Raw genomic sequence first — 247,500 nt, 5'->3', positions numbered from 1 at the left:
TCATCAACATGTATAATATAACACTCCTACTGTACAGTACTGTGAGGGTTCTAGTTCTCATCAACATGTATAGTATAACACTCCTACTGTACAGTACTGTGAGGGTTCTAGTTCTCATCAACATGTATAGTATAACACTCCTACTGTACAGTACTGTGAGGGTTCTAGTTCTCATCAACATGTATAGAATAACACTCCTACTGTACAGTACTGTGAGGGTTCTAGTTCTCATCAACATGTATAGTATAACACTCCTACTGTACAGTACTGTGAGGGTTCTAGTTCTCATCAACATGTATAATATAACACTCCTACTGTACAGTACTGTGAGGGTTCTAGTTCTCATCAACATGTATAATATAACACTCCTACTGTACAGTACTGTGAGGGTTCTAGTTCTCATCAACATGTATAGTATAACACTCCTACTGTACAGTACTGTGAGGGTTCTAGTTCTCATCAACATGTATAATATAACACTCCTACTGTACAGTACTGTGAGGGTTCTAGTTCTCATCAACATGTATAGTATAACACTCCTACTGTACAGTACTGTGAGGGTTCTAGTTCTCATCAACATGTATAATATAACACTCCTACTGTACAGTACTGTGAGGGTTCTAGTTCTCATCAACATGTATAGTATAACACTCCTACTGTACAGTACTGTGAGGGTTCTAGTTCTCATCAACATGTATAGTATAACACTCCTACTGTACAGTACTGTGAGGGTTCTAGTTCTCATCAACATGTATATAACACTATAACACTCACTACTGTACAGTACTGTGAGGGTTCTAGTTCTCATCAACATGTATAATATAACACTCCTACTGTACAGTACTGTGAGGGTTCTAGTTCTCATCAACATGTATAGTATAACACTCCTACTGTACAGTACTGTGAGGGTTCTAGTTCTCATCAACATGTATAATATAACACTCCTACTGTACAGTACTGTGAGGGTTCTAGTTCTCATCAACATGTATAGTATAACACTCCTACTGTACAGTACTGTGAGGGTTCTAGTTCTCATCATCATACATGTACAGTACTGTGAGGGTTCTAGTTCTCATCAACATGTACAGTATAACTGTGAGGGTTCTAGTTCTCATCAACATGTATAGTATAACACTCCTACTGTACAGTACTGTGAGGGTTCTAGTTCTCATCAACATGTATAGTATAACACTCCTACTGTACAGTACTGTATAATATAACACTCCTACTGTACAGTACTGGAGGGTTCTAGTTCTCATCAACATGTATAATATAACACTCCTACTGTACAGTACTGTGAGGGTTCTAGTTCTCATCAACATGTATAATATAACACTCAGTACTGTACAGTACTGTGGCATTCTAGTTCTCATCATGCCAGTCTTCAGGAGAAGTGTCTCCACACCCTGGCAGTCTTCAGGAGAAGTGTCTCCACACCCTGCCAGTCTTCAGGAGAAGTGTCACCACCCCTGGCAGTCTTCAGGAGAAGTGTCTCCACACCCTGCCAGTCTTCAGGAGAAGTGTCTCCACACCCTGCCAGTCTTCAGGAGAAGTGTCTCCACACCCTGCCAGTCTTCAGGAGAAGTGTCTCCACACCCTGCCAGTCTTCAGGAGAAGTGTCTCCACACCCTGCCAGTGCCAGTCTTCAGGAGAAGTGTCTCCACACCCTGCAAGTCTTCAGGAGAAGTGTCTCCACACCCTGCCAGTCTTCAGGAGAAGTGTCTCCACACCCTGCCAGTCTTCAGGAGAAGTGTCTCCACACCCTGCCAGTCTTCAGGAGAAGTGTCTCCACACCCTGCCAGTCTTCAGGAGAAGTGTCTCCACACCCTGCCAGTCTTCAGGAGAAGTGTCTCCACACCCTGCCAGTCTTCAGGAGAAGTGTCTCCACACCCTGCCAGTCTTCAGGAGAAGTGTCTCCACACCCTGCCAGTCTTCAGGAGAAGTGTCTCCACACCCTGCCAGTCTTCAGGAGAAGTGTCTCCACACCCTGCCAGTCTTCAGGAGAGGTGTCTCCACACCCTGCCAGTCTTCAGGAGAAGTGTCTCCACACCCTGGCAGTCTTCAGGAGAAGTTTCTCCGCACCCTGCCAGTCTTCACCCACCAACCTGTCTCCCTCTCCCTGCCACTCTTCTTCCCCCACCAACCTGTCTCCCTCTCCCTGCCACTCTTCTATCCCCACCAACCTGTCTCCCTCTCCATGCCACTCTTCTCTCCCCACCAACCTGTCTCCCTCTCCCTGCCACTCTTCTCTCTCTACCAACCTGTCTTCCTCTCCCTGCCACTCTTCTTCCCCCACCAACCTGTCTCCCTCTCCCTGCCACTCTTCTTCCCCCACCAACCTGTCTCCCTCTCCCTGCCACTCTTCTATCCCCACCAACCTGTCTCCCTCTCCCTGCCACTCTTCTTCCCCCACGAACCTGTCTCCCTCTCCCTGCCACTCTTCTTCCCCCACCAACCTGTCTCCCTCTCCCTGCCACTCTTCTCTTCCCACCAACCTGTCTCCCTCTCCCTGCCACTCTTCTTTTTTCCCACCAACCTGTCTCCCTCTCCCTGACACTCTTCTTTCCCCACCAACCTGTCTCCCTCTCCCTGCCACTCTTCTTTCCCCACCAACCTGTCTCCCTCTCCCTGCCACTCTTCTTTCCCCACCAACCTGTCTTCCTCTCCCTGCCACTCTTCTATCCCCACCAACCTGTCTCCCTCTCACTGCCACTCTTCTTTCCCCACCAACCTGTCTCCCTCTCCCTGCCACTCTTCTATCCCCACCAACCTGTCTCCCTCTCCCTGCCACTCTTCTCTCCCCACCAACCTGTCTTCCTCTCCCTGACACTCTTCTATCCCCACCAACCTGTCTCCCTCTCCTGCCACTCTTCTCTCTCTACCAACCTGTCTTCCTCTCCCTGCCACTCTTCTTCCCCACCAACCTGTCTCCCTCTCCCTGCCACTCTTCTTTCCCCACCAACCTGTCTCCCACTCCCTGCCACTCTTCTTTCCCCACCAACCTGTCTCCCTCTCCCTGCCACCCTTCTTTCCCCACCAACCTGTCTCCCTCTCCCTGCCACTCTTCTATCCCCACCAACCTGTCTCCCTCTCCCTGCCACTCTTCTATCCCCACCAACCTGTCTCCCTCTCCCTGCCACTCTTCTATCCCCACCAACCTGTCTCCCTCTCCCTGCCACTCTTCTCTCCCCACCAACCTGTCTCCCTCTCCCTGCCACTCTTCTCTCTCTACCAACCTGTCTTCCTCTCCTGCCACTCTTCTATCCCCACCAACCTTTCTCCCTCTCCTGCCACTCTTCTATCCCCACCAACCTGTCTCCCTCTCCCTGCCACTCTTCTCTCCCCACCAACCTGTCTCCCTCTCCCTGACACTCTTCTCTCCCCACCATTCTGTCTCCCTCTCCCTGCCACTCTTCTCTCCCCACCAACCTGTCTCCCTCTCCCTGCCACTCTTCTTCCCCCACCAACCTGTCTCCCTCTCCTGCCACTCTTCTATCCCCACCAACCTGTCTCCCTCTCCCTGCCACTCTTCTTCCCCCACGAACCTGTCTCCCTCTCCCTGCCACTCTTCTTCCCCCACCAACCTGTCTCCCTCTCCCTGCCACTCTTCTCTCCCCACCAACCTGTCTCCCTCTCTCCCTGACACTCTTCTCTTCCCACCAACCTGTCTCCCTCTCCCTGCCACTCTTCTTTCCCCACCAACCTGTCTCCCTCTCCTGACACTCTTCTTTCCCCACCAACCTGTCTCCCTCTCCCTGCCACTCTTCTTTCCCCACCAACCTGTCTCCCTCTCCCTGACACTCTTCTTTCCCCACCAACCTGTCTCCCTCTCCCTGCCACTCTTCTTTCCCCACCAACCTGTCTCCCTCTCCCTGCCACTCTTCTTTCCCCACCAACCTGTCTTCCTCTCCCTGCCACTCTTCTATCCCCACCAACCTGTCTCCCTCTCCCTGCCACTCTTCTCTCCCCACCAACCTGTCTTCCTCTCCCTGACACTCTTCTATCCCCACCAACCTGTCTCCCTCTCCCTGCCACTCTTCTCTCTCTACCAACCTGTCTTCCTCTCCCTGCCACTCTTCTTCCCCCCACCAACCTGTCTCCCTCTCCCTGCCACTCTTCTATCCCCACCAACCTGTCTCCCTCTCCCTGCCACTCTTCTTTCCCCACCAACCTGTCTCCCTCTCCCTGCCACTCTTCTTCCCCACGAACCTGTCTCCCTCTCCCTGCCACTCTTCTTCCCCACCAACCTGTCTCCATCTCCCTGCCACTCTTCTTTCCCCACCAACCTGTCTCCCTCTCCCTGCCACTCTTCTTTCCCCACCAACCTGTCTCCCTCTCCCTGCCACCCTTCTTTCCCCACCAACCTGTCTCCCTCTCCCTGCCACTCTTCTATCCCCACCAACCTGTCTCCCTCTCCCTGCCACTCTTCTCTCCCCACTAACCTGTCTCCCTCTCCCAGCCACTCTTCTTTCCCCACCAACCTGTCTCCCTCTCCCTGCCACTCTTCTATCCCCACCAACCTGTCTCCCTCTCCCTGCCACTCTTCTATCCCCACCAACTTGTCTCCCTCTCCCTGCCACTCTTCTCTCCCCACCAACCTGTCTCCCTCTCCCTGCCACTCTTCTCTCTACCAACCTGTCTTCCTCTCCTTCCACTCTTCTATCCCCACCAACCTTTCTCCCTCTCCCTGCCACTCTTCTATCCCCACCAACCTGTCTCCCTCTCCCTGCCACTCTTCTCTCCCCACCAACCTGTCTCCCTCTCCCTGACACTCTTCTCTCCCCCACCAATCTGTCTCCCTCTCCCTGCCACTCTTCTCTCCCCACCAACCTGTCTCCCTCTCCCTGCCACTCTTCTCTCCCCACCAACCTGTCTCCCTCTCCCTGCCACTCTTCTCTCTCTACCAACCTGTCTTCCTCTCCCTGCCACTCTTCTATCCCCACCAACCTGTCTCCCTCTCCTGCCACTCTTCTTTCCCCACCAACCTGTCTCCCTCTCCCTGCCACTCTTCTATCCCCACCAACCTGTCTCCCTTTCCCTGCCACTCTTCTATCCCCACCAACCTGTCTCCCTCTCCCTGCCACTCTTCTTTCCCACCAACCTGTCTCCTCTCCCTGCCACTCTTCTATCCCCACCAACCTGTCTCCCTCTCCCTGCCACTCTTCTATCCCCACCAACCTGTCTCCCTCTCCCTGCCACTCTTCTATCCCCACCAACCTGTCTCCCTCTCCCTGCAACTCTTCTTTCCCCACCAACATGTCTCCCTCTCCCTGCCACTCTTCTTTCCCACCAACCTGTCTTCCTCTCCCTGCCACTCTTCTATCCCCACCAACCTGTCTCCCTCTCCCTGCCACTCTTCTTTCCCCACCAACCTGTCTCCCTCTCCCTGCCACTCTTCTCTCCCCACCAACCTGTCTCCCTCTCCCTGACACTCTTCTCTCCCCACCAACCTGTCTCCCTCTCCCTGCCACTCTTCTCTCCCCACCAACCTGTCTCCCTCTCCTGCCACTCTTCTTTCCCCACCAACCTGTCTTCCTCTCCCTGCCACTCTTCTTTCCCCACCAACCTGTCTCCCTCTCCCTGCCACTCTTCTCTCCCCCACCAACCTGTCTCCCTCTCCCTGCCACTCTTCTATCCCCACCAACCTGTCTCCCTCTCCCTGCCACTCTTCTCTCCCCACCAACCTGTCTCCCTCTCCCTGACACTCTTCTCTCCCCACCAACCTGTCTCCCTCTCCTGCCACTCTTCTCTCCCCACCAACCTGTCTCCCTCTCCCTGCCACTCTTCTCCCCCAACCAACCTGTCTCCCTCTCCTGCCACTCTTCTCTCTCCACCAACCTGTCTTCCTCTCCTGCCACTCTTCTATCCCCACCAACCTGTCTCCCTCTCCCTGCCACTCTTCTTTCCCCACCAACCTGTCTCCCTCTCCCTGCCACTCTTCTATCCCCACCAACCTGTCTCCCTCTCCCTGCCACTCTTCTTCCCCCACCAACCTGTCTCCCTCTCCTGCCACTCTTCTTTCCCCACCAACCTGTCTCCCTCTCCCTGCCACTCTTCTATCCCCACCAACCTGTCTCCCTCTCCCTGCCACTCTTCTATCCCCACCAACCTGTCTCCCTCTCCTGCCACTCTTCTATCCCCACTCCTTCTTCCCTCCACCAACCTGTCTCCCCACTCCCTGTCTCCCTCACTCTCTTCTTTCTCCACCAACCTGTCTTCCTCTCCCTGCCACTCTTCTATCCCCACCAACCTGTCTCCCTCTCCCTGCCACTCTTCTTCCCCACCAACCTGTCTCCCTCTCCCTGCCACTCTTCTCTCCCCACCAACCTGTCTCCCTCTCCCTGACACTCTTCTCCCCCCCACCAACCTGTCTCCTCTCCCTGCCACTCTTCTCTCCCCACCAACCTGTCTCCTTCTCCCTGCCACTCTTCTTTCCCCACCAACCTGTCTTCCTCTCCCTGCCACTCTTCTTTCCCCCACCAACCTGTCTCCCTCTCCTGCCACTCTTCTCTCCCCCACCAACCTGTCTCCCTCTCCCTGCCACTCTTCTCTTCCCCACCAACCTGTCTCCCTCTCCCTGCCACTCTTCTTTCCCCACCAACCTGTCTCCCTCTCCCTGCCACTCTTCTATCCCCACCAACCTGTCTCCCTCTCCCTGCCACTCTTCTTTCCCCACCAACCTGTCTCCCTCTCCCTGCCACTCTTCTATCCCCACCAACCTGTCTCCCTCTCCCTGCCACTCTTCTCTCCCCACCAACCTGTCTTCCTCTCCCTGACACTCTTCTATCCCCACCAACCTGTCTCCCTCTCCCTGCCACTCTTTTCTCTCTACACAACCTGTCTTCCTCTCCCTGCCACTCTTCTTTCCCCACCAACCTGTCTCCTCTCCCTGCCACTCTTCTATCCCCCACCAACCTGTCTCCCTCTCCTGCCACTCTTCTTTCCCCACCAACCTGTCTCCCTCTCCCTGCCACTCTTCTTCCCCCACTTCTTTCCCCAACCTGTCTCCCTCTCCCTGCCACTCTTCTTCCCCACCAACCTGTCTCCCTCTCCTGCCACTTCTTTCCCCCCACCAACCTGTCTCCCTCTCCTGCCACTCTTCTTTCCCCACCAACCTGTCTCCCTCTCCCTGCCACTCTTCTTTCCCCACCAACCTGTCTCCCTCTCCTGCCACTCTTCTTTCCCCACCAACCTGTCTCCCTCTCCTGCCACTCTTCTTTCCCCCACCAACCTGTCTCCCTCTCCCTGCCACTCTTCTATCCCCACCAACCTGTCTCCCTCTCCCTGCCACTCTTCTTTCCCCACCAACCTGTCTCCCTCTCCCTGCCACTCTTCTATCCCCACCAACCTGTCTCCCCTCCCTGCCACTCTTCTATCCCCACCAACCTGTCTCCCTCTCCCTGCCACTCTTCTCTCCCCACCAACCTGTCTCCCTCTCCCTGCCACTCTTCTCTCCCCACCAACCTGTCTCCTTCTCCCTGCCACTCTTCTTTCCCCACCAACCTGTCTTCCCTCTCCCTGCCACTCTTCTTTCCCCACCAACCTGTCTCCCTCTCCCTGCCACTCTTCTCTCCCCACCAACCTGTCTCCCTCTCCTGCCACTCTTCTCTCCCCACCAACCTGTCTCCCTCTCCCTGCCACTCTTCTCTCCCCACCAACCTGTCTCCCTCTCCTGCCACTCTTCTCTCCCCACCAACCTGTCTCCCTCTCCCTGCCACTCTTCTCTCCCCACCAACCTGTCTCCCTCTCCCTGCCATTCTTCTATCCCCACCAACCTGTCTCCCTCTCCCTGCCACTCTTCTTTCCCCACCAACCTGTCTCCCTCTCCCTGCCACTCTTCTATCCCCACCAACCTGTCTCCCTCTCCCTGCCACTCTTCTTCCCCCAACCTGTCTCCCTCTCCCTGCCACTCTTCTTTCCCCACCAACCTGTCTCCCTCTCCCTGCCACTCTTCTATCCCCACCAACCTGTCTCCCTCTCCTGCCACTCTTCTATCCCCACCAACCTGTCTCCTCTCCCTGCCACTCTTCTATCCCCACCAACCTGTCTCCCTCTCCTGCCACTCTTCTTTCCCCCACCAACCTGTCTCCCTCTCCCTGCCACTCTTCTTTCCCCACCAACCTGTCTTCCTCTCCTGCCACTCTTCTATCCCCACCAACCTGTCTCCCTCTCCTGCCACTCTTCTTTCCCCCACCAACCTGTCTCCCTCTCCCTGCCACTCTTCTCTCCCCACCAACCTGTCTCCCTCTCCTGCCACTCTTCTCTCCCCACCAACCTGTCTCCCTCTCCCTGCCACTCTTCTATCCCCACCAACCTGTCTCCTTCTCCTGCCACTCTTCTTTCCCCCAAACCTGTCTCCCTCTCCCTGCCACTCTTCTTTCCCCACCAACCTGTCTCCCTCTCCCTGCCACTCTTCTCTCCCCACCAACCTGTCTCCCTCTCCTGACACTCTTCTTTCCCACCAACCTGTCTCCCTCTCCCTGCCACTCTTCTTTCCCCCACCAACCTGTCTCCCTCTCCCTGCCACTCTTCTATCCCCACCAACCTGTCTCCCTCTCCTGCCACTCTTCTTTCCCCACCAACCTGTCTCCCTCTCCCTGCCACTCTTCTATCCCCACCAACCTGTCTCCCTCCCTGCCACTCTTCTCTCCCCACCAACCTGTCTTCCTCTCCCTGACACTCTTCTATCCCCACCAACCTGTCTCCCTCTCCCTGCCACTCTTCTCTCCCCACCAACCTGTCTTCCTCTCCCTGCCACTCTTCTTCCCCACCAACCTGTCTCCCTCTCCCTGCCACTCTTCTATCCCCACTCTCCTGCCACTCTTCTATCCCCACCAACCTGTCTCCTCTCCCTGCCACTCTTCTTCCCCACCAACCTGTCTCCCTCTCCCTGCCACTCTTCTTCCCCCACCAACCTGTCTCCCTCTCCCTGCCACTCTTCTTTCCCCACCAACCTGTCTCCCTCTCCCTGCCACTCTTCTTTCCCCCACCAACCTGTCTCCCTCTCCCTGCCACTCTTCTTTCCCCACCAACCTGTCTCCCTCTCCCTGCCACTCTTCTTTCCCCACCAACCTGTCTCCCTCTCCCTGCCACTCTTCTTTCCCCACCAACCTGTCTCCCTCTCCCTGCCACTCTTCTATCCCCACCAACCTGTCTCCCTCTCCCTGCCACTCTTCTTTCCCCACCAACCTGTCTCCCTCTCCCTGCCACTCTTCTATCCCCACCAACCTGTCTCCCTCTCCTGCCACTCTTCTATCCCCACCAACCTGTCTCCCTCTCCCTGCCACTCTTCTTCCCCACCAACCTGTCTCCCTCTCCCTGCCACTCTTCTTCCCCCACCAACCTGTCTCCCTCTCCCTGCCACTCTTCTTCCCCACCAACCTGTCTCCCTCTCCCTGCCACTCTTCTTTCCCCACCAACCTGTCTCCCTCTCCCTGCCACTCTTCTTTCCCCACCAACCTGTCTCCCTCTCCCTGCCACTCTTCTTTCCCCACCAACCTGTCTCCTCTCCTGCCACTCTTCTTTCCCCACCAACCTGTCTCCCTCTCCCTGCCACTCTTCTATCCCCACCAACCTGTCTCCCTCTCCCTGCCACTCTTCTTTCCCCACCAACCTGTCTCCCTCTCCCTGCCACTCTTCTATCCCCACCAACCTGTCTCCCTCTCCTGCCACTCTTCTTTCCCCACCAACCTGTCTCCCTCTCCCTGACACTCTTCTTCCCCACCAACCTGTCTCCCTCTCCTGCCACTCTTCTTTCCCCACCAACCTGTCTCCCTCTCCCTGCCACTCTTCTATCCCCACCAACCTGTCTCCCTCTCCCTGCCACTCTTCTATCCCCACCAACCTGTCTCCTCTCCTGCCACTCTTCTTTCCCCACCAACCTGTCTCCCTCTCCCTGCCACTCTTCTTTCCCCACCAACCTGTCTCCTCTCCCTGCCACTCTTCTTTCCCCACCAACCTGTCTCCCTCTCCCTGCCACTCTTCTTTCCCCACCAACCTGTCTCCCTCTCCCTGCCACTCTTCTCTCCCCACCAACCTGTCTCCCTCTCCCTGCCACTCTTCTCTCCCCACCAACCTGTCTCCTCTCCTGACACTCTTCTCTCCCCACCAACCTGTCTCCCTCTCCTGCCACTCTTCTCTCCCCACCAACCTGTCTCCTCTCTCCTGCCACTCTTCTTTCCCCACCAACCTGTCTCCCTCTCCCTGCCACTCTTCTTTCCCCACCAACCTGTCTCCCTCTCCCTGCCACTCTTCTCTCCCCACCAACCTGTCTCCCTCTCCCTGCCACTCTTCTCTTCCCACCAACCTGTCTCCCTCTCCCTGCCACTCTTCTTTCCCCCTAACCTGTCTCCCTCTCCCTGCCACTCTTCTATCCCCACCAACCTGTCTCCCTCTCCTGCCACTCTTCTTTCCCCACCAACCTGTCTCCCTCTCCCTGCCACTCTTCTATCCCCACCAACCTGTCTCCCTCTCCTGCCACTCTTCTTCCCCACCAACCTGTCTTCCTCTCCTGCCACTCTTCTATCCCCACCAACCTGTCTCCCTCTCCCTGCCACTCTTCTCTCCCCACCAACCTGTCTTCCTCTCCCTGCCACTCTTCTTCCCCACCAACCTGTCTCCCTCTCCCTGCCACTCTTCTATCCCCACCAAACCTGTCTCCCTCTCCCTGCCACTCTTCTTCTCCCCCCCACCAACCTGTCTCCTCTCCCTGCCACTCTTCTATCCCCACCAACCTGTCTCCCTCTCCCTGCCACTCTTCTTCCCCACCAACCTGTCTCCCTCTCCCTGCCACTCTTCTTTCCCCACCAACCTGTCTCCCTCTCCCTGCCACTCTTCTTTCCCCACCAACCTGTCTCCCTCTCCCTGCCACTCTTCTATCCCCCACCAACCTGTCTCCCTCTCCTGCCACTCTTCTATCCCCACCAACCTGTCTCCCTCTCCCTGCCACTCTTCTTTCCCCACCAACCTGTCTCCCTCTCCTGCCACTCTTCTCTCCCACCAACCTGTCTTCCTCTCCCTGCCACTCTTCTATCCCCACCAACCTGTCTCCCTCTCCCTGCCACTCTTCTTTCCCCACCAACCTGTCTCCCTCTCCCTACCACTCTTCTATCCCCACCAACCTGTCTCCCTCTCCCTGCCACTCTTCTTTCCCCACCAACCTGTCTCCTCTCCTGCCACTCTTCTTTCCCCACCAACCTGTCTCCCTCTCCCTGCCACTCTTCTTTCCCCCACCAACCTGTCTCCCTCTCCCTGCCACTCTTCTTTCCCCCACCAACCTGTCTCCCTCTCCCTGCCACCTTCTTTCTATCCCCACCAACCTGTCTCCCTCTCCCTGCCACTCTTCTCTCCCCACCAACCTGTCTCCCTCTCCTGCCACTCTTCTTCTCCCCCACCAACCTGTCTCCCTCTCCCTGCCACTCTTCTATCCCCACCAACCTGTCTCCTCTCCCTGCCACTCTTCTTTCCCCACCAACCTGTCTCCCTCTCCTGCCACTCTTCTTTCCCCACCAACCTGTCTCCCTCTCCCTGCCACTCTTCTATCCCCACCAACCTGTCTCCCTCTCCCTGCCACTCTTCTATCCCCACCAACCTGTCTCCCTCTCCTGCCACTCTTCTTTCCCCACCAACCTGTCTCCCTCTCCCTGCCACTCTTCTTTCCCCACCAACCTGTCTCCCTCTCCCTGCCACTCTTCTTTCCCCACCAACCTGTCTCCCTCTCCCTGCCACTCTTCTTTCCCCACCAACCTGTCTCCCTCTCCTGCCACTCTTCTATCCCCACCAACCTGTCTCCCTCTCCCTGCCACTCTTCTCTCCCCCACCAACCTGTCTCCCTCTCCTGCCACTCTTCTATCCCCCACCAACCTGTCTCCTCTCCCTGCCACTCTTCTCTCCCCACCAACCTGTCTCCCTCTCCCTTCCACTCTTCTTTCCCCACCAACCTGTCTCCCTCTCCCTGCCACTCTTCTTTCCCCACCAACCTGTCTCCCTCTCCCTGCCACTCTTCTATCCCCACCAACCTGTCTCCTCTCCCTGCCACTCTTCTTTCCCCACCAACCTGTCTCCTCTCCTGCCACTCTTCTTTCCCCACCAACCTGTCTCCCTCTCCTGCCACTCTTCTTTCCCCACCAACCTGTCTCCCTCTCCCTGCCACTCTTCTTTCCCCACCAACCTGTCTCCCTCTCCCTGCCACTCTTCTATCCCCACCAACCTGTCTCCCTCTCCCTGCCACTCTTCTCTCCCCACCAACCTGTCTCCCTCTCCCTGCCACTCTTCTTCTCCCCACCAACCTGTCTCCCTCTCCCTGCCACTCTTCTCTCCCCACCAACCTGTCTCCCTCTCCCTGCCACTCTTCTTTCCCCACCAACCTGTCTCCCTCTCCCTGCCACTCTTCTTTCCCCACCAACCTGTCTCCCTCTCCCTGCCACTCTTCTCTCCCCACCAACCTGTCTCCCTCTCCCTGACACTCTTCTCTTCCCACCAACCTGTCTCCCTCTCCCTGCCACTCTTCTTTCCCCACCAACCTGTCTCCCTCTCCCTGCCACTCTTCTATCCCCACCAACCTGTCTCCCTCTCCCTGCCACTCTTCTTTCCCCACCAACCTGTCTCCATCTCCCTGCCACTCTTCTATCCCCACCAACCTGTCTCCCTCTCCCTGCCACTCTTCTCTCCCCACCAACCTGTCTCCCTCTCCTGCCACTCTTCTTTCCCCACCAACCTGTCTCCCTCTCCCTGCCACTCTTCTCTCCCCACCAACCTGTCTCCCTCTCCTGCCACTCTTCTTTCCCCCACCAACCTGTCTCCCTCTCCTGCCACTCTTCTATCCCCACCAACCTGTCTCCCTCTCCCTGCCACTCTTCTTTCCCCACCAACCTGTCTCCCTCTCCCTGCCACTCTTCTATCCCCACCAACCTGTCTCCCTCTCCCTGCCACTCTTCTTTCCCCACCAACCTGTCTCCCTCTCCCTGCCACTCTTCTTCCCCACCAACCTGTCTCCCTCTCCCTGCCACTCTTCTATCCCCACCAACCTGTCTCCCTCTCCCTGCCACTCTTCTCTCCCCCACCAACCTGTCTCCCTCTCCCTGCCACTCTTCTTCCCCCACCAACCTGTCTCCCTCTCCCTGCCACTCTTCTCTCCCCACCAACCTGTCTCCTTCTCCTGCCACTCTTCTTTCCCCACCAACCTGTCTCCTCTCCCTGCCACTCTTCTTTCCCCACCAACCTGTCTCCCTCTCCCTGCCACTCTTCTCTCCCCACCAACCTGTCTCCCTCTCCCTGCCACTCTTCTTTCCCCACCAACCTGTCTCCCTCTCCCTGCCACTCTTCTTCCCCACCAACCTGTCTCCCTCTCCTGCCACTCTTCTATCCCCACCAACCTGTCTCCCTCTCCCTGCCACTCTTCTTTCCCCACCAACCTGTCTCCTCTCCTGCCACTCTTCTATCCCCACCAACCTGTCTCCCTCTCCTGCCACTCTTCTCTCCCCACCAACCTGTCTCCCTCTCCTGCCACTCTTCTATCCCCACCAACCTGTCTCCCTCTCCTGCCACTCTTCTTTCCCCACCAACCTGTCTTCCTCTCCTGCCACTCTTCTTCCCCACCAACCTGTCTCCCTCTCCTGCCACTCTTCTTTCCCCACCAACCTGTCTCCCTCTCCTGCCACTCTTCTATCCCCACCAACCTGTCTCCCTCTCCCTGCCACTCTTCTATCCCCACCAACCTGTCTCCCTCTCCCTGCCACTCTTCTTTCCCCACCAACCTGTCTCCCTCTCCCTGCCACTCTTCTTTCCCCACCAACCTGTCTCCCTCTCCCTGCCACTCTTCTTTCCCCACCAACCTGTCTCCCTCTCCTGCCACTCTTCTATCCCCACCAACCTGTCTCCCTCTCCCTGCCACTCTTCTCTCCCCCACCAACCTGTCTCCCTCTCCCTGACTCTTCTCTCCCCACCAACCTGTCTCCCTCTCCCTGCCACTCTTCTCTCCCCACCAACCTGTCTCCCTCTCCCTGCCACTCTTCTATCCCCACCAACCTGTCTCCCTCTCCCTGCCACTCTTCTTTCCCCACCAACCTGTCTCCCTCTCCCTGCCACTCTTCTATCCCCACCAACCTGTCTCCCTCTCCCTGCCACTCTTCTTTCCCCACCAACCTGTCTCCCTCTCCTGCCACTCTTCTATCCCCACCAACCTGTCTCCCTCTCCCTGCCACTCTTCTCTCCCCACCAACCTGTCTTCCTCTCCCTGACACTCTTCTATCCCCACCAACCTGTCTCCCTCTCCCTGCCACTCTTCTCTCTCTACCAACCTGTCTTCCCTCTCCCTGCCAGTCTTCTTCCCCCACCAACCTGTCTCCCTCTCCCTGCCACTCTTCTATCCCCACCAACCTGTCTCCTCTCCCTGCCACTCTTCTATCCCCACCAACCTGTCTCCCTCTCCTGCCACTCTTCTTCCCCCACCAACCTGTCTCCCTCTCCTGCCACTCTTCTTCCCCCCCAACCTGTCTCCCTCTCCCTGCCACTCTTCTTTCCCCACCAACCTGTCTCCCTCTCCCTGCCACTCTTCTTTCCCCACCAACCTGTCTCCCTCTCCCTGCCACTCTTCTTTCCCCCACCAACCTGTCTCCCTCTCCTGCCACTCTTCTTTCCCCCACCAACCTGTCTCCCTCTCCCTGCCACTCTTCTTTCCCCACCAACCTGTCTTCCTCTCCCTGCCACTCTTCTATCCCCACCAACCTGTCTCCCTCTCCCTGCCACTCTTCTTTCCCCACCAACCTGTCTCCCTCTCCCTGCCACTCTTCTATCCCCACCAACCTGTCTCCCTCTCCTGCCACTCTTCTCCCCCACCAACCTGTCTCCCTCTCCCTGCCACTCTTCTCTCCCCACCAACCTGTCTCCCTCTCCCTGCCACTCTTCTCTCCCCCACCAACCTGTCTCCCTCTCCCTGCCACTCTTCTTTCCCCACCAACCTGTCTCCCTCTCCCTGCCACTCTTCTTTCCCCACCAACCTGTCTCCCTCTCCCTGCCACTCTTCTCTCCCCACCAACCTGTCTCCCTCTCCCTGCCACTCTTCTCTCCCCACCAACCTGTCTCCCTCTCCTGCCACTCTTCTTTCCCCACCAACCTGTCTCCTCTCCTGCCACTCTTCTATCCCCACCAACCTGTCTCCCTCTCCCTGCCACTCTTCTTTCCCCACCAACCTGTCTCCCTCTCCCTGCCACTCTTCTATCCCCACCAACCTGTCTCCCTCTCCCTGCCACTCTTCTCTCCCCACCTACCTGTCTCCTCTCCCTGCCACTCTTCTATCCCCACCAACCTGTCTCCTCTCCCTGCCACTCTTCTTTCCCCCACCAACCTGTCTCCCTCTCCCTGCCACTCTTCTATCCCCACCAACCTGTCTCCCTCTCCCTGCCACTCTTCTATCCCCACCAACCTGTCTCCCTCTCCCTGCCACTCTTCTATCCCCACCAACCTGTCTCCCTCTCCCTGCCACTCTTCTTTCCCCACCAACCTGTCTCCCTCTCCCTGCCACTCTTCTTTCCCCACCAACCTGTCTCCCTCTCCTGCCACTCTTCTTTCCCCACCAACCTGTCTCCCTCTCCTGCCACTCTTCTATCCCCACCAACCTGTCTCCCTCTCCCTGCCACTCTTCTCTCTCCCCACCAACCTGTCTCCCTCTCCCTGACACTCTTCTCTCCCACCAACCTGTCTCCCTCTCCCTGCCACTCTTCTCTCCCCACCAACCTGTCTCCTCTCCTGCCACTCTTCTTTCCCCACCAACCTGTCTCCCTCTCCCTGCCACTCTTCTTTCCCCCACCAACCTGTCTCCCTCTCCCTGCCACTCTTCTCTCCCCACCAACCTGTCTCCCTCTCCTGCCACTCTTCTCTTCCCACCAACCTGTCTCCCTCTCCCTGCCACTCTTCTTTCCCCACCAACCTGTCTCCCTCTCCTGCCACTCTTCTATCCCCACCAACCTGTCTCCCTCTCCCTGCCACTCTTCTTTCCCCCACCAACCTGTCTCCCTCTCCTGCCACTCTTCTATCCCCACCAACCTGTCTCCCTCTCCTGCCACTCTTCTCTCCCCACCAACCTGTCTTCCTCTCCCTGACACTCTTCTATCCCCACCAACCTGTCTCCCTCTCCCTGCCACTCTTTTCTCCCCTACCAACCTGTCTTCCTCTCCCTGCCCAGTCTTCTTCCCCACCAACCTGTCTCCCTCTCCCTGCCACTCTTCTATCCCCACCAACCTGTCTCCCTCTCCCTGCCACTCTTCTATCCCCACCAACCTGTCTCCCTCTCCCTGCCACTCTTCTTCCCCACCAACCTGTCTCCCTCTCCCTGCCACTCTTCTTCCCCACCAACCTGTCTCCCTCTCCCTGCCACTCTTCTTTCCCCACCAACCTGTCTCCCTCTCCCTGCCACTCTTCTTTCCCCACCAACCTGTCTCCCTCTCCTGCCAACTCTTCTTTCCCCTCCAACCTGTCTCCCTCTCCCTGCCACTCTTCTATCCCCACCAACCTGTCTCCCTCTCCCTGCCACTCTTCTATCCCCACCAACCTGTCTCCCTCTCCCTGCCACTCTTCTATCCCCACCAACCTGTCTCCCTCTCCTGCCACTCTTCTATCCCCACCAACCTGTCTCCCTCTCCTGCCACTCTTCTTTCCCCACCAACCTGTCTCCCTCTCCCTGCCACTCTTCTATCCCCACCAACCTGTCTCCCTCTCCTGCCACTCTTCTATCCCCACCAACCTGTCTCCTCTCCCTGCCACTCTTCTATCCCCACCAACCTGTCTCCCTCTCCCTGCCACTCTTCTTTCCCCCCACCAACCTGTCTCCCTCTCCCTGCCACTCTTTTTCTCCACCAACCTGTCTTCCTCTCCCTGCCACTCTTCTATCCCCACCAACCTGTCTCCCTCTCCCTGCCACTCTTCTTTCCCCACCAACCTGTCTCCTCCCTCTCCTGCCACTCTTCTATCCCCACCAACCTGTCTCCCTCTCCCTGCCACTCTTCTTTTCCCCACCAACCTGTCTCCCTCTCCTGCCACTCTTCTTTCCCCACCAACCTGTCTTCCTCTCCTTCCACTCTTCTATCCCCACCAACCTGTCTCCCTCTCCCTGCCACTCTTCTTTCCCCACCAACCTGTCTCCCTCTCCCTGCCACTCTTCTATCCCCACCAACCTGTCTCCCTCTCCCTGCCACTCTTCTTCCCCCACCAACCTGTCTCCCTCTCCCTGACACTCTTCTCTCCCCACCAACCTGTCTCCCTCTCCCTGCCACTCTTCTCTCCCCACCAACCTGTCTCCTTCTCCCTGCCACTCTTCTTTCCCCACCAACCTGTCTTCCTCTCCCTGCCACTCTTCTTTCCCCACCAACCTGTCTCCCTCTCCTGCCACTCTTCTCTCCCCCACCAACCTGTCTCCCTCTCCCTGACACTCTTCTCTTCCCACCAACCTGTCTCCCTCTCCCTGCCACTCTTCTTTCCCCACCAACCTGTCTCCCTCTCCTGCCACTCTTCTATCCCCACCAACCTGTCTCCCTCTCCCTGCCACTCTTCTTTCCCCACCAACCTGTCTCCCTCTCCCTGCCACTCTTCTATCCCCACCAACCTGTCTCCCTCTCCCTGCCACTCTTCTCTCCCCACCAACCTGTCTTCCTCTCCCTGACACTCTTCTATCCCCACCAACCTGTCTCCCTCTCCTGCCACTCTTCTATCCCCACCAACCTGTCTCCCTCTCCCTGCCACTCTTCTTTCCCCACCAACCTGTCTCTCTCTCCCTGCCACTCTTCTATCCCCACCAACCTGTCTCCCTCTCCCTGCCACTCTTCTTTCTCCACCAACCTGTCTTCCTCTCCCTGCCACTCTTCTATCCCCACCAACCTGTCTCCCTCTCCCTGCCACTCTTCTTTCCCCACCAACCAGTCTCCCTCTCCCTGCCACTCTTCTATCCCCACCAACCTGTCTCCCTCTCCCTGCAACTCTTCTTTCCCCACCAACCTGTCTCCCTCTCCCTGCCACTCTTCTTTCCCCACCAACCTGTCTTCCTCTCCCTTCCACTCTTCTATCCCCACCAACCTGTCTCCCTCTCCCTGCCACTCTTCTTTCCCCCACCAACCTGTCTCCCTCTCCCTACCACTCTTCTATCCCCACCAACCTGTCTCCCTCTCCCTGCCACTCTTCTCTCCCCACCAACCTGTCTCCCTCTCCCTGCCACTCTTCTTCTCCCCCACCAACCTGTCTCCCTCTCCCTGCCACTCTTCTATCCCCACCAACCTGTCTCCTTCTCCCTGCCACTCTTCTATCCCCACCAACCTGTCTCCTTCTCCCTGCCACTCTTCTCTCCCCACCAACCTGTCTCCCTCTCCCTGACACTCTTCTCTCCCCACCAACCTGTCTCCCTCTCCCTGCCACTCTTCTCTCCCCACCAACCTGTCTCCTTCTCCCTGCCACTCTTCTTTCCCCACCAACCTGTCTTCCTTGATCCATGTTTCCAAAATAAATCATTCCGATGCCGTCCTATTTTGTCTGTTTGGTAACGAGAATAAAAACAGGACACTTGGGTCGGCTTTCAGCTGAAACTGCAATCAGGTGCGTTTAGAATTATTAAATATTCTGCTGAGATGTTCTATGTGTTTCAGTCTGGTTACTGCAGAAATGCACTACATTTGCCATCGTTCTGGTTTAAATGTGTTTTTAACAGTTTTGGAAAGTATGAATGAGAAAAGAGTTGATGGATTTCGGAGAATGTGGTCATTAATGCATTTTCTGTGAAAGCAATGAAAAATGATTCCCAGTTTGGTCCACATACACTTCTGTTTTGCTGACTGTGTGAAGAGTTTTGACAATGTGACTTCAGTTTTGACTAATGTATGTTAGCAATTGAAAAACAACTGTGGTGATGGGTGTGACAGTGGTGGGTTTAGGACTGCCTGCTCTAGGGACAGTTGTTGGAGTGTGTGTGTGTGTGTGTGTGTGTGTGTGTGTGTGTGTGTGTGTGTGTGTGTGTGTGTGTGTGTGTGTGTGTGTGTGTGTGTGTGTGTGTGTGTGTGTGTGTGTGTGTGTGTGTGTGTGTGTGTGTGTGTGTGTGTGGTAACCTGGATGGTAATGTTGAATTAGGTTGTTGTTTGGTTGTTGTTTGGTCGGTATGGGGACCATGTAGGCTACACAGGGCTGCCGTGAGGAGATGTTGAATTAGTGTTGGGGCACAGACAGATGTCCAGGGCCAGCTGTCTGACTACTGCAGCACAGGGACACACTGTTTCCCTCTCTCTAGTCGGTTGAGATTTACACTCACAGATACTGTAGAGCAGGAATCCCCACCTGCCGGCCCGCGGGCTGAATTTGGCCTGCAGAGGATTTTATTTGGCCCTTTAAAATGTATATTTTTTATTATTTAATTGTTGAACATAAAAGATTGTAAAAACACCAGCAAATCAGCTCTAAGTGATTTTAATTTTGTAAATGTGTTCCAAAGTATTCCCACCCGTATTAAAGAGATATTTGACCTAGATATTTTGTGTGTATGTGCCGTACGTGTGAAGTTTTACATATATGTAGTTCTGTCATTGTTCTTGTCAATGAGTGTTCTGTAGTATTTCATGTTTCATGATGTGTGGACCCCAGGAAGAGTTGCTGCTGCTATCACAACAGCTAATGGGGATCCTAATACAATACCAAATATATGTGATCCTATGCAAATGTGAGGTAGGTCTGATTTTTCTTTTGTCAAATATTATATCTGTTTGGGTCTAGAGGTCAATTTGCAGTCTACACATTTCTTGTAATTATGTTCCCGTCCCCCTGACCATCCGCACAAGAAAAAAATCAGCCCGCGGCTGAATCTAGTTGATGATCCCTGCTATATAGAGACTCAAAAGATCTAGCGTTCTGTTCTTGAGCAAGCCACTTAACCCTGCTTTCTCCAGGGTCATCGTCATTAGTGGCTGATCCCCTGGCCGTGATCCCACTATCCGAAGGTATCTCAGGGGGAGTGAGATATGCAAAAACACATTTCCATTTCACACTTCACACCTGTACAGGTTACCCACTTGTACATATAGTGAAACAGGACTATATAAGCACCCCTAATTATTATTAATATTATTATTACTATTATACACAGCACAGCCAACATTGGAGCAATACCCTGACCGTGACTAAACCTGTCTCTGTTTTCAGTCTATTTGGTTGAACCCGTAGTCTCCCTCATGTGCATGTCAGGAGGGTTGGGAATTCCATCAGACAATAAAACTAAATATTTTCCATTCACATCAAACAATAATGTTGTATTTGAGGTACAGATCCTTGAATTTCAAGGATCTAAATGGGAAATTTGTCCGACAGCCGTGGGGAAATGTCTATTTTTACATTTCCTGTGTGAAATTGGATGGATAACTATAAATATAGCTTTTTGGAATGAACTTTTTCAAAAGAAACAGTTTTTCCAGGAAAATCTCTCAAAAACAAAAACATAACATGACTCTATTACCTCAATCGACCTCGAACACACAAACATTTGTCAGGTCATTGTTCTTGTTATTTATGGTCATCTGGAAACAGTAGGTCTGAGTTGAAAGTGTTGGTGAATATAACTGTTTAATAGAATCACAAGTCCACTATGTTGACATGCATAGTGGGAAGGAACATCTTGGATAGTGGATTGCTTGATATAATGAATATTACGCTAGGAAACCATGCAGAAACCACAGCCTGGGAATCTAAACGGTTTCACGATTGTTTCACCATTTCGTAGATTATAAACCACAGCTCAGGCATTTCACTTTGATGGACTGAAGGCTTTCATTAACTTGTTCGGCCAGTAGGGGGCGTCCATCCCTCCATTTCACATGACCATCTTGTCCCCAGTGATTGGCATGGATACCGTTCCCATAGTGCTGTTTGACATGTCAACATATGGTCTTCATTAACTCCTGGGACCCTTGGAAATTCCCATGGTAACAAGCTATGCTGAAGAGCATTCTGGGAATTATCTGCAGTATTCTGAAAAAAGAAAGACAGTATCAGGTTTCTCTTCAGGGCAGAGCTGTCCAAGCCTAAATTGATTGGCTACTTGTATACCTAGCTAGCTTCCCTGATATTTTAGACTAGAGTTGAACAACATGCGCATTGATTATTTGACGTATTGATTATACAAAGACAAATAACATTAAATTATAATCAGCATACCAGTAGTGTGACATCTGGGCAGTGGGCTCAGGAAGTGCCCCTCACGCTGTAATTTCAGCCATATTAGGAGTAGAAACAGTGCGGCTGGACTAATGAGCTAACTGACTGCAGGTGCCCACTAGGGACCCACTTATACCCAGTATTGACTGACTAAACCCCTCTCACTCTACCCAGCTTGCAGGTGCATTTGGATGGGATCGGGGCTAGAAGCTAAGGAATGGATCCACTCATGCCCATCTGCAAGGAATCCCAGAAGAGGTCCACACAGCCAGGCAACCAGCCTACAACCAACCCTCCCCCCAAGACCCAGGTATGAGAACCACTAACTTCAGTAATCTACAGCCAGTTACATATGACATTTTAGTCATTTACCAGACGCTCTTATCCAGAGTGACTTACAGTAGTGAGAGCATACATTTAAATATTCTTTCATACTAATTCCCCGTGGGAATCAAACCCACAACCCTGGTGCCATTCTCTACCAACTGAGCTACGCGAGACCATAGGGGGCTTGCTCAACCACTACCTGAATGTGGTGCTCCTAAACCCTGAATAACAGCCTGCTTCTGGATCATTTGGCTTGGGGCTGTTGTGAAGGGTTTGAGTGGGATGTATGGAGGCATCAACGCGGGAACCGGCTCTAAATCCCTATTTGGAAGCAGCAGGTTGCCACGGGAACAGTGCTCATTCCTGATCGGCCTCATCCCAACCCTGCTGTGCCCAATAGGGAACTCTGTCAATTATTAGATGACACACACCGCAGACAGCAAGGTGGTATAGATAGACGTAGACAAAAGGTGGAAAAAGAACAACAAAACGAGAATGGCCACTAGCCAATTTCTTGATAAACACATACTCAAAATGGAAAAGTGGCCTAGGTTCATTTGATCAACATTGATCAACATTGCTAGGGAAAGATCAGAAATATAGCTGCAAAATAGCTCAATAAGATTAAACTCTGGGTAGGCCATCATTGTAAATAAGAATTTGTTCTTAACTGACTTGTCTAGTTAAATAAAAGTTAAATAAAAAATAGAAATTACAATTAACACTCTACTTGGCTCAGAATGCTAGATAACCAAAGGAACTGCAGTTCAGGAAGTCCCCGCCCTCTTTCCTCCTCCTAGTTTAATCTTAACCTACCCCCCCCCAGCTCCTTACACCCCTTACTGTGACTTAAGCAATTAGGCCATGCGAGATACACACTAACGACTCTCCCTGGTCTTTTAAGATAACTGGAGGGAGGGATGGAAGAGAGGGAGGGAGGAGGGGACAGTAGTTGACATGTTGTTAGAGGGGATGCAGCAATAGGTCAGTTGTGTATTGGCTCAGGGGGGGGCTGACGTTGGGGAAGTGTGTGTGTGTGTGTGTGTGTGTGTGTGTGTGTGTGTGTGTGTGTCTAAACACTCTGGGTGATTGTGTGAACTTCCACTGATGGCCTCTGAGAGCTGTCAGCTTCGGAGGCAATGACAGCACCTCTGAGGCCAAGTAGCACTTCTAGAGACACCCTAACCCCCTGCCTCGCTGGCTCAAGGAATTGTCCCTCACAGATCAACTCTTTGCAATGGCCTCCTTGGAGATTGCAGTTGTCTTACCCTTAAGTGTGTGTCCTTTAATGTATTTATACTTGAGATATTGCTTTTCAACAGGAAAAGTTCAAAAATCATTGGAGGACGTATTTAAGTCATGTTGGTACAGGCCGATTCCAGCAACTTACAAACATGGTTCAATTCACATGATCCACACACAACATAGAGGTAGACTGTGAGAATAACTTCATACTAACCAACATCAACAGATTAGGTTTTGTTAAGTGTGAGTATTTAACAAACTGTAGCTTTTCTTTACTCACAACAATCAAATTAGCAACATAATAATAAACCCTAACCCAATTCAACAACATAAAAGCCACAAAAACTCCATTCAGGGTGTTATGTCATACATCACCAGATTGCGTGACATCATAGTGACGCAGGTCTCTAACTCCCTTTAACCCCATAATCCAGTAGCTCCAGTCCCCTCTATAGAGGGCCTGTATGTATGTGTGTGTCTGTGTGTGTGTACCTTTATTTTGCTAAGCGGCCGTATTAAAATCGTCAGGATCACTGAGCTCCGAGTGCTGACCCCTTCATCCCTTCCACCCTGTCCAACCCCTTCCATCCCCTTCCACCACTCCACCCTGTCCAACCCCTTCCATCCCCTTCACCCCCTTCTACCCCTCCACCCTGTCCAACCCCTTCCATCCCCTCCATCCCTTCCACCCCTTCCACCCTCCAACCCCTTCCACCCTTCCACCCTGTCCAACCCCTTCCCACCCTCCACCCTGTCCAACCCTTCCATCCCTTCCACCCTGTCCACCCTGTCCACCCCCTTCCATCCCTTCATCCCCTTCCACCCTCCACCCTGTCCAACCCCTTCCATCCCCTTCCACCCTCCAACCCCTTCATCCCTTCCACCCTCCACCCTGTCCAACCCCTTCCACCCCTTCCACCCCAACCCTTCCAACCCCTCCAACCCCCCCCCACCACTTCTGTCCAACCCCTTCCATCCCCCATCCCTCCACCCTCCACCCTGTCCAACCCCTTCCACCCTTCCAACCCCAACCCTTCCACCCTTCCACCCTGTCCAACCCCTTCCATCCCCTTCCACCCTCCAACCCTTCCATCCCCTCCATCCCTCCACCCCTCCACCCTTCCAACCCTTCCACCCTTCCCCTGTCCCCCCTTCCCCTTCACCCCCTCCACCCTCCACCCTGTCCAACCCCTTCCACCCTTCACCCCTTCCCCCTGTCCAACCCCTTCCACCCTTCCACCCTGTCCAACCCCTTCCATCCACCCTTCCACCCCTTCCATCCCTTCCACCCCTTCCACTCCACCCTGTCCAACCCCTCCACCCTCCACCCTTCCATCCCCTTCACCCCCCTGTCCAACCCCTTCCATCCCTTCCACCCTGTCCAACCCCTTCCATTCCACCCTCCACCCTGTCCAACCCCTTCCATCCCCACCCTCCATCCCTTCCACCCTCCACCCTGTCCAACCCCTTCCATCCCCTTCCACCCCTCCACCCTGTCCAACCCTTCCACCCTTCCACCCTTCCACCCTTCCACCCTTCCACCCTGTCCCCCTTCCACCCTCCACCCTCCATCCCCCTTCACCACTGTCCAACCCTTCCACCCCTGTCCAACCCCATTCCCCCCTTCCACCCCCACCCTCCAACCCCTTCCACCCCCCTTCCCCCTCCACCCTGTCCAACCCCTTCCCACCATGTCCACCCCATCCCCTCCACCCTCCACCCTCCCAACCCCCACCCCTCCACCCTGTCCAACCCCTTCCATCCCTCCACCCTGTCCAACCCCTTCCATCCCTCCATCCCCTCCACCCTGTCCAACCCCCATCCCCTCCATCCACCCTGTCAAACCCTTCCACCCCTCCACCCTGTCCACCCCTCCACCCTGTCCAACCCCTTCCACCCTTCCACCCTCCACCCTGTCCAACCCTTCCATCCCCCATCCCCTTCCACCCCTCCACCCTGTCCAACCCCTTCCACCCCTCCACCCTGTCCAACCCCTTCATCCCTTCCACCCTGTCCAACCCTTCCATCCCTTCCACCCTCCACCCTGTCCAACCCTTCCCCCTGTCCATCCAACCCTTCCATCCCTCCATCCCCTCCACCCCCCACCCTGTCCAACCCTTCCATATCCACCCCCTTCCACCCTGTGTCCAACCCTTCCATCCCTCCCCAACCCTTCTCCCCTTCACCCCCTCCCCTTCCACCCTGTCCAACCCCTTCATCCTTCCACCCTGTCCAACCCCTTCATCCTTCCACCCTGTCCAACCCCTTCATCCCTTCCACCCTGTCCACCCATCCTTCCACCCTGTCCATCCTTCCACCCTGTCCAACCCTTTCATCCTTCCACCTCTTCCAACCCTTCTTCATCCCTCCCAACCCCTCCATCCCCACCCCTTTCCATCCCCTCCACCCTTTCCACTTTAGAAAAATGTTAGTTCTAATCCCACTCGCCCATCTCCAACCTAATACCCACACAGTGAAGTAGAGGTGTGAATTCTCTCTGACAAGTGTGTCCATATCCCGATTGCCCCCCGGTGGCACGGGGTCGTTCACTTCACTCCTCCCTGTTTACGGATGAGGTGAGAGGTTTCCCCACTTCCAAAAAGGAGGAAAGAGGGAGGTAAAGGGGAATGGCAGTAGGGTAATCTGATGTTTACGATGCATTTACTGTAGCAGTAGGGTATTCTAATGTTTACTGTAGTAGTTGAGGGAATGAGCACAACATGCAGCTAGCTCTTTCTGGCCAGAGCGATGACAACTCACAACAAGCCTCAAACAGTAGGTCTACATAGATAACAGATCATTGGCTATATAGACGGGTGTTCTTTGTTGTTGCAGCAAACCGATGCAAGGCGTGCGCAACTTGGGGCAAAACAGACAGCTTTGGTTTAATATATTTCCTCTCCAAATGTTTCTTAAAAACATACACGTAACAAAAATATAAATACAACATGTAAAGTGTTGGTCCCATGTTTCATGATCTGAAATAAAAGATCCCAGAAATGTTACACATGCACAAAAGCTTATTTCTCTCAAATATTGTCCACAAATTTGTTTACATACCTGTTAGTGAGCATTTATCCTTTGACAAGATAATCCATCCACCTGACAGGTGTGGCATATCAAGAAGCTGATTAAACAGGATGATCATTACATAGGTGCACCTTGTGCTGGGGACAATTTAAGGCCACTCTAGAATGTGCAGTTTTGTCCCACAACACAACACCACAGATGTCTCAAGTTTTGAGGGAGTGTGCAATTGGCATGCTGACTGCAGGAATGTCCACCAGAGCTGTTGCCAAATAATTGAATGTTCATGTCTCTACCATAAGCTGCCTCAAAGTCGTTTTAGAGAATTCGGCAGTATGTCCAACCGGCCTCACAACTGCAGACCACGTGTATGGTGTTATTTTGCTGATGTCAACGTTGTGAACAGAGTGCCCCATGGAAGTGGTGGGGTTATGGTATGAGCAGGCATAATCTACGGACAAAAAACAAAGTTGCATTTTAGTGATGGCAATTTGAATGCAAAGAGATACTGTGACGAGACCCTGAGGCACATTGACGTGCCATTCATCCGACACCATCACCTATTTTTTCAGCGTGATAATGCAGTGAAACTGGTTTTGAGGTCCAGAATTTGAGGGGTCGAACGAAGTACCATGAACTGGTCACTCAAACTTTCTCTGACCCGTGTGACCTGCCCCTGATTGGTTGCTAGTCACGTTGTTAGGGGGCAGGGCAGCCCCTCTGACTGTGCAGGCCTCTGTCTCCTCACTCCTCCTCTGAGTGGACTTCTGAGATGGAGTGCGTGCAAAAGTGAGTTAATATTGTTTTTGTAACTTGTGTCCGTTTACAATTTACTGCTGGTAGCAGTTACTGATAATTGTTATCTTATCTAGCCTTGATCTATACAGTCTTAATGCAGCCATTTATATTTCTACAGTCCTTACAAATGGTATCATTGTTCTTGCATTGCTACTGCATTGGATGCTTGCTCATGTAATGCTAATTGTGTACAGCCTATTCATGACTGTTTATCTCCTGTATTACAGAACCAAATCCTTCCCACGTTTATTCCCTGTCTGTTGTGCGTGTATATGGGGAAATTCCACGGTGACAGAATAATGCTGCAACTCCGATTTTTCACTTTATAAACTCTGCGAGATTGCCACATTCCCCTCTGACCGGGGGAGGTGCTAGCAGATCACAGATCAGCCCAAATGGAGAGTTGATACCTTCAGTTACAGTTGTTGGTTCGCTAGCTAGTGAATATTTGCCATATTTGCGTAGGACATACACTACATGACAAAAAGTATGTGGACGCCTGCTCGTCGAACACCTCATTCCAAAATCATGGGCATTAATATGGAGTTGGTCCGTCCTCTGCTGCTATATCAGCCTCCACTCTTCTGGGAAGGCTTTCCACTAGATGTTGGAACATTGCTGCTGAGATTTGCTTCCATTCAACCATAAGAGCATTGGTGAGGTCGGTAACTGATGTTGGGCGATTAGGCCTGGCTCGCAGTCGGCGTTCCAATTCATCCCAAAGGTGTCCGATGGGGTTGAGGTCAGGGCTCTGTGCATGTCAGTTAAGTTCTTCCACATTGACCTCGACAAACCATTTCTGTATGGATCTCGCTTTGTTCACAGGGGCATATTATTAATGCGTTTCCACTGCTCCAGAGTCCAATGGCGGAAAAAAACATTTCATGAAGTTCCCAGACGAACAGTTATTGTGCTGACTTTGCTTCCAGAGGCAGTTTGGAATTCGGTAGTGAGTGTTGCAACTGAGGACAGGTGATTTTTTACTCGTTACGTGCTTCAGCACTCGGTGGTCCCGTTCTGTGAGCTTGTGTGGCCTACCAGTTTGCGGCTGAGCCGTTGCTCCTGGACGTTTCCACTTCCCTTACCTTTGACCGGGGCAGCTCCAAAAGGGCAGAAATTTGACGAACGGACATGTTGGAAAGGTGGCATCATATGACAGTGCCACGTTGAAAGTGACTGAGCTCTTCAGTAAGGACATTCTACTGCCAATGTCTGTCTATGGGGATCGCGGGACTGTGTGCTCGATTTTATACACCTGTCAGCAACGGGTGTGGCTGAAATAGCATATGGAAGGGGTGTCCATATACACTATATATACACATTGCATTCAGAAAGTTTCAGACCCCTTGACTTTTTCCACATTTTGTTACGTTACAGCCTTATTCTAAAATGGAATTTTTTAAAAGTATGATCTCATCAATCTACACACAATACCCCATAATGACAAAGCAGAAACAAGTTTTTAGAAATAAAAAATGGTAATATCACATTTACATAAGTATTCAGACCCTTTACTTAGTACTTTGTTGAAGCAGCGAATACAGCCTCAAGTCTTCTTGGGTTTGACGCTACAAGCTTGGTACACCTGGATTTGGGGAGTTTCCCCCATTCTTCTCTGCAGATCCTCTCAAGTTCTGTCAGGTTGGATGGGGAGTGTTGCTGCACAGCTATTTTCAGGTCACTCCAGAGATGTTTGATCTGATTCAAGTCCGGGCTCTGGCTGGGCCACTAAAGGACATTTAGAGACTTGTCCCAAAGCCACTCCTGCGTTGACTTGGCTGTGTGCTTAAGGTCATTGTCCTGTTGGAAGGTGAACCTTCACCTCAGTCTGAGGTCCTGAGCACTCTGGAGCAGGTTTTCATCAAGGATCTCTCTGTACTTTGCTCCGTTCATATTTCCCTTGATCCTGCCACCACCATCCTTAACCGTAGGGATGGTGCCAGGTTTCCGCCAATCAAGTTGTCGAAACATCTCAAGGATGACCAACGGAAATAGGATGCACCTGAGCTCAATTTTGAGTCTCACAGCAAAGGGTCTGAATACTTACAGAAATAAGGTATTTCTGTTTTTTTTTTTTAATACATTTGAAAACATTTCTGAAAACCTGTTTTTGCTTTGTCAGGGGAAAAAAAGGGGGGAAAACAATTGAATCCATTTTAGAATAAGGCTGTATAGTAGTAAAATGTGGAAAAAATATCTGAATACTTTCCAATTGCACTGTATATGTAATGTAAGTCAAAACACCACAAAACAAGACATGGTATCAAAAAGAAGATACAACGAGCTGAAACAAGCCACCACAATTCCCCACATGGTAGCATCTTGTCATTGTTGCTAGCTATCTGACCGTTCAGAATGATAACACCACACAGCCTTTTGCCTCTACGATGCACGCAAGCATAGTTTTTGTTACGTTGTCAACCCACCCATCTATTAGGCAGATTTGGAAAAGCATCAAGTTTAGAACCCAAAATCATTTTTTAAATACAACAGCCTCCATAAATATGGAAATCTGTGACCAATATCAAAGACATTTAATGCTTGACACAGGATAATAGGATTGTCTCAGTAAGATGACCTCAGTCTCTGAAAAGAAAGACAAGCTACAAAGACAGGCACAAAACATTCCCTCTCCTTCTCTCCCTCCCACTGCAGAATCCATCACACTCCTCAATATACACCATCTATTCAATATTCACTTACTACCAAATTAAAGCACACGTCAATGCTGGATTCCTGGTAAGATTAAAAGGAATAACTACTTACAATTTATTTTATTACAATGTCATCAATATTTGATCAACAGTTGCTCTCTCTGGGGGAAAAAGCGGAAAGGTGCAGAGTGAACAGGCCTCCTCTTAATTGAAATCATGTGAAGCAACTGGTACCTATCATGACAACACTAGAGGACAAGTAGGTTGTCTAGATACACATTCCAGCACCACCTCCACACTGAACCAGTTGAGGTATGTGGAATCCTCCTTCAGCAAGGCAGCTCAGGCTGCAAGCTAAGCCCCAGTCCCAGTCTCACTCCTAGCCCTAACATATCTGAGCCGCAGCTATGCTGACCCCCCGACCCTTGCCCCTGCCCCATGCCCCTCCCCACACTGTGTAAAAACAAATCTCCTTTCCTGCTCCAAGCCCTGAAACTATTGAGTCAACAAATGCCAACTAGAGACTGCAAGGCAGACAGGCAGGCCGTCAGGGCCGATGGAAGAAGGGGTGGAGTCTCTCTCTTTAATAAACCTGGATTGGAGCCAAAGGCAGATTATTTTCAGACAATAACCATCTGTTCAAATCAGCACAGGGACAAAAAAGGGAAGAATTTAACAGAGAGAGAGCTGTAGAAGGAGGGACCGATGGCTCTCTAACATGTGGTTGGCTAAAGAGTGGCCCCTGGAAGGTATTTGGAATGACTTCAAGGCACTCATATGGGAATTCAACTGTGTGGATTTCTAGTATTTTTTCCATGGTGTACTATTCCGGAGAAATGTAATCAAGGCGCCAAATTTGGTTCCGATTCAGTTTTCTATCGTACTTTGCATTTTGTATTTGTATTTATTAAGGGTCCCCATTAGGTGCACCAGCTACTCTTCTTACATACAATAAAACAATACATAACACAAGACATTATTACATACTACTCTACCATAACATATCTACAATACATAACACAAGACATTATTACATACTACTCTACCATAACATATCTACAATACAAGACATTATTACATACTACTCTACCATAACATATCTACAATACAAGACATTATTACACACTACTCTACCATAACATATCTACAATACAAGACATTATTACATACTACTCTACCATAACATATCTACAATACATAACACAAGACATTATTACATACTACTCTACCATAACATATCTACAATACATAACACAAGACATTATTACATACTACTCTACCATAACATATCTACAATACATAACACAAGACATTATTACACACTACTCTACCATAACATATCTACAATACAAGACATTATTACATACTACTCTACCATAACATATCTACAATACAAGACATTATTACATACTACTCTACCATAACATATCTACAATACAAGACATTATTACATACTACTCTACCATAACATATCTACAATACAAGACATTATTACACACTACTCTACCATAACATATCTACAATACAAGACATTATTACATACTACTCTACCATAACATATCTACAATACATAACACAAGACATTATTACATACTACTCTACCATAACATATCTACAATACAAGACATTATTACACACTACTCTACCATAACATATCTACAATACATAACACAAGACATTATTACACACTACTTTACCATAACATATCCACAATACATAACACAAGACATTATTACACGCTACTCTACCATAACATATCTACAATACAAAATCAATAATAAAGCAAAATAACAATATTCAAATGTATGTGTGTGTAGAGTGCATGTTAGCATGTGTTTGCGAATGATGTGTGTGTCTCTTCACAGTCCGCGCTGTTCCGTAAGGTGTAGGTTTATCTGTTTTATAAAATCTGATTTTATTGTTTGACTAAGTTACTTGATGTGGAAGAGAGTTCCATGTAGTCACGGCTCTGTCTTGCACTGTGCGGTACCCAGAGTCTGTTCTGGATTTGTGGACTGTGAAGAGACCCCTGGTGGCATGTCTTGTGGGGTATGTATGGGTGTCTGAGCAGTGTGCTAGTCATTTAAATAGACAGCTCAGTTTTTTTTAACATGTCAATCAATACCTCTCACAAAGACAAGCAGTGATGCAGTCGATCTCTCCTCCAGTCTGAGCCAGGAGAGATTGACTTCAGTGGCGGTCGGTGCCATTTAAGATGAGGGAGGATGTTTTTTTTAATGAGAATGGCTTTATTTTTATTACAGCATATTGGATGACTGTCATTCATATTCCATTCACCCAGATCAATGTAACATCGATAGGTTTAGGCTACTACATCATACGCACATTTTCCCTATACCCATCATGAGGTTGCTACAAGCTATAAGAAAGTTTACAACGTAGGTGCACAGGTCAAGAGAAATGTGAGTAATCAAGGTGACAGACATTGACACATTCAATGCCGCCTTGCACACTCTTGCCTGAATCTAGCTGTTTAGGGTGTAATCATTAGTGTAACAGTTGCATGTCAAACATTGAACGGTTCTATTTCGTTCTGTTTAAAGAACTTTTTCAACAGAATCGTCGGAATGAATAAACCCCTGATTACACGCAAACACAGTTTACTTCCATAGCAGCCACATACAAACAGCATGATCCCTTTGATCGTTGTTTAATTCTTTCTCGCATCTACGCACTCTCCTCCTCTCACCTTTTCCCTTCACTTATGGACTTCAGTGCAGAACACATCAGCTCTGTGACCTGGCAACAAAAAAAACTTTACAAGCAAAACCTTCATATCAATACCACTAACTGCTACACTCAGCCTACACACACAGCCTACATCGGTGTCACCATATTAACATCATAGTCAACATGGCTACTAGAACTAACGCATTAGTAAACCCACTACAATCATGCAGCACAGTGTACAGTCAGCAGCAAGCAGTTACACCGACGGGCCACAGTGGCAATAAATTAATAAAACCAAAAGCTTACCTTGAGTTCCAGCGTTGGATAGCCACAGCCAGCTAGCTAACATAGCATCCCTCTCTGTTTAATCGGGATGTTTGAGTCGGCTAAACTAGCTAGCTGCATTCACTAACTAATTAAGTGTACAGTAGGTGAAAAAAATACAACTAAATATAGCTCTCTATCGCTCTCTCTCTCTCTTCTCCTTAATTGTTTTAAGAAATTCATTTGTTCCAAACTATTCCAACTATTGTGTTTCTCTCTTTGAGTTAACTATTCACCACCGCAGTACTAGCTAGCTGTAGCTTATGCTTTCAGTACTATATTCATTCTCTGATCCTTTGATTGGGTGGACAACATGTCAGTGCATGCTACAAGAGCATTGATAGGTTAGATGACGTCCTCTGGAAGTTGTCATAATTACTTTGTAAGTCTATGGAAGGGGGTGAGAACCAGGAACCAGCTACACAATGGTGCTACCCTGCAGAGTGCTGTTGAGGCTACTGTATACCTTCATTGCAAAACAGTGTATTTTAATCAATTATTTGGAGACGTGATTGTATTTAGTATAGTTTTATCTAAAAATTCTCTAATTCTCTCTTTCTCTCTCTCTCTCGGAGGACCTGAGCCCTAGGACCATGCCCCAGGACTACCTGACATGATGACTCCTTGCTGTCCCCAGTCCACCTGACCGTGCTGCTGCTCCAGTTTCAACTGTTCTGCCTTATTATTATACGACCATGCTGGTCATTTATGAACATTTGAACATCTTGGCCATGTTCTGTTATAATCTCCACCCGGCACAGCCAGAAGAGGACTGGCCACCCCACATAGCCTGGTTCCTCTCTAGGTTTCTTCCTAGGTTTTGGCCTTTCTAGGGAGTTTTTCCTAGCCACCGTGCTTCTACACCTGCATTGCTTGCTGTTTGGGGTTTAAGGCTGGATTTCTGTACAGCACTTTGAGATATCAGCTGATGTACGAAGGGCTATATAAATAAATTTGATTTGATTTGATTTGACTATTTAAAAAAAAATGAAATTCACTGAGGGTGGTCCTCCCCTTCCTCCTTTGAGGAGCCTTCACTGATTGACATGCATATTATTAATGCTGTTTCTCCGTGTACATCTAAGGGCCATGCTGCTCTGTTCTGAGCCAATTGTAATGTGCCCATGTTCCTCTTTGTGGCACTTGTCCACATTAATGGACAATATGTTTTGTCCATGACAGTTTACAATCCAGGGTGCCACCAAGCAGTTTAGCCTCCTCAACTTGCTCAATTTAGACATTATTTAGTTGAGGTTTAGGGTTTAGTGAATGATTTGCCCCAAATACAATGCTTTAATTTTTTTGAAATATTTAGGACCAGCTTATTTCTTGCCACCCATTTTAAAACTGACTGCAGCTCTTTTTAAGTGTTGCATCGATTTCACTTACAGTGGTAACAGACGTGTACAATGTGTAATCATCAGCATACATAGACATACACTTAGTCATGGACTAAGTAGGCTGGTCTAGGTCTTATGTAGTGCCATTGTGTAATCATCAGCATACATAGACATACACTTAGTCATGGACTAAGTAGGCTGGTCTAGGTCTTATGTAGTGCCATTGTGTAATCATCAACATACATAGACATACACTTAGTCATGGACTAAGTAGGCTGGTCTTGGTCTTATGTAGTGCCATTGTGTAATCATCAGCATACATAGACATACACTTAGTCATGGACTAAGTAGGCTGGTCTAGGTCTTATGTAGTGCCATTGTGTAATCATCAGCATACATAGACATACACTTAGTCATGGACTAAGTAGGCTGGTCTAGGTCTTATGTAGTGCCATTGTGTAATCATCAGCATACATAGACATACACTTAGTCATGGACTAAGTAGGCTGGTCTAGGTCTTATGTAGTGCCATTGTGTAATCATCAGCATACATAGACATACACTTAGTCATGGACTAAGTAGGCTGGTCTAGGTCTTATGTAGTGCCATTGTGTAATCATCAGCATACATAGACATACACTTAGTCATGGACTAAGTAGGCTGGTCTTAGGTCTTATGTAGTGCCATTGTGTAATCATCAGCATACATAGACATACACTTAGTCATGGACTAAGTAGGCTGGTCTTAGGTCTTATGTAGTGCCATTGTGTAATCATCAGCCTCCATAGACATCCCTCCTCTCCTTCCCTTATGTGCTCTGCCATTGCGTCTCTCCCATCTAAGTAGGGATGGTCTTAGGTCTTATGTATAATCATCCAGCATACATAGACATACACTTAGTCCTGACTAAGTGATCCGTCTCCCTCTCCCTCCGTCTCCCTCTCCCTCCGTCTCCCTCTCCCTCCGGTCTTATGTAGTGCCATTGTCTCCTCTCCTGCTGTCTCCCTCTCATTAATGCCTCTCCCTCTAATTTCCCTCCCCTCACGTCTCCCTCTCCCTCCGTCTCCCTCTCCCTCCCTCTCCCTCTCCCTCCGTCTCCCTCTCCCTCCGTCTCCCTCTCCCGCCGTCTCGCTCTTCCTCCGTCTCCCTCTCCCTCTCCCTTCTGTCTCCCTCTCCTCTCCCTCTCCCTCCATCTCCCTCTCCCTCCGTCTCCCTCTCCCTCCATCTCCGTCTCCCTCTCCCTCCGTTTCCCTCTCCCTCCGTCTCCCTCTCCCTCCATCTCCCTCTCCCCGCCGTCTCCCTCTCCCGCTCCCTCTCCCGCCCCTCTCCCTCCGTCTCCTCTCCCTCCGTCTCCCTCTCCCTCCCTACAATGTGTAATGCAAGCCATCTCCCTCCCCCGTCTCTCCCTCTCTCCCTCTCCCTCCCTCCCTCCGTCTCCCTCTCCCTCCTCCCTCCTCCTCCTCTCTCCCAAAACCCTCCCCCGCCGTCTCCCTCTCCCCCTCTCCCTCTCCCTCCATCTCCCTCTCCCTCTCGTCTCCCTCTCCCCGTCCCTCTCCCTCCGTCTCCATCTCCCTCTCCCCTCCCTCTCCCTCTCCCTCTCCCTCTCCCGCCGTCTCCCTCTCCCTCCGTCTCCCTCTCCCTCTCTCCCTCCGTCCCCTCCCCTCTCCCTCTCCCGCCGTCTCCCTCTCCCTCTCCCTCTCCCTCCGTCTCCCTCTCCCTCTCCCTCCGTCTCCCTCCCTCCCCTGTCTCCCTCTCCCTCTCCCTCCCGCGTCTCCCTCTCCCTCCATCTCCCTCTCCCCCTCCCTCCCTCTCTCCCTCTCCCTCCGTCTCCCTCTCCCGCCGTCTCCCTCTCCCTCCGTCTCCCTCTCCCTCCCCTCCCTCTCCCTCTCCCGCCGTCTCCCTCTCCCTCCCGTCTCCCTCTCCCTCCGTCTCCCTCTCCCTCCGTCTCCCTCTCCCTCCATCTCCCTCTCCCCTCCTCCCTCTCCCTCTCCCTCCATCTCCCTCTCCCGCCGTCTCCCTCTCCCTCCGTCTCCCTCTCCCGCCGTCTCCCTCTCCCTCCCTCTCCCTCTCCCTCTCCCTCCGTCTCCCTCTCCCTCTCTCCCTCTCCCTCCATCTCCCTCTCCCTCTCTCCCCTCTCCCTCCGTCTCCCTCTCCCTCTCTCCCTCTCCCTCCGTCTCCCTCTCCCTCTCCCTCCCATAGTCTCCCTCTCCCTCCGTCTCCCTCTCCCTCCGTCTCCCTCTCTCCCTCCCCTCCGTCTCCCTCTCCCTCCATCTCCCTCTCCCTCCGTCTCCCTCTCCCTCCGCTCCCTCTCCCTCTCCCTCTCTCCCTCTCCCTCTGTCTCCCTCTCCTCCCTCTCCATGTCTCCCTCTCCCTCCGTCTCCCTCTCCCTCTGCTGTCTCCTCTCCCTCCGTCTCCCTCTCCCTCCAGTCTCCCTCTCCCTCCATCTCCCTCTCCTCCGTCTCCCTCTCCCTCCGTCTCCCTCTCCCTGTCTCCCTCTCCCGCCGTCTCCCTCTCCCGCCGTCTCCCTCTCCCTCCGTCTCCCTCCGTCTCCCTCTCCGCCGTCTCCCTCTCCCTCCCTCCCTCTCCCTCCGTCTCCCTCCCGCCGTCTCCCTCTCCCTCCGTCTCCCTCTCCCTCTCCCTCTCCCTCTCCCTCTCCCTCTCCCGCCGTCTCCCTCTCCCTCTCTCCTCTCCGTCTCCCTCTCCGCCATCTCCCTCTCCCGTCCTCCCTCTCCCTCCGTCTCCCTCTCCCTCCCCTCTCCCTCCCCTTCATCTCCCTCTCCCTCCATCTCCCTCTCCCGCCGTCTCCCTCCCCTCCGTCTCCCTCTCCGCTGTCTCCCTCTCCCTCCGTCTCCCTCTCCCTCTCTCCCTCTCCCGCCGTCTCCCTCTCCCTCCGTCTCCCTCTCCCTCCGTCTCCCTCTCCCTCCCTCTCCCTCTCCCTCTGTCTCCCTCTCCCTCCATCTCCCTCTCCCTCCGTCTCCCTCTCCCTCCGTCTCCCTCTCCCGCTGTCTCCCTCTCCCTCCGTCTCCCTCTCCCGCCGTCTCCCTCTCCCCTCTCCGTCCCCTCCCTCTCCGTCTCCCTCTCCTCCGTCTCCCTCTCCCTCCGTCTCCCTCTCCTTCTCCGTCTCCCTCTCCCCTCTCCCTCCCCTCCGTCTCCCTCTCCCGCCGTCTCCCTCTCCCTCCATCTCCCTCTCCCTCCATCTTCCCTCTCCCGCTCTCTCCTCTCCCTCCGTCTCCCTCTCCCTCCGTCTCCCTCTCCCTCCGTCTCCCTCTCCCTCCCTCTCCCTCCCTCTCCCTCTCCCGTCTCCCTCTCCCTCCGTCTCCCTCTCCCTCCCTCTCCCTCTCCCTCTCCCTCTCCCTCCATTCCCTCCCGCCGTCTCCCTCTCCCTCCGTCTCCCTCTCCCGCTGTCTCCCTCTCCTCCTCCGTCTCCCTCTCCCTCTCCCTCTCCCTCTCCCTCTCCCTCCGTCTCCCTCTCCCTCTGTCTCCCTCTCCCTCCATCCCCTCTCCCTCTCCCTCCCCGCCGTCTCCCTCTCCGTCTCCCTCTCCCTCCGTCTCCCTCTCCGCTGTCTCCCTCTCCCTCCCCCGTCTCCCTCTCCCTCCTCTCCCTCCATCTCCCTCTCCCGCTCCCTCTCCCTCCCTCCCTCTCCCTCCGTCTCCCTCTCCCTCCGTCTCCCTCTCCCTCCGTCTCCCTCTCCCTCCCCCTCCTCTCTCCCTCTCCCTCCGTCTCCCTCTCCCTCCGTCTCCCTCCCTCCGTCTCCCTCTCCCGCTGTCTCCCTCTCCCTCCATTTCCCTCTCCCCGTCTCCCTCTCCCTCCTCCCCTCTCCCGCTGTCTCCCTCTCCCTCCGTCTCCCTCTCCCTCCGTCTCCCTCTCCCTCCGTCTCCCTCTCCCGCTGTCTCCCTCTCCCTCCGTCTCCCTCTCCCTCCGTCTCCCTCTCCCTCCATTTCCCTCTCCTGCCGTCTCCCTCTCCCTCCGTCTCCCTCTCCCTCCGTCTCCCTCTCCCTCCGTCTCCCTCTCCCTCCGTCTCCCTCTCCCTCCGTCTCCCTCTCCCTGTCTCTCCCTCTCCCTCCGTCTCCCCTCTCCCGCTCTCCCTCTCCCTCCGTCTCCCTCTCCCTCCGTCTCCCTCTCCCTCCGTCTCCCTCCCTCCCTCTCCCTCTCCCTCTCCCTCCGTCTCCCTCTCCCTCCCGTCTCCCTCTCCCTCCGTCTCCCTCTCCCTCTCCCTCTCCCTCCGTCTCCCTCTCCCTCCGTCTCCCTCTCCCTCCGTCTCCCTCTCCCCCTCCTCTCCCTCTCCCCCTGTCTCCCTCTCCCTCCGTCTCCCTCTCCCTCCCTCCCCTCTTCATCTCCCTCTCCCTCCATCTCCCTCCCGCTCTCCCTCTCCCTCCGTCTCCCTCTCCCTCCATCCCTCTCCCTCCGTCTCCCTCTCCCTCCGTCTCCCTCTCCCTCTCCCTCTCCCTCCGTCTCCCTCTCCCTCCGTCTCCCTCTCCCCTCCGTCTCCCTCTCCTCCATCTCCCTCTCCCTCCGTCTCCCTCTCCCTCCGTCTCCCTCTCCCTCCGTCTCCCTCTCCCTCTCCCTCTCCCTCTCCCCTCTCCCTCCTCTCCCTCTCTCCTGCCTCCCTCTCCCTCCGTCTCCCTCTCCCTCCGTCTCCCTCTCCCGCCGTCTCCCTCTCCCTCCGTCTCCCTCTCCCTCCGTCTCCCTCTCCCTCCGTCTCCCTCTCCCTCCGTCTCCCTCTCCCGCCGTCTCCCTCTCCCTCCGTCTCCCTCTCCCGCTGTCTCCCTCTCCCGCCGTCTCCCTCTCCCTCCCGTCTCCCTCTCCCTCCGTCTCCCTCTCCCTCCGTCTCCCTCTCCCTCCGTCTCCCTCCGTCTCCCGCTCTCCCTCTCCCTCCGTCTCCCTCTCCCTCCGTCTCCTCCCTCTCTCCCTCCGTCTCCCTCTCCCGCCGTCTCCCTCTCCCCCTCCGTCTCCCTCTCCCTCCGTCTCCCTCTCCGCTCTCCTCCCCTCCGTCTCCCTCTGTCTCCCTCTCCGCTCTCCCTCTCCCCGTCTCCCTCTCCCTCCTCCCTCCGTCTCTCCCTCTCCCTCCCTCCGTCTCCCTCTCCCTCCCTCTCCCTCTCCTCCCTCTCCCTCTCCCTCTCCCGTCTCCCTCTCCCTCCTCCCTCCCGCTGTCTCCCTCTCCCTCCGTCTCCCTCTCCCGCGTCTCCCTCCCTCCTCTCCCTCTCCCTCCGTCTCCCTCTCCCTCTCCCTCCCTCTCCCTCTCCCGCCTCTCCCTCTCCCTCCATCCCTCCGTCTCCCTCTCCCTCTCTCCTCTCCCTCTCCTCCCTCTCCCTCATCTCCCTCTCCTCCCGTCTCCTCTCCCCTCCGTCTCCTCCTGCCTCCCTCTCCCTCTCCCTCGTCTCCCTCTCCCTCTCCCTCTCCCTCCCTCTCCCTCCGTCTCCCTCTCCCTCCGTCTCCCTCTCCCTCCGTCTCCCTCTCCCTCCGTCTCCTCTCCCTCCGTCTCCCTCTCCCTCCGTCTCCCTCTCCTGTCTCCCTCTCCCGTCTCCCTCTCCCTCGCCGTCTCCCTCTCCTCCGTCTCCCTCTCCCTCCGTCTCCCTCTCCCTCCCTCTCCCTCTCCCTCCGTCTCCCTCTCCCTCCGTCTCCCTCCCCCCTCCCCGTCCCCTCTCTCCCCCTCCATCTCCCTCTCCCTCCGTCTCCCTCTCCCTCCCGTCTCCCCTCCGTCTCCCTCCGTCTCCCTCTCCCTCTCCCTCTCCCTCCGTCTCCCTCTCCCTCCCTCTCCCTCTCCCTCCGTCTCCCTCTCCTCCGTCTCCCCGTCTCCCTCTCCCTCTCCCTCTCTCTCCCTCTCCCTCTCCTCTCCCCTCTCCCTCCGTCTCCCTCTCCCTCCGTCTCCCTCTCCCTCCGTCCCCGCTCTCCCTCTCCCTCCGTCTCCCTCTCCCTCCGTCTCCCTCTCCCTCCGTCTCCCTCTCCCTCCGTCTCCCTCTCCCTCCGTCTCCCTCCCCTCCGTCTCCCTCTCCCTCCGTCTCCCTCTCCCTCCGTCTCCCTCTCCCCCCTCCCCTCTCCCTCCGTCTCCCTCTCCCTCCCCTCCGTCTCCCTCTCCCTCCCTCTCCCTCTCCCTCCGTCTCCCTCTCCCTCCGTCTCCCTCTCCCTCCGTCTCCCTCTCCCTCCCTCTCCCTCTCCCTTCGTCTCCCTCTCCCTCCGTCTCCCTCTCCCTCTCCCTCTCCCTCCCCTCCGTCTCCCCTCCCTCTCTCCTCTCCCTCCGTCTCCCTCTCCCTCTCCCTCCGTCTCCCTCTCCCTGTCTCCCTCTCCCTCCGTCTCCCTCTCCCTCTCTCCCTCTCCCTCCGTCTCCCTCTCCCTCCGTCTCCCTCTCCCTCCGTCTCCCTCTCCCTCCGTCTCCCTCTCCCTCCGTCTCCCTCTCCCTCCGTCTCCCTCTCCCTCCGTCTCCCTCCCTCCGTCTCCCTCTCCCTCTCCCCCTCCGTCTCCCTCTCCCGCTGTCTCCCTCTCCCTCCGTCTCCCTCTCCCCTCTCCCGCCATCTCCCTCTCCCTCCGTCTCCCCTCCCTCTCCCTCTCCCGCTGTCTCCCTCTCCCGCCGTCTCTCCTCTCCCCCCTCTCCCTCTCCCTCCGTCTCCCTCTCCCTCCGTCTCCCTCTCCCCGTCTCCCTCTCCCTCCGTCTCCCTCTCCCTCCGTCTCCCTCCGTCTCCCTCTCCCTCCCTCCCTCCGTCTCCCTCTCCCTCCTCCCTCTCCCTCTCCCTGCTCCCTCTCCCTCTCTCCCTCCCCGTCTCCCCCCCTCCCTCCCTCTCCCTCCGTCTCCCTCTCCCTCCGTCTCCCTCCATCTCTCCCCCTCTCTCCCTCTCCCTCCATCTCCCTCTCCCTCTCCGTCTCCCTCCCTCTCCCTCTCCCTCAAGTCTCCCTCTCCCTCTGTCTCCCTCTCCCTCCGTCTCCCTCTCCCTCCGTCTCCCTCTCCCGCTTCTCCCTCTCCCTCCGTCTCCCTCTCCTCCCTCCCTCTCCCTCTCCCTCCCTCGTCTCCCTCTCCCTCCGTCTCCCTCTCCCTCCGTCTCCCTCTCCTCTCCCGCCGTCTCCCTCTCCCTCCGTCTCCCTCTCCCTCCCTCTCCCTCTCCCTCTCCCTCTCCCTCTCCCTCCGTCTCCCTCTCCCGTCTCCCTCTCCCTCCCTCTCCCTCTCCCTCCGTCTCCCTCCCCTCCGTCTCCCTCTCCCGCCGTCTCCCTCTCCCGCCGTCTCCCTCTCCCTCCTCCGTCTCCCTCTCCCGCCGTCTCCCTCTCCCTCCGTCTCCCTCTCCCCCTCTCCCTCTCCCTTCATCTCCCTCTCCCTCCATTCTCCCTCTCCCGCCGTCTCCCTATCCCTCCGTCTCCCTCTCCCGCTGTCTCCCTCTCCCTCCGTCTCCCTCTCCCTCCTCCCGTCTCCCTCTCCCTCTCCCTCTCCCTCCGTCTCCCTCTCCCTCCGTCTCCCTCTCCCTCTCTCCCTCTCCCTCCATCTCCCTCTCCCTCCATCTCCCTCTCCCCTCCCCTCTCCTCCTGTCTCCCTCCCCTCCGTCTCCCTCCCGTCTCCTCCAGTCTCCCTCTCCCTCCGTCTCCCTCTCCCTCCGTCTCCCCCCTCCGTCTCCTCTCCCTCTCTCTCCTCTCCCTCTCCTCCTCCGTCTCCCTCTCCCTCTCCCTCCGTCTCCCTCTCCCGCCGTCTCCCTCTCCCTCCCCTCTCCTCTCCCTCTCCCCTCTCTCCCTCTCCCTCCAGTCTCCCTCTCCTCCCTCTCCCTCCTCTCCCTCCGTCTCCCTCTCCCTCGTCTCCCTCTCCCTCCCTCTCCCTCTCCTCCGTCTCCCTCTCCCTCCGTCTCCTCTCCTCCGCTCCCTCTCCCTCTCCCTCTCCCTCCGTCTCCCTCTCCCGCTGTCTCCCTCCGTCCCTCCGTCTCCCTCTCCCGCCGTCTCCCTCTCCCTCCCTCTCCCTCCCTCTCTCCCTCTCCCTCTCCCTCCTCTCCTCTCCCTCTCTCCCTCTCTCCCTCCCTCTCCCATCTCCCTCTCCCTCCATCTCCCTCTCCCTCCGTCTCCCTCTCCCTCCGTCTCCCTCTCCCTCTGTCTCCCTCTCCCTCTCCCTCTCCCTCTCTCCCTCTCCCGTCTCCCTCTCCCTCCGTCTCCCTCTCCCGCCGTCTCCCTCTCCCTCCGTCTCCCTCTCCCTCCGTCTCCCTCTCCCTCCGTCTCCCTCTCCCGCTGTCTCCTCTCCCTCATCTCCCTCTCCCTCCGTCTCCCTCTCCCTCCGTCTCCCTCTCCCTCTCCCTCCTCCGTCTCCCTCTCCCTTCATCTCCCTCTCCCTCCATCTCCCTCTCCCTCCGTCTCCCTCTCCCTCCTCCCTCTCCGTCTCCCTCTCCTCTCCCTCTCCCTCTCCGTCTCCCTCTCTCCCTCTCCCGCCATCTCCCTCTCCCTCCGTCTCCCTCTCCCTCCCTCTCCCTCTCTCCCTCTCCCTCTCCCCCGTCTCCCTCTCCCGCCGTCTCCCTCTCCCCTCTCTCCCTCTCCCTCCATCTCCCTCTCCCTCCGTCTCCCTCTCCCTCCTCCTCTCCCTCCGTCTCCCTCTCCCTCCATCTCCCTCCCATCTCCCTCTCCCTCCCTCTCCCTCTCCCTCTCCCCTCTCCCGCCCTCCCTCTCCCCTCCCGTCTCCCTCTCCCTCCGTCTCCCTCCGTCTCCCTCTCCCGCCGTCTCCCTCTCCCTCCGTCTCCCTCTCCCTCCCTCTCCCTCTCCTCTCCCTCTCCCTCCATTTCCCTCTCCCTCCGTCTCCCTCTCCCTCCGTCTCCCTCTCCCGCTGTCTCCCTCTCCCTCCGTCTCCCTCTCCCTCCCTCCCTCTCCCTCTCCTCTCCCCTCTCCCTCCGTCTCCCTCTCCCTTCCGCCGTCTCCCTCTCCCCTCTCCCTCTCCCTCTCCGTCTCCCTCTCCCCTCTCCCTCTCCCTCCCTCTCTCTCCCTCCGTCTCCCTCCCTCCGTCTCCCTCTCCCTCCGTCTCCCTCTCCATCTCCTCTCCTCCCTCCATCTCCCTCCCCCGTCTCCCTCTCCCTCCATCTCCCTCTCCCCAGCTGTCTCCCTCTCCCTCCGTCTCCCTCTCCGTCTCCCTCTCCCTCCGTCTCCCTCTCCCTCCCTCCCTCTCCCTCCGTCTCCCTCTCCCTCTCCTCCGTCTCCCTCCCGCCGTCTCCCTCTCCCTCCGTCTCCCTCTCCCTCCGTCTCCCTCTCCCTCCGTCTCCCTCTCCTCCCCTCTCCCTCTCCCTCTCCGCCGTCTCCCTCTCCCTCCGTCTCCCTCTCCGCTGTCTCCCTCTCCCTCCGTCTCCCTCTCCCCAGGTCTCCCTCTCCCTCCGTCTCCCTCCCTCCGTCTCCCTCTCCCTCCGTCTCCCTCTCCCTCTGTCTCCCTCTCCTCCAGTCTCCCTCTCCCTCCCCTCCGTCTCCCTCTCTCCCTCTCCCTCCGTCTCCCTCTCCCCCCGTCTCCCTCTCCCTCCCGTCTCCCTCTCCCCTGCCGTCTCCCTCTCCTCCGTCTCCCTCTCCCGCTGTCTCCCTCCCGCCGTCTCCCTCTCCCTCCGTCTCCCTCTCCCTCCGTCTCCCTCTCCGCCGTCTCCCTCTCCCCCGTCTCCCTCTCCCTCCATCTCCCTCTCCCTCCGTCTCCCTCTCCCGCCGTCTCCTCCTCCCTCCGTCTCCCTCCCCTCCGTCTCCCTCTCCCTCCGTCTCCCTCTCCCTCCGTCTCCCTCTCCCTCCGTCTCCCTCTCCCTCCGTCTCCCTCTCCCTCCGTCTCCTCCCTCCTCCCTCTCCCTCCGTCTCCCGCTGTCTCCCTCTCCCTCTCCCTCTCCCGTCTCGTCTCCCTCTCCCTCCCTCTCCCTCCCGTCTCCCTCTCCCTCCGTCTCCCTCTCCCTCCGTCTCCCTCTCCCTCCGTCTCCCTCTCCCGCCGTCTCCCTCCCTCCCTCCGTCTCCCTCTCCTCTCCCGCCGTCTCCCTCTCCACCGTCTCCCTCTCCCTCCGTCTCCCTCTCCCTCTCCCGCCGTCTCCCTCTCCCTCCGTCTCCCTCTCCCTCCCTCTCCCTCTCCCTCATCTCCCTCTCCCTCCATTTCCCTCTCCGCCGTCTCCCTCTCCCTCCGTCTCCCGCTCTCCCCTCCGCCGTCTCCCTCTCCCCCTCTCCCTCCGTCTCCCTCCCCCTCTCCCTCTCCCTCATTTCAGTCTCCCTCTCCCTCCGTCTCCCTCTCCCTCCGTCTCCCTCTCCCTCCGTCTCCCTCTCCCGCTCTCCCTCTCCCGCTCTCCCTCCCCTCTCCCTCTGTCTCCCTCTCCTCCGTCTCCCTCTCCCGCCATCTCCCCCTCCGTCTCCCTCCATCTCCCTCTCCTGTCCGTCTCCTCTCCCTCCGTCTCCCTCTCCCGCTGTCTCCCTCTCCCGCCGTCTCCCTCTCCCTCGGTCTCCCTCCGTCTCCCTCTCCCCCTGTCTCCCTCTCCCTCCGTCTCCCTCTCCCTCCCTCTCCCTCTCCCTCTCCCTCTCCCTCTCCCTCTCCCTCCATTTCCCTCTCCCTCTCCCTCCCTCTCCCTCCGTCTCCCTCTCCCTCTCCCCCGTCTCCCTCTCCCTCCGTCTCCCTCTCCCTCTGTCTCCCTCTCCCTCTCCTCTCCCTCCCCTCCGTCTCCCTCTCCCTCCCTCCCTCTCCCTCCTCCCTCTCCCTCTCCCTCTCCCTCTCCCTCCATCTCCCTCTCCCTCTCTCCTCCCCTCCCTCTCCCTCTCCCTCTCCCGCTCCCTCCCTCCCCTCCGTCTCCCTCTCCCACCGTCTCCCTCTCCCTCCGTCTCCCTCTCCCTCCGTCTCCCTCTCCCTCAGTCTCCCTCTCCCTCCATCTCCCTCTCCCTCCGTCTCCCTCTCCCTCCGTCTCCCTCTCCCGCTGTCTCCCTCTCCCTCCGTCTCCCTCTCCCTCCTCCCTCTCCCGCCGTCTCCCTCTCCCTCCGTCTCCCTCTCCCTCTCCTCTCCCCCGTCTCCCTCTCCCTCCGTCTCCCTCTCCCTCTCCCTGTCTCCCTCCCTCCGTCTCCCTCTCCCCTCCCCCTCTCTCCCTCTCCCTCCGTCTCCCTCTCCCTCCGTCTCCCTCTCCCTCCCTCCCTGTCTCCCTCTCCCTCCGTCTCCCTCTCCCTCCGTCTCCCTCTCCCTCCGTCTCCCTCTCCTCCCTCTCCCGCTGTCTCCCTCTCCCTCCGTCTCCCTCTCCCTCCGTCTCCCTCTCCTCCGTCTCCCTCTCCCTCCGTCTCCCTCTCCCTCTCCCTCAAGTCTCCCTCTCCCTCCGTCTCCCTCTCCCTCCTCTCCCTCCCTCCCTCCCTCTCCCTCTCCCTCTCCCTCTCCCTCCGTCTCCCTCTCCCTCCGTCTCCCTCTCCCCTCCAATCTCCCTCTCCCTCCGTCTCCCTCTCCCTCCTGTCTCCTCTCCTCCGTCTCCCTCTCCCGCTCCCTCCGTCTCCCTCTCCCTCCGTCTCCCTCTCCCTCCGTCTCCCTCTCCCCTCTCCCTCTCCCTCCTCCCTCTCCCGCCGTCTCCCTCTCCCTCCGTCTCCCTCTCCCTCCGTCTCCCTCTCCTTCATCTCCCTCTCCCTCCGTCTCCCTCTCCCTCCGTCTCCCTCTCCCTCCGTCTCCCTCTCCCTCCGTCTCCCTCTCCCGCCGTCTCCCTCTCCCTCCATCTCCCTCTCCTCCTCGTCTCCCTCCCTCCCTCCCGTCTCCCTCTCCCTCCGTCTCCCTCTCCCCGTCTCCCTCTCCCTCCCTCCTCCCTCTCCGCTCTCCTCTCTCCCTCTCCCTCCGTCTCCCTCTCCCTCCCGTCTCCCTCCCTCCCTCTCCCTCTCCCGCTGTCTCCCTCCAGTCTCCCTCTCCCTCTCCCTCCGTCTCCCTCTCCCTCCGTCTCCCTCCCTTCCCTCTCCCGCCGTCTCCCTCTCCCTCGCCGTCTCCCTCTCCCTCCGTCTCCTCCCTCCGTCTCCTCTCTCCCTCTCCCGCCGTCTCCCTCTCCCTCCGTCTCCCTCTCCGCCGTCTCCCTCTCCCTTCATCTCCCTCCCCTCTTTCCCTCTCCCTCCGTCTCCCTCTCCCTCCGTCTCCCTCTCCCTCTGTCTCCCTCTCCCTCCGTCTCCCTCTCCCCTCTCCGTCTCCCTCTCTCCCTCTCTCCCTCGTCTCCCCTCTCCCATCTCCCTCTCCCTCCATTCTCCCTCTCCCGCCGTCTCCCTCTCCCTCCGTCTCCCTCTCCCTCTCCCGTCTCCCTCTCCCGCCGTCTCCCTCTCCTCGGTCTCCCTCCGTCTCCCTCTCCCGCCGTCTCCCTCTCCCTCCGTCTCCCTCTCCCTCCCTCCCCTCTCCCTTCATCTCCCTCTCCCTCCATCCCTCTCCCTCCGTCTCCCTCTCCCTCCGTCTCCCTCTCCGCTGTCTCCCTCTCCCTCCCCTCTCCCTCTCCCTCTCCGCTGTCTCCCTCTCCCTCCGTCTCCCTCTCCCTCCCCTCCCTCTCCCTCCGTCTCCCTCCGTCTCCCTCTCCCTGCCGTCTCCCTCTCCCTCCGTCTCCCTCTCCCTCCCCGTCTCCTCTCCCGCCGTCTCCCTCTCCCGCTCCCTCCGTCTCCCTCTCCCTCCCCGTCTCCCTCTCCGTCTCCCTCTCCCTCCATCTCCCTCTCTCCCTCCCGTCTCCCTCTCCCTCCGTCTCCCTCTCCCTCTCCCGTCTCCCTCTCCGCCGTCTCCCTCTCCCTCGGTCTCCCTCCGTCTCCCTCTCCCGCCGTCTCCCTCTCCCTCCGTCTCCCTCTCCCTCCCTCTCCCTCTCCCTTCATCTCCCTCTCCCTCCATCTCCCTCTCCCTCCGTCTCCCTATCCCTCCGTCTCCCTCTCCCCTGTCTCCCTCTCCCTCCGTCTCCCTCTCCCTCCCGCTGTCTCCCTCTCCCTCCGTCTCCCTCTCCCTCCGTCTCCCTCTCCGCTCCGTCTCCCTCTCCCTCCCTCCGTCTCGTCTCCCTCTCCCGCCGTCTCCCTCTCCCTCCGTCTCCCTCTCCCGCCGTCTCCCTCTCCCTCCCGTCTCCCCTCTCCCTCCCCTCCCTCCCTCTCCCGCCGTCTCCCTCTCCCTCCATCTCCCTCTCCCTCCTCCCTCTCCCTCTCCCGCTGTCTCCCTCTCCCTCCGTCTCCCTCTCCGCCGTCTCCCTCTCCCTCTCCCTCCCCTGTCTCCCTCTCCCTCCGTCTCCCTCTCCCTCCCTCCTCTCCCCTCTCTCCCTCTCCCTCCCTCTCCTCCCTCTCCCTCCCTCCCTCTCCCTCTCCATCTCCCTCTCCCTCCGTCTCCCTCTCCCGCCGTCTCCCTCTCCCTCCGTCTCCCTCTCCCTCTCCCGCTGTCTCCCTCTCCTCCGTCTCCCTCTCCCTCCGTCTCCCTCCCTCTCCCTCCCTCCGTCTCCCTCTCCCTCCGTCTCCCTCTCCCTCTCCCTCCGTCTCCCTCTCCGTCTCCCTCTCCCTCCGTCTCCTCTCCTCTCCCTCCTTCTCCCTCTCCCTCCATGTCTCCCTCTCCCTCTCCCTCTCTCCTCTCCCTCCATCTCCCGCCGTCTCCCTCTGTCTCCCTCTCCCTCTCCCTCCGTCTCCCTCTCCCTCTCCCTCTCCCTCTGTCTCCCTCTCCTCCGTCTCCCTCCCTCCATTCCCTCTCCCGCCCTCTCCCTCTCCCTCCCTCTCTCCCTCCCGCCGTCTCCCTCTCCCTCCGTCTCCCTCTCCCCGTCTCCCTCTCCCGTCTCCCTCTCCCTCCGTCTCCCTCTCCCTCCGTCTCCCTCTCCCCCGTCTCCCTCTCCCGCCGTCTCCCTCTCCCTCCAAATCTCCCTCCGTCTCCCTCTCCCTCCTCCGTCTCTCCCTCCCCTCCGTCTCCCTCCCTCTCCCTCCGTCCTCTCCCTCCCTCTCCCTCTCCCGCTGTCTCCCTCCCCTCCGTCTCCCTCTCCCTCCGTCTCCTCCTCCGTCTCTCCCTCTCCCGCCGTCTCCCTCTCCCGCCGTCTCCCTCTCCCTCCTCCCTCCGTCTCCCTCCCTCCCGCTGTCTCCCTCTCCCTCCCCGTCTCCCTCTCCCCTCCGTCTCCCTCTCCGCCGTCTCCCTCTCCCTCCGTCTCCCTCTCCCTCCCGCTGTCTCCCTCCCCGTCTCCCTCTCCCTCTCCCTCTCCCTCTCCCCCCGTCTCCCTCTCCCTCCGTCTCCTCTCCCCCTCCGTCTCCCTCTCCCTCTCTCCCTCTCCCTCCATCTCCCTCTCCGCCGTCTCCCTCTCCCTCCGTCTCCCTCTCCCTCCCTCTCCCTCTCCCTTCATCTCCCTCTCCCTCCCTCTCCCTCCATTCTCCCTCTCCCGCCGTCTCCCTCTCCCTCCGTCTCCCTCTCCCTCCTCTCCCTCTCCTGTCTCCCTTTCTCCCTCCGTCTCCCTCTCCCTCCGTCTCCCTCTCCCTCCGTCTCCCTCTCCCTCCCCTCTCCCTCTCCCTCCCTCTCTCCCTCTCCCTCTCCCTCCATTCTCCCTCTCCCTCCATCTCCCTCTCCCGCCGTCTCCCTCTCCCTCCGTCTCCCTCTCCTCCCGCTGTCTCCCTCCCCGCCGTCTCCCTCTCCCGCCGTCTCCCTCTCCCTCCGTCTCCCTCCCTCCCTCTCCCTCCGTCTCCCTCCCTCTCCGTCTCCCTCTCCCTCCCTCTCCCTCCCTTCATCTCCCTCTCCCATTTCCCTCCCGCCGTCTCCTATCCCTCCGTCTCCCTCTCCCTGCCTCCCTCTCCCCTCTCCCTCAGCTGTCTCCCTCTCCCGCTGTCTCCCTCTCCCTCCCTCTCCCTCTCCTCGCTCCCAGTCTCCCTCTCCCTCCGTCTCCCTCTCCCTCCATTCTCCCTCTCCCTCTCTCCTCCCCTCCGTCTCCCTCTCCCGCCGTCTCCCTCTCCCTCCGTCTCCCTCTCCCCCTGTCTCCCTCCCTCTCCCTCCTCTCTCCTCTCCCTCTCCCTCCGTCTCCCTCTCCCTCTCCCTCTCCCTCTCCCTCCCCTCTCCCTCTCCCTCCGTCTCCCTCTCCCTCCGTCTCCCTCTCCCTCCGTCTCCCTCTCCCGCCGTCTCCCTCTCCCTCCGTCTCCCTCTCCCTCTGTCTCCCTCTCCCTCCGTCTCCCTCTCCCTCCCCTCTCCTCCCTCCCTCTCCCTCCCCGTCTCCCTCTCCCTCTCCCCTCTCCCGTCTCCCTCTCCCTCCCTCTCCCTCTCCCTCCGTCTCCCTCTCCCTCCGTCTCCCTCTCCCTCCGTCTCCCTCTCCCCCTCCCCCTCTCCCTCTCCCTCCGTCTCCCTCTCCCTGTCTCCCTCTCCCTCCGTCTCCCTCTCCCTCCATCTCCCTCTCCCTCCGTCTCCCTCTCCCTCTCCCGCCGTCTCCCTCTCCCGTCTCCCTCTCCCTCCAGTCTCCCTCTCCCTCCCTCTCCGTCTCCCTCTCCCTCCGTCTCCCTCCCTCTCCCTCCGTCTCCCTCTCCCTCCATGTCTCCTCTCCCTCTCTCCCTCTCCGTCTCCCTCTCCCTCTCCCTCTCCCTCTCCCTCCGTCTCCCTCTCCCTCGGTCTCCTCTCCTCCAGTCTCCCTCTCCCGCCGTCTCCCTCTCCCTCCGTCTCCCTCTCCCTCCCTCTCCCTCTCCCTCCATCTCCCTCTCCTCCAGTCTCCCTCTCCCTTCCGTCTCCCTCCCTCCAGTCTCCCTCTCCCGTGTCTCCCTCTCCCTCCGTCTCCTCTCCTCCCCTCTGCCCGTCTCCCTCTCCCTCCGTCTCCCTCTCCCTCCGTCTCCTCTCCCTCCGTCTCCCTCTCCCTCCCTCCGTCTCCCTCTCCCTCCGTCTCCCTCTCCCTCCCCCTCCTCCCTCCCCTCTCCCTCTCCCTCCGTCTCCCTCTCCCTCCGTCTCCCTCTCCCTCCGTCTCCCTCTCCCTCCTCTCCCTCTCCCTCCGTCTCCCTCTCCTCCCTCCACTCCCTCTCCCTCCGTCTCCCCTCTCCCGCTGTCTCCCTCTCCCTCCGTCTCCCTCTCCCTCCCGTCTCCCTCTCCCTCCGTCTCCCTCTCCCTCCGTCTCCCTCTCCCTCCGTCTCCCTCTCCCTCCGTCTCCCTCTCTCCCTCTCCCAGTCTCCCTCTCCCTCCCTCTCCCTCCCCTCCCTCTCCTCCCCTCTCCCTCCCTCATCTCCCTCCCGCTGTCTCCTCTCCCTCCGTCTCCCTCTCCCTCTCCCTCTCCCGTCTCCCTCCCGTCTCCCTCTCCCTCCGTCTCCCTCCCGTCTCCCTCTCCCTCTCCTCTCCCTCCGTCTCCCTCCCGCCTCTCCCTCTCCCTCCATCTCCCTCTCCCTCCCCCCTCTCCCCGTCTCCCTCTCCCTCCGTCTCCCTCTCCCTCCCTCTCCCTCTCCCGCCGTCTCCCTCTCCCGCTCCCTCTCCCTCTCCCTCTCCCTCCGTCTCCCTCTCCCTCTCTCCCTCTCCCTCTCCCTCTCCCTCTCCCGTCTCCCTCTCCCTCCCTCTCCCTCTCCCCTCTCCTCTCTCCCTCTCCTTCTCCCTCTCCCTCCATTTCCCTCTCCCTCCGTCTCCCTCTCCCTCCGTCTCCCTCTCCCGCATCTCTCTCCTCTCCCTCCGTCTCCCTCCTCTCCCTCCGTCTCCCTCCCTCTCCCTCTCCCTCCGTCTCCCTCTCCCTCCGTCTCTCCTCCCCTCCGTCTCCCTCTCTCCCTCTCCCTCTCCCTCTCCGTCTCCCTCTCCCTCCGTCTCCCTCTCCCTCCGTCTCCCTCTCCCTCCGTCTCCCCTCTCCCTCCGTCTCCCTCTCTCCCCCGTCTCCCTCTCTCCCTCCATCTCCCTCTCCCTCCATCTCCCTCTCCCTGCATCTCCCTCCCTCCGTCTCCCTCTCCCGCTGTCTCCCTCTCCCTCCGTCTCCCTCTCCCTCCCTCTCCCTCCGTCTCCCTCTCCCGCCGTCTCCCTCTCCCTCCGTCTCCCTCTCCCTCCCTCTCCCTCTCCCTCCGTCTCCTCTCCCCGTCCATTCTCCCCCTCTCCCTCCGTCTCCCTCCCTCCGTCTCCCTCTCCCGCCGTCTCCCTCTCCCTCCCTCTCCCTCCCTCTCCCTCTCCCCTCTCCCTCTCCCTCTCCGTCTCCCTCTCCCTCCGTCTCCCTCTCCTCCGTCTCCCTCTCTCCCTCCCCTCAGTCTCCCTCTCCATCTCCCTCTCCCTCCCCTCTCCCTCTCCCTCCCTCCTCTCCCTCCCTCCCTGTCTCCCTCTCCCTCCGTCTCCCTCTCCCTCCGTCTCCCTCTCCCTCCGTCTCCCTCTCCCTCTCCCTCTCCCTCCGTCTCCCTCTCCCTCCTCCCTCTCCCTCTCCCTCCGTCTCCCTCTCCCGCCGTCTCCCTCTCCCTCCGTCTCCCTCTCCCTCCGTCTCCCTCTCCCTCCGTCTCCCTCTCCGCGTCTCCCTCTCCCTCTCTCCCTCTCCCTCCGTCTCCCTCTCCCTCCGTCTCCCTCTCCCTCCATCTCCCTCTCCCTCCGTCTCCCTCTCCCCTCCCTCGCTCCCTCTCCCCTCCTCCCATGAGTCCCCTCTCCCTCCGTCTCCCTCTCCCTCCGTCTCCCTCTCCCTCATCTCCCTCTCCCTCCGTCTCCCTCTCCCCCCGTCTCCCTCCGCCGTCTCCCTCTCCCTCCGTCTCCCTCCCTCTCCCTCCGTCTCCCTCTCCCTCCGTCTCCCTCTCCCTCCGTCTCCCTCTCCCTCCGTCTCCCTCTCCCTCCGTCTCCCTCTCCCTCCGTCTCCCTCTCCCTCCATCTCCCTCTCCCGCCGTCTCCCTCTCCCTCCGTCTCCCTCTCCCGCCGTCTCCCTCTCCCTCCGTCTCCCTCCCCGCCTCTCCCCCTCTCCTCCGTCTCCCTCTCCCTCCCTCCCTCTCCCTCCGTCTCCCTCTCCCTCCCTCTCCCTCTCCCTCCGTCTCCCTCTCCGCCGTCTCCCTCTCCCGTCTCCCTCTCCCTCCATCTCCCTCTCCCGCTGTCTCCCTCTCCCTCCGTCTCCCTCTCCCTCTCCATCTCCCTCTCCCTCCCTCCGTCTCCCTCTCCCCGCTCTCCCTCTCCCTCTCCCTCTCCCTCTCCCTCCCCTCCGTCTCCCTCTCCCTCCGTCTCCCTCTCCCTCCGTCTCCCTCTCTCCCTCCCCTCCGTCTCCCTCTCCCTCCGTCTCCCTCCCCTCCGTCTCCCTCTCCCTCCGTCTCCCTCTCCCTCCGTCTCCCTCTCCCCCCATTCTCCCTCTCCCTCCGTCTCCCTCTCCCCGTCTCCCTCCCGCTGTCTCCCTCTCCCGCCGTCTCCCTCTCCCTCCGTCTCCCTCTCCTCCCCTCAGTCTCCCTCCCTCCGTCTCCCTCTCCCTCCCTCTCCCTCTCCCTCTCCCTCCCTCCATCTTCCTCTCCCTCTCCCTCCGTCCCTCCGTCTCCCTCTCCGCTGTCTCCCTCTCCCTCCATCTCCCTCTCCCTCTCTCCCTCTCCCTCCGTCTCCCTCTCCCTCCGTCTCCCTCTCTCCTCTCCCCTCCCCGCCGTCTCCCTCTCCCGCCGTCTCCCTCTCCCTCCGTCTCCCTCTCCCTCCATCTCCCCTCCCTCCGTCTCCCTCTCCCTCCCTCCCTCTCCCTCTCCCTCCGTCTCCCTCTCCCTCCGTCTCCCTCTCCCGCCGTCTCCCTCTCCCTCCGTCTCCCTCTCCCTCCATCTCCCTCTCCCTCCCTCTCCTCCGTCTCCCTCTCCCTCTCTCCCTCCCTGCCGTCTCCCTCTCCTCCGTCTCCCTCTCCCTCCGTCTCCCTCCCTCCCCCTCTCTCCCTCTCCCTCCGTCTCCCTCTCCCTCTCGTCTCCCTCCCCTCCGTCTCCCTCTCCCTCCCCCTCTCCCTCTCCCTCCGTCTCCCTCTCCCTCCGTCTCCCTCCCTCTCCCTCCCGTCTCCCTCTCCCTCCGTCTCCCTCCCCTCAAGTCTCCCTCTCCCTCCGTCTCCCTCTCCCTCTCTCCCTCCCGTCTCCCTCTCCCTCCGTCTCCCTCTCCCTCCGTCTCCCTCTCCCTCCGTCTCCCTCTCCCTCCCTCTCCCCCTCTCCCTCTCCCTCCGTCTCCCTCTCCCTCCGTCTCCCTCTCCCTCCGTCTCCCTCTCCCCATCTCCCTCTCCCTCCGTCTCCCTCTCCCTCCTCCCTATCTCCGTCTCCCTCTCCCGCCGTCTCCCTCTCCCTCCGTCTCCCTCTCCCTCCCTCCCTCTCCCTCCGTCTCCCTCTCCCTCCGTCTCCCTCTCCCTCCGTCTCCCTCTCCCGCCGTCTCCCTCTCCCTCCGTCTCCCTCTCCCTCCGTCTCCCTCCCCTCCGTCTCCCTCCCTCCGTCTCCCTCTCCTCCCTCCTCCCGCCGTCTCCCTCTCCCGCCGTCTCCCTCTCCCTCCGTCTCCCTCTCCCTCCCCTCCGTCTCCCTCTCCCTCCGTCTCCTCTCCTCTGTCTCCCTCTCCCCGTCTCCCTCTCCCTCCGTCTCCCTCTCCCTCCCTCCGTCTCCCTCTCCCTCCGTCTCCCTCTCCCTCTCCCTCCCCTCTCTCCCTCTCCCTCCAGTCTCCCTCTCCCTCCGTCTCCCTCTCCCTCCGTCTCCCTCCCGCCTCTCTCCCTCTCCCTCCCTCCGTCTCCCTCTCCCCTGTCTCCCTCTCCTCCGTCTCCTCTCCCTCTCCCTCCGTCTCCCTCCCCCCTCCCTCTCCCTCTCCCTCCCTCTCCCTCTCCCTCCCTCCCTCTCCCTCCGTCTCCCTCTCCCTCCCGTCTCCCTCTCCCTCCGTCTCTCCCTCTCCCTCCGTCTCCCTCTCCCTCCGTCTCCCTCCCTCTCCCTCTCCCGCCGTCTCCCTCTCCCTCCGTCTCCCTCTCCCTCCCGTCTCCCTCTCCCTCCATCTCCCTCTCCCTCCGTCTCCCTCTCCCTCCGTCTCCCTCTCCCTCCATCTCCCTCTCCCTCCGTCTCCCTCTCCCTCCGTCTCCCTCTCCCGCCGTCTCCCTCTCCCTCTCCCTCTCCCTCTCCCTCCCCTCTCCCTCCATCTCCCTCTCCCTCCCTCTCCCTCTCCCTCCCTCTCCCTCTCCCTCCGTCTCCCTCTCCCTCCCCTCTCTCCCTCTCCCTCCAGTCTCCTCTCCCTCTGTCTCCCTCTCCGCCGTCTCCCTCTCCCTCCGTCTCCCTCTCCCTCCGTCTCCCTCTCCCTCTCCGTCTCCCTCCTCCCTCCCTCTCCCTCCCTCTCCCTCTCCCTCCTCTCCCTCTCCCTCCGTCTCCCTCTCCCTCCGTCTCCCTCTCCCTGCCGTCTCCCTCTCCCTCCCTCTCCCTCTCCCTCCGTCTCCCTCTCCTCCGTCTCCCTCTCCCTCCGTCTCCCTCTCCCTCCGTCTCCCTCTCCCTCCGTCTCCCTCTCCCCTCCGTCTCCCTCTCCCTCCGTCTCCCTCTCCTCTCCCTCTCCCTCCGTCTCCCTCTCCCTCCCCTCTCCCGTCTCCCTCTCCCTCCGTCTCCCTCTCCCTCCAGTCTCCCTCTCCCTCCATCTCCCTCTCCCTCTCTGTCTCCTCTCCCTCCATCTCCCTCTCCCGCCGTCTCCCTCTCCCTCCATCTCTCCCTCCTCTCCTCCCTCTCCTCCTCTCCCTCTCCCTCCGTCTCCCTCTCCCTCTCCCTCTCCCTCCGTCCCCTCTCCCTCCATCTCCCTCTCCCCCGTCTCCCTCTCCCGCCGTCTCCCTCTCCCTCCGTCTCCCTCTCCCTCCGTCTCCCTCTCCTCCGTCTCCCTCTCCCGCCGTCTCCCTCTCCTCCGTCTCCCTCTCCCTCCCTCCCTCTCCCTCCGTCTCCCTCTCCCTCCGTCTCCCTCCCTCCGTCTCCCTCTCCCTCCGTCTCCCTCTCCCTCCCTTCCGTCTCCCTCTCCCTCCGTCTCCCTCTCCCCCATCTCCCTCTCCCCCTCCGTCTCCCTCTCCCTCCGTCTCCCTCTCCCCCATCTCCCTCTCCCTCCCGTCTCCCTCTCCTCCGTCTCCCTCTCCCTCCCTCTCCCTCCCTCTCCCTCCGTCTCCCTCCCCTCCGTCCCCTCCCTCCGTCTCCCTCTCCCTCCCCTTCGTCTCCCTCTCCCTCCCCTTCGTCTCCCTCCTCCCTCCCTCCCCTCTCCCTCCCGTCTCCCTCTCTCCTCCGTCTCCCTCTCCCTCCGTCTCCCTCTCCCTCTCTCCCTCCCCTCCGTCTCCCTCCCCCTCTCCTCTCTCCCGCTGTCTCCCTCTCCCTCCTCTCCCTCTCCCTCCGTCTCCTATCCCTCCGTCTCTCTCCTCCCTCTCCCTCTCCCTCTCCCTCCGTCTCCCTCTCCCTCCGTCTCCCTCCCTCCCTCTCCTCTCCTCTCCCTCCCTCTCCCTCTCCCTCCCTCCCCGTCTCCCTCCATCTCCCTCTCCCTCAGTCTCCCTCTCCCTCTGTCTCCCTCTCCCGCCGTCTCCCTCTCCCTCTGTCTCCCTCTCCCTCCGTCTCCCTCTCCCTCCGTCTCCCTCTCCCTCCCTCCCTTCCCATTCTCTCCCTCTCCCTCTCCGTCTCCCTCTCCTGCCGTCTCCCTCTCCTGCTGTCTCCCTCTCCCTCCGTCTCCCTCTCCCTCTCCCTTCGTCTCCCTCTCCCTCCATCTCCCTCTCTCCTCCGTCTCCCTCTCCCGCCGTCTCCCTCTCCCGCCGTCTCCCTCTCCCTCCGTCTCCCTCTCCTTCCGTCTCCCTCTCCCGTCGTCTCCCTCTCCCTCCGTCTCCCTCTCCCTGCCTCCTCCCTCTCCCTCCCGCTGTCTCCCTCTCCCGCCGTCTCCCTCTCCCGCCGTCTCCCTCTCCCTTCGTCTCCCTCTCCCGCCGTCTCCCTCTCCCCCCCCCCCGTCTCCCTCTCCCTCCGTCTCCCTCTCGCCCGTCTCCCTCTTCCGCCGTCTCCCTCTCCCTCCGTCTCCCTCTCCCGCCGTCTCCCTCTCCCTCGTCTCCCTCTCCTTCCGTCTCCCTCTCCCGCCGTCTCCCTCTCCCTCCCTCCCTCTCCCTCCTCCGTCTCCCTCTCCCGCCGTCTCCCTCCGTCTCCCTCTCCCTCCGTCTCCCTCTCTCGCTGCCTCCTCTCCCTCTCCTCTGTCTCCCTCTCCCGCCGTCTCCCTCCCCCATTTCTCCCTCTCCCTCCGTCTCCCTCTCCCTCCGTCTCCCTCTCCCGCCATCTCCCTCTCCCCCCCCGTCTTCCCTCTCCCTCCGTCTCCCTCTCCCTCCGTCTCCCTCTCCTCCGTCCCCCCTCCCTCCGTTTCCCTCTCCCTCCGTCTCCCTCTCCCTCCGTCTCCCTCTCCTGCTGTCTCCCTCTCCCTCCGTCTCCCTCTCCCCCGTCTCCCTCTCCCTCCGTCTCCCTCTCCCTCTCCCTTCGTCTCCCTCTCCCTCCGTCTCCCTCTCCCGCCGTCTCCCTATCCCTCCGTCTCGCTCTCCCTCCGTCTCCCTCTCCCTCTCTCCCTCCCTCCTCCCTCCCCTCCGTCTCCCTCTCCCTCCGTCTCCCTCTCCCTCCGTCTCCCTCTCCCTCTGTCTCCCTCTCCCGCCCCGCCGTCTCCCTCTCCCTCCGTCTCCCTCTCCCTCCGTCTCCCTCTCTCTCCGTCTCCCTCTCCCGCTGTCTCCCTCTCCGCCGTCTCCCTCTCCCTCCGTCTCCCTCTCCCTCCGTCTCCCTTTCCCGCTGTCTCCCTCTCCCGCCGTCTCCCTCTCCCTCCTCAGCCGTCTCCCTCTCCCTCGCTGCCGTCTCCCTCTCCCTCCGTCTCCCTCTCCCGCCGTCTCCCTCTCCCTCCATCTCCCTCTCCCTCCGTCTCCCTCTCCGCCGTCTCCCTCTCCAGCCGTCTCCCTCTCCCTCCGTCTCCCTCTCCCTCCATCTCCCTCTCCCTCTGTCTCCCTCTCCATCCATCTCCCTCTCCCGCTGTCTCCCTCTCCCGCCATCTCCCTCCTCCCGCTGTCTCCCTCTCCCTCCGTCTCCCTCTCGCCGTCTCCCTCTCCCGCCGTCTCCCTCTCCCTCCCCTCCGTCTCCCTCTCCCGCCGTCTCGCTCTCCCTCCGTCTCCCTCTCCCTTCTGTCTCCCTCTCCCTCCGTCTCCCTCTCCCTCCGTCTCCCTCTCTCTCCGTCTCCCTCTCCCTCCCTCTCCCTCTCCCGCCGTCTCCCTCTCCCTCCGTCTCCCTCTCCCTCCGTCTCCCTCTCCGCTGTCTCCCTCTCCCGCCGTCTCCCTCTCCGCCGTCTCCCTCTCCCTCCGTCTCCCTCTCCCTCTGTCTCCCTCTCCTGCCGTCTCCCTCTCCCGCCGTCTCCCTCTCCCTCCGTCTCCCTCTCCCGCCGTCTCCCTCTCCCTCCGTCTCCCTCTCCCGCTGTCTCCCTCTCCCTCCATCTCGCTCTCCCTCTGTCTCCCTCTCCGCCATCTCCCTCTCCCGCTGTCTCCCTCTCCCTCCGTCTCCCTCTCGCCTGTCTCCCTCTCCCTCCGTCTCCCTCTCCCTCTCCCGCCGTCTCCCTCTCCCTCCGTCTCCCTCTCCCGCTGACTCCCTCTCCCGCTGTCTCCCTCTCCCGCCGTCTCCCTCTCCCGCCGTCTCCCTCTCCCTCCGTCTCCCGCCATCTCCCTCTCCTCCGTCTCCCTCTCCTGTCTCCCTCTGCCTCTCCAGCTGTCTCCCTCTCCCGCCATCTCCCTCTCCCTCTCCCTTCGTCTCCCTCTCCCTCCCTCTCCCTCTCCCTTCGTCTCCCTCTCCCTCCGTCTCCCTCTCCCTCCGTCTCCCTCTCCCTCCGTCTCCCTCTCCCTCTCCCTCTCCCTCCGTCTCCCTCTCCCTCTCCCTCCGTCTCCCTCTCCCTCCGTCTCCCTCTCCCGCCGTTTCCCTCTCCCTCTCCCTTCCTCCCTCTCCCTCCGTCTCCCTCTCCCGCCGTCTCCCTCTCCCTCCGTCTCCCTCTCCCTCCGTCTCCCTCTCCCTCCGTCTCCCTCTCCCGCTGTCTCCCTCTCCCTCCGTCTCCCTCCCTCCCCTCCGTCTCCCTCTCCCTCCGTCTCCCTATCCCTCCGTCTCCCTCTCCCGCTGTCTCCCTCTCCCTCCGTCTCCCTCTCCCTCCGTCTCCCTCTCCCTCCGTCTCCCTCTCCCTGTCTCCCTCTCCCTCCGTCTCCCTCTCCCTCCGTCTCCCTCTCCCGCCGTCTCCCTCCGTCTCCCTCTCCCTCTCCCCTTCGTCTCCCTCTCCCTCCGTCTCCCTCTCCCGCTGTCTCCCTCTCCCTCCGTCTCCCTCTCCGCCGTCTCCCTCTCCCTCTCCCTCCGTCTCCCTCTCCTGCCGTCTCCCTCTCCCCCGTCTCCCTCCCCTCCATCTCCCTCTCCCTTTCCCCTGTCTCCCTATCCCGCTGTCTCCCTATCCCTCTCCCGCTGTCTCCCTATCCCGCTGTCTCCTATCCCTCTCCGTTGTCTCCCTCTCCCTCCGTCTCCCTCTCCGGCCGTCTCCCTCTCCCTCCGTCTCCCTCTCCCTCCGTCTCCCTCTCCCTCCGTCTCCCTCTCCCTCCCGTCTCCCTCTCCCGCTGTCTCCCTCCCGCTTCCCCTCTCCCGCCGTCTCCCTCTCCCGCTGTCTCCCTCTCCTCTCCTCTCCCGCTGTCTCCCTCTCCCTCTCCCGCTGTCTCCCTCTCCCTCCGTCTCCCTCCATCTCCCTCTCCCGCCGTCTCCCTCTCCCGCCCTCTCCCTCTCCCTCGCTACTAGCCCACGTGGCCAATGTCAACAGGAGGTGGGGCTCTTGGCAGACACATAAAGAAAAAGATGCTGCTACCTGTATGAATCCTTTCAAAGGTTAGTGTTGTCTTACGCCTGCTCCAAAAATGAGCCTGCATTACAGCCAAGGCATGCCAAAACAAAACCCAGAAGAAGCATTGGAAATGAGGGCAGGGCTCAACTCGGGTTCTCTGAAGACGAAGCTAACTGTCTTGAGAGACTGAGTGGAAGAAGCAAGTCTCCAAGGAGTCGTAAAGACGCCACGAGGCAATAGGGGAACTCCTGCGACCTATGACAGCTTGAGAAAAACTGATGAAACCGAAAGAAGAACCAGGAAGTCAAGACAGAGAGGGGTGGGAGAAAAATCCCCCTAGAGCTTGGCATGAGTTTCCTTGAGACACACACACACACACACACACACAAACACACACACTCTTCCTGTCTGACTAAAGGAAGGGGGGAGTGCGCCACCCTCCTACTCTCCAATCCTCTGTTTCTCAGACAGACAGATAAGCTCAGAAAGCTTGTAGAGTCAGTTGAAAGGGATTGGACGGCGAAGCGGAACCCATGTCCTGTCACTGTGCAGATCCAGTCCGGTGCTTGGGGCCAGCCGTAGTCATAGTGTGCACTATTGTGTGCGGCTGAAGGAGAAGAAGGGAAAAAAGGGGAAAAGAAAGACCAGGCCCTTTGTGTGGTGGAGGGACTCACCAGGAGAGAGGTTTTCTCATTACTTTAGCTTTGCCAGCAAGGCAAGGCAAGGCAAGACTCTACCACTGACACACACACACACATACACACTGAACATACACACACACACACACACACACACACACACACACACACACACACACACACACACACACACACACACACACACACACACACACACACACACACACACACATACACACACACACACAACTTGTCTACACGGCGTACTGGCTGGCTGCTTCTCTGCCAGTTACATATGTGTGGCACTCAGAGTGGCCAACAGGGACACACCACCGACCGACCGGGCTTCTCCTCCTGATGATAAGAGTCGACGTTGACGTCAGAGACTGGCCCCATGAATATTGATGTTGGAGGATAGTCCGTTTCATAGAAGAACAGAAGGAAGCAAGATGGCGGCCCTTTAGGATTTGTTAAAGAGGAGATCCAGACGGTTTGTTGGAATTTCTACACAGTGGAGGGACGTAAAAAGAGGTAAGACTCAGCTCCGTTTGTTTTTGGCACTCGTTGTCCTTCTCCTTTTGACCTTTTGTTGGTCTTTTCGGTGGCTCTGTGGCTTAGTACAAGGAATGCTAATGTTCCCTCAGCAAAAGCATGAGCTAGCTAAATTAATAAGGTGGGGGATATTAGCTAAAGCTTCTCCTTCCAACATGGCTGACAATTTTCTTTTTTTCTTTTTTGCTAGTTGAAATAGAGAGATCTCAGTTTTTTTGCCTCTGATGTTGGTCAGTGGACGTTCAAGTAGCCTTAGGAATGTGTCTAGTGTAGAAAATGGAGACCTTGTTCAGTACTTTTCTTGAGGCATTATGAACAAGGCAAATCCCTCTGATGTTCAGTGCAACAGAGACGCAGCTAGCTCCCAGTTGAAAAATATATCCCATCTCTAAAATGGTAATTGTCCTTATTTTGATGTTTTATTTGAGTGCTTTGTTTTCCAGGGAAAATATGATCATTTTTCTTCTGCAAATCTATCATAGAGAAGGACTCTTTAACCAGAAATCATTCATGCAGTCAGTTTCTGTCCTTTTTTCTTTGTGGTCTCACGGTTGTGTTCTTGTGTTGATTATTTTCTGCTATGTTCAAGCTAAAAAAGATGGATTGGGTCTAATTTAGAACAGCACTATGCCTCCAGTCCATCACTAAGACTGTAGTGCCTGGGAAAGAGAGCTGGGAGCGGGGGAGAGTGTAGCTAGCTTCTGGCTTTGTGCATCCTGTGAATCAGCTTTCAATGCATTCACCGGTGAATGACAAGCAGACACAAAGGCAGGCCAGCACAGTCCAAGGAGTGGAAGAGAGAGAGAAGAGAATTGTGGTGGATAGCAGAGGGATGATGAGGTCAGAAGCTTGAAAGGATATTGAAACTCAATCCGATCACACCATTAGCTGAACGACACAAGAATTGGAATCCTGGAAGCAGGTCTTTTCCGAGGGTTGAAATAGATTTTTTCCCCAACTAGACCCCAACAAATATGTCTCCCAGAAGTTGACTCAGTTCTGTTACACCATGAAGTCACCATGAAAATGTTAAGAATCCAGCAATTGAACAACAACAACTATAATATAACATTTTAGGACATGTTAGCTTTGCATTATGCAAACAGTTTTCCTACTGTTTTACATATTAATCATTTAACACATAAATTATATATGTTGCCTTTTGTGAGAGTCTGAGATAATGTGTCTGGGAAACCACATGCGCTGCCATGCAAGAAGGCAGCAGACAGCACCTTTAATAAACAGATTATTGTCAAAACAAAGGCAGTAATGGAGGTGTTTCTAGCATTTACTCGATCTCAATTTGCATTTATGTTTTACTGATGAACAGACATGATTCGATATTGTTGACATTTGTTCTTGTCACAATTTGCCATATTTTGTAATGTATTTATTTGACATACATTTACTTGAATTGAAAATAAAACAAACCAAGGCACATCAGCATTAGCTAGCTAGACAATCAATACATAGCTATGCTATGCTAGCTGTCAGATACAGTACTAATGAATAACAGGGATTCCTACACACATCCAAGCTACACTAACCAAGATGACTGGTTTTATTAGTCCAACACCTCTCTTCCCTTGAACAAATGAGTTGCTAATGGAGCGTGTTGTTTTTCTGTTATCTTTGCTGAATTTGCTAACAGGCCACATTTAGGATTAGCATCATAATGAGCTACTAGAATATTACACAGATAAAGGCCTGCTATCTTTTGCCCTTATTTGTGTATTCCGGCTTGTGTATTGCGCTGGCCCTGCATGCACTTTCAATCGGGGGTCATCCCACAATAGCAGCTAGCAGTAGTAGTTTGTGTGAAATGCAAAGTAAGGCATGCCTGCCCAGGGGGAGCACAGCACAACAAGTGGCTACTAATGAGCTGTTGTAAATAAACACCACAGCCAAGGGGAGGTGCACGGTGCAGAGGCTAACATATACTAATGCTAGAACAATGACGGAATCTCAGCCAAGTGCTACAAACGAATATCACCTGTGATAAGCTTGGAATGCCAGGGTAAATGTACTAGGCTAAAGCTAGCCTAACGGGGTGAAACATATTGGAGGGAACTGCAGTTGTGTTCAGCAAAAATGTCAGTTGCTTGTCAAACGGGCCTCGAGGACAACCGTCAAAACTAATCTAGCTATTTGAACTGTTGATTATCTTCATCTGCATTTTAGTCAACTCCACCATATAAAGTAAACAGAGGATTTATAATATATATATATATCTTTACCACAGAACTATCGACAAACTAACATGTTCCTCCGTGATATCAGAGAACAGAGAGCAATATTTAAATATTTACAGTTGAATTATATTTTGAAGAAGGGAATCAAAAGCTTTCGATGCAACAATGGCAGCGTGGCTCCGGCTCTGTTTTGATTGGGTAAGCATGGTCAGTGACTGCGCAGCGGCAACCTATCTCGGAACGTAACTAGGGGAGTGCACCGTAGTCCTCCATAGTCCTCGTGAAGTTTGTTTTGACTGGATGAGGTAGTATACTGTTATTTTTTGTTTTGAAATTAATTGTGCCATTTGAGGCTCATTTGCCCCAGATAAGATAATGTAGAGAAATAGGCCTTGAGTGAAAATAATTCTACTTGATTCATATTGGAGCTGTATGCTTATCCTAAGCTAAAGGAGAAGACTAGCTTTATTTTGTAGTGGATCAAACAGCTGCAAGCCAATATTGGAGGATGAATGGACTTTGTCTTTGAGTTAAGTGTGTCTTCCTTGAGTTGTTGACTGCATTTCTCAGTAAGTAGACTGAATGCAATGCACATTGCACTGCTTACATCATTGATACTGCAGAATGTTAGTCGAGGAAGACATTTTTACTTCAATGGGTACATTAGATGGTATCAGACAGCAAGATTGCTATACAACAGTTTGTTTCTCAACTTCTATCAATAGATAATAGTGTTCTATCATAAGTACAGATATAAAGCGAGACAAAAAAGTCAGAGTTGATACTTCATTTATGGGTAAAATATTGTGCCCAAAGCAAGGACTAGATTGTGTAATTTTAGCACAGAAGGAGGCCTTTACACAAGACAGGAGTCACTTGGCAAGCCAAGATATTGTCTTGAACACACAACCTCCATTTTCCCTTTGTGTTGTTTTCATTAGCACCACATGTGTTGTTACATCAGCATTGGAAAAAGGCACCATATCTGAGCCACAGATCCTAGTAGGGAGAATGTCAACACATGGTGGCTAGAGGAGGGGGGGGGGGCAGTCCAGTCAGAAAGATCAATCACAAGAATGGACATGTCTGTTCTCATCAATCCACACCCACTGATAAAGCTGGGTATGGTTGGACTACTCCTCTTGCTTCTTCCTCTTTATGTTATCTAAGGGAGAAAAGACAATATCAAGCTTTGGGGGTAAGAATGTCCAGTGGTTTCAGTCTCCATGGTTTCTGCAACAATGCTATCCATTCACAATGGGCAGGGTTTTACCTCTGACCTCCAACCGCAGGCCACGCATCACATTTCGACCCCAAAGGCCACGGTAACCCTGCTGCAGAGATGACACAGTGGAACAGGTTAAGAGACATGCATTGCCTCTGTGTAGCTACCAACCTGGCTCTGTTGGTCACGTTCCTCCTCCTCAGACAAAATGGCGACATACTGTGTTTCATATTGACCTCTGGAGATATTGATTTAGCTCTCTGCTGCTCCCAGCCTCGATAGTTGAAGAATCGTGGTAAAACTTGCAATCGGTTATTACTGCCTTATTACATGAGTGTATTGGATGCAATTTCTTTATGTCATTCAATGTGCATGGCCTTTACTTTCAACGTGCATGTTGTCCAGATAGTCTACTTTATGATTTACATTATAACCTCTAGATTGTCTCATCACAAGGCATTTAGGTTGTGTTCAAATGAGTCACTTCTAGCTTTTCAGCTTCTATGGTGTGTGTTTCTAAACAATATTATGAAAGAGTTTCATTTCCCAAAAGATCACCCAGCATTTCTGTCCTCGTTTGGCATTTGACTGTTGGTATAGAAACCACAGTTTTTCTTTTTGGCCCTGCCCTGGTTGTTACTCATCGCTAGAATTACACAATTATCTTCTTCCTGCGATTAAGCAACTCTACCCACTACAGAACACCTCTCTCTCTCGCTCTCTCTCTCTAATTTAAGGGCTTTATTGGCATGGGAAACACATGTTAACATTGCCAAAGCAAGTGAAGTAGATAATAAACAAAAGTGAAATAAACAATAAAAATGTACAGTAAATATTACACTCATATCTATATACAGTGTTGTAACTCTCTCTCTCTCTTTCTCTCGAAGAGGCCTTGGCCCTTCCATTTGTCTGTCTGTGTTTTAATTATGGCTACGGTTTGGAGTGATACGGCTGTCTCGTTGAGACTAAGTGGCACGGGCCGACCAGAGGGAGTGTTCTTTTGGCCCTTGAAGTGTGTATCGATGTCAGTCGGTTGGGGTTTACCTCAGGGGTGAGTAGACCTGCCGGTGAGGGCACAACTAGGACAGGACTCCCTTTCCGGTCTCCACGTGAGTGTGAGCACATGGCCGCCACTGTTTACAAACACCAGCCAGGCATTCCAGAGTAGACCTCGTTACGTCACAGCTCCGAAAGCGAGCAGCATCTCTTCCCCGTTCCCGCCACTCGGCCGCTCCTCTCTGCTCCTAAGATATTTGAACGCTGCCATCGGCCCCCGACACCACCACAAGCGAAAGGAAGGGGGGAGGCGGAGAGGTGAAGCGAGTGAGCGAGAGACGAAGATTGACGCTGGCCAAGGTAGTGTCTGGAAAGCAGAACATGGCAACGCTAAAGACAGCGTCAGCATCTCTCTGAGCTCCCGCCACGCTGACAGCAAAGACTCCAGAGCACGTGAACGCCTAAATAAGCCTACACACCAGTACGGCTGGCTCCAAGCTAGTAATTCAACTAGAAGCATGCTATCTGTTTTCATACCGTGTTGCAATATTCAGTCCAAAGATCAAAACAAAGGTTATGAGAAACGGGTATTCAGTTTGCCCAGCGCATGGAATGACTAGGTGCGTTTCTTGTAATTACTCACTGGTTGTAACTTTTACTGGTTGAGCCTTTCTCAGATGAATAAAGGAAAGAAGTTTACTGTGGCTGAAGTCATGGCAGAAATGAAACCCCAAAAAGCGGAATATTGGAGTATCAAACACACACTTCTGAAGGCGTTTAGATTAGTTTCACTTTAATATCTCACCTTCCGAGAATCTTTCGTGTTGGTTTCCTCTATGTTGCCTTTTGATGAGGCAGACTATTTGAAGAGGTGCCAATTCATTGGCAAATGTGGTTTTCTAAAATCTGGGGGATATTTACTGTTACCTGCTGTGCAAATGGCAAACCAGTTCATTTTCCCTTTGTAAAGAATGTAGAGTAAGTCAAAACCACCACGTGGCTGAGTGAGTGGAGTTGCCCTAGCATTGCCTTCCAACTCCAAATATAGCCAAGCTGGGTAGAGTTCTGACTAGGTCGGGTTGGCAAAGTTCAGAGAGTTCAGGGTTAGATAAAACAACTGAACACTACACTACAGTGTCTAAATCCAATACAGACATAAAACAGCGCCAGGGGAATTTGTTTTCATCAAAGACCAGATTTTAGACTGTAGTTCTCATGAATTAATGTGTGTGTGTGTGTGTGTGTGTGTGTGTGTGTGTGTGTGTGTGTGTGTGTGTGTGTGTGTGTGTGTGTGTGTGTGTGTAAGATTGATCCAGTGTAACTCGGCAGGGGTGTTGTGGTGGTGATAGAGCATGGTTGACTGCTAGCTGTCTGATACAGTATGGTTGACTACTAGCTGTCTGATACAGTATGGTTGACTACTAGCTGTCTGATATAGTATGGTTGACTACTAGCTGTCTGATACAGTATGGTTGACTACTAGCTGTCTGATACAGTATGGTTGACTACTAGCTGTCTGATACAGTATGGTTGACTACTAGCTGTCTGATACAGTATGGTTGACTGCTAGCTGTCTGATACAGTATGGTTGACTGCTAGCTGTCTGATACAGTATGGTTGACTACTAGCTGTCTGATACAGTATGGTTGACTACTAGCTGTCTGATACAGTATGGTTGACTACTAGCTGTCTGATACAGTATGGTTGACTACTAGCTGTCTGATACAGTATGGTTGACTGCTTGCTGTCTGATACAGTATGGTTGACTATAGCTGTCTGATACAGTATGGTTGACTACTAGCTGTCTGATACAGTATGGTTGACTACTAGCTGTCTGATACAGTATGGTTGACTACTAGCTGCCTGATACAGTATGGTTGACTAGCTGTCTGATACAGTATGGTTGACTAGCTGTCTGATACAGTATGGTTGACTACTAGCTGTCTGATACAGTATGGTTGACTACTAGCTGTCTGATACAGTATGGTTGACTACTAGCTGTCTGATACAGTATGGTTGACTACTAGCTGTCTGATACAGTATGGTTGACTGCTTGCTGTCTGATACAGTATGGTTGACTATAGCTGTCTGATACAGTATGGTTGACTACTAGCTGTCTGATACAGTATGGTTGACTGTCTGACTAGCTGTCTGATACAGTATGGTTGACTACTAGCTGCCTGATGCAGTATGGTTGACTGATAGCTGTCTGATACAGTATGGTTGACTATAGCTGTCTGAGCTGTCTGATACAGTATGGTTGACTGCTAGCTGTCTGATACAGTATGGTTGACTACTAGCTGTCTGATACAGTATGGTTGACTACTAGCTGTCTGATACAGTATGGTTGACTACTAGCTGTCTGATACAGTATGGTTGACTGAGCTGTCTGATACAGTATGGTTGACTACTAGCTGTCTGATACAGTATGGTTGACTACTAGCTGTCTGATACAGTATGGTTGACTAGCTGCTAGCTGTATGGTTGACTATAGCTGATACAGTATGGTTGACTGCTAGCTGTCTGATACAGTATGGTTGACTATAGCTGTCTGATACAGTATGGTTGACTATAGCTGTCTGATACAGTATGGTTGACTATAGCTGTCTGATACAGTATGGCTGTCTGATACAGTATGGTTGACTATAGCTGTCTGATACAGTATGGTTGACTATAGCTGTCTGATACAGTATGGTTGACTACTAGCTGTCTGATACAGTATGGTTGACTATATGGTTGACTCTAGCTGTCTGATACAGTATGGTTGACTATAGTTGTCTGATACAGTATGGTTGACTACTAGCTATCTGATACAGTATGGTTGACTATAGCTGTCTGATACAGTATGGTTGACTGCTAGCTGTCTGATACAGTATGGTTGACTACTAGCTGTCTGATACAGTATGGTTGACTATGGCTGTCTGATACAGTATGGTTGACTACTAGCTGTCTGATATAGTATGGTTGACTACTAGCTATGGTTGACTACTCTGATACAGTATGGTTGATGCTGTTGACTATGGTTGACTAGCTGTCTGATACAGTATGGTTGACTACTAGCTGTCTGATACAGTATGGTTGACTACTAGCTGTCTGATCTACTAGCTGTCTGATACAGTATGGTTGACTACTAGCTGTCTGATACAGTATGGTTGACTACTAGCTGTCTGAGGTTGACTGTCTGATACAGTATGGTTGACTGACTGCTGAGTTGTGTGATACAGTATGGTTGACTACTAGCTGTCTGATACAGTATGGTTGACTACTAGCTGTCTGATACAGTATGGTTGACTACTAGCTGTCTGATACAGTATGGTTGACTACTAGCTGTCTGATACAGTATGGTTGACTACTAGCTGTCTGATACAGTATGGTTGACTACTAGCTGTGTGATACAGTATGGTTGACTATAGCAGTCTGATACAGTATGGTTGACTACTAGCTGTCTGATACAGTATGGTTGACTACTAGCTGTCTGATACAGTATGGTTGACTACTAGCTGTCTGATACAGTATGGTTGACTACTAGCTGTCTGATACAGTATGGTTGACTACTAGCTGTCTGATACAGTATGGTTGACTACTAGCTGTCTGATATAGTATGGTTGACTGATAGCAGTCTGATACAGTATGGTTGACTATAGCTGTCTGATACAGTATGGTTGACTACTAGCTGTCTGATACAGTATGGTTGACTACTAGCTGTCTGATACAGTATGGTTGACTACTAGCAGTCTGATACAGTATGGTTGACTATAGCTGTCTGATACAGTATGGCTGACTACTAGCTGTCTGATACAGTATGGTTGACTACTAGCTGTCTGATACAGTATGGTTGACTACTAGCTGTCTGATACAGTATGGTTGACTATAGCTGTGGTTTTTAACATGCGGGTGTGAGTGTGTGGAGAGCAGCAGTCACACACACACACACACACACACACACACACACACACACACACACACACACCTCATCAAGATGCTTGGCTAGTAGTTGCCCTAAGAACAATCCAACCACAAACCAGCAGAGTTAGGGTGAGAAGCTAAGGGTCATGGGTCAAATCCCATCCAAAGTGTGAAGGAGGTCAATCAATTAACTCAAAAAGTTGACTCTAAGGACACAAGGGAGAATCAGATATCTAGAGATCTGAACCCAGAATGTAGGGGTGTAATTGGATAATCAAAGTGTTCCTTTTAAGGCCAATGGAGAAGGATGAAAGCATTTTACTGTCAAAGCACCGAGCTGCACAATCTGCATCCGGATCTATGATTTTTTTTTTAAAGGTTAAGATCTGAAAATGTATCTCCATAACTAATGCCTTCATTAGTGAGTCGGATGATCTGAAGAGGAACCCAATCCTCCCCCCATGACTGAGGAATCCACACAGGGACCACATATAAACAACTGCTTCTTCTGAGACTGTTTGCCTTCATCTAAAATGTACTGAATATTATTATTATTATTATTATTATATTTGACTCCAAGAATCGGTTTAGAAAATAAATCAAATGCTACTGTACATAGAGTTAGCTAGAGGTAGTCGGCTGTACCTGCGCTACAACGCTGGTATTTTTCATCCTACAGCTTGTTCTCCATCTTCTTTTTAAAAAGTTAGCAAACGTTTTTTTAGCACTTTTATTTCCCTGACTGATTAAAAACTCAATTGCTCATGCTCTCTATTGTCTTTCTGCAGTAGACAGAGTATACTGAGCAATATGTTTCAAACATCAAATCTCAGTATCGAAGTCGCAATGCATATAGAATCGTGAGAATCGCAATACATATCGTATCGGCACCTAAGTATTGTGATAATATCATATCGTGAGGTCCCTGGCATTTCACACGCCCTACTAAAAATGGCTGTCAGGTAAAGTGGCTTCTCCCTCCCCCTGTTGTCTACACAGGGAGCAGCATGGAGCACACAAAGACAGCTGGTCCTGAATGTCATTCAAGAGCATAAACCTTACCCAAGGCCATACTTTGCATTGAATGACATCACTAACTTCTTCTGAAGGCTCATAGCGAACAGCCTAGCCCAGCCTCAGATATGAGGTTTCCTCAGTGGAATGTGACCGGTGCGGCAGCTGGTGCTTCTCCTTTCAATCCCTTCCCCCTCTCAATGTCAAGGCTGTTTGTTTTTCATGCAGACGTGCGTATTTACATTGCGGAAAAAGTCTGGTTCAGCAGGTTTTGAAGGTTTAAGCAGCGGCGGCCATCTTTTTTTTTTGATTCCCTTGGTGGAGTGAATTGTTGTGTCCTCCCCTGCTCTACTGATTGAATAATCAACCCTTATCTACACCACACCACAGTCCTTTGGTTAGTCTTCCAGATGTGTTTGACTATAGGCCTACAGGCCAGGGAAGGCATTCACAGTGAAAGGAACAACAGTCTATATGTACAGCTATGCACAGTAACCTACTAAACGGCCTGATAGAAGTGCAACATGATTAATGATTCATATAGCTCTTTGAGTCATTTAAATGAATGAGAGCGACATAAAAAACTATATATGGGTGTAAGAGAAATGGCACGGTAGGAAAAATAAATTCATCTGCCACTTGATTCGTGGTGCCTCAATGTTCTTCTCTGGGAACCTTAATTCGTAGAATGCATCCCTCACTCAGAGTGATTTGTGATCCTGCTGCTTCCATATAAGGAGAGGGAGTCACGTGCCTCATGTCAGTTGAGTGGAGGGAAAAGAGGGACCATAGCAACGGTCGTTTAGGTCAGGCTGCTTGGAAACCAATGCGGTGGAAGGATATCAATATTTTGCCAGCTGAGCTCAAACAGTGGAGAACATCACTAATATTTCTTGTTCACTTAGGTCCAGAGGCACGCACTGCATTCATGCTTTGGATGTAACCTAACATAATGCCTATCATTTAAATGATATTACCAAAGTATTGTGTAACACATTGTTATTACTACACAAGAGAAGAGATGTAAAATGACTGGCCTATTTGTTGTTGTTGTTTTGTGTGCAACTACTACATATTTTAGATAGGCCCCTAGTTCTCATGTGTCGTTCATACAGATCAGCCCTATTCTATTTAATGATAAGATCTGTTGAGAAGGCGTTTTGGGTTTTGGATTCCTCCACTGCCATGTGTGTCTAATGTTATGATTTCCTTTTCATGTTTCCCTGCACCCTGTTTACTGTTCACTTCCCCTTCCTGTTTAAAGGCACATCCCCTTCCTGTTTAAAGGCTCCTCCCCTTCCTGTTTAAAGGCACCCTGGGTTGGATTTGGATCATTCAAACAGAAACAAAGCATTTGCTAAATAAATGTCCCAGTGAGGTGAGCTAAGTATACTGCCAGGTCTGGGGGCTTGCAGAATAGAAACATTGGGATCCCTCATAAGTTGGCCTGAAAATGACATACGTTTTTCGCTTCATGATAGATGAGTCTTGGGTCAGTGGGTAAAGATGCTTTCAGTCAAGTGTAACAGACCAATCATATAAGGTATTCAATTCCATTTTTATTTAAATCATTAACAGCGATTGCTCACAAAAGCGGCACCAACAGTGCTACAGTGCAAGGCAGCATACAGTCAGCAAGGTAATACTAAACCACCGTCTAAATATGGAGTTCCACAGCAACACTGGGAGAAAAGAGCAGTTGAAATGTAGTATATCTCAGTATTTTGGACATGCAGCTCCAAGCTCCAGCAAGCCAAAAAAAAAGAAACTAAAAGAAGTCTGGTTTTGAGAAAATCAAAATGGCCGAACACTAACATAGCAGCAACAACCACAAATGTGGCTTTCTATCGATCCACTCTGAGTAGGATCAATGAGTAAAGCACATGTACTCCCTACCAGTGCAGCTTTTGTCCACTCAGCCGCTCTCCGGTTAATGTTTAGAGCAGATGGCTTCAGCGCACTAATAAGGTGGTCGCCATGGCTACCGTGCACTCTGAAAGAAATTAACTTTGCGGCGCACAACAGTTCATCAAGTTTAGTCAGATATATTGACTGTGGCGCAGAGACAAAGGGAATGGTGGATGGTTGGTGTAGAGGGAGGCAGAGGGGTTGGAGAGTGTGCTGTGTGAGGTTGGGTGGGTTGTGAAGCATGTTGCCGGTTTACACAGTTGTGTGTTTGTTTGTTTTCACACACACACACACACACACACACACACACACACACACACACACACACACACACACACACACACACACACACACACACACACACACACACACACACACACACACACACACACACACACACACGACACAGGGCTTTATCTGTATAGCAGCTTGGTGTGCACAGGTCAATAACACATGTTAAGCCGTGTAGGGTCAGGGTCAGGGCCAGTCCGGGGTGACTGAGTCTCCCCTGATCCGGGGTCAGTTGGTTCAGAGGGGTAAACCCCAAGGTTACACATTTCCAGTCCAGTCTGGGCTAATGATCAACCCCAACCTATCAGCATAGACTTCTTGGGACCTGGTTATGGGAGGACAGGGCCATGCAGTCAATGCATATTGATGCCATTAAAAACCAGCACAGAGATGATATGTACCACTAACATTGGTTGCAGTATTAACAGAAAATGATAACTGTGTTTCAGGATCAAATCTAAGGCTTGGGTTTTGTTGCTGCTGTCAACAATAAGAAACTCTGACATCAGTAAGTAAGCCACTCAGCAAGAGTCAATCCAAATGAAACGCACAAGTGGTGCTTCCCTGATAGGAAGACAACAGTACAAGGCAAGATTGCGTAGCGGGGCTTGACTGTTTGGATCATCTCAAAAGGTATATCGCTACAGAACAAACAAGGCTAATGCGAGCGGAGCAGATCTAACTGTAAGCACACCACACAGCTAATAGTACGGTTGTTGTATAATGACTTGTGGCAGTTTGCGTGTGCAGGGCTTGCAAATGACCCAGTCATACTTCCTGCTGAGCGAGTTGTGTGAGATCAGGGCAGAAGTGGATGGGAAAGGATGGACCCAACCCACAACCAGAGAAAAAGCCAGTCAGACAGGTTATCATTGACATCTGTGTCAGTGTTTGCATCCTGAATGGAACCTTATTCCTTATGTAGTGCCCCATAGGGCTCTGGTCAAAAGTAGTGCCCTATATAGGGAATAGGGTGCAATTTGGGACGCAACCAGTATAACCACGTATTTGATGAAAAAGTAGCTATAGAGACTTTTCACAGTCATCAGAGTGACGCTCATATTTCAATCTGAATTTGAGACATCAAAAAAGTCTGACTTATAGTGCTGAGCGATTAACTGCTATTTCTGTTATTTTTAATTTGTTAAACAACTAATTGACCAATACCGGTTAAATTATTTGAATTACATTTCGTTAGTTTTTTTCTGTGAGCTCAATGGCACACATTGCATAGTTTCTCTAGAGATAAATCAGATCCAGCCTGAACTGTGCGATATAGAAGGGAGTTGTAGTTTCCAACAGGCTAATATTCCACAGAGTTTAGCACATAAAACGTGGTAATTAACTACAGTGACCATAATCCATTGTGCATCTACTTGTCCGGTCTGTGTTTATTTTACACCTGCTACAGAAGAGACAAGAGTGTACTATCGTGAGGGGAAGTAGAGAGCAGCAGGTGATTTGTGAGGTATCTCTACCTGAAAATGCATGATCAAAGAGATTGATAGTTGGTACTCAGCAGTCATACAAGTATGCCTTATGGACATTGAACAACTACTAAAATAGTGATTTTGTCAGACAGCATAGGCCGCAGCTCTATCGAGATGAGATGACTTGGAATTAAATAAAGTCATCAAATAAAACAAATGTAATATATACAACTGAAATATTTGATTGAAGTAAAGTAATGTGAATAAATGATAGTAAATAAGTGATAAGCAGTAATGGGCGGTCACTACCATCACGGGACTTTTATTCATTGTTTTGTTCTGTGTTGTTACAGCATTCAACTCAAGTAATCGAAACCTAAATCGAAAACAGTGATACTTTTTTAATAATCGAACTGAAACCGAACCGACCTTACCGAGTCTGACAAAGTCGGACTTCCGATGTCTCGTTGTATTGCTCTGTCTCTACAGATATTCAAATGATCGCTATTCATTCACTAAACGCAACACTGAAGTCGAATTTGAAACACATTGTGTGGACGAAACGCTGATGAATAGATGTCAAAGCACAGTTGTGGAGGTAAAAGAGACTCCCACTGTACACTACAGAGAGAGAGAGAGGAGCACGAATACCTCAATGTGAATCGGTACCACAGAGAAACAGAGTGCCACATCTGCCTTCAATTAGACTATGTGAATTGTGCTTAGGCAGAACCAGGCTCGGGCACCTCTTTTAGGAGGTTGGGGGTGTACTTTGCAGAGGCAGGCCCCTCATTTAGGGGGTTGGGGGTGTATGGTGCAGAGGCAGGACCAAGCTCGGGCCCCTCATTTAGGGGGTTGGGGGTGTAAGGTGCAGAGGCAGGACAAAACTCGGGCCCCTCATTTAGGGTGTTGGGGGTGTATGGTGCAGAGGCAGGACCAAGCTCAGGCCCCTCATTTAGGGGGTTGGGGGTGTATGGTGCAGAGGCAGGACCAAGCTCGGGCCCCTCATTTAGGGGGTTGGCGGTGTATGGTGCAGAGGCAGGACCAAGCTCAGGCCCCTCATTTAGGGGTTGAGGGTGTAAGGTGCAGAGGCAGGACCAAGCTCGGGCAACTCATTTAGGGGTTGGGGGTGTAAGGTGCAGAGGCAGGACCAAGCTCAGGCCCCTCATTTAGGGGTTGGGGGTGTATGGTGCAGAGGCAGGACCAAGCTCGGGCCCCTCATTTAGGGGTTGGGGGATGTAAGGTGCAGAGGCAGGACCAAGCTCGGGCCCCTCATTTAGGGGGTTGGGGGTGTATGGTGCAGAGGCAGGACCAAGCTCAGGCCCCTCATTTAGGGGGTTGGGGGTTTCTGGGATGAAATTACAAACAGGAGTGGGTGAGGTGTGTTTGAGGTCATCTATTAGTGTAGATCCAAGGAAAACATTTTAGGAAGGGTATTACCGTGTATGTTGATGTCATTTGAGCCAAAGTACTGCGGTAAATGCAATGGTATTACATACAAACAGGCTGCCTTTAAACTAGGTTACAGTTTAGCCTAGTTTGAAGATGTCATGATGTGTCTCTTTTAGTTCTATTGAATATTACAGTATGTATAACAAACTCCTAAAATGTCTGAGGAGTTTTTAAAAGGTGCATGAAAATGTGCATAGTTTGTATTCTTATTTGCATTGGGAAATACATCCACTAGATGAGATTGAACAGTCTGCAGAAACAGAAATGGATTCCACAGCCAGTTGAGGGAGAGAGAGAGGGAGAGACACACAGAGAGAGGGAGTTCAGTGCTCTAGGGCTCCAGAGGCAAGTCATGTGACACACCCTGCCTTTATCGTGTCATAATCTGGTGATTAGGCCTGGACTGCAGGCACCAACAGGAAGCTGTTCTGTTGCAGAGGAGAATGTTAAATCTAACCCACCTCAAACCAAACCAGAGACAGGAGCGAGCGCTGACGAGCTAGACTGTACACTACAATGTACACATTTGAGCTTCTCGTTATCACGTTTCTAGACTCTTTCACCTCAGACAGGGAAACCGCACGGTTATAGAAGAGAATGTCAAAACTAACCCACCTTATACCAGAGACATGAGAGAGAAAGCTAGAGAGAACTGCTTAAGTTGAGATATTCAGTTTCCAGAAAATAATAGAAACTATTATACTCATTCTGTAAAACACCACACTACTGCTATTTCTCCAAATAAATGTGATAAACTTTGCCAGCAATGTAGCCCTTTTGATTCAACTTCAGACATTTTCCACTGGAAAACAATTTGATCTGTTAATCTAATATCCTGTGTATAATGTACATGATATCCATCTTATAACAGAGAGAGTCAGCCATGTGGATAGCTAGCTACAGATGTTGGATCTTACTTTGCCTAAATGAATCCCTCTGTACATGGAATAGTCGACTAGGGGAAATCAACACCTTCTGTTAAAAGGGGGAAACTGCTACGCCTCTAGACTTTAATAATATGTACCCATTGATTCCTGAAGAATGGAACTTCGAAATGCTTCATGAGCTTTAGTTCAACTGTCGTATCCGATCAGAACCCAAAATATAAGCTTGGTTTACTCAAAACCAAGTCAAATGTAAACAAACACTATACAGCCTGAAAACATGGTTAAAACTATAGTTTGTCTATCATGGATGGTCGGTACTTTCATCCATAACTCAGTCTATGAATCTGAGAGTGGTTCAATTTCTCCAGCCCCATCCCTCAACTTGTTACCGAAACGAGTGAGGACAACTTGTTGTTATTGTTTAAACTACTGATACATGCTTAAACTGGATTCATCTTTTGTTGCTGAGAATTCCCCTGTACCCCAGGAAATGTAGATTAGCTTTGTGATTTACAGAAATTCACTGAAAAACACATTAACACAACTTGATATCTGTTATTCACTGTTTATTTCTTTCTTCGTGTCACTATTTCCATGTTTTATTTTTTATCTTTAACTGTATTGTTGGCAAAGAACCCGTAAGTAAGAATTCAACTGTTAGTCTACACCTGTTGTTTACTAAGCATGTGACAAATACAATTTCATTTGATTTAGTAACAGTATTGCACTTTCCATGTAGCCTAACAAAATAGCCAAACCAACGATCAAGAAACATTACGGACTAAACATTCAAATCCTGTTGTTGCGGGATTATTTTGCTGTGACAATTATAGGTCTAATTAAGATCCTACATCTGTACTCTGATCCAAATGTACTGCAAGATTATCAACCGTCTCATTAAACTGGTTTAATTAAACTCTTACCCTACGAAGTCCGGAACATGCTGGTTTTCTGTTCTACCTGATCAGTCCCTGTTTTATAGGGGAACAATGGGGAACTGGCTTCGAGGTCCAGAGTTTGAGCGTTTGAGAGCTTTATATCAATAAACCTTTTAAGGCCATTCATTTTTTTGTGTAAGGCAACTAATACATACATTTTGCAGAATTTTGCAGGATTTACACTACATAACCAAAAGTATGTGGACACCTGCTCGTTGAACATCTCATTCCAAAATCACGGGCATTAGTATGGAGTTGGTCCCCCCTTTGCTGCTATAACAGCCTCCACTCTTCTGGGAAGGCTTTCCACTAGATGTTGGAACATTGCTGCGGGGACTTGCTTCAGCCACTAGAGTATTAGTGAGGTCGGTCACTGATGTTGGGCGATTAGGCCTGGCTCACAGTCAGCGTTCCAATTCATCCCAAAGGTGTTCGGTGGGATTGAGGTCAGACCTCTGTGCAGGCCAGTCAAGTTCCTCCACATCGATCTCGATAAACCATTTCTGTATGGACCTTGCTTTGTGCACGGGGGCTTTGTCAAGCTGATACAGGAAAGGGCTTTGCACAAACTTTTACCACGAAGTTGGAAGCAGAGAATCATCTAGAATGTCATTGTATTCTGTAGCATTATGATTTCCCTTTACTGGAACTAAGGGGCCCGAACCATGAAAAACAGCCCCAGACCATTATTCCTCCTCTACCAAACTTTAAAGTTGGCACTATGCATTTGGGCAGGTAGCGTTCTCCTGGCGTCCACCAAACCCAGATTTGTCCGTGGGACTGCCAGACGGTGAAGCGTGATTCATCACTCCAGAGAAAGTGTTTCCACTGGTCCAGAGTTCAATGGTGCAGAGCTTTACACCACTCCAGTCGATGACTGGCATTGCGCATGGTGATGTTAGGCTGGTGTGCAGCTGCTCGGTCATGGAAACCCATTTCATGAAGCTCCCGACAAACAGTTATTGTGCTGACATTGCTTCCAGAGGCAGTGAGTGTTGCAACCGAGAACAGATGATTTTATGCGCTGCACACTTCAGCACTCGGCGGTCCCGTTCTGTGAGCTTGTGTGGCCTACCACTATGCGGCGTTTCCACTTCAAAATAACAACACTTACAGTTGACCAGGGCAGATCTAGCAGGGCAGAAAACGGACTTGTTGGAAAGGTGGCATCCTGTGACGGTGCCACGTTGAAAGTCACTGAGCTCTTCAGTAAGGCCATTCTACTGCCAATGTTTGTCTATGGAAATTGCATGTCCGTGTGCTCGATTTTATACACCTGTCAGCAACGGGTGTGGCTGAAATAGCCTAATCCACTCATTTGAAGGGGTGTACACATACGTTTGTATATGTAGTGTAGTTTGACCATTTTATTTCTGCAGGTTTGAGGAAGGAGCTAGATGCCCGCATGGACATTCCTTGTTTTAATAGCAACTAAGTAATGCATATGTGTTGCAAACATTTTATATAAAATCATTTTACAACATTATTGAGTGACTTGAGACAAACACCAATTAGTTCCAGTGGGAAACCTTCCCTTTCTCCTCTATTCACATGTTGATGTACCCCTCTGTAACATCAGAAAAGGTGAAACGTTGAGAGGGGGAGAGCAGAGACAATTACCCAACAACAGATAGGAATCAGCAATGGCCTCTGGTCACTGGGACACCTGATCTAAAGACAGGGGCCACAGGGTAAAGACACAGACACAGCAGTTTAGCGTAGCAGCTTTTTCTTGGGAATATTTTCAAATGTATTTAAATTCATATCCAAATATTTTTGTATCTTTTCTATTTCACCTATATTCAACCAGGTAGGCCAGTTGAGAACAGGTTCTCATTTACAACTGTGACCTGGCCAAGATAAAGCAATGCAGTGTGACACAAACAACAACACAGAGTTACACATGGAGTAAACAAATGTACAGTCAATAACACAGTAGAAAAGTCTATATACAGTGTGTCCAAATTAGGTGAGATTAGGGAGGTAAGGCAATAAATAGGCCGTAGTGGGAAAGTAATTACAATTTAGCAATTAAACACTGGAGTGACAGATGTGCAGAAGATGAGTGTGCAAGTAGAGATACTGGGGTGCAAAGGATAATTAAAAAAAAATAAAAGTATGGGGATGAGGTAGTTGGATGGGCTATTTACAGATGGGCTATGTACAGGTGCAGTGATCTGTGAGCTGCTCTGACAGCTGGTGCTTAAAGCTAGTGAGGGAGATATAAGTCTCCAGCTTCAGTGATTTTTGCAATTCGTTCCAGTCATTGGCAGCAGAGAACTGGAAAGAAAGTCGGCCATATGAGGAATTGGCTTTGGGGGTGACCAGTGAAATATACCTGCTGGAGCACATGCTACGGGTGGGTGCTGCTATGGTGACCAGTGAGCTGAGATAAGGCTTTACCAAGCAAAGACTTATAGATGACCTGGAGCCAGTGGGTTTGGCAACGAATATGAAGCGAGGACCAACCGACGAGAGCATACAGGTCGCAGTGGTGGGTAGTATATGGGGCTTTGGTGACAAAACGGATGGCACTGTGATAGACTGCATCCAATTTGCTGAGTAGAGTGTTGGAAGCTATTTTGTAAATGATATTGCCGAAGTCAAGGATCGGTAGGATAGTCAGTTTTACGAGGGTATGTTTGGCAGCATGAGTGAAGGAGGCTTTGTTGCGAAATAGGAAGCCGATTCTAGATTTAATTTTGGATTGGATGCTTAATGTGAGTCTGGAAGGAGAGTTTACAGTCTAACCAGACACCTAGGCATTTGTAGTTGTCCACATATTCTAAGTCAGAACCGTCCAGAGTAGTGATGCTGGACGGGCAGGCAGGTGTGGGCAGCAATCAGTTGAAATGATTGTGAATTGAAGGGGAAATGCAGCCACAGTGATTGGATATACTGTTCTTGAATGGACTATCCACTCCATTGTTTGATTTCTATGGGGTTTGTGGAAAATGTATACCAAGAATATAAATTAATCTTTTATATTTTTGCATATTAAAGTCAGATCCTTTAGCCTGACTAGTCAGCCACGTCCACTACCATTTCCTCTCCATAATGAGTCTGGATTTGCTTTCCTCCCCGACGTCTTGTAGAATGCGAACACATTCTGAACATTCTCATTGGTCCCAGAAACCGATGGATTGGGCCAGAGCCTGCCTTCACGGATCATGAATCACGTCATTGGCTTTGATAATCTGATTGGTTAGAGACTTCTATGATGGCAGTTTCATACTGAATGTATGGAGTGACCAATAGAGCAGTGGACGTCTCCAGGCAACAGATCCTTGAACATGAGCAAGTCGTAGTGGAGGTGAGGGGAATATGCTGCCTACTTCAAGTAAGTAAGTTGGGCTTTTTCAGCATTGTACAGTCAGGAAGAAGCAGTGTCCTGAGCATGAAGTTTGTGCTTGTAGATCGCTAGACTGCTCTAAGCAATCTGTGGTCTGATTTCATCTGAGCCAAACTGGCTGCTTTGATGTCGCTGATGGAATTTGCGTCAACATCCTCCCCTATAACACCCCCCTCAGTGTAACGCTCTCGCTGATGCTACATTCTCATTTCATTCATGCAGAAGGATGGAGTATTGCTAGTATACTGTGTCATCCAGGCACCGATCCCAAACACTCAGAACACAGTGGGAGCCTCCAACAGGTGAGCAGCAGTGAGTCTGCATGATTCTGCTTCAGACAGAGAGTAGGAGAGTAGGAGAGTAGGAGAGTAGGAGAGTAGGGGGGAGGGGAACGCTGCCTAACCATTTTAATTTCAGATTCAATGAGTTGCAGGAGTTTGGAGAAAAAAGAACATTGCACTATTCCATGCAGCATGCAAATGTTTTGGGGAGGGGGGAGGAGGCAGACTAACTGCAGAGTGCTGCAAACACAGAAGCCTTTTGTTGGAAGAGCCAGCCGCTCACATGTTGAGAGAGAGAGCGAGAGAGAGAGAGAGAGAGAGAGAGAGAGAGGAGACATGGGTGACCATCGGAGGTGCATCATGGGATTCTGCGACGAGCACATGTGACACAAATCACAAGTGTGAGGTGGTTTATCGGTCACACAGTGAGATGGCCTTGTGTGAATGAACATCTTTCCCCCAAACCTCCAGCACACTGGGTCCATATTCATAAAGAGTCTCCGTAGAGCAGATCTCAGATCGGTCTCCGATAGTCATTATGATCTTAAAGGTCAAACTTATCCTGGCAGGTGGTATCGGAGCATCAGGGCTCAGACCAACAGGTTCAGAGACAGTGTCTGCCTCTAGGCCATAAGACTGCTGAACAACTAACCCCTGGCTTCCCACCTACCTGCCAACCACCTGCACCTTAAGTTTACTCGCACTGACTCTCTGCACACACACACACACCCACCCACCCACACACACAAACACACACACACACACACACACACACACACACACACACACACACACACACACACACACACACACACACACACACACACACACACACACACACACACACACACACACACACACATACACACAGCTGCTATTATGTAATACCATAGAGTTTTGCTACTCTACCTTGCTGCTCAGCAGGTCACTATTCACTTTTTACTTCATTACAGTGCTCATACCCCTTGACTTATTTCACATTTTGATGTTACAGACGGAATTCAAATTGGATTACATTTTTCTTTTTTTTCCAGTCATCTACACACAATACCCAATAATGACAAAGTGAAAACATGTTTTTTGAGAATGAAATACAGAAGTATCTAATTTACATAAGTATTCACACGAGTCAATACTTTGTAGAAGCACTTTAGGCAGCGATTACAGCTGTGAGTCTTTTTGGGTAAGTTTAAGAGCTTTGCACACCTGGATTGTACAATATTTGCCCATTAATCTTTTGAAAATTATTCAAGCTCTGTCAAGTTGATTGCTGATCATGGCTAGTCAGCCATTTTCAAGTCTTGCCATAGATTTTTAAGCCAGTTTAAGTCAAACTGTAACTAGGCCACTCAGGAACATTCAATGTAGCCTTGGTAAGCAACTCCAGTTTAGATTTTTTTTTTAGTTATTGTCCTGCTGAAAGGTATTTTTGTCTCCCAGTGTCTGTTGGAAAGCAGACTGAACCAGGTTTTCCTCTTGGATTTTGACTGTGCTTATAGCTGTATTCCGTTTATTTTTATCCTAAAAAACTCCATAGTCCTTGCTGATGACAAGCACACCCATAACATGATGCAGCCACCACCATGATTGAAAATATGAAGAGTGGTACTCAGTGACGTGTTGGGTTTGCCCAAATCCAGACTTATTCGGGACAAAAAGTACATTTCTTTGCCAAACTTTTTGCAATATTACTTTAGTGCCTTGTTGCATTTAGAATGCATGTTTTGGAATATTTCCTTCTTTCCAATCTGTCATTTAGGTTAGTATTGTGGAGTAACCACAGTTTTGTTGGTCCATCCTCAGTTCTGATATCACAACCATTAAACTCTGAAACGATGACCAATGACCATTGGCCTCATGGTGAAATCCCTGAGCAGTTTCCTTGCTCTCCGGCAACTGAGTTAGGAAATACACCTGTGTCTTTGTAGTGACTGAGTCTATTGATACATCATCCAAAGTGTAATTAATAACTTCACCATGCTCAAAGAGGCATTGAAAAACCTCCCTGCTCTTTGTAGTTGAATCTGTTCTTTAAATGCACTACTCAGTTGAGGAACCTTACAGATAATTGCATGTGTGGGGTACAGAGAAGTTAAAAACAAATATACACAGGCAGATAGGAAAGCTAAGGCAAACAGAAATTTGCATCCTGTAGTACAAACTCAAAAAAGTTATGGGACACTGTAAAGTCCATGGAGAATAAGAGCACCTCCTCCCAGCTACCCACTGCTCTGAGGCTAGGAAACACTGTTACCACTGATAAATCCACTATAATTGAGAATTTCAATAAGCATTTTAATGACACAAAATCTCAATTAAATTACATTTTCATTCAGGCTGTAACAATACATTTTTGTGAATACCTTCTGAAGACACTGTATTTAGGCTGGCCATAACAAAGGGGTTGAATACCTTCTGAAGACACTGTATTTAGGCTTGCTATAACAAAGGGGTTGAATACCTTCTGAAGACACTGTATTTAGGCTGGCCATAACAAAGGGGTTGAATTCTGAAGACACTGTATTTAGGCTGGCCATAACAAAGAATACCTTCTGAAGTACTGTTTTAGGCTGGCCATAACAAAGGGGTTGAATACCTTCTGAAGACACTGTATTTAGGCTGGCCATAACAAAGGGGTTGAATACCTTCAAAGACACTGTATTTAGGGGCCATAACAAAGGGGTGAATACCTTCTGAAGACACTGTATTTAGGCTGGCCATAACAAAGGGGTTGAATACCTTCTGAAGACACTGTATTTAGGCTGGCCATAACAAAGGGGTTGAATACCTTCTGAAGACACTGTATTTAGGCTGGCCATAACAAAGGGGTTGAATACCTTCTGAAGACACTGTATTTAGGCTGGCCATAACAAAGGGGTTGAACACCTTCTGAAGGCACTGTATTTAGAATACCTTCTGAAGGCACTGTATTTAGGCTGGCCATAACAAAGGGGTTGAATACCTTCTGAAGGCACTGTATTTAGGCTGGCCATAACAAAGGGGTTGAATACCTTCTGAAGACACTGTATTTAGGCTGGCCATAACAAAGGGGTTGAATACCTTCTGAAGACACTGTATTTAGGCTGGCCATAACAAAGGGGTTGAATACCTTCTGAAGACACTGTATTTAGGCTGGCCATAACAAAGGGGAATACCTTGAATACCTTCTGAAGACACTGTATTTAGGCTGGCCATAACAAAGGGGTTGAATACCTTCTGAAGACACTGTATTTAGGCTGGCCATAACAAAGGGGTTGAATACCTTCTGAAGACACTGTATTTAGGCTGGCCATAACAAAGGGGTTGAATACCTTCTGAAGGCACTGTATTTAGGCTGGCCATAACAAAGGGGTTGAATACCTTCTGAAGACACTGTATTTAGGCTGGCCATAACAAAGGGGTTGAATACCTTCTGAAGGCACTGTATTTAGGCTGGCCATAACAAAGGGGTTGAATACTCATCTTTTCATTTTTTGTTCATTTGTTTAAAAAAATGTCAAAAAGCATCATTCCACTGACATTTTGGGGTAATGTGTGTAGGCCAGTGACAAAAAATAAATGAATCTCAATTGAATCCATTTTAAAATCAGGATGTAACAACAAAATGTGGAAAAAGTCCAGATGTGAATACTTTCTCAAGGCACTGTACACTGTTACTTGACATAGTATATTATTTTATTTCTCAATATATAACGTCTTCTATTACGTCCTATATTACATAGTATTTGTGTTCACTTGTATTTTGTATTCCTGACTTTTGCATACTATTGCTCTAGTATTACACTTCAAATGTGTTCATTCGTTCAGTATTGTTGCCACAGGAGTCAATATAATGTGTGGATTCCAGGAGGCTGTAAAAGAGTCCCAGTAAAAAATGAAATAGTTCATATTTCACGACAAAGAATCTAGTACTTCAGAGCCTGGTATTATTTTGCAACTTAGATGTCAGAATAAAACTTGCAAAGAAAGTGGCACATTTTTCCATTAATCGTCCAGGTCCTGTATTTTATAAAGTGTCTCAGAGTGCTGATCCAAAACAAAATCAACTTAATGTTTATTCGTCAGGATACAATGAAATGCTTACTTGTCATTTTTTTATTTGTTTAAAGGCATAGTTGGGCTTTGTCGTACAATGAAACATGAGTTCTCTTATTACCAACACCGTATTACAGTGTTTAGGTTCCAGGGATCCAGAGCGGATTACCATTGAGGCACTACCCCATGGACCGAATCAACTCAGTACACTTGGCATTACGCTGCTGTAATACTTGTAGTACTCGTAACACTAACAAATAACTATGCTGTTACTGTAGTAACTGCAGTGTTACTACTTAGCTATAAGAGCTTATTGTAAAGTGTTACTTTGCATTACAGCAACTTATTGTAAAGTGGTACTTTACAATACAATCAATTTATTGTAAGTTGTTACTTTACATTACAGCAACGTAACGTAAAGTAATCAACATACGAGGACTCTTGATTACTCACTTGGTTGTTTGCATGAGGAAGAGCTAGTTGGACTCTGGAGTAATGTAGCGGAAAAGGGAGGGGGGGTTGTGTGGGGAGCTCCGCATAGCAAGCGAGTCTTCCAGTCTATATTTATGTGAGTGATTTAAACCGCTGTAGCACGCCAGTCATCTGACCCAATTACAGCTCGGACGGGACGCCAATGATTTGGTGTCACTCAAGTCCTACAGCTAGTGTGCAGCTTGAAACCAGCCCAGCGCTGCCTGGCTAGACCAGAGGGAAGACAGATACAGTAGAGCCAGTCTGTTATTCACAGTGGTGTACTGGTGAAGTAACAGAACATCTCTTTGTGAAAAGATGAAACATTTGCATTAGACAAAGACTACATTTCAACGTTAGACTGTCAGATGTACAGTAATTTGTGAAAAGTGTGTGTGCATGCATTTGTGTGTGTGTGTGTTGCTTGGTTCAGTATGAGGTGAGAGGTCAGTCCCACTCTAAATATTGAGACAACTTCTAATTGGACCCCATTGTGGTAATGGTGCATAGAGACCATGTTGTTCAAATAAACATGTAAATATGTGAACCAGCTAAAGTGCTTGATAAACATAGGGTCCGGTGTAGTTTGAACCAGACAGGCTGTAGTACTGGAGTACTATACTAATGAGTTAACAAAGGTCCTGTTGTGACTGAGTTGTTGGCAGGCTGTTTCAAAAGTCCCCTGGGCTGGTCAGTGGTCTACCTTGTGACCCCCCCCCCCCACAGACACACACAGTAATTATAAAGCATTAGGGTGAAGAACGGAAGAAAGAGAGAACGAGACCGAGAGAAAGAAAGAGAGAAAGAAAGAAAGAGAGAAAGAAAGAAAGAGAGAGAGAGAGAGAGAGAGAGAGAGAGAGAGAGAGAGAGAGAGAGAAAGAGAAAGAGAGAAAGAAAGAGAGCGAGAGAGAGAGAGAGAGAGAGAGAGAAAGAAGAGAGCGAGAGAGAGAGAGAGAGAGAGAGAGAGAGAGAGAGAGAGAGAGAGAGAGAGACCATGCCTGCAGAGACTTGAACGCTTGAAACATCTGGGTTACAAGTACAACATCTATGGTCCAAAATGGCATGTGTTAATTCTCTAGTCTTTTTAAATGTCCGCCTCGACTGATACTGTACAACAAAGGTATCTGAAACCTCAATCACTACATTGACTGAAGGAAAACGTGACAACAGAAAATCAAAAACTGGGCATACAGACAAACACGCCACATTTGTTCACCCCAATGTGTTCTTAATCACATGGCCTGGCATAACATTTCACTACGTAGGTGTTTGGCACATTTAAATGAGGAAATCAAGTGGAAATAATAAAAACACAAGACAATAAAACACTAAGAAAAGTTACTTTGGAAGTGCTGGATTTGTAATCCAGTTTAACAAGGTTGGCAGTGACTCAAACGTTTCCCCAAAATTTACAGCCTCTATGGAAGCGTGCCCCCCATTCGTATCGACAGACAGGAACATAGTTAAGCAGCTATTGGCGACGAAGGGGAAACATACACTTGAGATAATGGCTTATTTTTGGGACCATTCTGGGACAAAGAAAAAGGTGCTTGAAGGCCGGGGTGTGCATCTGATTTACGAGTCCTTCTTGAATATCTCCAGCTCTGGGCCTGTACTCACAATGCCTTTCAGAGAAGGAGTGCTAATCTAGGATCAGGTCGCCTCTGTCCATATAATAATATAAATGATGATCTAAAAGACTAAACTGTTCCTGGATCAGCACTCTGAGACACTATATATACAGACCCAGAGCATGTCCTTATACCCCACCATTGTATAACACACCGGCCCATTCTTCCTCAAGGCCCCCATTATTATCGAAAAAAATAATTATATTTCCGGGCTAAAACCCGACTTTAGACAGGCCCGCTGGGCTAACGATGGACCAGCCCCTCTGGCATTTGTCAGAATTGCCCTACATGTTGAGTCTGTATGTTGAGTCCGTCTCTGACCCCCACTATTGCCCAAGTCTGAACCTGAGACCAACTGAGACATGGTCCTTCTAGCGGCTGTCATTATCTGTGAATGTCACGTACGGCTGCCAAGTCGACAGCCAATAGGCCCTGTCTACTAACGCACCTCTCCTATTGCTGCTGCTCCCCCTCTCTCTGAAACAACAAAAACACTGTGTGGGTCCACTGCAATGCACTTTGCTGCACTTAACTCTCGTTGAAAGAGACATGGATTATTTCTTGGAGGGAAACGTTGAGATTATGACATAACGAAAGAGCATTAGGGTGGAGATAAATGTCTGCCAAACGTATTTTGGAGAGTTTTTGTGTCAGTTAAATTCCAAAATGAATCACTCTGTTCATTGAATAGGCTACTAAGGGAAACCGACAACTTCTGTTAAAGGTAGAAACTGCAGTTGCTACATGTTTGGATATATAAATGCATTATATGTACCCATCGATTCTTACAGAATTTCACTTAGAAATGCCTCAAATTTAGTTCAACTATTTACCCCGTCAGAACCCAAAATATAAGCTTTTTTTACTCCAATGTTTGTTAACTAAATAAACGCAAACAAACACTATATAGCCCTATAATATGGTTAAGACTATAATTTTGGACGGTCAGTCCTTGCATACATAGCTCTGTCTACAAATTTGAGAGTGGTTACATTTCTCCAGTCCCATCCTTCAGCTTTTTACCGAAACGGGAGCGGGGAGGACACTTTGTAATTGTTTCAACTGCTGAACGCCGCTTTAAGTCATATGTTGACCATGACAAAACAAACAGTCAGTAGGCCTTGTACAGTAGCCTAGTACAGTAGTACAGTATTGTTCCTACATGACTAGTACAACATCTGTAATCTTCTCCTGTCGGAATAAGTCACACAATCCTTACATTTAGTGCTTAAAATGTCTTGTTCATTACAGTTGCACGCTCGTCCCTTTGCCAGTGTCCTGAAGTGATACTGGTGCGCACACTGTCTACATTGTCTAACAGCAATAACCGACGGTTGCCAGTATCAAACCCCTTACCCTCAGGCATAAAGGGATACTGCAAACAATCTGGCAATTCTGGCAAGATTCTGGTAGTTTTGCGAGCCAATGCTAACTAGCGTTAGCGCAATAACTGGAAGTCTACAGGTACGCTAGCATGCGCTAGAAAACCCAGCACACAATCAACAATATGAAAACAAAGGGCACACACCATTGGAGGGACAAAGGCACCTAGCTCAATTTGAATTCCATTTTAAAGGTAGACTCAGCGAATGATGTTGCCACGAGTGGCACCGCAGATATTGAGATGAGCGAGATGCAACGCTTAGTTCTCACACAGTCACACAGTATCTGTGGTGCACGGTGCCGGGTTCGCTTCAGGCTGTTACTGTGTAGTAGCCACGGGACCAAAACAGTGGAGAAGTTGAGCCTCGCGCTTTAACGCTCTTAGATGTTGCGGAAATTGACCCACTATGCTGTTTGCTTTCTGCATCAACATCATATTGCTGAGTCTACCTTTAAAGAAAGGGAGTCATTTAATGAATAACAAACCTAGCTTTTCCCTGGTGGGCATTAGGAACTGGAGAGAGAAACTTGAAATAGATCAAACGCATCAATAATGTGAAGTTCTATCAAGCATCTTCAGTAAAGCTCTGTAACACAATGCATTCCAATAGAAATATATGTTTGTTGAGGACACTGGTTTCTCAAATTATGCAGAAGACTCCTGAGCTAAAATAGGAAGACTGAATCATTCCTTTTAATTAGCAGTACATAGAATGCAGCCAATCTGTCCCTATTGTTTTGGAACCAGGCACAGTCAACATTGGACATTTTTCTCACTGTGTGTGTGCATGCGCTTGTACAGCACTCAGCTGGGATCTCTGGCTTTGTTATCTGTGTTCTCAGAGAGAGAGTTTTTTTGTGTCATTGTGGGTGTATCCAACTGTGACAAGCAGCTCAGCTCTGCTCGGCAAACACTAAACTTTGGAGCAGAGTCCCCGAGGATCTGGAGCGAAGCCGCACACTGACTTGGCCCAGTGGGAGGCTGGGCGCCATGGGCTGGGAGCAGATCGCTGATAGTGCTTTACCTCTGACTTAGTTACTGATTTACACACTAACTCCATAGAGGGAGACTAAACAAAACAAAGTCACATGGGGCAGTAGTTTATATTGGGGCCATACCTTTTTTTCGTCAAGTGGACCATATTTTTTGTCTACGTCTTGCGTTTTGGGTTCATGAAAAGACAATACCTATTAGGCATTCATTAATTCTCAGTCTGGGCATGTTGAAGTATTTTGGAGCCCATATGTGAAGCTATCTAAGAGGGTTCCCCCATGTTGGACAAAGGGACATTGTCACTTCTGATTATGATGGCGGAGGGTGAGAGGGGACGTCCGTAGCACAGTACATCCAGTGGTGTCTGAAAGGGATTAGCTCAGCAATACGCACGCACACACACATGCACACACACATGCACACACACATGCACACACACACATCAAAACTAAGGAGATGATTGTGGACTTCAGGAAACAGCAGAGGGAACACCCCCCTATCCACATCGATGGAACAGTAGTGGAGAGGGTAGCAAGTTTTAAGTTCCTCGGCATACACATCACAGACAAACTGAATTGGTCCACTCACACAGACAGCATCGTGAAGAAGGCGCAGCAGCGCCTCTTCAACCTCAGGAGGCTGAAGAAATTCGGCTTGTCACCAAAAGCACTCACAAACTTCTACAGATGCACAATCGAGAGCATCCTGGTGGGCTGCATCACCGCCTGGTACGGCAACTGCTCTGCCCACAACCGTAAGGCTCTCCAGAGGGTAGTGAGGTCTGCACAACGCATCACCGGGGCAAACTACCTGCCATCCAGGACACCTACACCACCCGATGTTACAGGAAGGCCATAAAGATCATCAAGGACAACAACCACCCGAGCCACTGCCTGTTCACCCCGCTATCATCCAGAAGGCGAGGTCAGTACAGGTGCATCAAAGCTGGGACCGAGAGACTGAAAAACAGCTTCTATCTCAAGGCCATCAGACTGTTAAAACAGCCACCACTAACATTGAGTGGCTGCTTCCAACACACTGACACTGACACTGACTCAACTCCAGCCACTTTAATAATGGGAATTGATGGGAAATGATGTAAAATATATCACTAGCCACTTTAAACAATGCTACCTAATATAATGTTACATACCCTACATTATTCATCTCATATGCATACGTATATACTGTACTCTATATCATCTACTGCATCCTTATGTAATACATGTATCACTAGCCACTTTAACTATATCCCTTTGTTTACATACTCATCTCATATGTATATACTGTACTCGATACCATCAACTGTATCTTGCCTATGCTGCTCTGCACCATCACTCATTCATATATCTTTATGTACATATTCTTTATCCCCTTACACTGTGTATAAGACAGTAGTTTTGGAATTGTTAGTTAGATTACTTGTTGGTTATTACTGCATTGTCGGAACTAGAAGCACAAGCATTTCGCTACACTCACATTAACATCTGCTAACCATGTGTATGTGACAAATAACATTTGATTTGATTTGATTTGATCAGCAGCTTGCTGGAAGACTTGTCATCTTTATGGGTCCCAATAGCTCCTCAGTCTGAGTGAAACTACATTAGTTAGTTCAGCTTTATTAATGGCTGATCTTCATAAAGTGTTTCCAGCATCATAACTAAGGACATGCACTCTAGAATAGATGGTCAATACCAAGGATCATCAACTACACACAGCCGTGGGACGGTTTATCTTGAGCGGATGGTCAGGGAGCCAGAACATAATTGCAAATCATTTGTAGACTGCTAATTTGACCGCAATAAACCCAAACAGATATAATATATGACTAAAACATAATAATTTCAAGCCTTGCTTACATTTGTATACGATCACGTGTATCTCTATTATGTGTGAGAATACTTTGGAACAGATTTCCAAAATTAAAATCACGTGGAGACGATTTGCTGGTGTTTTTACAGTCTTTTATGTCCATCAAAAATAATTAAATAAATTTGCTCAGAAAAATTATGGGACCAAATAAAATCACCCGCGGGCCAGATTCAGCCCACAGACCGCCAGTTGAGGAACCCTGGCATATTGTTTCATTCAGGATATCGATGCGTGTCATATTCTGCTTATATTCCTGTTTAGTCACGACTATGGGCCATTCAGGCTCAGACAAAGCTTACTTGTCCAAGGCATACTTACTTACTCAAGTCTTGACAGCTATTGATTGTTTATTGATAGTTTACTAGAAACGGTTTTGGAAATGAAATAATTGTAACTCGTAAAAGGGACTGTTTCACGAATAGCTATAACGTATAGAACGTTCCACCACTCTCCGTTATCCTTTTATTTTCATTGTCAACCTGATCCTGAGACATACTCAGTCTTAGAGTAGACAATAGACATCTTACTCACAACAACAACTTCATACTCAAACTCGGAGCTCAGCTCGGGGCATTTTCACGTCACGTGAGACAAATTCAACATCAGAACTTGGGGGCATGTTCACGTCACGAGAGACACGACCAGAGTGGATTGGATGTTAACCTGAGAATTCCCATTGCCCTATACCTCTCACTCCTCCTCCAGCTGGTCTGTCACCTCTGTTGTGACAGGGAGAGTGACAGGGAGAGCAGCACCCTGTTTTCTCCTCGCAGGCTGGCTCGTTAGTGTGTGATTTATCACTCTAACACCGGGGGTCTGGTGCTGAGGTGGTAATGTCCTGGAGGGATGACACACAGTCTCAGGAGGGGACATTGTTAATGCCCAGCCAGCCAGCCTGCCCTGAGTTTCACCAGTCTGAGTTTATTGTTGTTTCCCAACATCCCTAGCTGTGTATTGCCGCTTTCCATGTTGTCTGTTGTCTGAAGTTTGTGAGGTGTGGAAACACTTTGTTGCTTTTATGAACTTTGTCTTGCTGCTTTTTGTTCTGTGTTGCTCTGTCTGTATACTACGTCTTGCTTGTCCTATGTTGCTCTGTCTGTATACTACGTCTTGCTTGTCCTATGTTGCTCTGTCTGTATGCTACGTCTTGCTTGTCCTATGTTGCTCTGTGTGCTCACTGCTCAATGATTGTCTATATTGTAATTGTTTTTAAAAACCTTCCCAGGGACTGCGGTTGAAAATTAGCCGGCTGGCCAAAACCAGCACTTTTACTGAAACGTTGATTAAAGTGCACTGTCCCTGTCAAAATAAAATAAACTCAACAGGCAATGCAACTGCATAGCTGGAGGGGGCAACATGAGCCATAATGGCTTGATCTGATCACCTCAAGTTAGTGGACGAGTAACTTTTTCTGTAAAGAAATGTCTCTGTATTTGGACTAACAGAAACTGTAGGAGTAGAGGGCAGCAGGTTAGGCCAGTTGAATGAACACCTGAGCCGACATGGTGAAAAACCTGTCAATGTGCCCTTGAGCAAGGTACTTAACCCTAATTTGCTGCAGGGGCGTCATACTACTACAGCTGACTCTGCAAAACAACATTTCACTGCACCTATCCTGTGTATGTGATAATAAACCATATTTTTTTCTCACTAAAGGGTAAAAAACTGGGAGTGCTGGAAGCACACTACAGTGTGAACCTTATGACCCCCGGCATAGAAGTCAAAAAAACTTTCCATCTAGACTTCGGGTATGATGAATTACGTTTTTCCTGTCAGTCTGCCCCAGCAGGTGCCCCATTTAAATTCTTCCCTCTCAGAAACGTATACAAACTGAACTGTACCCCATGCACTCCCTTTCCTGCCAGACACACGGAATATAGCACATGTGGAGCTGAATCGGTTACATATGAGCTTTTTCTACATACACTCATATCCCCTTCTCCTCTCGACCTCAACCTAGTCTGTACTGAGCTGTAGCCAGCACATCGTATCTACTATCAGTCAACCCTTATTTTAGACAGATAAATAGATAGCTCTCCATACATCAATATGTGCATTAGTAGATTTTTGATACACAGACATACAGTATGCACACACAACTTTGTCTCACTGTTGTTTTTAGCCTTCTCTTGCCCTAATGGAGTTCAGGCTTGGGGGAGGGGGGGAAGAGAGGGAGAGAGAGAGAGAGATATGACAGCTTCTCTTGCATGATTATAAGCAGGCTTGGGGGAGGGGGGGAGAAGAGAGGGAGAGAGAGAGATATATATATGACAGCTTCTCTTGCATGATTATAAGCAACTGTAATGGCCTCCAGATCATCAACCCCACTGACTTGGTGTGCACGTGCACAAACACACACATACACACTGTGCCAAATGAAACATACCACGCGGCCACTGCTATTTATTATTAAATCTCCTTTTTTTTCTACACCAGTCTTCAGCTTCATATAGAGCTGAACACTCTTTAAGGGAGGGAGAGAGTTTTCATGGGAATCTAAAGCTGGATCCAATTATGTTTTTCAAAGGTTGGGGACCATGTTTTTCTTATCGGACCATGGCGGTTTCGTTCTAGAGGCCCCTGCACTGAGCTCCATGCACGAAAGGACATGATTTAGTGGCCCTCAAACACACATTTTTGCTGACATGAGTTTTGAGAGCTTTAAAAGTCACGGACATACCGGTAGCGTTTGCCAGCCAAGAGTACTTAGCACCTCTGAATATATTGCCAGCCGTAATTTGCAAACTGATTCTACACGTAGAACAGGACAAAAATGTCAGCAGTCAGACGTACACCAGAGGGTGGTCCCTGAAACACACCGCACCGAACAAACTGCAAACAAACAGCAGATCATCATTCCGTGCGGTGTGTGTGGTCCCTAAGAGAACAGAGATCTGAAGAAGTCCGGGGCTCCAATCATCAATGATGAAGGGAAAGGAGATGCGGAAAGAAAGAGAAAAGGAAGCCATCTTAGACTATTGAGATACAGCCCTGTGCCACCACACCACCATGCACGACCACCCCTCGTCTTCCACGTCCCATAAATCTCAGCGGCAGGATGACAAGGCTCTAGTCAATAGCAGCAGACCTGCCCTGACAACAGTCTTGGTTGCCCTAACCCTTTTCCTAAACTTAATTGCCATAACCTGCCACGTTAATTCTCCTAACTTGCTATGAAAAGTCACTTCTGCTAGTCAAAAGCAGCAGACCTGTCCTGAGAACAGTCTTCGTTTCCACTAATGCGATACAGCATAAACCTCAACGGCGGGATGACAACCCTCTCCCAGCTTAATGGCGCTGTCGACAAACATTAGAAGCCCACCGCGTCAAACTAACCACCGAAACTCTCTTTCAGTGATATTTGACAGAAAAGTCCGTTCCTTTTTGAGCCGCGGCCGGCTCTTCCTTGAGACATCTGCAGTGGAGTTGCTCTTAATTATGATGGATTAGACTGTGGCTGGATTCTGGCCCTGGCGCGCTGTAATTATTTCGCAGATGCTGCGGATGTTACATGCATTAATAATGGCGTGTGGCAGACAGAAATCAATGCCATCGCTGGAATCTCTATTTGCTTCCCTGGGGGGGTTGGGGGTGAAGGGGAAAGGAGAAGAGTGAAGGTTCACAGTATTGCTCTTTCACTCTCTCTTCTTGGAGAGAGATGCCTCCCTGCATCACAATGCAATACAACCCTCAACAGCCTTTAACTGGCTTCTCACCTAGCTACGATAGGCCCGTTGGTGTACAGTAGCTCTGAAACCCTTCTCTGAAATATCTCCGCACAAGGACATACTGTAATTATGCTACATCAGCATAATTTGCCCGCTGAAAATTTGACAAAGACTTGGCTGTGTTGATGTTTACTAAGATGGTGATATTGCGGTGCAATGGGCAGGACAAGTCAGCATTGTTGTCAAGTCACAACAGACCAGAATGACTCAAAGGGGGTGAGATGTGGTGTGTGAGCACTGCAGGGGCCGACTCATATTATAATATGAGAATCAGGCATCTTATTTCCTGCCTATCCAGTGTTATCCGATCGTGACTCCGCCGTGATGTCATCGCTTGACCTTGTGAACAATAGACAGCCCAGAGTGAGAACTTAGTTGACTGTCTGTCACAACGGCCTAACCGTAAACTCAATCAAATCCATAATGTAATTCAATATCTGCGACTGCCCAATCGTCCCTCTAGGAGTTTTGCATTAACTCTATAGCTCTAATCCCATATGATAAAGTTCATAACTACAGTATAGGACAGAATAGACTGTCTGTCTTGGCTACCAGGGACTCACACCTCTGTGGAACCAGGGTTATACTATCCAGAGTATGGCCTTACTGACATGACAATATGGAGGGGAAAGCCAAGTTCCCTATAAGATAGTTGGCCTCAACCACCCCTCGTACAGGTAACTGCCAAAATAAAGGAAACGCCAACACACTGTCTTTGATGGGGCTCATTTACTCAAGTGTTTCCTTTGTTCTGTCAGTTACCTGTAAATTACAATGGGGCAGAAGGTGAGGAATAGCAGTGCTAAACAGCCGACACATAGTAAGCTCTTTTCCCATCTACCACCTGTAATATTACCAGCCTCTTTTCCCCGCCTGTCTCAAACATCAACATTACAGAAGGAGAATATCGTTGTTACATGATGCAGCCTCAGTCATGTTTCAACAGTTTGAAAAATGTGGAACTCAGCATTGATGTAATAAATATATACTGAACTACAACATAAGCCCAATGTGTAACCATTTCAAAGATTTTACTGAGTTATAGTTCATATGAGGAAACCAGTCAATTGAAATAAATTCATTATGCCTTAATCTAGCGGCGGTAGGTAGCATAGTGGTTAGAGCGTTGGGCCAATAAACAGAAAGGTTGCTAGATTGAATCCCTGAGCTGACAAGTTAAAAATCTGTTGTTCTGCCCCTGAACAAGGCAGTTAACCTGTTCCTAGGCTGTCATTGTAAATAAGAATTTGTTCTTAACTCACTTGCCTAGTTAAATAAATAATGTATTGATTTCACATGAGTGGGAATAGAGATATGCATCTGTTGGTCACAGATACCTTAAACAAATGGGCCTCAGGATCTCATTATGGTATTTCTGGGAATTCAAATTGCTATCAATTAAACGCAATTGTGTATGTTGTCCACAGCTCATGCCTGACCATACCCCCACCGCCACCAAGGGACACTCTGTTCACAACGTTGACATCAGCAAACTGCTTGCCCACACGACGCCATACACATGGTCTGCGGTTGTGAGACCGGCTGGACGTACTGACCAATTCTCTTAAATGATGTTGGCGATGGCTTTTGGTAGAGAAATCAACATTCAATTCTCTGGCAACAGCTCTGATGGACATTCCTGCAGTCAGCATGCCAATTGTTTATGTGGCATTGTGTTGTGGGACAAAACTGCACAATTTAGAGGGGCTTTTTATTGTCACAGCACAAGGTGCACCTGTGCAATAATCATGCTGTTTAATCAGCTTTGTGATATGCCACACCTGTTAGGTGGATGGATTATCTTGGCAAAGGATAAATTCTACTAACAGGGATGTAAACAAATTTGTGCACAACATTTTAGTGAAATAAGATTTTTGTGCGTATAGAACATCTCTGGGATCTTTTATTTCAGCTCATGAAAGATGAACCAACACTTTACATGTTGCATTTATAATTTTGTTCAGTGTATATACATATTTACTATACCTGCAACAAATATATTTAATATACCTTAAAAGTGATGATACAGAGGTTTGATTTCAGCCAGTAGTTTTTAAATTAGCGCTCATGAGACAAAACGGGTCCCCGAAAATTGTGCACAACGTCATCCATTTTGTATGATATTTGTAAATGCTTAAGATCCCATTCATTCTCTTTTAAGAAATATACCTTTTTTTCTTCCATATTGTATGAAAAAAGGTACCAGTCCTCAGAAAAAAATGGAACAAAACCTATTCCCCACCCTCTCCTTCAAGAAAAGGGCAGTGTCATCTTATCCTCCAACAAGTCATTCTATAGCATAAACTCCCAGCGTGTAGCAGTTAATGGAATGAGGTCAGTGTCTAGCCATGTGATCAGACACATGCACCCCTTTGTTTGATACAAGTAGCATCTGCCTGAGAAGAAAGAGGCATGGTGGAGGAGTAGAGGAGCCGTTGGTATGTCTCCTCTCTCTCTCCCTCTGCTCTTCTGTAAACATGCTCGGCTGCTTCTAGCTGTGGAGAGAAGCCTCACTCGCCAAGCTGAGCCCCAAAGACAGCTGCTCAGGTTCGGAGCTGTGTGCTGTGTCGTGAATATGCTGCGCATGCAAAGAATGCTGCCTCTGGCTGTTCTTTCTTTATTGAGACACCTTCCTTCCTTGAGCCGTCTCTCTATATCGAGACAGAGACCGTTTCTAATGCCTCGTTGCGTCGGGGGTGGGGGGTTGGGAGAGGGGGGTGAACGTGCATAATTTGGTCATGTTTTGTCTCCCCAATAATGTTTTGCCTGAGAGAGTCTGTTTCAGAAAAGCACTCATACTGCTCTGGCTGCCAATGTGTTCGTGAGAATCTGAGTGCCAATGGGTTCATGAGTGTCTAAAAAAAAGCAGCACATTCAGAAGATATATTCCTCAACTTCCCTGGCGTTTCTCCCATCAGGTACAGCATGATGGACTTAGACTGGGAATATTATGCATCTGGCCTCGTGGTATTTTTACATTTATCTCGGTTGACTTAATGCACTTCTAAGGGAAATGGAGCTGATTGTATTTCACCATCTCTGATTTCATAAAGGCAGAAACTCACAGGACAGTATTACAGAAAGTCTGACCTCCTTTTTCATAAGTCAAAATGTTTCAACCGCACTGGTTCCCACACTGTGTGTGTCACTCCGTGCTGACCCGGCACGTTGTCCTGGGATAACCTTTCCCCAGCATTCCTATTTCTCTCCCTGCTTGCCACCCAGTTGAGGATCATTTAATTCTGTGCCTTCCTTCATGTCGCATAACTGATATCCACTCAGAACTAAGTGTAAACATGTTACTCCCCAGACTCAACTCTGTGACCCAGGCTGGCGATGATTTCAGACTCAATTACTGTTTCCCGCCACTTTATTTAACTACGCAAGACAGTTAAGAACAATTTTTTATTTACAATGACAGCCTAGGAACAGGTGGTTTACCGCCTTGTTCAGGGGCAGAACGACAAGTTTTTACCTAGTCAGCTCAGGGATTCGAGCCAGCAAACTTTTGGTTACTGGCCCAGCACTCTAACCACTAGGCTACCTGCCGCCCCCATGCAAAGTGTCGCCGCCCCCATGCAAAGTGTCACCGCCCACATGCAAAGTGTCGCCGCCCACATGTGTTTTGTCCTGTGTTTATAAATACATCAAATTCCATTCAATTTAGGAGAGCATGTGTGTTTTTTCCCTTTCGTTTCGAACTAATGTGATGTTATGGGAAAGTGGAAACTAGTGATTACATTTGACAAATCATAGGATGGTTGTATAAAAATAGTCTATCATCATAAAATACCCATTTCCACCTTAATTCAAGATCAGTGCTATATGCACCATTCACATTTTTTGTTTAAATGTGTAATCTTACCTTATGATTACACATTTAAGGGACTGTTCGTCTGTTGTTTCTGTATTTCATGGTTAGTAATACCTCTCTCTCTCTCTCCGTCTCCCCTGCAGGACGCACAGAGGGCAGCCCTGTGGATGGACTCAGAGCAGGCCAGATGGAAACAGAAAAGGCCAGCCAGGAGACGGAAGAAAGTCTGATACTAGCACAACTCAGCGCCGCCACTCAACCAGACAACCTGATCACCTCCAAGCTCCAAAATGGCACCCAGTCGCCGGAAGGAGCCCATCAGCAGATCAACGGGGATGGAAACTGGAACCTTTACAACAAGGCCGTGGCAGGGGTCATCAACCCAATGAAGAGACACAGGGAGAACTGCAGCAGTCCTGCCGGAGTGCAGGGACTGTTCGACCAAGGCTCTTATAACATGATCAATGGCGGGGATCTGAAGCATGCGCTCTGTGACCAGTCCTTACTGGGCCTTCACCAGGCCAAGAAACTCAGATCGGATTTGGAGATTAATGGAGGGGATGGAGAGGAGATGTGGGACAAAAAGGAGGGTGGGGACATCATGGACGATTTCCCAGAGTTGACAAAGCCTGGGGAGTTTGACTGCGATGGGACAAGACTGGATAAGAGAAACTGTAATACTTTCTCAAATGGAGGGGATATTTTCTCACTCTCGAGGAACAAGCAAATAGCTAACGGTGCTACAGTGAGCCCCAATTCCATTGAAGGCACACCTGGTGACCTTCTAGAGAAAACTCTGTCTCAGTATTTCCCAGAACAAGTGTCCATCGCAGCACAGACGGGTGTGCAGGAGTTTCAACCGGAGGTGGGGTTGGTCGACGACATTAGCTCACTCACCAACGAACTCCCTGAATTGCCCGAACAAGTCACGACGCAGTCACCTACCTCTCTTACCTCAGGGTTCCCTCCCATTTCAGCCCAGATGCCTGCCTCTGAGAAACAGCAGCAGACTGGGGTAGCAGACCCTAAAGGGCAAGGCAGCAATGGATATAACAACTCAGCCGCCCCATACATGGTGAATGGGTATTCTAACAGTTACAGAGGAGAGCACCCGCAACAGCAGCCCGCTGATGGCTCGCAACATCAGAACAACACAGAGGGCATTTACAGGAAACCTAACCAGGAGTTTAACCATCAGAACTCTTTTCCGAGCCCTCTAGAGCAGAGCACTCCGCTGCAGACAAAAGAGGCCATTGGGTTCGGCCCCGGCCCTTTCCCCAGCACAGGCATGGGGCAGAGTGAGGGGAGGAGCCGGCAGCAACAGTATGGGATGCAGCAGCAGCAACAGCAGACAGGAAACCCCTGTGGAGCTGACTCTACGGGCCCCCAGGGCTCCATGGGCCCAGCTTCCCTGCCCAGTAGCAGTGAGCCTGGACCCCAACGCTCCCATCAAAACGGGATGATGAAAGACACAACCCAGCAACAGCAGAGAGGAGGAGCAGATCCCGGTTGCCCTAATTCCCAGATGGGCTGGATAGATCTAAACTCCCGGGGTCAGATGCTGGAGCCCGACTCAGCACGGAGATTCCAGACGGGGGGACAAAGCTTCGACGTAGGACCCACCGGAGGGGCCTACCAGCAACAGCAGCCGCGGCCGGCCCAGTCGCCTCACCAAGCGTCTCCTGCCCAACACAACACTGCCCCAGAGTGGCAGCAGCAGGCCGACTCTAAAGGCCCATCTCACATGCACCAACAACAGTGTAATCTTCCTCCTCAACAGCAGCCACATCCACAACACATGCACCAGCAGCAGTGTAATCTTCCTCCTCCTCAACAGCAGCAGCAAGGGGAGAATTGTTTTCGAGCCCCCATGCAGCCAGAGCACTTATGCGAAGGCGACCCAGATCTAGAGGAAATACTATCACCTAGCTTTTTGCAGCCGCCACAACGTCCACAACATCAACAGCAGCAGCAGCGCCCGCTGTCCCATCCATCTCAGTACGACGGACAGCAGTCGGTCAACACACCCCAGTCACAGGACCTCAACCAGGGCACGATGGACGGTCAACAGCTGCTGAACAAACTCAAGCTGGAGGACTACATCAGGCTAGAGAAGAAGCTGAAATCCCCTGGTGGAGGCTACAGAGGTCAGGGTGGTCAACCCCAGCCTGGGCACCAGCAGCAGATACAGACTATGATGAGAAACAACCCTGGGTACAATCCTGTAGACCCCTCTCAGCCCAACGACGCACAGCAGTCCCAGCAGGCGTCATGGAGACAGAGCAGCAGTAATACCATGGAGATGGAGATGGAGCTGGAGATGAAGCAGCAACAACAACAGCAGCACCAACAACAACAGCAGAGGCAGTACACTCCAAGCCCCGGACCCAAGCAATACTCCCACCAGCAGCAGCCGCCGCCCCACCTCCGACAACCACACCCTAACCACATGGACTTCCCCCTTACCCAGACCCCCCCACAACCGCTACCTCACTTACCACACGGTGCTTTAAACCAGCAGGTGTCTGCACAGCAACGGCAGATGTATCCTAAAATGGAGCAGAATCAGCAGGAGTCTTGCGCCCAGTTCCAGAGGGGGGGGCCTCCACCCCTGGGACACGGGGGCCCCCAGGGGGACTTCCAGAGGCACGCGGCCCTGCGGATGCATCTTCTACAGAGGCAGTCTGAGCGGGAGTCTCTGGGTCCCCCTCATCCACAGACCCCTGTAGATTTCAAGCACGGCGTCCGGCCCATCAAGATGGTGAATGGGCCGCGGTTCGAACACCCTCACCACCAAGGGCCTGGACCACCGCCCTTGATGCAGCATCAACAGCAGGGCCGGGAGATGGGTATGGTAGCGGGGGGCATCCAGGTCAAGCAGGAGTACAATCCACAGCCCCAGACGTCGTGCTGCGGTGAGCGGAGCCAGAGCAGCTCCCAGCGGAGCATCCTAGCCACCATGGAGCAGACTCTCAGACAGTATCAGCTTTCACCAGTCTTTGACAGGAAGTCCCTCGTCATCAGGTCACCGAACAAGGTCAAGGTGGAGCAGTCTGGCGCTGTGACGGTGCTCTCGACCCACGCGGACCTGGACGGTGGGTCGGGTGGGATGGAGGACATGGGGATGGGGCGCCCTGGCTCCAATGGGCTGAAAAGACCCCACCTAGACTTCACCCCCAAGCAGGAACCCCTGCTCCAGAGTTTTATGAATTCCCCCATGAAACTCTTGGATACCCCCATTAAAAACCTATTGGATACTCCTATCAAGACCCAGTATGACATCCCTTCCTGCCACTGCATGGGTGAGTCACATTTCATGTCTGTCTTCACACAGAGATTATTTGTCGGTTGATGTCTAATTTGGGTATGGGGGGTTGTGCCTTTCTTTGTTTTGATACAGAGTCCATCAGTGAGAAGGACGAAGGGCCGTATTACACTCACCTGGGCTCCGCTCCGAATATCAAGGCCATCCGTGACATCATGGAGACAAGGTGGGTTGTTTTATCCCGCGTCATCCTACATAATACAAAGGAACAGGTTTTACTATACACAATTACTGAATGTGTAACTTTTCAATGTTTCAAACAAACATTTTAACGGTTGCTTTCTCACACGCAAATAAACCATAGGAACAGGTATTTCTGTGCACAATTACTGAACTTTTCATGGTTTCAAACAAACATTTCAACTCAAGCTTTCTCACACCAGAGCCATTTTGGGATCACTTTCTGGTCACATGACCTCCATACTTACAGTAACAGTTTCCTGATTATACCACTCACCAGAATTCAACATGGTGGCATATAAATCATGACATTAGTATTTAACCTGGGAATACGTGCATCAAGCCTGTATTTGTTCCATTCCTGTTACATTTGTGATCCTCTGTAGCTGTGTGACTGTGGTCCTCTGTAGCTCAGTTGGTAGAGCATGGCACTTGCAACGCCAGGATAATGGGTTCGATTCCTGAGACCACCCGTACGTAAAATGTGTGAATGTATGCTGCTTTGGATAACAGTGTCTGCTAAAAGGCATATATCCAATGATGTACATAAGCCCTGGATTGCTGATGCTATTGAGAGGCTTTGATGCCATATTGGTTCTCCCCAGTAGGAGCAGGCTGTTTAGGAAAGAATGGTGTTTTAAGGACAGAATTACATGTTGTTGTAGTGGGGACAGTAACATTAGTGAGCTCTAAAAATGATAATTTAAGGAAAATGTTATATTTTTTTATTTGTATGTTTAGGTCACATCATATAATTTAAAAGTATGCATTAAGTTGTCTGTAATAGAATAAACATGACAAAAACAAAATGTAGACATTAATAATGTAGACAGCTTCCAAAATATTATTTACAATGGTGGGAGAGTGCCAAGATGGAGGCACTGTGGTTTCAACACAGAGTCCCCTGTCAGTCATCAAGTGTATGTGTATATATATATATATATATCATGGCATATATCATATATATCACATTTAATGTGGAGACGTTACAATCAGAACGTTGTACACTTCTGAACAGACCCCATATTTACACCCACACTTTAACAAACGTTGTTCATATTCTCATTTTATTGCCGTACACTCTTCTGTTACTATATCACATGCATCTACTCTAACTATCATCCTTGCTTTTGAAGGTCTGGGCTAACTGGCAGTGCCATCAGGATTGAAAAAGTGGTGTACACAGGCAAAGAAGGGAAGAGTACACAGGGATGCCCCATTGCTAAATGGGTAAGTGTGAATGAAGCATGACAATATCTCCGAAATTCATTTTTAAATTATTATCACACACCAGATAGGTGCAGGGAAATGTGTTGTTTTACAGGGTCAGCCATAGTAGTACAGCGCCTCTGGAGCAAATTAGGGTACTAAAATCTAAATATATGGAGGAATCACTCTGAATTGGGGATGCTGTAATGTGTACCTTCCATACTTTGATCAGACAGTATTGGTTTAAGAATAGAGTTGAAATCATGGTTGGTAGAGGCATCTTAATAAGAGGTTCCTTTCCTTCATCAAGGGCACATCGATAGATTGTTCACGTTGTCGACTAGGGTATTCGAACCAGCGACCTTTCGGTTGCTGGCCCAACGCTCTAAACGCTAGGCCACCTGCCACCCAATTGGGATAGCCGAAATTAGAATCGAGGATTGCTATTTAGAGCAAAATGGTCAATTGTAAAAACGCACCATATTGTAATTTGAAGGGAGTCTTTACTGTACTATGTCTCTGTGATCTCAGACCAGATGCCTCTGGGAAAAAGGCTCTTCATCTCAATGAGATTTACAATCAGATCAAATAAATCAAGACATTGGTGTGTTCCAGGTGATCCGGCGCGGCAGCGTGGATGAGAAGCTCCTGGTGCTGGTGCGTGAGCGGGAGCGCCACAAGTGCGAGGCGGCGTGCATCGTGGTGATCATCCTGATCTGGGACGGCATCCCCACCACCATGGCAGACCAGCTCTACATGGAGCTCAGCGACACTCTGACGAGACACGGAGCCCTCACCCAGCGACGATGTGCCATCAACGAGGAGTAAGGGCCTTTGCCTCTAAAATCGTCATTTCTAATCAGGGGTGCAACTTTCACTGGGTAAAATCTTAGAAATTGTTGCATGTTGTGTTTATCATTTTGTTTTAGTGTACAACTTCAAATTAATTATAATACCTGAAAACAAACTAAGGTAGTAGAGTTATGATAGGGGATATATAATAACAATACCTGCTTAACTGACGACCAGGCATGACACACACTAGCTGGGCATTTGGTCAGATGATACACCATAATATCAAAGGCCAGCTTGTCCCGGTCCTGATACCAATGAACAGAACAGCTCATTCACACACTCCCTTCTGTTGTCTCCTGGTTAGCTCCACTTTACCATACCACAAACCCTATCTGGGATGAGTTACCTGGTGGTGAATTATTGATAGTTGAAGGCTATTCAACCCAACCCCTGATGAGAGGAAGTGATCACACTTATCATGTCATAGCGTTGTTTGTGACAAAGATTGCCCAAAGCTGGTCCATCAGAATCATCCTAAACTCAGTCAGTTAGACATTCTATTGCTTTATCCATCTGTGTCTAGTCTGGTCTCAGATCTGTTCGTGCTGTCTTGCCAACTCCTATGGTCATTTGTTGGCATGACAATGACCATTCGCAGGAGTTGCCAAGACAGCACAAACAGATCTGGGACCAGGCTAATCCATGTATAACATAGCTAACTAATTTAGTTCTCCAAAGCGCTGTGTACGTGGCTACACTCTGTCAGGTAGAACAGCTTGTTCTAGTCAATGCACACAATGACTGCATTAACTATTCTACTGGCAGCATCTGTCTCCATCTGTCTCAATCTGTCTCAACCTGTCTCAACCTGTCTCAATCTGTCTCAATCTGTCTCAATCTGTCTCAACCTGTCTCAACCTGTCTTAATCTGTCTCAACCTGTCTCAATCTGTCTCCATCTGTCTCCATCTGTCTCAACCTGTCTTAATCTGTCTCAACCTGTCTCAATCTGTCTCAATCTGTCTCAATCTGTCTCAATCTGTCTCAATCTGTCTCAACCTGTCTCAACCTGTCTCAACCTGTCTCCATCTGTCTCCATCTGTCTCAATCTGTCTCAATCTGTCTCAACCTGTCTAAACCTGCCTCAACCTGTCTCCATCTGTCTCCATCTGTCTCAATCTGTCTCAACCTGTCTCAACCTGTCTCTGTCTCAACCTGTCTTCTGTCTCAATCTGTCTCAATCTGTCTCAATCTGTCTGACCATCTGTCTCAATCTGTCTCAATCTGGCTCAACCTGTCTAAACCTGCCTCAACCTGTCTCCATCTGTCTCAATCTGTCTCCATCTGTCTCAATCTGTCTCAACCTGTCTCAACCTGTCTCAACCTGTCTTAATCTGTCTCAATCTGTCTTAATCTGTCTCCATCTGTCTCCATCTGTCTCAATCTGTCTCAATCTGTCTCCATCTGTCTCAACCTGTCTCAACCTGTCTCAATCTGTCTCAATCTGTCTCCATCTGTCTCAACCTGTCTCAACCTGTCTCAATCTGGCTCAACCTGTCTAAACCTGCCTCAACCTGTCTCCATCTGTCTCAATCTGTCTCAACCTGTCTCAACCTGTCTCAACCTGTCTCAATCTGTCTCCAACAGGAGGTGTAATGTCTGCACTCTACAGGAGCGCATGTGTAATGGCGTAGCGTGCCGTTTCAGCATGATGTAATGTCATTCACCATGTCATCAAACAACTGCCGATAGTATACTATGAATGCACCTCCTGCTAGCAAAAATCCACATGCTATTTTCCTTTTACCATGTTGTTCACATAGGCATGGGACATAAGACGGACAGGCTTAACTGCAGGTTTCCAATGTAATTTTTCACTGCTAGGCTGACTCATAAGTAAAAGTTCTAGGAGTTTCTTTGTGTGCTCGAAACTACACTTTCCCACTGGGAAGCGATGATTAGGTCCTATATAAATCTCAATTATCCATACTTACATATTCACAATTACAATTATATTTGACTTAAGATATTGGGAGTATACAGTTGAAGTCGGAAGTTTACATACACTTAGGTTGGAGTCATTTTAAAACTAGTTTTTCAACCACTCCACAAATGTCTATAGTTTTGGCAAGTCGGTTAGGACATCTACTTTGCGCATGGCACAAGTCATTTTTCGAACAATTGTTTACACACAGATTATTTCACTGTATCACAAATCCAGTGGGTCAGAAGTTTACATACACTAAGTTGACTGTGCCTTTAAACACCTTGGAAAATTCCAGAAAATGATGTCATGGCTTTAGAAGCTTCTGATAGGCTAATTGACACAATTTGAGTCAATTGGGGGTGTACCTGAAATGTTTTATTTGATTAAATGTCAGGAATTGTGAAAAACTGAGCTTAAATGTATTTGGCTAAGGTGTATGTAAACATCCGACTTCAACTGTACGTAATAAACCTTTTTTTGGAATGGTAATCGTACCACCTGGTATTTGGAAATGTATAAATTCACAGGAATGTGTTCGCTGAAATGTTTATACACAGGATTTAAACCAAGCCTATGACAATAAATAGTAGGTATTGATTAAGGGTTTTGACAAATGTACTTCTAGGAGGGAGCACTTGGTAAATCTAGCATGGAATTTTATGAATAGCATTCAATGAGTTGTTCCTCTTGTCCTTGTTGTTAAAGAGTATATGAGCCCGGTATAAAGGAGTTATTCCCCTCATCCTTGTTGTTAAGGAGTACATGTGTCTGATATAAAGGAGTTGTTCCTCTCGTCCTTGTTAAGGAGGACGTGTGCCTGATATAAAGGAGTTGTTCCCCTCGTCCTTGTTGTTAAGGAGTATATGTGTCTGATATAAAGGAGTTGTTCCTCTTGTCCTTGTTAAGGAGGACGTGTGCGTGCCAGGGGTATAAATGCAACAATTTCTAAAGATTTTACTGAGTTACATTTCATAGAAAAAACATCAGTCATTTGAAATAAAATCCTTAGGCCCTAATCTATGGATTTCACATGACTGGGTAATGGGTGCAGCCATGGGTGGGCCTGGGAAAGCATAGGCCCACCCACTGGGGAGCCAGAACCAGACAGAGATACAAATGTGCAGTTTTGTCACACAAGACAATGCCACAGATGTCTCTAGTTTTGAGGGAGCGTGCAATTAGCATGCTGACTGCAGGAATGTCCACCAGAGCTGTTGCCAGAGAATTGAATGTTGATTTGGAGAATTTGGCTCAACCGAGACCACATTCCATTTATAAGAACTACAACTCAGTAAAATAGTTTAAATTGTTGCATGCTGCTTTTATATTTGTGTTCAGTATAATTATATAACAGAGTTATTCCTCTCATCCTTGTTGTTTAGGAGGACGTGTGCGTGCCAGGGGCTGGACCCAGAGGCCTGTGGCGCTTCCTTCTCCTTCGGCTGTTCCTGGAGCATGTACTACAATGGCTGCAAGTTTGCAAGGAGCAAAATCCCACGCAAATTCAAGCTAACTGGGGACGACCCGAAAGAGGTGAAGAATACAGTACATACTGTATTAATAAACGTATTTATTGAGTGTTACTCTAATTATGCATTGCCAGTCATCAAAACAAAGCTACACTGAAATAATGTGTTTTGCTTCTCTATCAGGAAGAAAGGCTGGAGCAAAATCTTCAGAATCTGGCAACCCTAATGGCCCCCACATACAAAACCCTGGCACCAGATGCCTATCAAAACCAGGTAAGGATTTCTGGGCAGCGTCCATGTATAGTACTGCCAGACATTTTACATGTATAGCATTAAATCAACATTAACAACTCAACACAAGCTTTAAAAAAATCCTACCCATGATTCATTTAAAGGGGGCCACATCCCCAACAGGAGCATATAAATGAAATTATTTATTAGCTTGAACAGTGATTAGTTTCATTTAGTGAGACTGATTTTTATGCTCGTAACATAAACCCTAGTGGAATCCATGTCTTCTCTTTGCACCGAGGGTCGTGTTCAGTTGGGCACGCCGTAGCATAATGTTTTGCAACCACAGACAAAAATCTGTGTGTTCATTGGACAAGTTCAAGTTGTACCTCCATTTTTCAAAACATTTTCAACTGAACACAAACCTGGTATTTCTGTGACATACTGGTACTTAACCCAATAACCCACATTCTCTTAACGCCAGATAGAACCACTTATCTACACTAGTACAGTGACTCGCCTGAGGAATGACGCCACCTGTCTGCAGACAGTGACTAACTCCCATATTGTTCATCCACAGGTGGAACATGAGCAAAGGGCGCCAGACTGCCGTCTGGGAAAGGGGGAGGGGCGACCGTTCTCCGGGGTCACCGCCTGTATGGACTTCTGCGCTCACGCTCACAGAGACCTCCACAACATGCAGGGGGGCAGCACTGTGGTAAGCCAACATCTAAATATGACAGAGCAAAATGTCAACACAGTATCAAGTGTTTTCATTTGCTAAAGAAAACAAACAAAAAAATACTGCAATAATCAGAAGATGCCTCTTCCCGGTGGATATTCAGATGTGAATAAAATAACACTAGTCAAAACATTTGCAAAAAAAGGCCTCAGGCTTGTCTCTTCCCACCCACAATCTATCCCAGGTGTGCACGCTAACCAAGGAGGACAACCGCCAGATTGGGAAGATTCCGGAGGACGAGCAGCTCCATGTGCTGCCCCTTTACAAGGCCTCGCCAACGGATGAATTTGGCAGTGCAGAGGGCCAGCAGGAGAAGATCAAGACGGGCGCCATCCAGGTGCTCAATGCCTTCCGCCGCCAGATCCGCATGCTCTCCGAGCCCGCCAAGTCCTGCCGGCAGAAGAAGCTGGACGCCAAGCGGGCTGCCGCAAGCAAGAATGCCGGGGGACCGGACACGCCTTCGAAGGCAGAGAAAGCGCTACAGGCCAAGCTGAAATCTAGTAGCACTTATGAGAGCATAGCTCAGAGCACTCCTGGGACAGGTGGGTGGAGATGTACACAGTGTAGCAGGGTTCAGACACAAGACGCTAATGTAGGAGGACTATAGTGATATTTTATAGAAGACACAGACGATACTGTTGTTCTCCTCCGGCATTTTCTAGCATTCCATCAGCCTCTAATAGATTGGATCTTTATAGATCGATCAACATGCATACTTGGCATCATCTTGTATAATGACTGGTTATATCGTACACAGTCAGTCTACAGTATTTCTTAGCATTTTATATGTTATGCTTAAGGGCCCTGTGTTTTGTCACATGACTTGGATTTTAACCTTTCATTTAAAGCTTTTTCATCAAACTGTCCCATTTTATGTCAGATGGTGCAGCACCATCCTCAGACAATTGCTGCATTTTTGGTGTAATTCTAATTTCTGGAAAATACATAAAATAAAGATAAAAATCTAGGTCATGTGACATGATCACCCAAAACAGCGGGCCCTAGTTAAGCTGCCTGTTTCTAAGACGTGTTTCCATCGCTCTCTTCTCCCAGGTCCAAATCCAGGCGTCATGGGAACGACCCCCCAGCCACCAGGTCAGCCGCCAGGTCACCCCCTCGGCGCCCACCTCCAGCAACTCCAGCACCAGAACGCCCTTCACGCCTTCCCTGGATCCCCCCATCCAGCCAGCCCCTACGCCGGCTTCCCCAACCACCCCGGCCCTTTTCAAAGCACTTCCAAGCCAGGTAGCATGTACCCCCAGCCACCAGCCTCAGCAAGCCCTTACCCCTCCCCTTTGCAAATACCCACCTCTTACATGAATGGGTCGAATCCACCAAGCTCTTATCCCAGCCCCATGACTCCAGGTAGTCCCTACCCGGGTTACCAGTGTAACGGAGGTTCGCCCTTAGACAACTACCACCCTTACTACACCTCGAACCCAAAGCACCTGGACATGTACCGGCAACAGAGGCCAGGAGCGCTTTACCCCGACATGCAGCAGCAGTATGGTGCGCACCAACGCTATGGGGTCAACTACCCTCCTCAGTATGGTGAGCACGGTTTACAGATCAATGGTTACAGCAACTGTAGCAGCATGAGGTCCGGCATCCACCCCATGAGCCCCTACGGTCCCCCCTCGTACGGTCCCAGCGGTGCCCCCGATGCCCAATACCTGGATGCGCTCTCAGGCCGCCCTCAGCCCACCACCCAGGGCTGGACTATGCAGCAGCAGTAAGCAAAGGCAATCAGTTTGGTGGGTACCCCAATCCCTACCTCTCCCAGAGCACCAAAATGTTCCCCCCGGGCGGCCCCCAGGACCCTTTCTGTATGCAAGTCAAGACCGAGATGGGTCTCCAAAGCCCGTGCAAGACACCCACGCAACCAGGGTTCCCAGGGCTCCCCAACGAGCACCTCCACGGGGGTTCCCCCATGATCAAGCAGGAGCCCAGGTCGGGTCCGCCAACGCCCACCACACCCAAGGAGAAGCCGGCCATGTGGTCCGACAACGAGCACAACTTCCTGGATCCGGAGATCGGCGGGGTGGCTGTGGCGCCCAGCCATGGCTCCATCCTCATCGAGTGTGCCAAGCGGGAGATGCATGCCACCACACCGCTAAAAAACCCCAAGCGCAACCACCCCGCTCGCATCTCCCTGGTGTTTTACCAGCACAAGAACATGAACGAGGCGAAGCACGGCCTGGCGCTGTGGGAGGCCAAGATGGCCGAGAAGCAACGGGAGAAGGATGAGGACGCCGAGAGGAACGGGGCCGAAGGCGCCACAGTGACGCCAAGCAAGAGCACTAAGAAGGGAGTGAAGAGGGAGCACCCGGAGCTGTCAGAGCAGCAAGGGGAGCCGCCGTATAAGCGCTTCATCCAGACCCTCATGGAGAGGTCCATGTCGTGCACCACAAACACCTACGTCAACACGTCGCCCTACGCTTTTACCAAGGTCACAGGGCCGTACAGCCGCTTCATCTAGACAAGAGATATTCATACTGTTCTGTAGGGTTCACTCACGAGGAATAACACTGAGAATTAAAACTCACGGTGCTATACTGACGGTGCTATCTTAAAACCTCAAGCTGAAGCACCACTAGCCTCAAAACACAGAGCATCCTCTCTCTCCTGACTACAAGCAACAGTGTCAGAAGAACACACAGCGTGGGGGGAGAAGGAACTTGATCAATTGGAAGTCGTACCACGTTATAGAGTACATCAGGTTTGTCACCTCTTGAAAGTTCGGACCTTACCGATTGGTTGGTTGACCCCCCTCTACTAAGGAAGTATTTATTATCTGGTTACTTTTACAAGATACACACTGTTAACGTTTCTCGGGTGCTTTGCAGGTCCAATACATCAGGACTTCTATATTTACTGGAAACAATGTTTCTTTTTGGTGGCTTTAATTTTCTAATTAAGCGTTTAAACATTGTTTTTTTATATATATAATCTTGACATACTGTAAAAAACACTGAACTTTGTGGACACACCACAATAACGGTGCTAAAAGTGGAGCGTGTCTTTATTATACAGTTTTGTTCAAATGTCTTCATGTTTGAACCAAATCAGTTTGCATAGATAAACGCGTTTCTCCAGATGATTTGTGTGGAAATGGATGAAACTGAAAATACTGTACAAAATCGACAAAGTATCAGCAAAAAAAAGCACTTTGGATATTGAAGGTGAAATTTTGATAATACCTTCAGATCAGATGATTGGTGCAAAAACGTCTACAGTTACAACAAAGGAATTATTTTCAAGACATGAAATTGATAGATTTATCACAAAAACTTGATTTAAATTACTGTAGCCTACCTGTATAACAGTAGGAATATCATGCCAATCAAATTTTTACATTTTACTTTCTGGTGCTTTCAGTTTCACAATTGTTATCATGTCCTTTACATTGTAAATCGAGCCATTCTAAAAGGGTGCATTTTTAGACGGTAATGTTTCACCAACAAAAAATGTGATTCTCGCATATTCTCTCAAGGGTTATTTACTTTGTCAGCAACTGTTTCAGAGTTCTTGACCACAGGTTCACAGAAAAAACCTGAATTGTGCATATATTACGTGTTGTCATGCGACTGTTGTGTTTTGTGAACATGTTCCTTACCTTCCTTTGGTGTAGGACATGAAACAGGGTTAGCTCAAATGTCAGTTTCACGGTTTCGAAGGCAGCTGGCTTGCTGTGGTTGATCTTTAAATAATTGTAATCTAGTTGTATGATAAAAGATTAGATTTGTACAGTAAATTAATGACTTTTTTAACGCTTTAGGATTTGAGTGTTGTAAAGAAAAAGTTATATTTCTTTGGGTTTGAACTGATTTTAATGACATATGGTGCTACTCAACCTGCTATGCGAACACATAATGTGAGACTCTAGGGGCGTTCAGAAGGCTAATGAATGATGTACAGTTAAAGTACCTACTTGCCATATACCTCAGAACTAGTTTGGCAATATTACAGGAGCATGACACAAAGGCATTTCTTTCTCCTTCCTTTGTTGTCACTTTCAAAAAAAAGTTAACTACAATAACAGACTTCAGGCCACCACCAAGGCGGAGTTCATTGCTTACTGCTTTCTTCATGCTCGATCTACTAGGAAGAATTACTTGAACTTTAAGCTTTGATATAATAGCAAAATCAGGGATATTTCAACTCATTTCTGTACATTCATCTAGTTTTCCTCTCATTCAGCGATTTGCCTCCATCTTGAATCCCAATGAATTACTTAAGAGTACCAGTCAAAGGTTTGGACACACCTACTCATTCAAGGGTTTTTCTTTATTTTTACTATATTTTACATTGTAGAATAATAGTAAAGACATCAAAACTATTGAATAACACATATGGAATCATGTAACAATCCAAATATATTTTATATAGCCACAATTTGCCTCGATCACAGCTTTGCACACTCTTGGCATTCTCTCAACCAGCTTCATGAAGTAGTCACCTTGGAATGCACTTCAATGAACAGGTGTGCCTTGTTAAAAATTGTGGAATTTCCATATTGACAAGAACAGCTCAAATAAGGAAAGGAAAATGACAGTCCATCATTACTTTAAAACATGAAGGTCAGTCAATCCGGAAAGTTTATTCAAGTGCAGTCGCAAAACCATCAAGCGCTATGATGAAACTGGCTCTCATGAGGACCGCCACTGGAAAGGAAGACCCAGAGTTACCTCTGCCGCAGAGAATAATTTCATTAAGAGTTACCGGCCTCAGAAATTGCAGCCCAAAAAAATGCTTCACAGAGTTCAGGTAACAGACACATCTCAACATCAACTGTTCAGAAGAGACTATGTGAATCAGGCCTTCATGGTCAAATTGCTCCAAAGAAACCACTACTAATGGACACTAATAATAATAATAAGAGACTTGCTTGGCCCAAGAAACATGAGCAATGGACATTAGACCAGTGGAAATCTGTCCTTTGGTCTGATGAGTCCAAATTTGAGAGTTTGGGTTCCAACCGCCGTGTCTTTGTGAGACGAAGAGTAGGTGAATGGATGATCTCTGCATGTGTGGTTCCCACCATGAAGCATGGAGGAGGATGTGTGTGCCAACAATGGCTCAGCATATGTGGGAACTCCTTCAAGACTCCTTCAAGACTGTTGGAAAAGAATTCCAGGTGAAGCTGGTTGAGAGAATGCCAAGCGTGTACAAAGCTGTCATCAAGGAAAAGGGTGGATACATTGAAGAATGTAAAATATATATTTTGATTTGTTTTACACTTTTTTGGTTACTACATGATTCCATGTGTTATTTCATAGTTTGTCTTCACTATTATTCTACAATGTAGAAAATAGTCAAAAATAAAATAAAAACCCTTGAATGAGTAGGTCTGTCCAAACTTTTGACTGGTACTGTATACACACACCCTTAAAAAAGTCACTGGCACATCTGAGCTATCTTTGTTGCAAGTGCACGGTAACAGTTGAGATGATAAAAAAGAAGAAACCCGCACACTGCTCTTGCTAGAATCACCGCTCTTAAGCTTTACGTATCGGCCTCAAGGCTTGTCAGAGCTTTTGTCAGAACCATCTGATGAAGGCCTTGAGGCTGATACGTAAAGCTTAATAAAGAGCAGTGATACTAGCAAGAGCAGTGTGTGGGTTTCTTCCCCCCCCCCATAAATCCATAAATACACACACTTAAAAAACAGAAAACTAAACTTTATCAGCAAAAATATGGCATTGACGACCTGCGTTTTTTTTTGTACTTATGCTTTAGCTAGTAGATTGGTGGTATACTTTTGAAGTAAATTTGAACATATAATATGCACTGAATTGATTAAAGGGAAATGATGGCATTGACAAGGTAAAGAGCGATGCGTTCGCTTTTACTGTGAGGCAAGACCAGGGCAGTTATGATGCTAGATGACGCACATCTGTGTGCCTGTGTATAGTTTAATAGTGAAATGTATTTATAACCACTAAACAATTATATTAGGATTATCTCTCTCCATTTGATTTGAATGATATATGATGAGTCAACGGTTATTTCTGAGTGACAACCCCCCCACTCTAACATTTATACTATCGTTTTCCCAAAGCACTTCCTTTCTTTTTTCAGAAAAAAAAACAATGTAATAAAATATTACAAAACATTTTATTTAAGATAAGAAAATCAGTAGATTATTGTAAATGTGTTTAAAATAAATTATGCCACATTGTACATACCATGTGTTTGTATTACAGAAATACAATTGTTGATTTTTAATAACAACCTACTATTGTAATATGTTAAAAGGTGTAGGTTTCTTGTAATTTTGTCAAATGTACCCACGGCCCATGTTTCTATCAGCAATCTTCTTTCAAATCTATCGTTTAGACTTTTCCAGGTTCACAGGACGTTCAGTTAGATAATGTTCCTGGGTTTTGTAGATTGCCGCACTCACTGTCAAAAAACAGCAATGTTTACAGCTCTAAGGTTCCTGTTAGCTAAAGTCACTTAATAGTTTTTTTGTAAAGGATTGCAGTTTCTGTGAAAAAAAGAATAGAACATTCTAATGTTGAATTTCAGTGTACAGGACCCAGCGACAGTAGCAGGGTGTGGTTGTGAAAAGGAGTGTCTAAGACATAGCGGGTGACGAGCATAGCCATACTTGAAAAGCTTCAGAGTGTTGGAGTGTGATTCAACATGACTTGAATGACTTTGAGCTTGACTAACGCACGAGAGTGCACAGCTCTTATGTTAAGCTAGCAGTTTAATGTACACGTGTTGGTATTTCTGCTGTTCGAGACACTAAAGTTTTTAAAACGTTTTGTTATTTTCTGCCTCCGTCTTTTTGTGTTACTGCTTCCCTTGTTCCCCTTTAAGGTTGGTATGCTAAACATGGAATTAAGAATGTTATAATGCTGTAAGTATTGTAATGTACTGAATGCAGTTTATTTGAAAGCTGTTTATGATATCATTCCTGATATTGCTGAGATGTGGGTGTTTTTAATAAAATTTATATTTATTTAAAGCACGTTTTAAGTTTCACATCTAGTCGTCATTTGAATTTGAGCGGTTCAAATATTTATTTTGGTCTGCATGTTTATGAGTGGAAATGTTGTTGATGTCAATCGAAGGCACACCATGCGTCTCACACCTGGATGCTTTTATTTATCAAAAGAAGGTGGATCGAACCATTGGATACCTTACAAAGAAAACTGTGCAAATGTAGTTTTCGAATTGAGAAATTATGAATATCAAAGAATGTTTTCTAATTTCAATAGCATACAACCCATTACTGAAATGCACTTTGGCACTTTTAAATAAAATACAATAGGCCTGTCTGTCTGTACAAGAACATCAGTCTCAAACATAATGCAATAAAACATGATATAATCATTTACAAATTTAGATGGGAATAACCAAATCAGCTGAATACTAAAACATTTGCAGTAACAATAGAAAAAAATACAGTACTTGAAGTGCTTCATCTGAATATTGGACAAAAGTTCTCCGCTTTTTACGTCGCAGGACTTCAGTCCAGAATCACTTGGAAAGGAAATGCCACTTGTCCACTGTAACAGACAATAGTGGAGATCAATGTGACATTAAAAAAGGGAAGGTAATATATACACATATAATATGAATATATGTATTTCTTATTTCTTGTCAATTCAATCATGTGGCTAAAATGGGTCTCATTGTCAAGCAAGTCAGTCACTTGATACATACCTTCTGGAGGTACAGGAAGTGCCTCGCCACCAGCAGGAGCCTAAGGAGGAGGCACAGGATATGATGTCACAAGACTATCAGATCCAAACGCGATACTAAGAATGCTCCTGACGACATTGCTTGAAAACACAAAGCTTAGTTATAGTTACAGCACACACAGAACTGAACTGATATTCTCACCGATTTGACCACATTGCAGGCGTCCTCCCCAGTGAATTTGAAAGGGCTCTCGCAGACAGAGACGTTTTTACTGTTGTTAAAGAAGAAACTTAGGTCATTATCAAGCAACACAGCAAATCAAGAACATATAATGCAGGCTTATTGTAATTCCATAAGGGGGGCTGGAGGGCTATTAGCTGACCGACCACATGAGCAGTGTATTATGTGTAACGTAGGATGAAACACACACACACACCCCCTAGTGGGCTAACACACCCTGCTGGGATAACACACACACGCTCCTCACCAATCTATCTCGCCACCATTAGTCTGCTTCTGCACCAGTGCCCTCCAGTGCTCGTGAGTGGACTTAATGACCTCCATAGCAAAGTCCTAAAGAGGAGGAGGAATGGAGGGAGACAAAGGACAATAGAGAGAAACTAATCATTTGCTATCCCTGGGGAAGGGAATGCACCATCAGAGTCCCTCCTATTAAAGTAACTACCATGGCACTGGACTAGAACACTTTCAGGAAAATAGTACGATATATACCAGCTATTATACTTTAATATATAGTATGTGGCCCTAATGGAGAAACTCTATGTACCTTGTCTTTGAACTGTCCATTGAACGCAAACTGGTTTTCGGGCTTGCCGTCTGGCACCTTGTATTTTTTAAACCAGTCGACCGTAGCCTCCAAATGACCCGATCTGCTCTTCCGGACATCCTCGATACCTGAGGAGAATACAAGCGTGATTACACTGTGATACACTGTGGTTCTAAACATATGCTGGTCCTGTGTGGCTCAGTCGGTAGAGCATGGTGCTTGCAACGCCAGGATTGTGGGTTCGACTCCCACGGGGGACCAGTATATGACCAATGTGTGCACTCACTACCGTAAGTCACTCTGGATAACAGCGTCTGCTAAATTACAAAAATGTAAAATACTGAGATCAAACACACTAGGTTAATGGATACTGTGCTGCGGATAATGTGTCTAAGGCTGGGTTTACACAGGCAGGCCAATTCTGATCATTTTTCCACTAATTGGTATTTTGACCAGTCAGATCCAATCTTTAGACATCAGCTCATGTTCAAATACGATTGGTCAAAAGACCAGATCTTTTTTTTAGCACTAATTGAATTGGGCTGCCTGTGTAAACGGAGCCTAATATGTGTTCAACGTGTTTATAATGTCTACTACAGCAGTGATGTTCTGAAGTACTGTAACAAGTTCCTAAGACTGACTGTTAAGGCTGGGGGCCTCTGGGTCATCAGCGTTGATGGCTATCAGCTTCCAGTCCGTCTCTCCCTCGTCGATCATGGCCAGGACCCCCAGCACTTTCACCTGGATCACCTGACCTGGGGAACACACCTGCAGGACACCGGTAAGAAGACAGACAACTCCTCAGGTAAAAGTACAATATACATGACATGTTATACATGAACATGTATTACATTATACGTTCCACGAGTTACTTTATATACATATTATAATCTGGGTGGTTTAAGCTCTGAATACTGATTGGCTGACAGCCGTGGTATATCAGACTGTATACCATGGGTATGACAAAACATTTATATTTACTGCTCTTATTACATTGGTAACCAGTTTATAATAGCAATAAGGCACCTCTGGGGTTTGTTGTATATGGCCAATATATCACGGCTAAGGGCTGTATACAGGCACTCTGCGTTGCGTCGTGCATAAGGACCGCCCTTAGCCATGGTATATTGGCCATAGACCACGGCTCCTCGGGCCTTATTGCTTAATTTTAATATGTCTAGACACATATTGCTGGTAAATTAACTATTAACTGACTTAATTAACTTCCATACATACAAGTAATGTTATTATTCTTGGATATGATTTAGCCAAAGTCTAGACCGTCTTACCAGCGTGCCGATTTCGCAGACGTCTATGGGGTCGTTGTCACCGCAGCACTTGGTGTCCTTGTCCGTGTGGTTCGGGTCTTCCCATGTCTGTTTCAACACGAGAAGAGACAGCACTAACACCATTATCCCTGTAAACACTGTTTGTATACCGTCATTTCGAACATCGTGAGATGAACTGTCAAATTTGTTGAGCCGACCACAGTGCATCATTCTCAGCCAGTGGGGAGAGCAGCAGACAATAATAATAAGTAATGGGAAAATCAATGATGTCCGCGGGGCAGGCTGCTTAATGCACTCGTATATGAAAACGCTCAGGGCCACACGCTGTGGATTTCACCAACAAGACCCATTTTATGAATCGTGAAGTGTTTTCCATGTTTCCGCCTGTATTAGTCATTCACTTTGGCCAAATCAATACTGCCGGAGGATGAAAGAAGAAATGCATTACTGGCAGTCGAGTTTCCACTGAGACGTTCTAGTGTTTTCCGCTGAAGGACTAGCGAATAGGGTTAAAAATGGGATAGATGTCCATTTAGAATCTCTCCAGTTGTTGATTTTGTTCAACTCTGGAAGAAAACAGAGGGATGGTGAAATACGTAACACGACAGAAGGATGATCAACTCCGTAACACAACAGCAGGATGATCATCTCAGAGGTCTCACCTGTGGGAGCGCCCCGTAGTTCCAGATGTAACCTTTATGAGGAAATACGTTGGCCACGTATCGGAGTTTGCCCTTCTTCATATCCTGCTTGATTGGGTTCAGTGATTCCTTGGTTGCAATCTAAAAGAAAGATGCATAATTAACACACGATGACAGTCTAAACTTGGGTCAGCAGTTTACCATCTTGAGACAGTGACATCAGAAGGGCGTCCATTTTAAAATCCTCATAAAATAAATAGTACCCACAAACACAGTTTGCACTTTCATTCTCCTCTACTATTCCATCAGCTGCCACTGCTGGAGACTGTGAGATGACCTTTACTTCAACTTTCAAAGTTCACACAGCTCCAGCTCTCTCTCACTCTGCCTGAAGTGCTTAAATATCATTAACAAGTTGCCTGGTGCAAGGACATCATTATAAATTAAGGGAAGATGATATTTATAGGACCTTTCTTTTTAAGACAGATGCATTATTAATCTATTGTCTGGCTGTTTCTAGTCAAAGACCAGTGTGCTAGCACGTCAGAAAGCTCTCAACGATGTTTGGATCAGTCAATGAGGGACAACAAACCTCGACGGACAAAAGTCGACCGCCTTTCTTTATGTCGGTGGTTCTCAGATTCTCATGTATATGGACACACCATAGTTTTAGATTAATACTTAAAGAAACATTGACAGGCTCCCAAAACAATACTTGCCTCCATTTTGGCATTGGACCATCGAGGCACCTCCACAACCATGTTATACAGAACCTGTAAAACAACATATGAACTATATCAAAGATAATATAATCAAGGCGTTCAGCATTCATTAAAGAGATTCAATTGTTTTGCTTTGTTTGTAGTAGAGATGTCAGCATGAGCAAATACCTCATTGTCATTCTTCTTCAGTTTTTTAGATGGCACATCATTTTCCTTCAGTAAGACACAAATTACATTAAGAATAAAGACATATTTGGTAGACCTACACAATATCTGACATCACGTATGAGGTTCCAGACACTAATAGTAGACTGTCTGACAGGAAAAATACCCAGCAAGTGAGGTGCTACAAAATGGCTAGACATTTGCAGGTCACCTTACTATTGACAAACCCGCTGAGAAGTATGCGTAACCTTTACATATTCAATAAACATATTTCTTTGTCAGATAAAATCATGCTTTTTCAAAGATTTTCTGTCTAAGCCAGGGGTGTCAATCTCATTCCAAGGATGGCCGAGTGTCTGCAGGTTTTTGCTTTTTCCTTTCAGTTAAGACCTAGACAACCAGATGAGGGGAGTTCCTTACTAAATCAGTGACCTTAATTCATCAATCAAGCACAAGGGTGGAGCAAAAACCCGCTGACACTCAGCCCTCCTTGGAATGAGCTTGACACGTGTTCTTAGCACTCGAACGCACCAAAAATCAATGACTATGTATGTGGTTTCTGTTTGAAAATGCCTGCCTAAAAGGTTCCATACTCACACCCATTATAATTTCCAAATGCAAAAAGGAAATATGGAAACATTGACTCGTTCCTTGCATCACATAGACCGGTTTCATAAAAGCTACAACAACCAAGTAAGAATAGAGCCAGATTGAACAAAATGTGTAGCACCATCGAGAGCATACCTGATCTCCATCGGCGATAAGTGGAATATCATGAAAGGGAGAGATGTATTTCCCGTCAGAGGTTTCTAGAAGAAAACACATGCAAAGTAAATTGACTGACTGTAATCATTCTCAAACCTTTCTGGAACTGTTGGTATACCGCAAGTGCTGGATGCAACATTTATAGTGTTACTAGGTGCCAGTGGCAGTCGGTGCCGTTTAAGATGAGGGAGGATTTTTATTTATCAGGTAATAACAAATTCTTATTTACAGTGATGGCCTACCCCGGCCAAACCCTAACGACGCTGGGACAATTGTGCACCGCTCTATGGGACTACCTATCAGGGCCGAATGTGATACAGCCTGGAATCGAACCAGGGTATGTAGTGACGCCTCTTGCAGTACCTTAGACCGCAGCGCCACTCGGGAGCCTGACATTTTTTGAGGATTTTTTTTTTTTAATGAACATGGTCTTTTCTATTACAGCACATTGGATAACATCGATAAGTTAGGCTATACATAACTCACACTTTCCCTGTGACCATCATGAGGCTGCTACAACCTAGCCAATGAATAAAGGTTTACAACGTAGATCATTTTGAGTAATCAAGGTGACCGACAGTGATGCATTCAATCCCGCCTTGCACACACTTGCCTGCATCTAGCTGATCTAGGGAATAATCATTAGTCCAACAGTCACAAATGTGTTATTTTTATCCACGTTCCGTTTGCTTCCGTTTAAGAAATTATTCAACAGAATCGGCTTAATGAATACACCCGATCACACAGAAACAGTTCACTTTCATAGCGCCCACATAAAAGCAGCATGATCCCCATTGCTGTTATATATATATATATATATATATATATATATATATGTATCTCCCCCTCTCATCTTTTCCCTTCGCTTATGGACTTCAGTGCACAACACATCCGCTGTCTGTGACCAGGCAAAAAAACTCTTTCCAAGCTAAACCTTCATATCATGACCACTATAACCGCTACACACAGCCTACATCCTTGTCATGTCACGTTCAACATAGCGACTAGAACTAACGTGTTAGTAAACCTGCTAGCTACAATCATGCAGTACAGTGTACAGTCAGAAAGCAGTTACACTGGAAGATGTACCCAGAGGAGGATGTGAACTAGCTGTCGTCCGACTACACCATGGCGCTACCCTACAGAGTGCTGCTGAGGCTACTGTAGACCTTTATTGCAGAACTGTGTTTAAAAAGTAAATTATTTGGTGACATGTGAACATATTTAGCATAGTTTTATCTAGAAATGGATAACTTTAATGTTTCACTATTTTTTTATTGAAATTCACTGAGGACGGTCCTCCCGAGGAGCTTCCACTGGTAGGTACAGAAAATGTAAGGCCCCTACACAGAAAAATGTAGCAATGCAATAGTGTTCCACTTTAACGCTTCAAAAAGGTTAACTCCACCCCTTTTCAACCACATTTTCATTATAATACCAGTGTCAACGTGTGAAAACTGATCATTTCTACATTTTGTAGAAGAAAAAAATAAAATAAAGTTAGTTCTACCTGATGACATGATCAAAAGTTGTGAGGAGCAATAAAATATCCTCTATTTGAAAATTACTTTTTACTTTTAAATCCTACCCTGTGATGTCACAGAGAAGCATTGTTTTTGGACCTTTCTTCTTATCTTAAAGCACAGGTCATAGTAACACACTGTTTCACATGTAGAAACTAGTTTGGTGATGGAGATGTTGAACATGGCAGAATTGCCCTTTAAGTAACATTTTAAACTGACAGGTGTGACCACTCGCTCGCTCTCTGTAAATGAGTGCATTTCTTATCAGGAGGAGTTCACACTAAAGACAACATGCCCTACCCCCTCAATGGTTATAACTGTCAGATGGGTGACACTGACCTATATGGACCGAGGTCCACAAAGCACATTTAAAACGGAATACCCCATCAATGTCTTCTGCAATGAAAACATTCAATGGGGTCCTGTCTTTAAACCTGCCATTGTCAATGTCACACTGGAGCACATTTTAACAACCCATCATATATACCCATAGAAAGAAAATAGTATTTCAAATGTGACTTCATTATATATCAGTCCTGTACTTGTAATGTGACAGCCTACCAGCCAGACCGTATAAAAAGCGAAAACGGATGACTTTGTGGCGACTTGTAACAAGTCTTTAATGACAGAACACGTGACAAAGGTAAAGGGAACAGCAACATTGTAGCCACCAAAAACACGTCCTTCCAAAATTCAAGAGCTCTGTAAAATGGAAAGTGTTGCCGCTAATAGTATTTAAATGTAGCGTTAATCCAACAACATGTTAGACCTATTATTGTGGATGTTTTTCAGTCAGAACACGGCTCACAACTTCAAATGTGTCGAATGCAACCATGCCATGCGGCCATAATTGTAAGTTATCAAACCAGCTGTGAAATATGTATCCTTAGCTAATACCGTACTATTTACCCTAACTAACGGCCACGTTTTGGTCGTCGGTGAAGGAATGAGCTACCATGTCTTGCATGGTGGTAGGCTAATAACTTACTAAAATATATCCTGTAGTCAGAGGAGTTCGGTCGTCCTCGCTCTTCGGTTTGATAATGCATCGTTTTTATCAGATATGAGGTAATCGCTTGTGTGACAAGCTCGCTTTTAAAGGCAGTATGCGAACCAAGAAATGCCGATGTGTACCATAGCGAAGAGCGCAGAAGCAAACGCATGATAGTGGCTTCTTTTCATTTAGTTCCTGCTTCCCGTTGAGTATTTCCCCACGTCGATGCTGCGTTGCTCCTGAATGTGTTCCTACCTTATCGTTTACCGCCCCCTATCTTCAGCCAAGGTCATTCCTCAAGAGAAGGAGAACATGGAAGACGGAGACCTTTGCCAAAAGAAAATGGCTGACATCCATTAATGGGAGAATGTAGACTTGTCTTGTGTTACTGACTGTCTTGGTCGACGTTGCTCTATCTGTTGATGTGTTGAATCACATTTTTGTTCATAATAGTGAATACAGTGCAGCCAAGACAACCCCTGTTTAACATTACATACATGGGCACTAATTGGGCCCAAATACTCAAGCAATCACTTTCTCATCCTCAAGTGATATGTGCAGCTATTGACAAACAATTGATGATTGGTGGTATTATCTTATTTTTCTTTGATTACAAAGATCTCTTAAAAAAAAATAGGACTATTTATGACACACTACATGAACTTTGGGAGGTGCTGAACTCTGACCTTGGGGGGCTTCTTGAGGTCAATGTCAGAGTAGATGGCGAGCTCACTAAGTTGTTCCTGTGTAGCATGAAAACGTTATGCAGGTTGGCCCTGTTCACCACCATCTTGGAAAATGTCATAGACTGATATTAATAAAAAAATATATGGGCTAGAAAAAATATTAAAGTACAATAAAAAATACAATTACAGACATGGGGTCTTCATTACGCCGATTCTGTTGCAAAGCATTTGTTTTTTCATAGTTAGGCTACCAATTACACATTAAGTGGGTGGTTCGAGCCCTGAATGCTGATTCGCTGAAAGCCACAATAGCAATATGGCACTCGGGGGTTTGAAAGATTTGGCCAATATACGGCTAAGAGCTGTATCCAGGCACTGCATTACGTTGTGCGTAACAACAGCCCTTAGCTGTGGTATATTGACCATATACCACACCCCCTCGTGCCTTTGCTTAAAAAACACATTCATACCATTTCATTCCACAATGGTAGTTTCTTAGGCTATATTGTAGGCTAATGTCCAGTTTTCCTTAAAGCTATGACACTGACAACTCAAGACCTTCAAATCCCCAGCAGCCAATCTTCTAGCTGTCTAATCTGCCCACTAGTTTCTGAACCTCCTTCAAGCGACGGGGTCCTCCTTATGGCCACCATAGTAACGGCCCTATCTGGCTTTATAGCGCCCTAACTTTTGTGTTTCTCATCTCTAGCACATGCTGAATGGTGTAATGGTTCTGGAAGCTAGTAATTAAGCTGGCGAAGCCACAGAGACCAAAGTCCTTATCTGCTGTTTTTGTGCCCAGCGAGCGTTCTTCAATAAACAAACACCCACACCAGCCATTTCATCGTTTCTCCCTCCCCTCAGTCTTCTTTTATTGTCATATTGCCTCGCAGGTTGTTCAAACAAAAGATGCACACATCAGTGCTATAAACACCAGCGGGCGGTAGGCTAAGCTGCACCCATCCTTGGTTTGAAATCTCAAAGTGTATCCATATTCATAAATAGACTATTGATGTAAACACAATCACACACATACATACACAGATGTGGACATTTTTTTGCAGGTTTTAAAGCTTATTTCCTGCAGTTCTACACATTGTCATGAGGTACAGAGAACATTTTGCAGTATTAAAGCAAATCTTCTTTAATTTTAGATTAAAGCTGTAACCTAACAAGATGTGATAAAAGTCAAGGGTTCTGAATACTTTCCGAAGGCACTGTATGTGTGAAGTGCAGAGATGACGTAGTCATTCAAAAAATCACACTATTATTGCACACAGTCCATGAAACCTATGTGACTTGTTCAGCACATTTTTACTCCTGAACATATTTAGGCTTGCCATAACCAAGGGGTTGAATAGTTATTGACTCAAGACATTTCAGCTTTTAATTTGTAATTCATTTGTAAAAATTTCTACAAACACAATTCCACTTTTACATTATGGGGTATTGTGGGTAGGCCTGTGATAAAAACATCTACATTAATCCATTTTAAATTCAGGCACAACTCAATTTGGAAAAATAAATTTGGAAAAGGCGCTGTGCTTTAATCACGACAAACATAGAAGAATTGATTGACTTTGACCCGTATGTTAACCTTCAAGAATCTGTTGGAGGGAGTCACTTGAGACATAGATGCGTTAAAGAGGTAATTGGAACGCAGACCGTGGGGATTGGCGCACATTCAACAAATGTGATTTAACAAAGTGGATATTTGTCCAATGACTCATGATTGATGTATTTTAACAGGCCCACAATGTACTGTAGCTGTATACCACAAACATCTAGCAACCCAAAGGTTGTGTGTTTGAACCTCATCATGGACAACTTTAACATTTTAGCTAATTAGCAACTTTGCAACGAATTACTATTTTTTAGCTACTTTGCAATGACTTGTTAGTTAACCCTTCCCATAACCCTGACCCTTTTAGCTAACCCTCAACCTTAACTCCTAATCCCTAGAGCTAGCTATTGTTAGGGCTAGCCACCTAGCTAACGTTAGCCACAACAAATTAGAATTTACAACATATACTTAAAAAAACAAATACTGAACCTTTAACTAGGCAAGTCAGTTAAGAACACATTCTTATTTACAATGACCGCGTAACCCAGCCAAACCCAACAGCACTGGGCCAATTGTGCGCAGCCATATGGGACTCCTAATCACGTCCGGTAGTGATATAGCCTGGACTCAAACCAGGGTCTGTAGTGACACCTCTAGCACTGAGATGCAGTGCCTTAGACCACTGTGCCACTCGGGAGGCCATAAGTTTTGCAAATTCGTAACATATTGTACGGTTTGCAAATTTGTAACATATTGTGCAAATTACAATTAAGCAATAAGGCACAAGGAGGTGTGGTATATGGCCAATATACTACGGCTAAGGGCTGTTCTTAGGCACGATGCAAACCTCTGAGGTGCCTTATTGCTATTATAAACGGGTTACCATGGTAATTAGAGCAGTAAAAATAAATATTTTGTCATACCCGTGGTATACGATCTGATATACCACGGCTGTCAGCCAATCAGCTTTCAGTGCTCGAACCACCCTGTTTATAATTCGTAACGTACCATACGAAACGTAACATATCAGACTAAATGGAGTATCTCAGATTTACGTACAGAGTAGTACAAAATACTCTGAGACCATGTTGAACATTTAGAAAGTAGTCCCTTTTCAGGTTTAGAAGAAGTGACTGCTAAATGCTAACTACTGCTCACATAAGCTGGTAGCATAGCTAGCAAAGAGAAATCGGTGGTGGTACTCAAAGTCATTTTTAACTGTAATGCAGTTCATTGGTGACGATGACATGAACATGTATTGGGGTTGACATCCATACAAGTATTATACTCTGATTTATACCTCAATATAGTGTGAAATACACATGTAAACAATAGCTTAAATGTAGGCTAATTTTGCTGGGGGGCAATGAGGAGATGTGGGATCTTTCCCCACGCGTTTCCATGGCATTTCCATTGTTCTGGTCGAGTTCCATTGACCTCTTTACCGCATTTATTGTGTGTTTTATCTTGAGTTAATATGTTTGTTTGTATAGGGAGATGTGACTCACTTCTTGACAATCCCTTTCTCTCATGTGTGAAGTCATTGTAGCCAGTCTATCTTTGAGCAGCATAGCAGCCCCATGCCAAGCCGGAACCTCAGTCCACACCCATGGTTACCTAACTTCCACAAGCTCCCCCAGGGCATGTGAACTTCAGCAGACTGAACAGGCTTGGCACACAAGGGGAAAGTATTATTCTGGAATAAAAAAATGTCATTCAACCTGATGTGTAATATTTACTATGTGTATTTGAATACTCTGAGTCGACGTTACAGTGCATTTTGTAACTTTAGTGTATGTCACTGTGTTGACCTTGATTAAAAAAATAAGTCAAGTGATTAAATATCATGCATGTGCCTTTGTTTTTTTCAGTTTTGTAAAAGCTGCATATATTCTTTTGAAATGTAATTCAGAGGTACAGTCTCTACTCTGTTACTAAATTGTCAAGAAGATGGAGTTGGAGTTGAGTATCATTGGAGTCGACGAGATGTTTGACAGGGAGCAACACAGTCTAATGGAGGACTAACAGGTGTCCTACAACACACTACACAGTGAGCTGGAAACACAATATGAGCCTTTATTGCCCTGTGCTTCAGTGGGGAGGGAAATGATGCCTCCATTCATTGTCCTCTCACCATGGAATTCACTACCTGTCTAGAAACCATTGTAGTAGCTTATTGTTGTATGGCCAATATACCTGTTGAACCAGATCTGTCTGAAGTATGAAAGATAATGCATTGTTGCGTTGTTGGGTTTTGAGTTTGCAAGAATGGCACTTCACTGTACTTGTGCATGTGACATTGAAACTTGAAACTAATGTATGGCAGTTTTCTCAGCAGAGTGAGAACCGTGTGTATTATGGTGTTACTGTGATCAAATCATTTGTAGGTTCAATAAAATGTGTATTTCAGATTGGCCCATTCATTTACTGGACATACTGTATAGAGTACATGATGTTTAAACTACACTATTATGCCCCTCTCTCTTTCTCTCAAGTGCAGTCAGTGCTTCATGACTGTAGCTAACGTATTGGCTAGCCCAGCCGATTAGGAAGGGTCAACACAGGTCAAATGCTGTATGCAGATGAGTATACACACTTTAAAACCCTCCTCCCTCCTCACTGTGCACTTTGACCTGGTGCTCTGTGCTCTCGTTTTAATCCCCTATTTACTTTGCTGTCGTTTAGAAGAGATTTGACCTATAAAGGTAAGCAAGTAACTTTTTCCAACCACCTTTTCATCATTGTTAATATACAGTATGATTAGGACCAGGGTTTTTTTCCCTGACCAAGTGACCTAACCAGGAAAAACTCTGGGCCCTAGTTATAGCTTGTAGCCCTCCTGGACCCAGTTTAAGCGTTATCGTCAACATTTCTCTATTATGAAGAATATGCTGTATGTTTGTGAACGTGGATTCCGTGCATTCTGTTTTTATCCTTCAATATTTATCTGCCTAAAGTGCAGCATCTGCTGCAATGAATCACTTAATTGACATTTGAACAGACTTTTTTCCCACAGCGACCCGCTTGTTGAATTCATGCATCTAATTTTACAGTTGGTGGGAAATAATGATCTCATGAACATGGATGTGGGATTCCTTGAGCTCTCAGAAATAAAGGTTATCTATTGGTTATATATTTGATGTATTTTTGTTGTGTGTATTCTGAATAGTAAACACCTTTAGATATAGACCCCCAGGTTCTTCAAATGGGAAAGAAACAATAACCATCATTTACATTACAAATAAAATGTAGAAATGCTGGCTAATTGTCTTGAAGCATACTGTAACCAATATAATACCCAGAGTTTTCCAAGCATTGTTTAGCTTTGCATGTTGTCCCTTGAGACCCTTCTCTTTAGTAAAACCAAAATAGTACATTTGTTAGTGCAGTGGTCATAGTCCCTCTCTCCTCCACTGCTCCCTTCTTATCCCTCTATCTCCCTCTAGAGATGCAGGTGTTCCCAGGGACGTTGCATTGCACAGCAGTGGAGGGTGCAGGGCCATGAAGTACAGCAGTGGAGGGGGCATGACCACAGAGCTCTCCTGTGACAGGTATGGCAGGCAGGAGCCTGGGGGGGAGGGGTCACTGAGCTCTCCTGTGACAGGTATGGCAGGCAGGAGCCTGGGGGGGAGGGGCCACAGAGCTCTCCTGTGACAGGTACGGCAAGGCAGGTGCCTGGGAGAGGGAGGGGCCACAGAGCTCTCCTGTGAAAGGTATGGCAGGGCAGGTGCCTGGGAGAGGGAGGGGCCACAGTACCTGTGTGGCGTTGGCAGTAGTGCACTACAGTACACCTGTTGCACTTCTCAGGCTCTCTCTTCCTCCGTCCCTCTCTCCCTCTCTCTTTCTCCCTGGCTGGACAGAGAGCACGGGGGGAGAAGAAGAGGGCTTCTTGGTCAAAATGGATCCCAACAGGGAGGCCAACAACGGCAGTGAGAAAGAGAAGGAAAAAGAGAAAGTGGTCAAGAGGAGAACCAGGCCTAACTTCCTGCGCTACATGCACTTGGAGAGGAGGAAGACGGACACCATCGTGGTGGCCAACGATGACACCGCCGCCGACATTAAAGGTGACATCAACCTTGGGACCCTGGTGCGGAGGAGTCAGTCGGACAAAACGGAGTACAGTGCCAAACTTAAAGGTAATTGGATCCCCTGAGGTCATAACTATGGAAACTAGGTTAGCTATAGCTCAGGTTTTAACATCTCATAGCTTCCTGTTGACTTGGACGATAGTATGTTCTCCTCCTAAGTGCTTTGTAAAATAAAAGGTGACACTTTACTTGGATATTCCATCTGTAGATGGATACTCAACAAACTACCAATAGACTATCAGTAAGACGTCAACAGCATGTCTGTTGACTTTCAACAGGGAAGCATTTATAGACGTTCAGCAAATCAACCGTAGCGCCATAGATTCCAGAGGTGGACGTGTGACTCGAGGGTGAAGCCAGATAGACGAAGGGCACTGTAGCTATGGATGCTTCTGCTGAGCATCTGTTGTGTTGTTATGTGACTGAGGGAGCACCAAGCTATTCCCGCAGGGATGAGGTCACATATGCAAACCGTGCTCCAACCGAGCCACAGTAGCCTTACAGCATGGAGGAGTGGCTATACTGTAGCTACAGGCCCAGTATTAAACCAGATAAGTAAACCTAGTATGAGTGAACGACAACAGGGCTTCTATCACTGACTGAAGCATTTAATTATTAAACCAGTGTGTGGTCTCTGGGACTTTAAAGGGGAAGTGTGAACATCCAGATATATGGACACGTGTCAACACCAGTGTTACTACTGTGCTACTACAGCCTGAACAATGTCAAGGTGGCTGTCACGACATGGTCAGCCTTGAGGTTCTCTAAAGTCAAATTCTTATACATTTATCATAAGATTGTTTTTATTTTAACACAATCTGGGCTCTCAAAATTGAACTAAAGTATCGTTACTGGTCGTCATACTGGCTGACATAGCTAGATACACTCCTGACCTGCAAACCAATATTTCATTTCAGAATTGTTTCAAATTTGGTTAAGGTCAGGGTTAAGGTCAGGGTTAAGGTCATGGTTCTTTCTTCGTTTGTCATTTTGCAGGTAAGCAGTGTCCTTTTAGCCTCTCACTTTTCCCAGACAGTCAGTGTGTCTCATCAGCAAAAACTCACCTCACCTGTCCTTCCTCTACTACATTACATCAGGTGTTGTCACGCACTTGGAATGTAGACCTTCAGGCGCAGGTTGACGTTTATTGGGATGAATCTTGTTCTGGAGGCAGGGCTGCAAAATTGACTATATATTGTAAATATTCTTGACATTTGAAAAAACGTATTTTAAGGTTAGAGTTAATCACAACGTTAGCAGTGTGGTTAGGGGTAGGTTTAAAATATGATTTTATGACTTTGTGGCTGTGCCAGCTAACGATTACCCTGCAGAGCTGCCTCCAGTACATGAGTCATCCTAATAAATGCCAACCAGCCAAGTAGTCACTGGCTTCCTTACAGAAAATAAGAGGTTAACTATGTAGAGATTCTTGTGCCACTAGTTCTGTAGGTTTCCTCAACAAGGGAACAATGGTCACCCACATTCCTGCTAATGTCAATTAGGGGCATTAGTTTACTCAATTAAACAATACTGTCAATCTAACCATCTAAAGAGCCATTTAAACTCTTTTGTATTATAATGATGTGCTGAATAGGACACACTTAACCTCTCAGCACACCTACTGTTGACCTGAAACACCGACACATCCTATTCACTCTATAGTGGACTACTGTTGACCTGAAACACCGACACATCCTATTCACTCTATAGTGGACTACTGTTGACCTGAAACACCGACACATCCTATTTACTCTATAGTGGACTACTGTTGACCTGAAACACCGACACATCCTATTCACTCTATAGTGGACTACTGTTGACCTGAAACACCGACACATCCTATTCACTCTATAGTGGACTACTGTTGACCTGAAACACTGACACATCCTATTCACTCTACAGTGGACTACTGTTGACCTGAAACACCGACACATCCTATTCACTCTATAGTGGACTACTGTTGACCTGAAACACCAACACATCCTATTCACTCTATAGTGGACTACTGTTGACCTGAAACACCGACACATCCTATTCACTATATAGTGGACTACTGTTGACCAGCCCCCGTAGGGATCCAGCGCCAGTAGGGATCCAGCACCCATTGGGATCCAGCCCCCGTAGGGATCCAGCGCCCGTAGGGATCCAGCCCCCGTAGGGACCCAAAGTAGTGAACAGAGTGTGATGTAGGACACTCCTTGTCCTGTCAGCACATCCACTGTTTACCTGAAACACAGGCACTCGTTGCCTATCACCACTTTCTGTTTTCTTGACTTGTGCCCAAGGACCAGCGTCACAACTCAGTTCTCAAACAACTGATTGTTTTCAGTAAACTGATCGTCACCGCCACCGCCCACTTTAAAGGGTTTCTCCATCACGCTAAACAAGCTGCCTTGAGTATAAGTGTACAGGTACATTGCAAATATTGACATAATGGTGGCGTCACATGGGGAAGTGTGCGAGTTGTTCCTGAACACTGAGTTCTTCTCTATCATTCTGTCTGCTGTGAAACAGGTTGATCAAGCCTGGCCTCAAGGTCCATAGCAACCAGAAGTTATGGTCAGTCACAAAGCGTTACCACCCTGATATGATATTGCACACTGGCTAGTGTCATACAGTAATTCACCTCCTCAGTTTATAGTGAGTTATTGAAAGCTGTGAACAGTCATCCACTACTAAGTATCTAAATATTCATAAGACAAACTGGTCAATTGGTATGCATGACACGTGTGTGTGTGTCTTTGTGTGTGTATGTGTGTGTGTGTGTTTGTGCGTGTGTGTTGTGTGTGCGTGCGTACGTGCATGTGTGTGTGTATGTGTGTGTGTGTGTGTGTGTGAATTGGCCTCAACAAGGGCCTTTTGTGTCTTGTTATTGCATCAGATAGTGTGTCTGTACTACGGGGTGCAAAGAGCCCCTATCAACCTAGCTACTGTCCTCAGGCCCAGCTCACCTGTGGGCCATTAGGAGAGATGACTGGAGCTAAGCACAACTCAGTGAGGTATCCTATACAAACCGCAGCTAAACCCAAAGCCAGTGGTTTAATAACTGCTTCAGCCGTTAGCATTGGCCCTTTTGCCCTTCCTATGAGGCTCCACCTCTATTCCCCTAATGGACTTGAACTCAGTCCTTTCTTCAATGACATCCTCAATCCTATTGTATTCTGCAGGGGGGAGACTGGGGGCATCTAACGTGTCATTTTTCCTTGTGGCGATACGTGATCCGTCAGGGTCCTTGTGTTTCAAGGCCTTCCGTACGTTAGATCGTTTTCAATAGCCAAGCCTGGTGAAAAGGCTGGCGTGTCCTCTTTCATGGGAACTCCTGCGCCTGCAACCACACCAGCATAATACAGTAGCATAATGGTGGCCAATGGGACGACATAGACTATTACATTATGGCTCTATCAAACACTGACCCATGATATGACTATATTGTGATAGAAGTGCTTAATTTAACAACATGCTGGTCCTCTTTTGTGGACCTGTTTTATTTCAATAACTCAGGTCTTACCCAGGCAGGGAGCTAGGCTAGGAGGTCTCAGGTCTTACCCAGGCAGGGAGCTAGGCTAGGAGGTCTCAGGTCTTACCCAGGCAGGGAGCTAGGCTAGAAGGTCTCAGGTCTTACCCAGGCAGGGAGCTAGGCTAGAAGGTCTCAGGTCTTACCCAGGCAGGGAGCTAGGCTAGAAGGTCTTACCCAGGCAGGTCTTAGAAGGTCTCAGGTCTTACCCAGGCAGGGAGCTAGGCTAGAAGGTCTCAGGTCTTACCCAGGCAGGGAGCTAGGCTAGAAGGTCTCAGGTCTTACCCAGGCAGGGAGCTCTAGAAGGTCTCAGGTCTTACCCAGGCAGGGCGCTAGGCTAGAAGGTCTCAGGTCTTACCCAGGCAGGGAGCTAGGCTAGCTCAGGTCTTAGGCAGGTCTAGGCTAGAAGGTCTCAGGTCTTACCCAGGCAGGGAGCTAGGCTAGAAGGTCTCAGGTCTTACCCAGGCAGGGGGCTAGGTTTAGAAGGTCTCAGGTCTTACCCAGGCAGGGAGCTAGGCTAGAAGGTCTCAGGTCTTACCCAGGCAGGGAGCTAGGCTAGAAGGTCTCAGGTCTTACCCAGGCAGGGAGCTAGGCTAGAAGGTCTCAGGTCTTACCCAGGCAGGGAGCTAGGCTAGAAGGTCTCAGGTCTTACCCAGGCAGGGAGTTAGGCTAGAAGGTCTCAGGTCTTACCCAGGCAGGGAGCTAGGCTAGAAGGTCTCAGGTCTTACCCAGGCAGGGAGCTAGGCTAGAAGGTACTCAGCCCTGCCACTGAATCTTTTCACTTGTTCAGGGGCAGAAAAACACATTTTTACCCTGTCAGCTCGGGGATTCGATCTAGCAGCCTTTCGGTTACTGGCCCAACACTCTAACCACTAGGCTACCTGCCTCCTCAAAATATAGTAATTGACCACCATTCTTTTAGGGAGAATTATAAAGTATTATATTTTTTAGGAGGGGCCATTGAAACCTGATAGCCAGGAGGGGTGAAGGTGTCGATTTAGCTTTTTGCAGTTTTAGAGGGCTTGACATGGCATTTGTCTTTTCTCCTGCTCTTCCAAGGACATGACACCATCATATCCTCATTCCACCTCTCTGTGAAAAATGGTCAAATAGCTCTCCAATGTCAAAGCTTTTGAATGTTCCGTTTTAGTACTGCATGTATACAAGTGAATGCCAGGGTTGTGTTGACATGAATGCACTGGTAGGAGTGTGAGACTGAGAAGTGGGGAAGAGGTGGGAGGGGTGTGTTGTGAGGGTGCTGGGTGTGTAATGTGTACGCATATGCATGTATGAGTGTGGTGTGGTGTGTGGGTGTTTGTGCGTCAGATTTTTGTTGACTGTCTTGATGTGTGCTGGGGGTGGGGTTGGTTTGTGTAGCGGGATGGCGTGTGTGTGTGTGCGCGTGTGTGTGTGTCAGGTGCATCCCCCCAGCTGGAGCAGATGGAATGCCTGCACACGCTGTGGCATTACATCAGCGAGACAATTAGTTCAGTAACCTGACACAGCTCTCTCTTCTTCCTTCAACTCTGTCTCTTTCTCTGTCGCTGTCTCTCTCTCTCCATCTCTCTTCTCTCTCTCTCTTTCCACACACACTCTCTCTTTTCCTCTCTCTCTCCCCTCTTTTTCTCTTCCCTCTCTCTCTCCCTCCCTCCCTCTCCCCCTCCCTCCCTCCCTCCCTCCCTCCCTCTCCCTCCCTCCCTCCCTCCCTCCCTCCCTCCCTCCCTCCCTCCCCCTCCCTCCCTCCCTCCCTCCCTCCCTCCCTCCCTCCCTCCCTCCCTCCCTCCCTCCCTCCCTCCCTCCCCCTCCCTCCCTCCCTCCCTCCCTCCCTCCCTCCCTCAATCTCTCTCTCTTCCTCCCTCTCAATCTCTAGCCCTCCCTCTCTATCTCTCTCTCCCTCCCTCTCAATCTCCCTCTCAATCTCTCTCCCTCCCTCTCAATCTCTCTCCCTCCCTCTCTATCTCTCTCCCCCTCTCTATCTCTCTCCTGGAGAGGGGGAAGTGGTGTGTTGAGGTCGATTAGGCAGCAGACCCGGAAAGGAAACATCTCCCTTCCCTGAACACACGCTTCACTCCTCTTCACACACACACACACACACACACACACACACACACACACACACACACACACACACACACACACACACACACACACACACACACACACACACACACACACACACACACACACACACACACACTCTCCTCACCCGCCATGCAAAGCACTGCCAGCTAGGGACTGATTAGGGGGAGCAGGGCGATAAAAAAAGAGAGAAAAGAGAAGGATGAAAAAAGAGGAGATGAACCTGACAGGCATGCTAATGGGGGCTGGTCGGTGTTCAGTCAAAGCAATTAGATCAGCGTGAACCACTGGCAGAGGGTTGGGAGGGTTGGGAGGGTTGAAGTCAGGCGACGGTGTTGGGAGAGATGGATGTTTTCTCATGCATTGCATACCATGCCCATGTATGTAAATACAACTTCATGCAGAGGGCTCTTGTACATGTGTGCTCTCTCTTTACTTTAGATCTTTTGATACGGCCCCTTTTTAAACAGATCTCACATTTTAATTGATGTGTAGATATATGATGTGTAGTTAACGCGTTTATTGTGTCAATGATCATGTCATATCTCAACATGTTATTGTGTTATGTCATATTTTGTACATTATCTGCTCAGACAGAGACTATCCAATGGGCACACATTGGTTGAATCAACGTTGTTTCCACGTCATTTCATTGAAATTACATTGAAGCAACATAGACTAGACATTCAATTGACTTCTGTGCCCAGTGGGTATATTCCGCATAGAAGAAAACCGTGCCATCCAACACACATCCTAAACTTATCCCTGTGCCTGTCTTAAGAGAAAATGGCGCCCCTGTCCCCCCTGTCGTCAATCCTGGCCTCTCCGGCCCTCGACCCCGCGGAGGTCCGCCTGAGGAAGATGAGCCGCAGGTCAAAGGTCATCCAGGAGCTGGTGCAGACGGAGAGGGACTTCCTCACCGACCTGGAGCTCTGCATCAGAGAGGTGGTCAAGCCCCTCAGAGACAGACAGGTAACGAGGAAGCAGACAGAGTACTCAGTGGGTGATATCATCTGCTTACAGAGATACAGAGGGGTGGTTACCTTGTGTTACCTGGCTTGGTAGTGAATGTTGTATTGTTAGTTGTTCAGGCAGAGTTGGTTTATGGAGTGATTTTCAAAAGACAATGCATGGTGTTTGAACTGCACACAGCCCACTTCTGACACCAGTGTAGCGAATATCAGGCGTGTGCTCTACCCAAGATAGCCACTGCCCCAATTGGGATATCTACACTTGGGGGAGATCATGCCAGGCTAACATAAGCTATAGGGTTGTTCCAGAACGTTGAAGTATATGGATGACTGGCTATGTGTCTTAAAGGTCTCTCTCTGTGTGTGGCTCCAGGTGGTGGACGTGGATCGTCTGTTTACTAACATGGAGACAGTGTGTGAGGTGTCGGCCGCGCTGCTCCACCGGCTGCAGGAGGCCACAGCTGAGCCAGACCCTGAGGCACTAGTCATAGGTAGGTGACCTCTGACCTCTGTTTAACCTCAGTCACCTGAGTCGTGTTCATAAAGGAAACTTAGTGAATAAAATGGATTGAAACAGGGAGGGGACTACCTGGACTTACCTGGTCAAGTAAGAAAGGTAAATTCTAGTTTTCAAAACTTAAAAAAACAACATTTCCATTGAGTGACCTAATGAACATGACCCTTGTTTTGACCATACTGCCATTATAATATGCCACATTTCTAAATAAGCCACTCAGGTTGACTGATTTAATACGGGTTCATTCAAATGTATCACATTTTGTTTTCCCACCGTAGGGGAAGTGTTCATTCAGGCCAAAGCAGCGCTGGAGGACGTCTATAAAATCTACTGCTATCACCACGACGATGCGAACTCTTTACTCAAGTCCTATGAGAAAGAGGAAGGAATCAAGCAACATTTCATCACCTGTGTGTCATCACTGAAGTGAGTCGCTACTTGATACTTCCCCCTCATTCATCAATAAAGCATTTCCTCCCAAAGAGGCATTTATACTGTTGGCCATAACTACTTTTATTAAACCAATGACTTTGTGTCTCGTTGCAGGCGGATATACGACCAAGAGTAAGTACACCAGATTTGTATCATCGTTCCTGTAAGAATATTTTTGAATAATTGACACTATAATATGAAAATGTACCTCCTACCCATATTGATTTTCAGTGGTTTAAATGAGTATTAAGTATAACAATATTATTACATGTATAATGTAATTGACAGACTAATTACGTGTAACTAACTGTATCATCCTGTGTTATTGTCAGTGTAATGTTATTACATGTATAATGTAATTTACAGACTAATTATGTGTAACTAACTGTATCATCCTGTGTTATTGTCAGTGGAATCGTAATAATAATATATGCCATTTAGTAGACGCTTTTATCCAAAGCCACTTAGTCATTGGATGCATACATTTAATACATGGGTGGCCCCGAGAATCGAACTCACAATCCTGACGTTACAAGTGCCATGCTCTAACATGTTAACTGTTCTAGCATGTGTTATTAACTGTGTAATAATGTGTAACCCAAACAAATCTGCTGGGATTTTTTCCAATTTCCGCGGCAATTTCTGTTGAAAATCGGCAGAATTTTGCGTAAAGCTTTTTTTGCCTCTCTAGTGTCGTCACATTATTATTAACATCAAGCTGTGTGGTTGTCTTCAGGGGGAAACCCAACCTGCTGGACATGGGTTCTCTGCTCATCAAGCCGGTCCAGCGGGTCATGAAGTACCCTCTGCTGCTCGGGGAGCTGTGGCAGGCCACGCCCAGCGATCACCCTGACAACAGGCCCCTCCAGGAGGCTCTGACCGCCGCCAAGATCATCAACGTCAACATCAACGAGTTCAAGAGGAGGAAGGACATCGGTACGGCTCTAAATATGCGGTAGTCTGAGATGGAGAAATGTGTGATGAAATGTGTGGTGAAACTGACATAAATCCTTGTTACATTGAACATTTTATAGAACACAGAACATTGTAGTTAAGATTGGAAGCAATTAAAGTATTCTACTGTATGGCAGTGTAATACTTTAATTGCTTCCAATCTTAACCACAATGTTCTGTGTTCTATAAAATGTTCAATTACTAAATATCAGGACCCCTTCAGTGCTTCAACCATAGAGATCCTATTAAGTTATTTTTAACGTTAGTATTCTAATTCCTAATTGTACAGTGTGTCTCCCCGAACTTGGTCTTGTCCTTTACATATGATTCTCTGTCATACTGTAGTGATGAAGTACAAGAGGACCGAGGAGGATGGGGGGACACTCATGGGTAAACTGAACAAGTTCAGCATCCACTCTATCAGGAAGAAGTCTGACAGGCTCACAGGATACCTCAAGATCCTCACAGGTGTGGAGCCACAGGTAAATAACTAGCTGCTACACCTCTCCCACTCTACACTAACTTCTACAATATGAATGTGAGTAAATACACTTCATGTGTTAATGACATAACCACAATTTGGGGACATTTGTGTAAAACCTATTTTTGTCTTGAGGTTATCAATAGAACAAGCTGCCTTCGTTAAAAAGTAAATACTAGTCTAAGGAGCTGGAAAGGTCAATATTATCTGAACCACTGAGTAAACTCCTTCCCTCTCTCTCTCTCTCTCTCTCTGTCTCTCTCTCTCTCTCTCTCTCTCTCTCTCTCCTCCTCTCTAGGTGAGAGATGAGGTGTTCGACAAGGAGGAGAAGCTGTTTAGGAGTCTGGAGAAAGCAGTGAGACAACTAGTCAAGAACGTCCACTGTTACCTGATACACATACAGGTAATCATGTACCAGCCATTGATGGATGTATGGCTTTATGGATGGATGGATGGATTGATTGATGGATGTATGGCTTGATGGATGGATGGATGGATGGATTGATTGATGGATGGATGGCTGGATGGATGGATGGATGGATGGATTGATGGATGGATTGATGGATTGATGGATGGATGGATTGATTGATGGATGGATGGCTTGATGGATGGATGAATGGATTGATTGATTGATGGATGGATGGCTTGATGGATGGATTGATTGATGGATGGATTGATGGATTAATGGATGGATGGATGGATGGATGGATGGATTGATGGATTGATGGATTGATGGATTGATGGATTGATGGATGGGTGGATTGATAAATTGATGGATGGATAGATGGATTGATGAATTGATAAATTGATGGATGGAAAGATGGATTGATGGATTGATTGAATGATGGATTGATGGATTGATAAATGTATAGATGGATTGATTGATGGTTTGATGGATGAATTGAAAATGTCCTAATATTTAGAACAAATAAGGTGGTGTAGACAATCTCAATGTTCCAGTGAATAATATTGACATACCGGAGTAATACCCATGGAAAGCAATAGTGACTGTGTCTTTTACATGTTGTGTAGGAGATGGTAGGTGTCGCGGTCCAGAATGCTGCAGACCTGGAGGACATCATGAAGGATCCAGACAAAATAGACACAAACAGTACTCAGCACCTGAAGAACGGCAACAACCCATACAAGCACTTTGTAAGTTTGACTCTACATTTGGATACCCTATTCTCACAGTAAATACAAACTATTTCCTGTCGAGGAGCTGTGTGTTCTTTTTTGACAACTTAACTATTTGTTCCTTTCTTTCGTCTTCCATCTCTCTCAGGTTACCGGCTCTTCTCCTCTCTTCTCTCTCCTGCTTGTCAGCCTGTCTATCCTTTCTTCCGTGGACGCTGTTCACTTGTGGGGCCTGCTTGCCCTAGCTGTGCCCTCCTGCGCTTACACGGCTCCCTCTCTCTCTCTCCACTCCTCCGTCAGAGTGAGTGAGTGATCTGTCAGTCAACCTTTCGGCTTCCACTCCCGCCTGGTGAAACATTTAATCTCTCCCTCTACCCCTCTAAAACTGCACTCTCCTCACACTCCTCTGTCTCTCTCTCTCCCGCTTAATGGTTCTCTCCCCCCATCTCTCTCTTCTGCCGCCTGCCCTCCTTTCTGTGGGGATAGCTCTGTTGCTCATTCCGAGATAACGAGCATTTTGAATAGAGTTCTTTGTGTTACTTGGTGCTCTCAGTGAAGGATGAGGAGCCACTCGAGGGCCCACAGAGACTTTAATGAGCGCTAATAGCTAACAGCGCTAATAGCTCAGTACAGCTCATACAGCAACTAGCCTCTGAAACTGCAACGCACCTGCCCTCTGGGTGGAGAATAAGGGTGCTCTTTTGTATCAACGAGTTTCATTAAGATGCCTTTTGTTACTATTCGAAATAGGCACATCATTATTTGAATTGTGCAAGGCAAGATGTTTTCAGAGGAGATTATACAAACTAAAGTGCAGATGGCAGAACTATTTGCGACAGACCAATTTGTAGGCCATTTCGTGCCTCATTTGATTGATTCCCACAGCCACAATCATATATAATGAGACAAGGGCCTCTATTTTGTAATCTATGCTAAATAAATGCCCTACAGTATTTCAATTCCCTGTATGTTTGTGTGATCTCACACCAAAAACGCAGGTTGATGTTTATTGTCATGAATCTTGCCCTGGAGGCAGACCTGAACGATGTCCGCTAGGTGGGTCGGCTGCAAAGTCAAAATTGGCTATAAAGTAAAAATGTATGAAAAAAATAAATAGCTTTTTGGTCTTCAAGGTTAGGGTTAGGCATTAGGGTTTGCAGTGTAGTTAAGGTTAGGTTTCAAATCAGATTTCATGACTTTGTGGCTGTGTCAGCTAGTGACCCCTCTGCAGAGCTGTCTCCAGGGCAAGATTCATGTAATGTATGGAAAAACACTCATTCTCCATCATTGCTTCCCTATATGATCCCTTCAGAAAGAGAGGATGGCACATCTGGTCCTGGCACCCCTCTCCTCTCTCCAAGGCATGTTCGCTGCCCCGCAGAAACTCATCCAGAAACGCTACGACAAACTATTGGACTACTGCAGCCGCCTGGAGCGCTCTCCCTCCTCCTCCACGTCTTCTGCCTCTTCTTCTTCCTCCTCTCCATCACCTGTATCCGAGGACCAGGTGAGTTCAACAAGGATTCCGTTTGCAGCGATCATGTTACCTAGCAACAATTTCCGTTAACCTATTAGTATGAACATACCTAAATGTAATATTGAAGCTCATTTTGTAAGGATTATAGCATTTGTAGGGATTATAGGGATTATAGCATTTTAGCGACAATATTAATAATTTTGCTATTGAGAGTTTAGTTTATTGGTCTTTCAGTATTATAACAGTTCTCATTAAAAACTGAATTATTTTATCTGTTACAATAAAAAAAAATCGTAAATGTTAAATAAATATGCCAATTTCAGAATGCTATAAAGGTCTTTGCTAAAATGTTTAAATCTGTTTGTTTCTACAGGGCCAGGTTGCGGCGCGGCGGGACTACGCAGCCCTCAATGCTCAGCTGGTGGAGGAGCTGCAGAGATTCAACATGGCCGCCCATACTATTTTGTCCAACTGTGTCCTCTGCCTGGTGACCCTGCTGAAAGGCCTGATGGACACGGCCTGCCACCACGCACCCTCCATACAGCAACTACCGGTGAGGACGGGAAGGGGGAGTAAGGGAGATTGAGGGATGGAGTGGAGTTTTGTTTGGTGAAAAAGAGGGGCGACTTTTATTGAACAGCAATATATTTTGCAGTATGAAAGGGAAAGGATTTGTGGTGAGTTGTGAGTTGATGCAAAATACCACACATTGAAGTATGATAAAGTATGATTAAATGTTTGATTTGTCCAGGCTCCTTTGTCCAACATCAGTGAAGTCCAAAGCAGCATCATGGAAGAGCTCAACAACCTGACTGTCGTCAAGGACAACGCACAGACTCTAATAGAACGCAAAGTCAGCTTCGAGAAAACAAAGAAAATTTTAGCTGTAAGTTTGGGAAGAAAACACGGTTGAAAGCTGGAAGGACTTGCCTCAATGTATCCCCCATTATTACTACAGTATGTGATAAGCTAATGTAATTAAAGGCTAGCCTGGTCCCAGATGTGTTTGTGCTGTATAGCTGTTTTCATGCCAATGACATTAGTAGTTGGTAAGACAGCACAAACCCATCTTGGAGCATCCTCACTGAGCCAGCTATCTGCGGTAATGCCAGTAGGCTCTAGGTAAAAGCAGCATTACCCCACAGCCTCACCACCTATTCCAGGATTGGCTCCCTTATTTGTTTAATTGAACCAATTAAAAGTCAATTAAAGAACAATGTTGGAGAAGTTATCGGAGCCACCAGACTCTGCCGAGCTCTCTGGGTTGGGATTAAATAGAGCGCTTGGCAACCCCAGCGCTACTCCAGTTATTACTCCCCCAAGACAAACTGTGTGTTTGTGTGTACGTGTGTGTGCGTACGCTTACATGTGCTTGTATCTGAACAGTGCAAGACTCCTTTGGATCGGTTTCGAACCACCTTCCCCTCCTGAGACCCATCCCCACCCACCCCCCAACAACCCAATGGAGCTCGTTAGCGATCATTCCCCCACTCCCCCATTGGGACACTGATGACTCGGCTCATATCACCCTAACTCCCTTCTCCCCCTCCACAGGTCCCAGAGATCCAGCGTCAGACAGAGGGCAACAGGGCCAGGCTGCTGGACGAGTATCCAGCTGACAGGCTGTTCCAGCTGAAGAGGAACTGTAACGGGTGTCAGGAGCAGGATGTCAGCCTGCTGGAGGGGGAGCTGGTGGGCCTGCTGGAGGACACAGACCCCCTGGGGAGCCGGGGCCGCTGGCTGGTTGACACGGGCAGTAAGTTCTTTATTATAGGTTGGATTATGTGATGTGGCGCTGTTGGATCATCCTGTCTCATGTTGCTACAGTGGCTTAGTTATTGGATGTGTGCCATTCTTGTTAGGGCCGGACGATACCAGTATGGTGATACTCGTTACTGTTGTGGCAAGGAAACAAAACACAAAGCGGATTGATTCTTTAGAAATCAGCTCTAATGTTGGAAACAAACATTATGTTGTCATCCAGTCACATTTATTTATTTGACATACAGCGGGTTTTTAAAAGGACCAAAGAGTTTGATGCGCGAAGTGTTTTCATTTATGCCATGGAGCAAATATATTACAGATATTGTCGCAGCCCTAAAGCCCCCCTAATAGGGGCGGCAGGGTAGCCTAGTGGTTAGAGTGTTGGACTAGTAACCGAAAGGCTGCAAGTTAAAATCCCCAAGCTGACAAGGTACAAATCTGTCGTTCTGCCCAGGCAGTTAACCCACTGTTCCTAGGCCGTCATTGAAAATAAGAATTTGTTCTTAACTGACTTGCCTAGTTAAATAAAGGTAAAAAATAAAATAAAAAGTTTGTTCTGTATGAGAAAATTGTAATTGCACTTTTATCTAAACTAGCTGTGATAGACCGCCCAAATAGAGGATGTTTCATTCACTACTTCAACCGTTAAGGTCTACGTAATGTAGACATAATGCTCTCAGTTTATGTCCGTTGTACAGGTGTCTTTTGCATTATGGGTACTGTAGTACATCATCCTACAGGTCTGATCTACATGACCTAACTCTAGACAAACCCCCTCACTACTGTGGAACTAAACTCCTAGCTCTTCTGTCCTGTGGCGTGTTTTGTAGAGAGATACACATCTCACTTCCTGATTACTAACCTACCACAGCTGACAAGTCAGCCAGCCTGCTGGGGAAATTCCCAGAGGCCTCTGACTGTGATGTCACGGTGATACTTGGAACAAACTAACCTCACCGACTCTCTCTGTCTCTCTCACTCTCCAGAGAGTTGCTGCCTCACAACAAGGCCAACTCAAAGAGTTTGTTACCATGTATTTTCCGCACCGCGCGTCATCTAGCACTGAGTGCCTGCCAGTTGTTTGCGGCGAGCCGCCTTTCGCTGTAAGCAGAGTTACTTAGAGTACAAAGCCTCTCCCTGGGGGCATTGAGAAACACAGGCTGAGGAGGAGAAAGGAGCAGCCTGCCGCGCTTCTCTGTACTCCAGAATAACAAGGCTCAAATCAGCCAAGTTTTTGCAAGGAGTTGTAGAAAGGTTTGTGTGTGTGTGTGTGTGTGTGTGTGTGTGTGTGTGTGTGTGTGTGTGTGTGTGTGTGTGTGTGTGTGTGTGTGTGTGTGTGTGTGTGTGTGTGTGTGTGTGTGTGTGTGTGTGTGTGTGTGTGTTTGTGTGTGTGTGTGTGTTTCTCGGTACCGACTGCATTCTGAAACTACTTCACAGATTTGTTTCATCCACTGGGACTACTAGTCTTCATAAGAAGCTGTTTATTACATGGTCGATATTAATGCTACCAATGCAGTAAACAAAACTACTATTTCCCATTGTAACAATACGCCCGGTTTAAGGAAACCTTCGTATTATAGGCAGTTTATAGACCGCGCAATCACACAATTCTTTCTTTCATCCTTCATTCGTTGACAGTGACACCGATCTCCCTGTGACTTACCCACAGTACACCCAGTCTCACAAAGACCCCTATTCACATGCAACCCAACCACCTGTGCATTTGTTGAGCCTCCCTGCACCTAGCGCTCTCACAGACATCTTTTTTTCCCCTTATCTTTAACTCTGCATTGTTGACCCGTAAGTAAGCATTTCACTGTTGGTTTACACCTGTTGTCTACGAAGCATGTGACAAATAACATTTGATTTGAATAGCAGCCTATAGTCTTTTCTTTCAAATACTTTGTGAATCAATGGAATAGTTCCTAAAGTGAAAACCCTGCCCATCTGGCACTCCAGGCAGGCTCAAGCCCACATTCATCACAGCACCTGGAAGATTTCAAATACTACTTGAACCCAGATATGTCTGACAGACACAAACATCCCTCTGTTCTCCTTCTCTCCCAGGTACCCAGGGTTACGTGTACTCATCCTTCCTGAAGCAGTACAACCCCAACAGGGATCAGGGTCGACCAGGTCAGGGTACAGGTACGGGGATCACAGAGCCCCAGCAGCCGATCGTGGTGCTGGACGAGGACTTTGACAACCTCAGCCTGTTTGTGTCGGGTAGCGGGAGGAACAACAGCATACGGAGCCGGAGCAGCATACCTAACTTCAGCCTCTACAACACCTCCAGTACCTCGCTTGACAGATGCTCCACCCCGTCCAGCCTACAGGGCGACACAGAGCCAGACATTCACCAGGATGTGGACACAGAGCCAGACAACCAGCAGGTGGGGTAACACTAGGTTAAAGAAGGGTCGTTCTGAACCCTTATGGACCCTACTCTTTATACAGGCTCTGGTCAAAAGTGGTGTACTATGTAGCATTATATATCTTTATACAACGGGGGGTTCTAATGCTGATTGGTTAAATCCGCATTCCAGACAGTGTCTAATTCACAAGTTACCACAGGCTAAATCTATGACGTTAAAATACCTATTTACTCTGTTCCATCTGACTGCGCAATCCACTGTGTCATCAGCCCAGCCAGGCAATTTATAAACTTCTATAATATGTGTCTACGTGACAGGTGCATTATGAAATGGGAGGACCGATCCTGGTTCAGTTGTCAGGGCTCAGGGTAAACAGAGGGCTTAGGTGTGCCTTTCAGTAGGCTTTACATAGTTGACATAACAATCTCAAGAGAATGAATGGCAAACTCCATTCGCTGAACAACACCTCAAAATTGTTTATTTGATATACAGGCCACATTGTAATTTACAAACAATAAAGATTACATTGAAATCAAAGCACAGGAAATACATAGATCACAAGCTAATATAACAATCTACAAAAAGGAATTAACTAAGCAAGCAATGTATCTTTACTAGCTTATAGAGATGCCTGTAAAGGCCTCGTCAGAGCCGTGGTATGACAGCCGTGGTATGACAGAGTCGTGGTATGAAATATGAAGGTGGTTATTGCACGGAGCAGTAAAAAAGTTAAGTGTGCTGGTTTATAGTGCAGATGATTTGAAAACCCACTCTCTTAGGCCTGTTGGAAGCCTTGGGGCGGTGTGTGTTTGTGCCTGTTAGGTCTGGCTCTGATAGGTTTAGGGTCACACTTCCATCTCGCATAGAGATTATATGGAGTGAATAACATTTATACGACACCAGCGCAGTCACTCAACATTAGTCCCTTTAGCAGCCGCTGGGCAGGCTCTGTTCTTACTATGTCTTGGTTTGCTGCGACCTGGGAGGACGCTTTTGACCTCCATCAGAATATGAGGCGGTTAATATAGATTGTAAATGGATATTGGTGATGGTGGGTTTGGGTTGGGGACTACAGTGGTGATGGAGGTCTGGATCTTCTTTTGATGGACTAACAGTGACACCAACTGGTGAATTAAGGAAATATCACACTGAATTCAGTAGAGACTGTACAGCAAATTTTGCCAATGGAATATACTGTGCTGTCGCAATGAACTAATACCTTGACACGTTTTGGATTTAAAGTTTCATCAGATTGAATTGCAAATTCATTTAGTAAATAACTGTATGTTGGGGCACTTGACCAATTCGTTTGGGGTCAGATTCTGAGGAACATGAACCAAACATTTTCTCCACGACACCACACAGGCTGGTGGCACCTTAATTGGGGAGAACCGGCTCATTCTAATGACTGGAGCTGAATTAGTGGAATGGTAACAAATACATCAAACACATGGTTTCCAGGCGTTTGATTCCATTCTATTTGCTCTGTTCCAGACGTTATTATGAGCCGTTCTACCCTCATCAGCATCCCGTGTACTGTATGCATGGTACAATAACTGCTCTATGGTGAATGTTCTGTCTGTTTCTCCAGTTTTATGCGGTGTACGGGTTCCAGGCACGCTGCGACCAGGAGCTGACCATGCAGGAGAACCAGCATGTGAGGATCCTCAAGTTCAGCGACCTGGGAGGCAACAAGGACTGGTGGTTGGCCGAGGCCAACGGACAGAAGGGCTACGTCCCAGCCAACTACCTCGGCAAAATGTCATACGCATAAAGGAATAGATTGGGATTAAGAAGGCCCAGTCCCAAATGGACTCCTAGCCTCTACAGGCAGGTTTCCCAGACACAGATTTAGCCTAGTCTTGGACTAAAATGCAATTTTAATAGAGACTCACAAGGACTAGGCCAAATCTCTGTTCAAGCTCCTTGTGGAGATTTGAGAGCATTTGATAGTTGTACCGTAGCAACATGGTGGAAATTCCAGCTAGCATATCAGGGCAAGGTAGATTTATTACCATATCCTATCAAATCTCCACAGGCATAGGGTCGATTTGGGATAGGATTTTACTGTAATCTGTCTGTCTATAAAAAAAAATGTATTGACCAGACAATGTAATTATCAAAAGATCATGACTGTTAAGATTATTGCATATATGCGTTTTGCACGAAGAATGGAGCTATCATTGTGCTGAGCACTTAGTATTGCCACCTGCAGTGTTGATGAATTTATATTGTGAATGTGTGTCGTCCAAATGAAAATAATGATTTATTCTAATATCTAATATATGTCAAGCAAATGTATTTTGAAAGAGATCATGTATTTTAGAGTTATACAATTCCTCCATGTAATGTGTATATTTTAGATCACTCATCAGTGATGAATAAAGAGTCTTTATCAGTGGTGCCTGATCCTGTTCAATTAACGGCTTGTTCATTTGATGACTGCTTGCTGATGATCTCATGTCCTTTTCAGACTTGAGATTTATCCTCACAAAAAAAAAAGACAATTCTACTATGTCATAAAAAATAATACATTTTATTACATTTTGCCCCCCCAAAAACAAACATGTTATTTCAATTTTCTGTGATGTGGCTGAGTTTGGACAGAACGAAGAGGCACATTATAGCCACTAACAGCATCTCCAGCAGCATTTCATACATCAATGAAATTCAAGTATTCAATTGGATACGGTTACATCCATGTTACAGTTAATTCAATGCTCTGGCACTCACTCCCATTCATAACTTCCACCTCGAACATCTTACTTACACACTTCTCTCTCTCGTTCTTTTCCTTCCCTCACTACTCCTCTCATTCCATTCATTTCTTCAGCTTCTTCTGAGCCGCTTTCTTCTTCACCATCTGCAGGCGTTTCATGGCGTTGAGCTGAGACTCCTGGGACGTGGGCGCCTTGCCACCCCCTGGCGCTTCAGCCGCAGCCTTCGACCCGTTACCATTCCCATTCCCTGCTCCATTGCCCCCAGACCCTCCGCTGTTCCCTCCCAGGCTGGGCTGAGGCCCACTGGGGGAGGACCCAGGACTTGTCCCCTTCCCCTGGTTCTCCCCACTGGAGGACCGGTTTAGGGTCTGCTTCCCCAGGGTCAGAGGTGGAGGAGGCTTCAGAGGCACAGAGCCGTTTCCACCATCACCATTATTTCCATTTCCTCCTCCGATCGCCATCTTGGAGCCACTGCCACCCAGTCCTCCGCCCGTCTTAGAGCTGGCCAGCCCAGAGAGTCCGGCAGGTTTCTGGCCAGGGGGGGTAGAGGTGGAGGAGGTCTTGCTACTTCCACTTGGCCCTGAGGAGCCAGGTTTGGTGCTGGCGCCAGGGCCAGTGGAGGTCTTGGCCCCGAAGGCGGCCCACCCTGTGAGGCCGCTTCCCGACTGCAAGGAGCCGCTGCTACTGGAGGGGTTGGCAGATACTGCTGCAGACGCCTAGGAGGGAAAGAAACAAGCGTTAGAGATGCAATACTCCTAAGCATATCAAAATGACTCTGATCCTTTCCCCCTAGTATAATGTCCAGGTATTACACACATGGTCAGTTTGCATGACAACATATAAACATTTAGTCTTTACATTCAACCTAAATGTCCGCCATCTTCGAAAAGGCTATTGCACTGTATGCCATGTAATGCTGTATAATGTCTGGGTATTACATGATCAGGTTGCATTAGACAAGGTATATCTTATTGAAAAATGTCATTTAACCTAAATATGACTTGTAGTTCAAATATGCAGCTCTGGTGTTGTAATGCTTACCTTCACCTCAGTTCGTTTGAAGGCCTGAAAGGTGCTGGATGTGTCGGGTTTGACCTTGAGTTCCGGTTTCTTCACCAGAGGGTCCTTCACCACGGGGGCTGCTGACACAACGGCTGGTGTCGGCTTCTGTGAAGGCTTCTGGGTCTTCTGGGCCTGGCAGGAAAAACAACAACAGCATAAGAACCCATTCAACTGGAGTCTTTTTGGGAGTGTACAACATTACAGAACATTCAGATAGAAATATATTGTGTAGAAAATAGATGATTGTCTGTCAGTTAGAGTAAGGAATCGTTTCAGCTCTGTTCATTACATCTCTATCTGCAACGTTCAGAAGGTCTCAACTCACTGAATACACCCCTTATTATAAGTATTGCTCACATGGTTTGCGTCCAAAATGGCACTCTATTCCCTATATAGTGCACTACTTCTGACAAGCGCACATAGGGATTTGGTTAAAAGTAGTGCACTATGTAAGAAACAGGGTGCCATTTCAGACTCAGCCAGGATGACTTTGTCGTCTATCCATCTCTTACCATGCGTTTCATCTGCCGGGTGCAGCGGGCGCAGTACCACACCAGGCGCGGGTCGTTGACGTCCTTGTCCGTCACCTGGGGCTTGTGGCAGTCCTGGTGGTAGAGGTTGTGGCACTCCTGGCACTCCACTAGCTGGTTGCCCGACGTCACCGTCATCTGCCTGAGGTCATCAACATGAAACTAATTGATTGATTTTATTTATCAATGAAAACACATTACACACAGTACATACAGTCATTCATCACTGAGAGTTAGACGTAGTGTTCACAGGCACCAAATGGGAAAAAAGGACAAACAGGAAAAGACTACATGGACTTTTTCGTTTTCAGTTGCGACCCAGGTGGCATTCAAAAACTTCCGGGTACGTACCTGCAAACCACACAGGCCAGCCCCATCTCCATGGCGAAGTCGTCAGCGTTGGTCTCCGCGTCGAAGTTGGAGAAGTCAGGCAGAGGTATGTCTTTGAAGGGCTGGACTGTGACGGGGGACGAGCGGTTCTCCTGCTGCTTGGGCTCCAGGCGAGGCTTCTTAGACGGATCAGGTCCTTCACCTGGCTCTACCCTCACCTGGAAGACAAAGGGAAAGTGCAATAAAGGTTAATAAAGGTGTTATGAAGGTGTTAGGAAGGTTATATAACAGTGTTATGAAGGTTTATAAAGTTGATATGTAGGTGGTATGTTCTATTTCAACCTCAACAAATACGGATTTCATACTAAAATGTTGACGTATGACCTTTACGTGACGGTTTACGTTCTGTGTCATCTCAACAAACTGAAGATATGTCACACTGAACAAATTACTCCAATTATGTATCCAATGTATAACATTATGTATGTACAGTGGATAATTGTGCATGCATGTTTGGTTCTAGATTGTCTCAACAAAAGGAAGGAATTACTGGAATATGGATGTCTTAAAATTCAATGCAATAACATTATGTATGACGAACGATTACACGTGGTTTTTGTGGTTGTGTTTTCCATGATTTGCAGTACTGGTTTGGTTCTGGAACTAACTAGCCTAGATCATGAATAAATCCCTATCCCCTACTCAGGCACAGCATCCATTCCATTTCGTACCTTGTCTGAAGGCCTCTTCTCCACCTCCTTTTTGCTCTTCTCTGAGCTGCTGGACTTGCTGCTGCTGCTGCTAGATGAAGAGGAGGAGCTACAGGAGGACTTAGAGTCCTGTTTATTTATGCTCATCTTGGACACGGACACCTTCGTCACCTCCACCTCCTGTTGATAGATACAAGGTCTACACTTGTTGTATTCGGCGCATGTGACAAATAAAGTTTGTTTTTTAAACACGAGGCTTCAGAGCTACTTCTCCAGGATACAAATGTTGGGAGTGACTGAAAGAACTAGAGACGAGAAGCAGCGAAGGGATGTCTGGAATGATAACGATTGACACAGGTAAAGCAAGACACAGGGGCCTAGGCAAGGTTTTATATTTTACACCTCGATCATGTATGTCTATGGATTCCCTTTGGACTACTGTCAAAACCCCATGTGATGACATCATAAGAATATAATTGCGCCAGCCTGTAAAATGATGACAACATCATGTTCTGAAGAGAGGTGAATGAATGCCATATAGTATAATAATAATATATGCCATTTAGCAGAACCTTTTATCCTAAGCCACTTAGTCATGTGTGCATACATTTTTGTACGTCTGGGTGGTCCTGGGAATCAATTCCTACAATCCTGTCTTTGCAAGCACCATGCTCTACCAACTAAGCTACAATAGTCCATACCTTCAGTGATGAGCGGTAAGAGGAATCACTCCCTCTGCCTGATAGAGACTCATCCAGAAGAGCTCGGAGTTTATCCACAGAGTCTTTGTTCTTTGAGTGCAAGTATCCCAGTCCCTTTAGGAAGACAGGGTCCAACTCCAGACTCACTGATGCAGCCATGATCACACTGAACTGTAGATAGAAAGGATATGTAGAATATGGCATATGCTTTGACTATAGGCCCGACCTGTTTTTGGCCTCATCCAGTTGATACATATAGTACTGGCTAATTGGTGCTCTCACAGCTAGTGAGTAACTTTAGTGATATTGTTGGACGGCAAAGCTAGACAGAAAACATAACAAACTAGTTACTATTGACGCAAAGGTCAACTGCTTCTACACTAACTTGCATGTACATAATGCTAGGTAAGAAATTCTGACTTGTACGTGACTGTCAGCTTCTGAAGGTGTCTAGCAAGGTGTCCAGTTGGCTATCTAGCTATACCAAGTAGCTAAGTTAGCCTTGGTTGGGAAACCTGCTAGCTAGCTAGTAAGCTAGCAAAGGTTAGTTGATATTCGTCATGTTTGATTACCTTACCTTACCCTCAAATATCTTTAACGTGTATTTCTCACACCAATGTGGTTATTATGGCACGTAAGTATTCACAGTAACTTAACAAGTCGCATTTGAGCTACTGTAGCTGAAACGCCTTTATTTCCTAGCGGCATTCTTGTCCATCCACTAAATACATCCGAAGAACCAAGCAAGCTAATTTGTTGCACGGTCCTCGACATTACCCGTAGCATATTTTGATTATCTAGACTGTATTCAAAATACGTCACTATAACTATATAGTGTATACATCATTTTGTAATACAATGTTTACATTTAATTGAAGTATGTATTTGAAGTATGCATGTATCATTGATGAGGTCGGTCTGTATTGACTGTTACACGTGGAACTGACTTGAGGAAGTGACGTGCTTACTATAACAACGTGCACAGTGAGCTTCACATGAACTGTAAGTAGCTAATTTCAATGTATCATAGTTTGCTTGATTGTCAGAACCTAAGCAGAAACGAGGCGTGGGCTAACTATGTAGAGCACTAGCTAAATGTATACCTAGCTAGACAGCTACTACCTAGCTAACAGTAGGTAAGTTAACGTTGGATATACAAGCATATGCTAGTCTTAGCTAGCAACTTTAGTCTAGCAGACTAAACTCTACTTCACGATATAGACATACATCTTGAGATGTATGGAGTTAACTTTAGTCAGCTAACTTTGGTCAGAGTTTGTTGCCACAATACCCTTTGTCGTGTTTACAGGTTTGATTGACACCAATATTCAACCTATTCAGTACCTCCTGTCACAATGACGCAGACAGACCCACATCAGGAGCAGCCAGAGTGTCTCTACCTGGAATTATCCTCCCAAAACGAGCAGCCCTCTGTTCCCCTACACACCTCCATCTCACTGTTCCTCCTCTCTTACTGCGAGTGCACATCATTCAAAGTCTTCCTCGTCTCTGCCAAGCCTGACACACAAAGCTCACAATCCTGGAAGTCACAGGTTTGTCATTGTCGATTTGCTTTGTGTTGTAGACAGTAATGACAGGCAAAGAAGTTGGGAAAACTTTACTGAGCAGGTTTCGGTCAACTATTTAACACAATATAGTGAAGGTGAATGAATACATGTCAACATCAATATGTGTAACAACGATATTGCTTCAACAGGTACCAATGTCTTTAGCTGTCTCGATGGTCCATGTCAAGGACTTGCCTGTGTTGGTGAGGGGCTGCCGTCTCCCCGCCGTACTGGATGAGACTGGGAGGTACTGCAGGGCCGGGCTGGCTGTGGTGCTCAGGCATATTATAGACAGGACCTGTGAGGCAGACCCCAGAAGGAAGGATGCAGCATCACTGCTAGGGTTCAAGAAGACCTGTCTGAAGGCCTGCGCTGAGGTAAGGGGCAACACTCAATGATTATGGTATGCATGTAGTGCCATTGGCAAAACTATGAATGATTCTGTTTGTGTATAGATGACATTAGTGTTTTTGTTTCTAGGCATAATTAAATTGTCACACATCAGTAGGAGCTTTCCCATTGGAAAACCAATTGAATCTTATATTCTCCCAGAGGGATTTTTTATGAGCTAGTGAATAAGATGGGATAAACTTGTTTACTAGTTGCCTTGGACACACAGTACTGCTATACAAAAATACAACTCTACATTACACCAATGCCACAAATATTAATGCATGTTCCTCCTCTCCCTTATAGGTGAGCCAGTGGACCAGGCTGTGTGAGCTCAGTATCCCCTCGGCCGTGGAGGCCCATCTCCGGCAGCCCACTAACCCATCCCTGCACCTCCCCTCTGCCCTCCTCAACCTTGAAAAGACACTAGGCGAGCCCGTCAAGGTGCACAACGACGACAAGATCCGCCGGCAGAAGCTCCAGCAGCAGCAGAAGAACCACCAGAAGAAAATCTCTCAGGACCTCCAAGAGGACCAAGGGACAGACGTCACCCAGCCACAGGATTCGCAGTCCGCCAACGGGCTAGAACTCCAAGCAGCCCTGGCCAAGCTGTATGTGGATAGTGGTGCAGTTCTGTCCACGACCATTAGGGAGAGCTCTGACATCAGGAAAGTGAAGACCACAGAGCTGCCGCAGCTGGAGCATGTGTTTGCCGAGGGGCTGTACTTCACTCTGACTGATGTGGTGTTGCTGCCTTGTATCCATCAATACCTGGTAAGGAAGGCCCTTGGAGGTTATCTGTTAGTTATATGTTTGAAGGGAAGTTAGTCTAGAACTCTTAGCCTGAGTCCTAGATCAGTTTGTGCTGTCTTTCCAACTCCATTGCTGTCACTGGCAAAACAGCACAAACCGATCTGGGACTCAGGCTACAGAGTTCTTGCTTTATGCACTTGATTTATATTCCACGGACCAAGCCTCCCTTCTTGCTGGTCACTAAATATGTAAACTACCAGCACTTCTCTTGCAATCGTGTTTCTTCAATCTTTTTGCAACGTGCATTTCCCAGGCCTGTTTAGTCTCCATGCTAGTTTTAGACAAGTGGTAGCTCTGAGTGTGTGGCACATTTTATTTTAACAGTAGCATATTACCCTATTGTCCCCTGTCATCACCTGCTACCTCATTTGAGTACTTACACCTGTTGCCATGTCGACCGTATTATGAAGGCCTCTGAAATTATGCACGATGCCCTTCCACATTGAATGTCTCATCAGGTGGTACCTGTACACCCACAGAGGCTTTATACAGTGGAAACCAGGCAGAACAGTGCCTTCCTAAGACTGTGTGTGTGTGTATGTGTGTCAGCACAGATTCTATTCTCAAAGGTGGTCCACCTGGCTGTGGATGATGACAAATAGGTCTATTTTAAATGTAGTTGGTTGATATGCATTTCAATGAACCGGCTTTGGGATCATGCTTGGTTCGACGTGCTGATTTTAAAATAATGTCATTGTCAGAGCCTAATTTCGGATGTGAGAAATTAGGTTGCGAGAGTGGTGTTGAAAGGATGAGATTTGCTGCCAATCACTTACTGTAGTTCATCATCAAGTTAGTTTGTAAAATAAAGTTATTTTAATTTGCCCCTAGCTGAGTTTTCCTGGGAACTTTTTAGTTATAGATTTCCCATATTTTGTTTAGTGTTTTGGGTTTTTATGAGATGCCACCACGGGGTGTTAGTTATCGATCTATTATGCCTTGGAGCCAAGCGGTCAACAGGGTCTCCTCTGCACACCTCTCTCCTCTTCCATCTCTCCTCCTGTTCTCATAGCTGTATAGCCTGGGATTGGAATGAAGTGAAGTTCTCACAATGAGGCTCTTAGGGGTCAGCTGTGCTCCAGTGGTTTCCAGTTTCACACTCAGCCTAGCATGTCTCCTCTCTTCTCCCACACAGCCACCGCTGTCTATCCACAGATCCACAGGACAGAGAGCCAGATAAAAGACCCTTGGCTTTATCTACTGTCACCTCTTCCCATGCTCTGTCTGTTTCCCTCTCCCTCTCTCTCTATTCTCACTCTCTCTCTTGGAAACACACACACACACACGTTATGTTCTTCTATCCTCGTGGAAACCTTCAATTAATTTCCATTCAAAATCCTATTTTCCCCAACCCCTAAACCTTACCATAGCACTAACCCTAACACTTAACTACTAGCCCCTTACCCCAATTCTAATCCTAACCTTAATTGTAACCCTAACCTAACCCCTAAACTTAAAATAGCCTTTGTCCTCATGGGAATGTGGGAAATGTCCCCAAGAGGGAGACATTTTCTTGTTTTACTATCCTTGTGGGGATTTTAGGTCCCCACAAGGATAGAATAACTAACATACACACGCACACACACACACCCCTCTACAGCTGTCCATCTCTCTCTCCCAACCCTTGCCTTTCTTAGTGCCTGTCTCTCTCCTCCATCTCCAGAGGGGTGATGAGTGGAGGGGATCAGCCTGGTGGAACCTGGGCTCTTGGTTCAGTGCAGATGACACTTCTGATGAATCACTTAGCTGACTCAGGCCATTGTCTTCACTTTCCCCTCCTCCTCCTCCTCCTCCTCCTCCACAGAGCTCCCTCCAGAGCCACAACGCCAGCGTGCTGTCCCAGCTGCCTCTCTTGCTGCGCTGGTACCTCCAGGTCCAGGAAGTCCCCGGGGTCCCCAGGGCGGCCCAGGCCTGTGGGATGGCCCTCTCCACCCGCAAGGCCTTCACTACCGGCCCTCCAACCATAGCCGAAACACAACAGTCCAGCCAAGCAAATCAGGAAAGCCTGGAGATGACGATGAAGGAGGTGCACTTCGTTGGAGGCCCCAGGCCCACAATGACTAAACTCAAAGTAATTGAATATTTTTTTAATCTCTCTCCCACTCCCTCCCTCCCGGTCTCCCCCTCTCTCTCTGTCAACTCTCCCCTCATGCCTTCCCACCATCTCTTTTTGGGAGGATTAGATGAGGCACATTGAAGGTTTCAGGAAAGCTGTCAGTGGTAAAAACTCACATGCTCTCTAGCAGCAGCGCCTTTCTCTCTCTTGAATGCCTCTAGGCACATCGCGCGCGCAAACACACAGAACTGCCCCAATTTGGTTCTCCCTCATCCCACTGCCTGTCCCTGAGCTGCAACGATAAAGGATTTATGCACTCCAATTGGTTGTAAAATTGTCCCGCTTCCTATAATTGAAGGCTTTCTCGCAGATTATTGCGGCCTTGCTGTTGCGTTCTGTTACTTTAAAGGCTGGTTTGCAGTTGGTCTATCGATGTTTGTGGACTGTTGTCACTGTGACATAATGAACATTATATTTTTGTCCAACATCAAACTTGACGTTGTCGTTATGAAAAATTATAAACACAAAACGACAGCCAGGCAACTCAAAGGTACTTTCTAAACAATGATTTGGTTCGTTGCGAGCTTGTTGGCTAAATAGCTAGCTGGCTAGCCAGTTACAAAAATGAACAGAGTAACGTTATAGCTGACGACGTCGGAACTTACGATAGCTACTTTTTATTCATTGAGGAAATTGAACACAACATCATCATTACCTGCGAGGTAAAATTGCTTACGGTTGTGAGTGTGACGAAATAAAAGTAGGTCATTCTGTCTGTCAATTTTAGAACTCCTGCCACGTCTTGTCACAGATGGATTTGTTGCTGCCCAGTAACCAGGACAACGGACGTTGCGACAGTGGCAGAGACATGACCTGTTTTCATGTCTGTGTAACAAGGGAACCGACTGTCGTAGAGACATTACCTGTTTTCATGTCTGTGTAACAAGGGAACTGACTGTCGTAGAGACATTACCTGTTTTCATGTCTGTGTAACAAGGGAACCGACTGTCGTAGAGACATTACCTGTTTTCATGTCTGTGTAACAAGGGAACCGACTGTCGTAGAGACATGAACTGTTTTCATGTCTGCGACAGTCACAGACATGACCTGTTTTCATGTCTGTGCAACAAGGGAACCGACAGTCACAGCGATGGTCTACAGACATTCCACATTAAATCTCGTTTTGACCAGCTACACTTGTCGCATTCTAATAGTTTACAGACATGTCATTAGACCGACTGTCACATTTTAATAGTGATTTGCTGTGTAATTGTTTGACAGGTAATCAAATTGAAGTCGTAATTTCCGTCCCATAGACCACTTTTATATTTGCCACCACTTTACACTATAGTGCACATCTTTCACTTTCCCCTCAAACTTTGATTTGAATAAAAACACTGAATCCAATACAAAAATAAGACAATTTTACAGCCAGACTGTCCTGCTTGTAGTAATTGCAAAAAAGCACCACCACTGCTCAGTACACACCCGCTAGCATCATTACTCCACACTCTCAATATAGCCTACAGCCTCTCAGGGTGTAATTACTAGCACGGTTAGCGCTGGACTCCAAATGGCTGCCTGGAACACGTTATGGTGGAGCGGTTTCAGTGGGACACAAACCGACACAGCTGTCAAGTCAGGAAACTGCTTTCTCAGCTGGCTCAAACCTTCCTAACACTGAACACCCTCACTGTTCTTTGGCACGGCTGGTCCCAAGTATAAATCAGGGATTTCTTGCTGGCCAACTACGGCAGGAAGTGCATCAGCCAATCGTAAATGTTGATAACAAGTTGCCCTCTTAGAATGTGATATTCAACCCTGGTCGATTACGGAGTAGGCACAGGTGCACACAGTTGGAACATGCACTGACATAGGAACATACACACACACACACACACATACTGCCGTCCCTCGCCTGCCCAGACGAATTTCGGTGCTGGTTGGCTTTGTGCGTGTGCATGTGTTTGTGTGGTCGTCACCGGCAGGACTGGAGTGCAGCTGTTGTACTGTCTGGGGCCTTGGTGGAGCCAAGGGGCCTGTATGTGTCGAGGCCAGTCCAGGGCACACAGAGAGAGAGAAAGACAGAAAGAGAGAGGGCTAGGCTCCAACAGGGTGACGTGCTATCCCTGACTGCTGCTTACCAAAGCCACTACATCTCATCTGTCCACCACACAAACAATCTGAATCACCTCCTACTGTCAAGCTGAGAATATAATTGTATACAGAGCTGCTTCACCTTGTCTTCCCATTTCACTCACACACACTGTAGTGAGAGAGGAGATTGACACGCCCAGTGATGTCTGTCAGTCCTAGAGCCTCTTTCCCCCAGCTCTCTGTGTGTGTGCCAGGCTTCCAAAGGCTTCTTGCCAGGTGCACTGAGAAATAAGAGTGACAGTTTCCAAATGTATCTCTGCAGTATGTACCTGCTGTCTCCTACGCTGTAGTGCACCAGCTTGGAACTGGTTCAAGAGGCCATTTTATTTTTGTTACCCAACAATGACACAAAACAGGCAGCCTCTTCAAGGTCATTTTTATAGTTTGTGATTTTTCCCTCTGAATGACTGCCTCAGGCATACAGCAAATGCCCTTATTTTCATACTTATTTATTTCCATGAAGTCCATTATTTTAATGGAAATATATATGGGAAAAAATCACAATAAAAAAACTGCCAAGGAAGGTTAGCTCAAAGCTTTTGATTTCAATGAAGAATGTCCTTGGTGATTTAATATGGCGTTTAGAAAACTGCCCTTTTTTATGCCTGAAGAAAGAGGGCATTGTTTTGTACCAATGAAAGATAAAAGATAAAAGTATAACACTAATATCTTGCTAACTTTTGACGAGGAATGTTCTTTGTGAACTAAGCTTTCCTAACGCTTTCATCCAGTATCCAAAAGGCCAGTGTTCAAAGCTGCAGTGTTTGTCCCCATCTGTAGCTCTTTACCTTTAATATATATCTCTTCAGTTCTGAAGAACACCTCCATCCCCCTATGAGCCGAGTAACAAGGCCAACTTAACAGACAGCGTGTTTCTCTACAGGGAGAGAACGAGAGAGAAAAAAAGGATTGGAAAGAAAAAGCGTCCTTTGTCCTCAGGTGGTTCTTCAGATTGGAACAGGGTTAACGGTGGTCAGGGTGGAGGAGTGCTCCCTACTCTCTGTAAACCACTTCATTACTGCTGGTTGAGACCGGAAAGACCCTGTAGGCTCTGAGAGACAAGTTTCTATGGTAACCTTGATGGTGTGTGTGTCCGTGTGTGGGTGTTCCCGCAGGAGAGCGGTATTGAGGCCGTCTTCTCACCTCATCCTTGCCCCTCCTGGACCCTCCCCTGGGACAGCTTACCGGAGGCCGTCAACCCAACTGAAGGTACTACTTTCATCCCTCTCTCCTCTCCATCCCTCTCCCCTCTTCCCTTTCCTGTCTCCCTTCGTTCATCCATCTCTCCATCCTTTTCTCCTTCCCTTTCCTCATCCAATCACCCTTACTGAGCCAGAAAGCCATATCAAACACCATTGATATGTGCGGGAGCATCCCGGTACACGCTGCATAAATGTTTGCATAAAACATCACTACTACTTTGGCTTGGTGAGTTCCATCAACGAGTCGCCCCCTTTCAAACAAAAACACACACAATCAGTGGAAGTGTCTGTGACCGGCTGAGCCTTCCGAGACGTAATGCGTTCTCCAAGGAGTCCCCCCTAATGACTTCTGAAGCCTTGCTGTGATGTATTCTCCCAGTGTGGTTGGGTCTAAGTGAGACAGGCCTGTCACCGGGACAGGGACACACTCCTCGGACCGTAGAGCCGTCGTCGGGAACACAGTGGCGGCTCTGTTGCCGTGTCTGACGGACGGGCGGTGGAAGCAGGGTTGATTGCAGTCCCAGGTGTCGCGAGTCAAGCGGAGAAATTAGTCTCTCCTTGGAGGTTGAGGGGGCGAGCGAGCGAGCACTTTCCTTATTAGTGTGTTTACTATACCCTGAGAAGGCTAATAAATGAGGTGTGTGTGTGCCTTAATGAGGATGATAGATGCTAGTGTTATTCTAGCGCAGCGTGAAGGGGTTCTATTACACGTGTGTGTGTGTGTGTGTGTGTGTGTGTGTACATTCACGTGTGTCATGCTTACGGCTCATCTTAACGTGCGTTAAAGCAGCTGGAGTACATCAAGGTCTTTATAGAGGAATGTGTGTGTTCAGATAGCAAGAACACACACACACACAGCAGTGGGTTCAGTGGGTAATAGAGTGAGGAAATGCATCCCACCTTACACTGAACTAATTTCAATACACTACAGTGGCATCATGTCCTTTATTTGTGTAAAGGAGAGAAGACGAAGGAGCATCTTCAAACTATTGAGATGCCCCAAACTGTTGTCTGTGATAAAATGGCAGGATTGTTCTCTCAGGTTGTTCCTGTGCTTTCTGTCTAACTGAATCTTGGATTTCAAACAAGGATGTTGTGTGGGTGTGAAGGTACATGTTGTTGTGGTCAGTGTTGTCTGTTATAAGAATTTTCCTTCCTTTTTCGCTGTGTCTGTGTGGTTCCGGCCAGTGGGCGGATACGGGATGTGTTCCGACAACCGTCCTCCGGTTTCTTTCCAATGAATTCAGCAGACAGTATCGAGAACAGAACATGTTCTCATTCAGAAGTAGTTTAACACAGACACTTGAACTTGAAATCAACCGGCTCTGGATGATGTAGCTATTTTAGTTACCTCCAACCTCTCACATAACTGTCCAGACATTGGCAATATTCCACTTGTCATTCCCTTTCCAGTCATGCATTCCTTATCACCCGACATGCTATCTCTTTATATACACTCCAGTCCAGACATTTGCTAAATTGACACTCAAGCATACCCACATTCTCTCTCTCCGTATCTCTCTCTCTCTCTCTCTCTCGGTGTGTGTGTGTGTCTCTCTCTCTCTCGGTGTGTGTGTGTCTCTCTCTCTCTCGGTGTGTGTGTGTCTCTCTCTCTATCTCTGTGTGTGTGTGTGTCTCTCTCTCTGTCTTGCTCTCTTTCCCTGCTCCTATACACTGCTAAACAGAGCTAAGTAGTGTGGGCAGTGTGACCGTTCTGAGTGGGTGAATCATAGAGAAACTTGATGTTGTTGGGTACTCTAGTTGATGAACAGAGGCTCTAAAGAGATCCGTGTGACTGCTGCTGCTGGCTGTAGTGTAGGTAGGTTCCCTCTGTGCTCCTGAGTCAGGGTAATTAGTCAGAGTGGAGATGAGACAGACCATTTGTCAGGGACCTGTAGTGACTGGGCCTTCAGCGCCTCACCAAACACACCCATTCTTCTACCACCACCTCACAAGGAGACAGCAGAAAAATGAGTAGGGAGGTGCCGTCATTGCAGCCATGCAGCAAATCAAATGTTATTGGTCACATACACATATTTAGCAGATGTTACGGGTGTAGCGAAATGCTTTTGTTCCTAGCTCCAACAGTACAGTAGTATCTAACAATACACACCCAACTAAAAGTAAAATAATGGAATTAAGAAATATATAAATATTAGGACGAGCAATGTCGGAGTGGCATAGACTAGAATTAAGCAATAAGGCCCGAGGGGGTGTGGTATATGATCAATATACTACGGTATACTGGCCATATACCACAAGCCCCCAAGGTGCCTTATTGCTATTATAAACTGGTTACCAAATGTTTTGTCGTACCTGTGGTTTACTGTCTGATATACCATGGCTATCAGCCAATCAGCATTCGGGGCTCGAACCACCCATTTTCTAAAACAGTATATACATATGAAATGAGTAAAGCAGTATGTAAACATTATTGAAGTGGCCAGTGATTCTATGTATATAGGGCAGCTTCCCCTAAGGTGCAAGGTGAGTAACCGGGTGGTAGCCGGCTAGTGATTGCTATTTAACAGTCTGATGGCCTTGAAATAGAAGCTGTTTTTCAGTCTCTCGTTCCCAGCTTTGATGTACCTGCACTGACCTCACTTTCTGGATGATAGAGGGGTGAACAGGCTGTGGCTCGGGTGGTTGATGTCATTGATGATCTTTTTGGCTTTCCTGTGACATCAGGTGCTGTAGGTGTCCTGGAGGGCAGGCAGTGTGCCCCCGGTGATGCATTGGGCAGACCGCACCTCCCTCTGGAGAGCCCTGCGGTTGCGGGCGGTGCAGTTGCCGTACCAGGCGGTGTTACAGCCCGACAGGATGCTCTCAATTGTGCATCTGTAAAAGTTTGTGAGGGCCTTAGGTGCTGTTGCGACTTCTTCACCACTGTCTGTGTGGGTGGAGGGCGGCCCATCGGGAAGTCCAGGACCCAGTTGCACAGAGCGGGGTTCAGACCCCAGGGCCCCGAGCTTAATGAGGAGCTTGGAGGGTGTTGAAGGCTGAGCTATACTCATTGAACAGCATTCTTACATGGGCATTCCTCGTGTCCAGATATGGATCTATTGGGGCGTTAAGCAAATTGAAGTGGGTCTAGGGTGTCAGGTAAGGTAAAGGTGATATGATCCTTAACTAGCCTCCCAAAGCATTTCATGATGACAGAAGTGAGTGATATGGGTCAATAGTCATTTAGTTCAGTTACCTTCACTTTCTTGGGTACAGGAACAATGGTGGACATCTTGAAGCAAGTGGGGACAGCAGACTGGGATAGGGAGAGATTGAATATGTCCGTAAACACTCCAGCCAGCTAGTCTGCGCATGCTCTGAGGACGCGGCTAGGGATGCTGTCTGGGCCGGAGGAACAGAGGTGCCGTGCCTGCAGCCACGCATGGAGGAGGTGCCGTGCCTGCAGCCACGCATGGAGGAGGTGCCGTGCCTGCAGCCAACGCATGGAGGAACGGAGGAGGAGGCAGGGGAGGATGAGAGATGGATGGATGGAGGGAGAGAGGCACATAGCTGTCATGTCTATAACATTATTCTCATTGCGAGCTCTTTTGGTACAAGGAGTTAATGTTAGGATCATTGTTGCTGAAGTCTTGTCGGGGCGAGGGTGTTGGCTTAGTGAAGGTGTAAGTGGAGGCCAAGGTGTTGTCGGAACGGGGGTGTTGGCTTAGTGAAGGTGTAAGTGGAGGCCAAGGTGTTGTCGGAATGGGGGTGTTGGCTTAGTGAAGGTGTTAGTGGAGGCCAAGGAGTTGTCAGGGCGGGGGTGTAGGCTTAGTGTAAGTGGAGGCCATGGTGTTGTCAGGGCAGGGGTGTAGGCTTAGTGAAGGTGTTAGTGGAGGCCAAGGTGTTGTCGGGGCGGGGTGTTGGCTTAGTGAAGGTGTTAGTGGAGGCCAAGGTGTTGTTGGGGCGGGGGTGTTGGCTTATTAGTGAAGGTGTTAGTGGAGGCCAAGGTGTTGTTGGGACGGGGGTGTAGGCTTAGTGAAGGAGTTAGTGGAGGCCAAGGTGTTGTCGGGGCGGGGGTGTTGGCTTAGTGAAGGTGTTAGTGGAGGCCAAGGTGTTGTTGGGGCGGGGGTGTTGGCTTATTAGTGAAGGTGTTAGTGGAGGCCAAGGTGTTGTTGGGACGGGGTGTAGGCTTAGTGAAGGAGTTAGTGGAGGCCAAGGTGTTGTTGGGGCGGGGGTGTAGGCTTAGTGAAGGTGTTAGTGGAGGCCAAGGTGTTGTTGGGGCGGGGTGTAGGCTTAGTGAAGGTGTTAGTGGAGGCCAAGGTGTTGTTGGGGTGTAGGCTTAGTGAAGGTGTTAGTGGAGGCCAAGGTGTTGTTGGGGTGTAGGCTTAGTGAAGGTGTTAGTGGAGGCCAAGGTGTTGTTGGGGTGTAGGCTTAGTGAAGGTGTTAGTGGAGGCCAAGGTGTTGTTGGGGTGTAGGCTTAGTGAAGGTGTAAGTGGAGGCCAAGGTGTTGTTGGGGTGTAGGCTTAGTGAAGGTGTTAGTGGAGGCCAAGGTGTTGTTGGGGTGTAGGCTTAGTGAAGGTGTTAGTGGAGGCCAAGGTGTTGTTGGGGTGTAGGCTTAGTGAAGGTGTAAGTGGAGGCCAAGGTGTTGTTAGGGCGGGAGTGTTGGCTTAGTGAAGGTGTTAGTGGAGGCCAAGGTGTTGTCAGGGTGGGGGTGTTGGCTTAGTGAAGGTGTTAGTGGAGGCCAAGGTGTTGTCAAGGTGGGGGTGTTGGCTTAGTGAAGGTGTAAGTGGAGGTGAAGTACCGATGTTAAATGTGGTGTGGTTGCTTTGACAACAGCACGAACCTCCCTCTGTGCGCACACTGCGACTTGAAGGAAGATTTGAACCCATTTAACCACAAAATGTCTCCAAGTTTTCACCATTGTAAAGCCCTAGTTATTTTGTTGCTTTGACAGTCATTTCTGAAGATTATTATTGTCCCCCACAGCTGCATCATTCGTTGGGGATGACATGTTTACTGTTGCCTTGTTTGGTTCACTGAAGCTGGAGACTCATATCTCCCTCTCGCAGATCACTGCATCTGTAAATAGCCCATCCAACTACCTCATCCCCATACTGTTATTTATTTTTTTATGCTCCTTTGCAAACCAGTATTTCTACTTGCACACTCATCTTCTGCACATCTATCACTCCAGTGTTTAATTGCTAAATTGTAATTATTTTGCCACTTTGGCCTATTTATTGCCTTACCTCCCTTATCCTACCTCATTTGCACACACTCTATATAGATTTTTTATTTTTCTATTGTGTTATTGACTGTATGTTTGTTTATTCCATGTGTAACTCTGTGTTGTTGTTTGTGTCACACTGCTATGCTTTATCTTGGCCAGGTCACAGTTGTAAATGAGAACTTGTTCTCAACTAGCCTACCTGGTTAAATAAAGGTGAAATAAAAAGCCGCCCGGCCTGCTACAATGAGTCCCTAGAGCGCGCCGAGCCAAACGACGCTGGGCCAATTGTGCGCCGCCCTATGGGACTCCAGGTCATAGCCGTTTGTGACACATTGAACCCAGGTCTGTTGTGACGCCGCAAGCACAGGAGGCCCAAAAAAACGTCATTTTTTAAAAATAAAACTGTTCCCTGTTACTTTATTTGAATATGGTGAAACTATTCCTTTTTAAATACAACTATTCCCTGTTACTTTATTTGGCACCTAATATAACCACTTTATTTAATTGAACCTCTTGAAATGGGAAACGTTTAACATGTGCTCTTTATGACAATGTTACAATGAGGTGACACACTACTAGAGGCCGACCGGTTAATCGGCCTGGCCGATTTCAAGTTTCCATAACAATCGGTAATCGTCCTTTTTGGACGCCGATTATGGCCGATTACATTGCAATCCACGAGGAGACTGCGTGGCAGGCTGACCACCTGTTACGGGAGTGCTACTCAAAAAGAACCTTGTGGCTGCAAGGAGCCACGGTAAGGAGCTAGCTAGCATTAAACTTATCTCATAAAAAACAATCAATCTTCACAATCACTAGTTAACTACACACGTTTGATGATATTACTAGGTTAACTAAATCAAATCAAAGTTTATTTGTCACATGCGCCCAAATACAACAGGTGTAAACCTTACAGTGAAATACTTACTTACAGGCTCTAACCAATAGTGCAAAAAATGTGTTAGGTGAACAATAGGTAAAGAAATAAAACAACTGTAAAAACAGGCTATATACAGTAGCGAGGCTATAAAAGGCTATAAAAGTAGCAAGGCTACATACAGACACTAGCTTGTCTTGCTTTGCATATAATCAAAGTGGTGCCTGTTAATTTACCATCGAATCACAGCCCACTTCAACTCTGCCAAATGGGGGATGATTTAACAAAAGCACATTCGCGAAAAAAAGCACAATCGTTGCACATATGTACCTAGCCATGAACATCAATGCCTTCTTTCAATACACAGAAGTATATATTTTTAAAACTGCATATTAGCAGACAATATTAACTAGGGAAATTGTGTCACTTCCCTTGCGTTCAGTGCAAGCAGAGTCAGGGTATATGCAGCAGTTTGGGGCGGCTGTCTCATTGCAAACTGTGTGAAGACCATTTCTTCCTAACAAAGACCGTAATTAAGTTGCCAGAATGTTACATAATTATGACATGACGTTAAAGGTTGTGCAATGTCACAGCAATATTTAGACTTTGGTTTGCCAACCTTTCGATAAAATGCAGAACGTTTCCATATTTCACTGAAAGAATAAAAGTTTTGCTTTCGAAATTATAGTTTCCGGATTTGACCACATTAATGACCAAAGGCTCGTATTTCTGTGTGTTTATTATAATTAAGTCTATGATTTGATAGAGCAGTCTGACTGAGCGGTGGTAGGCAGCAGCAGGCTCGTAAGCATTCATTCAAATAGCACTTTACTGCGTTTGCGAGCAGTTCTTAGCAATGCTTGATGCACAGCGCTGTTTGACTTCAAGCCTATCAACTCCCGAGATTAGGCTGGCAATACTAAAGTGCTTATATGAACATCCAATAATCAAAGGTATATGAAATACAAATGGTGTAGAGAAAAATAGTTGACGCGTCATAATTCCTATAATAACAACCTAAAACTTCTTAACTGGGAATATTGAAGTCTCATGTTAAAATGAACCACCAGCTTTCATATGTTCTCATGTTCTGAGCAAGGAACTTCAAAGTTAGCATTTTTACATGGCACATATTGCGCTTTTACTTTCTTCTCCACTGTTTTTGCATTATTTAAACCAAATTGAACATGTTTCAGTATTTATTTGAGACTAAATTGATTTTGTTTCTGTAGTTAAAATAAGTGTTCATTGTTCATTCAGTATTGTTGCAATTGTCATTATTACAAATAAACGCTGCAAAAAAAGAAATGTCCTCGCACTGTCAACTGCATTTATTTTCAGCAAACTTAACGTGTAAATATTTGTATGACCATAAGATTCAACAACTGAGACATAAACTGAACAAGTTCCACAGACATGTGACTAACATATCAAATAATGTGTCCTTGAACAAAGGGGGAGGGTCAAAATCAAAAGTAACTGTCAGTATCTGGTGTGGCCACCAGCTGCATTAAGTACTGCAGTGCATCTCCTCCTCGTGGACTGCACCAGATTAGCCAGTTCTTGCTTTGAGACGTTACCCCACTCTTCCACCAAGACACCTGCAAGTTTCCGGACATTTCTGGCTGTAATGGCCCTAGCCCTCACCCTCCGATCCAACAGGTCCCAGACGTGCTCAATGGGATTGAGATCCGGACTCTTCGCTTGCCATGACAGAACACTGACGTTCATGTCTTGCAGGAAATCACTCACAGAACGAGCAGTATGGCTGGTGGCGTTGTCATGCTGGAGGGTCATGTCAGGATGAGCCTGCAGGAAGAGTACCACATGAGGGAGGAGGATGTCTTCCCTGTAACGCACAGTGTTGAGATTGCCTGCAATGACAGCAAGCTCAGTCTGATGATGCTGTGACACACCGCCCCAGACCATGACGGACCCTTCACCTCCAAATCGATCCCGCTCTAGAGTACAGGCCTCGGAGTAACGTTCATTCCTTCGATGATAAACGCAAATCCGACCATCACAACTGGTGAGACAAAACCACGACTCGTCAGTGAAGAGCACTTTTTGCCAGTCCTGTGTGGTCCAGCGACCGTTGTTGTCTGGTGAGGACCTGCCTTACAACAAGGCCTACAAGCACTCAGTCCAGCCTCTCTCAGCCTATTGCGGACAGTCTGAGCACCGATGGAGGGATTGTGCGTTCCTGGTGTAACTCGGGCGGTTGTTTTTGCCATCCTGTACTTGTCCCGCAGGTGTGATGTTTGGATCCTGTGCAGGTGTTGTTACATGTGGTCTGCCACTGTAAGGATGATCAGCTGTCCGTCCTGTCTCCCTGTAGCGCTGTCTTAGGCGTCTCACAGTACGGAAATGGCAATTTATTGCCCTGGCCACATCTGCAGTATTCATGCCTCCTTGCAGCATGCCTAAGACACGTTCACGCAGATGAGCAGGGACCCTGGGCATCTTTCTTTTGGTGTTTTTCAGAGTCCGTAGAAAGGCCTCTTTAGTGTCCTAAGTTTTCATAACTGTGACCTTAATTGCCTACTGTCTGTAAGCTGTTAGTGTCTTAATGACGGTTCCATAGGTGCATGTTCATTAATTGTTTATGGGTCATTGAACAAGCATGGGAAACAGTGTTTAAACCCTTGACATTGAATATCTTTGAAGTTATTTGGATTTTTACGAATTATCTTTGCTGAGTTTATATACATAAATCGGTCGATTTAATCAGTATCGGCTTTTTTTGGTCCTCCAAAAATCGGTATCGGCGTTGAAAAATCAGAATCGGTCGACCTCTACACACTACCCAAAATGGACTCCAATGTGGAACGACCCTAACAGTACCTCTCTTGAGCTGATCGCTACAGTTTTTAGCCCATCGGTTATATATAAACAGTCCCAAGTATCTAACAGCTGGACCTGAGATGGGACAGTATTTGACTCAATTTTCCACCAAAATGTTTAATCTCAGCAAAGTTTCCTTCCACCCACGCAAAGAAAAACATCCTCTGTTTTGTCATTTTAGCTCCAGAACAGTAGACTTGTCTTAGCCCACGCTTTCACATCTAGTCCAATACATACTGAAAGAATTTGTGAGGAACCCGATGAGTATTTTCACATCTGGGATGCACACCTTGTGATATGAGCTACCAAGCTAGTCATACGGCATGGCTATTAGGACCTCCTGTGATGTGTGTTGCAGGAAGACATATCAAAGGCAATGTATTGGTATAGGCCCGGCCAGAAAAGAACTCTTGATTGCTGCTACGGTTGGATGCTTGTTATGGATTTTCCAAGGGAATATCTATCATATTCATCTCTGTTTTGATCATAAAACCTATACAGCATAAACAGGTAGGAGTTAGTGTAGTCTAGGTAGTCACATATGGGAGTTCTCTGAAGGAAGACTGCCTGAGTCTAGGTAGTCACATATGGGAGTTCTCTGAAGGAAGACTGCCTGACAGTTGATAAAGAATGAATACGTTTCTTTGAAAAGCCCATATTTAGAATGGGCTGAGATGCTGTCAGTTTGACGGAGATGTTAGCAGCAATCACCAACAGACTGTGTGTGTAGATTATGTCCCTTCTGAATATACTGTATTATCGCTTGTTTTCACAGACATTTTCCACCACCATTAAAACTTGTCCAATGCACATTAAGATAGGAATGTCCAATTCTCAGCCAATCTTTGTGATGGGTAGTCTCTCTCTCTCACACACACACTCTTCTGTACATTATGCTGTTATACAGTTGGTCTAAGGCTCAACCTGCCTGAGAGTAGAGGAGTCTGTCTGATCATCACTTGTCAGAGAGCTGTCCGTCTGAGGACCCCTGGGGTGAAGTCTGTGTTACTGGGAGACGTGTTGTTGGGAACATAGAATGACTCCCCTGTCAGAAGGTATGTGGGCCTGCACGTGTGTGTATTATTCTATCTACCCGGGTGTGAGTGTGTTGAGTTTGTGTGTGTGCATCGGTGTGTTCTCATATATATTTCTGTCTGTCTCTGGGTGTGCGGTGGATGGGATGTGGGGGTTCTTTCTGGTTGTGAGTGACAAGGGAACAGGGAGAGAGAGAGGGAGGTAGAGGAGGAACTCTGCCTACGTGGCAGATACTTGTCAAAAGGTGCTCGTCCCCAGGTGTCTCCTGCCAAACCAGTCTCAGGGGTAAATGGGAAAAGGTCCATTTTGTTACCCATATTCAATGAATTAAACTCATTCTAAGCCTTTAAATGGGCTATTTAAAGATCCCAATACAATACAACTAGGACCTAGCAACAAGAGGCCCCAAGGTTTTAAACGCCCAACTAGGTGGATAATTGGCATTTTATTTCTGGGATTGCAGTTGAAACACATCCGGTTCCCTTGAGGTGGATTTCAGGGGCAGTTCAACCACAACCGGTTCCCTTGAGGTGGATTTCAGGGGCATTTCAAACACAACCGGTTCCCTTGAGGTGGATTTCAGGGGCATTTCAACCGGATTTCACTGTTTGTTGAAACCGTTTGAGGTTTGAGTCGACGGCTACATTTGAACGCAGCACCACGGGTTGTGTGCGTTTGGAATCATCGTCTGCTCCCCGCGAATGTCATATCATGAATATTCATCCTCTTTCCGATTCCCAGTTTTGTTTTGCTCAATAAGCACTTGTTCTTCACAGTGATGGAGGGGGAAACTGCCTGGAGCTCCCCTAAGCGTTCAGAGGGTTTAGGTTACTCTGTTCTCACTAGTCTAGACTCATGATTAATTAATTACTTCCAATTGTCGCATGTTGAGACTGTGAGCTTTGGGGTATATGGAGACACTCTCCCCTAGAAAGTAAGCCAGCTGAAATAAGCAGTAATGGTTTTGCCTAATGTCTTTAAAGTGATCATAGAAACTGCATTTGTAAGAGAGAAATGTTGAAAGAAAACTATTTCACTAAATAGTCAGCACCCTAAAGTGGTTACAGGTTATGCCTCAGTCCTTTTTGTTGTGATTTAGAAGTGGCATCTGTAATCTGAAGCATCATAAGCCTTATGCCAGAAGCAATGTAATTGTAGATCACTTTCATTTGAAAGAAAAATACAGTATGTCTCTCAGACTCCATGAAGATAATTAGAATTGTGTGTCAGAATATGTGAATAAATGCTGTTATTCTACTCCTTAGGTCACACAGAAAGGTGCTGCCCTCTCCTCATACCAAGTCCTCTCTCCTCATACCAAGACATCTCTCTCCTCATACCAAGACCTCTCTCCCCTCATACCAAGACCTCTCTCCCCTCATACCAAGACCTCTCTCCCCTCATACCAAGACCTCTCTCCCCTCATACCAAGACCTCTCTCCCCTCATACCAAGACCTCTCTCCCCTCATACCAAGACCTCTCTCCCCTCATACCAAGACCTCTCTCCCCTCATACCAAGACCTCTCTCCCCTCATACCAAGACCTCTCTCCCCTCATACCAAGACCTCTCTCCCCTCATACCAAGACCTCTCTCCCCTCATACCAAGACCTCTCTCTCCTCATACCAAGACCTCTCTCTCCTCTCTTCCCTTATGCCAAGACCTCTCTCTCCTCTCTCCCCTTATGCCAAGTCCTCTCTCTCCTCTCTCTCCTTATGCCAAGTCCTCTCTCTCCTCTCTCTCCTTATGCCAAGACCGCTCTCTCTCTCCTTATGCCAAGACCTCTCTCCTCTCTCTCCTTATGCCAAGACCTCTCTCCTCTCTCTCCTTATGCCAAGACCTCTCTCCTCTCTCTCCTTATGCCAAGACCTCTCTCCTCTCTCTCCTTATGCCAAGACCTCTCTCTCTCTCCTCTCTTCAGACCTGTCACTTGTTCTGACCATGACAATCAAGCCCCTCTGTTAATGGTGGACAAACACAGTGACTCAACTCTCTTGTTTTTTTAATGCAGAGCCTACAAGCAATGCAATGCAGATCACTTCATTTTAAAAGAAAACGATGTCCCTCACAGATTCTAAAGGGATAATTAGAATTGTGTGTCAGAATGTGTGAATAAGTGCTGTCATTCTGCTCATTACAGAAGGTCACACAGAAAGGTGCTGCCCTTTCCTCACGCCAAGACCTCTTTCCCCCCCTTTTTAAGACCTGTCACTTGTTCTCATCATGAAAACCTCCTATTTTAATGGTCGGTACCAGTGGTGCTACCACTGGTGGCTCAGCTCCATAACTATAGGTCTTCTCTGTTGTGGTCACACTCCGGCTCTCTCTACCCATAATTCCTAGCTCACATAACCATTTATTTGCTTGATTAAGGATTCTCCAAGGTTGTCTGGACACCCGCTGTGACTCTGAGTGAGTGACTCTGAGGCATTAACCCAAAAGAGACAGCTTCCTCATCTCTTTCTTTCCTTCTGTCTGTTGTGGTTTCAAACAGACGATTCTTCAACCAACAGAGGATTCTAATGAACATAAGAGAGGCTTTGAGTCTGTATAATTTGTGCTCATTGTACAAATTTCCATGATAACATCAATAGCATTGTACAGTAGCAGTATGTGAAACAGACAATCGATAAAGTTCTCTTATTTAAAGAGAAATCCACTATCTGTTGGTATTTATTTCTAATGAATCATGCATTTTGCATCATCATGAGGATGTGGCCGGTGACACTTTGCTTCTTGAAACTCCAAGATCTTGAAAACTTGACTGCTGACATGTAAAACATTATCAACAGTGGACTAATGAAAAAAAAAATACTTTGAGATTGTGCCGGTCTGTGACAACATTATGTTTTGAGTGAAAAGTAAATCATTTCATTGCTCACATTCACACTTTCAAGTATCCAATTTCGGTCCGCCTACGTGTCTCGCCAATCGAGGCCCACTGTGTCTGGAGAAGTGAGATGATGAGCTCCTGATTATCCTCTACACTACGATCAAAATAAATTATTTGTGCGAAACTGTCGAGTTCCCTGCAAACCAATTTGCAAAGCAGTGTCGTCTTGAAAAACACATACCAACCAGTGTCGCGTTCCGAAAATCTGCATTTATTTAGACTTTACAAAAGTACTTTTCCTACTGTCTCTACTTCCTTGATTATATGTCATGAATATCATTGACACTGTCTGAACTCGTTCTGTATCTTACAGCCACCAGACAATAAAAGCATCAAGCTGTGGTTTTCATCCAGAACATACAGTACCAGTCAAACTTTTGGACAGACCTACTCATTCAAGGGTTTTTCTTTATAATGACTATTTTCTACATTGTAGAATAATAGTGACGACATCAAAACTATGAAATAACACACATGTAGTAACCAAAAAAGTGTTAAACAAATCAAAATATAAGGCATATTTTAGATTCTTCAAAGTAGCCACCCTTTGCCTTGATGACAGCTTTGCACACTCCTGGCATTCTCTCAACCAGCTTCATGAGGTAGTCACCTGGAATGCATTTCAATTAACAGGTGTGCCTTGTTAAAAGTAAATTTGTGGAATTTCTTTCCTTCTTAATTGAGCCAATCAGTTGTGTTGTGACAAGGTAGGGATGGTATACAGAAGATAGCCCTATTTGGTAAAATACCAAGTCCATATTATGGCAAGAAATGCTAAAATAAGCAAAGGTAAATGACTACCTATCATTACTTTAAGACATGAAGGTCAGTCAATATGAAAAACGTCAAAGTTTCTTCAAGTGCAGTCGCAAAAGCCATCAAGCGCTGTGATGAAACTGGCTCTCGTTTAAAACCGCCACAGGACAGGAAGACCCAGAGTTACCTCTGCTGCAGAGGATAAGTTCATTAGAGTTAACTGCACCTCAGATTGTAGCCCAAATAAATGCTTCACAGAGTTCAAGTAACAGACACATCTCAACATCAACTGTTCAGAGGAGACTGCATGAATCAGGCCTTCATGGTCAAATTGCAGCAAAGAAACCACTGCTAAAGGACACCAATAAGAAGAAGAGACTTGCTTGGGTCAAGAGACACAAGCGATGGACATTTGACCGGTGGAAATCTGTCCTTTTGGTCTGATGAGTCCAAATTTGAGATTTTGGTTCCAACTGCTGCATCTTTATGAGACGCAGAGTATGAGAAAGGATGATCTCAGCATGTGTGATTCCCACCGTGAAGCATGGAGGAGGAGATGTGATGTTGTGGGGATGCTTTGTTGGTGACACAGTGATCAGTGATTTATTTAGAATTCAAGGCACACTTAATCAGCATGGCTGCCACAGCATTCTGCAGCGATACACCATCCCATCTGGTTTGCGCTTAGTGGGACTATCATTTGTTTTTCAACAGGATAATGACCCAACCCAATTGAAATGGTTTGGGATGAGTTGGACCGCAGAGTGAAGGAAAAGCAGCCAACAAGGGCTCAGCATATGTGGGAACTCCTTCAACACGGTTGGAAAAGCATTCCCCATGAAGCTGGTTGAGAGAATGCCAAGAGTGTGCAAAGCTGTCATCAAGGAAAAGGATGGCTACTTTGAATGACCTAAAATATATTTTAATTTGTTTAACACTTATTTTTTGGTTTCTACATGATTCCATATATGTTATTTCATAGTTTTTATGTTGTCACTATTATTCTACAACGTAGAAAATAGTTTTTTTTAAATAAAGGAAAACCCTTGAATGAGTAGGTGTGTCCAAACTTTTGACTGGTACTGTAGCTTTAAAGGGATAGTGTGAGATCTGGGCAATTAAGCCTTCAACTTCCTTCAAACTGGACACAGAGACATAAAAATGAGATAGGTATGGAAATAAATGCCACCAGTCTGTGGACATTTCTCCAAGGCCCAACTCAAGCCAGGCAGTTGTCATGATTCCATCCCTTGTGGAATCCCAGTGCATGCCTGAGTAGAACTACGTGTCTGGTGGAGGCCTAATGCCACACTAAAGAGTACTACTGGAGCCGCCTTCTTTGAGGCAAAGCTGATTCCCTCAAGAAATGCCGTTGTTTAAGACTTATCCCTTGGTAACTGTAGCAACAGTTCACCTTATTTATGTTACTTACATTATTTATGTCACAGACCAGCAGGAGGGGTTTGTGTGAGTTCAGCAGGTTCACAGTATGGCACACTGCAGCAAGAAAGTGTGTGTGTGTGTGAAAGCGAGAGAGCGAAAAAGAGCGAGGGGCGCATGTTTTCTGTCTCCTCTTGTCAATCTCTCTCTCTACCCACCCCTCTCTCCTTATCCCTCTCCCTACCCTTCTCTCTCTACCCTTCTCTCTATCCTTCTCTCTCTCTCTCTCTCTATCCTTCTCTCCTCTCTACCCTTCTCTCTCTCCCCTCTCTCTCTCTCTCTTTCTCTCTCCTCTCTCTACCCCTCTCTTATTCTCTCTCTCCTTCCCTCCTCTCTAGCAGCCCACATACGTCGCTCTGACACACTGCGCCAATCACACCATGTATTATTACTCCTTGTCTCGATGCTGTGCTTGCTCTCCCCTTCTAACTTGCGTCAGCAGTGTCGGAGCGAGTTCTCTCACTCCCTTCATCTCTCACCCCTCCACAAACTGGTGTCGTCTCTAGCATTCCTCACATTATTTAACAGGGTTAAACTTACAGCGTTGTTATTGTGAATCGCATAGACTGGCAAGAAGAACAATGCAACAGGTGATGTGTGGGCTCCCGATTGGCGCAGCGGTCTAAGGCACTATCTCAGTGCAAGAGGCGTCACTGCAGTCCTTGGTTCGAATCCCGGCTGCATCACATCCGGCCGTGATTGGGAGTGCCATAGGGCGGCGCACTATCTGTGTTTGGCCGGGGTAGGCCGTCATTGTAAATGAGATTTTTTTTTTTACTGACTTGCCTAGTTAAATAAAGTTTCAATTAAAAACATGTCTTGGGTTCAAACAGACAGGCAAGAAGAACAATGCAACAGGTGATGTGTGTTGAATGTCTTGGGTTCAAACAGACAGGCAAGAAGAACAATGCAACAGGTGATGTGTGTTGAATGTCTTGGGTTCAAACAGACAGGCAAGAAGAACAATGCAACAGGTGATGTGTGTTGAATGTCTTGGGTTCAAACAGACAGGCAAGAAGAACAATGCAACAGGTGATGTGTGTTGAATGTCTTGGGTTCAAACAGACAGGCAAGAAGAACAATGCAACAGGTGATGTGTGTTGAATGTCTTGGGTTCAAACAGACAGGCAAGAAGAACAATGCAACAGGTGATGTGTGTTGAATGTCTTGGGTTCGAACAGACATGCAAGAAGAACAATGCAACAGGTGATGTGTGTTGAATGTCTTGGGTTCAAACTTCAGTGGTGCTAAATTGCAAAGGCTATATGACAGTGTTTTACGGTTTCAAAAACGTGGTTAGATGGGTTTTTGCGGTTGAGGGGTTGCTGGCGCCCCCATACTCGGCACAGTAGAGAGGCTAGAACAATGGGCTGTGTGTGGATGTTCTCTCATTCATGTTTGAGGTGTGTGTTATATCCACACCTTCACTTCCCTTTGATGAGTTTGGTCTTCCTTCACGCCTCCACACTGCTGTCCCGATGAGGCACCGATAGGGGTGTGTTGTCACAAGGTGTGTGTGTAAATGGATACCTGTTGGTTTGGTCTAGGAGTGTGAAACAGGTCTACATCTGCATGCGGCTCAGTGGATCTGAAAACAAACAGATGTCACTTCTCCATGGAGCTGCTAGAGCCTTCGTTTCCATAACAGCAACAGGCGTGAAAGGTGATTGGCTGCACAGCTTCAGTTTGGATAGAACATTCTCTAACTAAGGAACTTCCTTTTCAGGAAGTTGGCTGGTTTCCTTCTGTTGCACTGAGAATTCATGTTGGCGGCCATTTTGTTTCCAACAGAAACGAGTTGAGAAAGATGGCAAATCATTTATGGATGGAGGAAGTGCAAGAAAACTGAGTAATGGCGTCTCCTTTTAAAGTTCTCCCCTTTTGTATGCTGGCGACACATTGTAATGGAATACTGATTCATCCAAATCCCCTTCTATAATTATTGAAAGGGCACCATGTAGCATTTGTGACCAATTGGCCATTATCCCCGGCTGGCTTGCCTTAAAAACAAATTATATTCAGACGTCACCGAGACATTTGGAAATGTAGGTTCCTAATAAGGAAATCGGTCGATATCCAGACAAAGTGGCTCATTCCCTGATATCAAATGTGTGTGCTAAAGGACTAATGAATTCAGGCAAAGAGAGGGAGAGCAAAGAGAGGGAGCGAGGGAGAGAGCCTGACAGGAGGTAGAATAGAAGAGGCCTGCCAGAGTGCCCCCCCACAAGACTTCAGGGACAGAGGGGAGAGATGGAGAGAGCCAGGCCTGAGCAACTTTTTCTTCCTATAGCTCACTCTGTCTTTGTCTGTCTTTGACTTTGGGCAGCCATGTCTCTTCCTGATGGGTGGTTTAATGACCATGGAGGCGGTGGCAGAATCCCTTTATCTCTCCCAGCAGAGGGGCTCTGGATCTAGCAGCCTCGCCAAGGCCTTTCCCGTCTGAGAACCAGCCAGCGGAGGGAGGGGAGGAGGACAGGGTCTGGAGCCCAGCCAGCCTTCTCTGATCCTGGGGTTAGAGCTTAGCTCAGCACAGCCTCCACCGGCTGCCTGGGGTTTTGGGGAAATTCCCAAAGGTTACTGGTCTCTATAAAGACTGCAGCATCGCGCCACTTACTCATTGACTAACATCTAGGGCGATGAAGTACAGAGCCAAAGATTGCTAAAGGATGAATGTACCCCAAACAAAACACACAGGGGGTTACTGTAGTAAAGCTGACAGGATCTGTGGGTAATGGCGACGTCTTTTCCAGGTCTGGGTGGGCATTGATGGGATGAAGGGTTTTATTTATTTATTGAGTTGTATCTATTGGGTTTATTTATAGAGTTTATTTGAGCAGGGACAATGTACAACAAAAACAGCCTCAGTAAACCTGAGAAAATATACATTGTTCCAGATTTAGCTAGCAGCTCATTTCAGTTTTGGATGATTTGCTATTAGTGAGAGTGTTGTTTGGAACAGATGGGATGGTGTAAATAATTGTTTTGAGCATATCTTCAATTTCTCAACTCGCCCTTCAATCCAGTCTTGTTATCCTTTGAGTCTTTTGTAATCTTTCTCATGAAGAAGCGATATCAATAAATGTTTTTAAGTGCAGTCATGTTTTCCATATTCTAATTGTAAGACGTTTGTGATTCCCAGAATATTGTTTTGCCACCTACACAGCCAGGGACACAGAGGATTTGTTTTCCTACACTTGTGTCAAAGTGTAGATTGTAAAATGTTTCTTTTTAACGGTGCCGTTGGCTAAAGCGGAACGAAACCGTCAATGTTTTGACAGACATTCCCAAGCTGTTGAGAGATGCGTGGTGAGAAGTTATTTCCCCTGGTCTTTTACGTCATTTACCTTTTTGTTTTCTTGTCACCACTTTCTCATCCTACGACACTGAAGCGTTTCACTGACTAAAGCACATGTGCGAAAGCAAACATTTTTCCGATGACAACTTGTCAACAGTTTTAGCTTTTCCGAGCAGGAATGATCATCTTTTCTCTGATTGTGCTCATCCGTGTTTAAGAGTGTAAATGTGTGGTTCTCCAAACCAGTACAACAGTTAACAGGGTCTTTACCCCGTTATCTAAATCATAGCTAATACTTACATTGTTATGTATTGGTTGGCGTTAAGCTGTTTCACATGCCTCAGAAGCTCAAGTGCAGTAATGGTCTGTGGGTTTGTGGCTTCTCATAGTGGACTTCCCATTGCTACAGTATCTATCTACAGCCTGTATCTACAGTATGTACTGAATCACCACAGCACCCATTATGGTGTCCCTCAGACTAGGGCTTTCTGGGAATTTATGTCTGATTCTTGTTAAAACATCTCACTTTCCCTGAGGAATGCTGTGAAAATGTAGTTCTGCACCACTTTTGATTGCTGTGCTAAGATCTGTGGGTTTGTGACTGTCCATAGTCAGATTTGCACATCTACAGTATCTACTGGACTGTATCACCACTACCCATTATGGTGTCCCTCGTAGTGTAGTGCTTTCAGAATGTCTGTGATTCTGGTTAAATCATCACACTTTCCCAGGGGAGTGCTGTGAAAACGTATTTCCTCGCCCTCGTAGATTGCCATCAACACACCCTCGAGATTGACCAAGTTAGTTATTCTTTTTGTCTTCTTGGTTCATAGATTCTCCTAATAACGACCATATGGTTGTAAGTAAGTGAGAACCTTCGCTCCCGTGGGTAGCGTTTTTACCGTGCCCACACAATTTATTTAACCTTTTATTTCCACATGCAGTCATGCTGAGACCAAGGCCTCTTTCTCAGGCGAGTCCTGCATATACATCAATATACACATCAGTAATACACATCAACATTCACTAAGCAAGCCATTTCAAATCTCAAATGGCTGAGGAGTAGAGAGAGGGAAGGGTTTTGTGGGAATGCCAAGGTGATAATCAGTAGCTGCCGACTAGATGTTGTGGCGTCATTAAAGGAAACATTGGGCGTCTGTGAGGGACTTGTCATATAACGGGGGTGTTGAAGGTGTCTTTTAAAAACAGTACAACTCTCTATAACAAGTCTTTATCTGTCTCTGCTCAGCGACGGTTATTATTTCTAGAGGCAGCAAGCCCAAGCGGCTCCTGCTGCCAACACCACCCAAGCTAAACAAACAAGGAAAATATGCCTGGCTGGCTGCTTCGAAATGTAGGGGGGGGGGGTCTTGAATTACAATGAATGGAGATCATTTGGGTGTAATTTTAAGTTTGTATTACGTAATTAGACCTAAACTTGGTTGACTTTATACTGGTGTGGGAACAGGGTTTTATGGAAAATGTTTTGTCATAGCGTGTAGGCTAAGGAAATCTAGCAGGCAGTGACTATTCTGTCAGCGGTAGTTGTGCTCAAGCTTGTTTTCCACACAATTCACAGAATCATTGTGACTGTTACGTAAAAGCTTCTGCTCCTTGGATAACAGGTCATTCACAAACTTCCTCCAGCAGGCTTTGTATTGTGAGATTTTTTTTCTCTCTGCATCTTTCAAGGAGGCTCTTGCTTGCTTCAGCTCTGGAATGTTAATAGATGTAAAGTAATTTATTTTGTATCCTTGTAGATTTGAGCATGGGCCTGCAACACGGCGTTTGGCAGACAAGCACACCTGTTGCACAAAGACATTGGTCGAGCTACTAGTTTTGAATATACAACAAAACAAGCGTTGGCTTGGCTATTTCAGTTTTTGACTCGACCGTTCTTAAATGGATTATCTCCACCCTTCACAGGGTTTTTGCTCAGCAATTGGCGTGACAAATTTGCAACGGTCTCTCACAAACACTCCGAATATCCACCCTGATATTTCTCCTGGACTGAGGCCAAAATTGGCCAATGCCTTTTAGGAGCAAGTCTGAGGTTTGTTTTAACTGTTGGATTACATGCATGCTGTTCCTGTACGTCTTTTATGAGCAGTCTGTTATTTCCATCACTGGGTTTGCGAATGTGTCTTTTTTACAAGTGATCGAAACTCCATCTCAATGGCTACGCACATGTGTTGCTAACAGGCAGGAAATCAATGCAAGGCCTCACTCTGGCTAGTTGAATTCTTCATCCTCGATTTTGGATGAAGCAGTCCCCACTTTACCCCTGTGTAGGCTTGGGCGGAATCCAGATTTTCACATATTACCGTCATTCTCTCATCCTGGGATTTACTGTACTATCAGCATAGCACACAAGGGGGTGCTAAAAATGCAAGAAAGCCCATTAGGCCTCTTTTACCAGAATGCAAACAAAATTGTCACCAACTAATTGCGAAATCACATAGCTAGCTAAATGCTAACGAGCAAAAAAAAGTGAAAACAAATCAATAAACGAATTGCAAAGACAGGCAAATCCAGCTCATAAAGTTATACAAGCATAGCTAGTAACTTACCAAATGTCGTTTTTGGTGAGTGTGGACAATTACAAGTGAACAAAGTTGTGATGCTGCTCTTCCTTCAGAAAAGCATGCATGTGTACATGGAGCAGATGGGAGAAGAATGGAGGAAAAGCATGCATGTGTACATGGAGCAGATGGGAGAAGAATGGAGGAAAAGCATGCATGTGTACATGGAGCAGATGGGAGAAGAATGGAGGAAAAGCATGCATGTGTACATGGAGCAGATGGGAGAAGAATGGAGGAAAAGAAAAGATGGGAGAAGAATGGAGGAAAAGCATGCATGTGTACATGGAGCAGATGGGAGAAGAATGGAGGAAAAGCATGCATGTGTACATGGAGCAGATGGGAGAAGAATGGAGGAAATGCATGCATGTGTACATGGAGCAGATGGGAGAAGAATGGAGGAAATGACTTTTGGAGCAGATGGGAAAGCCATGTATAATGGAGCAGATGGGAGAAGAATGGAGGAAAAGCATGCATGTGTACATGGACAGATGGGAGAAGAATGGAGGAAAAGCATGCTACATGGAAGATGGTAAAAAGCATGCATCACCATGCATGTGTACATGGAGCAGATGGGAGAAGAATGGAGGAAATGCATGCACAACAGATGGGAGAAGAATGGAGGAAAAGCATGCATGTGTACATGATAGATGGGATGGAGAAAAGCATGCTATGGACAGATGGGAGCAAGAATCCCATGGCTCCTGCTTTCTCCCGTTGTGCTATTTACAAACAAACACGTGACTGGCTCAACTGCTCTGGGGAACTACGGTAAGCGTCATAATGTCAAATAATGTGACGGGTGAATTGAAGAACACAATCTGCTTCATCTCCTAACGTATTTGCACAAGTTGACTGCAGCTAATAACTTGAAAAGTAGCTACAAATATCCACATGTATTGAAAAACTTTGAAGAGTTTAGACTTTTTCCAAATCACCCGGTATATACGGTATACCGCCCAAGCCTACCCCTGTGAGCTTTTCAGTGTTTCTGCCTCTGTTAGTGTCAGCGTAGTACTCTCTTCTGCTTGTTAACCTTGACTTAAGTGCTTGTGTGGTGTGGAAAATCTGTTCTAGGGCATTGAGCGTGAAAGTGTTATAAAGGTCTCTCTCTAAACCCTGAAATATCACTTAGCCAAGTTGATAGAACAACTTTACACTTTTAAAGTGTCATTTTACTCATGGATATAATGTGTGCTTCCTGTCGAACACTGACTTGAGCAGTAGGCCTAGTGCTTGCAAATAATATATTAAAGGAATATAGCCCATGCTTAGTTTATTTAAAGCTTACTTGGATGTATGCTGTTTTTATGCGTTTATATATGGTTGTGCTACATGCTTCCTGTTTTTACATTGACGTGATCAGTGCTGATGAATATGAATAGGCTACGTAGAAGGAATAATATAGCCTATATGCATTGTTAGCCTACTTAAATTATTTATGTATGCATACTTATGTCAGCCCAGTCTGTTCTGTCTTTGAACCAGCATCTTCCTTTCTCTGACGGTAGTGGTGGGAGCACTCATCCAGGTCCCTGTGATCTAAACACAGGGCCCCCTAGCGAGGCTACCCACTGTTTATGTTCTGATCAATCTGATCAATCTGGCCCCGTCAGAGTTCCGCTGCATCTCATAGGCCCGTCACAGCGCTGTGGCATCAGAAAAGGAAAAAATAAAGGCTCTGTGCCAGGAAAAAAAGCCAGCAGGGATCCTGCTCGCCTGTCAGTGTGTCAGCCCAGAGGCCGGCCCCGTGGATCCTCAGGCTCGCCTGACTAGCTAACCCCAGCAGGGAGGCCCTACCCTGGACCCGACTGGGAAAGGTGACCCCCCCTGGCATCCATCAAAGGCTAAGAATCCCCTAGGCCTCACTCTGGCTGTCCTCTCTGGCTGCCTGCCCAGTTGTCATTATCACCACCAAGAACAGATCTGTGGCAAAGTTCTCTTTCTCAAAAACACACAACACCACCAGCAACCCTGTTACTGCTCAGCTAGTCTGCTCACATAGCAGAACTCAGTCTAAGGTTAAACAACAGGGGTCGTCTTTCAGAAAGAGACCCGCAATCAAATCCCATCACACTTACCAAACAGGTGATGGTTACAGATCACTATGTGATCAGAATGACGTCTAGGGGGTCAAGTCAAGGGAGAGGAAGACAGAGGACTGACTTTGCATTTCATACAGCAGCAACAATAAACAAAGTGGTGGATCTCTGTGGGTGGCCACTGTCTCTGTGGGTGGCCACACACACACACACACATCCGTCTCCAATGCCGCCGAGCGTACGTGACTGACTGTGACCGCGCTCCTCTCCGTTGGATGACCTCCATCTTGCTCCACTAGAGGAGAAAGGGTTTCTGGGTAGTAATGTTGCGGCGACGGTGGCTTCTGGTTGGCTGCCCTTGTCCTCCTTATCTCCTACACTGTTGTTTTGGCTGCACAACACACTCTGCTCAACAGATTGTTCTATGCTATCTGCTAGCTCCTGTACTACGACTTTGACTTATGCTAGTGGCTCTATGCTATAGGCTAGCTCCTGTACTACGACTTTGACTTATGCTAGTGGCTCTATGCTATAGGCTAGCTCCTGTACCAAGCCTTTGACTTATGCTAGTGGCTCTATGCTATAGGCTAGCTCCTGTACCAAGCCTTTGACTTATGCTAGTGGCTCTATGCTATAGGCTAGCTCCTGTACTAAGCCTTTGACTTATGCTAGTGGCTCTATGCTATAGGCTAGCTCCTGTACCAAGCCTTTGACTTATGCTAGTGGCTCTATGCTATAGGCTAGCTCCTGTACTACGCCTTTGACTTATGCTAGTGGCTCTATGCTATAGGCTAGCTCCTGTACTACAACCTTGACTTATGCTAGTGGCTCTATGCTATAGGCTAGCTCCTGTACTACGACTTTGACTTATGCTAGTGGCTCTATGCTATAGGCTAGCTCCTGTACTACGACTTTGACTTATGCTAGTGGCTCTATGCTATAGGCTAGCTCCTGTACTACAACCTTGACATGTTAGTGGCTACAGGCTAGCTCCTGTACTACGACTTTGACTTATGCTAGTGGCTCTATGCTATAGGCTAGCTCCTGTGCTACGACTGACTTATGCTAGTTTACTAATATGTCTCTGTCTGTCACTCTGTTTACAATGGAAGCAGTTGTTTCTTTCCCAAAAGCACGTACCTGCCATAAATGCCTCTTCGGTGAGTCTAAATGAGAATGTCTGTTCCGACCGTAAGATTGTGTTTCGAAGTCACTGCGGTGTCTGTTTTTCTTTCGCTGTCTTTCTTCTGTCCTTGTGTCCATAAGATGGATGATAATGATAGAGATGAAGTCAGTGGTAGAATGTGGGATGTGGTCCACCTGTCACACAGGCGTCGGCTTTGGATTGTTTTGAGCCCTCGCCTGATGACAGTCGCAGCCTGTTGATGATATACTTCACTGTTGTTGCTGCGACTGGTTTATAAATTGGCTCTGAATTTTAAACCAAATAGGAATGTAGCTGTGGGGGGAGTGCATAAATCAATATGTAGATTGTCCTCCTTTCACTCCACATTCCCTCCTGAATTACAAGGAAGATGGTTGAGTAACCTACCGTTGTTTTCAAGAACCACCATATTATTATGGCTTCTACTAAACCACCTTGCATAGACAGAGAATCTAGAAACTACAGTATTTTACAGTCCAGGCATGTTTTCCCTTTGGAGGTTGCCCTCAATCTAATAACCTGTACCCAACCTGACAACCGACACCCAATCTTATTTGGCAACATAGTCTGACGTGATGCAGCCCTCAGGTATTCGTCACCTTTGGTTGCCCTCATTCAGATTAAGCAGCATGAATCATCATAGTTATGCAGCATGCTTGGATCTGTAGTCAACATAAAGCCTGCATACATTCCTATTGTCTGCTAGGAGGGTTTGTACATGGGAAAATCTATATAACATGTACTGGCTGACCAAACCTATACTTCCACAGTGTTAGCAGAGCTCTCCTTGCAAGGCAGTAGCAGTAATCACTATTGTGTCATATTTTGTGTCGATGCAATGTTGTTCTCTGACTAGGCTGTGAGTAAATCCTTTGCAACAGAACAGGTAGCTCAGATCACAGAGAGACCTGCTATTACAGCTGATTTATACCAGTATTATTTATCATCTCAATCGATGGGTTTAATGAGATGCGGTGCCGGGGCCACCCTTTAAAACAGACATTGCTATTCATGAGCTTCCCGGACTTTGAAAGCGAGTTTGTGAGGCTTTTAGTCAAGCTGGGTGTCCAAATCTTGACCCATTTTTCAGAGCAGATGTAAGAGGCCCAGCCTGACCCTGAGTGTGTGCCAAAACAAGAAAAGAGTGAAATGTCTAGCTTTAATTTCAGAGATGAGGGGGGAATTGGAAGAGAGTGTGGGATGGGGTTTGGCTCATTTCATGGGAAAGGAGATGTCTTGGCTGGGTGTACCACAGTCCAGTCCAGCATGTGCACTAATCATGACCTGGTGCATGCTGGGAAAACGACAGGAAAATATCAACGCGTTATCACACTAAACCAGAACACCAGGAATATTGTATTCTATTTTATTAGAAGCAGTACTCAATTGGATTAATGGCTGAAGGCTGTAGGCTATTTCAGACAAAGAGTGAATGAATTAACTGATAAGGAATTGCTTGTTTTTTTGGGGGGTGCACAACCACAAGGGAGAGAGCATTGTAACTACAGGTGTATAAGGCTATTTTAGCACTTGTTAGTCTTAAGTAGGCAGCCAAGCAACCGCAATTAGTGCGAGCAGCCGTTGTTTAGGGGTTATTAGATCCGGAAACCTTAAATAAAAACTCCCATTTAAAATTGTCAGGGCGTGAATGGGATGCAGCCATGTTGTTACAACCGTCATTCTAAAATTAATTATACACCCTCTCGCTGCAGCCTCCAACTCCAGCCAGAATGTTTCAGCTGTGCTCACGCATACCCAAAAAGCCTCTGTCAACAAAGGGACGAAGGAAACCAGGAAAACGCCTGAGGTCCTAGATAGTTATAAATAGGGCTGGCGCTTTGCCCTTCCCAGGGTGTGTCTGCTTTGCCCTTGAGTCGTTCCACCTCAAAAATCACTAGAAAGATGATTTCAACACCATTTCTCTGTAGTTAGAAACCGATATTTTAGCATTCCTGAAACATTATTTTGTTCAAAGATAAATCAAATTGTCTTATCTGTTTCTAACTACAGAAACCATTTCAGTGCAATCTGAGATGGTGGGTGTCATGGCTTGCTGAAATTAAATGACCCTCTTCATACCTTCCCAACGGTCCTCTTCCTAAAACAAACTAAGGAGATCTTCCTGTGCCATACCCTGCCTTACCATACCCTGCCTTACCATACCCTGCCTTACCTTACCTTATCCTGCCTTACCTTACCCTGCCTTACCATACCCTGCCTTACCTTACCCTGCCTTACCATACCCTGCCTTACCTTACCTTACCCTGCCTTACATTACCATACCCTACCCTGCATTACCTTACCCTGACTTACCTTACCTTACCCTGCCTTACTATACCTTACCCTGCCTTACCATACCATACCCTGCCTTACCATACCATACCCTGCCTTACCTTACCCTGCCTTACTTTACCCTGTCTTACCTTACCATACCCTACCCTGCATTACCTTACCCTGACTTACCTACCATACCCTGCCTTACCATACCATACCCTGCCTTACCATACCTTACCCTGCCTTAACATACCATACCCTACCTTACCATACCATACCCTACGCTGCCTTACCTTACCTTACCCTGCCTTACCTTACCTTACCCTGCCTTACCTTAACCTACCTTACCCTGCCTTACCTTACCCTGCCTTACCTTACCCTGCCTTACCATACCCTGCCTTACCATACCTTACCCTGCCTTACCATACCTTACCCTGCCTTACCTTGCCTTGCCTTACCCTGCCTTGCCTTACCCTGCCTTGCCTTACCCTGCCTTGCCATACCCTGCCTTGCCATACCCTGCCTTGCCATACCCTGCCTTGCCATACCCTGCCTTGCCATACCCTGCCTTGCCATACCCTGCCTTGCCATACCCTGCCTTACCATGCCTTGCCTTACCCTGCCTTACCAAACCATACCCTGCCTTACCATATCCTGCCTACCTTACCCTGTCTTACCTTACCCTGACTTACCTTACCATACCCTACCCTGCCTTACCTTACCCTGCCTTACCATACCTTACCCTGCCATACCCTGCCTTACCATACCTTACCCTGCCTTACCATACCTTACCCTGCCTTACCATACCTTACCCTGCCTTACCATACCTTACCCTGCCTTACCTTACCCTGCCTTACCCTACCTTACCCTGCCTTACCCTACCTTACCCTGCCTTACCCTACCTTTACCCTGCCTTACCCTGCCTTACCTTACCCTGCCTTACCTTACCCTGCCTTGCCATACCCTGCCCTGTCATACCCTGCCTTGCCATACCCTGCCTTACCATACCCTGCCTTGCCTACCATACCCTGCCTTACCTTACCCTGCCATACCCTGCCTTGCCTACCATACCCTACCTTACCTTACCCTGCCATACCCTGCCTTACCATACCATACCCTGCCTTACCATACCATACCCTGCCTTACCAATCCATACCCTGCCTTAACATACCATACCCTGCCTTACCATACCTTACCCTGCCTTACCATACCTTACCCTGCCTTACCTTACCCTGCCATACCCTGCCTTACCATACCATACCTTACCATACCATACCCTGCCTTACCATACCTTGCCTTACCTTAACCTGCCTTACCCTGCCTTACCATACCATACCCTGCCATACCCTGCCTTACCATACCTTACCCTGCCTTACCATACCTTACCCTGCCTTACCTTACCTTACCCTGCCTTACCCTGCCTTACCCTACCTTACCCTGCCTTACCTTACCCTGCCTTACCTTACCCTGCCTTGCCATACCCTGCCCTGTCATACCCTGCCTTGCCATACCCTGCCCTACCATACCCTGCCTTGCCTACCATACCCTGCCTTACCTTACCCTGCCATACCCTGCCTTACCATACCATACCCTGCCTTACCATACCATACCCTGCCTTACCAATCCATACCCTGCCTTAACATACCATACCCTGCCTTACCATACATACCATACCCTGCCTTACCATACCATACCCTGCCTTACCTTACCCTGCCATACCCTGCCTTACCATACCATACCCCTGCCTTACCATACCATACCCTGCCTTAACATACCATACCCTGCCTTAACATACCATACCCTGCCTTACCATACCTTTACCCTGCCTTACCATACCTTACCTGCCTTACCCTGCCTTACCATACCCTGCCTTACCCTACCCTGCCTTACCCTGCCTTACCATACCTTACCATACCATACCCTGCCTTACCATACCATACCTTACCCTGCCTTACCATACCTTACCCTGCCTTACCATACCTTACCTTGCCTTACCCTGCCTTACCATACCCTGCCTTGCCTTACCCTGCCTTACCATACCTTACCCTGCCTTACCCTGCCTTGCCCTACCCTGCCTTACCTTACCCTGCCTTACCCCTGCCTTGCCATACCCTGCCTTGCCTTACCCTGCCTTACCCCAAACCATTACCTTACCCTGCCATACCATACCCTGCCTTACCATACCATACCCTGCCTTACCATACCATACCCTGCCTTACCATACCATACCCTTACCATACCCTGCCTTGCCATACCCTGCCTTGCCATACCCTGCCTTGCCATACCTTACCCTGCCTTGCCTACCACCATACCTTACCCTGCCTTACCCTGCCATACCCTGCCTTACCATACCATACCCTGCCTTACCATACCATACCCTGCCTTACCAATCCATACCCTGCCTTAACATACCATACCCTGCCTTACCATACCATACCCTGCCTTACCATACCATACCCTGCCTTACCTTACCCTGCCATACCCTGCCTTACCATACCATACCTTACCATACCATACCCTGCCTTACCTTACCTTACCCTGCCTTACCTTAACCTGCCTTGCCTTACCATACCCTGCCTTACCATACCCTGCCTTACCATACCCTGCCTTACCATACCCCTGCCTTACCACCATACCCTGCCTTACCCTGCCTTACCCTGCCATACCCTGCCTTACCATACCATACCCTGCCTTACCATACCATACCCTGCCTTACACACCATACCCTGCCTTACCCTGCCTTACCATACCATACCCTGCCTTACCATACCACCCTGCCTTACCATACCATACCCTGCCTTACCATACCATACCTTACCCTGCCTTACCTTACCCTGCCTTACCTTACCATGCCTTACCCTGCCTTACCATACCCTGCCTTACCATACCCTGCCTTACCCCTACCCTGCCTTACCTTACCCTGCCTTACCATACCCCTGCCTTATACCCTACCCTGCCTTACCATACCCTGCCTTACCATACCATACCCTGCCTTACATTACCATACCTACCATTACCTTACCCTGCCTTACCTTACCCTGCCTTACCCTGCCTTACCATACCTTACCCTGCCTTACCATACCATACCCTGCCTTACCTACCTTACCCTGCCTTACCTTACCCTGCCTTACCTTACCCTGTCTTACCTACCATACCCTACCCTGCCTTACTTACCCTGCCTACCATACCCTGCCTTACCATACCATACCCTGCCTTACCATACCTTATTACCTGCCTTACCATACCTGCCTACCATACCCTGCCTTACCATACCATACCCTGCCTTACCATACCTGCCTTACCTTAACCATACCATACCCTGCCTTACCACCCTGCCTTACCATACCCTTACCCTGCCTTACCTTACCTTTACCCTGCCTTACCTTACCCTGCCTTACCATTACCCTGCCTTACCTTACCTTGCCTTACCTTACCCTACCCTGCCCTTACCATACCCTGCCTTACCATACCCTGCCTTACCATACCCTGCCTTGCCTTACCATACCATACCCTACCCTGCCTTACCATACCTTACCCTGCCTTACCTACCCTGCCTTACCATACCATGCCCTGCCTTACCATACCATACCCTGCCTTACCATACCATACCATACCCTGCCTTACCATACCATACCCTGCCTTACCCTGCCTTACCCTTACCTTACCCTGCCTTACCTTACCCTGCCTTACCATACCATACCCTGCCTTACCATACCATATCCTGCCTTACCATACCATATCCTGCCTTACCATATCCTGCCTTACCATACCTGCCTTACCCTGCCTTACCTTACCCTGCCTTACCTTACCCTGCCTTACCATACCATACCCTGCCCTACCATACCCTTACCCTGCCTTACCATACCTTACCCTGCCTTACCATACCTTACCCTGCCTTACCATACCTTACCCTGCCTTACCTTTACCCTGCCTTACCATACCCTGCCTTACCATACCTTACCCTGCCTTACCTTACCTTTACCCTGCCCTGCCTTACCTTACCTTACCTTACCTGCCTTACCTTACCTTACCCTGCCTTACCTTACCTTACCCTGCCTTACCCTACCTTACCCTGCCTTACCTTACCTTACCCTGCCTTACCTTACCCTGCCTTACCTTACCCTGCCTTGCCTTGCCATACCCTGCCCTGTCATACCCTGCCTTGCCTTGCCATACCCTGCCTTGCCATACCCTGCCTTGCCATACCCTGCCTTGCCATACCCTGCCTTGCCATACCTTGCCTTGCCATACCCTGCCTTGCCTACCATACCCTGCCTTGCCTACCATACCCTGCCTTACCATACCTTACCCTGCCTTACCTTACCCTGCCATACCCTGCCTTACCATACCATACCCTGCCTTACCATACCATACCCTGCCTTACCATACCATACCCTGCCTTAACATACCATACCCTGCCTTACCATACCATACCCTACGCTGCCTTACCTTACCTTACCCTGCCTTACCCTGCCTTACTTTACCCTGCCTTACTTTACCCTGCCTTACCTTACCCTGCCTTACCATACCCTGCCTTACCATACCCTGCCTTACCCTGCCTTACCATACCTTACCCTGCCTTACCATACCTTACCCTGCCTTACCTTACCCTGCCTTACCATACCTTACCCTGCCTTACCTTACCCTGCCTTACCCTGCCTTGCCTTGCCTTGCCTTACCCTGCCTTGCCTTACCCTGCCTTGCCTTACCCTGCCTTGCCTTGCCTTACCCTTGCCTTGCCATACCCTGCCTTGCCTTACCCTGCCTTGCCATACCCTGCCCTGTCATACCCTGCCTTGCCATACCCTGCCTGTCATACCCTGCCTTGTCATACCCTGCCTTGTCATACCCTGCCTTGTCATACCCTGCCTTACCCTGCCATACCCTGCCTTGCCTTTGCCATACCCTGCCTTGCCATACCCTGCCTTGCCATACCCTGCCTTACCCTGCCTTGCATACCCTGCCTTACCCTTGTACCATACCCCCTGCCTTACCGTACCATACCCTGCCTTACCGTACCATACCCTGCCTTACCGTACCATACCCTGCCTTACCGTACCATACCCTGCCTTACCGTACCATACCCTGCCTTACCGTACCATACCCTGCCTTACCATACCATACCCTGCCTTACCATACCATACCCTGCCTTACCATACCATACCCTGCCATACCCTGCCTTGCCATACCCTGCCTTGCCATACCCTGCCTCACCTTACCCTGTTGTCGTAATCTCTATCCAGAGCACTGGGAATCTTGTGGTGTTCCATATCGGAAGTCTCCCCTCCCTGTAACAGAGTAGCATAATCCCCTGTGGGGTTAGAACTGGAGCTGATGATGACAGAGTTTACACACACACACACACAAACACAGTTCCTGGGAGACATGCCATTGGTATAACACCGAGTACATGCTGCTGAGTGATAGCACTTGACATCATGCTGATATGATATTACATCTTTCCAGCACTGATAGACATAGTAGTGCAGATTGACAGACACTCTGTCCTTAGCCAATCACTTCAGGATACCAGGTGCACCATGCAACCTTACTGGAGTACCAGTAGTTCAGAGTTAATTAAATAAATGATAGGATTAGTGCTTCCTTACAAGCTAAGGATTTGAAATGGATATGTCCTTTAAGGTTTTTAATTAACACTTGATTAGGGAGATTAATGGGTAAACTTATAGGAGTCGTTAGGTAATTTCCCCCGGCTGCATAACGTGTGTGAATGATCTCGGTGATACGTGCCGACATTGTAGGAAACCAGCCACAGAACAGTGTAATAGATCAGCCTGTGTGTTTATCTCTCTAAATTAGGAATTGGACTTTGCTGTGGTTCCTCAATACCCTTTAGCTAATTCAGCTGTAAATAAGGCAAAAACACAATAACAATTTCATCAGCCAAACTACAGTGTAATAACTACGTTAGTATACACTCACTGCTATTTCATACTATATTTGTCCTACTTGTAAAGTTTCTTTCCATTCTCATTCTATTCGTGTGAGAACGGTTCGCTGTGTTCAAGTTGCTGGGTGTTGCAGAATGGAAGTTGCTGGTTGCACAATTACGGCTATTCAGCCAGGGCCATGTGGGTCACTGTCACTCCTCTCTGCTGCAGATGAGAGGAGGAGAAAGAAGGATGAAAGACCCAGGTCCAGCTCTCTGTCTGTACTGGACAATAGCCTCTCTACTTCTGTCTAGTGCTGCCCCCTCTTCATCAACACTTTCATGCTTACAGTGGAGTGGCTGTTGGTGAGCCACGAAATTACCTCTCCTACCATCCCACAGACCCGTACCCGAATAGTGGTGATAGAAATGTCTTGTGTAGAGTTAACATGATTCCCCATTCTACATGAAAGAGAGGCATGTCTCTTCTACACAATGCATTTTTACCTGAATACTCTGTAGTGTTGAATCCTACTGAACTGGCCCCAGAGCCACATCTCTACTCTGTAGTGTTGAATCCTACTGAACTGGCCCCAGAGCCACATCTCTACTCTGTAGTGTTGAATCCTACTGAACTGGCCCCAGAGCCACATCTCTACTCTGTAGTGTTGAATCCTACTGAACTGGCCCCAGAGCCACATCTCTACTCTGTAGTGTTGAATCCTACTGAACTGGCCCCAGAGCCACGTCTCTACTCTGTAGTGTTGAATCCTACTGAACTGGCCCCAGAGCCACATCTCTACTCTGTAGTGTTGAATCCTACTGAACTGGCCCCAGAGCCACGTCTCTACTCTGTAGTGTTGAATCCTACTGAACTGGCCCCAGAGCCACATCTCTACTCTGTAGTGTTGAATCCTACTGAACTGGCCCCAGAGCCACATCTCTACTCTGTAGTGTTGAATCCTACTGAACTGGCCCCAGAGCCACGTCTCTACTCTGTAGTCGGCCTCTCATAAAACACTATCATTCATGTCAGCCTTATTGTTGGGCTTTGGCCCCTCGCGTATCTCTCTCACTCACCCTGCCTTCATCTCATCTCTCTGCATTGTACCACTCGTCACGTCCCAGGTTTATCATTCGGTTTTCAGCGCGTTTTGTTTCAGCCGTCATCTCACCGCGCAAGGCAATTGTCAATTAAGACCCTGAAGTGCTCCTCCATTCCGACGGCATAAAAGCGCTCAATAGTAGGCCTCACAGGAGGCTCACAGGAGGCCAGGCTATTTAGCCGAGAACAGACGTGGATCTGAATAACTCATCTAAATGAAAAGTTGCTGCTGCTACCTGGTCAATACCACCCCATGGTTTTTGACGTGCTCCTCTCTTTGCTTTTTCCATTTTCTTGTACACCTGGGAGACGGTTTAATATGAAGCGGTGCGAGGTAAATAACGATGGCGAGGGCAAGGGCTGTGAAATTCCTTATTTGTATTAGCGTGACGAGAATATAGGCGTACCCCGCCGCTACGGTCGTCGCTTCTCTCTCTCTCTCAGCCCGCCGCCTGTGTGTGTGTGTGTGTGTGTATGCGTCGCCCGTATATCAATTTGCGGAGGCGGCAGTGATCTGGGGAGAGAAGGGAAGGCCACCATTAATGTGTTTCTGATATTCCAGCGGGTATCATAGCATGGCACCGGGGTAAACGAAGCAATCATCACTCAAGATTTATGGGCCAGAAACGGTACCGCAGATTCACGCCACGCTTGGCTCACCGCCGCCAACGAGAGACAGGAGTTGGATGAGGAGGAACACGGGGATAGAAATGTGTTTTGCGTTAATCACGTACATCCTGCGAGGCTGCATACCACTAAAGTGGCTCTGTTTCTTTGCAGTAGCAGAAAAGTTCACTCCATTTTGGCTCTGTCGCTTGTTTTGTTTCACCCTGTTGAATTGTGTTTTGCACTTGCCCGGTAGAAACTGTTGTTGATGTAGGGATGATGATGAGTGGCCCTTGTAGCTGGATTACAGCATGTACTGTATCATCATAGCTCTCTGCCTGTAAAACACAGTGTGACAATGTTGTGCACTTCAAAGCAGGAACACATGAAATAGGAACGCTGTCTGGCACTTCTGCACTCATATGAAGAAAAGAGAGCATCTTCCTGGGTAATAAAAAAAAATTTTTTTTTTATGAAGGTTCCTTCCTGAAACGAAAAGACAGAAAGAAAGGGATGAAGAAAGAAAGCAATTCAAACATGTTTGAAGGAGAACAGGAAATATGTCCCACCTGAATAGACCGTACTGTGACTGGATAATGTTGATTCATCTTCCAGTCAAACTGTCACGTTCGTTGAAAGGAGTAGACCAAGGCGCAGCGTGCCTAGAGTTCCACATATTTTATTAATAAACCGAAACTCACTGAACAAAAACGACCGACCGACCGACCGACCGACCGACCGACCGACCAACCAAACGAAACGTGAAGCTACTGCACTCAGGCAACTAAATGTAGACAAGATCCCACGAATAACCATGGGGAAATGGCTACCTAAATATGATCCCCAATCAGAGACAACGATAAACAGCTGCCTCTGATTGGGAACCATATCAGGGCAGCATAGACATACATTTCACCTAGATGACCCACCCAAGTCACTGTCACGCCCCAATCAACACAGAGAATAAACAGCTTACTATGGTCAGGGCGTGACACAAACATTGAAACTAAGCAAATACTTCTGGTATTGTACAGATATGAAGATGTTGATATTACCATTCCATCCAATACCTTCTTAATTCACTTATATGAGACTTACATAAGTTAGTGAAGGCTCGCGGGTTCGATTCCCGCTGGGGACACCAATATTAAAGCATCTGATGAATGGCATATATTATAATTATATTGCATAAGCACACCATTCCTTTTTACTGAATCTTCAGCTCTGTCTGCAGGGAAGATGTCTGACGTCCGCGCCGCGAGGAAACGGCAGCAGCTGAACAACCTGGTCGCCATGGTGACGGAGCTGGCCCGACCGGGGGACACCGTGGTGGATTTCTGCAGCGGAGGGGTACGTCGGTCAGTCCTTCGGTCCGTCTCTCGATCCTTCCACCCCCCTCCGTCGCTCTGTCCTCATTAGTCTGTCTGTCAGCAATCAGGATGAAAGAGTGCATTTCTTCTCTTATCTTCTTTCCCCTCTCTCTTTTTGAAAACCCTTGTTATTCCATGCACAGACAGACAGACAGGAGGGAGACGGAGTGGAGTGATGAAGGGAGTGTACAGTACACTTCACAGCAGTAGCACTGACTGGGTGGGTAATGGGTCAATATTGGAATGGACAGAGCGGTAGGCCGCTACTGATCACACAAGCCCTTTGATGTGCTCGGTTTCTCTTTGAGCTTTGTTTTTCCTCTGTATGTATTTGTCTTGTCTTTTTCCATGTTGCGTTTTTCCAGGGCCACGTCGGGATCGTTCTGGCTCACACGCTGCCCGACTGCCAGGTAGGTTGAACGTTGAAACACCTGTCTTGTCTACCAAGTTGAAACTAGCTCGCCATTTGCTCGCATTAGGGTGGCTTGACATCATTGATACAGAGTTACACATTCGTGTTGTGTTTCTCCAGAGAATTTTTGATTTTCGAGCATGTCGTATCTCATTCATTTCTTTGCAAATAGCAGTCTTAGTAGGAGAATTTAATTATTTTACACTGTAGAGTTGTATTTTATTCCCAAATAAATCTTAGACTTTTAGCCTATAGCTGTCCAGTAAGCTATTCATAACCTTGGAGGTAAGAGTCAACTAAGAGTAACATTAGATTAGCAAAGTGTAAGAGGTAATAATAATATAAATAAATAATATGCCATTTAGCAGACATTTTTATCCAAAGGGAATTAGAGAACCCGAGTTGATTAGCTAAATGTAAGAGGTCATCTTGTGTGGTTAACTGCAGGTGATCCTGATAGAGAACAAGGAGGAGTCTCTGGTTAGGGGGAAGGTGAGGAGTGCTGAACTGGGCCTGACCAACATAGGCTTCATCCAGGCCAACCTGGACTACTTCACTGGACCCTTCCACATAGGGGTGAGTACAGATGAATATTATATTACAACTTGTTTTTGATCATTTAACAGATGCTTTTGTCTAAAGGAACTTACAGGACTGTCGACATTGACAGTGGCACGTACATGCAGTTTGTGAGTCCTATAAGGAAATCAAACCCACAACAAGGTGTTGCCAGAACTATGCTAGTCTAACCCACTGAGACATTCATATTCACTACACAGGCATTAATATAGAAGCTCATTCCATCTCTTTTACTTGACGTACTTACTGTGCACCATGAGACTTACTACTGTCAAAGACAGCTTAACAAACGGTTTGATTTCACCAGTACTTCTAGATGGCTCATCTTCTCAAGTTGTCAATGTGACACTTGAGAGAAGACTCAGTTTGCACACGAAAGGAATCGTCCACAGCCTTGCTGCTCTCAAAGTGTCTTATCTACATTGTCACAGGGTAGAGCAGCAGGATTCCTTTTTTGTTCAGTTATGGATTTCGAATGATTTCCCAGAACTGGGACTTATTTTGCGATAAGTTTAGCCCACATTTCAACGTTTGAGAGAGAAACTTTTTACTGCTTATTTTGGTCATTTCTGTTCTCCAGTTGATTATATTGGGGACCGTGTCCTTCCCTTCTCTGAGGATTCTATCAGAAGAACATTACGACCAAGCTTTTCCGTGCTCCATTTTCATTAGAAGTACCTTTTTCTCCCCCGCCTCCTCCTCCAATACTTTGAAAAGAAAACACATTTTCCTTTTAATTGCTTACTTTGCAGAGCGTTGAAGTGGAGCGAAAACAAACACCCTGCCAAAAGATGTAGGAGCAATATGTGCTATTCAGGCAGAGGTTAGAAGGAATAACCGTTTGGAAGAGTAAAATGTTTATCATAAAGGCACAATGTTTCAACTCCCCAGCTATTTGCACCATTTATTACGTTGACCTCTCATTTTGACCACATGAATCATCTGACTCCGCTAGTTGACTCGTTTGCGTCTTTATCAGCCAGTGTGTGTGGGTGCGTGTGTGTGTGTATGTGTGTTTTGTTGCGCGTTCACACACAAGTCTCCCTTGCTGTGCTAGATAATAGTGATTGTGGTTTATTTCACTCAGCGAGCCGCTGCTACAGCAGTTCTAAGTTACTTCACTTGCTCTCTCCTCCACACAGTCTGTGGGCCAGATGAGATTAGAGCCTACAATTTACTGCTGTGTGTGTGTGTGTGTGTGTGTGTGTGTGTGTGTGTCTCCCGCAGTGTATTTCAGTTCCTCTCCTCTCCTGCCAGAATCGAATAAAAGCGGCACTCTAACGACCTGAACTGCCTAATTAGTCCCAAATTAAACGAGTTGTCGTTAATTACGCTATTATCAGGTCTATTTTGATCTGCTTGTGTTGGTTGTTGGCCACAGAACAGGTGCTTGTTTGATTTAGGAATTCATTAGCTTGGTTCAACCAGCTTGGATGCTAACTTCCCCGTTGTGTCACTTCACTCATCACGGTGAGGTCAGAGTTCAGTCAGGGTTAACCAGGGCAGGAAGTAACCTCCCCCGTCCCAAATGAACTGTAAGGCCTGAGTGTGTATTAAACCTAGATGCTAAGTGTTGGTGTTAATCATGTATTTATTTGATAGGGACAGATACAATGAAAACATTCACCTTTAACTATCAAGTGTCAGATCATCGTTCATAATAATTGATTGGAAAACTAAATGTCTATTATGTTATAGTTTATCATGTTTAAATGTAAAACACGTTATGGCCGTCTCTCCTTCCAGTACATTATGTTACTAGGTGTTCAGACAGAGTGAGTCATCGCAGCTGAGATTCAGACTAGAATCTGTACTGTACTTCAGGCTTGCTGTTTCTCCCTGAATCCCCCAGGCTGAGGTTTATATTTGTCTATCAGTCCCTCCCTAAAAGAGGTCAAACATGATGTTGAAGGTAGACTGTGATATGACGTAGATGCAGAAAGAAACAGCGTAGTTGGTGTATTTCCACAACTAAGAGCGTTGAAGGCAAGGCTCAACTTCTCCACTGTGAATGAGTGAAGCGAACGCGTGCACGTGCGCAGTTACTGTGTGTGAGCGAAGTCTTGCATCTCGCTCATCTCAGTATCTGCGGTGATACCTTTTTAAAAATAAAATGTCAAATGTATTCTATGTCCATCTATTCTCCCAGGTATATTATGTTACGAGGTGTTCAGACAGTGAGTCATCGTAGAGAGTTTCAGACTAGACAGACATTGTGCTGAAGGCTTCCTCCTCCAATCTCTCTGTCTGTGACACCAATAGAAGGTACACTACACTACTTGACCAAAAGTATGTGGACACCACCTTGTTGAACATCTCAATCCAATATCATGGGCATTAATATGGAGTTGGTCCCCCCTTTGCTGCTATAACAGGCTCCGCTCTTCTGGGAAGGCTTTCCACTAGATGTTAGAACATTGCTGCGGGGACTTGCTTCCATTCACCCACAAGAACATTAGTGAGGTCGGGCATTGATGTTGGGCGATAAGGCCTAGATAACAGTCGGTGTTCCAATTCATCCCAAAAGTGTTTGATGGGGTTAAGGTCAAGGCTCTGTGCAGGCCAGTCAAGTTCTGCCACAGCGATCTTAACACCGATCTCGACAAACCATTTCTGTATGGACCTCGCTTTATGCACAGTGGCATTGTCATGCTGAAATAAGAAAGGGCCTTCTTCTTCTTGAAACTGTTGCCACAAAGTTGCAAGCACAGAATCGCCTAGAATGTCATTGTATGCTGTAGCGTTAAGATTTCCCTTCACTAGAACTAAGGGGCCTTGCCCAAACCATAAAAAACAGCCCCAGACCATTATTCCTCCTCCACCAAACATTACAGTTGGCATTATGCATTGTGGCAGATAGCGTTCTCCTGGCATCCGCCGAATACAGATTAGTCCGAATACAGATTAGTCTCTGGAGTGATTAATCACTCCAGAGAATGCGTTTCCACTGGTCCAGAGTCCAATGGCGATGAACTTTCCACCATTCCAGCCAGCGCTTAGTATTGCGCATGGGGATTTTAGGCTTGTGTGCGGCTGCTCGGACATAGAAACCCATTTCATGAAGCTCCCAACAAACAGTTACTGTGCTGACGTTGCTTCCAGAGACAGTTTGGAACTCGGTAGTGAGTGTTGCAACCGATGACAGACGATTTCTATGCGCTTCAGCACTCAGCGGTCCCGTTCTGTGAGCATGTATGGCCTACCACTTTGCGGCTGAGCCGTTGTTGCTCCTAGACGTTTACACTTCACAATAACAGCACTTTCAGTTGACCGGGGAAGCTCTAGCAGGGCAGAAATTTGACGGACTAACTTGTTGTAAAGGTGACATCCTATGACGGTGCAAATGATGAAAGTCACTGAGCTCTTCAGTAACGCCATTCTACTACCAATGTTTGTCTATGGAGATTGCATGGCTGTGTGCTTTTACACCTGTCAGCAACAGGTGTGGCTGAAATAGCCGAATCCATTAATTTGAAGGGGTGTCTACATACTTTTGTATATATAGTGTATATTGTGCTGAAAGCTTCCTCATCACATCGCTCTGTCTGTAGCACCAATAGAAGGTATATTTATACCTGCTGTTATTAGAACTAGGGCCTAGCTACAGGTCCAGACCAGCCACTTCATGGAGACCCTCTCCACAGTACTGTGTGGGTTGGGGAGTGTGTTTGGTATCTACTGTTGTCAGGGAATGTTTTTCTACACCCTCACACACAGGTGGAGAGACCTTTTAGTGTTTATGCATTAAGGAGAAATATTTACTGAGAAACAATTCCCCTGGTTTTGTGCAGAGGAGTTTTAACTTTTTAATCGCCCAGAGTTTCTAACACTATCTGTGTGGATTCAGCCATGTAGTGAGTGTACGTGTGTGTACGTGCGTGTGCACCTGTCCGTTGTGTGTATGCACGGCATATTATTTAGTGCTGTCAGTTAGTGCCCACTCCCTCACTCCAGGTGCAGCCCATCATGCTGAATAATCCCAGTATGTATTATACATGACTCTATTTATAGACCTAGATAGTCATTTACTCAGGCTAATTAGGTTGTTCCCTATTCTTAGTCATGGAGGCTTGACATCTTCCCTGCAGACAGAGCTGAAGATTCAGTAAAAAGGAATGGCTCCTCTCCTTGTACTAGAGTGATGGCTGAGGCCTACACCTCACCACCACTCCTCTCATTGGGGAGAAACATTGAGCCAGGTCCCCAGAGGAACAGAGAGTAGTGGAGCGTAACGTCTGGATACTGCTGAGAAAATCTGATCTGGAGCTGCGTCAGTCTTCGGTGTTGTCCCTTCATCTTCTCTTTCTCTCTCTTTTCTCTTTCGCTCCCTCTTCCACTCTCTATCGCATAATCTATTTATCTTTCTCCCTTCATTCTCTCTCCTCTTTCACTCTCTGCTTTCTCCCCGTCTCTATCTCCCCACCACTCTCTCTCTCCCTCTTCCCCCTCTCTCTCCCTCCCTAGCCCTCTCCACCACTCTCTCTCTTCCCCCTCTTTCTCCCTCCCTAGCCATCTCCACCCAGCAGGGGTAGATTAGTTTTAGGTTCTGAGTAGACTAGAACCGTGGGAGTCAAAGCAAAGCTGCTCTGTGTGGTAGGTACTATAGGTAGGTTATCTCTGCTCATCACTGACAGAGCCCCCTATAGCCCTGACAAGTACATCATTTATGATACAGTATTTGATAAGAGTGCAAATGATCCACAATGTGTAGAAAGTAATACCGGGGAAAAATGTTAATTCAATACCAGAGGTAATAAGCACCGATGCACACGGGGTGTGATATATTGCCGTGGTTAACCGTGAAGTGTTTTTTCACTCTGAGTGTGTGTGTGTGTGTGTGTGTGTGTGTGTGTGTGTGTGTGTGTGTGTGTGTGTGTGTGGACCAGGGTGTATTAGCTGTGAATAATGAGTTTCAGAGCTCATATTTCAGCCCACTGCCTGTTGTTATTCATTAGGAAGAGAAGTTGTACTCATGCAAAGATGAGAGGGGGAACAAAAATATTGTGGACCAGAATCTTCTAGAAGATCTCCTCCCACCCCCCAAAGGATGGGGGAAACTAATAAAGAGTCCTTTTTTCCAAACAATCCTCAATCCTTTATCGGCTTGCATTAATCTATAATTGATACCGGCCTCCACAGAAGCCTCTGGCTTAATGGAAACAGGCTCTCCCCACGTGGACAGTTCCTTTCTTTAGTCTAGTTTTCCAATTGTTTCTTTAGTCTTGTATAATCACATGGTGTGTCTGTGTTTTCCTTTGCAACATTCCCTCTTGAGTAAGTAACCAATACAAGCACACAGAGTAGTACCCTCCAAGTGTTTCAAGAACAAAGAATACATTTGGAATTTGTATGCAGAACTTCCTCCTCAGAAATGCAAAACAGCCAACAACAACATTCCTCTGGTCTGGTTGGTAGGAAGGACTTCCATCTTTATCACATTACTACAAGGAGGAGGGCTAGCTTCCAAGATGGCCGACGATAAAAAGGCAGAAGGATGCCGCGGAATGTGTTCCCAATATGTGGCTACTAGCTTCCACTCTTAATCTTTTATTTTCTGCTGACGCTGCACGTGCTGAAGTCGCTGGTGGTCTTGGTGGTATTGCTGTTGTCGGCCATTCTACTTCTGATACTTTGCCTATACTGACCTCAATGCACCATTTTACAGGGATTTCCTCTTCACTGGTAAAATAGGTTTAACGAGATGCTGCCATGTCGTTGGATTGAAAACCTGAATCTACAGTATGTCTCCAGGGCAAAAGACTAAGGAACCCTGGCTTAAAGAGTTGCATCTAACGTTCCAGCACCCTGGTCCTCCTATAAGTACCTGTCTTCTAGTTCCCCTACGTGACTGGAACGATGCCTCCAGATAGTTATGCCAAAGACCCAGGCCAAGGTACTGCAGGGCCCCAGTGTGGTCGGGGGGTGGCGGGGGGAGGAGAGGCGCTCCGGCGCTACATTGGCAGCCAAACAACAGGAGGATTAAGGTCCCTTAAATCTCTAGGCTGCAGTGCATTTCTCAGGAGCTCGTCCAACTCTCCCTGGAAAAGCCTGGCTGAGGTGTTCTGAAGCCTTCTGCCGCGACCACAGAATGAGAGAGGAGCGTATACAAAAATCTGTCTGCGGTTTTCTAGTTGGGGAAATCCACAGAGAAAAGCCAAGCTGTGACATGGATGTGAAGGAGCAGGTGGTATATATTAGAGCTGTGATGGATTACAGCAGTCAGCTTGCCAACATACATGTGATGTGGACTTAATGTAACATTAGGGGACGTTCATTCCGAAAGAATGGTCGTTAATCACTCTTTAGCGATTTGCTATAATTCGAATCTTAAGTCTTGGAAGAGGCTGTCTCGCACATTGAACAGAATCTGTTGTACGTGGACGTGGCCGACTCAACATGTTGTATCTCGAACTTTGTCTCTGGGGTTATTTTTGAAGTTCTCCCAACACCTCATTTTGAATCCTCCATTCAGAGCTGATGACGTTGGAGAAATACTTAGGAGTTAGCTAGCTAGTGTTTCTGACTGGGCTCCAATGCTAGGGTGCTGATTGAGAATTACATGTAGTAACAATAGGCTGATAAGTACTACCCAGAGCCATAATATTTAGAGAGTTAGGACAACTTTTACAATGTTATATATTTTGTTCTAGTTCTCGACATTCAGATAGTTACATAGCATTGTTTAAATTTTCCGCCTGTAATGTTAATGGGGAGCCAACATGGCTGCCATAGAATGTTGAAGTGTCATGTAAATGCTTCATAATGCAGAAACCTCATTGGCCCAACTCTCTAAATACATGGCCCTGGTCCAACCTACTCCCAACTAAACGTGGTTCCTGTGGTGCTCAAGTCCACCTACCATAGATGTTATGGGATTTTGATGGAAATGTCTTAGCTCTCAGTCGAAGAGGCTCTCCTCAGAGTTATCAACATCTACTAATCCAGTGTTTACCAAACCTCTCCTCTAGTACCCCAACCATGCCGCTTATCTGATGTATTTCAGACAGTACTAACACTCCGGAATCAATTTGTCAACTGATCAACTAACACTGTACTAATGGATATTGACTTGAAGTGGGCCCCCAGGACCAGGATATTAGGGAAACAGTCTGCTACAGTAGAGTCCCAGGGGTTCTCTCTGTCTCTCTCTCTCCATCTCTTTCTCTCAATTTCTCTCTCTCTCCATCTCTTTCTCTCAATTTCTCTCTCTCCACCTCTCTCTCTCTCTTTCACTCCATCGCTCTTTCTCCATCGCTCTCTCTCCATCTCTTTCTCTCCATCTCTCTCTGTCCATCTCTCTCTCCACCGCTCTCTCTCTCTCTCTCTCTCTCTCTCTCTCTCTCTCCACCCAGCATCCTCTAACCACTCCTCTGGTAATGTGTATTGAGATGCAGAGCAACAGGCACGGTTTACCTGCTCAATAGGAAACCCGGTCCCTCCGTGCCTCCACTGCTAAACGGCTCAAAAGTTTGTTTACTCCACACGTTCAGCATCAAACGGCTTCTTTAACTAGTTAATCAGTGAGTTTTTTTTTCCTTCGCCAAAACGGTTCGGTTTGTTTTCCCTATTGACTCAGGGTTAGGTTTGCTAGATGTTTTCCAATGAGGTGTATCGTACCGTGATGATGCGATGGATACAGAGAAAGAGGGTGTTCTGATAGGGTAATATTTAACACATTTGTGTGACCGTTTGTGTGTGTGCCTGTGTTTTAACGTGTGTGAATGTGTGTGCCTGTGTTTTAACGTGTGTGTGTGTCTCCAGGTGGCCCTCCATGCGTGTGGCGTTGCAACAGACATGGTGGTAGAGCAGTGTATCCAGGCGGGAGCGACCTTCGTGGTCAGCCCCTGCTGCTACGGCTTCGTGCAGAACACACTGAAGTTCACCTTCCCCAGGAGGTCTGTCTGCCTGTCTGTCTCAATGTATGTCTTTCTGCCTGTCTCTCTGTCTCAATGTCTGTCTGCCTGCCTATCTGTCTGTCACTGTCTGTCGGTCTGTCTGAGTTGTCTTTATCTTGTGCCTCCTTACCCATCTTCTTCTGTTATCTTTATCGACTGTATCTCACACCATTTCTGCCTCTCTCTCGCTCCACCGGTCTCTCCATCTTTATTTGTACCTCTCTGCCTCCTCTATCTGCGTTGGTCTCTGGCTTATGTTCTCTTCCACAGCATCTACGACTTCTGTGTCACCCTGCTCTCTCATTCAGTCCATTCAATCAGCATTAGGAGAATGATCTTTCAGTACAGGGCTGCTGTCACAAAATGACAGGGTAAAAATACCACTGCATAACCAAATAAGTTGGCGAACACGAATCACTGATCACTCCGAAAATGTCTTCTGCTCATTTCATTCTGGGGCCGAGCCAAAATAACTTATGCGTTTGATGCCTTGATATTTTCCTAGGCTGAGGTACGATCCGAAGAGTGTGAATTGTGCTTGAGGGCATGAACAGGAGGGAGAGGGAGAAAAATGTAGGAGCTAGTTTATTGTGCTGTTGTTCCTGTTGCCATGACAGCACTCTGACTGACTGGTGTGTGAAGTGGCTGGTATGAGAACTAGGAGGAAGGAAGCATGACATGTTGACAACACAAAGGCCTCAATGACCACAAAACATGGTATTCTAAAGAGAGAATGCACTGAAGGTTGTGGTATATCATTGCTACTGGCATAGCTAAAGGCTGTTACTAGATATGAGGCAGGCCCTGTAGCAGTGTCAGTATTCATGCTACTCTGCACTACACCACAGCCTTAACTAGTTCATCCTCAGGTTATGGTCCCGAAGACAAACTTTCACCAAGAGTCAACATACCAAGTTTAAATCCCCAAGTGTTGAAGTGCAGTCTGCAGAATACCTGCGTTTTTTTATATTCAGCACTTGCTCAGGAGCTTTGGATGTGTGTACATAATTTTGACAGTACGTAGCTATGGAGTATGTGACCGAGAGGCTGTAGCCGGCCAAGTGAATCATTAGAGTCCTCAACTGTGTGCCCGTGACGCGACGTGACCTTTGACGTCTTCGGTGCCGTGTTGATTATTAGCTAGCTTTAAGCTCTTTCTCGCTACTCTTTAACATCACAATCAAACTGCCTGTTTCCCAGGACATCGGATAAAGAACTTGCTCAAAATGAGCATTGTTTTGTTTTTTTGTCACGTATGGAGTTTATCATCAGAAGATAGTTTATGTCATGACTTATCAAGACAAAAGAAGGTGGACTTAGTATGTGAATGTCAGTGTAAACAATAGACACTAGTAAAATGCAATACAAATAGTTGTCCCACAGAAAAGCACAACGTGCAGATTTACTGAAAAGTTTTTACACTTGAATGGTCTTTTCTCTAAGCATTATTCCCAAAATATCTCACTTCTTTCAAATTCTCTCTTTTTTGCAGCAAAAGGTTTCTGGAGACACTGAGTTACAAGGTAGGTTCAATTCATTTCAAATGAGGGTTAGATTTCCCACGCAATGTATTATTTGTTTGGATGCATATCATATCAGCAGCGAAGATTGAACTAAGTCAGATTTAATTTGTCTTTTTTATTTATGGTAATTGCGAACAGTGTTCTCCTACACAAGCTACAACAGGTTTGACCCCTCAGTTATAAAACATTATAATTTACACTCATGCTGAAAGCTGTTGCTCCCACAAGAGGTTATTTATTTATATATATATATATATCATTACTAAAAACCTAATAGACTCCGGAAGAGCCCTGTTTTAGATGCAAAACACATACATGGTTTAATTTTAAGTGTAGTCCTAGTCATGTTCTTTTCCATTCGCTGACTCTTTGCAGAGAGAGAAGGGGAGAGAGTGAGAAGGGGAGGTAGAGAGAATAAACTATCTGACCTCAGAAATAGCTCTCCTGTTGATTTATCCTGAATGTATCCTGGGAACTAAAGCCAGCTTTTACAGGAACTACATTGTTACAATACCACTAATACTAATAATCATTTATAAAACTTTTTTTAGTGCTGTTCATTACATAAAGAAATGTCAAGGCGCTGTAAAGCAACGGCAACAAAAAAACAAGCAATTTCAAAACAACAACATCATTAATCATCATGAGTAGATCGACGGTCAAGAGACTGAATGTTGACAAAGTTCATGTCTTGATTGAGGTCAGCGGAGGTTCAAATACTATTCCAAATGTACATTTTAGTCATTTAGCAGATGTACTTGTCCTCTGTGGGAATCGAACCCATAACCCTGTTGTTGCAAGCGCAATACCAACGAAGCCACACAGGAGGACAGATGCATCCTTACTTCACTCCCTTCCTTGGAGTCATCAATGTTTGGTAGTAAAAGCAAGGCCCTATGTCAGATCAGTAATTACTTCAAGGAAGACAGGATGCCTTTTCAGAGTATCAGAACAGGGCCTAAGTCTTATCACTTGACACTGACAGTGCATTGAACTGGTAGGAGATGATGACATCATAATATCTTAATGATGAATGGCAGGGTTCCCCAACTGCTGGCCCGCATGCTGAATTTGGCCCGCATTTGATTTTATTTGGCCCCCAAGTTTTCTGAACAGTAAAAAAAAACACACAAAAAAACATTTTGGGGGACTTAAGACTTTAAAAACAACAGTAAATCAGCTCCAAGTGATTTTAATTTTGGAAATCTGTTCCAAATGGTTCCCACTCATAATAGAGAGACATTCACTATATATACAAAAGTATTAGGACACCCCTTCAAATTAGGGGATTCGGCTATTTCAGCCACACAAACATTGGCCTTACTGAGGAGCTCACCATTATAGGAGGCCACCTTTTCAACAAGTCAGTTTGTCAAATTTCTGCCCTGCTAGAGTTGTTCTGGTCAATTGTAAGTGCTGTAATTATGAAGTGGAAACCTTTAGGAGCAACAGCGGCTCAGGCGTGATGTGGTAAACCACACAAGCTCACAGAACGGGACCGCCAAGTGCTGAAGCGCGTATTGTGTAAAAATCATCTGTCCTCGGTTGCAACGCTCACTACCGAGTTCCAAACTGCCTCTGGAAGCAACATCAGCACAATAACTGTTTGTTGGGAGCTTCATGAAATGGTTTTCCACGGCCAAGCAGCCGCACACAAGCCTAAGGTCCATGCGCAATGCCAAGCGTCGGCTGAAGTGGTGTAATGCTCGCCGCCATTGGACTCTGAAGAAGTGGAAACACGTTCTCTGGACTGATGAATCACACTTCACCGTCTGGCAGTCCAACAGACTAATCTGGGTTTGGCAGGTGCCAGGAGAACGCTACCTGCCTCAATGAATACTGCCAACTGTAAAGTTTGGTGGAGGAGGAATAATAGTCTGGGATGTTTTTCATGGTTCGGGCCCTTTAGTTCCAATGAAGGGAAATCTTAACCCTACAGCATACAGTGACATTCTAGACGATTCTGTGCTTCCAACTTTGTGGCAACAGTTTGGGGAAGGCCCTTTCCTTTAGGTGTGGAAGAAGATAGGTGTGGAAGAACTTGACTGGCCTGCACAAAGCCCCATCGAACACCTTTGAGATGAATTAGAGTTCTGACTGCGAGCCGGCCTAATCACCCAACATCAGTGCCCAACCTCACTAATGCTCTTGTGGCTAAATGGAAGCAAGTCCCTACAGCAATATCTAGTGGAAAGTCTTCCCAGAATAGTTTTTATTTTTTTATGTTTTAAATGTAACCTTTATTTAACTTCTTGCGTCGAGCCATCCCGGATCCGGGATCGTGAATACAGCCTCAAGCTCATTACCATAACGCAACGTTAACTATTCATGAAAATCGCAAATGAAATGAAATTAATATGCTAGCTCTCAAGCTTAGCCTTTTGTTAACAACACTGTCATCTCAGATTTTCAAAATATGCTTCTCAACCATAGCAAAACAAGCATTTGTGTAACAGCTAGCGTAGCATTAGCATTAGCAGGCAACATTTTCACAAAAACCAGAAAATCATTTAAATAAAATCATTACCTTTGAAGAACTTCAGATGTTTTCAATGAGGAGACTCTCAGTTAGATAGCAAATACTCAGTTTTTCCTGAAAGATTATTTGTTTAGGAGAAATTGCTCCGTTTGGTGCGTCACGTTTGGCTACCAAAAAAAAACGAAAATTCAGTCTTCAAAACGCCGAACTTTTTTCCAAATTAACTCCATAATATCGACTGAAACATGGTAAACGTTGTTTAGAATCAATCCTCAAGGTGTTTTTCACATATCTCTTCATGATATATTTTTCGTTGAAAGCCTCCTCTCTCCTCTCAATCACTGGATGACTGCTTGTAGATTACGCACCAATTTAGACAAAGGACACCGGGCGGACCCTTGGTAAATGTAGTCTCTTATGGCCAATCTTCCAATGATATGCCTACAAATACGTCACAATGCTGCAGACACCTTGGAGAAATGATAGAAAGGGCAGGCTCATTCCCAGCGCATTCACAGCCATATAAGGAGACAATGGAAAACAGAGCTTCAAAAATTCTGCCCATTTCCTGGTTGAAGTTTCATCTTGGTTTCGCCTGTAGCATGAGTTCTGTGGCACTCACAGATAATATCTTTGCAGTTTTGGAAACCTTAGTGTTTTCTTTCCAAAGCTGCCAATTATATGCATAGTCGAGCATCTTTTCGTGACAAAATATTGCGCTTAAAACGGGCACTTTTTTTATCCATAAATTAAAAGAGCGCCCCCTATATCCAAGAAGTTAACTAGGCAAGTCAGTTAAGAACAAATTCTTATTTACAATGACAGCCTCCTGAGAACAGTGGGGTAACTGCCTTGTTCAGGCAGAACGACAGATTTTTACCTTGTCAGCTCGGGGATTCACAACGCTCTAACCACTAGGCTACCTGCCGGCCCAGATCGGAGGCTGTTATTACTTACTGACTTTATTGTTCCCACGGGGAAATGTTGTTGCAATGTCATGTACACGTTTAAAGTGGCGTTTAAATACAAAACTAAATTGCCAATACAACTTTCATAACAGTTACATACCAATAAAACACGGGTACAGGGGGTGGCTTGGGTCTAAAATGATTTTGTGAGCCTTGAGCAGAGCCCTGACCTTAAACATCTCATCCATGCCTGTCTGTTTGACTCCAAGTACCTTGGGGAGGGCCCTGACCTTAAAGATCTCATCCAGGCCTGTCTGTTTGACTCCAAGTACCTTGGGGAGGGCCCTGACCTTAAAGATCTCATCCAGGCCTGTCTGTTTGACTCCAAGTACCTTGGGGAGGGCCCTGACCTTAAAGATCTCATCCAGGCCTGTCTGTTTGACTTCAAGTACCTTGGGGAAGGCCCTGACCTTAAAGATCTCATCCAGGCCTGTCTGTTTGGCTCCAAGTACCTTGCTTGCTGTGGTGATAATCCTTCTCAGCATATTTATCTGGCTGACAGTGGCATTGCCAAACCAACAAACAATACAAAAAGTTAAAATACTCCCAATGAAAGATTTGTAAAAGAGTCAGTACAGTACAGTCTACATTAAAGATCCCAGCTTTTTGAGAAAGTACAGTCTCTGTTGGCTCTTTTTGTAGATCAGGTCTGTACATTTACTCCACTGAAGCTTATTGTCCAAGAGGACAGACACCCTGGTATTTGTATTCCTCTACAATCTCTATGTTCTGACCTCTGATAGATGTTGCAGAGGTAGGTGTTGTACACTTCCTGAAGTCTATGCACGTCTCTTTGGTCTTGTTGGTATTGAGAACCAAGTGTGATTCCTCACACCACTGTACAAAGTCATCTAGGACCGGGCCATGATGTTCCTCGTCATCATGCAACAGGCTGATCAAGGCAGTGTCATCAGCGAACTTAACAAGGTGTCTGTCTGTCAGGATGGGAACAAGTACTTCTATTAGTTATAGCAGCAAAGGGGGGACCAACTCCAAATGAATGCTTTTGGAATGAGATGTTGGACCAGCAGGTGTCCACATACTTTAGGCCATGTGCTGTATGTGATAATTAACAAATGTAAGCAAGGTTTTAAATTATTATGTTTTAGTCAAATATACACTACGTTTTAGTCAAATATGCACTACCGTTCAAAAGTTTGGGATTACTTAGAAATGTCCTTGTTTTTGAAAGAAAAGCACATTGTTTGTCCATTAAAATAACATTAAATTGTCGCCTCACAAGTCCTCAACTGGCAGCTATATTAAATAGTACTTGCAAAACACCAGTCTCATGTCAACAGTGAAGAGGCGACTCCGGGATGCTGGCTTCTAGGCAGAGTTGTAAAGAAAAAGCCATATCTCAAACTGGCCAATAAAAATAAAAGATTAAGATGGGCAAAGAACACAGACACTGGACAGAGGAACTCCTGCCTAGAAGCCAGCATCCCGGAGTCACCTCTTCACTGTTGACGTTGAGACTGGTGTTTTGCAAGTACTATTTAATGAAGTGATGCTCCCAGAAACTTGTCTAAAGAAGGCCAGTTTTATTGCTTCTTTAATCAAAACAACAGTTTTCAGCTGTGCTAACTTAGCAAAAGTATTTTCTAATGATCAATTAGCCTTTTAAAATGATAAACTTTGATTAGCTAACACAACGTGCCATTGGAACACAGGAGTGATGGTTGCTGATAATGGACCTCTATGCCTATGTAGATATTCCATAACAAAATCTGCCGTTTCCAGCTACAATAGTCATTTACAACATTAACAATGTCTACACTGTATTTCTGATCAATTTGATGTTGTTTTAATGGACAAAAATGTTGCTTTTCTTTCAAAAAACAAGGACATTTCTAAGTGACCCCAAACGTTTGAACGGTAGTGTGTCTACTTGGGCTTCTTGCAGTACATTTGATAGTCTACAAATGATGTGTAATTATCTTCCGGCCCCCTGACCATCTACTCAAGAAAAAAAGAATCCCGCGACTGAATCTAGTCAATGATCCCTGATGTATGGCCTCTCACTGCTCTAATCAACGGAGGCCTGCTATAGGGCCTCGCCATGACAAGTGGAACGTGACAGTTGATGTGTCTGAAAACGGACTACTACCAGTATATTTTGGTAATGGTCTATTCTCTGCAGGAAATCCAAGGTCTTAACAGATTGGGTTTACAGATGAAAGTATCATTTTTCTCCCCATCTTAAAATACTGCTGGTGTATTTTGCACTGAATTTAGGGTATTTGGTGGTGGAAAGTCGTGTGTGTCATTTATCTCTGTTTTTTCTGTCTAGTTTGAAAGAAACTTTGACAAAGAAACTTGGCCACATAGTTGATCGCGTAATTGCTGTCTGGAAAGAGAAATCAATATTCCATTTTAAGCAACCGGATTCATTTTCCGGCAATTAACATACAAGTTCTCTCTCTCTCTCTCTCTCTCTAAACCTCCCTCTGTGCCGAATCAGCACAATATGATTAACGATTCTATTCTATTTCATTTTAAACTTATTCCTTTAGTCAACTCAAATCACTTTTTATTAGTCAGATGCACCGAATGCTTACATTACAAGCCCCGAACCAACAATGCAGTTTTTAAAAAATACAGATAAGAAAAATAAATAAAAGTAGCAAGTAACTAAAGAGCAGCAGTAAAATAACAATAGCGAGGCTATATACAGGGTGGTACCGGTACAGAGTTAATGTGTCCCGAGGGCACTGGTTAGTTGAGGTAATATACATGTACATGTAGGTAGAGTTATTAAAGTGACTGTGCACAGATGATAACAACAGAGAGTAGCATCGGTGTAAAAGAGGGGGGATGCAAATAGTCTGGGTAGCCATTTGATTAGGTGTTCAGGAGTCTTATGGCTTGGGAGTAGATGCTGTTTAGAAGCCCCTCGGACCTAGACTTGGCGCTCCGGTACCGCTTGCCGTGTGGTAGCAGAGAGAACAGTCTATGACTAGGGTGACTGGAGTCTTTGACAATTTTTAGGGCCTTCTTCTGACACCACCTGGTATAGAAGTCCTGGATGGCAGGAAGCTTGGCCCCAGTGATGTACTGGGCCGTACTCGCTACCCTCTGTAGTGCCGTGCGGTCGGAGGCCGAACAGTTGCCATACCAGGCAGTGATGCAACCAGTCAGGATGCTCTCAATGGTGCAGTTGTATAACTTTTTGAGGATCTGAGGACCCATGCCAAATATGTTCAGTCTCTTGAGGGAGAATAGGTTTTGTCATGTCCTCTTCATGACTGTCTTGGTGTGCTTGGACCATGTTAGTTTGTTGGTGATGTGGACACCAAGGAACTTGAAGCTCTCAACCTGCTCCACTGCAGCCATGTCGATGAGAATGGGGGCGTGCTTGGTCCTCTTTTTCCTTTAGTCCACAATCACCTCCTTTGTCTTGATCACTTTGAGGGAGAGGTTATTGTCCTGGCACCACACGCCAGGTCTCTGACCTCCTCCCTATAGGCTGTCTCGTCGTTGTCGGTGATCAGACCTACCACTGTTGTGTCATCGGCAAACTTAATGATGGTGTTGGAGTCGTGCCTGGCCGTGCAGTCATGTGTGAACAGGGAGTACAGGAGGGGACTGAGCACGCACCCCTGAGGGGCCCCTGTGTTGAGGATCAGCATGGTGGATGTGTTATCTACCCTTACCATCTGGGGTAAGCCCGTCAGGAAGTCCAGGATCCCGTCCAGGATCCAGTTGCAGAGGGAGGTGTTTAGTCCCAGGGTCCTTAGCATATTGATGAGCTTTGAGGGCACTGTGGTGTTGAACGCGGAGCTGTAGTCAATGAATAGCATTCTCACATAGGTGTTCCTTTTGTCCATGTCGGAAAGGACAGTGTGGAGTGCAATAGAGATGGCATCATCTGTTGATCTTTTGGGGCGGTATGCAAATTGGAGTGGGTCTAGGGTTTCTGGAATAATGGTGTTTATGTGAGCCATGATCAGCCTTTCGAAGCACTTCATGGCTACAGACGTGAGTGCTACGGGTCGGTAATCATTTAAGCAGATTACCATAGTGTTCTTGGGCACAGGCACGTTGGTGGTCTTCTTAAAACATGTTGGTATTACAGACTCGTGCAGGGAGAGGTTGACAATGTCAGTGAAGACACTTGCCAGTTGGTCAGCGCATGATCACAGTACACGCCCTGGTAACCCGTCTGGCCTTGTGAATGTTGACCAGTTTATAGGTCTTACTCACATCGGCTGCGGAGAGCGTGATCACACAGTCTTCCAGAACAGCTGGTGCTCTCATGCATGTTTCAGTGTTATTTGCCTCGAAGCGAGCATAGAAGTAGTTTAGCTCCTCTGGTAGGCTCGTGTCACTGGGCAGCACTTGGCTTTGATTCCCTTTGTAGTCTGTAATGATTTGCAAGGCATGCCACATCCGACGAGCGTTAGAGCCGGTGTTGTATGATTCAATCTTAGTCCTGTATTGAAGCTTTGCCTGTTTGATGGTTTGTTGTAAGGCATAGCGGGATTTCTTATAAGCTTCCGGGTTGGAGTCCCGCTCCTTGAAAGCGGCAGCTCTAGCCTTTAACTCAGTGCGGATGTTGCCTGTAATCCATGGCTTCTGGTTGGGGTATGTATGTACGGTCACGGTGGGGACGATGTCATCGATGCACTTATTGATGAAGCCAATGACTGATGTAGTGTAATCCTCAATGCCATCGGAGGAATCCCGGAACACATTCCAGTCTGTGCTAGCAAAACAGTCCTGTAGCTTAGCATCTGCTTACTCTGACCACTTTTTTATTGATCTGGTGCTTCCTTTAGTGTTTTGCTCCTCGTCTTAGCGAAGACAGGCTGTATTATTGCGACTACGTTATTTCCACTCTAAAACCCAGATGAAGGCCAAAATGAAGATTATTTTTTTTAATCAACTTCAGTTGTCCTCAGAGTTTCCTCTTCACCTTACTCTAAAACCTTAGGCCAGTGGCTGTGGTGGTGGCTAACAGAAACCAATATGGCATTTCACTGCTACTGTAACACAGTGAACCAACCAATCACAGTCTCGGGTGTGAACTCCTTCCCCCCTGAGCTAGTTGAACAGACTGACAGCACTCCGCGGCTGTAATACAACGCTAATGATGTGAGGTATTGGTGCTTGGCGCTGAGTCAGAGTGGTTGAACCTTGGCTAGGACGGTACTGTCCTGATCGTTCCACAGTGAAGAATGGAATCACTTAGAGCTAGAGGATAACTAGTGTCCTCCTGGGGTTGGGGGTTGTAGAAAAATAGGTGTAGAAGATGACTAGATGGTGGATAAAGAAAGACATGAGAAGATGCCTACTGTTCCCTGGGTTTTGGTGTTTTTACCTTCTGGGGAAGAAACAGGAGGAAGTGGTAAGAGCAGGAAGGAGACTCATCCTCCCAGAAGTCAGAGATGTGGCTCTAATGATGTACAGTATGGCTTTATACAGAGACTTTCAGGAAAACCTGGAACGAACATTCTAATGCTGTGGTTGGTTGAAGTCTGTGTAAATAAAACATTGAATAAATATGCCATTTAGCAGATGCTTTTTTCCAAAGCAACTCAGTCGTGTGCATATATTGGTGTGTCAGCTGATGAGTTTTAGCTATAGCTGTGAGTTTGAGTTAACATTCTCTCTCTCTGGGCTCTCCCTCCATCTCTCTTTCTGTTCTCCCTCCATCTCTCTCTCTCTGTGTTCTCTCTGTGCTCTCCCTCAATCTCTCTCTCTGGGCTCTCCCTCCATCTCTCTTTCTGTTCTCCCTCTGTCTCTCTCTCTCTCTCTGTGTTCTCTCTGTGCTCTCCCTCCATCTCTCTCTCTGTGCTCTCCCTCCATCTCTCTCTCCATCTCCTCTCCATCTCTCCATCTCTCTGTTCTCCCTCCATCTCTCTCTGCTCTCCATCTCTCTCTCTGTTCTCTCTCTGTGCTCTCCCTCCATCTCTCTCTCTCTCCATCTCTCTCTCTGTGCTCTCCCTCCATCTCTCTCTCTGGGCTCTCCCTCCATCTCTCTCTTCTGTTCTCCCTCCATCTCTCTTTCTGTTCTCCCTCCATCTCTCTCTCTCCCTCTGTGTCTCTCTCTGGGCTCTCCCTCCATCTCTCTCTCTGTGCTCACCCTCCATCTCGCTCTCTCTGTGCTCTCCCTCCACCGCTCTCTGCTCTCCCTCCATATCTCTCTCTGTGCTCTCCCTCCATCTCTCTCTCTGTGCTCTCCCTCCACCGCTCTCTCTGCTCTCCCTCCATCTCTCTGTGCTCTCCCTCCACTGCTCTCTCTGCTCTCCCTCCATCTCTCTGTGCTCTCCCTCCATTTAGGAGCACATGATCCTCTGCCGCTTCGCAGACCAGACAGCTGTCCAGCTGCCTTCAGAACGACGCTTAATAGGTGACACACTGTCACTCACACACACACATTGTGATTGACCCCCAAATAAATGAGCAGCTTTTAACACAAACAGGCCACTAATGTCATTTTTTTCCATAATGGTGCCGATTCATGTTGATCGCAAAGTCAAAGGGGATATTATTGTATATCTCCATCAAACTGATACTCCCTTCAGTACCTGGGTCCATATTTAAAAAGTGCCTCTGAGTAGGCTTGCTGATCTAGGATCAGGGCCCCCTTTCCATAGAATCTTATTCATCTTGATTTTAAAGGCAAAACATATCCTATACCAGCACATTCAATACTTGTGAATAATTAGTGAAGGTACTCCCTGTTGTGTTTTCACTTTGAACCGCCCTCGTACGTTCCCTACCTGACACTTCCTGTCATGGAATATTCCGCTGGCGGGGTGCTGCCGCCACCATGACACCCCTTCCTCAACCTCTCCTCAACTCACACTTACCGTCTTTGATCTTATTCCTTATTCCCCGAGCCTGTCAGATCTGAGCGTTGGTCCGTCTGAGACTCTTGAGTGCTGTAGACGCGTTTGTTGTCTGTCTGGGTCTGCTTCAGAGCCACTGAGCAGCGTAATGCGGTTAGTGGGCTTTTGCCTTTAAAGCAAGCTTTGATAGGAGAGTGTCAGTGGAAGTTGATCCCAAAGTACTAATCGGCAAGAGGAGAGTCGTTGGTACTGAAGAGGCCGGTCTAGGAAGCGTCTGCAGGAGAATGTTGAGAATGAGGGTCATATAAGGAAAGATGAACAGATCCTGGTGGAATGTCTTCATCTCTTATCCCGCCTCAATAAACTGAATGAAAGGCTGCTACTGTACAGAAGAGGCCTAAGGGTGTTATCCACAAAGGACTCACATTGTTTATCCGTAGTAATATGAAGGCAAATTCTTCGAATGATTAGAACAAAGACAATTCTACTGTGAGACGGGGGACCTTCTGTCAGTTGTTGTAGTTATGTACTGTGTCTCTGCACTGCAATTCACCTCTTAGTTGCCAGTGTGTGGAATATAAAGGAACTCCATTATTGTTCAATCAGGAACATCATCACTGTGCTCTTTGACCCCTCTCCTCCAGGTAAACAGTGCATGGGCCTGGTGGACCTGGACCGCTCCTGGGCAGCGGAGACTCATGGGTATTCTGTCAGGGTGATGACCATGGAGCCAGACAGCTGCTCCCCCAAGAACAACATGCTGGTGGGTGTTGCTGGAGGCGAGGCTGGAGGGGACAACTATGCCACACTGTAAACCAGAGGCATGTTCAGTTGGCACCCAAAGGAAGGTTGAAAAACAAAAGGAACTACCTCGACTTGTCCAATAAGAAGACAGATTTACGGTTGTTGTTGCAAAATGGTTTGCTACGGTTTGCCCTAATAATCACGACACAGGGTTGTGTTCAGTCGGGAGAAAACGTCTTGAAACCAAGTGAATCAGGGAGGGAGGGACTTGTAAGAAGAACATAGAACAGGACCCGACATACAGTCAGTTTCAAACTGAGAATACAGCACTGTAAGGAAACAAAACGCATCAGTCACTGGACCAAGATACTAAGTAAAATCAATCATCTCGGAGGAGTTGGGGGATTTGTCTTGAGATCAGAGAAGAATGAATCACCCTGGTTGAATTGATGATGATGATATTTGACCTACAATCAAGAAAAAGCCCTTTAGACCCTTTTCCCTAATGATGATCTGGGGCAGGTGTCCAAGTGTTTCGTTCTCTTGGAATGGTTTTATGGGTATTGGAACTGAGCAATGTCTTTATTTTATCCCTTAAAGGAGTTTTAATGAGCGTGCAATTATGTAGATATTGAATGAATAAACACACTGGAACTTGAGTATATTCCAGAAGTCTTGTAGAATGTTTATTTTTAACCATTTACTTTGCTCTATTACTTCATCCACACCAGGGCTCGCAACTGTTGATTTCATATACATTTAGGTCACTGCATTATGTAGCTGGATTGATACTTTAGTTCTGTTTCAAACCTTAGTTCTGTTTCCAAAGTGTCTTAACTCGTAAAGCCTGCTTCTTACCATTTCTATTTTCTGCCAAAACCATTCTTGTCTGCCCCAACAGGATTTACATGAAGTCAAATGAATGTTCCTACCTCAAACAGGGGGAAATAAATTGATCGTATTTCCACATGTCGTTTTTTGCTAATTGTATGAATAGCGATTCTGTAACGGTGCTCGGCCGTCTCCCGTCTCTCCTCCTAACCAATAATCAGGTATTACAAGAAGAAAAACGAAAGAAAACCTGCTCAAAAAATCCATCTGCCCTGCTTAGTTTTTAAATGATTCCTTCTAATCTGGAGGCCGTCCATGTGAGACATTCAATGCTTTTCTTTGTTCTATTTCATTTTGTAAATAAAGGTTCAGAATTTGATCAAAGCCAGCATAACTCTCAAACAGGGCTCATGCAGCATTTACCATGATTCCTCAAGGATGGTTTTGCCTTGTGCTGAGTGCCAGTGAAAAAAGGCTGTATTTTGCATATCCTAATACATCAACAGCATCTATGAATATTTCATGAAGGCTTGGCTGTTGGAAAGGTCAGTGTGCTAGATGGAGTACACTCTGTTGCTTCTAGAGACTAGTAGAGGGAGAAACAACAAAAACCATTTGTTGTAATGATATATTATATATACACTCCCTAAAGCTGTTTATTCTCGCAGTTGGTAATTTATATGTGATGTCCATGCCAGAGGAGGCTGGTGGGAGGAGCTGTAGAAGGACGGGCTCATTGTAACAACTGAAATGGCATATATGGAACGGAGTCAAACCTGGTTTCCATATGTTTGATAACGTTTAATTTATTCCATTCCAACCATTACAATGAGCCCGTCCTCCTATAGCTCATCCCACCATCCTCCTCTGGTCCATGCACCTTATTCGTTGTGCCCGGGGCCTACGCCTTACAGAATTCCTTGGAAGGGCTTGAGATGAGAACACGGAGGTACTAGAATGGAATCTCACCCAGCCTCATTGTTCCACTAAGGGTTCTGACACTACCAAGGCGTCCAATCTTCAGCTCCTCATCTGAATTCCGCAAGCAGAGTCAATCTATCCCGGGGTGAACGGCTAGAGACACTGCTCTCATCCAGGGGGATGGGATTATTTCAAAGGGAAACGGCTCCTTCCCCTAACTGCTGCCCGACCTTCAGCGCCTGCAGCTCTGCCCAAGTGTGCATGACGGAAATGCATATAGGCAGCAAGAGAGAGTAGGGGGGAATGGCCAGGCTAATCGTGCATTAGGGAAGGATACTGAAGTGCCGAGCAGGTAGAGGCAACCGGCCTTAGCCAACTACGCTCATAAGGGAATGAAGAGGGTTGGCTGTCGGCTGTGTGTACGTGCGTGCATTTGCTCAGAGAGTGGTGTGTGTGTGTGTGTGTGTAAAGGTAAAAGCGAAGCTTGAGCTTATTTCGCAGTTAATGAGCCTGCTGGGAGGATTTTGTTCCCGTTTCCAATCTATTTGTTTGTGTCCCTCTCTCTGCTTGGTGTAGGAGGGATGTATATTAATCATCATAGATCATTGTGTTCTAGTACAGCAGAGGTCCTGCCACCCGGGGGTTCGTTCAGGATCATTAAAGTCCTGTAGGCGTTTTAAAAACGTTCCACACCGTTCAACATAACCGACAAGGTTGAGTAATTGGTTGCGAAAACGCTCAGTTTAAATTAGAAGTTAGAACTAAGTGGTCTTTTAGCAGTTTATTTTATTAACCACTGATTATTAACCATTTCCATTATAAACGTTCCCCTATTTCATTACACCCCATATTGTTTATGATAGAGAGTGGAACAGTTTATGGCTCCATATTTGGTCTGTTGATGTGAATTTCCCACTATGACAAATACCAGGGCTTTATTTACGGTGTCCTTGGTTATATTATTTGGCCTTGCTGGGCTGGCAGGCGTGTAGAGACTGAGGAAGAGGCAGGCACTGATATACAAGCTCCTGTTAAAATGGGCATGAAAGTAGTTCCAATCCAACCATGGCCATACAGCTGCGGTTATTTTTTAGAGGTTTTTATCTTTAGAGGATGAAACTCTAAACAGTAACAAGTCCATATATTGTATTCTATGGAATGCAGGCCAGCACCAGTAATTAACCTATCTAGGTGTGAGTTGTTGCTTTTTGAATAGAGACCAAACAAATCTGAAATTCTAGTGATTTACTTCATTGAAAGGGACCAATTGGGTTCAATGTAACCAGACTACACGCACTAGATTTTATGGGAGTTTATTCAGGGAGGCCTAGTGCCTCAGTGTCTTCCTGTATGCTAGAGCAAGGCAGAAGATTCATGACCTACTCAGGGACTGGGGAAATAGAGGGCCAATTCCACCATGTATCAAAAATAGCTACGACAAATAAGTCCTGAGGTAGTCTGAAATCATTTTAAAACCTTCATGTCTTGGAAAGTTTGGATGCGGACGGTGATATGTGTTAGTGATCTCCTGCTGAATGTAGCTGCACCTTTTCTGCTATCAGTACGAGGTTCTTTTCTCATTGTAACATTTTATTTACTGATATGCCTTCTGGAAAAGCAGACTCTACCTGTAACTGCATCACTGCTCAGAAGACGAGACAACTCTTCATTGAGAAACTGACAGATGAGTGTTCCCTCAAAGAGCGACAGTGGAACTTCAGCGGATTTAAAACCTGAACCACTCCCTCAACTAAAGAGCGAAATGCAGAGGGAAGCACACTTTACGGACATATAAACATCTCGTCACAAGTGTATGTGGGAGAGAGTGGAGGACTAGTAATCAATGTGGAAATAGCAAGCTGATTGCATCATGTTTTATATATTGCATACACCCGTCAAATCCTCTCAGATCTCCAAAAGTGCATATGGTCTACACCCCTCAAACTCAACTCTGGAACTCGAAGCCATTTCCACTTTTTTCATTGTTCCCCTTAATCAGGGACTGATTTAGACCTGGAATACCAGGTGGGTGGAGTTAATTATCAGGTAGAACAGAAAACCAGCAGGGTCCAGACCTTGTAGGAGAGAGTGGAGTATCCCTGGTCTAGACTCTAGGGGTTGTTTTGGTATTGGGCCATAATATCCAGTAACTGGAGAGAGTGGAGTATCCCTGGTCTAGAGTCTAGGGGTTGTTTTGGTATTGGGCCATAATATCCACTAACTGGAGACAGTGGAGTATCCCTGGTCTAGACTCTAGGGGTTGTTTTGGTATTGGGCCATAATATCCACTAACTGGAGACAGTGGAGTATCCCTGGTCTAGACTCTAGGGGTTGTTTTGGTATTGGGCCATAATATCCACTAACTGGAGACAGTGGAGTATCCCTGGTCTAGACTCTAGGGGTTGTTTTGGTATTGGGCCATAATATCCACTAACTGGACCCTATGGTTGAACCATCCACACAGACTCTCTGGGTTTGAATGACATGAACCATTTGTTTTGGTTACATGTTCAACAATGTTTCTGTGAATAACAGATCAAGTTATTACAACAGCTGACGGTACTTTCTATCTGGGTCATAGTCGAGATGTTCTGTAATGATATTGTAGCGAACGGCAGGGCATGGAAGAGAATCCAGGCCGCTGGTGTGAAAGGAAGTCACCCTACGCATTGTGCCAATAGGTTTAACCCACTTTGTGGGAATTGTAACATGTCTCATGAAGCGATTTTACCTTCCCCAAACGTTGGGGCAGGGAAGCGGACCTGCGTCGCTGGTGTGAAAGGCAAACACCCTACACATTGCACCAATAGGGAAAATCCACTTTGTGGGAATTGTAATGTGGCTGAAAAAGCGAGGATCACTACAACATCGATATTGGATCAAAATGATGGTCTATTTCAAATAGAATTGCTTGGTAAAACATGTTCTCCTCCTCTCTAAATAATTTAAAACCGCTGCCTAGGCTATAATTCAACTAACAAGCAACCGTGATGATATGAAAAACAGTGGAGCAGCACCTGTGACTACAAATGACATAGTGGGATACCTAGACTTTGTTTAAACGGGCAGCCCAATTCTGCTCTTTTGCCCAATTATTGTCGAAACCTCTGATCTAGATACAAAAATGTGCCATGGTGCTACAATGGTACTTTCATGTATACCATGGTATAGTCTGAATCATGGAAATGTACCATGTTTTTAGCCTTGAAATATGATGGTACCACCAAGCACCTAAATAATCCTGTGGTATTTCATCATGTAGACAATGGATAATGGAAATACCATGGATTTAACCTGCATTATACATTCTACCATGGTAACGCACAACCATAATAGTACCATTGTGTTTTTTTCATTGTACTACTATGGTACATTTTTGTAAGCGGTAATTGGTCAAAAGATACAGAAATCCTCCCAAGAAACATACTGCAGATTGGTGAAAAAAGATGCATATGTATGTGATTATATGGACATGATTGACACCCTGAAGACAATGGACAATATTGATCGGGAGATGCTTATGGCTCGCTTTGATGTTGAATCACTCTATACAAACATCCCCCACCAGGCAGGCCTAGAAGCCATGGAAGCTCTGGCACACTGTCTTAGTCAACGACCCAGTGGTACACTGTCTTAGTCAACAACCCAGTGGCACACTGTTTTAGTCAACGACCCAGTGGTACACTGTCTTGGTCAACGACCCAGTGGCACACTGTCTTAGTCAACGACCCAGTGGTACACTGTCTTAGTCAACGACCCAGTGGCACACTGTTTTAGTCAACGACCCAGTGGTACACTGTCTTAGTCAACGACCCAGTGGGACACTGTCTTAGTCAACGACCCAGTGGTACGCTCCCTTAGTCAACGACCCAGTGGTACGCTCCCTTAGTCAACGACCCAGTGGTACGCTCCCTTAGTCAACGACCCAGTGGTACGCTCCCTTAGTCAACGACCCAGTGGTACGCTCCCTTAGTCAACGACCCAGTGGTACACTCCCTTAATCAACGACCCAGTGGTACACTCCCTTAGTCAACGACCCAGTGGTACACTCCCTTAGTCAGCGACCCAGTGGTACACTCCCTTAGTCAGCGACCCAGTGGTACACTCCCTTAGTCAACGACCCAGTGGTACACTCCCTTAGTCAACGACCCAGTGGTACACTCCCTTAGTCAACGACCCAGTGGTACACTCCCTAGCACTAACTGTATTGTTGAACTTGCTGAGATTATTCTGACTGAGATCTTTTTCATGTTTGAAAATGAAATGTTCATTCAAAAAAAGGGAACTGCTGTGGGCAGTAAAATTACACCGAATTATGTCCATCTGTATGTGGGGTTGTTTGAGAATTATTGTTATTTTCAGCCCTGACAGTCCATTCTTGGGCCAAATCAAGCTCTGGAAACACTTCATTGATGACACATCTCTTCTATTCCAGGACACAGCAGAGGAACTTCATCAATTCCACTCCTTCATTAATACAAGCAGTAAGCATCGGAAATTCACGCTCACCTTTCATGCAGATGTAACACGTTTTCTGGACATTTTGACAAAGAGGGAAGGGGTGGCTTTAGCACGGACCTATACAGGAAGCCGACGGACAGGAATTCCCTGTTACGCGGAAACAGCTTCCACCCTACACCCCTGAAAAAGAGTCTCCTATCAGCCAATATAGTGGCATATGCAGGATCTGTAGTACACAGAGTGACTATGACAAGCGTACTGTCTGGATGAGCGCTTCAGACAACTGTGTTGCCCAGAGTTTTTGCTGCACGACGCACTGGACAGTTACAAAAATATGACCCAGGATGACAGCCTCACTCCCAAACCTCCCCACCCCCCCTGACCAACAAGTCCTTTGCTTTCTTCAATACTCCTCACTTGGCTAACAGTTTGACCACATAAACACTGGTACATCTTGAGCACTGACCAACAACCTGCAAAGGTCTGATCTTCCACCGGTGCCAAGTAGCACCTTCCTAGAAAATGTGCGGGATGGTAATTACAGATGTGGCCAATGTACCCACTACCCAGTGTAACTTTACGAACATTCAATCACCCCATCGCGGACAAGTGTTATACCCCTGAAAGGGGGAAATATAGAAATAAATCACACAGAGATGTACCTTTGGTTTCAAGTCACTTGTAATGAGTGTTTTCATATAAAACCATTTACATACACCACTGCTCAAACATTTTAGAACACCTACTCATTTTTTTTTTACTATTTTCTACGTTGTAGAATAATAGTGATGACATCAAAACTATGAAATAACACACATGGAATCATGTGGTAACCAAAAAACTGCTAAACACATGTAAATGTATTTCATATTTGAGATTCTTCAAATGACAGCTTTGCACACTCTTGGCATTTTCTCAACCAGTTTCACCTGGAATGCTTTTCCAACAGTCTTGAAGAAGTTCCCACATATGCTGAGCACTTGTTGGCTGCTTTTCCTTCACTCTGCGGTCCGACTCATCCCAAACCATCTCAATTTGGTTGAGGTCAGGGGATTGTGGAGGCCAGGTCATCTGATGCAGCACTCCATCACTCTCCTTCTTGGTAAAATAGCCCTTATACAGCCTGGAGGTGTGTTGGGTCATTGTCCTGTTGAAAAACAAATTATAGTCCCTAGGGTTGCAAAGGGTCGGACCTTTCCGGTAAATTTCCATGGGAAGTTGAGCCCGGGAATTTGGGGAATTTTGCTTAAATTCAGAAAAGTTAGCTTATAACAGTGAACCTTTTTTGTGGGATACACATAAGGCAATTCTAGGTCTTGTGGCATATTTTGGTTAAACTATCTCCAATTCAATGGAGTTGCAACCCTCTGCATGCACAGTGCATTCTTCCATCACATGTGCAGTGCACTCTTCCATTGCATGTACAGCTGATTCTCAAGACTTGCACACTAATGAGATGCATTTGAGTCCACACTACTACACTGTCTGAGCCAAGGACTACATGCGTTCTGGTAAGTTTTGATTACAGTACTGGGTGGGGTGAATATATTTTATATCACATGTAAACAGTAGTCTACAGAAAAGTGTGTTTTAAATCAGTTCTAACTTGATAACAATTTCTGCTAGTTAGTTTTTGCATTCTTGTGTGGGTTTTAGCTTGCTTGAGCCTGCTATCTGAGGAGTGTTAATTTACATGTTTCCATACATGTTTCATTTTAAAACATGTATCTTACAAATGAGTTGTTTTAAACTAACTGCTTAACTATTTATCTGTACAGGGAATTGTATTTTTTTTTTTTTTTACTACATTTCTTCTAATCTTTACAGGAAAATGTCACAGGCACTATCTGATGCGTGGAGACATTTCACTGCAGCTAATGTAGAAAGAAAAGCTGTGCACATTTGGAAATAATGTGCCAAATCATACAGTTGAAGTCAGAAGTTTACATACACTTTAGCCAAATACATTTCAACTCAGTTTCACAATTCCTGACATTGAATCCTAGTAAAATTCCCTGTCTTAGGTCAGTTAGGATCACCACTTTATTTTACGAATGTCAGAATAATAGTAGAGTGATTTATTTCAGCTTGTATTTCTTTCATCGCATTCCCAGTGGGTCAAAAGTTTACTCACACTCAATTAGTATTTGGTAGCATTGCCTTTAAATTGTTTAACTTGGGTCAAACGTTTCGGGTAGCCTTCCACAAGCTTCCCACAATAAGTTGGGTGAATTTTGGCCCATTCCTCCTGACAGAGCTGGTGTAACTGAGTCAGGTTTGTAGGCCTCCTTGCTCGACACACGCTTTTTCAGTTCTTTCCACAAATTTTCTATAGGATTGAGGTCAGGGCTTTGTGATGGCCACTCCAATACCTTGACTTTGTTATCCTTATGCCATTTTGCCACAACTTTGGAAGTATGCTTGGGGTCCATTTGTCCATTTGGAAGACCCATTTGTGACCAAGCTTGAACTTCCTGACTGATGTCTTGAGATGTTGCTTCAATATATCCACATAATTTTCCTTCCTCATGAGTCCATCTATTTTGTGAAGTGCACCAGTCCCTCCTGCAGCAAATCAACCCCACAACATGATGCTGCCACCCCCGTGCTTCACGGTCGGGATGGTGTTCTACAGCTTGCGTGCCTCCCTCTTTTTCCAAACAGATCAATGGTCATTATGGCCAAACAGTTATATATTTTTTTCATCAGACCAGAGGACATTAGTCCAAAAAGTACGATCTTTGTCCCCATGTGCAGTTGCAAACCGTAATTGTCCTTCAATTGACTCAGGCTAATTGACATTATATATCAGAAGCTTCTACAGCCATGACATCATTTTCTGGAATTTTCCAAGCTGTTTAACTTAGTCAACTTAGTGTATTAATCTTCTGGCCCACTGGAATTGTGATACAGTGAATTATAAGTGAAATAATTTGTCTGTAAACAATTGTTGGTTAAGTGAATTGTATCATGCACAAAGTAGATGTCCTAACCGACTTGCCGAACCTATAGTTGGTTAACAAGAAATTTGTGGAGTGGTTGAAAAACGGGTTTTAATGACTTCAACATAAGTATGTAAACTTCCGACTTCAACTGTATTTGCACTGGTGACAGACAATGCTGCAAACATGAAGTCTGCTTGGTCTAAAGTGGAGGAGTCCTATCCTCACATCACACTCATTGGCTGTGCTGCTCATGCATTGAATCTGCTCCTCAAGGACATCATGACACTGAAAACAATGAATACACTCTACAAGAAAGCCAAGGAAGTGGTTAGGTATGTGAAGGGTCATCAAGTTATAGCAGCAATCTACCTCACCAAGCAAAGTGAGAAGAATAAGAGCACCCAGCAACACCCATTGGGGTGGTGTTGTCATCATGTTGACAGTCTCCTGGAGGGGAAGGAGTCTCTCCTAGAAATGGTCATATCACAGTCTACTGATATGGACAGCCCCATCAAGAGGAACTTCCTGGATTATGTATTTTGGGAGAGAGTGGTAAGCAGCCTGAAACTCCTGAAACCTATAGCAGTAGCCATTGCGGATTGAGGGAGACAATGCCATCTTGCCTGATGTTTAGATTCTGCTTGCAGATGTAAGAGCAGAAATCCGTACTGCCTTGCCCACTTCACTGTTGATCCAAGCAGAGGAAACTGCAGTTCTGAAATACATCAAAAAGCTGGAAGACTTCTGCCTGAAGCCCTTACACGCCGCAGCGTACATGTTGGACCCCAAGTATGTTGGCAAGAGCATCCTGTCTGGTGCAGAGATCAACAAAGCCTATGGTGTCATCACTACCGTGTCTCGCCACCTTGGCCTGGATGAGGACAAGGTTCTTGGTAGTCTGGTGAAGTACACTTCCAAGCAAGGGCTTTGGGATGGAGATGCAATATTGTAGTCGTGCCAACATATTTCATCAGCCACCTGGTGGAAGGGAATTTGTGGATCTGAGGCCATTTCCCCTGTTACCTCCATCATCCTCCAAATCCCACCAACATAGGCCGCCTCAGAGGGCAACTAGTCCTTGTTTGGGAACACACACACCAAAGCATGCAACAGGCTGACCAATACAAGGGTTGAAAAAATGGTGTCCATCCAGGCAAATTTGAGGCTTTTTGAGCCTGACAACGAGCCATCCTCAACAAGGTTGGAAAGTGACAATGAAGATGAGGCCTCAGAGTCTAATGTTCAAGAGGTGGACATTGAGGAGGTCCAGGGAGAAGACATGGAAGCCTGAGAGGAGACAACCAAAGCTTTAGTTTCTATACTCATTTTACAGATGTTGAAAATGTTTTGGGGAGATGCGATGGATCATTGGGGATCATTAATTTTTCCCTTTCTTTTGTTGTTTAGTGAAATCATGCCATGTGAAGAGTCAACTCATTTAATTAAAGTTAAATTCGTAACTAAATTCTTTTTTCTTTTTTTTTCTATTGGAAGGATTTAATCATTTGCAATTATGTCTACTTATGATAAGGTAAATGTTTGTTTCTGTCTCCATATGATATGGTAAACATATCCAATGCAAAAAAGCATCTACATTTAAATGGTATTAATATTAATTTGCATATATTCCTGTTAATTTCCATATTCCTGTTAATTCCCACGGAAAGTCTCCACCTCTGAATATTCCCCAAAATGTGCAACCCTAAAAGTCTCACTAAGCCCAAACCTGATGGGATGGCGTATTGCTGCAGAATGCTGTGGTAGCTATGCTGGTTAAGTGTGCCTTGAATTCTAAATAAATCACAGACTGTGTCACCAGCAAAGCACCCCCACACCATACCACCTCCTCCTCCATGCTTTACGGTGTGAAATATACATGCGGAGCTCATCCATTCACCTACTCTGCGTCTCACAAAGACATGGCGGTTGGAACCAAAAATCTCAATTTTGGACTCCAGACCAAAGGACAAATTTCCACCGGTCTAATGTCCATTGCTCGTGTTTCTTGGCCCAAGCAAGTCTCTTCTTCTTATTGGTGTCCTTTATTAGTGGTTTCTTTGCAGCAATACTACCATGTAGGCGTGATTCACGCATTCTCTTCTGAACAGTTGATGTTGAGATGTGTCTGTTACTTAAACTCTGTCAAGCATTTATTTGGGCTACAATTTCTGAGGCTGGTAAATCTAATGAACTTATCCTCTGCAGCAGAGGTAACTCCAGGTCTTCCTATCCTGTGGCGGTCCTCGTGAGTTTCATCATAGCACTTGATGGTTTTTGCGACTGCACTTCATGTCTTAAAGTAATGATCAACTGTCGTTTTTCTTTGCTTATTTGAGCTGTTCTTGCCATAAAATGGACTTGGTATTTTACCAAATAGGGCTATCTTCTGTATACCACCCCCACCTTGTCACTACACAACTGATTAGCTCAAACGTATTAGGAAGGATAGAAATTCCACAAATTAACTTTTAACAAGGCACACCTGTTAGTTGAAATGCATTCCAGGTGACTACCTCATGAAACTGGGTGAGAGAATGCAAAGAGTGTGCAAAGCTGTCATCAAGGCAAAGGGTGGCTACTTTGAAAAATCTCAAATATAAAATATATTTTGATTTAACACTTTTTTGGTTACTACATGATTCTGTATGTCTTATTTCATAGTATGATGTCTTCACTATTATTCTACATTGTAGAAAATGTATAAAAACCTGTTTTGCCTTTGTCATTATGGGTTATTGTGTATAGATTGATGAGAGAAAAAAAAAATTTTAGAATAAGGCTGTAACAAAATGTGGAAAACGTCAAGGGTTCTGAATATTTTCAGAATGCACTGTATATATTGGATTTTCTGTAACTACTACAGTGCCCATCTCATTAATATCGAATTCTTGGAGGTATACAGTGACCTATTTCAAAAACAACTTGTATCTACGGCCACTGCACGTAATGGTCATATTGGCGGGTATTTCAAGCTTCCAACATAATATTTTTTACTGTTGCCTAAAAAAGGTTCTGGATAGAACCAAAAAGGGTTCTATGCTTGCTTCATATATGGCACCCCGAAAGGTTCTCTCTCTCTCATATATATATACTAAACAAAAATATCAACGCAACATGTAAAGTGTTGGTCCAATATTTCATGAGCTGAAATAAATTATGCCAGAAATGTTCCATACACACATAAAGCCTTTTTTTGCTCAAATTGTGTGCACAATTTGTTTACATCCCTGTTAGTGAGCATTTCTCCTTTGCCAAGATCCACTTGACAGGTGTGTTATATTACACAGGTGCACCTTGTGCTGGGGACAGTAAAAGGCCACTTTAAAATGTGGTGTTTTGTCTCACAACACAATGCCACAGATTTTTTGGGAGCATGCAATTGGAATGATGACTGCAGGAATGTGCCCCAGAGCTGTTGCCAGAGAATTGAATGCTAATTTCTCTATCATAAACTGCCTCCAACTTCGTTTTAGAGAATTTGGCAGTAGGTCCAACTTGCCTCAAACGCAGACCACATGTAACCACACCAGCCCAGGACCTCCACATCCGTCTTCTTCACCTGCAGGATCATCTGAGACCAGCCATCCAGACAGCTGATGAAACTGAGGAGTATTTCTGTCTGTAATAAAGCCCTTTCGTGGGTAAAAACTCATTCTGATTGGCTGGGCCTGGTTCCTCAGTGGGCTGAGCCCCTGTCCAGTCATGTGAAATCCATAGATCAGGGCCTAATGAATTGATTTCAATTGACTGATTTCCTTATATGAACTGTAACTCAGTAAAATCGTTGATATTGTTGCATGTTGCGTTTATAGTTCAGTATAGAAACTAAATTGGTTCCATATAAAACCCTATATGGAACACACGGGTTCTATATGGAACCAATTTTGGTTCAGTGAAGAAGAACCCAATGGGGTCTGATCAAAAGACTACAAAAGGCTTTTTACAGAACCTTTTAGGGTTGCTGTATATGAAGCAACCAATAGAACCCTTTTGGTTCTATCCAGAACCTTTTATTCTGAGTGTAGGTTTTAACTTGGCCCGATCATATATATATATATATATCATCCTTTATAACTATATGTACCTCTGTGATTAATTATGATTGACTATGTGCAAAAGTGAATTAAACTGTCTTTATATATACATTTATAATGTTGAGCCAAATATCTAGCCTGGGAGTTCAATTCAGGGATGATGTCACTGAAGGACGGGTGGATTTGCAGTGATTTATTATCTGAGACCTTTTTAACGTTTATCCGCTAAAGCACAATCTGTGTATTTATGGGCAAATATGATGCTACCTTTGGGTTCCCTCAGAAGTTCGTCCTAAAGTACGTGTTGTACTGTAAATTCTGTACATGGTGTGTAGGCAGGAGGCTAGAACTCCTCATTACTGGGTGGGCTATGGTACTGCGTGTCTGAGCAGGCTATGCAATTAATTAAGCCATCCAAAGTATGCACAGCCAGTGCGTGAGTGCAACCTATATCACACATGGAAAGGCTCCCTCGTGAAAGAGATCCTGGTCTCAATGGGACTCCCAAATTAATTAATAAATAGACCGTCGCTAATTTGCATTTTTATTAGATTTTTTTATCTATTGATTTCCAGCCTACCACTGCGCAAAGTGGCACAGCTCTATACCAAGACAAAGTGTATTCACAACAGTCATGCTGACGAGCAGTGCGCGCTCCGACTGCGCTGATGCGTTTTCATTGGGTAGCAGCCCAGTGAACTTGTGCGGAGAGACGGAGAGAGAAGGAACCTGCGGGGTCCATTTAACACCAGTAGAGTGCACTCCGCTCCACACGCGCTGGGTCACTTCTCGAGGAAGCAACGGGCTGGTTTCTCCCCCTGCCTTTGCTGCACCTCCGAAACATTTTAAAGGATCGGGGTCCGTTTGAAGGACAACAGCGAATCTCCTCTCATGCCAGTGCGTGTTTAACGTTGGGAGGGAACAAATCTCCACTGTTTCGTTTCGTTTTAACGATTGAACACTGCAGCGTACAGTCCGACGTTTCACTTGGATTTTAGGAGTTCAAGCGCGGTGTGCGCTCATTCCCCTAACCATGGAATTATGGATAAAGTTGATGGTGTTGTACGGTTTCTGTTTAGGGGCAAGTGCTGAGAATGACGGCAGGTAAGTGCACACATCTCCACATATGGTTCAATAGGCTACAATTCATTATGTTTTGTTTAAAAAAAACATATAAATTATGTTGTTTTTGGAAGTGTTCAAATTGCGTTGGTGATTGTGGAATATGGAGAAGGTGTTGCTCATAAACTCTGAGCGAGTTTTTAAAGAGGTTGATGTGACCACGGAGATGCTATTGATTCCTAATTCCGTGAACGCGACTTCCACATAGTGAGCATATGAGTTTGCAATGCATAGACTGAAACGTTGCTGATGTGCTGAAATGATTCGGGCTGTAGTCGCACTTGACGTACAGTGGAAGGAATAGACCTATACCAGTGTAATCTATTTTCTTCTCCCTTATTTTCATAAAAAATAACATCATTGTTTATCTCGAATGAATGGTGTACTTTTATATATATAAGAAATGAACATTAATATATGTCATTAATGTTTTTGCTGATGCTTTTTGTTTGGCATTCTTTATGTGGATCGACTAGGTCTATGTTAGTACGTAGGCCGAATACCACAGAGTTTCTTAACCATCTTTGGTAATACACAGTGTTCCGCTGTTTAGGCCTACATTTGCAAAAACCGAGTAGCCAGCAGCCTTCTTTCTTTGCAAAGTCAGTTGCTTGGATTTCCCTCTCAATGAGCTGATATCACGGTGACAGCACCTACCTTGCCGGGTGGTTCATGTCCAAACACGTATTTGGAAAGGAGAAAAGTGCCCAATCTAAAGAATGTTCCTGAGATTGAAATCTACATCTACCTTATCTGGTGCAGCTGTCATTTTTTGTCTCTCTCCATAAAAGGAATGTTATACAGCTCTTAATAAGCAGTAATAAAAACATCATACTGACGAATTCCATTTTAGGTCATTGTATATAAAACGACCTATATACTTTTTTCTACCTATATACACAGTAAGCCCTCTGGTATTCCAGATATGTATTCCTTCAGGATACGTTTCCAAGCTTGTTTATTAATAAGACAGGTTCACTTTCACTGGACTGGCTCCAATGCACTTGCCTTGCAGTATTCATCATCATAAAGGCTGTTTCCTTTGGGAGAGTGATACAGTAGACTGAGGAACTGGAGGCTAGGTTGCATCCTATATGGCACCCTATTCCCTGTGGAGTTCCCAATGGGCCCTGGTCCAAAGTAGAGCATCCTATATGGCACCCTATTCCCTGTGGAGTTCCCAATGGGCCCTGGTCCAAAGTAGTGCATTATATATGGCACCCTATTCCCTGTGGAGTTCCCAATGGGCCCTGGTCCAAAGTAGTGCATTATATATGGCACCCTATTCCCTGTGGAGTTCCCAATGGGCCCTGGTCCAAAGTAGTGCATTATATATGGCACCCTATTCCCTGTGGAGTTCCCAATTGGCCCTGGTCCAAAGTAGTGCATCCTATATGGCACCCTATTCCCTGTGGAGTTCCCAATGGGCCCTGGTCCAAAGTAGTGCATCCTATATGGCACCCTATTCCCTGTGGAGTTCCCAATGGGCCCTGGTCCAAAGTAGTGCATTATATAGGCAATAGGGTGGCATTTCGGATTGGATCCTCAATCCTCAACCCTCAATGAAGACAACCTTTATTCTGTATCTCCATAGGATAGAGTTTCAGGTCTCACACTATAATTGGATTAGACTCCGTACAAATAGCAATAGAGTGAGACAGAGTTGGAGAGTATTTCTAAGACGTGATATTACTCCAATAGTGATCGCAGTCGAGCGTTTTAATTTGGTTTTTCACCCCCATTTATTGTTGTCAGACAGACAGAGCCCGAAGCACAATCCATCCCTCACCGATACTTTACACAAATAAGGTTTCAGAGTCAATAGAATATTTCTTAGGGATTGATAGGGCTGAACTTTCCTACCTTTCTGTCGTTAAACACGGGTTGGGGCGTGTGTGTGTGTGAAGGTGAGAGTGTGTGAGTGGATGTTTACTCCAGGTTCTTGGTCACAGTGTCTAATGTTAGGTAATGTTAATGTGTTGTGACAGGGCCACGGTCCCAGTCTGGTGAGTTGTGCTGATATTTCCCCATGATGCCCTTCCCTGCCCAACCCATAATGATAATTTACATTAAACGAGCAGCATACGTAATTAGCGTCACCCTCTGATGGAGCGCGGCTTGTCACGCGGGTCATTATTGGCCTATTTCCCCGGTTATAAACCTGGCCTGCTGACTTCAATCTAAATTCATAGGGAGAGGGTCCCGTGAGAACACTGTGGAGGAAAGTCATTTATTATCTGAACTAGCTGTTTGGAGGAGAGAGCTAATGGGCTAAGCTAGCAACTGAGGGGGGCGTCACCGCTCACTGGCCAGCCACAGCAAGGTCGTTTTGTCCTAGTGGTAAATTGGCTCAAAACAGGCCTGATTAATTACAGATTAACTATACCTGTAATTCCCTGTTGAGGGGTTTTCATTACTCATCAACGTTGTTGTCAGTAATGTTTAGTCCAAGGATGAAAAATGGCGCTAGGCCAATCTTGTTGTGATGTGGTCTATAAGTGATTCTGTATTGTAATCAGGAAATGGGCTATCTGAGGTAAGGTCACAACACTTTGCCTCGATGAAAGACTACACATCAGATAACATTTAAAGGACTAGTTCGCTTTTTTTTTAAAGCCACAATCCTGAGTTTGTATGTCAGACCATTAATCAGACCACTGAACAGCTAGGATGAGATATTTTATCCTAGTTGGAGAAAATCCAGATTCCCCCTTTAAATAGCCACTACTCATGGAGGCTATTTCTCTATGACGATGTCGCCACATTGCTTTGCTCCAGACACAGCCAATACATTCCAATCCTCCTCCAAGTTACTGCTCCAAACCATGTCCTCACTCTCCTTCCAAACATCCTTAGTATATTCTAACAACATTAGACCTTCAAAGATAGACAGACCCCAGGTTTGAGGTTAAAATACGGGAATAAGTGTATACAGAGAGAGCCATTTTCCTGGACATTGGTCAAAGTAATTCAGCAGGACTAGTGAAAAAGGCTACATGTCAACCAGTGCTTACAGAAGTGTGTAGTACTAGTCGTTTTCAGAATAAAAGCGAGCCACTTTCATGAACATTTATGAAGCGATGTTCTCTTTAACATGAGTGTGCTACTTGTCCTCAGGTATTTAGATTAAATGTGTATGCAAAGGTTGTGTGTGTGTGTGTGTGTGTGTGTGAGAGAGAGCGAGAGAGAGAGTGTGTGTCACTGTCAAGCAACATTGCAGTCATAGATTGTTATTATTACTCTCATCATTCTGAGGGACACTTTTAAGACAGATTATTATCATGCCATATAATAATGTCTCTTAGTGCCACTTAAGTGTCGGGTGCTGCTATATGAGCAATATGTCATCCTATTCATTGTCAAACAGCAGAGATTGGCCTATCTCACACACACACACACACACACACACACACACACACACACACACACACACACACACACACACACACACACACACACACACACACACACACACACACACACACACACACACACACACACACACACACACAGACACACACATCCTGGACTAGATGATGGACTAACATGGATCCTTTCCCCCAGCGTCTGTTGTGAAGACCCTGTCTAGGGGTTTGTTTTCCTGATGAGGCACCAATGGAATGCCAAACGTGATAATTCAGTGCTTCAGTTCCTTCACAGCTTACTGCAATGTAGTATTATTCATACACAGAAGGTCAGACATAGACATGGATAAAGAAGGATAAAGACATACATCTATCTGATCTGCCGTCAACACAATTATTCTACAGCGCACCGTGTTCAGAATGATTACAGTAATAACACAATATGAATTTTACATGGAGAATTTGATGGGACATCACTCCAACATACCGTAGTGTATAACTGAGCTAGTCATAATTCAGTTCTACTTTGATAAATCGTGTTATAACAGCACAGTTGTGTGCATGATTCTGCCGTGTTCCAACAGCCGAGGGCTACGCTCAGTTTTATGACTGATGGAGGGAGAGAAAGAGATGGAGGGAGAGCGTGGTACAGATGGAGGGAGAGAGTGGTATAGATGGAGGGAGAGAGTGGTAGAGATGGAGGGAGAGAAAGAGATGGAGGGAGAGAAAGAGATGGAGGGAGAGTGGTAGAGATGGAGGGAGAGAGTGGTAGAGATGAAAGGAGATGGAGGGAGAGAGTGATAGAGATGGAGGGAAAGAGAGAGATGGATGGAGAGAGTAGTAGAGATGGTGGTAGAGATGGAGGGAGAGAGTGGTAGAGGTGGAGGGAGAGAGTGGTAGAGATGGAGGGAGAGAGTGGTAGAGATGTAGGGAGAGAGTGGTAGAGATGAAAGGAGATGGAGGGAGAGAGTGATAGAGATGGAGGGAAAGAGAGAGATGGAGGGAGAGAGTGGTAGAGATGGTGGGAGAGAGTGGTAGAGATGGAGGGAGAGAGTGGTAGAGATGGTGGGAGAGAGTGGTAGAGATGGAGGGAGAGAGTGGTAGAGATGGAGGGAGAGAGTGGTAGAGATGGAGGGAGAGAGTGGTAGAGATGGTGGGAGAGAGTGGTAGAGATGGAGGGAGAGAGTGGTAGAGATGGTGGGAGAGAGTGGTAGAGATGGAGGGAAAGAGAGAGATGGAGGGAGAGAGTGGTAGAGATGGTGGGAGAGAGTGGTAGAGATGGAGGGAGAGAGTGGTAGAGATGGAGGGAGAGAGTGATAGAGATGGAGGGAAAGAGAGAGATGGAGGGAGAGAGTGGTAGAGATGGTGGGAGAGAGTGGTAGAGATTGAGGGAGAGAGTGGTAGAGGTGGAGGGAGAGAGGGAAAGAGATGGAGGGAGAGAGTGGTAGAGATGGAGGGAGAGAGTGGTAGAGGTGGAGGGAGAGAGGGAAAGAGATGGAGGGAGAGAGTGGTAGAGATGGAAAGAGAGAGAGAGACAGAGTGACAGAGAGCGCTTCCTCCCTCCCTCCCTCCCTCCCTCCCTCCCTCCCTCCCTCCCTCCCTCCCTCCCTCCCTCCCTCCCTCCCTCCCCTCCCTCCATCCTCCCTCCCTCCCTCCCTCTCTCTCCCCTCCCTCACTGTTCCACTGGCGTGGCATCACACCTCTCAAAGTTCCCTGCCTGCCCCTGCCCGCCGCACAGGGTCGACTACACTGCCACTTTTTTGTGTTGCAAAAACGCTTCAGGCAAACCAATTATCATCCTCCCACTCAGTTGGCGAGGCTATGCCCGCAATATCATATCACTTTTAGGCCCTATTAGTTTTACGCTGGTGGATAAAATTACCCCTGAATAATAACAGCCAAGGAGTTATGTTTAAATTAGTAATACGATGATGAACCAATTTGCAGCAACTCTTCCTCGTTATTATGTGTTAATCAGCTATTTTAATGATGTTTTTCACCCGTTGATCCACATTCAATATGGATAGTTATTAGCAAGGCATGCTATTAGCTATCAGCAGAGGGTTTATGTGTTTTCAGTGCAAGCTGTGGTAATGGGACTATATCCCTGTATCTGACCAGGTGCTCAGTGTGTGTGTGTGTGTGTGTGTGTGTGTGTGTGTGTGACCTGTGGCTCCATCTGGTCAGTGGTCCTGCTGTGTGTGTGTGGTAACTCTCGGCCCCCAATTCACAATCATGTCTGGCAATCAATTCCAGAGCCCTCTCCTCTGCTTCTTTATCTTCTCCTCCCTTCTCCTCTTCTCTCCTCCTCTCTCTATTTCTCCCCTTAACATTCCCAATGTGTCTCCTATTGGATTGTGCTCAGGGCTCCTGATTTTCTCTCTCTCTCTCTCTCTCTCTCTCTCTCTCTCTTTGCCAGCCATGCTGCGTACAAACATTTTCCCTGGTCCTGCCATTTCCACTTAGCATCTTCCATCAGACTTTCTCCACTGTGAAGTGATTGGCAGCGGGGGCAGACATTAGCATTTCCAAAGTTTTGGCAATGGAGGCTTAACTGGATGGGATAGCAGGAGGGTAGGACGTGTCCCGCATGCACAACCACGTCAATCTCAGTCTCCTCAGCCCTCAATGCTGAGGCACGATAGAGCAAGGCAAGACGCCCCCTTCTGCCAAGTGTTTTTTTCAAGACACCTTTGGCTACTTCCGTTCGATAACAAGCATCAGAACCTTGATCTCTCTGTCGTTACAAAACGTTCAGATATAAATGAATTGTCTAGAACGGAGATGATTCTGTGTCATGTAGAATTTAGAATTACGTCAGCTGTGTTCGTTCTATTTCTGCTGTCTCTGATTCATTTAGCTAACGTCACAGAACACAACCATGCTCTGATCGTTGTCCCCATCCGAGGCATCCTTAAATGGGCTTAATCTTTCTCTATTTCCTGTTAAAAAGATGTTGTGCTGTGCTTCCGCTACAGATAAATAAGTAATCCTACTCTACTCTGCCAAGAAGCTATTTCTCTGAAATAGAACAGAACGTAACATCAGTTCACAGAAACATTATTTAGGCTGGTTTTCATACAAGAACTGTCATAAGGTATTTGCCCATTTCCAGGATGAAAACGTCTCTAGCCTCATGTTCTCTTTCCTATTTCTGAAGGATGGCATTATCCTTCCCCACTTTCTTTAATAGCAAATGACATTCTGACATTCTGTTTCTGATAATGTTTCATTTGGACGTTGGCACACAGACAGTCGATGCTCATGACGCCTCTACCTCGTTTGGTTTTGGCACTCAGAGCAGGGGCTTGTTCAACTGTGACGTTCAGATTGGACTGTGTTGTGCAGAGCAGATAGGACTGTCTGTCATGCCATTGTGTCAGATCTATTCCTTTTAATTTCTATCTGCGATGTTCAGAACATTTCACATCACTGAATACACCCCAGTCTGAAGATGGGGGGTCACATTATGTACGTCACAATGATAACTCACCACAGTCTAATCTCTAAACACACATGCACGCGCACACACACACACACACACACACACACACACACACACACACACACACACACACACACACACACACACACACACACACACACACACACACACACACACACACACACACACACACACACACACACACACACACACACACACACACACACACTTTCATTCTGAGCTATGGGAGTCTCTGCCTGGCCCCACAGATTAAAGTGTCAGTGATCACTGATGTGGAGAGAAGCTTGTCGTATTAGTTACATTGGGTCCCGTTCTTCTGTAGTCTCACCCGTAAGTCTTCAGCTCTGACATCACACCAACCAACATGGCTCCCCTGTGCAATAAATGCCAACATGCTGATTGGGAAATGTCCTGTGTTTTTGTGCCAGCTCGCTCACAGATAAGTTTGTTTACTTTCCTTACACATTCTAAGGGACATGGGAGTAGCTTTGCATTTGGAAAACAAGTAACATGTAATTATGTGCTGGGTAAAGAATGAACAAACACATATTCAGTCTGCCAGTCAGTGCCTTGGGCTTTGTTTTGAATGAGACTGCTCTCTCTCTCTCTCTCTCTCTCTCTCTCTCTCTCTCTCTCTCTCTCTCTCTCTCTCTCTCTCTCTGTCTCTCTCTCTCTCTCTCTGTCTCTGTCTCTCCTGGCTTGGCTTGGTGGGCAAGAACCAACAGACCCTGCTGGCTTTTAAATTCAGCCATTTTAATTGGCTGTGAACTGATAGAGCTGTCTCCTGACAGGTGGCCTCGGCAGATGGCCTCGTCCAATGGGCTGTGTCGCTACGGCGCCCGCATCGACTGCTGCTGGGGATGGACCCGGCGCTCCTGGGGCCACTGCCAACGTGAGTAGTGCCAACTCTACCGTGCCCGCTGTTGGGTTAGGGTTACCGGGGGCAACCAGGGTTTCCGACAGTGGTTGCCGTGGGTTACCAGGGTGTAGCTGCTGGGATCTAACCACAATTAGGATGTAGAAAGAGGATTAAACATCCGTGTAGAATCAATCAAATGTATTTATAAAGCCCTTTTTTACATCAGCCAATGTCACAAAGTGCTGCACAGAAGACATATAGTAACTAAGGGCTCTGAAACACACACTCTACCAACGAGCACACGGCACACACACTTGTTCATAGGCACATACGTGGACGAACACACACACAAAGTGAAAAATACACTTGACATTTTCACTGCTGCTGTTGAGTTTTCCATGTTGTGGGAACGATATTCTAGCCGGGAATAAGGCTCCAGTGAGCAGATTCCCATTATACGCTTGTAGCCATGTAAACAGGTAATTGTAAATGATTGCTGTGAGTGTATATTTAGTAAATGTCATGTATATGTAAATGCAGGTGTGCATGGAATCAATTTGGTGACATGTTGAGTAAATCCAGTCATGGATTCAGAGGATGCCCCTACTGTAAATAATGAGCCTACAGTAGCCTCAATATACCTCGTTTTACTAGAATGAGCCTACTGTAGCCTCATTATACCTCGTTTTACTAGAATGAGCCTACTGTAGCCTCAATATACCTCGTTTTACTAGAATGAGCCTACAGTAGCCTCAATATACCTCGTTTTACTAGAATGAGCCTACTGTAGCCTCAATATACCTCGTTTTACTAGAATGAGCCTACTGTAGCCTCAATATACCTCATTTTACTAGAATGAGCCTACTGTAAATATACCTTGTTTTGCTAGAATGAGCCTACTGTAAATATACCTTGTTTTGCTAGAATGAGCCTACAGTAGCCTCAATATACCTTGTTTTACTAGAATGAGCCTACTGTAGCCTCAATATACCTCATTTTACTAGAATGAGCCTACAGTAGCCTCAATATACCTTGTTTTACTAGAATGAGCCTACTGTAGCCTCAATATACCTCGTTTTACTAGAATGAGCCTACTGTAGACTCAATTTACCTCGTTTTACTAGAATGAGCCTACAGTAGCCTCAATATACCTCGTTTTACTAGAATGAGCCTACAGTAGCCTCAATATACCTTGTTTTACTAGAATGAGCCTACTGTAGCCTCAATATACCGCGTTTTACTAGAATGAGCCTACTGTAGCCTCAATATACATTGTTTCACTAGAATGAGCCTACTGTAGCCTCAATTTACCTCGTTTTACTAGAATGAGCCTACAGTAGCCTCAATATACCTCGTTTTACTAGAATGAGCCTACAGTAGCCTCAATATACCTTGTTTTACTAGAATGAGCCTACTGTAGCCTCAATATACCGCGTTTTACTAGAATGAGCCTACTGTAGCCTCAATATACATTGTTTCACTAGAATGAGCCTACTGTAGCCTCAATATACCTCGTTTTACTAGAATGAGCCTACTGTAACCTCAATATACCTCGTTTTACTAGAATGAGCCTACAGTAGCCTCAATATACCTTGTTTTACTAGAATGAGCCTACTGTAGCCTCAATATACCTCGTTTTACTAGAATGAGCCTACTGTAGACTCAATATACCTAATTTTATTCAAATGAACACATTTTGTGCAACAGTATTACATTATACCACCGTCTGATATTATATTGACCCTTAATAAAATATCTAGCCCTATGGACAAATATTGACTCTTATGGAAACAGAGAAGTATTGGCTGCTGCCATACTGTGTAATTATATCCTGCAGAGATGTGTGAATGATATTAATAGGGAGCTCTGAATGTGTCGAGCAGCCTGACAAATGGGAGATACACTGCATGGCTTGCTGCACACATGATGGTACAGCTGTTGCTTCGGCTGCGGAAGTGTGATGGGTGACACAACGGGCTTACTTACGCACAACATGTAGAGAGTAGACAGAGAGAGGCGGGGCTGCATGTTGGCTCCGTCTCTGTCAATCTACTAACCTGGAAGCCTGGGGGTGGGGGAGGGGTTATAATGCTTTCATGTCATCATCATTATACTTCACATCACCTTCATAACCTTTCACCTCATATGCATTTTATTTAGCTCTTTTGTTGTTGTTGTTTTATTGCTAATCACTTGTCATGACTCATGCTATAATCATGCTAGATTTTTTGGTGTTTGTTCATGTTGTCGTTTTTAGACGAAACTAAAATGTCACACTGCTGGTCCCTGTCCAAAGGTATTTACTTCACGGTGAGCTCTATTGTTTCCGTTTGGCACTGGGCCTTCCATTGGATGCCCTGTTATGGTTGCCTGGTCCTAGATCTGTTTGTGTTGTCCTACAATGACCAGAGAAGCTATCAAGACAGTACATACTGACCTGGGAGCAGGCTACTGTAATGGTGGCCCGCTTATTGCCCTTTCGTTCTCCCCTAGGCAAGGGTGTTGAGCTCAATAACCTTCACTTGGTTTAGGTTTGACATCAGGCCCTCCTTTCAGACACTCTGTTATGGTGGTCGACCTCGTTCCCTTCACTTCTCCCCTAGGTGAGAGTGTTAGTGTTGAGTTGAGTAACCTTAGGCCCACTTATCGTGTCAGATTAACATTCTGCCTCGCCGCCAGCTGACTCTCCTCTCCTCTTTATCCCTCGCTCCTCATTTGAGGTGAAAAGAAAAACAGAATATGATAATTGCATTCTCACATAGACCCTAGCTTGAGAAAAACAAGTTATGGTAATGACATAGCGATTCAGACTTAGAGCCAGACCAAGACTGTGCTGGGAGGGAACTCAAGAGACGAGGCTCAAGACAAAGTGGCGGAAATGGATGCATTTGTGGTTGCTATTATTTGTGACGGCTAAGGCCCCAACATGTTGCTAGGCTAGTTAGCTAAGAGCTCTGCTGTCGTGTTGGCAGGAATCCCTGTACTCCCCAACATGTTGCTAGGCTAGTTAGCTAAGAGCTCTGCTGTCGTGTTGGCAGGAATCCCTGTACTCCCCAACATGTTGCTAGGCTAGTTAGCTAAGAGCTCTGCTGTCGTGTTGGCAGGAATCCCTGTACTCCCCAACATGTTGCTAGGCTAGTTAGCTAAGAGCTCTGCTGTCGTGTTGGCAGGAATCCCTGTCCTCCCCAACATGTTGCTAGGCTAGTTAGCTAAGAGCTCTGCTGTCGTGTTGGCAGGAATCCCTGTACTCCCCAACATGTTGCTAGGCTAGTTAGCTAAGAGCTCTGCTGTCGTGTTGGCAGGAATCCCTGTACTCCCCAACATGTTGCTAGGCTAGTTAGCTAAGAGCTATGCTGTCGTGTTGGCAGGAATCCCTGTACTCCCCAACATGTTGCTAGGCTAGTTAGCTAAGAGCTCTGCTGTCGTGTTGGCAGGAATCCCTGTACTCCCCAACATGTTGCTAGGCTAGTTAGCTAAGAGCTCTGCTGTCGTGTTGGCAGGAATCCCTGTACTCAATAAGTGTTGCTTCCTGGTCATTTTGGGCTTGGCTCAGGTCCTCCCAGCTGTCCATGTTGGATCAGTCAGGAAGAGGAAGTTAGCTCCGTATACAGAATATAATATAAATATTAGTTTTTATCCTGTTTGGGTTTAGCTCCATCCTCTGCATTGATTTGAAATGAATTGACAGGTGAAAACAATATGGTGGAATCAAGCCCATCGTAAGGCTGTCTTTCACCTGGTCAGTTCTCTCAGATCAGTGCAATGAAGGAGAAGACAGGAGGCAAGGAGAGGACAGAGTTTCTAGACAATTGAGAAATAGACAAGATCTACAGTGACAGGGATTAGTAGAGTAATCCGTGTTTCCGCTTGACGTTTGATTGACATGTCAAAGTCTTTTGGGTGAGTAGATACCTTTGACAGGACCTTGTTTCTGTTCATTAGACAGCAGTGTGTTATCTGTCTGTTTTCTCTAACACTGTTCCAAAGTACCCATCAGGAGTCTCACACATTCCATGTCAAGTACGAGAAAACATTGAGTTCACCTCGGAGAGTCGTCCCTCCTCTCGGCAAAAGCTACTTTTACCCACCACCTGTTTTTGAAGGAAACCGTATCGTTTTCCCGCCAGCCATCCGTCTCAGACGTTGTGATAAATCAATGCCATAGGAGAAAAACCAGAATGTTCGCTAACGCCTTCAAATGCCCCCGACTGAGCGTACCACATGAGTCCAATCACTCGAGACCTTAATCAGTACTCCATCATGTTGCCACAGGGCTGATTTAAACTTCGGAGACGGAGGGAGGCCAGTCGTCATGGATTACAGATTACACCACTGCAGTTTTGGGGCCGGCCCCGGAGATTAGATTGGCGGTGCTATCGGGTTCTGGCTGTCTCCAGCCCTGCAAGAGTTCAGTGATCGGTCTGGGTGACTGCTCACAAAGAATGGAGAACTGGAATGGGTCTGTCCCGAATTTAAAGCTCCCTGTCCCCAGAACTGAGAGAGAGAGAGTGACAGAGAGAAATGGAGAAGGAGAGAGTTGGTGGAGAGAGAGGAGAGAGCAAGAGAGAGAGAGGGACAGAAAGAAATTGAGAAGGAGAGAGATGGTGGAGAGAGAGAGAGAGAGAGGGACAGAAAGAGAGAACCGAGAGGAAGAAAGAGAAAGCGAGAGATTTATTATAGGCCAAGCATTTACATTGGTACTACACTGACATGTTATGCGATTGGGCGGTTTAAATCACAGGCAGCGTTACTTTACTTTATCCAAGTGCCACCATAAATAGAGATGCATTTGCCTTGCTAAGCATCTGCAGTATATCTCCAATGATTACATACACATCAGATTGTCCCTCAGGTTTAACTCACAGTCAGGATGAGAATAGACCACTGGCAAATCAACAAGTTTTTCTTAGTCCTCACGTCCTAGTCGTTTAGTCATAACCAGCTCTCGGATTAGACTAAAATGATGGAAAAGAGCTGCAATTAATCAAACCAACACTAAACAAATGACGGTGATCTTTTAAATGAATTTCATCAAATATCTTGAAGCCCCCTCAGTTGCATCATATTCCATCTCTCTCTCTCTCTCTTTCTCTTTTCTCTCTCTCGCTCTCCCTACAAATAGAATCCCAAATTAACTCTCTCTTACCGGTCTATTGCTTTGATCCCAGATTTTGGAAAGAAATCCAAGAGGATACCGATCTTCAGTGCAGTTTTGCCTGAGACTGTTTAGTCGGTTTCCCTCTCGAAGTACAAAGTAGCTTGGATTAGGAGAGGACTTTTAATTGGTAATGGAAGCCAATGAGTGAGTGACAAACTGGGTAAACTGATACAGTTTAACCAATACCCTGGTCGTGACCCCTCACCCTGAGGGTGAGGATAGGCAAAAAACACATTTCCAAATATAGGACAAATTTAAGCACCCGTTAAATAATAATAGTCTTAAATAGCTTCTCTTTGTCTCGTTTTCTTCAAGGCCACTGATCTGCTATTAGCTGGATGGGGGAAATCCTTCAATAGAAACTTAATCATGTAGTTTGATCTGTTAGTGGTAATGAGGTAAGTAAGAGACAAGGAAGGTAAGGTAATAAAAAGTACATGGATTCTGAAAGGGAGAAATCAATAGATTGTGTTTCAATTCAACATGGGCCTAGGAAGGATCAAATACTTTGTCAAATGTCAATCTGTTCATACCTAAGCACTTGTATCAATTATTTGTCAGACACAGAAAAATATGCTGCGGCCTCCTTCAAAATGTGGTGACGGTGGTGGTATTTTTATCCATCAAAGGAATGGAGGAGGAAATTGAATTGAACATCACAGAATCTGCAGCCTGTGTGTAAGAAGAAAACGCCTTGTCTTTCTCCTCTTGGCTTGTGATGTGAACGTTCCACAAATATGCAATTAGCCAGCATGATGCCACGCGGTATCTCTGCGGAACCACGGCACAATTTGACCATCAATGTTACTAATTAAATTAATCTAAACTCCAATTTGTAAACATATTTCAAACATAGCTATTAGCTACTGGCAACATTGCGCGATGAGAAGCATCCATTCTCCATGGTGCTTATGCTAACTGCCATTTAAATTGAATTTTCACTTCGTTTCCCATTGACATCAATGCATTACTAGACTTAAGTGGAAGTTGGAATTAACCCCTGTGCTTACATTTAGTGTGATTGATCTAAACTTGAATTTGTAAGCATATTCAAGATGTAGCTACTAGCTACATTGCATGTTGCGAAGGGGACGTGACATCCGACGCTCCATTCTCTGTGGTTGTAACCATGTAATGTGTGTGACTCCTTGTTATGCTTTGTGCATCATTTCAAGAATGCTTTACTCGTCAAAAAGAGCACGGCTCTCTGGCTCTCTCATGCCTCGATTCTGTTCTCTCATCCAACCAAGACAAAACGCCTGCTGGAATGTTCTTTTCTTTGTGTTTGCACATTTGTTTTGCAGCAGGCGTCTTCGCTCTAACCCACAGAGTAGTCGGGAGAATACGGTGTCCGCCACAAGGTCAGCTGCTCCACATATTTCTTTCAAATAATTCTTGGCAAGACGAGGTCCTGGAGGCAGCGAGGCACACACATCCTCTGAATCCTGGCTTCACTGATTTATTAATAGTCACCTACCCCCCTTCTCCCTCATCCTCCCCCCTTCCCCATCCCCTTGGCAAAGAAATATCTCCTCCCCTTCTGGCTTGAGAACTCTGGTGCTGCAGCCACCGTTTGGTGTTCACACCAGCAGCATGACTGAGATGTTTGGCGTTCACACCAGCAACTTGACTGAGAGCCCTCATGTGATGCCCTCAAGTGTTAGTTATTCATTTCCTGTGAGTTTTATATCCTCATATAAACTATATACAGATGCCTAGTACATGAAAACTTCAACAACCAAGAGCCTATGTAAAATAATTGTAGTTCAATGTAGATTACTTCCCAATCTTCAAAATGGTACGCCTACACCAGTGATGGAAGATTATATGTTGTTTCGGGGGGCTCAGTCGGGGTCTCAACTTACTGTTGCAAGTTAAAATAGTAGAATAAACAAGGTGCAATGAAAAAATGTGGTTGTGCATCAGCAGTTTTTCTCTTGTTATGTCAGTCACTGATAGTCACTCAATTAGCCCACGTCAGCTAAAGTATTTTAGAATGGTAAGTTAGTCTAGCGGCCAGCTATCTAAACTTAGTAATCATGGTGGAATTACCAGCCGGGGGGCCCCTATTGATTTTTGTTATTCAGTCTTACTCAGAAACCCTATCATATTAAAAACTGCATGCAAATTCTCTACACCCTCTGGCAAAATGCATAGAAGTTTAGGAAATGATATGTAAAATATCTAATTTTCCTCTCTGCCCTATGGCAAAATGTGTAGAATTGCACGAAATTAACTCCGCTGTCAGATAACGGAATGCTAAAATGTTTTTTTCTAGCAATACATGTATGTCAAGCAGTACAGTAAAAAAATATCCAGCTTTTCTTCTACCCGAATACAATGATTTTGACAATATCATATACTGTATCTTAACATATGAACTGTCTTTGCCAAACACTGTCAAGTTACAGTAGCTGGAGCATACTTCCTCATTCCAATGAAGTTCACAAACATCTGACCCCCAGAGACCAAAAGTAGACCAACATCCTTAGCGTAGACATTAAAGCCAGTAGATGGTGATAGCGCTGACGGCATCCACGTATTCCTATGGAAGCCGGAAGTATTTGAATTTGAACCACGCCATATTGCTGCATGGGGCTGAATGCACCAATAAATTGCTAAGGATCATGGTAAAAGTGGCCGTAACTAGCAAAGGTTCATGGTCGATGTAGTCGTTTTCATCCTGCCTGAGAGAGCCAACTCCACCGGGCGCGAGCCTCCCCGTAGCCTGCCGGCCCGTGATTGGTCTGTGTAAGCACATGGTCCTGTGTGACGACAAATGTAGTAGTCAGAATGGATCACTATTTAATTAAATATCTCGATTTGATTGACCGTAGGATTGAACTTGATGATAAACTAATATTAGAGGCTAAAACTGCCGTCAAAATGTTCTTTGGGGATGGGGGGCGTTCTGGCGATTGTAATTTATTTGATGTAGTTGCTAGGCTTACTAGGCCAGACCAGGGCTCTTGGCACTGCTAGGTTGCTAGCAGCAGCTGACCAGCAGAGCTCGTGACTTCAGGCTCCAGTCTGGACACTGGGGGCCTGATCCTTAGATGGGCTCTAAGGATGGATGGCCAGAGGAATGCCTGATGCAAACTGGTGTGAAGGGGTGTCATCAGTAGGTATTCAGGGAACGAGAAGCGCGTTGAATTGGAGCATGTAGTTGCTCCTCTACGGTTGCGGCGGCCATTTTTAGTTCCTCATGTGGTTTGATGTGGTCTAATGAACACAGGGTATTTCCCTGGGCCGCACCGCAGATTTAAAAAGACCAACCTTTCTCTGAACCCAACAGCCTGGGATGGGTTACTTCTGAGCATGCTTGTCCTCATACTACCCTCTGTGGAAAAACTTAAAAATAAAACCCCTCACAGCTCGTGACAGTGACCGTGTTAGCTGTATTAATAAATGATTTCATCGACTTTAATTGGCCCAAATCGCTGACCAGATAAGGACTTGACCTAACAAGTTTTACACGTTTCCCTGATTCAACTCCCCCCGCCAAAATATGTAGAACCCTTTTTTCTTTTTAATCAGGGGCGTAATCTAGAGGTTTCACAGCTCACCTGCGTCCTCGCGTTAACACCCTATCTCATATAGCCCAGGTTTGGAAAATGGGCTAACGCTGTCTTGTCTATTAGGTTACACATTCTAATAAAGTGGAATGAGACTACACAATGCTATCTCCTCCAGCTAAAGGAATCCCCACTAATGGCTGTGAATTCAATATGAACAATGTTCCAAGCCGAAATATGAACACTATCCCTCTATCACCTCCAACGCCCCATGCTCAAAGGTTTAACCGCCGCAATGATACGCTTCATATAGCTACCTAATTCGATTTCAATTGACATTTTGTGAATGGGCATTTTGGGTAACCTATATACTGGTGTAGGATCTTAATTTGAGCCGGTTTGCTACAGCAGGAAAATTATCCCACAGCAATGGGAAATGTGAATTATTATGTGGATTTTTTTTAGAGGTAGATACATTTTTTGTTAAGGAAAATCAAGTCTGAAATGTGAAAGGTGAAAACTCTTATCGATGTGCCCTTGAGCAAGGCACTTAACCCTAATTGCTTTTGTAAGTTGTTCTGGATAACACCATCTGCTAAATGACTAACACGTAAAGTGTTAATTACAAACTTTAGAAGACTTTTTAAGCCTTGAATACACTTAAAGTGTACATTTTCCATGCTGTGCAGAAAAATTCTCAGCAACAAAGAGGGATCAAATTAAGATCCTACACCTGTAGGGTGTACTTACAATAGCAAAATTTAACTTTTCATGCTTGCTTATATCTTTATAGTTAAGCAATGCTCAGCTAGCCTTCTGTACAGTTCCATTGTCTATTTCCACTAAGCATCAGTCATGATGTTGAGTCTCCACTCTTTCCCACTGAACCTCTACATTGTACTTCACATAATGATGTTATCAGGTGCACAATAAATCTGTGACAAGATAAGCGAGCTCGCCCAGACGTGTCCAATCATGATGCACACACGCACACTCACCCCGCTTCCCGCCACAAACACATATAACCCCCCACCCCCGTCTCCAACTCCAACCGTATGGATAATTAACGAGCCTGATTGGTCCCTATTATGACGGACTTAATGAAGCTCTTAATGGAAATTAGTACCAGTTGGCTGAGGCCCCTGTATATCAGCCATGGTTAGTATGCTGCAGGTGAACACAGTGAGCAGCACAGTTAGACAGAACAGAAAGCAGAGCAAGCCTCCAGCTCTGTGCCTGCGTCCCAAATGGCACCCTATTCCCTATGTAGTGCACTACCTTGGAACAGGGTCAATTGAGCTCTGGTCAAAAGTAATGCACTATGAAGGGAATAGGGTAGCATTTGGGACTCGGGCGTCTCCAACACCAGAACACACAGAGATACTGTAAAGCGTTACTATTGCCTCAAGTCCCAATGCCTTCCGTTGCCCTAAACAACACTTCACACAATGGACAACCAGCAGCCAGAAAATATGATGTTTTATGTTGTTTCTACTGCCTGATACTGAACATAATGTTCAAGGCAAGCGTTTGCTTTTGTGTGCTTTAACACCGTGCTAATAGTGAGGTATGAGGCTATTCGTTTAGTTTAGCTGTGTTGGCCGTTTCCCACCGTAAATATCAGTGCAGCCGCTTTCAAAGCCAGGAAAATCAGCACTTCAGTGCTCGCATAAAGTTCAAGTGTTTTAATCGCTTAGGGCTTGTACGCTTTGAAATGGATACAAATCAACAAGGAAACAGGGTTCTCTCTCCCAATAAGCCAGCGCTGTACAGTAATACAGTTTATAAGCCCCTTTCAGTTCATGGCCCCTTTCATCCACCTCCATCCAGACCTGCTGACAGTAACATATGAAAGCATGGTTTCACATGAACATGTTATCTCTCTACATTGTTGAACCACAATTCCCATCGCCCCTAATCCCACACCAGTATGACACACACGCGCCGCTGTGCTTGCATTGTCGTACATAGTAAATCAACAAATCAAAGAAAATGTTATTAGTCATGTGCACCGAATACAACAGGTTGAAACCTTACGTTGAAATGCTTACTTACAAGCCACTAACCAACAATGCAAGAAAATGTTTTCTAAATTATTTTCTAAAAAACTTAATAAACTAAAGTAGATCAACAGTAGTACACACCAAGTTACTGAACAAGTCAGACAGGATTAAATGCTT

The 247,500-nt window shown here is 47.5% G+C and overlaps 6 protein-coding genes and 1 long non-coding RNA gene across 16 annotated transcripts in view; 5 read left to right on the top strand and 2 right to left on the bottom strand.

The window, feature by feature from the left end:
• The first annotated feature begins 59,028 nt into the window (after positions 1-59,028).
• tet2 (tet methylcytosine dioxygenase 2) lies at positions 59,029-111,419 on the top strand. Its single transcript, XM_042318675.1, is given in 11 exon segments — positions 59,029-59,318; positions 97,289-100,447; positions 100,546-100,636; positions 101,787-101,880; positions 102,475-102,683; positions 106,023-106,173; positions 106,293-106,382; positions 106,921-107,058; positions 107,267-107,624; positions 108,136-108,761; positions 108,764-111,419. Coding segments are annotated over 10 exon segments (5,670 nt in total). The 5' UTR covers positions 59,029-59,318; positions 97,289-97,332; the 3' UTR covers positions 109,562-111,419.
• Positions 111,420-114,178: 2,759 nt separating this feature from the next.
• Positions 114,179-121,863, bottom strand: ppa2 (inorganic pyrophosphatase 2). The gene is made up of 12 exons (XM_042318669.1): positions 121,619-121,863; positions 119,087-119,151; positions 118,346-118,390; positions 118,175-118,228; positions 117,477-117,596; positions 116,815-116,901; positions 116,167-116,293; positions 115,526-115,653; positions 115,226-115,311; positions 114,940-115,009; positions 114,760-114,799; positions 114,179-114,602 (listed from the first exon to the last, which is right to left on the bottom strand). Exons 1-12 carry the CDS (start codon positions 121,791-121,793, stop codon positions 114,574-114,576), a joined length of 1,026 nt encoding a protein of 341 aa, XP_042174603.1. The 5' UTR covers positions 121,794-121,863; the 3' UTR covers positions 114,179-114,573.
• A 5,064-nt stretch (positions 121,864-126,927) lies between these two features.
• On the top strand, positions 126,928-146,064 carry arhgef38 (Rho guanine nucleotide exchange factor (GEF) 38). 3 transcript variants are annotated; one of them, XM_042318658.1, is made up of 18 exons: positions 126,928-126,990; positions 127,321-127,425; positions 127,735-128,010; positions 134,337-134,527; positions 134,900-135,017; positions 135,322-135,469; positions 135,590-135,607; positions 136,212-136,411; positions 136,775-136,911; positions 137,209-137,313; positions 137,943-138,065; positions 138,196-138,348; positions 139,360-139,554; positions 139,898-140,077; positions 140,276-140,410; positions 141,079-141,280; positions 143,356-143,681; positions 145,255-146,064. In XM_042318658.1, the coding sequence occupies exons 3-18, from the start codon at positions 127,773-127,775 to the stop codon at positions 145,435-145,437; spliced, it is 2,652 nt and encodes an 883-aa protein (XP_042174592.1). In that variant the 5' UTR covers positions 126,928-126,990; positions 127,321-127,425; positions 127,735-127,772; the 3' UTR covers positions 145,438-146,064. The 3 variants fall into 3 exon arrangements, with proteins under 3 accessions (XP_042174592.1, XP_042174590.1, XP_042174591.1); XM_042318656.1 differs by lacking the exons at positions 126,928-126,990; positions 127,321-127,425 and having other exon boundaries at positions 127,639-128,010; XM_042318657.1 differs by lacking the exons at positions 126,928-126,990; positions 127,321-127,425; positions 138,196-138,348 and having other exon boundaries at positions 127,641-128,010.
• Positions 131,777-132,076, top strand: LOC121846000. Its single transcript, XR_006082969.1, has 2 exons — positions 131,777-131,820; positions 131,886-132,076. It is a non-coding gene; the product is annotated as an uncharacterized LOC121846000 (long non-coding RNA).
• Positions 146,065-146,180: 116 nt separating the features above from the next.
• On the bottom strand, positions 146,181-150,450 carry ints12 (integrator complex subunit 12). 3 transcript variants are annotated; one of them, XM_042318667.1, is made up of 7 exons: positions 150,294-150,450; positions 149,717-149,887; positions 149,037-149,195; positions 148,327-148,523; positions 147,958-148,117; positions 147,425-147,577; positions 146,181-147,099 (listed from the first exon to the last, which is right to left on the bottom strand). In XM_042318667.1, the coding sequence occupies exons 2-7, from the start codon at positions 149,873-149,875 to the stop codon at positions 146,485-146,487; spliced, it is 1,443 nt and encodes a 480-aa protein (XP_042174601.1). In that variant the 5' UTR covers positions 149,876-149,887; positions 150,294-150,450; the 3' UTR covers positions 146,181-146,484. The 3 variants fall into 3 exon arrangements, with proteins under 3 accessions (XP_042174601.1, XP_042174600.1, XP_042174602.1); XM_042318666.1 differs by having other exon boundaries at positions 150,299-150,449; XM_042318668.1 differs by having other exon boundaries at positions 147,431-147,577; positions 150,299-150,449.
• Positions 150,451-150,581: 131 nt separating this feature from the next.
• On the top strand, positions 150,582-215,612 carry gstcd (glutathione S-transferase, C-terminal domain containing). Of its 6 annotated transcripts, none has more exons than XM_042318661.1 (13): positions 150,582-150,718; positions 151,026-151,269; positions 151,434-151,661; positions 151,981-152,448; positions 154,292-154,558; positions 157,816-157,909; positions 193,111-193,226; positions 193,612-193,656; positions 194,106-194,234; positions 201,999-202,132; positions 203,625-203,655; positions 213,388-213,457; positions 214,544-215,612. In XM_042318661.1, exons 2-13 carry the CDS (start codon positions 151,072-151,074, stop codon positions 214,711-214,713), a joined length of 1,950 nt encoding a protein of 649 aa, XP_042174595.1. In that variant the 5' UTR covers positions 150,582-150,718; positions 151,026-151,071; the 3' UTR covers positions 214,714-215,612. The 6 variants fall into 6 exon arrangements, with proteins under 6 accessions (XP_042174595.1, XP_042174599.1, XP_042174598.1 ...); XM_042318659.1 differs by having other exon boundaries at positions 150,639-150,718; positions 151,058-151,269; XM_042318662.1 differs by lacking the exon at positions 150,582-150,718 and adding an exon at positions 150,731-150,852.
• Positions 215,613-228,551: 12,939 nt separating this feature from the next.
• npnta (nephronectin a) overlaps positions 228,552-247,500 on the top strand; it is a 60,577-nt gene continuing 41,628 nt past the window's right edge. The window contains exons 1-3 of the mRNA XM_042318670.1: positions 228,552-228,939; positions 236,580-236,680; positions 243,113-243,166. Coding sequence (XP_042174604.1) covers positions 228,869-228,939; positions 236,580-236,680; positions 243,113-243,166 — 226 coding nt within the window. The 5' untranslated portion in view covers positions 228,552-228,868. The remainder of the gene's footprint in view (positions 228,940-236,579; positions 236,681-243,112; positions 243,167-247,500) is intronic.

This window comes from Oncorhynchus tshawytscha, unplaced genomic scaffold (assembly GCF_018296145.1).
Source record: "Oncorhynchus tshawytscha isolate Ot180627B unplaced genomic scaffold, Otsh_v2.0 Un_contig_4803_pilon_pilon, whole genome shotgun sequence".
Taxonomy (NCBI): domain Eukaryota; kingdom Metazoa; phylum Chordata; class Actinopteri; order Salmoniformes; family Salmonidae; genus Oncorhynchus; species Oncorhynchus tshawytscha.
The sequence above is the reverse complement of the archived record's forward strand: the minus strand, read 5'-3'. Positions and strand labels throughout refer to the sequence as shown.

What these genes read in the sequence shown, in the direction of transcription:
- arhgef38 (XM_042318658.1), top strand. Translation starts at nt 127,773, where the DNA reads ATGGATCCCAACAGGGAGGCCAACAACGGCAGTGAGAAAGAGAAGGAA. An exon ending in ACAACCCATACAAGCACTTT is followed by an intron (nt 138,066 to 138,195) that starts GTAAGTTTGACT and finishes CATCTCTCTCAG; the next exon opens with GTTACCGGCTCTTCTCCTCT. An exon ending in AAACAAAGAAAATTTTAGCT is followed by an intron (nt 140,411 to 141,078) that starts GTAAGTTTGGGA and finishes CCCCCTCCACAG; the next exon opens with GTCCCAGAGATCCAGCGTCA.
- gstcd (XM_042318659.1), top strand. An exon ending in CTTGTATCCATCAATACCTG is followed by an intron (nt 152,449 to 154,291) that starts GTAAGGAAGGCC and finishes CCTCCTCCACAG; the next exon opens with AGCTCCCTCCAGAGCCACAA. An exon ending in GGCCGTCAACCCAACTGAAG is followed by an intron (nt 157,910 to 193,110) that starts GTACTACTTTCA and finishes CTCTGTCTGCAG; the next exon opens with GGAAGATGTCTGACGTCCGC.
- ppa2 (XM_042318669.1), bottom strand. Translation starts at nt 121,793, where the DNA reads ATGCGTTTGCTTCTGCGCTCTTCGCTATGGTACACATCGGCATTTCTT. An exon ending in ACTACGGGGCGCTCCCACAG is followed by an intron (nt 116,902 to 117,476) that starts GTGAGACCTCTG and finishes GTGTTGAAACAG; the next exon opens with ACATGGGAAGACCCGAACCA. An exon ending in AATGGTGGCGAGATAGATTG is followed by an intron (nt 115,010 to 115,225) that starts GTGAGGAGCGTG and finishes CTTTAACAACAG; the next exon opens with TAAAAACGTCTCTGTCTGCG.
- ints12 (XM_042318667.1), bottom strand. Translation starts at nt 149,875, where the DNA reads ATGGCTGCATCAGTGAGTCTGGAGTTGGACCCTGTCTTCCTAAAGGGA. An exon ending in CTTACCGCTCATCACTGAAG is followed by an intron (nt 149,196 to 149,716) that starts GTATGGACTATT and finishes ATCTATCAACAG; the next exon opens with GAGGTGGAGGTGACGAAGGT. An exon ending in AGAAGAGGCCTTCAGACAAG is followed by an intron (nt 148,524 to 149,036) that starts GTACGAAATGGA and finishes TTTGTCTTCCAG; the next exon opens with GTGAGGGTAGAGCCAGGTGA.